The sequence below is a fragment of the Sorex fumeus genome, unplaced genomic scaffold (assembly GCF_029834395.1).
Source record: "Sorex fumeus unplaced genomic scaffold, SorFum_2.1 ptg000034l, whole genome shotgun sequence".
NCBI lineage: Eukaryota > Metazoa > Chordata > Mammalia > Eulipotyphla > Soricidae > Sorex > Sorex fumeus.
The window spans coordinates 30385396-30653659 of record NW_026606091.1 but is presented as its reverse complement, the minus strand read 5'-3'; the positions used below and the strand labels follow the sequence as shown (position 1 = coordinate 30653659).

Below are 268264 nucleotides of genomic sequence, written 5' to 3'. Positions count from 1 at the left end.
GCCTTCTGCCCCTCCGCATCCTCCACCCCTGACTCCTGCTCCTGCTCTGGCTCCCCTCTTTCTCCCTGCCCCTTGTCTGCCCTGCCAGTTCTCGCCTCCTCTAGACCAAGGGCACACTGGAGGTGCTGGCGCCTGCCCTTAACCACTCCACTGGTGCAGTGCTGTCTCCACTGGACGAATGGCAGTGCCACCCAGCTTCCATGCTCTCTGCCAACTCCTCCTGTGCACCAGGTGCCACTGCTTGGGTGTTGCTCTTTTTCCTTTTGGTCTTGTCTTGCTTTCTCCCCTGCTTGGTAGTGAGTTTTGTTGTTTCACAAATGAGAATTGCAACACTAATATAACTTTGAGTTTTCAACGACTATGAACTCATACGAACTTTGCCAAAATTTCTGCCTAAACCTAACTAAAAAACAAGCAGCAGGGACTGGAGTGATAGCATAGTGAGTAGGGTGTTTGCCTTGCACACGGCTGACCTGGATTTGATTCCCAGAATCACATATGGTTCCCTGAGCACCACCAGGGGTAATTCCTGAGTGCATGAGCCAGGAGTAACCCCTGTGCATCGCTCGGTGTGACCCATAAAGGGAAAAAAAGCACATTTTGGAATGTGGGAGAACATGATGAGATAATAGTGGTAATGGAATGAACAGCTCCAAAGTCTGAACACCGCACAAGGCGAGAGATCAGTTTTACAGCAGATCTGATGGGCGACAGGGTATTAGCAAGCAGCTGACAGGAGAGTATGGAACAAGAAATGACCAAGCTTTCTTGGTGCAAAGATGTATCTGGAGCATATCAATGATGTAGGAAAATTTTGGGGATTTTCCCAGGTTTCTAAGTTGAACAGTGTGACAGACCACCTCTGGGACATCTCGGGTGATTTCCGTGCTGTCTCGTCTCTCCTAGAACCTATGCCTCATGTCAGCTCCTGCTCTACAGGGTAGCCTGTTTGAAATTAGCCTGCGAGAAATGTGGGTAGAGGTGCACTCTCCTCTTCAGCAGGGTTCAGGAGATCCTAGTATCAGGACTTGAACAGGACTGGGCCGCATCAAGGCAAGCACCTTCACCCCAGCAATATCCCTGGGGCCCATTCTTGAAAAGTCTGAAAGTGCTCGGGAGTGGAAGCCTCAGGTTCCACGGGGCTGTCTCCCTGGGCACTGTGCCGTACAGAAGGGGGAGTGAGGCATCTTTAAGGGAGCCCAACTCTACAGGAAGAAGAGTTAGGTGGGAAGCAGCTGAAAGAAAAGTACTGCTTGCAGCAGGGCATTAGTCCTGCAGATAAAGGATCGTCTTGCACACTGCTGACCTTGGATCAATGGGCACCCCTAGTTCCACTAGGTGTGGTCCCTGAACTGAGCCAGGAGTAAAGCCTGTGCATGTCTGGGTGTGATGCCAACACCCAAAGAAAAGTACTGCAAGCAGACAGGGCCAGCCTTTTCCCAATGCCCTAAGGACAGATTGCTCAAGTTCTTAGTGGACATAAGAGGGATTTCCCTGTTAGGTGGATTGGTGAGGGAGGGGAAGGGGGTGACAGCACTGGCGCTCCACTTGTGACTCTGCCTGAGCAGTGACAGTCCACTTGGACAGTCCAGAGTGCCCCGACTCAGGCCAGGACTTGGCTCCTGCTTTGACACAAATGTCTCCTGAAAATGTGAGTGTCAGGGTCCTCAGGGGGAAGAAGCCCCCAGTGGGGGTCAAGAGGCAGGACACCTGGGGGGCAGAACCAGGCGGACACTGCCCCGAGCCCTCCACCTCCCTTGGTTGGCTGAGAGCCTGGGGCTGCCCCTCAGTCTATCCAGTTTCAGTCAATCTAAGGGCATTGAAGTGGAGGCGAACACAGTGGAGATCATAAAGCCCGAGGAGCTGGAGGTGGTAACAGTCAAGAAGGACAAGCTGGAGGTTTGGGGAAGACCGTGCATCTGGAGGCAGAAATGTCCCCCAACACTGGGCACCGGGGATGTGGGGGGCAGAAATGTCCCCCAATAATAGACACTAGTGGTCTGGGAGGCAAAAACAGGCCCCAAGCAGCAGGCACCAGTGACATGGGGTGCAGAGGTTTCCCCTAACAATAGACAGCAGGGTTCTGAGGACAGACATGTTCACAATTACTCGGCACCAGGGATGAGCAGAGCTGAAATTTCCTCAAGAAAAAAACACTAGGGATGTTGGGGAAAATTGTTTTCCAATACTAGACACAAGAGCTCTGGGGGGTGAAATGTCCCACAACAGAGAACAGAGCTCAGATAGGAGAGACATGTCCTCCAACACTACACAATTAGAAGTCCCCAGAGCAGAAATACTCACCCCCATAGAAATAGTGTGGGTATTTGTCTTGGGCGAGGCGTGTCCTGCCAGCAGTTGGCAGTTGCTTCTAGATTGTGGGTGGCCCTTGCCATGGGATTCACCATGTCTAGAGCCTGTCATTTGCATGCCCCTGAGTACGATGTTAATGACCCCAGGAGAGTACCTCTAAGATTTGGAGTGGTAACATTCAAAATATGGTGGTGGGAAGGTACGATGGTGGTGGAGTTGGTGTTTGAATATTAAATGTAATAAATTATTGTAAACAACTTTATAAGAACAAAATAAAAATTTGCAAAAAAGTCAGCAAAATATAAAGCATGAAAAGAGAACAGAAAAATCAAAGATACACCAATCTAATACTTTTTTTTAATAAAAAAAAGCAATGGCGTCTAAGCTACAAAGATAGCCCACAGAATGGGAAAAATTATTTACCCAATACCTAGCTGATGAAAGGCTAATATCCAAGTTATATAGCACATTGGTAGAACTTTACCAAAAAAATATCTCCCAACCCCATCAAACAAATGCAGAGAGGAATAATGAACAGAAACTTCCTCCAAGAAGAAATTCAAGGGCTGGAGCGATAGTACAGTGGTACGTTGTTGCTTTGCACGTGGCTGATCTGGGTTTGATCCCCGCCATCCTATGGGCTACACCCGCCTTGGAACCCCAAGTGTTCTGTGAGAACCAGAAGGAAGTGTCCTTCCTAAAGACACCCCATGCACACCCCATCCTCCCTCTCACCTAGAGGTGGAAATCACACCCAGATCCAAGACAGACCTGAGCCAACAACCCGTCAAAGGCAAATTGTGTTGGCAGAAGATCAGACAGACTGTGATACCCGTGAGGTAAGGAGGCTGCAGACACCCAGCCCAGGGCACAAAGTGGCCTGCCTGAAAGTGATGTGTTCCCCCCAAGAGTCAGAAATGGTTAAACAGAATTCTTACTCACCTGTAATTCCATCTTTTACCTACCCTGTCAAAATCATATTCATCTACCCCAACCTTGTCTTTCTTCCCTCTTCCTTCCCGCCTTCCCCTCTTCCCCCCTCCACCTTCCTGCCCCCTCCCTTCTCCCCTCCTCTGCCCCTTCCCATTGAGAAATGGGGCTATGGGGCTATGAGGCTATGGGGCTACACAAAGCAATTGCAGACGTGCTCCCATGGCAGGGATGCTGCGTACTAGGAGTGGCGAGTTGACCCAAACAGAACAACATTGAGACTCACTCTGCATGTAAACAAGTTACACAGTCTCCAAGGAAACTCAGCTCGAGAAGAGGGCACCAAATAAAGGGTGCTGGGAGGATCCTCCCAGGGTGGGAGATGCATGCTGAAAGTAGACTATAGACCAAACATGACTACCACTCAGTGCCTCTCTTGCAAACCACAGCACCCAAATGGAGAGAGAGAGAAAATGGGGGAATGCACTGCCAAGAGGGCAAGGATCAAGGGGGGGGCAGAGATGCCCCCCCACCACTAGACACCAGGGATCGGGGGGCGTAGAGATTCCCCCCCCACTAGAGGGCAAGGATCAAGGGGGGGCAGAGATGCCCCCCCACCACTAGACGCCAGGGATGGGGGGGCCTGATATGCCCCCCACCACTAGACACCAGGGATCGGGGGGGCCAGAGATGCCCCCCCAACCACTAGACGCCAGGGATCGGGGTGACCAGAGATGCCCCCCAACCACTAGACGCCAGGGATTGGGGGGCCAGAGATGCCCCCTCACCACTAGACGCCATGGATTGGGGGGCCAGAGATGCCCCCCAACCACTAGACACCAGAGATTGGGGTGCCAGAGATGTCTCCCCCACCACTGGAAGCCAGGGATGGGGGGGCCAGAAATGCCCCCCCAAAACTTGACGCGATTGGGGGGGGGCAGAGATGCCCCCCCACCACTAGACGCCAGGATTGGGGGGTGACGAGATGTCCCCCCCACCACTAGACGCCAGGGATCGGGGGGCCCGAGATGTCCCCCTCCACAAGGTCCGAGGGATCAGAGGAAGAAATGTCCCCCTCCACAAGGTGCAAGGGATCAGGATGGCAGATATATCCCCCCAGCACTAGCAAACAATGATTAGGAGGTCAGAAGTCACAACTCAGCTCTCCCCTCCCCATTGTGGGGTCCTGTTTCTGCGCATGACAGCCCTGAAGCTTGGCCGCTGGTACCATACAGTCACCGGATTCTACACACTCTTTGGGGCTGTTTGGGGACTTTGTATTGCTGGCTGAGAAAAGGGGAAGGAGGAAGGCGGGCTTTCTCCCTGACTGCCACTGTCTGATTTTCACGATTGTTGCAATAAATGGATCTATCCCAGGCCTGTGTGGGTGTGTGTGTCGCTGGGCGGGGCAGGTCTGGCCAGTAGTTGACAATTGCTTCTAGATTGTGGGAAGCCTCGGCCATGTCACCATGCCAAGACGCGTCACTTGCCTGCCCCTGTGTGAAGCCTGTCAATGACCCCAGGAGAGTCCACTCCATGGGTTGAAGGTCTCAATCACGGATGCGTCCCCAGGAGGGAGGGCAGGATGCAGCACCCAGGGCCCTGCCTTCCACTGCAGCACCTCCATGGCCTCCCCTCACCCCTGGTGCCTGTTCCCCCATTCCCCTCTGCAGTGGCACCAGGGACAGACCCCACTTTGCCCCCTAGTGGCCACATCAGGTTTCTCAGGATGAGCACTTGAAAGTGCTCCTGCAGCAGGTGGGTCCAAGGTGCTGTCCCCTCAGCCAGGCTCCCCCTGGATGGCACCAACCCTAGCAGGAAGACAGTGTGTTATCAGTGGAGCAGGATGGGGCCGTGGATGGAACATATTTCTAGTATCCCCGAGTCTGTACGGAGCTGATCCCTGATAATAGCACCCCACTTCTTTGTGGACCATCAGATTCCCTAATACAAGTCCCACTGCCACCATCACAGCACGGTCAGACCCCCTGTTATAGAGAACCAGGCCCTGACTCCTCTTTGCTCCTGCACACCTGGACCTGTTGGGACAGCCTTGGCCGAGTGACACTCTACTGGTGACAAGAAGTGTGTCCAGATTCATGTATCAGACCAGATGGCAAAGCCTCAGAAGGCAGAGCCATCCTGTTCCAGTCATTTCCAGGAATTTGGTCAGCCATGCCCCTTCCTGCCTGTCACATTCCTACTTGGATGGGAACCAGGGACCACTTGTACCACTTGTAAGGGAACCAGGGACCACTTGTACCACTTGTAAGTAAATTTCATGACTTCATCCTTTCTTTTTTTTCCCCCCTTTATTTTATTTTATTTTTTTTTACAGTTGTAAATTTACAATATTTTGTGCTTTGGTTTCAATTATACAATGATCAGATACCCATCCTTCCACCAGTGCCCATTTTCCACCACCATGGATAATATCCCTCCCACCCCCATCCTCCCATCCCCCCTGTCTCTGTGGCAGGGCAATCCCCTGTGTTCTCTCTCTCCTTTTGGGTGTTTTGGTCTGCAAAAGAGGCATTGAGTGGCAAACATGTTCAGTCCATAGTCCACTTTCGACATGCATCTCCCCTCCCTCCTGGGAGGATCCTCCAAACATCCTTTATTTGGTGCTCCCTTCTCTATCTGAGCTGCCCTTTCCTCTAGAATGCCCAACTGGCCACTAAACTATGGAGTAATCCTCCTGGTGCTGATCTCAGCTATTCTTGGGTATTAATCTCATACTTTGTTACTTTATATCCCCCAGATGAATGCAATCTTTCTATGTCTATCCCTCTCTTTCTGACTCATTTCGCTTAGCATGATACTTTCCATATTGTACCACTTGTATGTAAATTTCATGACTTCATCTTTTCTAAGAGCTACATAGTACTCCATTGTGTAGATGTACCAAAGTTTCTTTAACCAGTCATCTGTTCTTGGGCATTCAGGTTTCTTCCAGTTTCTGGCTATTGTAAAGAGTGCTGCAATGAACAAACAAGTGCAGATGTCGCTTCGACTATACATTTTTGCCTCTCTGGGATATATTCCCAGGAGTGGTATTGCTGGGTCAAACAGGAGCTCAATTTCTAATTTTTTGAGAATCGTCCAGACTGTTTTCCAGAAGGGCTGAACCAGTCGACATTCCCACCAACAGTGAAGGAGTGTCCCTTTCTCGCCACATCCACGCCAGCATCGGTTGCTTTTGTTCTTTTGAATGTGGGCCAGTCTCTGAGGTGTGAGATGGTATCTCATTGTGGTTTTGATCTGTATCTCCCTGATGATTAATGATGTAGAGCATTTTCTCATGTGCTTTTTTGCCACTCGGATTTCTTCTTTGAGAAAGTTTCTGTTCATTTCATTGCCCCATTTTTGGACGGGGTTGGATGTTTTCTTCTTGTGGAGTTTAACCAGTATTTTGTATATCCTGGATATCAACCCCTTGTCAGATGTGTATTCGGTGAATATCCTTTCCCATTCTGTAGACTGTCTTTGTATTTTGGTCACTGTTTCTTTGGAGGTGCAGAAGCTTCTTAGTTTAAGATAGTCCCATTTATCTATCTCTGTTTTCACTTGCTCGGCCAGTGGCGTGGCATCTTTGAAGATACCATTAGCTTCAATGTCATGGAGGGTTTTGCCAACTTTGTCTTCAATGTACCTTATGGTTTCTGGTGTGATGTTGAGGTCTTTAATCCATTTTGATCTTACTTTTGTACATGGTGTTAGGCAGAGTTCTGAGCCCATTTTTTTGCATGTAGCCGTCCAGTGATGCCAGCACAATTTGTTAAAGAGGCTTTCCTTACTTCACTTCACATTACTTGCACCTTTATCAAAGATTAGATGATCATATGATTGAGGGGAGATGTCAGTGTATTCAACCCTGTTCCATTGGTCTGCAGTTCTGCCTTTGTTCCAGTACCATGCTGTTTTAATTATTACTGGTTTGTAGTAGAGTTTGAAGTTCGGGAGGTTGATTCCTCCCATTTTCTTTTTCCCAAGAATTGCTTTAGGTATTAGTGGGGGCTTATTGTTCCATATAAATTTCAGGAGTGTTTGCTCCATTTCTTTGAAGAATGTCGTGGGTATCCTTATAGGGATTGCATTGAATTTATACCATGCTTTCGGTAGTATTGCCATTTTGACAATGTTAAATCTCCCGACCCATGAGCAGGGGATATCTTTCCATTTCCTCATGTCCTCTTTTATTTCCTGAAGTAGTGTTTTGTAGTTTTCTTTGTACAGGTCCTTTACTTCCTTAGTTAAGCTGATTCCTAGGTACTTGATTTTCTGGGGCACAATTGTGAATGGGATTGTTTTTCTCATGTTGCTTTCTTCTCTCTCACTGTTTGCATATAGGAATGCCATGGACTTTTGGGTATTGATTTTATAGCCTGCAACTTTACTATACGAGTCTATTATTTCTAGGAGTTTTTTGGTGGAGGTTATTGGGTTCTCTAAGTATAGTATCATATCATCTGCGAATAGTGAGAGCTTGATTTCTTCCTTTCCTACCTGAATGCCCTTAATATCTTTTTCTTGCCTAATCGCTATTGCAAGTACTTCCAGTACTATATTGAACAGCAGTGGAGAGAGTGGGCATCCTTGTCTCGTCCCTGACCTAAGGGGGAAGGCTCTCAGTTTTTCCCCATTGAGGATGATGCTTGCTGTAGGCTTGTGGTAGATGGCTTTAATTATGTTGAGGAAGGTCCCCTCTATACCCATTTTGGCTAGGGTTTTCTTCATAAAGGGGTGCTGGATCTTGTCAAATGCTTTCTCTGCATCTATTGATATAATCATATGCTTTTTATCTTTTCTTTTGTTGATATGATGGATTATATTGATTGATTTCCGAATGTTGAACCATCCTTGCATCCCTGGGATGAATCCTACTTGGTCATGGTGTATGATCTTTTTGATGAGTAGTTGGATTCTATTTGCTAGTAGTTTGTTGAGGATCTTTGCATCTGTGTTCATCAGGGATATCGGTCTGTAATTCTCTTTCTTTGTGTATCTCTGTCTGCTTTTGGTATCAGTGTGATATTTGCTTTGTAGAAACTGTTTGGAAGTGTTTTTGATATTTCAATTTCGTGGAAAAGCTTAAAGAGGATTGGGAGTAAGTCCTCTTTAAAGATTTGGAAGAATTCACTAGTGAATCCATCCGGACCAGGACTTTTGTGCTTGGGGAGAGTTTTTATTACCATTTCAATTTCCTTGATGGTGATAGGTCTGTTCAGGTATTCCAGGTCTTCTTGGTTCAGCCTTGGGAGTCTGTAGGAGTCTAGGAATTTATCCATTTCCTCGAGGTTTTGATGTTCTGTGGCATACAGTTTCTCAAAGTACTCCCTGAGGATCCTTTGAATTTCTGTAGTTTCTGTTGTAATGACCCCCTTTTCATTTCTGATTCGGTTTATTAGGGTTTTCTCTCTCCCTTTCTTTGTGAGTTTTGCTAGAGGCTTATCAATCTTGTTAATTTTCTCGAAGAACCAGCTCTTGGTTTCATTGATCTTTTGGATTGTTTTTTGTGTTTCCATCTCGTTAATCTCTGCTCTGAGTTTTATTATTTCCTTTCTCCTGTTCGGGTTGTGCTCCTTTTTTTGGTCCTTCTCCAAGCTCTGAAGCTGTGAGGTTAGGTTACTTATGTGTGCTCGCTCCTCCTTCCTGAGGAATGCTTGTAGAGCTATAAACTTTCCTCTTAACACAGCTTTTGCTGTGTCCCATAAGTTTTGGTAACTCGTGTCCTCATTTTCATTCGTTTCTAGGAATCTTTTGATTTCCTCTTTGATTTCCTGTCTAAGCCACTCGTTGTTCAGTAGAGCACTGTTTAATTTCCAGGTGTTTGATTTAGTTTTCTGTTTTTGTATGTGATTTACTTCTAATTTCAGCGCATTATGGTCTGAGAAGATTGTCAATACAATCTCTATCTTCTTAATTTTTTGGAGGCATGTTTTGTGGCTCAGCATGTGGTCTATCTTGGAGAATGTTCCATGTACGGTTGAGAAGAATGTGTATTCAGCTTTTTGTGGATGAAGTGTCCTGTATATATCTACTAAGTCCCTTTCTTCCATTGTTTCCCTCAGATGAAGTATGTCCTTGCTAAGCTTGAGTCTGGTTGATCTATCAAGAGGTGACAAAGCAGTGTTGAAGTCTCCCACTAGTATTGTGTTGCTGTTGATGTCTTTTTGCAAATCTATGAGTAGTTGTTTTAAGTACTTTGCTGGTCTCTCATTAGGTGCATATACATTTATTATTGTAAGTTCTTCCTGTTGTACAGATCCTTTGATCAATAAGAAATGACCTTCACTGTCTCTTATGACCTTCCTCACTCTGAAATCGATGTGGTCTGATATTAGGATGGCTACCCCAGCTTTTTTATGGGAGCTGTTTGCCTGTAGGATTGTTTTCCAGCCTTTGACTCTGAGTCTGTGTTTGCTTTGACTATTGAGATGTGTTTCTTGCTTTCAAATCCTCTTGTCTTCTATTGGCATTGCTTTCCATTGTTTCTTTTAGTTCCCTAAGCATCCTAAGTAGCTCCCTCCTGAATTCCTTGTCAGAGAGGTTGTCTAACACTGAAGTACTGTTGGTGTCATCTGGGCTAGACTCTTCAATAAGAAAGTTTGGTGGGCCTTTGCGTTGCTTTACCATTGTGAAAACTGTGGTTTAGTCCTTAACATTCACTGTTACTATTCTGCTTGATATGCAGTGTGAGTTAAGATAGGCTTATGAGTTATTGGCTACTGTGTTTCTAGTGACTGAGTTAAACTAGAGAAGTTTCCATCGAAGAAGGTAGCTTATGGTTCCTATGCCATATGAAGTGGGAAAATATTTCGCGGCCACAATAGCGGCCGCGGATCCGGAAAGAGTCCCTGGCACTGAGCGAGGAGTTGGGAACGTCGATGGAGCTAGCTGTGCATGCGCAGAGAGGGTCCCAGGCCCTTGGGGGCGGGCTGTACCTGGTAGGAATAGGAGGCGTTCCCTTGGTTGCCCAGAGCTGGGCCTCCGGGCCCGTCCCACACAGACCAGGGGTAAAACCGGCTTTCTAGGAGGTGGAGCTAGCTGGGCATGCGCACAGAGGGTCCCAGGCCCTTGGGGGCGGGCTGAACCTGGTAGGAATAGGAGTTGTTCGCTTGGTTGCCCAGAGCTGGGCCTCCGGGCCCGTCCCACGCAGACCAGGGGTAAAACCGGCTTTCTAGGAGGTGGAGCTAGCTGAGCATGTGCACAGAGGGTCCCAAGCCCTTGGGGGCGGGCTGTACCTGGTTGGAATAGGAGTCGTTCGCTTGGTTGCCCAGAGCTGGGCCTCCAGGCCCGTCCCACGCAGACCAGGGGTCTAAATTTCAATTTTTAATATGAACAGATACTACACTTGATCTTAGCCAAAAGGCCGAGAAGCTCCGGGGGCTGGAGCGATAGCACAGTGGTAGGGCGGTCGCCTTAAAAGCGGCCAACATGGCCGACCTGAGTTCAAATCCTCCGCCCCTCTCGGAGAGACCGACTAGCTACCGAGAGTATTCGATATGCCAGACATAGTAACAACAAAGTCTCCAATGGAGACGTTACTGGGCCCGCTCGAGCAAATCGACGATCAACGGGAGTGACTTTACCTTTTACCTTTACCTTTTTATATGAAAATTAAGAGATCGTGGGGTCTCACCATGTTTCGCGCTTGTCCCTGTCCCTCCCCGAGCGCACCCGCCCCTACCCAGTCTTTCCAGAGGGATTCAGGGCTTCATTCTTATGGTCTTTATCCGGATGCCACTCACGTTGGAAACTGCTCCCGAACTGTTCAGTGGTTCTGAGCAAGAGATTTAGTCCACTGCTTCTTGCAAGTCAGAGGATGGGGTCCCATCCCATAAGCAGAAAGGCTGGGGTCGCGAAAGTTAGAGTGGGTTTTCACATCAAAATCTAGAGTCGCAAAACTTAGATGTGGGTTTTCACATCATAATCCCAGGGACTGTGCCATCTGGGCAATTGGTAGCCACTGGGGCCCTTTGTTAGTCGTCACTGTCACCCCTGAATGGGGACCTGGAGGTAGATAGTTTGTTTACCTCTGTGGCACAGCGAGAGATCAGAGCCCCCTACCTCAGATACAGGTATGCCCAGACCTCTGCCAATGGCCCTACCCTGGGTCAGGGCACCTAGAGCCTGGTGCCCTTTCTCAGGCACTAAGAGGATCAACCTCTATGCCTCTGGAGCCCTACTGCTGATTTTTTTAGGTTATTTGTTTTTCTTTTTTTCACTTCTAAATGCTCATTCTTCCAGGAGGTCTGGTGCCCAGCCTCAACCAAGAGCTGGAGCAGAGCCTCTGAGGCTCTCTTTCAGTTCTCTTGGCTTCTGACATTAGGACCGAATCATCTACAGACTGCAGGATGGTACATTCCAGGGCTCCAACGAGGATTTTCTTAAGTCCAGAGCCAGGGTCTTCCTGAAGAAGGTGGCCGAGTTTTTGAATCCTTGGGCAACGGGTACACAGTGACTGAGGTTTCCTCCTGTCTCTGGATCCTTTGGCCCAAAGGCAAACGGGTCTGCTTCCTGGAACAATTTGCAAAGGGGGAAGCATATCTTTTGAGGTTCAGGCCAGTCAATCATTGGGCACTAGAGGAAAACAGACTCAAGAGAGTGGAAGGGCTGGGTACCACAAGGTGACCAGCAGGACCGACCACACTCACTCGGCGCAGGTCATGACTTCTCAACTGAGGCCAATGGGTTGCTCCCAGTTGAGCTGCATCCCACCACTATTCCTGCCTCTCAGACCTGCGCAGTATCTTTCCCTATCCATAGCCACACCTCATGGGCTACCGACATTGTGGCTGTCTCTGGAGGCTCACTCCTAGCATGAGTTTACCAGCAGAGGGGCATGATACTGCCATTAGAGGGCGCCTGGAGAGGGTATTTTCCAAAGGGGGAATCCACAGTGTCAAGGTGGACATTTATTTGTGCTTCTAGCTCTGTCTGGAGATCTAATGCCAATAAGATACTAAAGTGAGGAACAGGGAGAACCTTGTATTCCATATGGAACCCCCAGCATCTGCTGAGACCATGGATTCTCGTGTCCAGCAAAAGCAGGGAAGGGCTGCACCTCCGATACCTTCAATGAGCTCTGCTTCCTATGTTGCCCTGTCTTGGGGGTCATGGGGCGACCGTTTCCACGAGGCTTTTCTTGGGAGTGTAGTTACCAAGTTACCCTGCCTTCCCTGCCTGCCTGGGGACTCCCTGTGACTCTGTCAGACTGTCCAGGTGGTCCTGATGTCAGTAGACATTTCTGGAAGCTACCCAACATTTAATGTCTGCCACTCCCATTCACAGAGGGTCACAGCTTGTCTGGTGTCATATTGGCACTTTGTTCTCTCCTGCAGCATGTCATGGCCCCCTGGGGCAATGATCTGGGGCCTGCCTTCTGCCCCTCCGCATCCTCCACCCCTGACTCCTGCTCCTGCTCTGGCTCCCCTCTTTCTTCCTGCCCCGTGTCTGCCATGCCAGGTCTCGCCTCCTCTAGACCAAGGACACACTGGAGGTGCTGGGGTCTGGCCTTAACCACTCCACTGTGTTAGTGCTGTCTCCACTGGATGAGTGGCAGTGCCACCCAGCTGCCATGCTCTCTGCCAACTCCTCCTGTGCACCAGGTGCCACTGCTTGGTTGTTGCTCTTTTTCCTTTTGGTCTTGTCTTGCTTTCTCCCCTGCTTGGTAGTGAGTTTTGTTGTTTCACAAATGAGAATTGCAGCACTAATATAACTTTGAGTTTTGAACGACTATGAACACATACGTACTTTTCCAAAATTTCTGCCTAAAGCTAACTAAAAACCAAGAAGCTGGGACTGGAGTGATAGTACAGTGAGTAGGGTGTTTGCCTTGCACACGGCTGACCTGGATTTGATTCCCAGAATCCCATATGGTTCCCTGAGCACCACCAGGAGTAATTCCTGAGTGCATGAGCCAGGAGTAATCCCTGGGCATCACTCGGTGTGACCCATAAGAGGAAAAAAAAGCACATTTTGGAATGTGGGAGAACATGATGAGTTAACAGTGCTAATGGAATGAACAGCTCCAAAGACTGAAGACCGCACAAGGCGAGAGATCAGTTTTACAGCGGATCTGATGGGCGACGGGGTATTAGCAAGCAGCTGACAGGAAGTATGGAACAAGAAATGACCAAGCTTTCTTGGTGCAAAGAAGGATCTGGAGCATACCAATAATATAGGAATATTTGGGGGATTTTTCCAGGTTTCTAAGTTGAACAGTGTGACAGACCACCTCTGGGACATCTCGGGTGATTTCCGTGCTGTCTCGTCTCTCCCAGACCCTGTGCCTCATGTCAGCTCCTGCTCTCCAGGGTAGCCTGACTGAAATTAGCCTGCGAGAAATGTGGGTAGAGGTGCACTCTCCTCTTCAAGAGGGCTCAGGAGATCCTAGTATCAGGACTTGAACAGGGCTGGGCTGCATCAGGGCAAGCACCTTCACCCCAGCAATATCCCAGGGGCCCATTCTTGAAAAGTCTGAAAGTGCTTGGATTGGAGCTTTGGGTTCCACGGGGCTGTCTCCCTGAGCACTGTGCCGTACAGAAGGGGGAGTGGGGAATCTCTAAGGGAGCCCAACTCTATAGGAAGGAGATTTAGGTGGGAAGCAGCTGAAAAAAAAATACTGCTTGGAGCAGGGCATTAGTCCAGCAGATAAAGTGATCATCTTGCACACTGCTGACGTTGGATCAATGGGCCCCCCTAGTTCCACTAGGAATGGTCCCTGAGCTAAGTCAGGGGTAAAGCCTGAGCATGTCTGGGTGTGGTGCTAACACCCAAAGAAAAGTGCTGCAAGCAGACAGGGCCGGCCTTTTCCCAGTGCCCTAAGGAAGGACTGCTCAAATTCTTAGAGGCCATAAGAGGGATATCCCTGTTAGGTGGAAGGGGTGAGGGAGGGGAAGGGGGTGACAGCAGTGGCTCTCCAGTCGTGACTCTGCCTGAGCAGTGACAGTCCACTTGGATAGCCCACAGTGGCCTGACTCAGGCCAGGACTTGGCTGCTGGTTTGACACAAAAGTATCCTGAAAATGTGTGTCAGGGTCCTCAGGTGGAAGAAGCCCCCAGTGGGGGTCAAGAGGCAGGACACCTGGGGGCAGAAACAGGCGGACACTGCCCTGGAGCCCTCCACCTCCCTTGGTTGGCTGAGAGTCTGGGGCTGCCCCTCAGTCTATCCAGTTTCAGTCAATCCAAGGGCACTGAAGTGGAGGCGAACACAGTGGAGATCATAAAGCCTGAGGAGTTGGAGGTGGTAACAGTCAAGAAGGACAAGCTGGCGGTGTGGGGAAGACCGTGCGTCTGGAGGCAGAGATGTCCCCCAACACTGGGCACCGGGGATGTGGAGGGCAGAAATGTCCCCTAGTAATGGACACTAGTGGTCTGGGAGGCAAAAACAGGCCCCAAGTAGTAGGCACCAGTGACATGGGGTGCAGAGGTTTCCCCTAACAATAGACAGCAGGGTTCCGAGGACAGAAATGTTCACAATTACTCGACACCAGGAATGAGCAAAGCTGAAATTTCCTCCAAAAAAAACACACCAGGGATGTTGGGGAAAATTGTTTTCCAAACTAGACACAAGAGCTCTGGGGTAAGAAATATCCCACAACAGAGAACAGAGCTCAGATAGGAGACATGTCCTCCAACACTACACAATAAGGAGTCCCAGGAGCAGAAATACTCACCCCCATAGAAACAGTTCAAAGAGTAGCAATAATAAATGACCACCTCCCCACCCCCCACCTTAGACTATATCCCAGGAGAGAGGAGTGGAGAATGACTCCTCACCCCTGCTTTCCCACCTAAATGTCGAGATATTTCCGGTTTGTGGGCTGTCCTTGCATGGTCCAGGGCATTTTCCACTTTTTGAGTTAAAATTCTGTCCAGAAGGCCAGAGAGAAGTCTTCAGGATACTCAGTACAGGCTTGGGATGCATGAGGTCAAGAACGTTCCCTGGCACCACAGGGTCTCCTGATCACAAAGGCTGGAGCAAATAGAGATCCCCACAAACCCCAAACCTCTCAGGTATGTACACAGGCCATGAGGGTCAATGAAGCAGTACGTGGAAGGATCTCAGTGCTTAGAGGAAACACTCATTCAGAGCATCCGATTTTCAAAACGGCACTTGGCTACAACCATCTACCCCTCCTTGTCCGAGGGAAAACGAGGCAACACTCAAACCTTCGGTTCATGGGCTACAGACCAAGCAAAATCTGAGCCGAGAGCTCCCCCTCCTCCAGTGCACTCTTTCTATTCTGGGAAAGGAAGCCCTGAAAAGGATGGAGGCTGGAACAGTCAGCAACTAAGTTCTAGGCACTACCTGGGACAGTTTAGGGGATCATGAATTGGTGGCAGAGGAGAGAGAGGGGAGAGGGCTGAATCACTCTCCCTGACAGCCACTGTCTTGTTTCCAAGATTGTTTCTACAAATGGATGCATCCCAGCCGGTGTGGGTGTGTGGCATTGGGTGGGGCGGGTCCTGCCAGGGAACGGCTCATGCTTCTTGATGAAACATGAGCTGTCCTGTGGGGGTCTCACCATGGATCAGAACCTGACATGACATGCCCATGCCATGGGGCCTATTCCGTGTACACCCACTCTGCAGTGCCCACTGGGAAGAGCCCCTACCTTGCCCCCAATGCTTCCTGGGGGCCAGGCCCCTTAGTGGCCATATCATGCCTCAGGAAAAGAACCTCCAAACCTCCAGGTATTTCCCAAACATCTCAAGGACTGGATGGACTTTCTCTGCCCAGAGCCTCACCCCAGTGTGGAACCCTTCACTGCCCACAGGGTCCCCAGACAGCACAAGCCCACAGTGACCCTGTGCCCCACCATCAGAGATGGATTTGATTCTCAGACCAGCGAAAGTGAGAGGGGGAGATGTCAGAGCTACAGGAGACAGCCGCAGATCACTGGGGCCTGAATGTGCTCAGGGCAGGGAGAACAGGGGCACTCTGGGGTGCCATAGTGGGCACGGGCGATATGGGGGAGTTGGGGTTCCTTTCAGGCTGCAAGACTCGTGAGGGCAGCGTGGTGAGGCTGAGTGGCCCTAGTTGGGAGTGTGTGTATTGAGAGGGATTTCCAGAACAGGCCGGGAGCAACATGAGAGAAGCGTCCAGCATCCCCAAGGCCATGTCTGGTGTCCAGCTCCCAGTAGGATGGACTGACTCTCAGAGAAAGGGGCAGAGCTGGGATAGGGAGGTTCTGTGGGGTCATTAAGAGCCCTCCAGGGCTCAGAAAGGGAAGTCTCTGTGCAACATGGGGAACTGGTCAGGGACTGACTGGGTCTGCGGGCTCAAAAGCCCCACAAAGTGGCTGCTGTGAGTCTGGGAAGAAGCAGAGACAGAACAGAGAAAACGTGTACACCGGATAAGGTGGGAGCAAGAACTCTGCGGGTTTCAGGAGAGGCGAGGGGCAGGGCAGGGGGCAGGGGCTCCAAGGAGAGAAAGGAGAGGGGCCTGGGGAGTGAGGGGCGGTGGGGACAGCCACCAGGACAGCCCCTCTGCCAGGCTCGCTGGGCTCCCACAGCAGCAGCCAGGCCAGACCTAGGGGTGCTCAGGGGCGAATCCTGGCAGCTGCACCCCATCCTGGGCAGATGGGGACGTGGTCTCTGGGAATGAGAACGTCGTGGACTGAGCTACGGGAGACCGAAAAGGTCAGTGCTCCTGGCCCACCGTGGGGCCCACAGAGTTCCAAGCCACCATCCTCGGTAGGGGGCAGTGCCCGTGGGTCCGGCTGGGGGTGGGGAGGCCCGTCAGGCCCACCAGGGCAGAGGCTGGTGCAGCCTTCACTGTGAGGTTACCCCTGGAGCTCTAGATTTCTCCCTGGCCAATGGGGTTGCAGCCCCGAGGCCACGCCCCCTTCCCTGCCTATAAAAAAGCTCGTGGCCCTGACCCTCGGGGCACCATTTCTCAAGGATGCTTGAGGGAGAAGTGGCCCCATCACACCTTTGCCTTTGACCCTTCGAGGGGTCATCTAGGGGTCACCTCCAGATGGTGACCCTTCTACGGGTCATCTATGGGTCACCTCTAGGGGTCATCTCTAGGGGAACGTTGGAAATTGGCAGAGCGCAACGGACGGTAAGAAAAGGCCCTGCGTTGGTCCTACACTGGTCAGTGTATGGCCCCGAGGGCACAGGATCAAGCCCGGGCCCATTTCCAGCAAGTCTTCCGGCAGTTTTGTCCCCAGCAGCCTCTGTCCTCGTCAGGGTCTCCCGGGACTCTGGGATGGGAGTCCCCAGAGAGCCCCTCTCCAGGATCTGTCCGTTCCTGTCCCCAGAATAGGACCTCCTGGGCTCCTGCTGTCCAAAGACCTGAGTGGCTGGACACTGGTCCACCCAGCTCAGGAAACAATGGGGGTGGGAGCTCAGGGCAGCACTGAGGAGCTGGGGAGTCAAAGCAGGGTCCCCGACTCCCAGACCCCTCATCACAGACCCTCCTGGCAGTGGGTCTAACTGTGCGAAAACACCCCTCCCCTCTTGTGTGGGACAGAAAGAGCTGAAAGAACAGAATTTTAAAACATCAAGTGTATCTTATAAAGGCGGAAGATTGCTTGGCAGAGCGTCATCCTTTAGGGGAGAGTGATTTGGTCTGGTGCACAGCACCAGGAGCTTGAAGCCTGTGATGTCTGAGGAGGGCAAGGCGGGGAGGAGTGACTTCGAGTGTTGAGGGAGGGGCCCTGTGAATGGGGCACTGTGACAGGGGAGACAGGCTGGGAGCAGGAGCTGGGCGAGTCTCCCCGTCCCTCCGCACCTGTGTCCTGCTCTGCGGGCAGCCAGAGGAGATGGGGTCAGCTGTCCACTCCCCAGAATGATACGACCATGAAAATGCAGAGAGCTCTAGGGCCGGGACATAGAACGCTTGTTTCTAGTTGTCCCTCGTGTCCCTGCCAGCACTGCCAGGAGGGCTCCAGTGGGTCCAAAGCAGGAAAGAATCTACTTAGCAAGGGGCCCGGAGCAGCAGATGGCGGTGAGAAATGAGCAGCCCCCGAGATGAGCAGGAGGAACCAAGAGTCGGGGCTGTGGACCATGAAGTTTGGGTGCGGTTGAAGTTCTGGGGTCCTTGACTGTCTGCGTCCTCTCAGGTTTACCGGCCTCTGGGTGCCCCTGAAACAGCCACATCGTTGACAACATTTCCAAGGACAGGTGGAGGCAGGAGGTTCCAGGAACAACGGGTGAACCCAGAGAACAACTGCGGATGCGAGTGGGGGCTGAGGGGACTGAGCTGGGGTGAGAGAAGCGGGCACAGTGCCGCCTGGAGACTGAGGGCTGTGGGGTGGCCGGCCGGGAGCCCGGCCAGGCTCGAGTTGTGTCTCTGTAACAGTGGAAGGGGTCTGGGTAACATTCCCCAGTCTTGGAGCTGAGCGAGTCTCCTATCATCTCCAATTATCACCTATCATTCCAACTTGTCTTCACTGTGAGCCCACGAAAATTTGCCGAACACGAAGAGTTTTGAGAGAGGGGGCAGGGGTTTGCTGGCCATCAGCTCCCCTCCACCCTGGGGTATTCTTGGGGCATAACAATTCAGTCTTCTGGGTTGTGACTTTCCTGCTCTGTGAAATGGGCTGGTGAGACCCCCTGTGAGGCCAAGAGCCTGCCTTGGGTGATGGCAGGAAGGACAGGTCAGAATGCCCTGAGGGCTGTGGTGGCACTGACTGGCCCACACTACACAGAGGGGTCTGGAGTTGGCAGTTGCCAGGTAGGAGTCAGGGTCTGAGGCAGAGGGAGACCCAACTCCTAGGCTCTGGGACAAAGACGCCATGGGGGCCTGTGGCTGAGGGTCTGAGCCCTGCATCTCCTGGCTGGGATGTAGTCGGTCCTCCTGCCTGTCCTCACAGACACTGTCCTACCTCCCACAGATGCCGGTGCACGACGAAAAGGTGCAGTGCCAGTGGCTTCCCGAGGGAATTTTCTGCTGGTACCTGGAAATGCACATAGCTGCCGACAAGAGCACCTGGATGCCCGCTGTCACCTGGGCTCCAAGGAGGAGCAGCTGAACCAGCGGATGCTGAGGCAGAAGCAGCCCATAGACCAGCTGCTGCAGGTGCCACCAAGGCAGCAGGCCCTGCTGGAGGCCGCCATCAGGGAGCTGAGGGAGACCAGGTGAGAGAAGGGCCACGGGCTCTGGGGCAGGAAGGCCCTAGACCTGCCTCCTCAGCTAGTGCCTTCACCCCAGGTGCTCTTCTGTGGGACTCAGCAGCAGAAACAGCAGCTGCAGAACCTGGTAAAGTGGAAAGTAGTCCCGGAAAAGGGTCAGTGACAGGGAGAAGCCCCTGTGGGTCAGAGGGCGGGGCTACTGGGGAGGGGAGCCAGGCGGCCCCAGCCCCAGCCCCCCACCTCCCCTGCTTGGCTGAGACCCTTATGCTGCCCCACATCCCATCCACTCCAAAGGGATTGGCGTGGAGACGAACAACACACAGGTGCTCCTGGACACAAAACGTGAGGAGCTGGAGGCCACGGAGAAGGAGGACGCGCAGGGGGCCAGGCAGGAGGAGTGCCAGAGTCCAGGAGCTGGAGGAGTCAGTCAAGTCCCATGGGGCAGGGACCATGGCCTGTGTGAGATATGGAGACGCTCCTGTTGCTGTCCTTAAGGAAGAGGAGTCCACCCACATCGGACCCACGTCCTGTAACGACCCGCCAAAAATCCAGAAAACGCAGCTCGTCAGCAAGAACTGCACTGGCAGCCTGACACCCAGCTAACACCTCGATTTTACTGCACCGACGCATGCTGCCGCTCTCACCCAATTGATCTAGCCCAGCCCCGTCCTCCCCACGCCACCCGAGTTCTGCCTTCTTCCTCTGCCCTTTGCTCTTCTCCCTCCACTAGAACCAGGGATATCCCTCACTGCAAGACCAGGGATCAGGGCAAAGCCACAACTATTCTCCATCTCAAGAAACGGGAGATCAGGGGGACAGTAAAGTCTCCATCCACTAGACCCCGAGATATGGGGTAAGAAATGTCCCCACCCCAAGGCACCCCAGGGATCAGGGGGCACAGTTTCCCCCTCCACTAGACCCCAGGAAATGGGGGTGCCAGAGATGCCCCCCCCACTAGACGCCAGGGAACGGGGGGGCCAGAGATTCCCTCCCCCACTAGAGGGAAAGGATCAAAGGGGGGCCAGAGATGCCCCCCAGCACTAGACGCCAGGGATCGGGGGGGGCAGAGATTCCCCCCCCACTAGAGGGCAAGGATCAAGGGGGGGCCAGAGATGCCCCCCCCACTAGACGCCAGGGATCGGGGGGGCCAGAGATTCCCCCCCCACTAGAAGGCAAGGATCAAGGGGGGGCCAGAGATCCCCCCAAGCACTAGAAGCCAGGGATCGGGTGGGGGGGGCAGAGATTCTGCCCCCACTAGAGGGCAAGGATCAAGGGGGGGCCAGAGATGCCCCCCACCACTAGACGCCAGGGATCGGGGGAGGCCAGAGATTCCCCCCCCCTCTAGAGGGCAAGGATCAAGGGGGGGCCAGATATGCCCCCCCACTAGATTCCAGGGATCGGGGGGGGCCAGAGATTCCCCCCCCACTAGAGGGCAAGGATCAAGGGGGGCCCAGAGATGCCCCCCTACCACTAGACTCCAGGGATGGGGGGGCAGAGATTTCCCCCCCCTCTAGAGGGCAAGGATCAAGGGGGGGCCAGAGATGCCCCCCCCACCACTAGACGCCAGGGATCGGGGGGACCAGAGATTCCCCCCCCACTAGAGGGCAAGGATCAAGGGGGGGCATATATGCCCCCCCATCACTAGACGCCAGGGATCGGGGGAGGCAGAGATTCCCCCCCCCACTAGAGGGCAAGGATCAAGGGGGGCCAGAGATGCCCCCCCACCACTAGACACCAGGGATCGGGGGGCCAGTGATGGCCCCCCCCACTAGACGCCAGGGATGGGGGGGCCAGTGATGCCTCCCCACCACTAGACACCAGGGATCGGGGGGGCCAGAGATGCCCCCCATCCACTAGACGCCAGGGGTGGGGGGGCCAGTGATGCCTCCCCACCACTAGACACCAGGGATCGGGGGGTCCAGAGATGCCCCCCCACCACTAGACGCCAGGGATGGGGGGGCAAGTGATGCCTCCCCACCACTAGACGCCAGGGATCGGGGGGGCCAGAGAAGCCTCCCCACCACTAGAGCTATTGATCGAGGGGGGCCAGACATGCCCCCCACCTCTAGACGCCATTGATCAGGGGGGCAGATATGCCCCCCACCACTAGACGCCAGGGATCAGTGGGGCCAGAGATGCTCCCCCAATCACTAGACGCCAGGGATGGGGGAGCAGAGATGCCTCCCCCTACCAGTAGACGCCATTGATCAAGGGGGGGCCAGAGATGCCCCCTACCACAAGACGCCAGGATCGGGGGGTGCCGATGTGTCCCCTTACACTAGACCCCAGGTATTAGAGGGGCCGAGATGTCCCCCTCCACAAGGTCAGAGGGATCAGGATGGCAGTTATATCCCGCCAGCACTAGCAAACAATGATTTGGAGGTCAGAAGTTACAACTCAGCTCTCCCCTCCCCATTGTGGGGTCCTGTTTCTGCGCATGACAGCCCTGAAGCTTGGCCGCTGGTACCATCCAGTCACCGGATTCTACACACTCTTTGGGGCTGTTTGGGGACTTTGTATTGCTGGCTGAGAAGAGGGAAGGAGGAAGGCGGGCTTTCTCCCTGACCGCCACTGTCTGATTTTCACGATTGTTGCAATAAATGGATCTATCCCAGGCCTGTGTGGGTGTGTGTGTCACTGGGCGGGGCAGGTCTGGCCAGTAGTTGACAATTGCTTCTAGATTGTGGGAAGCCTCGGCCATGTCACCATGCCAAGACGCGTCACCTGCCTGCCCCTGTGTGAAGCCTGTCAATGACCCCAGGAGAGTCCACCCCAAGGGTTGAAGGTCTCAATCACGGATGCGTCCCCAGGACAGAGGGCAGGATGCAGCACCCAGAGCCCTGCCTTCCACTGCAGCACCTCCATGGCCTCCCCTGCCCCTGGTGCCTGTTTCCCCATTCCCCTCTGCAGTGGCACCAGGGACAGACCCCACTTTGCCCCCTAGTGGCCACATCAGGTTTCTCAGGATGAGAACTTGAAAGTGCTCCTGCAGCAGGTGGGTCCAAGGTGCTGTCCCCTCAGCCAGGGTCCCTCTCCATGGCACCTGCCCTGGCAGGAAGACAGTGTGTTATCAGTGGAGCAGGATGGGGCCGTGGATGAAACATGTTTCTAGTGTCCCCGAGTCTGTACAGAGCTGATCCAGGAGAATAGCGCCCCACTTCTGTGTGGACCATCAGGTTCCCTAATACAAGTCCCACTGCCACCATCACAGCACGGTCAGACCCCATGAAATAGAGAACCAGACCCTGACTCCGCTTTGTTCCTGCACGCCTGGACCTGGTGGGACAGCCTTGGCTGAGTGACACTCTACTGGTGACAAGAATTGTGTCCAGATCCATGTGTCAGACCAGATGGCAAAGCCTCAGAAGGAAGAGCCATCCTGTTCCAGTCATTTCCAGGAATTTGGTCAGCCATGCCCCTTCCTGCCAGTCACATTTCTACTGGGAGTCACACTCCTGGTAAGGCAGCCCAGGGCAGGCACAGGCAGCTCCTGGTTTACCCCTCGGTGCCCAGTTCATAGCCCTGCCCCTCTACCTGCACCATGGGCCTGGGGTCGCCCATTCACTCTCACGGTTCTGCACACCTCACACATGTCCTGCACACCCTCTCGCAGCCTCTATGGGGCTCTGGGCTTAGCTCCCCGTGTCCTGCCTCTGGGTCCCTGGGCTCTGGAAACACCAAGTCAGGTTTGCCTTGAGGTTTGGGGAGCTGAGAGACTGTGGGGATCAGAGGCTCTCCCCTATCCACGCTTGCCGGTGGGGAGAGCTGTTCTCTCATTGAACGACAGTCTTCGGAGTTTTTCCTCTTAGAATCTGACAGAGTCTCACCCATACACAGGTGGCACCCAAGAGTTTGCCAGAAGCATCCCAGTGTATTCCACGTGTGCAGGCTCTATCCAGCTACCCCCAAACGGGCATTAACAGGTCACAGCATAATAATGTAAGTTGTTTACAGGCTACCTCGATTCTGCGGTAACAACTTTCATCTAACAAACAGTGGTGCCTACTGCTCTCAGGTGCTCCCACAGTGGTGACTCCAGTTTCTAATCTCCATTGTTTGAGCGTTCCCGTGAGCCTCTTCCATTCCTGCTCGGGCAAACTGCTCTCACTCTCTTCCTCGGTGAGAGATTTGGGAACCCCATCCGGGTCATACAGAGGGACAGAAACATATAAATAAAGTTAAGGAAATAGGAGTAGCTTGCTGGGGGCGCTCCCGGGTGGACCCTCCGAACCTCAGGTGAGGCAATGGTACACCCGCCCCCTGGGTTAGATGAAGGGGCCTTTGGAGTTGTCTTGGTCTGCTCCGAGTCATCTCTTCGTGGGTCAATGGTAAGGATCCTGGAATGAAGCTGGTGGCTTCCTGTCACCAGGTGGGCGATACGTCTTGTCTTCCTCACCTGGAACAAGGTGATCTCTGACTCCAGGAATGTTGCTGTCCACTCAGCCGGTTGCCATTTGGTTCTGGTCACCATTTTGTCAGAGCAAACCTCACATTTGATTCTTGTCAAATTCGGTGATTCCTGACTCATCCATCTTCTCCACCTCCTAGAGTGGGTCTCTCAGAGGTCCTGCCTAGTTTTTTGCTTCTGCCTTTTGTTGCCTGCTTGGTTCCCTCCCCTTAGGCTTGGCAGACAGAATCATGGGCTACAGACCAAGCAAAAGTCTGAGCCGAGAGCTCCCCCTCCTCCAGTGCACTTTTTCTATTCTGGGAAAGGAAGTCCTGAAAAGGATGGAGGCTGGAACAGTCAGCAACTGAGTTCTAGGCACTACCTGGGACGGTTTAGGGGATCATGAATTGGTGGCAGAGGAGAGAGAGGGTAGAGGGCTGAATCAGTCTCCCTGACAGCCACTGTCCTGTTTCCAAGATTGTTTCTACAAATGGATGCATCCCAGCCTGTGTGGGTGTGTGGCATTGGGTGGGGCGGGTCCTGCCAGGGAACGGCTCATGCTTCTTGATGAAGCATGAGCTGTCCTGTGGGGGTCTCACCATGGATCAGAACCTGACATGACATGCCCATGGTGCCTGTTGCGTCTACACCCCCGCTGCAGTGTCCACCGGGAAGAGCCCCAACCTTGCCTCCAATGCTTCGTGGGTGCCAGGCCCCTTAGTGGCCAGATCATGCCTCAGGTAAAGGACCTGCAAACCTCCAGGTATTTCCCAAACCTCTCAAGGACTGGATGGAATTTCTCTGCCCAGAGCCTCACCCCAGTGTGGAACCCTTCACTGCCCACAGGCTCCCCAGACAGCACAAGCCCACAGTGACCCTGTGACCCTCCATCAGAGATGGATTTGATTCTCAGCCAGACATACGTGTTCCCGAACCTCCTCTCCCCACAAGGCTGCCCCGTGGTGTCCACCAGTGTCCCTAGCATTCCTGTGCCCCAGCCCCAAGCCTCGCATGAGTCAAACGTGTCTGTGAGGAGACTTGGGGCGTGGGAGGAGGGGATGAGTGGAGGGGACATGAGTTTTTGGTATGCAGGAACGGGCGACGGCCGGAGGGAGCGGCCACCCCAGACAGGTGTTCTCCACACAGGGCTTTTTCCAGGTGGTTCTGGAAGGAGGGCAGGGAGGGTGCCAGGCAGAGGAGGAGAGAGCTGAGTAGAAGCTGGGCAGTGGGGTTGAAGTGGGAGTGGACAGAGGTGAAACCTGCTCAGCCTGAGGATGGCACCGTCTTCCTGTCTTTGGAGCCTGCCTAGGTTTTGGGTGGCAAAACTGTGAACGTTGCTGCCCAGCTTAAATACACAACCTCAGAGCAGGGAGAGAGCTCAGGGTCAGGGGACCTTGTGAAAAGACCCAAGTGCCTCCCTGGACACTGCCTGCCCCCTGGGCACCATCAAGTTTGGCTCTGGAGGATCCCATCCCGACCCAGGGATGGCCCTGAAGCATTGGATCTGAGCCAGGTTCATCATTGGGCCATCTGGCCCTGGAGGCCATGTCAACAGTACGACTTCGTGGGTGACCCAGCCTGCCCTTACCAGAGTGACTTCATGCTTTTTGGGTGTCGTTGTACAACCTTTCTTGGGAGCTACCGAGGCTTCCAGGAGGCTCCAGGGCAAAGCATTTCCAGAAGATGCGACCAAATTCTATGGCAGGTCTCAACCATGACTGACGTTCCCTTCAGAGGTCCTTCGAAGCACCGTGCCAGGCCTGGGATGCCCCGGTGCAGGGTGTTCCCCGTCCCTGAGGCTGTGTTGCTTCTGCAGGTGCAGAGAGCAGAAGTACAATTATGAAAGTCTGCCAACGACGTCTGTGATCATCGCGTTTTATAACGAAGCTTGGTCAACCCTAATTCGCAACGTTTACTGTGTCCTTGAGACGTCCCCAGACATCCTGCTGGAGGAGGTCATCCTGGTGGATGACTACAGCGATAGAGGTGCCCGGCCTCCCCTCTTCCCTCCCCTGGCCTCCCCTCCCCCCACCCGCCCTCCCTTGACCCCCATCCTCCCCTCCCCTGCTCTTGCCTCTGAGCTCTGTCTGATTCTCGCTGTGGACGGGTTCTGATTGAAGGCTGTGCTGGCCTGTTCTCTGCGAGGCTCTAGATAACAGTGATTTACAGGAGATAACAGGGAACGTCTCCGTGCAGTTGGGGTATGGCTGTAGAGGGCAGGTGTGGGAGCAGGTGTGGGGGACAGGTGTGGGGGATAGGTATGGGCTATAGGCATGGGGGAACAGGTGTAGAGGGCAGGTGTTGGGGGGTGGGTGTGAGAGAGAGGTCTTGGGGACAGAGGTGGGGGAGAGGTGTTGGGGGCCAACTGTGAGGGAGGGTGTGAGGGCAGGTGTGGAGGCAGGTGTGGGGGCCAGGGGTGGGGACAGGGGTGAACACTCGCCTTCTTTGGGGTGCTGTGCTCCCTGGGATGCCCCAGCCTTGCCCCTCCCCTCTCTCTCTCACTCCCACCTGTACTGAAGGGTGTCCAGGGGACTTGGGCAGCACCTAGTAGGGGGTCTCACCTCCCACCCTGCAGAAGAACAGTCACCTGGCCACACCTGGCTGCAGGGGACGCTTAGGACTGTAGTCTCGCTTGTTTGTTCTGGGGGCCGCTGGGCGGTTCTCCGGGCTTGCTCCTGGCACTGTGCTCAGGGCTCACTCCTGGTGTGCTCAGAGGACCAGGTGGGGCATTGGGATCACACATCTTAACCTGGGGGACTGATGTCTTTGGGGTGGTGGCCATGTACTCGGCTGGAAATCGTGGAGAGAGTATTCGGGGTCATTCAGCGTTGCCCATGACAGAGTGCAGGGCAGGTGAGCGTGAGGCGATGCCGATAGAGCCAGCTGGGCACCAAGTCCTGACAGTCCTGAGACCTGGGCGTCTGGGTCCAAGGGGGGCACGTGGGAACGTTGCTGGTGGTTCTAGAGTTCTCCATCCCAGCCTTCCCTTGCCCAGGCAGGGCGGGAGTGAGCCGGCTGCCCCATTCTCCTGCCCAGAGCACCTGAAGGAGCGCCTGGAAGCCCACCTGCCCAAGGTGCACCTCATCCGCGCCACCAAGAGGGAGGGCCTGGTGCGCGCCCGGTTACTCAGGGCTTCGGGGGCCAAGGGCGACATCCTCACCTTCCTGGACTGCCACTGCGAGTGCCACGAGGGCTGGCTGGAGCCGCTGCTGCAGAGGTGCGTGGGCGGTGCCCAGTGGGAACACGGGAGACCCAGCTCCGTGGGCCTCGGGCTCGGCCTGGGTGCCCCGTCCCCCAGTCTCAGGCCACGGCTCCATCCCTGGTCACATGATCAGGGACCCTGGTCTGGGAGCCTTCGAGGGCATCAGGCGCTGCTGTACCCACGGCTTACTGGTGCAGGGGAGTTGCTTTTACTGCCGCTGGTCAGGTGCCTGAGTCGAAAAGTGCTGCCATGGGCAGAGAGGCCAAGAACAGGATGGTGTGGATCTTATCAAATCACAGCCCTAGGCAGCACATTTTGGTCGTCTTTCCTTCATGCTGGGCTGACTTTCCCAGGTCATCCAGTACCTGTGTTGCCTGGGGCTCCTCAAGTCTGAAGGGACCCACAGAAATGGTGATTCACAGTAATTTCTCTTATGTATTTATTTATTATTTATTTTTTGCTTTTTTGGGTCGCACCCGGCAATGCACAGGGAGTCACTCCTGGCTCATGCACTCAGGAATTATTCCTGGTGGTGCTCAGGGTATTATATGGGATTCTTGGAATCAAACCCGGGTCAGCCGCGTGGAAGGCAAATGCCCTACCCACTGTGTTATGGCTCCAGCCCCTGCATTTTATTTTGGGGGGGGGGGGGATTTGTGTGTGTGAAGGGGCTTACCCGTGAGTGCTCAGGGCTTACTCTTGGCTCTGCTCAGGGATCACTCCTGGTGGTGTTCAGGGGACCACATGGGGTGCCGGGGATTGAACCAGGGCAGCCACCTGTCGGGCAGGCACCTTCCCTGGGGTCCTGTGTCTCTGGCCCCCACCTTCCTTAGCGTCAATAGGAAACCATGAGCAGAATCATGGACAGGAAGCAGATGGCCCTCGCCTGGGTTATTTTTTATCTTCTTACCCCTGTAGTCTTAAACTATGCTTTTAAGTATCATTGTTTGAAAGGGTTTTAAATGCAGGGGGGAGGGGAACCACTCCAGGCTGCCCTTCCCCCAGACCCACCTTACTCCCTCCACTTCCTCCCTCCTGATGCTGCATCACTATTGTCAGCTACCCCCAGATTCCTCCGGGTGGGCTGTGCCCCCATGTGGCGTGGACAAGGATGCGGGGGGAGGGGTTCAGGGTCTGCGCAGCTGGCCTCTGGAGCACACGCACCCACTGTCTCCTCTCCCAGGCGTGGGTGTCCATCATCTGGCCCCCAGCCTCACCCTGCTGCTCTCTGCCCTCCCCATCTCTGTCCTCACCCACTCTGGCTCCCTTCATGGCTTCTTTCTCTTCCCCAGCTTCAAAGAGGGTCCCGGCAGCTGGACTCCCAGGGGCCCAGGCCAGTGCCAGGGGCTGAGAGCAGAGCCATCATCGTGTCTCGCTCTCCCTCTGAATCCCAGGCTGGAGGGTGACATTGGGGACCGATGCCATGCAGGGTCCAGAAGCAGGGGACCTGAGGGCACACACTGGCCCTGAGTGGAGTGGGATCGAGCACGGCTTGGATGGGGGGGCTGTTCCTGGTCACCCCGGTCCTGGCCACATCTGGGTGGTGTGCGTATGTGTGCGTGTGTGTGCGTGTGTGTGTGTGTGTGTGTGTGTGTGTGTGTGTGTGTGGTCACTGCAGGATCGGGGAGGAGGAGCCGGCGGTGGTGTGCCCCGTGATCGACGTTATTGACTGGAACACTTTTGAGTACCTGGGCAACTCCGGAGAGTCTCAGATCGGTGGCTTTGACTGGCGGCTGGTGTTCACGTGGCATGTGGTCCCTGAGCGGGAGCGGAAGCGGATGCGGTCCCCCATCGTTGTCATCAGGTCAGGACTGGCTGGGAGCGTAACACCCCCCCCCCCCCAACAACTGCAGCAGACGCCCGGGGGGAGGGCAGGGATGCTTCGCTGGGGCCCCACCTGGTTTTGTTCTAAAGCATCTGCTGATTATTTTTTTACTCTACACCCACCCCGCTCTAAGTGTGGGGTTCATATTCATTGGCCTATTTTGTTTATTTAAAAACAAAGGTGAGGGGGCTGGAGAGAGAGTTCAGTGGGTAGGGCGCTTGCCTTGCAGGAGTTTGCCCTGGGTTCGATCCCCCAGGCACCCTGTTATGGTTTCCCGAGCACCGCCAGGAGGGATTCCTGAGTGCAGAGCCAGAAGTTGCCCCCGAGCATTGCCGGGTGTGGTCCCAAAGCCAAAGCCAAAACAAGATAAATAAAAATAGGGTGAAGTATGTATCCTAAAATGTACTGCTCTGACCGTTCTTAAATATATAACTTGGGAGACTCAAGCGCGCTTTTCCCTCGACCTCGCAGAATCTCTCCGACCGTCAGGCGGTGTGTGTCAACCCCAGCCCCTAACGGCTCCATGGCCTCTAACACACCCCCACAAAAACTTTCCCCCTTCCAGACGCCTCACGTGAATGAGGCCACCATGCTTTGTCCCTTCGCGTTTGCCTTCTTGCCGGTCCCGAGATGTTTGCCTTGGGAACCCATAATTCTGCCTTGTGTCAACGTGGCCGGTTTTGTTGGCCCCTTCACCTCCGGTGGGTGTGTCCGCCTTCCAGGAGTTGTGTGCCATGCACCCGGGAGGACTGATATCACAGGTGCCCTGCCCCCTGGACTAGTGCCAGTCTCCAGGGCCCGAGGTGGCTGGCTGCCACTTCCGGCTGTCCAAGTGGGCGTGGGGTTCTGGGTCAGGTGGCGACTCCATGGTGACGACTCTGAGCACTTAGTGGCAGGCCTCTGTGGGACTGAAGCCAGTTAGGGGATGGGTGAGGGCGCAGGGTGAGGGCGGCCGAGAGCCAGCGTTGGTCAGTGGGTGAGCCTGGGTCTGAGCCCGGCTGGTCGCGTTCTGTTTCATTTGTTTGGCTTAGTTTTCGGGCCACACTTGCTGAGGCTCGGGGTTACTCCTGGCTCTGCACTCAGGAATTACTCCTGGTGCCTCGTGGTGAGGGAGCTGGTGGGCACAGGATGGGGTGCAGGGACCAGGCATGTGTTAGGAGGCTCTGCAGACTTCCCCGTCAGAAATGCGGGCGCAGGAGAAGACGGAGGCTGAGACTGGGGGGTGGGGGGACCTCAGGGGCGGTGGGGGGATTTGGAGAAGCTGATTGACATCTGGGAAAAAGGACGGATTGAGGGTGGCACCCGGATTGCTGGAGTGGCCACTGGGGGGCCACTGGCATTGCCGCTCACACAGCAGATTTAGAGACTGAGGCAGAGGAGGAGGGATCATGTGTCAGGTCACAGATGCAGCCTGTGATGTCCAGACATACTCCCTCCCCCCCAACTCCCTCCTCCAGTGCACACATATGAAGACATTTGCACAAACCCACACACATGCACACATGCAGCAGCTTCATGGTCAGTTGCCTGCCCCTCCCACAGTCTCATCTCAGTTTTTTTTAAATGTAGGAGTACTGCTATTTATTCAGCCACTGATTAGCTGATTGAATTGTGCATGAACTCCACACATCATCTCAGCTTTCTTGCATGTTTCAGTCACCATGTTCCCTAATCTTATACCATAAAAGCCATGTGAATGTGCTCTCATGCTGGCACCCCTCCCTCCCTCCCTTTTCCCTCCTTCCCTCCCCCACTCCTTCCTTCCTTCCTACCTTCCTTCCTTCCTTCCTTCCTTCCTTCCTTCCTTCCCTCCCTCCCTCCCTCACTCCCTCCCTTTTTTCTTTCCCTCCCTCCCTCTTTCCTTCCTTCCTTCCTTCCTTCCTTCCTTCCTTCCTCCGTCTCTCTCTCCCTCCCTCTCTCTCTCCCTCCCTCCTTCTCTCCCTCCCTCCTTCTCTCCCTCCCTTTTCTCTCTCTTCTCTCCCTTCCTTGGTCTTCCCTCCCTCCTGTTCTTCCATCCCCCACCAAGGAGTCCCACTGACCTTTCCCGTGTACTCTGAGCCTGCAGTGCTGGGAGGGCCCCCCAGTGCCACCACAGGGACCCGGCTGCCACCAGTTTCCCACACCCACATCTGCACTCTGGGGTGCTTCCCTTCCAGCTTTCGACCTGAGCCACCTCTGGGGGCCGGGGAAGATGCCATGCCTGCTCAGTGGGGTTGGGGGAATCGAAGGCTTCAGGAAAATGTGCTAGAATCATCTTTCATGGCCTCCAGCAGCCCCCAGCTGCATCTGTGAGTGCCTGGGCTCTGCTGTGAGACCACCACCACCGCCCACCCCGCCACCCTCCCAGCCATGTGCTCTCTCCGCCCTCTCTCCGGGTCCATCTGCAGCTGCCGGGGTCCTCTCATGCTTAGACTTTGCCCATGCTGAGGCCTTCCCAGCACCGTTCATTCCTCTATACTGGACACGCCCCGGGCCTGTACCCTCTCCGCCCTGGAAACAGCTGTCCCTGCCCTTGACCCCTCGAGAGCACATGCATCACACGCAGTTCTGTGATTATTTGGAGGGGTCTGGGAGCTTCCCCAGCTAGGACTCCCAGCAGAGCCCCCCCACCACCAGTGCTCCCAGACTGATGAAGGCAGATCAGGCCTGGGTAAGGGTTCCTGCGGCTGGCACTGAGACGCAGGTGTTGCAACTCTTCCAGGTCCCCGACAATGGCTGGTGGGCTGTTTGCTGTGAGTAAGAAATATTTTCAGTATCTGGGGTCTTATGATACAGGAATGGAAGTTTGGGGCGGAGAAAACCTCGAATTCTCCTTTCGGGTCTGTCTCTCTTTCTGTAGCCGTGCTTGTCTCTCTCTCTCTCTCTCTCTCTCTCTCTCTCTCTCTCTCTCTCTCTCTCTCTCCATGCCTCTGTCTCTCTGGATTTCATGAAAACCTGTTGGACTTTTCCCCGCCTTGGCCTTTTGTCCAGTGTCCTGAGAGTGGACACGTGGACAGCCTATATATGTGCTTCTCTCATCTGACCTTCTCACAGAACGTGCTTTTAACTAGAAAAGCAGGAGGCAGGGAAGGAACCTCCTAGGTCCCCTGATTCTTTTCTTCCCCTCTGCTGCCCTGGGCCGAGGTTGGCCCCAGACACAGCATCCTGCCTCCTGGTCCACCTTTGGTCGCCAGGCTTGCTAAGCACTTTAGGAAGTCGCCTCTATATGTATGTAGCAGGGTGACATTCAGAGTCTGACACCGAGAAGGATTCTCGGGAGAGCTTGTTAAAGGGGTCAGGTTCAGTAGCTGGACGTGCAGGCCGGAGCAAGAGTCACATTAACGAGCGCACCCCCTGAGGCCGCCCTCTGCCCTCAGAATCCCCGAGTGACAGTTCTGTGAGAACCCCCGCCATTTCCGTGGGATTCCCAATGAACTTGTGTCTGGCATATTACATTTCAAGACCATATGCCATTGGTCATGCTTTTTGATGATGTTAAAATTTTCTGTTTAATTTTTTTTTGGCTTTTTGGGTCACACCCTGCGATGCTCAGGAGTTCCTCCTGTCTCTGTGCTCAGAAATTACTCCTGGCGGTGCTTGGGGGACCATATGGGATGCTGGGAATCAAACTTGGGTCAGCCTCGTGCAAGGCAAACGCCCTACCCACTGTGCTATCGCTCCAGCCCCTCTGTTTAATTTTTGTGAGAATTTTTTTCATCTTTTCTGATTGCTTGTTTTGTTTTGGGGCCACACACAGTGGGGCTCAGGGGATACACTGGGCTCTACCCTCAGAGATGACTCCTGTCTGTGCTCGAGGGACCCTATGGGATGTCGGGGATTGAACCTGGGTTGGCCCCATGCCAGGCAGTATGCTCTACTCGCTGTACTAGTGTTCTGGCCCCTGGAATTTTTTTTTAAGTAACAGAACATCCCAGCTTTGCATAAAGAGTGAACCAAATAGAAATTTTATCTTCCACGCAGGGCTTTCCTTCTCCCATCGTAAGGTACTGTCCTTTTGGGTCTTATTTTTCAAAAAAAATTTTCTTTTTGAATTTGGTTGAAACCCAAACTCAGGGCTCACTCCTGGCGGTGCTCAGGGGACCGTCGGAGCTGCCAGAAACTGAACCTGGGTCAGGTACATGCAAGGCAGGTGCCCAACCCCATTGTACTGTGTCTCCAGCCCTTCAGCTGCTTTTCTGGATGGTTCATCCTGGGGGCCAGTGGTGGGGTGTGGTGGTTCACACCCCTCTGCCCTTGCATGAGTCTACCTCGTTGGGTTTTGAGGTGTGCTTTTAATGGTCTTTCTGCCTCTCCTCCAGGTGCCAGGCTGCTTCTCCTGTGTCTGGCAGTTCCTCTTTCTCCCTTCCCAACTTCTCTCCTTCCTAGCTGCTTTCCTCTCTTCTCTGGCTAGGAGATCAGGTAATCCGCCCGTGTGGACTGTCACCCACCCACGAGCTCCTGGCCGGGCCCACTCTGGGCCCTGTGAGCCCCACGCATGAACAAACAGTGCATGGGCTTGTGGTCTTGGTTCTGGTGGCTAGACCTTGGGCCGCTCCCTTGTTCTTTGGCTGCGCTCTGGAGCCCGTGTGTGCATGGGGGTGGGTGAGGCAGGGATGGGCGGTGGGGTGAGGAGTGGGGTGGAGGGGGCCGCCTGTTTCATGCCCTGGAGGGTGTGGTCTCGGCAGTGTCTCTTTGGGTGATGCTTGGTGCCCGGCCTCTGTACTCAAGGGACAGCCGTGCCGATGGACCCGCTCCCCTCACCCAGCCACTCCTCTGCCCTGCAGATCTGGCAGTGCGGCGGGACCCTGGAAACGCACCCCTGCTCACACGTCGGCCACGTCTTCCCCAAGCAAGCTCCCTACTCACGCAAAAAGGCTCTGGCCAACAGTGTCCGCGCTGCCGACGTGTGGCTGGATGAGTTCAAGGAGCTCTTCTACCACCGCAACCCCCACGCACGCCTGGTGAGCTCCTCCCACCCGCCCCGTCTGCCTTCACCCCTGCAGGCCTCCTCAGAACCAACCCCCCCTTCCTCCTCCATCCTCCCTCTACCCTCCGTGCCCGCACATCCACTTCCGGAGGGAAAAGCTGCGGTGGGCCTTGGTGAGGCCAGTGGGGGACTACTTGATTCCTCCATGGTTGTGATGACCCTCTGCTGATGTCTCTTGATGCCCACCCGGCCTTGAGAATCACAGCCAGCAGCTCATGCTGCCCACCCCAGGTTGGGGTACCCTGAGCTTGTTGCTTCTAGGAAAATCAGGGCTGGGTTTCAGCTACCTCCAGCCACTGCATGTTCTTCAGATCGTGGGTATTTCTGTCGTGGAGGGGAGGTCAGGCCCCATGCCATGGTCGCCAGGGCCTCTTCCTGGCTCTGCACTCAGGGATCATGCCTGGTGATTTTTTTTCTGGGAACCAAATGAGGTGGCAGGGACCAGGGCAGGGTGGCTACCTGCCAGGCAAGCGCCCTGCCCTTTGCACGAGCTCTCTGGTTCCTGTTTACTTATGACCCCCACCTGGAGGTGCTTGGGTTCTACCCTTGACTCAGTGCTGGGGGTTCCCTGCCGTGCCGGGACTCGGACCTGGGCCTCCTGTATGTGCTCTTGACCATTGAGCTATCTCTTCAACACAGAGTATGTGTGTGTGTGTGTGTGTGTGTGTGTGTGTGTGTGTGTGTGGTGCTGGGGATGGGTCATGCATATGTGCGCTATCTCATCTCATCCCAGCCCCGTCTCTTGGCTTTGCATGCGTGTCTACCTCAGCCAGCCTTCCTCAATCTGTCCCATTGAAGAAGTGCTGTGTGTCCAGGGATGCCCACAGGGCTGGGGTTTGGGGCTCCCATCATGTCCTAGGCGCTTCATGACCATCGAGGTGCACTGGGTCTCCCCAGGCTGGAGCTGGGCAACGGGGAACCCTGTGTGTGTGTGTGTGTGTGTGTGTGTGTGTGTGTGTGTGTGTGGTACCCAGGCTGCTACAGCTCTCTCCCTGGGCACCCACCCATACCTGCACAGCTGGGGCTTGGGGGCATCATCACATCCCAGGACTGGGGTGGGGTGGGGTGGATTGGGGGGCAGTGGAGGACCTTCAGGCTGACCGCATGGACCCCCCTCAGGAGTCCTTTGGCGACGTGACCGAGAGGCGGCAGCTCCGTGAGAAGCTCAAGTGTAAGGACTTCAGGTGGTTCCTGGAGAACGTGTATCCTGAGCTGCACGTGCCCGAGGACCGGCCCGGCTGCTTCGGGATGGTGAGAGGGCTGCGCCCGGGGGTGCTGCCAGCAGGGTCCCCACCCTCTGCATGGGGCAGGTCCTCGATGGGGTCCCTTGGGCTCCCCAGCCCCGGCCCTCTCCCCGGCTCTTCCCCTCCCCCGGCTGGGTTTGGCTCTCAGCTCGCTCACGTGGGAGCATGTGAACGAGAGTCAGGTTCTGCCTGTGATTTTGTGCATGAGGAGACTGAGGCTTGCCTGGACTCTCCACACCACCTCTACCCATCACATCACTTCACACCCGAGTCTCAGTGTCTGGGCCAGGTAGTCATTCCCACCGCAGGGGTCCTTGGGGACCAGTGGGGGGGTACAGTAGGATGGGGCAGGAAAAGGAGAGTCACTTCTGTTGTTCACCAAAAGAAAGAGAAAAGAAATCTTTGGGGGGGGGGCAGAGAGATAGTCCCGGGGTTAAGTTTAAGCTTTGCCCTCTGTGTGGCCAACCCTAGTTTGATCCCCGGTGCCAGACGTGGTCCCCTGAACACCGTCAGGAGTGGCCGTTGAGTACCTCGAAGTATGGCCTAAACACCCGTTCCGCTCCCCCCCAAACCCCTGCACACAAATGGGAAGTATTTGGGCTGTGGGGGTTGGGGTTGGGCTTCACCCGGTGGTGCTCAGTGGTGACTCATGATGGTGCTGGCATCAGACTGGGGCTTGGTTGCCTGCCTGGCGAGTGCCCTCACCCCCCAGACCCTCTCCGGCCCCAGTGCCATTCACTCTGGAGAGAAATCACGCCAAGGTAGAGACTCCCCTCTCCTGGGCTGCACGGCTGGGCGACGCTGCTTCCCCCATTCTGGAAGCCCTTTGGTCAGCACCCAGCGGGCTCTGAACACGTTTGAATCCTTGGCCACTGTGAAGTGTCCAGGTCTCCCGAGGTGCCGAGAGGATCAGGAGGCCGTCGTGGGCTGCCTGCCCCAGGGAGTGTGTCACTCTTGCTCGCCCTGCCTCTGTCTCCTGCATCCCCACCCCACCCCGTCCCACTGCATTTCTCTTTTGTCCAAGCGCAGCCCTGGAGGGGATGATGGGGCATGATGCTCTCCAGGCCTTTGCATGTGACCAAACTGGGCACTATCCCCAGCACCCCATAGGATTCCCCACCAAGTACCACCAGGTGTGATCTCTGAGCACAGAGCCAGAAGTAAGCCCTGAGCATTGCTAGATGTGATACTCCCCTCCTTCAATCCCCCCCAAAAAATCCAAAATGAATAAATTAAGGAAGCTCTTATTTATTTGTTTACTTTTGGTGTGGGGTCCATGCCTTGCGGTGCTCAGGGATTTACTTCTGGCTCTGTGCTCAGGGATCACTCTTGGCGGTGCTCAGGAGGTCCTGTGGGTTGCTGGGGTTTGTCCATGTGCAAGGCCAGCCATCTGACCTTCTGTACTATCGCTCAGGTCCCAGAAGCTCTTACTTTTGGGCCTGGCTCTTGTGCCGGGCCCTCCTCACTCGCTGTTTCTCCTCCCGCAGCATCCTGGGTTGACTCAGTTGTGTGTAAACCTGAACTGGAAACTCCCGTTATGTTTCTTGGTAGCTCCACAATAAAGGATTGCAAGGACTCTGCTTTGACTATAATCCTCCTGATGAAAACCAGATTGTGGGGCACCAGGTCATTTTGTACACCTGTCATGGCCTGGGCCAGAACCAGGTAGGTGACGCTTCTCTCTGGAAAACGGCAGCAGGGGCCCCTGGGTTCAAGGTCTTGGGAGCCTCTTAAAGAGGAAAATTGGGGAAGATCTATGTGTGTTGTTGTTTTTTAATTTTAATTTTTTTTTTGTTGAATCACTGTGGTATTCAGTTACAGGGCTTTCATGATTGAGTTTCAGTCATACAATGATCAGACACCCATCCCTCCACCAGTGCTCATTTTCCACCACCAATGTTCCCAGTGTCCCTCCTGCCACCCCCATCCCCTGCCTCTACGGCAGACAATTTCTTTCTTACTCTCCCTCTACTTTTGGGCATTATGGTTTGCAATACAGATACTGAGAGGCCATTATGTTTGGTCCTTTATCTACTTTCAGCACCTCTATGTGTGTTTTTTAAAAAGTGAATATTTGACCTCTTCAATTTATAAAGGTAATAGAGACTCATTGTAAAATATTTGAGAACTAGAAAGTGAAGCAAGTGTGCCCGAGAGGACCTGGAGAAACCGCCTTAGGATGAAGGTGAGTTTCTTGTCCCTCTTTCCTCTATGCACAGACTCTGGATTCTGTGTTTTAACTTAAACACTTAATCACTTAACTTCCCGTTAGTCGTCGATTTGCTCGAGCGGGCGCCAGTAACGTCTCCATTTGTCCCTGTCGCGTGCTAGTGTAGCCCAATGGCATCTGTTCGCTCCGGGAACATGAAGGGCTTCAAACCGATTGTTCATGATCTTGACGAAGAAGTCTGACCATCTGGTAGGTGGGCGGCCACGCGGTCTTTTGACATCCTGTGGAATCCAGTCGGTAACAGCTCTAGTCCAGTGGTCGTCTTTAAACCTCATTACGTGACCAGCCCATCTGATTTTTGACACCTTGGCAAATGAGACAGTGTCCCTGATTCTTGATCGTCGACGGATGTCGGAACTCCGGATTCTTTCTCTCATTTGAGTGAAACGTGATATTCCAAGCATAGCTCTTTCTATTCTTCTTTGGGAGACCTGAATAGAGTTCTCATCCTGTTTGCGTAGGGCCCAGGTCTCTGAGGCATATGTTAATGCAGGAAGAACAGTGGAATCAAAGAGGTGTGCCCGGAGCTGGAGGTTCTTCATCCTCTTAGCTATTTCTTCGACGTTCTTGAAGGCGTTCCAAGCCGCTCTCTTCCTCCTGCGCAGCTCGGGTGCCAGGTCATTTGTCATGTTGATCTCTCGACCTAGGTACACATAGCTGTTGCATTCGGAGATGGTTGTTCCATTGAGAGCGGTTAGGGCATCAGGTACGAGGCTGTTTCTCATAAACATTGTCTTCGTAAGATTCAGCTGTAGTCCTACCTTTCCACACTCACGGTCAAAGTCAGCCAGCATTTGTGCTGCTTGGCTGATGTTTGGTGTTACTAAAACAATGTCATCAGCAAAGCGGAGGTGGTGTAGTTGCCGACCATCTATCTTCACTCCCATTCCTTCCCATTCCAGTCGTCGCATGATGTTCTCGAGGGTGGCACTGAAGAGTTTCGGTGAAATGGTATCACCCTGCTGCACCCCTCTCTTGACATCAATGATCACTTCTTTGTAGAATGGTGAGATCCTGGTAGTGAATCCGCAATACAGCTCATGGAGGATCCTGATGTATTGGGCTTGAATGCCCTGATTGGCTAGGGCTTCAATGACTGCTTCCGTCTCAACAGAATCAAAGGTCTTCTTTAAATCAATGAATGTTAAACAAAGCGGCATCTTGAGCTCCCGAGAAACCTCAATGAGCTTGGTTATCGTGTGGATATGGTCGATGGTGCTGAATCCTTTGCGGAACCCGGCTTGCTCGCATGGTTGTCCTTCATCTAGTGTTCTGCCAATCCTATTTAGGATGACTCGAGTGAACAACTTGTAGATGACAGACAATAGGCAGATCGGGCGATAGTTGCCAATGTCATGGATGTCTCCCTTCTTGAACAGTAGTACGGTCCTGCTGGTTTTCCATTGGGACGGAACCTTGCATTCAGACAGGTAGTGAGTGAAGAGCCGAGCCAGTGTATTGATGAGTACTGACGGCAGGTTTTTCAGGTGTTCAGGTCTGACCTTGTCTGGGCCAGGTGCTGTTTGTTTCTTTACGGACGAAATGGTGTGTCGGATTTCAGAAGGGAGAACATTGGGAACGACATATCCATCCTGTAGAATTTGGTATGTTGGCAAGTGGACATGGCTGTCGAAGAGATTTGAGTAGAAGTCATAGATAATCTTCTCCATTGCCGTTTTGGAGGATGTGATGGATCCATCAGGACATTGGAGGGCAGTCATCTTGGTCTTGTAGTTGGCGAAGGACAGGCAGGCGTTATGAATACTTTTCCCGGCTTCTGCCGCATCTCCCAGTACTTCTGCTCTTTTCTCTTTGAGGTCTTCCTTGATTGCATCTCTGCACTGCTTTGGGAGCTTGGACGTTAGCTTGCGGTTGCCTGAGGCACGCACCAAACCACGCTGGCGAATTAGCTCAAGAGTTTTTGAAGATAGGTGATTTTTTGTGGCTATCTCTCTCTTGGCGTTCCTCGCACATTCATGGAGGTGCTGAACCAGTTGATCGTATTCCTCGTCAATGTTGTCAACAATGGCATCTTCCCATGTTGCCGCAATAGTACCAAAGAGTTCCCAGTTGGTGGTCATTCTGGGAGTTCTCTTTTTGAACTTTGCAGCCCTTTCTCCCCGCTCTGTGAAGTAGAATTTTGCACGAAGGAGACGGTGGTCCAATCCCGTTCGAAATTTTGGGACAACAGCGACATCAGTCAGGCAAAACCGTCGATTGAATATGATGTGGTCTATTTCGTTGTGGAATCGTCCACCGGGAGACTCCCATGTCCATCGTTTAGATTCTGCCTTCTGGAACTGTGAGTTACCATGAATGGTCTTGGTCGACATGATGAACTCAGACAGTCTCTCACCCTGTTCGTTCCATTCTAGGCCATGGGTCCCAATGTGAAGTTCTTCAGCTGATCTTCTCGGTCCTATCTTGGCATTAAAATCACCCACAATGATCTTGTAGAAGGTGTGGTCTTCTTTATAGAACTTCTCTAGCTCCATGTAGAACTTCTCGATTTCTCTTTCATCATAATGAGATGTTGGTGCATAGACAACAAAGATAGAAACTGCAGGCAGTGAGCCACATCATTCAAATGTAAACGTCCAATTCCGGTTGTTAGGCATTCGAATGAATCAATGCTCTTGGCCAAGTTTGTGTTGACAAGTTAAAATTAGTTTTAACTAATTGTCATCATTGTATGTTTATGGTTTATATTTGATTGTTTCCTCTTGCATGATCCATGCATGCTCAGATGTCTTTTTTGGGAATATTGTGCCTTTTGACCTCTTGGTGGTTCACATCATGTAGTTCTTTTTTTGTTTTTATTTTTGTTTTTGAGTCATACCTGGGGATACTCAGGGGTTACTCCTGGCTCTGTACTCAGGAATCACTCCTGGCAGTGCTCAGGGGACCATATGGGATGCCAGGGATTGAACTCAGGTCAGCAAGGCTAACACCATCTCCACTGTATTATCCCTCTGGCCCTGCACCATGTAATTCTGGAGGGGTGAGATGAACTGATTCTCTGCATGCAAAGGTAATACAGACTCATTGTAGAACATCTGGGAAATAGAAAACGGATCAAGCAGTGCCCGATAGGACTCAGAGAAACCCGTTTGTGCAGTTATGACTAACTGTGCACGAATACCTACAGTTAGAGGAAGAAAAAGGAAAACCCTGCAGATCTGGGTCGGCTCAGGAGGGCACCTACTTGGCCGGAGAAGCCGGATTCCAGCACCCTGTCTCCCTGTGTGACCCAGGCCTGCCCTCTCCCTGGCAGTGCAATTCCTGCCTCCAAAGGACATTTTAGTGATTCTACAGTGCCATTGCTTTGGATCAAACTCCCTCAAGTTTGCCGGGAAGAGGCAGAAAAGCCCAGAGAAGAGAAAGGGCAGCTCAGGCCTCAGAGTTGCCCACTCAGCTACTGAGACCGTCCATTTTCTGGCCAGCTCAAGGGTAGGGACAGCGTGGGGTCTCAAACACCCAGGGAAGAAGCAGAGCATGAGAAGGGGGCCTTGGGGAACTCTGGCCAGACACTCACAGACCCTCAAGACTGGACACTCAGGCTCTCTGCCTGGCCTCTGTGCTCTGATCCTGCCTGGTGTCCGTCCATTCCTCCATGGCCGACAGTAACCGTTGCCCACGGACGGCTCCTTTGCAGTTCTTCGAGTATACATCCCGGAAGGAGATCCGCTACAACACCCACCAGCCCGAGGGGTGCTTGGCGGTGGAGGCGGGCGGGGAGAGCCTGGTCATGGAGCTCTGCCAGGACCCGGTCCCCAAGAACCACTACTTCCTCCTGCGCTAGGTGAGTGGGCAGTGTCATCTGTGCTGTCAATCTTGGGGCTGAAGTAGACCCCGGGAGTCTCAGGGAGGAGCAGGCCCCAGGCATGCTGTGATAAGGGACATGCTGGGAATGGGGGTGGGGTGGGATGGGGAACTGTTGGCGCCTTTGTCTTGCAGGATCCCTAATGCTTGGCCTGTCTTCTCTTGTTCACTTGGAGTTGCTGGGGGCTGGGCGGGGCTTGGGACCGGCCTGGGGGCTGCTGCTGCTGCTGCTTGAATGTGGTCTCCTTAAAGCAGATGTGAGGGCAGATCCTGCGGGGGGAGGGTTGGGGTGGTGTGGAAACTGTTTTACTTCTGTAAACCTCACCCCCATTTTCCCCAGCTCTGGAATCAGGGGGAGCGGAAGGGGAGATGGTCACAGGGGTCACCAAAGCACACACCCAGCCCTGGATTTATCCCACGTGGCCCCTCCTGAACTTCACCATTTACAGCCCTGGAGGTCCCAAGCATCACTGGGATGGCCCTGGTGGCCCCCAGCACCAGTGAGAACATACGTCTGACTTTTATGTTCGTGTGTAGACGTGAGGATGGCACTGTATGTACATGGTGTGTGTATGCATGTGTATAGATGTGTGGATTGTACTGTATGTGCATGTGTAAAAGTGTGCATTTTTATGTGTGTGCACGTGTATGTAAAAGTGAAGATGGACTATGTGTATGCATGTATGTGTGCACACTTTTATTCACATATGTGTAGAAATAAGGGTAGGACTTTGTGTGAGCACCAGGCCTGGCTTCTTAAACTGTAGATCAAGACTACACACGGGGTTTGCATAACTTAAAAGATACTTGTTTTACTTTAAATTTATTTATGACGTAGGGGTCTGGAGCGATAGCACAGCAGGTAGGGTGTTTGCCTTTCAGGCGGCCAACCCAGGTTCAATTCCCAGCATCCCATATGGTCCATCGAGCACTGCCAGGAGTAATTCCTAAGTGCAGAGCCAGGAGTAACCCCTGTGCATCGCTGGATGTGACCCAAAAAGAAAGAAAAAATCAAATAAATTTATTTATGATTTATCAAATAAATATTTGTATCCTTATTTTACATACCCCAAAATCAGGGGCCACGGAAAAAATTTCCTAACAAAAAGAGGTTGCTAATGGGAAACTTTAAGAAGCTCATAGAGAGAGAGAGAGAGAGAGAGAGAGAGAGAGAGAGAGAGACAGAGAGACAGAGACAGAGAGACAGAGAGAGAGAGAGAGAGAGAAAGAGTGGGAGAGGAAGAAGGAGGAGAAAGAGAAACTTTATTATACATAATAGAGATTGAATAATAACAGTAAAACCTGAAAAATTGCCAGAAACAAGGACTAATAAGTTACTGTAGCATCAGACAGTAGAAGTCAGAGCAACTGAGTGGTAGGCATGTCTTGGGGAAGTTTAGGAAATCATAAATTGGTGGCAGAGGAGAGAGAGGAGGAGGACTGGGCCACTCTCCCTGACAACCACCATCCTGTTACCACGACTATTTCAATAAGTGGATCCATCATAGTCTGTGTGGGTGTGTGCCATTGGGCGGGGCGGGTCCTGCCAGGAATGGCTCGTGCTTCTGGATGATGAGGAATCCGTGCCATGGGGTCTCACCATGTCCAGAGCCTGTCACTGCCCACCCATGGTGCCTATCCCATCTATACCCCCTCTGCAGTGCCCCCCAGGAAGAGCCCCCCACCTTGCCCCAATGCTATGTGAGTTCCCACCCCTAGTGGCCAGTCGATGTTTCAGGATAAGGACCTACAAACCTCCAGGTATTTTCTAAGCCTCTCAAGGACTGGATGGACCTTTTCTGCCCAGAGCCTCACCCCAGTGTGGAACCCTTCACTGCCCACAAGCTCCCCAGACAGCACAAGCCCACAGTGACCCTGTGCCCCACCATCAGAGATGGATTTGATTTTCAGCCCAGCGAATGTGAGAGGTGGAGATGTCAGAGCTACAGGAGACAGCCGCAGACCACTGGGGCCTGAATGTGCTCAGGGAAGGGAGGACAGGGGCACTCGGGGGTGCCATAGTGGGCACGGGCGATATGGGGGAGTTGGGGTTCCTTTCAGGCTGCAGGACTCGTGAGGGCAGCGTGGCCAGGCTGAGTGGCCCTAGTTGGGAGTGTGTGTATTGAGAGGGATTTCCAGAACAGGCTGGGAGCAACATGAGAGAAGCGTCCAGCTTCCCCAAGGCCAAGTCTGGTGTCCAGCTCCCAATAGGATGGACTGAGTCTCAGAGAAAGGGGCAGAGCTGGGATGGGGAGATTCTGTGGGGTCATTAAGAGTCCTCCAGGGCTCAGAAAGGGAAGTCTCTGTGCAACACGGGGAACTGGTCAGGGACTGACTGGGTCTGGGGGCTCAAAGGCCCCACAAACTGGCTGTGGCAGTCTGGGAGGAAGCAGAGACAGAAGGACAGAGCGAACGTGGACAACGGATATGGCGGGAGCAAGAACTCTGCGGGCCTGAGGAGAGGAGAGGGGAAGGGCAGGGAGGGCAGGGGCTCCAAAGACAGAAAGGAGAGGGGCCTGGGGAGGGAGGGGCGGTGAGGACAGCAACCAGGACAGCCCCTCTGCCAGGCTCGCTGGGCTCCCACAGCAGCAGCCAGGCCAGACCTAGGGGTGCTCAGGGGCTAATCCTGGCAGCTGCAGCTCAGCTTGGGCACGGGGGGACGTGATCTCTTGGAATGAGAAAGTTGTGGACTGAGCTATGGGAGACCGAAAGGGTCAGTGCTCCTGGCCCACCATGGGGCCCACAGAGTTCCAAGCCACCATCGTCGGTAGGGGGCAGTGCCCGAGGGTCCGGGTGGGGGTGGGGAGGCCCGTCAGGCCCACCAGGGCAGAGGCTGGTGCAGCCTTCATCCTGAGGTTGCCCCGGGAGCTCTAGGTTTCCCCCTGGCCAATGGGGTTGCAGCCCCGAGGCCACGCCCCCATCCCTACCTATAAAAAAAGCTCGTGGCCCCGCCCCTCGGGGCACCCTCTCTCAAGGATGCTTGAGAGGGAAGTGGCCCCAACACACCTTCCCCCTGTTGACCCTTCGAGGGGTCATCTAGGGGTCACTTCCAGATGGTGACCCTTCTACGGGTCATCTACGGGTCACCTCTAGGGGTCATCTCTAGGGGATCTTTGGAAATTGGCAGAGCACAATGGACGGTAAGAAAAGGCCCTGCGTTGGCCCTGCACTGGTCACTGTATGGCCCCGAGGCCACAGGATCAAGCCCGGGCCCATTTCCAGCAAGTCTTCCGGCAGTTTTGTCCCCAGCAGCCTCTGTCCTCGTCAGGGTCTCCCGGGACTCTGGGATGGGAGTCCCCAGAGAGCCCCTCTCCAGGACCTGTCCGTTCCTGTCCCCAGAATAGCACCTCCTGGGCTTCTGCTGTCCAAAGACCTGGGTGGCTGAACACTGGCTCCCCAGCTCAGGAAACAATGGGGGTGGGAGCTCAGGGGAATGCTGAGGAGCTGCCTCAGTGGCGCTGGGGAGTCAAAGTAGGGTCCCCGGGTGCGCAGACCCCTCACCACAGACCCTCCTGCCAAAAACCTCTTACCATGCGACCACACCCTTTCCGTCTAATTTAGGACAGAAAGAGATGGAAGAACAGAATTTTAAAACATCAGATATATCTTGTAAAGGCGGAGAGTCACATGGCAGCGCCTCATCCGTTAGGGGTGAATGATTTGGGCTGGTGCTTGGCACCAGGAGTTTGAAGCCTGTGATGTCTGAGGAGGGCAAGGCAGGGAGGAATCACTCAGAGTGTCCCGAGGCCACGGCCACATCCCTGTCTATAGAAAAGGCTCCTGGCACGCCCCTCGTGACACCCTCTCTCAAGGAGGCTTAAGGGAGAAGTGGCCCCAATGCACCTTCCGCATGTTGACCCTTTCCCTAGGGGATCATTGGAAATCGGCAGAGCATGAAAAGATGGTAATAAAAAGTGCTAGGTCGGTGCTAACCCGCAAGCCCAGGGCCATGCGCTGGTTCTGCACTGGTCAGTGTGTGGCCAGGAGGCCCAGGATAAAGCCCCCGGCCATTTCCAGCCAAGTTTTCAGGCATTCTTGTCCTCCAGCAACTTCTGCCCTCGCCAGGGTCTCTCGGGACTCTGGGATGGGAGTCCCCAGAGACCCTCTCTCCAGGCCCAGTTTCCTCCTGCCACCAGAATAGGATCTCCTGGGTTCCCACTGATCAAAGAACTGGGTGGCTGTACACTGGCCCACCCAGCTCAGGAAATGATGGGGGTGGGATCTCAGGGCAGCACTGAGGAACTGGGGAGTCAAAGCAGGGTCCCCGACTCCCAGACCCCTCATCACAGTCCCTCCTACCAGTGGGTCTAACTGTGCGAAAACACCCCTTCCCTCTTGTTTGGGACAGAAAGAGCTGAAAGAACAGAATTTTAAAACATCAAGTGTATCTTATAAAGACGGAGGATTGCTTGGCAGAGCGTCATCCTTTAGGGGAGAGTGATTTGGGCTGGTGCACAGCACCAGGAGCTTGAAGCCTGTGATGTCTGAGGAGGGCAAGGCGGGGAGGAGTGACTTCGAGTGTTGAGGGAGGGGCCCTGTGAATGGGGCACTGTGACAGGGGAGACAGGCTGGGAGCAGGAGCTGGGCGAGTCTCCCCGTCCCTCCGCACCTGTGTCCTGCTCTGCGGGCAGCCAGAGGAGATGGGGTCTACTGTCCACTCCCCAGAATGTTACGACCATGAAAATGCAGAGAGCTCTAGGGCCGGGACATAGAACGCTTGTTTCTAGTTGTCCCTCGTGTCCCTGCCAGCACTGCCAGGAGGGCTCCAGTCGGTCCAAAGCAGGAAATAATCTACTTAGCAAGGGGCCCGAAGCAGCAGTTGGCGGTGAGAAATGAGCAGCCCCCGAGATGAGCAGGAGGAACCAAGAGTCGGGGCTGTGGACCATGAAGTTTGGGTGGGGTTGAAGGTCTGGGGTCCTTGACTGTCTGCTTCCTCTCAGGTTTACCGGCCCCTGGGTGCCCCCGAAACAGTCACATCGTTGACAACATTTCCAAGGACAGGTGGAGGCAGGAGGTTCCAGGAAGAACGGGTGAACCCGGAGAACAACTGCGGATGTGAGTGGGGGCCGAGGGTGAGAGAAGCGGGCGCAGCACCGCCTGGAGTCTGAGGGCTGAGGGGTGGCCGGCCGGGAGCCCGGCCAGGATTGAGTTGTGTCTCAGCAACAGTGGAAGGGGTCTGGGTAACATTTCCCAGTCTTGGAGCTGGGCGAGTCTCCTATCATCTCCAATTATCACCTATCATTCCAACATGTCTTCACTGCGGGCCGACGAAAAGTTGCTGTACACCAAGAGTTTTGTGAGAGGGTGCAGGATTTGCTGGCCATCAGCTCCCCTCCACCCTAGGGTATTTTTGGGGCATAACACTTCAGCCTTCTGGGCTGTGACTTTCCTGGTCTGTGAAATGGGCTGGTGAGACCCCCTGTGAGGCCAAGAGCCTGCCTTGGGTGATGGGAGGAAGGACAGGTGAGAATGCCCTAACTGAGGGCTGTGGTGGCACTGACTGGCCCACACTACACAGAGGGGTCTGGAGTTGGCAGTTGCCAGGTAGGAATCAGGGTCCGAGGCAGAGGGAGACCCAACTCCTACGCTCTGGGACAAAGCACCCATGGGAGCCTGTGGGTGAGGGTCCGAGCCCTGCATCTCCTGGCTGGGATCTAGTCGGCCCTCCTGCCTGTCCTCACAGACACTGTCCTACCTCCCCCAGATGCCAGGGCAGGACGAATAGGTGCAGTGCCAGTGGCTTCCCTGGGGCCGATCTGCTGGTACCTGGACATGCACATAGCTGCCGACAAGAGCACCTGGATGCCCGCAGTCACCTGGGCTCCAAGGTGGAGCAGCTGTACCAGCGTATGCTGCGGCAGAAGCAGCCCATAGACCAGCTGCTGCAGGTGCCACCAAGGCAGCAGGCCCTGCTGGAGGCCGCCATCAGGGAGCTGAGGGAGACCAGGTGAGAGAGGGGCCACGGGCTCTGGGGCAGGAAGGCCCTAGACCTGCCTCCTCACCTAGTGCCTTCACCCCAGGTGCTCTTCTGTGGGACTCAGAAGCAGAAACAGCAGCTGCAGAACCTGGTGAAAGGGAAAGGAGACCCGGAAAAGGGTGAGTGACAGGGAGAAGCCCCTGTGGGTCAGAGGGCGGGGCTACTGGAGAGGGGAGCCAGGCGGCCCCACCCCCAGCCCCCCACCTCCCTTGCTTGGCTGAGACCCTAATGCTGCCCCACATCCCATCCACTCCAAAGGGATTGGCGTGGAGACAAACAACACACAGGTGCTCCTGGACACAAAACGTGAGGAGCTGGAGGCCACAGAGAAGGAGGAGGCGCAGGGGGCCAGGCAGGAGGAGTGCCAGAGTCCAGGAGCTGGAGGAGACAGTCCAGTCCCAGGGGGCAGGGACCATGACCTGTGAGATCCGGAGACGCTCCTGTTGCTGTCCTTAAGGAAGAGGAGTCCACCGACATCGGACCCAGGTACCGTAATGACCCGCCTAAAATCCAGAAAACGCAGCTGGTCAGCAAGAGCCCCACTGGCAGCCTGACACCCCGCTGATACCTCGATTTTACTGCACCCTGCCTCTCTCACCCAATTGATCTCGCCCAGCCCTGTCCTCCCCACACCACCCGAGTTCTGCCTTCTTCCTCTGCCCTTTGCTCTTCTCCCTCCACTACAACCAGGGATATCCCTCCCTGCAAGACCAGGGATCAGGGCAAAGGCACAACTATTCTCCATCTCAAGAGACAGGATATCAGGGGGACAGTAAAATCTCCTTCCACTAGACCCAGAGATGTCGGGGAAAAAATATCCCCACCCCTGGGCCCCCCAGGGATCAGGGGGCACAGTTTCCCCTCCACTAGACCCCGGGAGCAGGGGGACAGAAATGTCTCACCCCCTAGACCCCAGGGATCGGGGGCTAGAGATGTCCCCCCCACTAGACGCCAGGGATCAGGGGGGCCAGAGACGCCCCCTCACTAGACACCAGGGATGGGGGGCCAGAGATGTCTCCCCCAAAACTGGACGCCAGGGAACGGGGGGGCCAGAGATGTCCCCCCACCACTGGACGCCAGGGATCGGGGGGGGCCAGAGAGGTCCCCCCACCACTGGACGCCAGGGATCGGGGGCGCAGAGAGGCACCCCCAGCACGGGACGCCAGGGATCGGGGTGGGGGCCAGAAAGGCCCCCACCAAACTGGACGCCAGGGATCAGGGGGACCAGAGAGAGAGATCCCCCCCCCACTCTACGCCAGGGATTGGGGAGGGCCAGAGAGAGAGGGCCCCCCACTAGATGCCAGGGATCGGGGGGCAGAGAGAGAGGCACCCCCCCCACTGGACGCCAGGGATCTGGGGGAGCCAGAGAGAGAGGCCCCCACACTGGACGCCAGGGATCTGGGGGGCCAGAGAGAGAGGCACCCCCACCACTGGACGCCAGGGATCGGGGGGGCAGAGAGAGAGGCACCCCCACCACTGGACGCCAGGGATCGGGGGGGTGCCATTAAGAGAGGCCCCCCACCACTGGATGCCAGGGATTGGGGGACGCCAGAGAGAGGACCCCCCCACCACTGGACGCCAGGGATTGGGAGTATACAGATAGAGACTCCCCCCCAATGGACGCCAGTGATCGGGGGGGCAGAGAGAGGCCCCCCCACCACTGGACGCCAGGGATCGGGGGAGCCAGAGAGAGAGGCACCCCCACCACTGGACGCCAGGGATCGGGGGGAGCCAGAGAGAGAGGCCCCCCCACCACTGGACGCCAGGGATCGGGGGGTGCCATTAAGAGAGGGCCCCCCCACCACTGGACGCCAGAGATCGGGGGACGCCAGAGAGAGGACCCCCCACCACTGGACGCCAGGGATTGGGAGGAGACAGATAGAGACTCCCCCCCACGACCACTGGACGCCAGGGATGGGGGGGCAGAGAGAGAGGCCCCCCCCACTGGACGCCAGGGATCGGGGGAGCAGAGAGAGAGGTCCCCCCCACTGGGCGCCAGGGATCGGGGGGCCAGAGAGTGAGGCCCCCCACCACTGGACGCCAGGGATCGGAGGGGCCAGAGAGAGAGGCCCCCCCCACCAGTGGACGCCTGAGATCGGGGGGGGCCACAGAGAGAGGCCCCCCCACGAGTGGACGCCAGGGATCGTGGGGGCCAGAGAGAGAGGCGCCCCCACCACTGGACGCCAGGGATAGGGGGGTGCCATTAAGAGAGCCCCCCCCCACTGGACACCAGGGATCGGGGGAGGCCAGAGAGAGGCCCCCCACCACTGGAAGCCAGGGATCGGGGGGGCCGAGATGTCCCCCCCACAAGGCCCCAGGGACTGGAAGGGCCGAGATGTCCCCCTCCAAACTAGGCCCCAGGAAACAGTGGGGAAGAAATGTCCCCCTCCACAAGATCCGAGGGATCAGGATGGCAGATATATCCCCCCAGCACTAGCAAACAATGATTTGGAGGTCAGAAGTCACAACTCAGCTCTCCCCTCCCCATTGTGGGGTCCTGTTTCTGCGCATGACAGCCCTGAAGCTTGGCCGCTGGTACCATACAGTGACCGGATTCTACACACTCTTTGGGGCTGTTTGGGGACTTTGTATTGCTGGCTGAGAAGAGGGGAAGGAGGAAGGCGGGCTTTCTCCCTGACTGCCACTGTCTGATTTTCACGATTGTTGCAATAAATGGATCTATCCCAGGCCTGTGTGGGTGTGTGTGTCACTGGGCGGGGCAGGTCTGGCCAGTAGTTGACAATTGCTTCTAGATTGTGGGAAGCCTCGGCCATGTCACCATGCCAAGACGCTTCACCTGCCTGCCCCTGTGTGAAGCCTGTCAATGACCCCAGGAGAGTCCACCCCAAGGGTTGAAGGTCTCAATCACGGATGCGTCCCCAGGAGGGAGGGCAGGATGCAGCACCCAGAGCCCTGCCTTCCACTGCAGCACCTCCATGGCCTCCCCTGCCCCTGGTGCCTGTTCCCCCATTCCCCTCTGCAGTGGCACCAGGGACAGACCCCACTTTGCCCCCTAGTGGCCACATCAGGTTTCTCAGGATGAGGACTTGAAAGTGCTCCTGCAGCAGGTGGGTCCAAGGTGCTGTCCCCTCAGCCAGGCTCCCCTGGAATGGCACCCACCCCAGCAGGAAGACAGTGTGTTATCAGTGGAGCAGGATGGGGCCGTGAATGGAACATGTTTCTAGTGTCCCCGAGTCTGTACGGAGCTGATCCCTGATAATAGCGCCCCACTTCTTTGTGGACCATCAGATTCCCTAATACAAGTCCCACTGCCAACATCACAGCACGGTCAGACCCCATGTAATAGAGAACCAGGCCCTGACTCCTCTTTGCTCCTGCACACCTGGACCTGTTGGGACAGCCTTGGCTGAGTGACACTCTACTGGTGACAAGAAGTGTGTCCAGATTCATGTATCAGACCAGATGGCAAAGCCTCAGAAGGCAGAGCCATCCTGTTCCAGTAATTTCCAGGAAATTGGTCAGCCATGCTCTTTCCTGCCTATCACATTCCTACTTGGATGGGAACCAGGGATCGGGGAGGCACCAGGGATCAGCCTGGTAGGGCTGTTCAGGGCAGGCACAGGCAGGTCCCGATTTACCCCTAGGTGCCCAGTTCATAGCCCTTCCCCTCTAACTGCACCATGGGCCTGGGGCCGCCCGTTCACTCTCATGGATCTTCACACCTCACACATATCCTGCACACCCTCTCGAAGCTTCTACTGGGGCTCTGGGCTTAGTTCTCTGTGTCCTGCCTCTGGGCCCCTGGGCTCTGGAAACACCAAGTCCAGGTTTTCCTAGAGGTTTGGGGAGATGGGAGACTGTGGGGATCAGGGGCTTGAGCCCTCTCACCCCTTGCCAGTGGTGAGAGCTCTTCTCCCATTGAACGACTGTCTTTGGAGTTTTTCCTTTTAGGATCATACAGAGTCTCACCAAGACAGGTGGCACCCAAGAATTTGCTGGAAGCATCCTAGTGTATTCCATGTGTGCAGGCTCTACCCAGCTATCCCCCAAACGGGCAGTAGCAGGTCACAGCATAATTATGTAGGTTGTTTACAGGCTACCTTGATTCTGCGGTAACAACTTTCATCTAACATGCAGTGGTGCCTAGTGCTCTCAGGTGCTCCCACAGTAGTGATTCCCGTTTCTACGCTCAGTGTTCGAGCGTTCCTGTGAGCTCCTTCCATCCCTGCTCGGGTAACCTGCTTTCCCTTAGTCTCTTGCTCGGTGAGAGATTTGGGAACCCCATCCGGGTCAGACAGAAGGACAGAGATATATAAATAAAGTTAAGGAAATAGGAGTAGCTTACTGGGGGCGCTCCCGGGCGGACTCTCCGAACCTCAGGTGAGGCAATGGTACACCCGCGCCCTGGGTTAGACTCAGGGGGCTATGAAGTTGTCTTGGTCTGGTCCTAGTCATCTGTTCGTGGGTCAATGTTAAGGAACATGGAATGAAGCCTGGTGGCTTCCTGTCACCAAGTGGGCATTAAGTCTTGTCTTCCTCACCTGGGACAAGGTGATCTATGACTCCAGGAATGTTGCTGTCCACTCAGCCGGTTGCCATTTGGTTCTGGTCACCATTTTGTCAGAGCAAACTTCACATTTGATTCTTGTCAAATTTGGTGATTCCTGACTCATCCATCTTCTCCACCTCCTAGAGCGGGTCTCTCAGAGGTCCTGCCTAGTTTTTCGCTTCTGCCTCTTGTTGCCTCCTTGGTTCCCTCCCCTGAGGCTTGGCAGACAGAATCATTTGCGAGACCCCCTTAGCTCACCCCGCTGCGGCTGATCCTGACAAACTATCACCTGCAGGTTAATCTTCTGGCGATGCTCAGTGATGAGTTTGTCTGGGATTGTTTCCCATTTCTCTCCTGACTCTGAGAGATGTCCATTCTACAGTGAGGCCCTCAGGAGTGGCCAAACCTGACCACGGCTGGGCCTGACCAGCCTCCAGCTCACTGGCCCTTCTCGAGTTCATTCTTTCAACTGGCTCAAAGCCCCCTCCCCCTCCTGACTGGTTTGAGTAGAGCAGTGTTCAGTCATTGAAGAAAACACCTTTTCCTCCCTACTGGACACTGAGCAGGCCCAGGGCCCATTGATTGAAAAGACAACTGCAGCCAGGGAGTCAGTTTGGTTCTGGACCCTTACTGCCCATGGCATTCTGGACCTTAAGGAGTTTTTCCACCTGGGTTGCTACTTGAGTTAGAGACCCTCTGCCTGTTCCCAGTCACCACAGCCCCCATCTGGCCTCTGGGGCACACAGAGTAGTGAGGAGACCAGAATCAGCCGTGGGGGTGGGGTGATGTGTTTTCACCTCTGGGCTGCTCAGGTAAATGAGCAAAGCACAGTTAGCAGGTATATCCCCCCTGGTCCCCCCCCCACCCTCGTCAGGATCCCACCATCCAGGGTATATTCTCAATGACACCATACTCATCAAGGGTCACTGTCAATCAAGATGAAACTAGCGCCCAGGTCAGCACTTCCTGATCACCTTTGTCAGGATTCCTGCCCTGCATCCCGCCACCCACCCAGACTCTGTCTCCTTCCCCTGCCTGGTCTCTGTGGGCACCTGCAGAGTTTGCATCTGCTTTGGCAGCCTCAGGCAATCCATGGTGTTTGCTCAGTGCACCAGAGAGTCGACCCTGCGGGCTCAGCACAACTCCCCATTTCTATTATTGTTAGTATTTGTGACCAAAGAGACCAGGGCTAGTCTAGGTACTGGCAGCAGTGCCGTTGGGGCAGACCCTCAGTGCCCGAGCGTTTCCTGCCCTGCTCACACCCAGCATGCCTCCAGCTCTCCCTGCCAGAAGACCCACGGTTCAACAGTTGGACACGGTAACAAGTTGCCGATGCAGATGTTTCTGTTTCCTCACCTCTTTAAGTTAAACGTTTACAGCAATGGTGAAATTTGCTTCTCATCAATGTTGCCTGTCATCTTGCGTAAGCTCAGTAAGAGAATTACAGATTCCTTTAATCTGTCGCTTCAAATTTAGCTCAACGTAAAGTCAGGCATGAAAGGTCAGATCTGTTGGCTTTTCCTGGCCCATGTCATCTGCTCCTACTCCCCAGACTCCAGTCCTGGGGCCAGTTTTATTTTGCCTATCCCAGACCCAAGGGGTCCTTGACCATTCTTTTGGCCAGAGACTGTCCCATGCTGTACTCTGGACCATATCACATGTTGGATCTTCGGCCTTCCCTTGTCCAAATAAGGGTCACCTGGCGCCTGTCCGAGGTCCATCCAAGGCCCTCCACGCGATGCACATTTGAGAATGTTTGAATCATGGACAATCACTGGGAAACTGAAGCTTTAGTAAGACGAATGTCCAGGATGAGATCAGGACCCACCTGTGATTCCTGCATCAAGCATCAAGCAGTGTCCGTGCAAGGGTCTCTTTGCCAGGAGCCCAAGAGCATACCAAGGCCATCAAGGAGAGAAAAACTAACATTTCCCTGATAGTCTGGTCTGGGAAATAACGCCCTTCGTTCTACATAGTTTCACACCAGAAAATTCCCAACATCCTCACTGAGCCGCATGCCGAAAACCAAAGGAAACTTATGGGCTTTACCTGGAATTTGGGAGTCAACATCCTAGACCAAACAATGCCCTCAACCCCACATTAAAAGATCAATTCCAGAGTCAGTTTGGCGGGGACCCCACATTGTAGATGCAAGAGAGAAATTGTCACAGGCTAGGAAACAGCAGAGACCCGAGGAGGCCCGTGTTGGATCCTCACACTCCGCACTACGCTGACAGGCAGCTCCTGGGACACGGCCAGGGCAAGGCTGACTTCTCAGTGGGATACCAAGCAGGTCCCCTCTTCTGCCAACACTCTCTGGGACCCCTGTGTCTTCCTGAGTGTGGTGAGTCTAGGGCATGATACCTGCCGCTGTGAGAGCCGTGGGGTTCAGGGACCTTGCAAAAGGGTCCGTTCCTGGGGCAGGTGAGGGGGCACGTGGAGGGCTTCATCCTTCCAGTCCTCACCCAACACTAGCCCACAGTTGGAAATTTTGTGCCTGAGCCCCGAAGGTCACATGGTATTTCCCCAGGGCTAGGAAATACATGTCATCTTGCACTTCCTGAAAGTCACGGGGTAGGTGGAAGGCTCCTCTTAGGGCAGAAAGGTGGCAGGGTGAGGGGGGTGCTGGACATGTGCCAGCCCTGACGTCTGGCAGCTAAGAAAAAGTAGCGGCCCTTGAGCACAGTTCCTGACCTCCCAAAGAACACCAGACCCCCACTCTGTTCTTCCAAGACTGTGGTGAGCCACCCTGGAGATACACGTATAATACTATGAGTATTTTACCTGTCATGTCATGTCACGGTTACCCAGGCCGGGCTATTGTGAAGATGAGAATCCAGGCCAGTTTAGTGAGCCCAGGTGGCCTGAGGACTTCATCCTCTGTAGGAGTGTCCTGGCAGGCAGGTGTCCATCCCATTCCGATCTGGGGTAGGGAGACCTCCCGGACTTCAGGACTTGTCTGGACACTGAGAGCAGGGCCCAGGGTGTGGTCAGTCATTGCAGATCTGCAGATCCCTGGTTGTCCATAGCAGAGACATTTCCAGTTCTCCCTTGGCCAACGTGCCTGAAACAACAATTTTATTTTTTGTCCAAATTTGAAATCCTTGAATGTTAAAAGTAGGTAAAGGGATATTCCTGATACCCTTTCAGTATCTATATTGTAAACCACAAAAAGGAAGACAGAGAGAGAGAGAGAGAGAGAAGGCAGAGACAGAGACAGACAAAGACAGGAACAAACAGAGAGAAAGATAGATAATAAAATCATCTTCCAAAAAGGCTGAACTGAATATCTGGAAAAAAACCCAAGTGCCTGAGAACGGATGACTGGTTAAAAAACTTTGGTATATCTACACAATGGAATACAATGCAGCTGTTAGAAAGGATGAATTCATGAAATTTGCATACAAGTGATACTACATGGAAAGTACCATGCTAAGTGAAATGAGTCAGAGGGACAGACATAGAAAGACTGCATTCATCTGTAGAATATCAAGTAACAAAATAGGAGACTAACACCCAAGAATAGTCACGATAAGTACCAGGAGGTTTGCTCCATGGCTTGGAGGCCAGCCACACATGGTGGGGGAAAAGGCAGCTCAGATAGGGAAGGGAGCACCAAGTAAAGGGTATTGGGAAGATCCTCCCAGGATGGGAGATGCATGCTGGAAATAAACTATAGACCAAACTTGATTGCCACTCAATGCCTCTTTTGCAAACTTCAGCACCCAAAAGGAGAGAGAGAACAAAAGGGAATGCCCTGCCACAGAGGCAGGGTGAGATGAGGGGAAGGGGGTTGGGAAGGATACTGGGATCCGTGGTGGTGGAGAATGGGCACTGGTGGAGGGATGGGTACTCGATCATTGTATAACTGAAATCCAAACACAAAAATTTGTAAGTCTATAACTGTACCTTATGGTGTTTCACTAATAAATTTTTTTAAAAAAAGGCTGGCCTAGGTGGAGAGGTGGAGGGTGTTGGGAGGGAAACTGGAAACATTGGAGGTGGGAAATGTACACTGGTGGAGGGATGGGTGAACAACGATGACTGAAGCCTAATCATGAACAGCTTTGTAAGGGTCTATCTTACATCGATTCAATAAAAAATTTTTAAGAGGAGAATGGATTATATTTGGATTTATAGAATTAGACGTGTAGTACATTTTCTGAGGTAAAATCTAGAGCTCAGCTGAGTCGCTGCGATCATTATAGAATTGGGGAAGTGTGATGCTGAACTTGACTTTAGAGACATTCCATGATGAGTAGATCAGTGGTTCCAATGTGTCCTGCTTTGAGCACCATTCAACATGTCATTACTTAATTTCTTTTTTAAAAATAATTATTTCATTTACTTTAAGGGGAAACTCTATATGGGCACTTATAAATGGCAAACAAATTATATTTGCATTAGATAGGGAAGTGGGACTTCAGTCTATCTGACTTCAATCTCTGGCGTCCCATAGAGGCCCTTGAGCATGGCTGGGAATGATCCCTGCTGTGGTTCCAAAACCAAAGAAGCAAACAAACAAGGAAATGTAATATATCAAAAGCTAGAACAGGTGGTGAGGTGTCTGCTTTGCATACTTCTATCCGGGGCTGATTCCTGGCACCTCGTATGGATCCTTGAGCACCATTAGGGGTGATCCCTGAGCACAGGACAGGAGACAGGGTCCCCAGTCAAGGGAGGTCTCATCTCTTAGGCCCCTGGAGCAAGACCATGGGGGCCTGTGCAGGGCACAGATTGCCCAGGCGCTGCCGGCCTTGGGCCTGGGAGTCGGTGCTTGACCTCCACATCCCTGGACCCAGAGCAGGATGCCCTGGCTGCCTGTCCTCACTCCCAGCATTGTGCCCACAGGTGGGACTGCAGGACAAACAGGTGAGTGTCTGCGGCAGCAACAAGACTGGGATCTCGGCCTCCCGCAGTAGGACGTGGCCTCTGACCAGTGTCGGTCTCTGAGAATAAGCAGGAGGAGGAGCAGGTGCTACTGCAGAGTCAGCTCCGGATCAGCTGCAAGGGGAGTGAATCAGGACAAGGTGGATATGGAGAAATGACAGAAGGTGCCGGGGGAGACCCACTGTGAGTGTAGGAGCCCGCCTGGGTTGGTGGGAGGAAGGACAGGCCAGGACGCCACCCACTATAATATATCAAAATCTAGAAAAGGCTAGAGGGGTTGTGGGGGTGTGGATTGGCCCTCACTGAACAGAGAGGGTCCTAGTAGCAGGGAGGCTGCGGGGTCGAGGTATAGGGAGGCCCCCTCTCTTAGGTCTTGGGAGAAAGACCCCCAGCGGAATGTGCAGGGGACAGGTAACCCCATGTGCTGTTTTCCTTGGGCCTGTGTGTGTGTGTCTGGGCCCTGAATGTTGTGGTGGGATCTGGACAGCCTTCGACCCTGTCTCATGACAGAGATGTGCATGCAAGACGAGAAGGTGCAGTGCCTGCAGCCTGGAATGCTTCTGCTGGTACCAAAAGCAGCACACAGCTGCAACCCCACACCTGAACGGCCCACTCACATGGGCTCCAAGGTTGAGCAGGTGCTGAGGCACAAGGAGCTCATGGACCAGCTGCAGCAGGTGCTAACAAGGCAGCAGGCCCTGCTGGAGGCCACCTTCAGGGAGCTGAGGGAAACCCAGGTGAGGGGATGGGCAGGGGCTCAGGGACAGGAAGGCGCATCAGGCCCTAGACCTGCCTACTCACCTGGTGCCTTCATCTTTAGGGGATCCTCAGTCCTGAAATCAGGAGCAACTGAGCCCCAGGCCTTGCTGGAATCCCAAGGGTACCCTGAAGAGGGTGAGTGGTGAGGTCGGTCTCCAGGAGGGAGAAGTGCCTGTTGGGGATCTGGAGGTGGGGCTATAGGGAGGTGGAGCCAGGCGGGACCCCTGAGATGCATCCAACTTCCTTGCTTGGCTGAGACCCTGGAGTGCCCCACAGTCAATCCAGTGTCGAAGAACACGGAGTTGGAGGTGAACATAGTGGAGGTTTGTGAGACCATGACCTCTATGGAAGTCGAGGTGATGGTCATGAAGGACAGGCTGGTGGTGTGTGAGAAGATTAAGCATCTGGATGACTAAGGTCTGAGATTAAGGTCTGGGTCCAGACCCGGGGAGCGGGATCATGGATTGTGTGAAGAACCCAGAGAGGCCCTCCTGTTCCTCTCTGTGAGGAACAGTAGGCCGCAGACCTCAGATCCGGGTCCTGTAATGACCTGCCCCCAAATAACCAGAATCCAGTTCGTCCGCTCGAGTTCAGCTGGCAAGCTTGTTCACCATTAATCCACTTTTTCTACCCTGATGATGTACTCTGTGTTCTTCAATTCCAACTAATCTAGCCCTGATCCAGTTCTTCCCACCCTCCTCCTTCCTCCCTCCTCCCCACTCTTCCACTTTCCCTCAGCACTAGACCCTAGGGATCAAGGGGGCAGAAAGGTCCCCCAACACTAGACCGCAGGGATCAGTGGGACAAAAATGTCTCCTACCTCTAGGCACCAGGGATGTTGGGAGCAGAAATTTAAACTGGGCCACACTCAAACTTCAGTCATGATAGCTCCAAAAGCCAAACAAGGGCTTGAGGTGGGAGCTCTCCCTCCCCAGTACACAGTCCCGTTTCTCCATATGGCATCCCTGAAGCTAATGGGGGCTGGAAACATCAGGGCAACCAGTTCTAGACACTCTTTGGGGGCTGGTTGGGCACTAATGAATTGAGGAGAAGAGAGAGGAAGGAGGCATGCTGGGTCACTCTCTGACAGTCACTGTCCTATTTCCAAGCTTGTTTCAATAAATGAATCCATCCCAGGCCGTGTGGGTATGTGTCTCGGGCGAGGTGTGTCCTGCCAGCAGTTGGCAGTTGCTTCTAGATTGTGGGTGGCCCTTGCCATGGGATTCACCATGTCTAGAGCCTGTCATCTGCATGCCCCTGCGTACAATGTCAATGACCCCAGGAGAGTACCTCTAAGATTTGGAGTGGTAACATTCAAAATACTGTGGTGGGAAGGTACGATGGTGGTGGAATTGGTGTTTGCATATTAAATGTAATAAATTATTGTAAACAACTTTATAAAAACAAAATAAAAATTTGCAAAAAAGTCAGCAAAATATAAAGCATGAAAAGAGAACAGAAAAATCAAAGATACACCAATGTAAAACTTTTATTTAAAAAAAAAAGCAGTGGCGTCTAAGCTACTAAGATAGCCCACAGAATGGGAAAAATTATTTACCCAATACCTAGCTGATGAAAGGCTAATATCCAAGTTATATAGCACATTGGTAGAACTTTACCAAAAAAATATCTCCCAACCCCATCAAACAAATGCAGAGAGGAATAATGAACAGAAACTTCCTCCAAGAAGAAATTCAAGGGCTGGAGCGATAGTACAGTGGTAGGTTGTTGCTTTGCACGTGGCTGATCTGGGTTTGATCCCCGCCATCCTACGGGCTACACCCGCCTTGGAACCCCAAGTGTTCTGTGAGAACCAGAAGGCAGTGTCCTTCCTAAAGACACCCCATGCACACCCCATCCTCCCTTTCACCTAGAGGTGGAAATCACACCCAGATCCAAGACAGACCTGAGCCAACAACCCGTCAAAGACAAATTGTGTTGGCAGAAGATCAGACAGACTGTGATGCCCGTGAGGTAAGGAGGCTGCAGACACCCATCCCAAGGCACAAAGTGACCTGCCTGAAAGTGATGTGTTCCCCCCAAGAGTCAGAAATGGTTCAACAGAATTCTTACTCACCTGTAATTCCGTCTTTTACCTACCCTGTCAAAATCATATTCATTTACCCCAACCTTGTCTTTCTTCCCTCTTCCTTCCCGCCCTTCTCCTCTCCCCCTCCTCCTTCCTGCCCCCTCCCTTCTCCCCTCCTCTGCCCCTTCCCATTGAGGAATGGGGCTATGGGACTATGAGGCTATGCGGCTACACAAAGCAATTGCAGACGTGCCCCCATGGCAGGGATGCTGCGTACTAGGAGTGGCGAGATGACCCAAACAGAACAACATTGAGACTCGTACTCTGCAATTAAAGAAGTTACACAGTCTCCAAGGAAGCTCAGCTAGAGAAGAGGGCACCAAATCAAGGGTGCTGGGAGGATCCTCCCAGGGTGGGAGAAGCATGCTGAAAGTAGACTATAGACCAAACATGACTACCACTCAGTGCCTCTCTTGCAAACCACAGCACCCAAAAGGAGAGAGAGAACAAGGGGGAATCCCCTGCCACAGAGGTAGGGTGGGAAAGGAGGGGGAAGGGAGGTGGGAGGGATGCTGGGACCCGTGGTGGTGGAGGATGGGCGCTGGTGGAGGATGGGTACTTGATCATTGTGTGACTGAAACCCAAGTAAAAAATTTATAAGTCTACAACTGTACCTCATGATGTTTCATTAATAAAAAAAATAATAAAAAAATTCTTGAATAAAAAAATAGTTACACAGCCTCCAACACATCCATATGTGCAGGAACAAACTCAAACATTAAATAAAGAACCAGTAAAAAATCCAAAGAAATTCAATTTTTAATATGAAAATTAAGAGATCATGGGGTCTCACCATGTTTCGCGCTTGTCTCTATCCCTCCCAGAGCGCACCCCTCCCCCCCAGCCTTTCCAGAGGGATTCACGGCTTCTTTATTATGATCTTGACCCAGATGCCACTCAGGTTGGAAACTGTTCCGGAACTGTTCAGTGGTTCTGAGCAAGAGATGTAATCCACTGCTTCTTGCAAGTCAGAGGATGGGGTCCCATCAGATAGGCAGAAAGACTAGGGAATTAATCTAGAGTTGCAAAAGTTAGATGTGGGTTTTCACATCATAATCCCAGGGACTGTGCCATCTGGGCAATTGGTAGACACTGGGGCCCTTTGTTAGTCATCAGTGTCACCCCTGAATGGGGACCTGGAGGTAGGTAGATTGTTTACCTCTGTGGCACAGCGAGAGATCAGAGCCCCCTGCCTCAGCGACAGGTATGCCCAGACCTCTGCCAATGGCCCTAACCTGGGTCAGGGCCCCTAGAACCTGGTGCCCTTTCTCAAGCACTAAGAGGATCAACCTCTGTGCCTCTGGAGTCCTACTGCTGATTTGAAAGGGTTTTTTTGGGTTATTTTTCTTTTTTTCACTTCTGAATGCTCATTCTTCCAGGAGGTCTGGTGCCCAGCCTCAACCAAGAGCTGGAGCAGTGCCTCTGAGGCTCTCTTTCAGTCCTCTTGGGCTTCTGACACTAAGACCTTATCATCTACAGAGTGCAGGATGGTCTATTCCAGGGCTCCAACGAGGATTTTCTTAAGTCCAGAGCCAGGGTCATCCTGAAGAAGGTGGCCGAGTTTTTGAATCCTTGGGCAATGGGTCCACAGTAACTGAGGTTTCCTCCTGTCTCTGGATCCTTTGGCCCAAACGCAAACAGGGTCTGCTTCCTGGAACAATTTGCAAAGGGGGAAACACATCTTTTGAGGTTCAGGCCGGTCAATCATTGGGCACTAGAGGAAAACAGACTCAAAAGAGTGGAAGGGCTGGGTACCACAATGTGACCAGCAGGAGCGACCACACTGACTCGGCGCAGGTCATGACTTCTCAACTGAGGCCAATGGTTTGCTCCCAGATGAGCTGCATCCCACCACTATTCCTGCCTCCCAGACCTGCGCAGTATCTTTCCCTATCCCTAGCCAACCCTCACGAGTTTCCTGACATTGAGGCTGTCTCTGGAGGCTCACTCCTAGCATGAGTTTACCAGCAGAGGGGCATGATACTGCCATTAGAGGGCGCCTGGAGAGGGTGTTTTCCAAAGGGGGAATACACAGTGTCAAGGTGGACATTTATTTGCTCTTCTAGCTCTGTCGGGAGATCGAACGCCAATAAGATACTAAAGTGGGGAACAGGGAGAGCCTTGTTTTCCATATGGAACCCCCAGCATCTTCTGAGACCATGGATTCTCAGGCCCAGCAAAAGCCGGGAAGGGCTGCACCTCCGATACCTTCATCGAGCTCTGCTTCCTATGTTGCCCTGTCTTGAGGTCATGGGGCGACCGTTTCCACGAGGCTCTTCTTGGGAGTGTAGGTACCAAGTTACCCTGCCTTCCCTGCCTGCCTGGGGACTCCCTGTGACTCTGTCAGACTGTCCTAGTGGTCCTGGTGTCGGTAGACATTTCTGGAAGCTACCCAACATTTAATGTCTGCCACTCCCATTCACAGAGGGTCACAGCTTGTCTGGTGTCATATTGGCACTTTGTTCTCTCCTGCAGCATGTCATGGCCCTCTGGGGCAATGATCTGGGGCCTGCCTTCTGCCCCTCCGCATCCTCCACCCCTGACTCCTGCTCCTGCTCTGGCTCCCCTCTTTCTCCCTGCCCCTTGTCTGCCCTGCCAGTTCTCACCTCCTCTAGACCAAGGGCACACTGGAGGTGCTGGGGTCTGGCCTTAACCACTTCACTGTGGTAGTGCTGTCTCCACTGGACGAGTGGCAGTGCCACCCAGCTGCCCTGATCTCTGCCAACTCCTCCTGGGCACCAGGTGCCACTGCTTGGGTGTTGCTCTTTTTCCTTTTGGTCTTGTCTTGCTTTCTCCCCTGCTTGGTAGTGAGTTTTGTTGTTTCACAAATGAGAATTGCAGCAGTAATATGACGTTGAGTTTTCAACGACTATGAACTCATACGAACTTTCCCAAAATTTCTGCCTAAAGCTAACTAAAAACCAAGCAGCAGGGACGGGAGTGATAGCACAGTGAGTAGGGTGTTTGCCTTGCACACGGCTGACCTGGATTTGATTCCCAGAATCCCTTATGGTTCCCTAAGCACCACCAGGAGTAATTCCTGAGTGCATGAGCCAGGAGTAACCCCTGTGCATCGCTGGGTGTGACCCATAAAGGAAAAAAAGGCACATTTTGGAATGTGGGAGAACATGAGGAGATAATAGTGCTAATGTTATGAACAGCTCCAAAGTCTGAACACCGCACAAGGCAAGAGATCAGTTTTACAGCAGATCTGATGGGCGACGGGGTATTAGCAAGCAGCTGACAGGAGAGTATGGAACAAGAAATGACCAAGGTTTCTTGGTGCAGAGAAGGATCTGGAGCATATCAATAACGTAGGAAAATTCGGGGGATTTTCCCAGGTTTCTATGTTGAACAGTGTGACAGACCACCTCTGGGCCATCCCGGGTGATTTCAGTGCCTGTCTCATCTCTCCCAGACCCTGTGCCTCATTGCAGATCCTGCTCCCCAGGGTAGCCTGTCTGAAATTATCCTGCGAGAAATGTGGGTAGAGGTGCACTCTCCTCTACAGCAGGGCTCAGGAGATCCTAGTATCAGGACTTGAACAGGGCTGGGCTGCATCAAGGCAAGCACCTTAAACCCTGCAATATCCCTGGGGCCCATTCTTGAAAAGTCTGAAAGTGCTCGGGAGTGGAAGCCTCGGGTTCCACGGGGCTGTCTCCCTGGGCACGGTGCCGTACAGAAGGGGAAGTGAGGCATCTTTAAGGGAGCCCAACTCTACAGGAAGGAGATTTAGGTGGGAAGCAGCTGAAAAAAAAATACCGCTTGGAGCAGGGCATTAGTCCAGGAGATAAAATGATCGTCTTGCACACTGCTGACTTTGGATCAATGGGCCCCCCTAGTTCCACTAGGTATGGTCCCTGAGCTAAGTCAGGGGTAAAGCCTGAGCATGTCTGGGTGTGGTACTAACACCCAAAGAAAAGTGCTGCAAGCAGACAGGGCCGGCCTTTTCCCAGTGCCCTAAGGAAGGATTGCTCAAATTCTTAGAGGCCATAAGAGGGATTTCCCTGTTAGGTGGTAGGGGTGAGGGAGGGGAAGGAGGTGACAGCACTGGGTCTCCAGTCGTGACTCTGCCTGAGCAGTGACAGTCCACTTGGACAGTCCATAGTGGCCTGACTCAGGGCAGCACTTGGCTGCTGCTTTGACAGAAAAGTGTCCTGAAAATGTGTGTCAGGGTCCTCAGGAGGAAGAAGCCCCCAGTGGGGGTCAAGAGGCAGGACACTCTGGGGGCAGAACCAGGCAGACCCTGCTCCCGAGCCCTCCACCTCCCTTGGTTGGCTGAGAGCCTGGGGCTGCCCCGCAGTCTATCCAGTTTCAGTCAATCCAAGGGCACTGAAGTGGAGGCGAACACAGTGGAGATCATAAAGCCTGAGGAGCTGGAGGTGGTAACAGTCAAGAAGGACAAGCTGGCGGTGTGGGGAAGACCATGCATCTGGAGGCAGAAATGTCCCCCAACACTGGGCAATGGGGATGTGGGGGGCAGAAATGTCCCCTAGTAATAGAGACTAGTGGTCTGGGAGGCAAAAACAGGCCCCAAGCAGTAGGCACCAGTGACATGGGGTGCAGAGGTTTCCCCTAACAATAGACAGCAGGGTTCCGAGGACAGAAATGTTCACAATTACTCGACACCAGGAATGAGCAAATCTGAAATTTCCTCCAAAAAAAACACACCAGGGATGTTGGGGAAAATTGTTTTCCAAACTAGACACAAGAGCTCTGAGGTAAGAAATATCCCACAACAGAGAACAGAGCTCAGATAGGAGACATGTCCTCCAACACTACACAATAAGGAGTCCCAGGAGCAGAAATACTCACCCCCATAGAAACAGTTCAAAGAGTAGCAATAATAAATGACCACCTCCCCACCCCCCACCTTAGACTATATCCCAGGAGAGAGGAGTGGAGAATGACTCCTCACCCCTGCTTTCCCACCTAAATGTTGAGATATTTCCGGTTTGTGGGTTGTCCTTGCATGGTCCAGGGCATTTTCCACTTTTTGAGTAAAAATTCTGTCCAGAAGGGCAGAGAGAAGTCTCAGGAGACTCAGTACAGGCTTGGGATGCATGAGGTCAAGAACGTTCCCTGGCGCGACAGGGTCTCCTGATCACAAAGGCTGGATCAAATAGAGATCCCCACAAACCCCAAACCTCTCAGGTATGTACACAGGGCATGAGGGTCAATGAAGCAGTACTTGGAAGGATCTCAGTGCTTAGAGGAAACACTCATTCAGAGCATCCGATTTTCAAAACGGCACTTGGCTACAACCATTTACCCGTCCTGGCCCAGGGAAAACGAGGCAACACTCAAACCTTCGGTTCATGGGCTACAGACCAAGCAAAAGTCTGAGCCAAGAGCTCCCCCTCCTCCAGTGCACTGTTTCTATTCTGGAAAAGGAAGTCCTGAAAAGGATGGAGGCTGCAACAGTCAGCAACTGAGTTCTAGGCACTACCTGGGACAATTTCAGGGATCATGAATTGGTGGCAGAGGAGAGAGAGGGGAGAGGGCTGAATCAGTCTCCCTGACAGCCACTGTCCTGTTTCCAAGATTGTTTCTACAAATGGATGCATCCCAGCCTGTGTGGGTGTGTGGCATTGGGTGGGTGGGACCTGCCAGGGAACGGCTCATGCTTCTTGATGAAGCATGAGCTGTCCTGTGGGGGTCTCCCCATGGATCAGAACCTGACATGACATGCCCATGCCCATGGTGCCTGTTCCGTCTACATCTCCTCTGTAGTGCCCATCGGGAAGAGCCCCCAACTTGCCCCCAATTCTTCGTGGGTGCCAGGCCCCCTAGTGGCCAGATCATGTCTCAGGTAAAGGACCTGCAAACCTCCTGGTATTTCCCAAACCTCTCAAGGACTGGATGGACTTTCTCTGCCCAGAGCCTCACCCCAGTGTGGAACCCTTCACTGCCCACAGGCTCCCCAGACAGCACAAGCCCACAGTGACCCTGTGCCCCACCATCAGAGATAAATTTGATTCTCAGCCCAGCGAAAGTGAGAGGGGGAGATGTCAGAGCTACAGGAGACAGCCGCAGACCACTGGGGCCTGAATGTGCTCAGGGCAGGGAGGACAGGTGCATTCGTGGATGCCATAGTGGGCACGGGCGATATGGGGGATTTGGGGTTGCTTTCAGGCTGCAGTACTCGTGAGGGCAGCGTGGCCAGGCTGAATGGCCCTAGTTGGGAGTGTGTGTATTGAGAGGGTTTTCCAGAGCAGGCCTGGATCAACACCAGAGAAGCATCAAGGTTCCCCAAGGCCAAGTCTGGTGTCCAGCTCCCAGTAGCATAGACTGAGTCTCAGAGAAAGGGGCAGAGCTGGGGTGGAGAGGTTCTATGGGGTCATTAAGAGCCCTCCAGGACTCAGAAAGGGAAGTCCTGAGCAACAGGGGGAATTGGTCAGGGACTGACTGGGTCTGGGGGCTCATGGTCCCAGAAACTGGCTGCTGCCAGTCTGGGAGGAAGCAGTGAGAGGACAGAGAGAACGTGGACACAGGATAAGGTGGGAGCAAGAACTCTGCGGGCTTCAGGAGAGGAGAGGGGCAGGGCAGGGGGCAGGGGCTCCAAGGAGATAAAGGAGAGGGGCTGGAGTGAGGGGCAGTTGGGACAGCGACCAGGACAGCCCCTCTGCCAGGCTCGCTGGGCTCCCACAGCAGCAGCCAGGCCAGACCTAGGGGTGCTCAGGGGCGAATCCTGGCAGCTGCAGCCCAGCCTGGGCATGGGGGGACGTGATCTCTGGGAATGAGAAAGTCGTGGACTGAGCTACGGGAGACCCAAAGGGTCAGTGCTCCTGGCCGACCGTGGGGCCCACAGAGTTCCAAGCCACCATCGTCGGTAGGGGGCAGTGCCCGAGGGTCCGGGTGGGGGTGGGGAGGCCCGTCAGGGCCACCAGGGCAGAGGCTGGTGCAGCCTTCATTGTGAGGTTGCCCCTGGGAGCTCTAGATTTCTCCCTGGCCAATGGGGTTGCAGCCCCGAGGCCACGCCCCCTTCCCTGCCTATAAAAAAAGCTCGTGGCCCCGCCCCTCGGGGACCCTCTCTCAAGGATGCTTGAGGGAGAAGTGGCCCCATCACACCTTCCCCCTGTTGACCCTTCGAGGGGTCATCTAGAGGTCACCTCCAGATGGTGACCCTTCCACGGGTCATCTACGGGTCACCTCTGGTGTCATCTCTAGGAGATCCTTGGAAATTCGCAGAGCGCAACAGACGGTAAGAAAAGGCCCTGCGTTGGCCCTGCAGTGGTCAGTGTATGGCCCAGAGGCCACAGGATCAAGCCCGGGCCCATTTCCAGCAAGACTTCCGGCAGTTTTCTCCCCAGCAGCCTCTGTCCTCGTCCGGGTCTCCCGGGACTCTGGGATGGGAGTCCCCAGAGAGCCCCTCTCCAGGACCTGTCCGTTCCTGTCCCCAGAATAGGACCTCCTGGGCTCCTGCTGTCCAAAGACCTGGGTGGCTGGACACTGGCTCCCCAGCTCAGGAAACAATGGGGGTGGGAGCTCAGGGAAATGCTGAGGAGCTGCCTCAGTGGCGCTGGGGAGTCAAAGCAGGGTCCCCGGGTGCGCAGACCCCTCACCGCAGACCCTCCTGCCAAAAACCTCTTACCGTGCGACCACACCCTTCCCGTCTAATTTAAGACAGAAAGAGATGGAAGAACAGAATTTTAAAACATCAGATATATCTTGTAAAGGCGGAGAGTCACATGGCAGCGCCTCATCCGTTAGGGGTGAATGATTTGGGCTGGTGCTTGGCACCAGGAGTTTGAAGCCTGTGATGTCTGAGGAGGGCAAGGCAGGGAGGAATCACCCAGAGTGTCCTGAGGCCACGGCCACATCCCTGCCTATAGAAATGCTCGTGGCCCCGCCCCTCGGGATACCCTCTCTCAAGGAGGCTTAAGGGAGAAGTGGCCCCAATGCAACTTCTGCATGTTGACCCTTTCCCTAGGGGATCATTGGAAATTGGCAGAGCATGAAAAGATGGGAAGAAAAAGTGCTAGGTCGGTGCTAACCCGCCAGCCCTGGGCCATGCGCTGGTTCTGCACTGGTCAGTGTGTGGCCAGGAGGCCCAGGATAAAGCCTCCGCCCATTGACAGCCACGTTTTCAGGCAGTCTTGTCCTCCAGCAACTTCTGTCCTCGCCAGGGTCTCCCGGGACTCTGGGATGGGAGTCCCCAGAGAAACTCTCTCCAGGCCCTGTTTCCTCCTGCCACCAGAATAGGATCTCCTGGGCTCCCGCTGACCAAAGACCTGGGTGGCTGGACACTGGCCCACCCAACTCAGGAAACAATGTGGGTGGGAGCTCAGGGCATCACTGAGGAACTGGGGAGTCAAAGCAGGGTCTCTGACTCCCAGAAACCTCACCACAGACCCTCCTGGCAGTGGGTTTAACTGTGCAAAAACACGCTTCCCCTCTTGTTTGGGACAGAAAGAGCTGAATGAACAGAATTTTAAAAATCAAGTGTATCTGATAAAGGCAGAAGTTTGCAATTTAGAGCGTCATCCTTAAGGGTTGAGTGATTTGGGCTGGTGCACAGCACCAGGAGCTTGAAGTCTGTGATGTCCGAGGAGGGCAAGTTGGGGAGGACTGACTTCGAGTTTCCAGGGAGGGGTCCTGTGAATGGGGCATTGTGACACGGGAGACCGGCTGGGAGCAGGAGCTGGGCGAGTCTCCCTGTCCCTCCACACCTGTGTCCTGCTCTGCGGGCAGCCAGAGGAAATGGGGTCAGCTGTCCACTCCCCAGAATGTTACGACCCTGAAAATGCAGAGAGCTCTAGGGCCGGGACATACAACGCTTGTTTCTAGTTGTCCCTCGTGTCCCTGCCAGCACTGCCAGGAGGGCTCCAGTGGGTCCAATGCAGGAAAGAATCTACTTAGTAAGGTGCCCGGAGCAGCAGATGGCGGTGAGAAATGAGCAGCCCCTGAGATGAGCAGGAGGAACCAAGAGTCGGGGCTGTGGACCATGAAGTTTGGATGGGGTTGAAGGTCTGGGGTCCTTGACTGTCTGCTTCCTCTCAGGTTTACCGGCCTCTGGGTGCCCCTGAAACAGCCACATCGTTGAAAACATTTCGAAGGACAGGTGGAGGCAGGAGGTTCCAGGAACAACGGGTGAACCCGGAGAACAACTGCGGATGCGAGTGGGGGCCGATAGGACTGAGCTGGGGTGAGAGAAGCGGGCGCAGCGTCGCCTGGAGTCGGAGGGCTGTAGGGTGGCCGGCCGGGAGCCCGGCCAGGATTGAGTTGTGTCTCAGCAACAGTGGAAGGGGTCTGGGTAACATTTCCCAGTCTTGGAGCTGGGCGAGTCTCCTATCATCTCCAATTATCACCTATCATTCCAACATGTCTTCACTGCGAGCCGACGAAAAGTTGCTGTACACCAAGAGTTTTGTGAGAGGGTGCAGGATTTGCTGGCCATCAGCTCCCCTCCACCCTAGGGTATTTTGGGGGCATAACACTTCAGCCTTCTGGGCTGTGACTTTCCTGGTCTGTGAAATGGGCTGGTGAGACCCCCTGTGAGGCCAAGAGCCTGCTTTGGGTGATGGGAGGAAGGACAGGTCAGAATGCCCTGAGGGCTGTGGTGGCACTGACTGGCCCACACTACACAGAGGGGTCTGGAGTTGACAGTTGCCAGGTAGGAGTCAGGGTCCGAGGCAGAGGGAGACCCAACTCCTAGGCTCTGGGACAAAGACGCCATGGGGGCCTGTGGCTGAGGGTCTGAGCCCTGCATCTCCTGGCTGGGATGTAGTCGGTCCTCCTGCCTGTCGTCACAGACACTGTCCTACCTCCCACAGATGCCAGGGCAGGACGAAAAGGTGCAGTGCCAGTGGCCTCCCTGGGGCCGATCTGCTGGTACCTGGAAATGCACATAGCTGCCGACAAGAGCACCTGGATGCCCGCTGTCACCTGGGCTCCAAGGAGGAGCAGCTGAACCAGCGGATGCTGCGGCAGAAGCAGCCCATAGACCAGCTGCTGCAGGTGCCACCAAGGCAGCAGGCCCTGCTGGAGGCCGCCATCAGGGAGCTGAGGGAGACCAGGTGAGAGAGGGGCCACGGGCTCTGGGGCAGGAAGGCCCTAGACCTGCCTCATCAGCTAGTGCCTTCACCCCAGGTGCTCTTCTGTGGGACTCAGCAGCAGAAACAGCAGCTGCAGAACCTGGTAAAGTGAAAAGGAGTCCCGGAAAAGGGTGAGTGACAGGGAGAAGCCCCTGTGGGTCAGAGGGCGGGGCTACTGGGGAGGGGAGCCAGGCGGCCCCACCCCCAGCCCCCCACCTCCCCTGCTTGGCTGAGACCCTTATGCTGCCCCACATCCCATCCACTCCAAAGGGATTGGCGTGGAGACGAACAACACACAGGTGCTCCTGGACACAAAACGTGAGGAGCTGGAGGCCACAGACAAGGAGGAGGCACAGGAGGCCAGGCAGGAGGAGTGCCAGAGTCCAGGAGCTGGAGGAGTCAGTCAAGTCCCAGGGGGCAGGGACCATGGCCTGTGTGAGATCCAGAGACGCTCCTGTTGCTGTCCTTAAGGAAGAGGAGTCCACCGTCATCGGACCCAGGTCCCGTAATGACCCGCCGAAAATCCAGAAAACGCAGCTGGTCAGCAAGAGCTCCACTGGCAGCCTGACACCCAGCTGACACCTCGATTTTACTGCACCGACGCACCCTGCCGCTCTCACCCAATTGATCTCGCCCAGCCCCGTCCTCCCCACGCCACCCGAGTTCTGCCTTCTTCGTCTGCCCTTTGCTCTTCTCCCTCCACTAGAACCATGGATATCCCTCACTGCAAGACCAGGGATCAGGGCAAAGCCACAACTATTCTCCATTTCAAGAAACGGGAAATCAGGGGGACAGTAAAGTCTCCATCCACTAGACCCCGAGATGTGGGGTAAGAAATGTCCCCACCCCTAGACACCCCAGGGATCAGGGGGCACAGTTTCACCCTCCAATAGACCCCAGGAAATAGGGGTGCCAGAGATGCCCCCCCACTAGACGCCAGGATTCGGGGGGGGGCAGAGATGCCTCCCCACCACTAGACGCCAGGGATCGGGGGGGGCAGAGATTCCCCCCCCACTAGAGGGCAAGGATTAAGGGGGGGCAGAGATGCTCCCCCCACTAGACGCCAGGGATCGGGGGGGCCAGAGATTCCCCCCCCACTAGATGGGAAGGATCAAGGGGGGCCAGAAATTCCCTCCCACTAGATGGGAAGGATCAAGGGGGGGCCAGAGATTCCCCCCCCACTAGATGGGAAGGATCAAGGGGGGGCCAGAGATTCCCCCCCCACTAGAGGGCAAGGATCAAGGGGGGGCCAGAGATTCCCCCCCCACTAGATGGCAAGGATTAAGGGGGGAGAGATGCTCCCCCCACTAGACGCCAGGCATCAAGGGGGGGGCCAGAGATTACCCCCCACTAGAGGGCAAGGATTAAGGGGGGGTGAGATGCCCCCCCCACTAGATGCCAGGGATCAGGGGGGGCCAGAGATTCCCCCCCACTAGATGCCAGGGATCAAGGGGGGGCCAGAGATTCCCCCCCCACTAGAGGGCAAGCATCAAGGGGGGGCCAGAGATTCCCCCCCCACTAGATGGCAAGGATTAACGGGGGGGCAGAGATGCCCCCCCACCACTAGACGCCAGGGATCGGGGGGGGCCAGAGATTCCCCCCCCACTAGAGGGCAAGGATCAAGGGGGGGCCAGAGATTCCCCCCCTCTAGATGGCAAGGGTTAACGGGGGGGCAGAGATGCCCCCCAACCACTACACGCCAGGGATCGGGGGGGGGCCAGAGATTCCCCCCCCACTAGAGGGCAAGGATCAAGGGGGGGCCAGAGATTCCCCCCCACCACTAGACGGCAGGGATTGGGGGGGGCCAGAGATTCCCCCCCCACTAGATGGCAAGGATTAACAGGGGGGCAGAGATGCGCCCCCCACTACACGCCAGGGATCAGGGGGGGCCAGAGATTCCCCCCCACTAGAGGGCACGGATCAAGGGGGGGCCAGAGATACCCCCCCACTAGACGCCAGGGATTGGGGGGGACCAGTGATTCCCCCCCCACTAGATGGCAAGGATTAACGGGGGGGCAGAGATGCCCCCCCACCACTAGTCGCCAGGGATGGGGGGGCCATATATGCCCCCCCCACTAGACACCAGGGATGGGGGGGCCAGAGATGCCCCCCCAACCTCTAGACGCCAGTTATTGGGGTGGCCAGAGATACCCCCTCACCACGAGACGCCAGGGATCGGGGGGCCAGAGATGCCCCCCCACCAATAGAAGCCATGGATTGGGGGGGCCAGAGATGCCCCCCAATTACTAGACGCCAGGGATGGGGGGGCCAGAAATGCCCCCCCCACCGCTTGACGCGATTGATCGGGGAGGCCAGTGATGCCCTCCCCACCACTAGACGCCAGGGATCGGGGTGCCGAGATGTCCCCCTCCGCAAGGTCCGAGGGATCAGAGGGGCCGAGATGTCCCCCTCCACAAGGTCCGAGGGATCGGAGGGAAGAAATGTCCCCCTCCACAAGGTCCAAGGGATCAGGATGGCAGATATATCCCCCCAGCACTAGCAAACAATGATTTGGAGGTCAGAAGTTACAACTCCGCTCTCATCTCCCCATTGTGGGGTCCTGTTTCTTCGCATGACAGCCCTGAAGCTTGGCCGCTGGTACCATACAGTGACCGGATTCTACACACTCTTTGGGGCTGTTTGGGGACTTTGTATTGCTGGCTGAGAAGAGGGAAGGAGGAAGGCGGGCTTTCTCCCTGACCGCCACTGTCTGATTTTCACGATTGTTGCAATAAATGGATCTATCCCAGGCCTGTGTGGGTGTGTGTGTCACTGGGCGGGGCAGGTCTGGCCAGTAGTTGACAATTGCTCCTAGATTGTGGGAAGCCTCGGCCATGTCACCATGCCAAGACGCGTCACCTGCCTGCCCCTGTGTGAAGCCTGTCAATGACCCCAGGAGAGTCCACCCCAAGGGTTGAAGGTCTCAATCACGGATGCGTCCCCAGGAGGGAGGGCAGGATGCAGCACCCAGAGCCCTGCCTTCCACTGCAGCACCTCCATGGCCTCCCCTGCCCCTGGTGCCTGTTTCCCCATTCCCCTCTGCAGTGCACCAGGGACAGACCCCACTTTGCCCCCTAGTGGCCACATCAGGTTTCTCAGGATGAGCACTTGAAAGTGCTCCTGCAGCAGGTGGGTCCAAGGTGCTGTCCCCTCAGCCAGGCTCCCCCTGGATGGCACCCACCCTAGCAGGAAGACAGTGTGTTATCAGTGGAGCAGGATGGGGCCGTGGATGGAACATGTTTCTAGTGTCCCCGAGTCTGTACGGAGCTGATCCCTGATAATAGCGCCCCACTTCTTTGTGGACCATCAGATTCCCTAATACAAGTCCCACTGCCACCATCACAGCACGGTCAGACCCCATGTAATAGAGAACCAGGCCGCGACTCCTCTTTGCTCCTGCACACCTGGACCTGTTGGGACAGCCTTGGCTGAGTGACACTCTACTGGTGACAAGAAGTGTGTCCAGATTCATGTATCAGACCAGATGGTAAAGCCTCAGAAGGCAGAGCCATCCTGTTCCAGTCATTTCAAGGAATTTGGTCAGCCATGCCCCTTCCTGCCTGTCACATTCCTACTTGGATGGGAACCAGGGATCAGGGAGGCACCAGGGATCAGCCTGGTAGGGCTGTTCAGGGCAGGCACAGGCTGGTCCCGGTTTACCCCTCAGTGCCCAGTTCATAGCCCTTCCCCTCTAACTGCACCATGGGCCTGGGGCCGCCCGTTCACTCTCATGGATCTTCACACCTCACACATATCCTGCACACCCTCTCGAAGCTTCTACTGGGGCTCTGGGCTTAGTTCTCTGTGTCCTGCCTCTGGGCCCCTGGGCTCTGGAAACACCAAGTCCAGGTTTGCCTTGAGGTTTGGGGAGCTGGGAGACTGTGGGAATCAGCGGCTTGAGCCCTCTCACCCCTTGCCGGTGGAGAGAGCTGTTCTCCCATTGAACGACTGTCTTTGGAGTTTTTCCTTTTAGGATCATACAGAGTCTCACCAAGACAGGTGGCACCCAAGAATTTGCTGGAAGCATCCTAGTGTATTCCATGTGTGCAGGCTCTACACAGCTATCCCCCAAAGGGGCAGTAGCAGGCCACAGCATGATTATGTAGGTTGTTTACAGGCTACCTTGATTCTGCGGTAACAACTTTCATCTAACATGCAGTGGTGCCTAGTGCTCTCAGGTGCTCCCACAGTGGTGACTCCAGTTTCTACGCTCAATGTTCGAGCGTTCCCGTGTGCCCCTTCCATCCTACTCGGGTAACCTGCTCTCCCTTAGTCTCTTGCTCGGTGAGAGATTTGGGAACCCCATCTGGGTCAGACAGAGGGACAGAGACATATAAATAAAGTTAAGGAAATAGGAGTAGCTTACTGGGGGCTCCCGGGCGGAGGCTCCGAACCTCAGGTGAGGCAATGGTACACCTGCGCCCTGGGTTAGACTCAGGGGGCTTTTAAGTTGTCTTGGTCTGGTCCTAGTCATCTGTTCGTGGGTCAATGGTAAGGAACCTGGAATGAAGCCTGGTGGCTTCCTGTCACCAAGTGGGCATTAAGTCTTGTCTTCCTCACCTGGGAGAAGGTGATCTCTGACTCCAGGAATGTTGCTGTCCACTCAGCCGGTTGCCATTTTGTTCTGGTCACCATTTTGTCAGAGCAAACCTCACATTTGATTCTTGTCAAATTCGGTGATTCCTGACTCATCCATCTTCTCCACCTCCTAGAGTGGGTCTCTCAGAGGTCCTGCCTAGTTTTTCGCTTCTGCCTCTTGCTTCCTCCTTGGTTCCCTCCCTTAGGCTTGGCAGACAGAGTCATTTGCGAGTCCCTTAGCTCACCCCGCTGCGGCTGATCCTGACAAACTAGCACCGGCAGTTTAATCTTCTGGCGATGCTTAGTGATGAGTGACTCTATGGGATTGTTTCTCATTTCTGGCCTGACTCTGAGAGATGTCCATTCTACAGTGAGGACCTCAGGAGTGGCCAAACCTGACCACGGCTGGGCCTGACCAGCCTCCAGCTCCCTGGCCTTTCTCGAGTTCATTCTTTCAACTGGCTCAAAGCCCCCTCCCCCTCCTGACTGGTTTGAGTAGAGTAGCGTTCAGTCCTCATTGGAGAAAACACCTTTTCCTCCCTGCTAGGCACTGAGCAGGCCCAGGGCCCATTAATTGAAGAGACAACTGCTGCCAGGGAGTCTGTTTGGTTCTGGACCCTTACTGCCCATGGCATTCTGGACCTGTAAGGTGTTTTTCTACCTGGGTGGCCAGTTGAGTCAGAGACCCTCTTCCTGTTCCCAATCACCACAGCCCCCATCTGGCCTCTGGGGCACACAGAGCAGTGAGGAGACCAGAATCAGCCCTGGGGATGGGGTGATGTTTTTTCACCTCTGGGCTGCTCAGGCAAAGGAGCAGAGCACAGTTAGCAGGCACATCCCACCCCCTGCCCCCTCACCCCTGTCATGATCCTACCATCCAGGGTATATTCTCAATGACTCCATGCTCATCAAGGGTCAACTGTCAATCAAGATGAAACTAGCACCCTGGTCTGCACTTGCTGGTGACCTTTGTCCGGATTCCTGCCCCGCACCCCGCCTCCCCACCCAGACTCTGTCTCCTTCCCCTGTCTGGTCTCTACAGGCACCTGCAGAGTTTGCATCTGCTTTGGCAGCCTCAGGCAATCCATGGTGTTAGCTCAGTGCACCAGAGAGTCGACCCTGGGGGCTCAGCACAACTCCCATTTCTATTACTGTTAGTATTTGTGACCAAGGAGACCAGGGCTAGTCTAGGTGCTGGCAGCAGTGCCGTTGGGGCAGACCCTCAGTGCCCGAGCGTTTCTTGCCCTGCTCACACCCAGTCTGCCTCCAGCTCTCCCTGCCAGAAGACCCACGGTTCTACACTTGGACACGGTAACAAGTTGCTGATGCAGATGTTTCTGTTTCCTCACCTCTTTAAGTTAAACGTTTACAGCAATGGTGAAATTTGCTTCTCATCAATGTTGCCTGTCATCTTGCATAAGCTCAGTAAGAGAATTACAGATTCCTTCAATCTGCTGCTTCAAATTTAGTTCAATGTAAAGTCAGGCATGAAAGGTCAGATCTGTTGGCTTTTCCTGGCCCATGTCATCTGCTCCTACTCCCCAGACTCCAAATTTGGGGCCAGTTTTATTTTGTCTATCCCAGACTCAAGGGTTCCTTGACAATTCTTTTGGCCAGAGACTGTCCCATGCTGTACTCTGGACCATATCACATGTGGGACCTTAGGCCTTCCCTTGTCCAAATCAGGGTCACCTGGCGCCTGTCTGAGGTCCAACCAAGGCCCTCCACGTGATGCACATTTGAGAATGTTTGAATGAAGGACAATCACTGGGAAACTGAAGCTTTAGTAAGATGAATGTCCAGGATGAGATCAAGACCCACCTGTGACTGCATCAAGCATCAAGCAGTGTCTGTGTGGGGGTCTCTTTGCCAGGAGCCCAAGAGAATACCAAGGCCATCAAGGAGAGAAAAACTAACATTTCACTGTTAGTCTGGTCTGGAAAATGATGCCCTTTTGTCTACATAGTTTCACAGTAGAAAAATCCCAACATCCTCACTGAACCACATGCCAAATACCAAAGGAAACATATGGGCTTTACCTGGAACTTGGGAGTCCACATCCTAGACCAATCAATGCCCTCAACCCCACATAAAAATTCCAGAGTCATTTTGGCGGGGACCCCACATTGTAGATGCAAGAGAGAAATAATCACAGGCTAGGAAACAGCAGAGACCCGATGAGGCCCGCATGGGATCCTCACACTCCGCACTGCATTTACAGGCAGCTCCTGGGACACGGCCAGGGCAAGGCTGACTGCTCAGTGGGATACCAAGCAGGTCCCCTCTTCTGCCAACACTCTCTGGGACCCCTGTGTCTTTCTGAGTGTGGTGAGTCTAGGGCATGATACCTGCCGCTGTGAGAGCTGTGGGGTTCAGGGACCTTGCAAAAGGGTCCGTTCCTGGGGCGGGGAGGGGGCACTTGGAGGGCTTCTTCCTTCCAGTCCTTACCCAACACTAGCCCACAGTTGGAAATTTGGTGCCTGAGCCCACAGGGTCACAAGGTACTTCCCCATGGGCTAGGAAATACATGTCATCTTGCACTTCCTGAAAGTCACGGGGTAAGTGGAAGGCTCCTCTTAGGGCATAAAGGTGGCAGGGTGAGGGGCGTGCTGGACATGTGCCAGCTTTGACCTCTGGCAGCTTAGAAATGTAGTGGCCCTTGAGCGCAGTTCCTGACCTCCCAAAGAACACCAGACCCCCACTCTGTTCTTCCAAGACTGTGGTGAGCCACCCAGGAGACACACATATAATACTATGAGTATTTTACCTGTCATGTCATGTCACGGTTACCCAGGCCTGGCCATTCTGAAGATGAGAAACCAGGCCAGCTTAGTGTTCCCAGGTGGCCTCGGACCTTCATCTTCTGTAGGAGTGTCCTGGCAGGCAGTTGTGCATCCCATCCCTATCTGGGGTTTGTGAGACCTCCTGGTCTTCAGGATTTGTCTGGACCTTGAGAGCAGGTGCCAGGCTGTGGTCAGTCATTGCAGATCTGCAGATCCCTGGTTGTCCATAGCAGAGACCATTTCCAGTTCTCCCTTTGGTCAACGTGCCTGAAACAACAATTCTATTTTTTGTCCAAATTTGAAATCCTTGAGTGTTAAAAGTAGGTAAAGGGATATTCCTGATACCCTTTCAGTATCTATATTGTAAACCACAAAAAGGGAGACAAAGAGAGAGAGACAGAGACAGAGAAAAAGAGAGAGAGAGAAAAGGCAGAGACAGGGACAGACAGAGACAGAAACAAACAGAGAGAAAGAGAGATAATAAAAACATCTTCCAAAAAGGCTGACCTGAATATCTGGAAAAAACCCAAGTGCCTGAGAACGGATGACTGGTTAAATGTCACGTCCGGCACTTCGGGGCCGAGCCAGGGTGGGCCATCAGGGTGAAATCAGCACTCGAGTCACACAGGGTTCCGTCTTTCAGGAGATGGCATGAATGCGTGCGTTTATTCAGAGCACAGGTACAGACTTAAGTATGTTTCCACAACCCACCCAAAAGAAAGGAAAGGGGATGGGACGTGGGAAAGTGGATGGGACGATGAATAGAGCCATGCACCGTTGGTCAGTCACAGTGGGCAGAGCCATGCACCGTTGGTCAGCCACCTGGTGACCCTTTCGAGCTAACGCTACCGGTCGGAGCGGCCTGCTTTGTTGCAGTTTTGACATATCCATAGAGACTGCTGTTCCTCGTACATCATTTACAAATCATTTACGAGGGTGCATTTTCCCCAAACTGAAACGTCATGTACTGGGAAGCTGCCCAGCTTTGTCCCCCAAACTGAAACCTCCTATACTGGGAAGTTGCCCAGCTTTGAGCAGGACAAAGGGGGAATGAAAAATCAAGCATTCTTTTACTTGGTCAGTAGGCAACATCTCACCCCTTTTTCCAATTATGGCACGCCAGGACCCCTGTCTTAGGTTGTCCGTCGCCCCGCCGTGGTTCCCGTCATTGGGGAGAATGCTTTAGCCCCTGTCTTAGGTGTGCGCGGCGGTGACAGAAGTTGCCCGTCATTGGGTATCCTGGGCAAGGGCATACTTCCTTAACCACGAGGAGGCACAGGGGAGGATTGATGACATTTCTACCAAACCAGGCAGGACCCAGTGTGGCTTGACCAGAATGGAGCATGGCTCAGAAAAGAGGGGCAGGGGTAGGGTAGAGGGGTGATGGGGATCTCTTCGTTCAGTGATCGGGGGGGTTCTGTACAGGTCCGGTCCGCACTCCTTCTCCTCCTGCGTTTTCCGGTACCGGCCACGGGATCAGGTCACTGCAACAGATAAAGGAAGAGGCTTCCCAGGCCCATTAGAAATACCTTTCTGAATAGGGCTGCTCTTTGCTAGTTTCTCTCAGTTGCATAAAGTGAATTTGAGTGATTTGCCGATCAACCCTGCCAATCTGGTCTCTGACAAATGAGACAAGTCGACTCAGGATGCAGGGCCCAAATGTAAGCATCAGTAATAGTATGATCAGAGGGCCTGCTATAGTAGATATCAGGGTGGTGAACCAGGGGGATTGATTAAACCATGATTCAAACCACCCTTCCTGAGCCTCTCTCTCCTTCTTACGCCATTCCAGGTCTTCTCTCACCTTAGCCATGGAATCTCGACTACCCCCGTGTGGTCGGCGTAAAAGCAGCACTCTTCTCCCAGCGCTGCACACAGCCCTCCGTTTTTTAAGGAAGCGCAAGTCCAGCCCCCTCCTATTTTGCAAGACTACTTCCGACAGGGAGGTCAAGGACTTTTCAAGATGGCTAATAGATTTTTCTATTCGGTCCAGGTCCTCATCAATAGCTGCTCTTAGAGAAGATAGACCAGAATGTTGGGTTACCAGAGCAGCAATGCCAGTGCCGGCACCTGCCAGGCCTATGCCAGAGTGGCGATGGTTAGTGCGGATATGGGTTCCCTGCGGTTCCTACGCAGGACATCAGGGTAATTGGACCAATAGTCAAGGAGTACCTCAGCAGGGTGGTATATAATTTTTGGGACAACAATAACCATAAGACAAAATTCTTGGGAGGCATTAAATACTGAGCCTGCCAAGTGGGGAGTTAATCCTGAACGTGAACAGGCCCACCAAGCTCCCATTTTTGGTGAGATCCAGGCGGAGTTACTCCATCCCGGGGACTCCACATTCTGTGCACACAACTCCTTCTTGTTTTGAGGGACTGTACCTACACATGTCCCTTGACCGCTAATTTGGGTCATGGTTAGTCCCTGGGGGTGGGCCTTCCACTCTCCTGGGGCTCTGTAATTAACATTGTATGAGGCGTTAATACCCATAGCCTCATAAAACGGTGGCGTGGGGCTTCAGTCAGGTTTGGGGCAGTAGCATTCAGAGTCTGATATGTGGCTTCGATAAGACTCCTGAGGGGGTTAATGATTGGGCCAAAACTGGGTTTTGGGATGGATAGGCCGGCTGTAACAGGAGGTGGTGTCGTCTTAGGGCCAGCCATGGTAGTAATGGTGGGCTTAAGAGGGGGTTTTGGAGCCTCAAGTGCCTGGTTAGGGCCTAGCGGAATCTGCTGCACGGGTTCGATTTTTAAGAGGATCTGCAGGATAACCCCATGCCATGGCCTGCTATACCTCATAAGTCCCCAATTCAGGCGGTTGACCCATCGGGTCTCAAACCTTCCCTTATCAGTGAAGGAGATTTTGACCAGAAGCATTTGGGGGTGGTATTGTACAGAATATGAGCCATATCTCAGTGGCACAGCATAAGAAATATTAACCAGGTCGTGGTCAACCGACCACTTCCAATAGCCATCATTAGAATCTACGCAAGACCAACCAGCTGGCAGAATAGTAAGATTCAGGGCCACCGCAGGTTCTCCTCCATTGGCCTGTCCGGAACCCGGGGCAGGTGAAAAAGCCATTGTGTCTCATTTAGGCTCTGGCCGGGGGCCTTTCAAAACCATCCTGAAAGGGGTAGGCGTCTTCCAGGGAAAAATATAAGTCAGGGAAGCACTGATTAAGGGGTGCTGCCAAACCAGGCAGGACCCAGTGTGGCTTGACCAGAATGGAGCATGGCTCAGAAAAGAGGGGCACTTGTGGTACTCCAAACCTCATAGTCCTCTCCACTCCTTATGACCCAGGTCTGCTTGAATGGTTGGTGTCGATTGGCATGAGTTTTGGTAGGGTCCTTCATTAATAATATAGCGAGGGTCCAGGCCACAAGCGTCGTTGTGGTCATTTTGTTCCTGTGGAAAAAAGAGAAGGAATTTCGTCTCAGGGCTAAGTACCCTGGAGGTGACTTTCATTATTTTTCCCAGCTGTGGGGGACAAATGATCGGGGGGCTCGTGTATTGGCCTGACCAGGCATTCCGGCACCCAAATGGGTTTTTCTGTATTAGTTGGATATACACAGACTGCGCCTCTGACTCTGGCAAGGATTGCTGCCGTTGGTTGCCAGGTTCCTGAGGACAGATCCTTCCATTTCACCATTGCTTTAAGGGGAGCCGGAGTAGCAAAGTGACGTTGGGCTGCACTGCGGCCTGAATCATCGAGGAGCAAAAAATTTAAAATGAATAAGGTTGCGGATAGGAGCGCTTGTGGCCCTTGACAGCCTTGGTAGATCTCACCCTCTTTTGTTTTAGAAATGTAAGTTTTGAGATGTCAGTGCGCTCGCTCTATGATAGCCTGTCCTTGGGGGTTATAGGGAATGCCTGTTGTATGTGTAATATCCCAGGTTTCACAAAAGGAATGAAAAGCGCGGCTTGTATAGGCCAGTCCATTGTCAGTTTTAATTTGCCTGGGATTTCCCATATATGAGAAAGCAGCAGTAAGGTGATCTATAACATGTTTCGTTTTTTCCCCGGCATGTAGTGAGGCAAAAATCATGCCCGAGTGTGTGTCTATCGAGACATGGAGATAATGCCGGTTACCCAATGAGTTAGTGTGGGTCACATCCATTTGCCAAATATCATTTGCTCTCAGTCCTCTAGGATTGACTCCCAGGGATGGGGAATGTATATAAGGAGCGCAAGCGGGACAGACAGTGGTTATGGAGAGAGCCTCAGCTTTGGAACAACCCGTATGAAAACGAAGAGACTGGGAATTAAGGTGGAATTTTTTATGTAGCTGTATGGCCTTATCACATTCTAGGGATGTCATTATTAAGCGGGTAGCTTTATCTGCTCGTTCATTGCCTTCTGCAAGGGGTCCCGGGAGGCCAGAGTGTCCTCTAATATGACCCACAAAGAGGGGGTCCTTTCTGGCCCAAATCAACAGTTGCAATGTTTGTAATTGAGATAAAATTTTCGAGCCCTCACCTATGTGGGGTGCTGTTTCTAATCGGGGGAAGATATTAGCAACATACACACTATCAGTGTAAATATTGAGGGGCTCATTAGGGAATGTCTGCAAGGCCAATAATACAGCAGATACTTCTGCAAATTGTGCCGAGGTCTCAGCAAGCTGTATGGCGTGAACATCCTGCCCATCAACCACTAAGGCTCGACCGCTCTTAGAGCCATCAGTGAAGAGGGTCCGTGCACCCGGAAGGGGGGTGGTCTTTATGATTCGAGGGAAGATAATAGGGCAAATCCTGAAGCTTTGCAGGAGTTTATGTTTGGGATATGCCTGTGTAATTTGGCCTTTAAAGGAGCAGACAAAAAGGCACCAGGAATCATCATATTGCATCAGATTATTAATCATGTCTTTGGAATAGGGAACGACCAATATGTCCATATCTTTAGCAAAGAGTGCACACCCTATGGTTCTGGCCTTCCAGAGTAATTGAGAAACTAAGGTGGGATAGGGAATCACCGTTCAGGTGGGGGAAGCTGAGAGGTGGACCCAGTATAATGGACCAATCTGCCAGAAAACTCCAGTTGGGGCAAACTCTGAAGCATGCACTATAAAGTGTAGTGGTAGATTGTAATCAATATGGTGTATTTGCATTTCTTCTAAGGCATGTTCTGCTTTTCTAAGAGCCAATTGTGCCTCTGGGGTCAATTTACAAGGTGAGGAGGGGTCAGAATCCCCCTTCAATAGTTCAAAAAGAGGTTTGAGCTCTCCCGTGGGCAGGGAGAAGGATGGTCGGAGCCATTGGAGTTCTCCCAAAAACTGTTGCCAGTGGTGTAGAGTCTTTAAATGAGACGTGGCAAACTATATTTTTTGAGGCACTATTCCCACCTTGTTAATGGTGTATTCTAAATATCTGTATGGGTGGGAGAGCTGTACCTTGTCCGGGGAGATTACAAGGCCTGCTGATTCCAGGGCGACCCGGACATGATCATAGAGTTGAAGTAACAGGTCTTTGGTGGGGCAGGCGGCTAAGATGCCATCCATATAATGAATCAAAAGTGCACTGGGGAAACGAGCCCGGACTGGCGCTAAAACCGCTGCAACATATACCTGACACATAGTGGGACTATTAGTCATGCCCTGGGGAAGGACTACCCATTGCTAGCGCTGATAGGGCTCCTGAAAATTGGGGGAAGGTAGAGAGAAGGCAAATCTTTGACAATCTTTAGGAGCTAACGGAATATCGAAAAAACAATCTTTAAGATCTATCACTAACAATTACCAGGACTTTGGTATAGCGGAGGGATGGGGGAGCCCTGGCTGCAGGGCCCCCATTGGATGCATGGTGGCATTGACTGCTCTGAGATCTTGCAATAATCTCCACCCGCCTGTCCTTTTCCTTATAACAAAGATTGGGGTATTCCAGGGAGATGTGGATGGGGTAATGTGCCCCTTTTCTAATTGCTCGGGCACTAGGGCATGTGCGGCCTGTAATTTCTCTTTAGGTAGGGGCCACTGCTCCACCCAGACTGGATCATCTGATTTCCAGGTAAATGGGGTGGGAGGCCGCTCGACAGTGGCCCCGATTAAAAAGGGCTAGTTTCTTCCAGTTCCTCAATGGGCATTAAAGTCACGGGATTTTCCTGCCCGGAGGATGGGCAGTCACTAGTGATATGGGCTATGGTCTTAAAGGAGACTGGCGATATCTGCGAGCGACTGGGTGATGTAACCAGAACCGTGCCCATAGCTGAGAGTATATCTTGTCCCCAAAGATTGGTGGGGAGGTCTGGGACAATATAAGGCTGGAACTGGCCCTTATGGCCCTCGGCGTCCTCCCAGGTCAATACTTGGGCGCTACGGCTGGGTCGGACTTGGCCAAGTCCTTGCAAAACGGCTGTAGCCATTGTGGCAGGCCAGTTGGCAGGCCAATATTTACTGGATATGACTGAGACATCCGCCCCATATCTAATAGCCCAGAGAATTCCTTTGAGTTGATTCTTAGCGCATAGCGTGGTCGGGAAGCCATATGGGCAATCCAAAATATTTGGGCTGGATTATCTGAGCAGTCTCCGTTTGTCTGACCCTGGACCGAGAACGTCGAGGTGGGGCCTTGCCACGTCGGGAGGAGGAGCAGGCGTGCAATCAGCTGTCCCTTTTCTATCGTCACAATGCCACGGGGGGAATCTGCCAAGACATGAATTTGTCCTATGTAGCTCTCTGTGATAGATCCTGGGTATATCTGCAATCCTTGCAGGAGAGCCTTTTCTGACCCTAGAATGAGGCCAGTGGTTCCGGGCGGTAGGGGGCCATAGACCCCCGTCTCCAAACTTTCAATTCCCATAGGTGGTGTTAGTACCGCCCGGACAGAGGCATAAAGGTCTAGACCTGAGCTGGGAATTGAGGAGCCCCTGACAGAGGGAGGGAAGCTATCTGGAGCGGGCTGATACTTTGACCGGATGTCTGATAGGCCTCCTGCCTGAAGGTTTGCAGGGCCCGAGGCAGGCCCCTCCCGCCGTTTCCCTGCGGCAGTGGATTGCCTAAACTATTCGGTCGGGAGCGACACTCAGCTGCCCAGTGATTGCCTCTCTTGCATCTGGGACATAGCCCGGGTGATCCCCCCTTCTTCCTCAAGGGGTTGTTGGGACATTCCTTTTTGAAATGGCCTGGCTGTCCGCATTGATAGCAGCCTTGCTTTTGTTTTTGTGGGGAATCCCTGAAAGCCCGGAAACCTGGGAAGTTGCCCAGCTTTGAGCAGGACAAAGGGGGAATGAAAAATCAAGCATTCTTTTACTTGGTCAGTAGGCAACAGTTAAAGAAACTTTGGTACATCTACACAATGGAATACTAAGCAGCTGTTAGAAAGGATGAATTCATGAAATTTACATACAAGTGGTACTACATGGAAAGTACCATGCTAAGTGAAATGAGTCGGAAAGAGAGGGACAGACATAGAAAGACTGCATTCATCTGTAGAATATAAAGTAACAAAATAGGAGACTAACACCCAAGAATAGTCTCGATAAGTACCAGGAGGTTTGCTCCATGGCTTGGAGGCCAGCCACACATGCTGGGGGAAAAGGCAGCTCAGATAGGGAAGGGAGCACCAAGTAAAGGGTGTTGGGAGGGTCCTGCCTGGATGGGAGAAGCATGCTGAAAGTAGACTATAGACCAAACATGAATGCCACTCAATGCCTCTTTTGCAAACCACAGCACCCAAAAGGAGAGAGAGAACAAAAGGGAATGCCCTGCCACAGAGCCAGAGTGGGATGGGGGGAATGGGGGTTGGGAAGGATACTGGGATCCGTGGTGGTGGAGAATGGGCACTAGTGGAGGGATCGGTCTCGATCATTGTATAACTGAAATCCAAACACAAAAATTTGTAAGTCTATAACTGTACCTTATGGTGTTTCCCTAATAAAAATTTTTTAAAAAAGGCTGGCCTGGGTGGAGAGGTGGGTGGGCGGGTGTTGGGAGGGAAACTGGAAACATTGGAGGTGGGAAATGTACACTGGTGGAGGGATGGGTGAACAATGATGACTGAAGCCTAATCATGAACAGCTTTATAAGGGTCTATCTCAGATCCATTCAATGAAAAAAAAGTTTAATAGGAGAATGGCTTATATTTGGATTTATAGAATTAGATGTGTAGTACATTTTCTGAGGTAAAGTCCAGAGCTCAGCTGAGGCGCAGGGATCGTTATAGAATTGGGGAGATGTGATGCTAGACTTGAGTTTGGAAAGAGTCCATGACAGGTAGATCAGTGGTTCAAATGTGTCCTGCTTTGAGCACCATTCAACATGTCATTACTTAATTTCTTTTTTAAAAATGATTATTTCATTGACTTTAAGGAGAAACTCTGTATGGGCATTTATAAATGGCAAACAAATTTCATTTGCATTAGATATGGAAGTGCGAAAATGCTGCAGGGGACCTGCAGAGGCCTCTCAGGGTACAGAGATTGGGGTGGGGGACAGGTCCAAGGGAACTTCCCTAGTGGCAGTTTGTGATTGAAAGGTACAGGCAGTTACTGGCCATTAGAAGTTAGGGGGAGTGGTCAGCTCTTTCAGCTCACATTCTGTTTTGAACACGTCCTCCCTTCACATCTTACTGTGTAAGTTTCTTTCAAGAAAACTATCTTGCAGGATTGGAAAGGTAGTCCAGAGGGTAGGGCATTTGCCTTGTGGACAGCCAATTCAGATGTGACCCCGGGCACCGCATATGATCCCGAAGCCCCAGCAGGAGTCGTCCCTGAGTACAGAGCCAGGAGTGAGGCCTGAGCAACACTGGGTATGTCCCTCCATAAATGTCCAAGTACAGCAAAAAGAGGAGAGGGAAGCGTGGGACGGGCGGTTCTGATTGCAGTGGGACTCACTGGAGCATTTGGGAATTTCACACGCCCCATTGTAAACTGGTATTCCTTTTGGGATGCAATATAGCAAAATCAATGGAAAGTTAAAATTTGTATTTTGACAAAGATCAAAGAGGTTGGGAGATAGTAGAGCGGGAAGGGCACTTGGGCTATCTGACTTCAATCTGTGGCATCCCATAGAGTCCTTTGAGCATGGCTGGGACTGATCCCTGCTGTGGTTCAAAACCAAAGAAGCAAACAAACAAGGAAATGTAATATATCAAAAGCTAGAACAGGTGGTAAGGTGTCTGCTTTGCATAATTCTATCCTGGATTGATTCCTGGCACCTCCTATGGAACCTTGAGCACCATTAGGGGTGATCCCTGAGCACAGGACAGGAGACAGGGTCCCCAGTCAAGGGAGGTCTCATCTCTTAGGCCGCTGGAGCAAGACCATGGGGGCCTGTGCAGGGGACAGATTGCCCAGGCGCTGCCAGCCTTGGGCCTGGGAGTCGGTGCTTGACCTCCACATCCCTCGACCCAGAGCAGGATGCCCTGGCTGCCTGTCCTCACTCCCAGCCTTGTGCCCACAGGTGGGACTGCAGGAAAAACAGGTGAGTGTCTGCGGCAGCAACAGGACTGGGATCTCGGCTTCCTGCAGTAGGACGTGGCCTCTGACCAGTGTCGGTCTCTCAGAATGAGCAGGAGGAGGAGCAGGTGCTACTGCAGAGTCAGCTCCGGATCAGCTGCAAGGGGAGTGAATCAGGACAAGGTGGACATGGAGAAATGACAGAAGGGGCCGGGGGAGACCCACTGTGAGGGTAGGAGCCCGCCTGCGGTGGTGGGAGGAAGGACAGGCCAGGACAACACCCACTATAATATAACAAAATCTAAAACAGGCTAGAGGGGTTGTGGGTGTGTGGACTGGCCCTCACTACACATAGAGGGTCCTAGTAGCGGGGAAGCTGCCGGGTCGAGGTAGGGGTGCCTGCAGCCTAGAATGCTTCTGCTGGTACCAAAAGCAGCACACAGCTGCAACCCCACACCTGAATGGCCCACTCACATGGGCTCCAAGGTTGAGCAGGTGCTGAGGCACAAGGAGCTCATGGACCAGCTGCAGCAGGTGCTAACAAGGCAGCAGGCCCTGCTGGAGGCCACCTTCAGGGAGCTTAGGGAAACCCAGGTGAGGGGATGGGCAGGGGCTCAGCGACAGGAAGGCGCATCAGGCCCTAGACCTGCCTACTCACCTGGTGCCTTCATCTTTAGGGGATCCTCAGTCCTGAAATCAGGAGCAACTGAGCCCCAGGCCTTACTGGAATCCCAAGGGTACCCTGAAGAGGGTGAGTAGTGGGGTCGGTCTCCAGGAGGGAGAAGTGCCTGATGGGGATCTGGAGTTGGGGCTATATGGGAGGTGTAGTCAGGCGGGACCCCTGAGATGCCTCCACTTTCCTTGCTTGGCTGAGACCCTGGAGTGCCCCCTAGTCAATCCAGTGTCGAAGAACACGGAGTTGGAGGTGAACATAGTGGAGGTTTGTGAGACCATGACCTCTATGGAACTCGAGGTGATGGTCACGAAGGACAGGCTGGTGGCATGGGAGAAGTCTAAGTATCTGGATGACTAAGGTTTGAGACTAAGGTCTGGTGTCCAGACCTGGGGAGCGGGATGATGGATTGTGTGAAGAACCCAGAGAGACCCTCCTGTTCCTGTCTGTGAGGAACAGGAGGCCGCAGACCTCAGATCTGGATCCTGTAATGACCTGTCCCCAAATAACCAGAATCCAGCTCTTCCGCTCGATTTCAGCTGGCAAGCTTGTTCACCATTAATCCACATTTTCTACCCTGATGATGTACCCTGTGTTCTTCAATTCCAACTAATCTAGCCCTGATCCAGTTCTTCCCACCCTCCTCCTTCCTCCCTCCTCCCCACTCTTCCACTTTCCCTCAGCACTAGACCCTAGGGATCAAGGGGGCAGAAAGGTCCCCCAACACTAGACCGCAGGGATCAGTGGGACAAAAATGTCTCCTACCTCTAGGCACCAGGGATGTTGGGAGCAGAAATTTAAACTGGGCCACACTCCAATCTCAGTCATGATAGCTCCAAAAGCCAAAGAAGGGCTTGAGGTGGGAGCTCTCCCTCCCCAGTACACAGTCCCGTTTCTCCATATGGCAGCCCTGAAGCTAATGGGGGCTGGAAACATCAGAGCAACCAGTTCTAGACACTCTTTGGGGGCTGGTTGGGCACTAATGAATTGAGGAGAAGAGAGAGGAAGGAGGCATGCTGGGTCACTCTCTGACAGTCACTGTCCTATTTCCAAGCTTGTTTCAATAAATGGATCCATCCCAGGCCATGTGGGTATGTGTCTTGGGCGAGGTGTGTCCTGCCAGCAGTTGGCAGTTGCTTCTAGATTGTGGGTGGCCCTTGCCATGGGATTCACCATGTCTAGAGCCTGTCATCTGCATGCCCCTGAGTACGATGTCAATGACCCCAGGAGAGTACCTCTAAGATTTGGAGTGGTAACATTCAAAATATGGTGGTGGGAAGGTACGATGGTGGTGGAATTGGTGTTTGAATATTAAATGTAATAAATTATTGTCAACAACATTATGAAAACAAAATAAAAATTTGCAAAAAATTCAATAAAATGTGAAGCATGAAAAGAGAACAGAAAAATCAAAGATACACCAATCTAATGCGTTTTTTTCCCTAGACGTGTTTTTTTTTATTTTATTTTTTTTTACAGTTGTAGATTTACAATTTTTTGTGCTTTGGTTTCAATTATACAATGATCAGATACCCATCCCTCCACCAGTGCCCATTTTCCTCCACCATGGATAATATCCATCCCACCCCCATCCCCCCATCCCCCTGTCTCTGTGGCAGGGCAATCCCCTGTGTTCTCTCTCTCCTTTTGGGTGTTGTGGTCTGCAAAAGAGGCATTGAGTGGCAAACATGTTCAGTCCATAGTCTACTTTCAACATGCATCTCCCCTCCTGGGAGGATCCTCCAAACATCCTTTATTTGGTGCTCCCTTCTCTATCTGAACTGCCCTTTCCTCTAGGATACCCGGCTGGCCTCTACGTTATGGAGTAATCCTCCTGGTGCTGATCTCACCTATTCTTGGGTATTAATCTCATACTTTGTTACTTCATATCCCCCAGATGAATGCAATCTTTCTATGTCTATCCCTCTCTTTCTGACTCATTTCACTTAGCATGATACTTTCCATATTGTACCACTTGTATGTAAATTTCATGACTTCATCTTTTCTAACAGCTACATAGTACTCCATTGTGTAGATGTACCAAAGTTTCTTTAACCAGTCATCTGTTCGTGGGCATTCAGGTTTCTTCCAGTTTCTGGCTATTGTAAAGAGTGCTGCAATGAACAAACAAGTGCAGATGTCACTTCGACGATACATTTTTGCCTCTCTGGGATATATTCTCAGGAGTGGTATTGCGGGTCAAATGGGAGCTCAATTTCTAATTTTTTGAGAATCATCCATACTGTTTTCCAGAAGGGCTGAACCAGTGGACATTCCCACCAACAGTGAAGGAGTGTCCCTTTCTCGCCACATCCACGCCAGCATCAGTTGCTTTTGTTCTTTTGAATGTGGGCCAGTCTCTGAGGTGTGAGATGGTATCTCATTGTGGTTTTGATCTGCATCTCCCTGATGATTAATGATGTAGAGCATTTTCTCATGTGCTTTTTTGCCGTTCGGATTTTTTCTTTGAGAAAGTTTCTGTTCATTTCATTGCCCCATTTTTGGATAGGGTTGAATGTTTTCTTCTTGTGGAGTTTAACCAGTATTTTGTATATCCTGGATATCAACCCCTTGTCAGATGTGTATTCGGTGAATATCCTTTCCCATTCTGTAGACTGTCTTTGTATTTGTTTCTTTGGAGGTGCAGAAGCTTCTTAGTTTAAGATAGTCCCATTTATCTATCTCTGTTTTCACTTGCTCGGTCAGTGGCGTGGCATCTTTGAAGATACCATTAGCTTCAATGTCATGGAGGGTTTTGCCAACGTTATCTTCAATGCACCTTATGGTTTCTGGTCTGATGTTGAGGTCTTTAATCCATTTTGATCTTACTTTTGTACATAGTGTTAGGCAGAGTTCTGAGCCTACTTTTTTGCATGTTGCCGTCCAGTGATGCCAACACAATTTATTAAACAGGCTTTCCTTACTCCACTTCACATTACTTGCACCTTTATCAAAGATTAGATGATCATGTGATTGAGGGGAGATGTCAGTGTATTCAGCCCTCTTCCATTGGTCTGCAGTTCTGCCTTTGTTCCAGTACCATGCTGTTTTAATTATTACTGCTTTGTAGTACAGTTTGAAGTTAGGGAGGTTGATTCCTCCCATTTTCTTTTTCCCAAGAATTGCTTTAGCTATTCGTGGGGGCTTATTGTTCCATATAAATTTCAGGAGTGTTTGCTCCATTTCTTTGAAGAATGTCATGGGTATCCTTATAGAGATTGCATTGAATTTATACAATGCTTTCGGTAGTATTGCCATTTTGACAATGTTAAGTCTCCCGACCCATGAGCAGGGGATATCTTTCCATTTCCTCATGTCCTCTTTTATTTCCTGAAGTAGCGTTTTGTAGTTTTCTTTGTACAGGTCCTTTACTTCCTTAGTTAAGCTGATTCCTAGGTACTTGATTTTCTGGGGCACAATTGTGAACGGGATTGTTTTTTTCATGTTGCTTTCTTCTCTCTCACTGTTTGCGTATAGGAAAGCCATGGACTTTTGGGTATTGATTTTATAACCTGCAACTTTACTATACAGGTCTATTGTTTCTAGGAGTTTTTTGGTGGAGGTTATTGGGTTCTCTAAGTAGAGTATCATATAATCTGCGAATAGTGAGAGCTTGATTTCTTCCTTTCCTACCTGAATGCCCTTAATATCTTTTTCCTGCCTAATCGCTATTGCAAGTACTTCCAGTACTATATTGAACAGCAGTGGAGAGAGTGGGCATCCCTGTCTCGTCCCTGATCTTAGAGGGAAGGCTCTCAGTTTTTCCCCATTGAGGATGATGCTTGCTGTAGGCTTGTGGTAGATGTCTTTAATTATGTTGAGGAAAGTCCCCTCTATACCCATTTTGGCTAGGGTTTTCATCATAAAGCGGTGCTGGATCTTATCAAATGCTTTCTCTGCATCTATTGATATGATCATATGCTTTTTATCTTTTCTTTTGTTGATATGGTGGATTATGTTGATTGATTTCCGAATGTTAAACCATCCTTGCATCCCTGGGATGAATCCTACTTGGTCATGGTGTATGATCTTTTTGATGAGTAGTTGGATTCTATTTGCTAGTAGTTTGTTGAGGATCTTTGCATCTGTGTTCATCAGGGATATCGGCCTGTAATTCTCTTTCTTTGTGGTATCTCTGTCTGCTTTTGGTATCAGTGTGATATCTGCTTCGTAGAAACTGTTCGGAAGTGTTTTTGATATTCCAATTTCGTAGAAAAGCTTAAAGAGCATTGGGAGTAAGTCCTCTTTAAAGATTTGGAAGAATTCACTAGTGAATCCATCCGGGCCAGGACTTTTGTGCTTGGAGGAGACTTTTTATTACCATTTCAATTTCCTTGACGGTGATAGGTCTGTTCAGGTATTCCAGGTCTTCTTGGTTCAGCCTTGGGAGTCTGTAGGAGTCTAGGAATTTATCCATTTCCTCGAGGTTTTGATGTTCCGTGGCATAAAGCTTCTCAAAGTACTCCCTGAGGATTCTCTGAATTTCTGTGGTTTCTGTTGTAATGACCCCCTTTTCATTTCTGATTCGATTTATTAGGGTTTTCTCTCTCCCTTTCTTTGTGAGTTTTGCTAGAGGCTTATCGATCTTGTTAATTTTCTCAAAGAACCAGCTTTTGGTTTCATTGATCTTTCGGATTGTTTTTTGTGTTTCCATCTCGTTAATCTCTGCTCTGAGTTTTATTATTTCCTTTCTCCTGTTCGGGTTGTGCTCCTTTTTTTGGTCCTTCTCCAAGCTCTTAAGCTGTGAGGTTAGGTTACTTATGTGTGCTCGCTCCTCCTTCCTGAGGAATGCTTGTAGAGCTATAAACTTTCCTCTTAACACAGCCTTTGCTGTGTCCCATAAGTTTTGGTAACTCGTGTTCTCATTTTCATTCGTTTCTAGGAATCTTTTGATTTCCTCTTTGATTTCCTGTCTAATCCACTCGTTGTTCAATAGTGCACTGTTTAATTTCCAGGTGTTTGATTTAGTTTTCTGTTTTTGTGTGTGATTTACTTCTAATTTCAGCGCATTATGGTCTGAGAAGATTGTTGATACAATCTCTACCTTCTTAATTTTATGGAGGCATGTTTTGTGGCTCAGCATGTGGTCTATCTTGGAGAATGTTCCATGTACGCTTGAGAAGAATGTGTATTCAGCTTTTTGTGGATGAAGTGTCCTGTATATATCTACTAAGTCCCTTTCTTCCATTGTTTCCCTCAAATGAAGTATGTCCTTGCTAAGCTTGAGTCTGGTTGATCTATCAAGAGGTGACAAAGCAGTTCTAATGCGTTTTTTTTTTTTTAAAAAAAAGCAATGGCGTCTAAGCTACTAAGATAGCCCACAGAATGGGAAAAATTATTTACCCAATACCTAGCTGATGAAAGGCTAATATCCAAGTTATATAGCACATTGGTAGAACTTTAAAAAAAAATATCTCCCAACCCCATCAAACAAATGCAGAGAGGAATAATGAACAGAAACTTCGTCAAAGAAGAAATTCAAGGGCTGGAGCGATAGTACAGTGGTAGGTTGTTGCTTTGCACGTGGCTGATCTGGGTTTGATCCCCGCCATCCTACGGGCTACACCCGCCTTGGAACCCCAAGTGTTCTGTGAGAACCAGAAGGGAGTGTCCTTCCTAAAGACACCCCATGCACACCCCATCCTCCCTTTCACCTAGAGGTGGAAATCACACCCAGATCCAAGACAGACCTGAGCCAACAACCCGTCAAAGACAAATTGTGTTGGCAGAAGATCAGACAGACTGTGATGCCCGTGAGGTAAGGAGGCTGCAGACACCCAGCCCAGGGCACAAAGTGACCTGCCTGAAAGTGATGTGTTCCCCCCAGGAGTCAGAAATGTTTAAACAGAATTCTTACTCACCTGTAATTCCATCTTTTACCTACCCTATCAAAATCATATTCATTTACCCCAACCTTGTCTTTCTTCCCTCTTCCTTCCCGCCCTTCTCCTCTCCCCCTCCTCCTTCCTGCCCCCTCCCTTCTCCCCTCCTCTGCCCCTTACCATTGAGGAATGGGGCTATGGGACTATGAGGCTCTGCGGCTACACAAAGCAATTGCAGACGTGCCCCCATGGCAGGGATGCTGCGCACTAGGAGTGGCGAGATAACCCAAACAGAACAACATTGAGACTCGTACTCTGCAAGTAAAGAAGTTACACAGTCTCCAAGGAAGCTCAGGTAGAGAAGAGGGCACCAAATCAAGGTTGCTGGGAGGATCCTCCCAGGGTGTGAGATGCATGCTGAAAGTAGACTATAGACCAAACATGACTACCACTCAGTGCCTCTATTGCAAAGCACAGCACCCAAATGGGGAGAGAGAGAACAAGGGGGAATGCACTGCCAAAGTGGCAGGGTGGGAAAGGGGGTTGGTGGGGTAGGAGGGATGCTGGGACCCGTGGTGGTGCAGGATGGGTGCTGGTAGAGGAATGGGTACTTGATCATTGTGTGACTGAAACCCAAGCACAAAAATTTATAAGTCTACAATTGTACCTCATGGGGTTTCACTAATAAAAAAATAATAAAAAGAAAATTCTTGGATTAAAAAAAAAGGTACACAGCCTCCAACACATCCATATGTGCAGGAGCAAACTCAAAACATAAAATAATAACCCAATTAAAAAATAAATCCAAATAAATAAATTTCAATTTTTAATATGAACAGATACTACACTTGATCTTAGCCAAAAGGCCGAGAAGCTCAGGGGGATGGAGTGATAGCACAGTGGTAGGGCGTTCGCCTTACAAGCGGCCAACATGGCCGACCCGAGTTCAATTCCTCCGCCCCTCTTGGAGAGCCCGACAAGCTACCGAGAGTATTCGATATGCCAAAGATAGTAACAACAAAGTCTCCAATGGAGACGTTACTGGGCCCGCTTGAGCAAATCGACTCTCAACTGAGGCCAATGGGTTGCTCCCAGTTGAGCTGCATCCCACCACTATTCCTGCCTCCCAGACCTGCGCAGTATCTTTCCCTATCCCTAGCCACAACTCATGGGCTACCAGATATTGCGGCTGTCTTTGGAGGCTCACTCCTAGCATGAGTTTACCAGCAGAGGGGCATGATACTGCAATTAGAGAGCGCCTGGAGAGGGTATTTTCCAAAGGGGGAATCCACAGTGTCAAGGTGGACATTTATTTGCTCTTCTAGCTCTGTCGGGAGATCGAACGCCAATAAGATACTAAAGTGGGGAACAGGGAGAGCCTTGTTTTCCATATGGAACCCCCAGCATCTGCTGAGACCATGGATTCTCAGGCCCAGCAAAAGCCGGGAAGGGCTGCACCTCCGATACCTTCATTGAGCTCTCTTCCTATGTTGCCCTGTCTTGAGGTCATGGGGCGACCGTTTCCACGAGGCTCTTCTTGGGAGTGTAGGTACCAAGTTACCCTGCCTTCCCTGCCTGTCTGGGGACTCCCTGTGACTCTGTCAGACTGTCCAAGTGGTCCTGGTGTCAGTAGACGTTTCTGGAAGCTACCCAACTTTGAATGTCTGCCACTCCCTTTCACAGAGGGTCACAGCTTGTCTGGTGTCATATTGGCACTTTGTTCTCTCCTGCAGCATGTCATGGCCCTCTGGGGCAATGATCTGGGGCCTGCCTTCTGCCCCTCCGCATCCTCCACCCCTGACTCCTGCTCCTGCTCTGGCTCCCCTCTTTCTCCCTGCTCCTTGTCTGCCCTGCCAGTTCTCGCCGCCTCTAGACCAAGGGCACACTGGAGGTGCTGGCGCCTGCCCTTAACCACACGACTGGTGTCGTGTTGTCTCCGCTGGACGAATGGCAGTGCCACCGAGCTGCCATGCTCTCTGCCAACTCCTCCTGTGCACCAGGTGCCACTGCTGGGTGTTGCTCTTTTACCTTTTGGTCTTGTCTTGCTTTCTCCCCTGCTTGGTAGTGAGTTTTGTTGTTTCACAAATGAGAATTGCAGCACTAATATAACTTTGAGTTTTCAACGACTATGAACTCATAGGAACTTTGCCAAAATTTCTGCCTAAAGCTTACTAAAAACCAAGCATCAGGGACTGGAGTGATAGCACAGTGAGTAGGGTGTTTGCCTTGCACACGGCTGACCTGGATTTGATTCCCAGAGTCTCATATGGTTCCCTGAGCACCACCTGGAGTAATTCCTGAGTGCATGAGCCAGGAGTAATCCCTGGGCATCGCTTGGTGTGACCCATAAAAGGAAAAAAAAGCACATTTTGGAATGTGGGAGAACATGATGAGATAACAGTGCTAATGGAATGAATAGCTCCAAAGACTGAACACCGCACAAGGCGAGAGATCAGTTTTACAGCGGATCTGATGGGCGACGGGGTATTAGCAAGTAGCTGACAGGAAGTATGGAACAAGAAATGACCAAGCTTTCTTGGTGCCAAGAAGGATCGGGAGCATATCAATAATGTAGGAATATTTGGGGGATTTTCCCAGGTTTCTAAGTTGAACAGTGTAACAGACCAACTCTGGGACAACTCGGGTGATTTCCGTGCTGTCTGGTCTCTCCCAGACCCTGTGCCTCATGGCAGCTCCTGCTCTCCAGGGTAGCCAGTCTGAAGTTAGCCTGCGGGAAATGTGGGTAGAGGTCCCCTCTCCTCTTCAGCAGGGCTCAGGCGATCCTAGTATCAGGACTTGAACAGGGCTGGGCTGCATCAGGGCAAGCACCTTCACCCCAGCAATATCCCTGGGGCCCATTCTTGAAAAGTCTGAAAGTGCTTGGATTGGAAGCTTCGGGTTCCACGGGGCTGTCTCCCTGGGCACGGTGCCGTACAGAAGGGGGAGTGAGGCATCTTTAAGGGAGCCCAACTCTACAGGAAGGAGATTTAGGTGGGAAGCAGCTGAAAAAAAATACTGCTTGGAGCAGGGCATTAGTCCAGCAGATAAAGTGATCATCTTGCACACTGCTGACGTTGGATCAATGGGCCCCCCTAGTTCTACTAGGAATGGTCCCTGAGCTAAGTCGGGGTAAAGCCTGAGCATGTCTGGGTGTGGTGCTAACACCCAAAGAAAAGTGCTGCAAGCAGACAGGTCCGGCCTTTTCCCAGTGCCCTAAGGAAGGATTGCTCAAATTCTTAGAGGCCATAAGAGGGATTTCCCTGTTAGGTGGAAGGGGTGAGGGAGGGGAAGGGGGTGACAGAAGTGGCTCTCCAGTTGTGACTCTGCCTGAGCAGTGACAGTCCACTTGGACAGTCCACAGTGGCCTGACTCAGGGCAGGACTTGGCTGCTGCTTTGACACAAAAGTGTCCTGAAAATGTGTGTCAGGGTCCTCAGGAGGAAGAAGCCCACAGTGGGGGTCAAGAGGCAGGACACCTGGGGGCAGAAATAGGCGGACACTGCCCCCGAGCCCTCCAGCTCCCTTGGTTGGCTGAGAGCCTGGGGCTGCCCCTCAGTCTATCCAGTTTCAGTCAATCTAAGGGCACTGAAGTGGAGGCGAACACAGTGGAGATCATAAAGCCTGAGGAGCTGGAGGTGGTAACAGTCAAGAAGGACAAGCTGGCGGTGTGGGGAAGACCGTGCATCTGGAGGCAGAAATGTCCCCCAACACTGGGCACCGGGGATGTGGGGGGCAGAAATGTCCCCTAGTAATAGACACTAGTGTTCTGGGAGGCAAAAACAGGCCCCAAGAAGTAGGCACCAGTGACATGGGGTGCAGAGGTTTCCCCTAACAATAGACAGCAGGGTTCCGAGGACAGAAATGTTCACAATTATTAGGCACCAGGAATGAGCAGAGCTGAAATTTCCTCCAAAAAAAAAAACACTAGGGATTTTGGGGAAAATTGTTTTCCAAACTAGACACAAGAGCTCTGGGGCAAGAAATATCCCCCAACAGAGAACAGAGCTCAGATAGGAGACATGTCCTCCGGCATTACACAATAAGGAGTCCCAGGAGCAGAAATACTCACCCCCATAGAAATAGTCCAAAGAGTAGCAATTATAAATGACCACCTCCCCACCCCCACCTTAGACTATATCCCAGGAGAGAGGAGTGGAGAATGATTCCTCACCCCTGCTTTCCCACCTAAATGTTCAGATATTTCCGGTTTGTGGGCTGTCCTTGCATGGTCCAGGGCATTTTCCACTTTTTGAGTTAAAATTCGGTGCAGAAGGCCAGAAAGAAGTCTCAGGAAACTCAGTACAGGCTTGGGATGCATGAGGCTGCAACAGTCAGCAACTGAGTTCTAGGCACTACCTGGGACAGTTTCGGGGATCATGAATTGGTGGCAGAGGAGAGAGAGGGGAGAGGGCTGAATCAGTCTCCCTGACAGCCACTGTCCTGTTTCCAAGATTGTTTCTACAAATGGATGCATCCCAGCCTGTGTGGGTGTGTGGCATTGGGTGGGTGGGTCCTGCCAGGGAACGGCTCATGCTTCTTGATGAAGCATGAGCTGTCCTGTGGGGGTCTCCCCATGTATCAGAACCTGACATGTCATGCCCATGCCCATGGTGCCTGTTGTGTCTACACCCCCTCTGCAGTGTCCACCGGGAAGAGCCCCAACCTTGCCCCCAATGCTTCCTGGGTGCCAGGCCCCCTAGTGGCCAGATCATGTCTCAGGTAAAGGACCTGCAAACCTCCTGTATTTCCCAAACCTCTCAAGGACTGGATGGACTTTCTCTGCCCAGAGTCTCACCCCAGTGTGGAACTCTTCACTGCCCACAGGCTCCCCAGACAGCACAAGCCCACAGTGACCCTGTGACCCACCATCAGAGATAAATTTGATTCTCAGCCCAGTGAAAGTGGAGGGGGAGATGTCAGAGCTACAGGAGACAGCCGGAGACCACTGGGGCCTGAATGTGCTCAGGGCAGGGAGGACAGGTGCATTCATGGATGCCATAGTGGGCACGGGCGATATGGGGGAGTTGGGGTTCCTTTCAGGCTGCAGGACTCGTGAGGGCAGCGTGGCCAGGCTTAGTGGCCCTAGTTGGGAGTGTGTGTATTGAGAGGGATTTCTAGAGCAGGCCGGGATCAACACCAGAGAAGCATCAAGGTTCCCCAAGGCCAAGTCTGGTGTCCAGCTGGCAGTAGGATGGACTGAGTCTCAGAGAAAGGGGCAGAGCTGGGGTGGGGAGGTTCTATGGGGTCATTAAGAGCCCTCCAGGACTCAGAAAGGGAAGTCTCTGAGCAACAGGGGGAATTGGTCAGGGACTGACTGGGTCTGGGGGCTCATGGCCCCACAAACTGGCTGCTGCCAGTCTGGGAGGAAGCAGTGAGAGGACAGAGAGAACGTGGACACCGGATAAGGCGGGAGCAAGAACTCTGCGGACCTGAGGAGAGGATAGAGGAAGGGCAGGGTGGGTAGGGGCTCCAAGGAGAGAAAGGAGAGGGGCCTGGGGAGTGACGGGCCGTGGGGACAGCGACCAGGACAGCCCCTCTGCCAGGCTCGCTGGGCTCCCACAGCAACAGCCAGGCCAGACCTAGGGGTACTCAGGGGCTAATCCTGGCAGCTGCAGCCCGGCCTGTGCGTGGGGGGACGTGGTCTCTGGGAATGAGAAAGTCGTGGACTGAGCTACGGGAGACCGAAAGGGTCAGTGCTCCTGGCCCACCGTGGGGCCCACAGAGTTCCAAGCCACCATGGTCGGTAGGGGGCAGTGCCCGAGGGTCCGGGTGGGGGTGCGGAGGCCCGTCAGGCCCACCAGGGCAGAGGTGACGAGATTTCCCCCCCACCACTAGACGCCAGGGATAGGGGGGGGCCGAGATGTCCCCCTCCACAACGTCCAAGGGATCAGAGGGGCCGAGATGTCCCCCTCCACATGGTCCGAGGGATCGGCGGGAAGAAATGTCCCCCTCCACAATGTCCCAGAGATCAGGATGGCAGATATATCCCCCCAGCACTAGCAAACAATGATTTGGAGGTCAGAAGTCACAACTCAGCTCTCCCCTCCCCATTGTGGGGTCCTGTTTCTGCGCATGACAGCCCTGAAGCTTGGCCGCTGGTACCATACAGTGACTAGATTCTACACACTCTTTGGGGCTGTTTGGGGACTTTGTATTGCTGGCTGAGAAGAGGGGAAGGAGGAAGGCGGGCTTTGTCCCTGACCGCCACTGTCTGATTTTCACGATTGTTGCAATAAATGGATCTATCCCAGGCCTGTGTGGGTGTGTGTGTCACTGGGCGGGGCAGGTCTGGCCAGTAGTTGACAATTGCTTCTAGATCGTGGGAAGCCTTGGCCATGTCACCATAACAAGACGCGTCACCAGCCTGCCCCTGTGTGAAGCCTGTCAATGACCCCAGGAGAGTCCACCCCAAGGGTTGAAGGTCTCAATCACGGATGCGTCCCCAGGAGGGAGGGCAGGATGCAGCACCCAGAGCCCGTGTGTTATCAGTGGAGCAGGATGGGGTTGTGAATGGAACATGTTTCTAGTGTCCCCGAGTCTGTACGGAGCTGATCCCTGATAATAGCGCCCCACTTCTTTGTGGACCATCAGATTCCCTAATACAAGTCCCACTGCCACCATCACAGCACGGTTAGACCCCATGTAATAGAGAACCAGGCCCGACTCCTCTTTGCTCCTGCACACCTGGACCTGTTGGGACAGCCTTGGCTGAGTGACACTCTACTGGTGACAAGAAGTGTGTCCAGATTCATGTATCAGACCAGATGGCAAATCCTCAGAAGGCAGAGCCATCCTGTTCCAGTCATTTCCAGGAATTTGGTCAGCCATGTCCCTTCCTGCCTGTCACATTCCTACTTGGATGGGAGCCAGGGATCGGGGAGGCACCAGGGATCAGCCTGGTAGGGCTGTTCAGGGCAGGCACAGGCAGGTCCCGGTTTACCCCTCGGTGCCCAGTTCATAGCCCTTCCCCTCTAACTGCACCATGGGCCTGGGGCTGCCCGTGCACTCTCATGGATCTTCACACCTCACACATATCCTGCACACCCTCTCGAAGCTTCTACTGGGACTCTGGGCTTAGTTCTCTGTGTCCTGCCTCTGGGCCCCTGGGCTCTGGAAACACCAAGTCCAGGTTTTCCTAGAGGTTTGGGGAGCTGGGAGACTCTGGGGATCAGGGGCTTGAGCCCTCTCACCCCTTGCCAGTGGTGAGAGCTGTTCTCCCATTGAACGACTGTCTTTGGAGTTTTTCCTTTTAGGATCATACAGAGTATCACCAAGACAGGTGGCACCCAAGAATTTGCTGGAAGCATCCTAGTGTATTCCATGTGTGCAGGCTCTACCCAGCTATCCCCCAAACGGGCAGTAGCAGGTCACAGCATAATTATGTAGGTTGTTTACAGGCTACCTTGATTCTGTGGTAACAACTTTCATCTAACATGCAGTGGTGCCTAGTGCTCTCAGGTGCTCCCACAGCGGTGATTCCCGTTTCTACGCTCATTGTTCGAGCGTTCCTGTGAGCCCCTTCCATCCTTGCTCGGGTAACCTGCTCTCCCTCAGTCTCTTGCTAGGTGAGAGATTTGGGAACCCCATCCAGTTCAGACAGAAGGACAGAGACATATAAATAAAGTTAAGGAAATAGGAGTAGCTTAATGGGGGCGCTCCCGGGGGACTCTCTGAACCTCAGGTGAGGCAGTGGTACACCCGCGCCCTGGTTAGACTAAGGGGGCTATGAAATTGTCTTGGTCTGGTCCTAGTCATCTGTTCGTGGGTCAATGGTAAGGAACCTGGAATAAAGCCTGGTGGCTTGCTGTCACCGGGTGGGCGATAAGTTTTGTCTTCCTCACCTGGAACAAGGTGGTCTCTGACTCCAGGAATGTTGCTGTCCACTCAGCCGGTTGCCATTTGGTTCTGGTCACCATTTTTTCAGAGCAAACCTCACATTTGATTCTTGTCAAATTTGGTGATTCCTGACTCATTCATCTTCTCCACCTCCTAGAGTGGGTTTCTCAGAGGTCCTGCCTAGTTTTTCGCTTCTGCCCTTTCTTGTCTGCTTGGTTCCCTTGCCTGAGGCTTGGCAGACAGAATCATTTGCCAGCCCCCCTTAGCTCACCCCATTGCGGCTGATCCTGACTAACTAGCACCTGCAGGTTAATCTTCTAGCGATGCTTAGTGATGAGTGACTCTCTGGGATTGTTTCTCATTTCTGGCCTGACTCTGAGAGATGTCCATTCTACAGTGAGGCCCTCAGGAGTGGCCAAACCTGACCACGGCTGGGCCTGACCAGCCTTCAGCTCCCTGGCCCTTCTCGAGTTCATTCTTTCAACTGGCTCAAAGCCCCCTCCCCCTCCTGACTGGTTTGAGTAGAGCAGCGTTCAGTCTTCATTGGAGAAAACACCTTTTCCTCCCTGCTAGGCACTGAGCAGGCCCAGGGCCCATTAATTGAAGAGACAACTGCAGCCAGGGAGTCTGTTTGGTTCTGGACCCTTACTGCCCATGGCATTCTGGACCTGTAAGGTGTTTTTCTACCTGGGTGGCCAGTTGAGTCAGAGACCCTCTTCCTTTTCCCAATCACCACAGCCCCCATCTGGCCTCTGGGGCACACAGAGCAGTGAGGAGACCAGAATCAGCCCTGGGGATGGGGTGATGTTTTTTCACCTCTGGGCTGCTCAGGCAAAGGAGCAGAGCACAGTTAGCAGGCACATCCTCCCCCTGCCCCCTCACCCCTGTCATGGTCCTACCATCCAGGGTATATTCTCAATGACTCCATGCTCATCAAGGGTCAACTGTCAATCAAGATGAAACTAGCACCCTGGTCTGCACTTGCTGGTGACCTTTCTCAGGATTACTGCCCGCACACCGCCACCCACCCAGACTCTGTCTCCTTCCCCTGTCTGGTCTCTACAGGTACCTGCAGAGTTTGCATCTGCTTTGGCAGCCTCAGGCAATCCATGGTGTTAGCTCAGTGCACCAGAGAGTCGACCCTGGGGGCTCAGCACAACTCCCCATTTCTATTACTGTTAGTATTTGTGACCAAGGAGACTAGGGCTAGTCTAGGTGCTGGCAGCAGTGCCGTTGGGGCAGACCCTCAGTACCCGAGCGTTTCTTGCCCTGCTCACACCAAGTCTGCCTCCAGCTCTCCCTGCCAGAAGACCCACGGTTCTACACTTGGACATGGTAACAAGTTGCTGATGCAGATGTTTCTGTTTCCTCGCCTCTTTAAGTTAAACGTTTACAACAATGGTGAAATTTGCTTCTCATCAATGTTGCCTGTCATCTTGCATAAGCTCAGTAAGAGAATTACAGATTCCTTTAATCTGCCGCTTCAAATTTAGTTCAATGTAAAATCAGGCATGAATGGTCAGATCTGTTGGCTTTTCCTGGCCCATGTCATCTGCTCCTACTCCCCAGACTCCAAATCTGGGGCCAGTTTTATTTTGTCTATCCCAGACTCAAGGGTTCCTTGACAATTCTTTTGGCCAGAGACTGTCCCATGCTGTACTCTGGACCATATCACATGTGGGACCTTAGGCCTTCCCTTGTCCAAATCAGGGTCACCTGGCGCATGTCTGAGGTCCATCCAAGGCCCTCCACGTGATGCACATTTGAGAATGTTTGAATGAAGGACAATCACTGGGAAACTGAAACTTTAGTAAGACGAATATCCAGGATGAGATCAGGACCCACCTGTGACTGCATCAAGCATCAAGCAGTGTCTGTGTGGGGGTCTCTTTGCCAGGAGCCCAAGAGAATACCAAGGCCATCAAGGAGAGAAAAACTAACATTTCACTGGTATTCTGGTCTGGGAAATGATGCTCTTTTGTCTACATAGTTTCACAGTAGAAAATTCCCAACATCCTCACTGAATCACATGCCAAATACCAAAGGAAACATATGGGCTTTACCTGGAACTTGGGAGTCAACATCCTAGACCAATCACATAAAAATTCCAGAGTCAGTTTGGCGGGGACCCCACATTGTAGATGCAAGAGAGAAATAGTCACAGGCTAGGAAACAGCAGAGACCCGATGAGGCCCGCATGGGATCCTCACACTCCGCACTGCATTGACAGGCAGCTCCTGGGACACGGCCAGGGCAAGGCTGACTGCTCAGTGTGATACCAAGCAGGTCCCCTCTTCTGACAACACTCTCTGGGACCCCTGTGTCTTCCTGAGTGTGATGAGTCTAGGCCATGATACCTGCCGCTGTGAGAGCCGTGGGGTTCAGGGACCTTGCAAAGGGGTCCGTTCCTGGGGTGGGGAGGGGGCACTTGGAGGGCTTCTTCCTTCCAGTCCTCACCCAACACTAGCCCACAGTTGGAAATTTAGTGCCTGAGCCCACAGGGTCACAAGGTACTTCCCCATGGGCTAGGAAATACATGTCATCTTGCACTTCCTGAAAGTCACGGGGTAAGTGGAAGTCTCCTCTTAGGGTACAAAGGTGGCAGGGTGAGGGGAGTGCTGGACATGTGCCAGCTCTGACCTCTGGCAGCTTAGAAAATGTAGCGGCCCTTGAGCACAGTTCCTGACCTCAAAAGAACACCAGACCCCCACTCTGTTCTTCTAAGACTGTGGTGAGCCACCCAGGAGACACACATATAATACTATGAGTATTTTACCTGTCATGTCATGTCATGGTTACCCAGGCCTGGCCATTGTGAAGATGAGAAACCAGGCCAGCTTAGTGTTCCCAGGTGGCCTCGGACCTTCATCTTCTGTAGGAGTGTCCTGGCAGGCAGTTGTCCATCCCATCCCTATCTGGGGTTTGTGAGACCTCCTGGTCTTCAGGATTTGTCTGGACCTTGAGAGCAGGGGCCAGGCTGTGGTCAGTCATTGCAGATCTGCAGATCCCTGGTTGTCCATAGCAGAGACCATTTCCAGTTCTCCTTTTGGCCAACGTGCCTGAAACAACAATTCTATTTTTTGTCCAAATTTGAAATCCTTGAGTGTTAAAAGTAGGTAAAGGGATATTCCTGATACCCTTTCAGTATCTATATAGTAAACCACAAAAAGGGAGACAAAGAGAGAGAGACAGAGACAGAGAAAAGAGAGAGAGAGAAAAGGCAGAGACAGGGACAGACAGAGACAGAAACAAACAGAGAGAAAGAGAGATAATGAAAACATCTTCCAAAAAGGCTGACCTGAATATCTGGAAAAAACCCAAGTGCCTGAGAACGGATGACTGGTTAAATGTCACGTCCGGCGCTCTGGGGCCGAGCCAGGGTGGGCCGTCAGGGTGAAATCAGCACTCGAGTCACACAGGGTTCCGTCTTTCAGGAGATGGCATGAATGCGTGCGTTTATTCAGAGCACAGGTACAGACTTAAGTATGTTTCCACAAGCCACCCAAAAGAAAGGAAAGGGGATGGGACATGGGAAAGTGGATGGGACGATGAATAGAGCCATGCACCGTTGGTCAGTCACAGTGGGCAGAGCCATGCACCGTTGGTCAGCCACCTGGTGACCCTTTCGAGCTAACGCTACCGGTCGGAGCGGCCTGCTTTGTTGCAGTTTTGACATATCCATAGAGACTGCTGTTCCTCGTACATCATTTACAAATCATTTACGAGGGTGCATTTTCCCCAAACTGAAACGTCATGTACTGGGAAGCTGCCCAGCTTTGTTCCCCAAACTGAAACCTCCTATACTGGGAAGTTGCCCAGCTTTGAGCAGGACAAAGGGGGAATGAAAAATCAAGCATTCTTTTACTTGGTCAGTAGGCAACATCTCACCCCTTTTTTCCAATTATGGCACGCCAGGACCCCTGTCTTAGGTCGTCCGTCGCCCCGCCGTGGTACCCGTCATTGGGGAGAATGCTTTAGCCCCTGTCTTAGGTGTGCGTAGCGGTGACAGAAGTTGCCCGTCATTGGGTATCCTGGGCAAGGGCATACTTCCTTAACCACGAGGAGGCACAGGGGAGGATTGATGACATTTCTACCAAACCAGGCAGGACCCAGTGTGGCTTGACCAGAATGGAGCATGGCTCAGAAAAGAGGGGCAGGGGTAGGGTAGAGGGGTGATGGGGATCTCTTCGTTCAGTGATCGGGGGGGTTCTGTACAGGTCCGGTCCGCACTCCTTCTCCTCCTGCGTTTTCTGGTACCGGCCACGGGATCAGGTCACTGCAACAGATAAAGGAAGAGGCTTCCCAGGCCCATTAGAAATACCTTTCTGAATAGGGCTGCTCTTTGCTAGTTTCTCTCAGTTGCATAAAGTGAATTTGAGTGATTTGCCGATCAACCCTGCCAATCTGGTCTCTGACAAATGAGACAAGTCGACTCAGGATGCAGGGCCTGAATGTAAGCATCAGTAATAGTATGATCAGAGGGCCTGCTATAGTGGATATCAGGGTGGTGAACCAGGGGGATTGATTAAACCATGACTCAAACCACCCTTCCTGAGCCTCTCTCTCCTTCTTACGCCGTTCCAGGTCTTCTCTCAGCTTAGCCATGGAATCTCGACTATCCCCGTGTGGTCGGCGTAAAAGCAGCACTCTTCTCCCAGCGCTGCACACAGCCCTCCGTTTTTAAGGAAGAGCAAGTCGAGCCCCCTCCTATTTTGCAAGACTACTTCCGACAGGGAGGTCAAGGACTTTTCAAGATGGCTAATAGATTTTTCTATTCGGTCCAGGTCCTCATCAATAGCTGCTCTTAGAGAAGATATACCAGAATGTTGGGTTACCAGAGCAGCGATGTCAGTGCTGGCACCTGCCAGGCCTATGCCAAACAGAGTGGAGATGGTTAGTGCGGATATGGGTTCCCTGCGGTTCCTACGCATGACATCAGGGGAATTGGACCAATAGTCAAGGAGTACCTCAGCAGGGTGGTATATAATTTTGGGGACAACAATAACCATAAGACAAAATTCTTGGGAGACATTAAATACTGAGCCTGCCAAGTGGGGAGTTAATCCTGAACATGAACAGGCCCACCAAGCTCCCATTTTTGGTGAGATCCAGGCGGAGTTACTCCATCCCGGGGACTCCACACTCTGTGCACACAACTCCTCCTTGTTTTGAGGGACTGTACCTACACATGTCCCTTGACCGCTAATTTGGGTCATGGTTAGTCCAAGGGGTGGGCCTTCCACTCTCCAGGGGCTCTGTAATTAACATTGTATGATGCGTTAATACCCATAGCCTCATAAAACGGTGGCGTGGGGCTATAGCACAGCCAGCAGGCTTCAGTCAGGTTTGGGGCAGTAGCATTCAGAGTCTGATATGTGGCTTCGATAAGACTCCTGAGGGGGTTAATGATTGGGCCAAATCTGGGTTTTGGGATGGATAGGCCGGCTGTAACAGGAGATTGTGTCGTCTTAGGTCCAGCCATGGTAGTAATGGTGGGCTTAAGAGGGGGTTTTGGAGCCTCAAGTGCCTGGTTAGGGCCTAGCGGAACCTGCTGCACGGGTTCGATTTTTAAGAGGATCTGCAGGTTAACCCCATGCCATGGCATGCTATACCATATAAGTCCCCAATTCAGGCGGTTGACCCATCAGGTCTCCGACCTTCCCTTATCAGTGAAGGAGATTTTGACCAGAAGCATTTGGGGGTGGTAATGTACAGAATATGAGCCATATCTCAGTGGCACAGCATAAGAAATATTAACCAGGTCGTGGTCAACCGACCATTTCCAATAGCCATCGTTAGAATCTACGCAAGACCAGCTGGCACAATAGTAAGATTCAGGGCCACCGCAAGTTCTCCTCCATTGGCCTTTCCGGAACCCGGGGCAGGTGAAAAAGCCATTGCGTCTCATAGAGGCTCTGGCCCTGGACCTTTCAAAACCATCCTGAAAGGGGTAGGCGTCTTCCAGGGAAAAATATAAGTCAGGGAAGCACTGATTAAGGGGTGCTGCGTCGCAGCTTATGGTACTCCAAACCTCATGGTCCTCTCCACTCCTTATGACCCAGGTCTGCTTCAATGGTTGGTGTCGATTGGCATGAGTTCGGTAGGGTCCTTCATTAATAATATAGCGAGGGTCCAGGTGACAAGCATTGTTGTGGTCATTTTGTTCCTGTGGAAAAAAGAGAAGGAAATTCGCCTCAGGGCTAAGTACCCTGGAGGTGACTTTCATTATTTTTCCCAGCTGTGGGGGACAAATGATCGGGGGGCTCGTGTATTGGCCTGACCAGGCGTTCCGGCACCCAAATGGGTTTTTCTGTATTAGTTGGATATACACAGACTGCGCCTCTGACTCTGGCAAGGATTGCTGCCGTTGGTTGCCAGGTTCCTGAGGACAGATCCTTCCATTTCACCATTGCTTTAAGGGGAGCCGGAGTAGCAAAGTGACTTTGGGCTGCATTGCGGCCTGAATCATCGAGGAGCAAAAAATTTAAAATGAATAAGGTTGCGGATAGGAGCGCTTGTGGCCCTTGACAGCCTTGGTAGATCTCACCCTCTTTTGTTTTAGAAATGTAAGTTTTGAGATGTCAGTGCGCTCGCTCTAAGATAGCCTGTCCTTGGGGGTTATAGGGAATGCCTGTTGTATGTGTAATATCCCAGGTTTCACAAGAAGGAATGAAAAGCGCGGCTTGTATAGGCCGGTCCATTGTCAGTTTTAATTTGCCTGGGATTTGCCATATATGAGAAAGCAGCAGTAAGGTGATCTATAACATGTTTTGTTTTTTCCCCGGCATGTAGTGAGGCAAAAATCATGCCCGAGTGTGTGTCTATCGAGACATGGAGATAATGCCGGTTACCCAATGAGTTAGTGTGGGTCACATCCATTTGCCAAATATCATTTGCTCTCAGTCCTCTAGGATTGACTCCTAGGGACGGGGAATATATATAAGGAGCGCAAGCGGGACAGACAGTGGTTATGGAGAGAGCCTCAGCTTTGGAACAACCCGTATGAAAACGAAGAGACTGGGCATTAAGGTGGAATTTTTTATGTAGCTGCATGGCCTTATCACATTCTAGGGATGTCATTATTAAGCGGGTAGCTTTATCTGCTCGTTCATTGCCTTCTGCAAGGGGTCCCAGGAGGCCAGAGTGTCCTCTAATATGACCCACAAAGAGGGGGTCCTTTCTGGCCCAAATCAACAGTTGCAATGTTTGTAATTGAGATAAAATTTTCGAGCCCTCACCTATGTGGGGTGCTGTTTCTAATCGGGGGAAGATATTAGCAACATACACACTATCAGTGTAAATATTGAGGGGCTCATTATGGAATGTCTGCTGCAAATCGCGCCGAGGTCTCAGCAAGCTGTATGGCGTGAACATCCTGCCCATCAACCACTACGGCTCGACCGCTCTTAGAGCCATCAGTGAAGAGGGTCCGTGCACCCGGAAGGGGGGTGGTCTTTATGATTCGAGGGAAGATAATAGGGCAAATCCTGAAGCTTTGCAGGAGTTTATGTTTGGGATATGCCTGTGTAATTTGGCCTTTAAAGGAGCAGACAAAAAGGCACCAGGAATCATCATATTGCATCAGATTATTAATCATGTCTTTGGAATAGGGAACGACCAATATGTCCATATCCTTAGCAAAGAGTGCACACCCTGTGGTTCTGGCCTTCCAGAGTAATTGAGAAACTAAGGTGGGATAGGGAATCACCGTTCGGGTGGGGGAAGCTGAGAGGTGGACCCAATATAATGGACCAGTCTGCCAGAAAACTCCAGTTGGGGCAAACTCTGAAGCAAGCACTATAAATTGTAGTGGTAGATTGTAATCAATATGGTGTATTTGCATTTCTTCTAAGGCATGCTCTGCTTTTCTAAGAGCCTATTATGCCTCTGGGGTCAATTGACAAGGCAAGGAGGGGTCAGAATCCCCCTTCAATAGTTCAAAAAGAGGTTTGAGCTCTCCCGTGGGCAGGGAGAAGGATGGTCGGAGCCATTGGAGTTCTCCCAAAAACTGTTGCCACTGGTGTAGAGTCTTTAAATGAGAGGTGGCAAACTGTATTTTTTGAGGCACTATTCCCACCTTGTTAATGGTGTATCCTAAATATCTGTATGGGTGGGAGAGCTGTACCTTGTCCGGGGAGATTACAAGGCCTGCTGATTCCAGGGCGACCCGGACATGATCATAGAGTTGAAGTAACAGGTCTTTGGTGGGGCAGGCGGCTAAGATGTCATCCATATAATGGATCAAAAGTGCATTGGGGAAATGAGCCCGGACTGACGCTAAAACCGCTGCAACATATATCTGACACATAGTGGGACTATTATGCCCTGGGGAAGGACTACCCATTGGTAGCACTGATAGGGTTCCTGAAAATTGGGGGAAGGTAGAGAGAAGGCAAATCTTTGACAATCTTTAGGAGCTAATGGAATATTGAAAAAACAATCTTTAAGATCTATCACTAACAATTGCCAGGATTTTGGTATAGCGGAGGGATGGGGGAGCCCTGGCTGCAGGGCCCCCATTGGATGCATGGTGGCATTGACTGCTCTGAGATCTTGCAATAATCTCCACCCGCCTGTCCTTTTCCTTATAACAAAGATTGGGGTATTCCAGGGAGATGTGGATGGGGTAATGTGCCCCTTTTCTAATTGCTCAGACACTAGGGCATGTGCGGCCTGTAATTTCTCTTTAGGTAGGGGCCACTGCTCCACCCAGACTGGATCATCTGATTTCCAGGTATTTGGGGTGGGAGGCCGCTCGACAGTGGCCCCGATTAAAAAGGGCTAGTTTCTTCCAGCTCCTCAATGGGCATTAAAGTCACGGGATTTTCCTGCCCGGAGGATGGGCAGTCACTAGTGATATGGGCTATGGTCTTAAAGGAGACTGGCATGTCTGCGAGCGACTGGGTGATGTAACCAGAACCGCGCCCATAGCTGAGAGTATATCTCGTCCCCAAAGATTGGTGGGGAGGTCTGGGACAATATAAGGCTGGAACTGGCCCTTATGGCCCTCGGCGTCCTCCCAGATCAATACTTCGGCGCTACTTGGCCAAGTCCTAGCAAAACAGCTGTAGCCATTGTGGCAGGCCAGTTGGCAGGCCAATATTTACTGGATATGACTGAGACATCCGCCCCAGTACCTAATAGACCAGAGAATTCCTTTGAGTTGATTCTTAGCTCATAGCGTGGTCGGGAAGCCATATGGGCAATCCAAAATATTTGGGCTGGATTATCTGAGCAGTCTAAGTTTGTGTGACCCTGGAACGAGAGCGTCGAGGTGGGGCCTTGCCACGTCGGGAGGAGGAGCAGGCGTGCAATCAGCTGTCCCTTTTCTATCGTCACAATGCCACGGGGGGAATCTGCCAAGACATGAATTTGTCCTATGTAGCTCTCTGTGATAGATCCTGGGTATATCTGCAATCCTTGCAGGAGAGCCTTTTCTGACCCTAGAATGAGGCCGGGCGGTAGGGGGCCATAGACCCCCGTCTCCAAACTTTCAATTCCCATAGGTGGTGTTAGTACCGCCCGGACAGAGGCATAAAGGTCTAGACCTGAGCTGGGAATTGAGGAGCCCCTGACAGAGGGAGGGAAGCTCTCGGGAGCGGGCTGATACTTTGACCCGATGTCTGATCGGCCTCCTGCCTGAAGGCTTGCAGGGTCCGAGGCAGGCCCCTCCCGCCGTTTCCCTGCGGCAGTGGATTGCCTAAGTTATCCAGTTGGGAGCGACACTAGGCTGCCCAGTGATTGCCTCTCTTGCATCTGGGACATAGCCCGGGTGGTCCCCCCTTCTTCCGCAAGGGGTTGTTGAGACATTCCTTTTTGAAATGGCCTGGCTGTCCGCATTGATAGCAGCCTTGCTTGGGTTTTTGTGGGGAATCCCTGAAAGCCTGGAAACCTGGGAAGTTGCCCAGCTTTGAGCAGGACAAAGGGGGAATGAAAAATCAAGCATTATTTTACTTGGTCAGTAGGCAACAGTTAAAGAAACTTTGGTACATCTACACAATGGAACACAATGCAGCTGTTAGAAAGGATGAATTCATGAAATTTACATACAAGTGGTACTACATGGAAAGTACCATGCTAAGTGAAATGAGTCGGAAAGAGAGGGACAGACATAGAAAGACTGCATTCATCTGTAGAATATAAAGTAACAAAATAGGAGACTAACACCCAAGAATAGTCGCCATAAGTACCAGGAGGTTTGCTCCATGGCTTGGAGGTCAGCCATACATGTTGGAGGAAAAGGCAGCTCAGATAGGGAAGGGAGCACCAAGTAAAGGATGTTGGAAGGGTCCTGCCTGGATGGGAGAAGCATGCTGAAAGTAGACTATAGACCAAATATGAATGCCACTAAATGCCTCTTTTGCAAACCACAGCACCCAAAAGGAGAGAGAGAACAAAAGGGAATGCCATGCCACAGAGCCAGAGTGGGATGGGGGGAGTGGGTGGTGGGAGGGATATTGGGATCTGTGGTGGTGGAGAATGGACACTGGTGGAGGGATGGGTCTCGATCATTGTATAACTGAAATCCAAACACAAAAATTTGTAAGTCTATAACTGTACCTTATGGTGTTTCACTAATAAAAATTTTTTTAAAAAGGCTGGCCTGGGTGGAGAGGTGGGTGGGCGGGTGATGGGAGGGAAACTGGAAACATTGGAGGTGGGATATGTACACTGGTGGAGGGATGGGTGAACAATGATGACTGAAGCCTAATCATGAACAGCTTTGTAAGGGTCTATCTCACATCCATTCAATGAAAAAAAAAGTTGAATAGGAGAATGGCTTATATTTGGATTTATAGATTAGATGAGATGAATTTCTGAGGTGAAATCCAGAGCTCAGCTGAGGCACTGGGATCTTTATAGAATTGTGGAAATGTGATGCTGGACTTGAGTTTGGAGACAGTGCATGATGAGTAGATCAGTGGTTCAAATGTGTTCTGCTTTGAGCACCATTCAACATGTCATTACTTAATCTCTTTTGTAAAAATGATTATTTTATTGACTTTAAGGGGAAACTCTGTATGGGCATTTATAAATTGCAAACAAATTTCATTTGCATTAGATGTGGAAGTGGGAAAATGCTGCAGGGGACCTTCAGAGGCCTCTCGGGGTACAGAGATGGGGGTGGGGGACAGGCCCAAGGGACCTTCCCGAGTGGCAGTTTGTGATTGACAGGTACAGGCAGTTACTGGCCTTTAGAAGTTATGGTGAGTGGTCAGCTCTTTCAGCCCACATGCTCTTTTGAACACGTCCTCCCTTCACATCTTACTGAGTAAGTTTTTTTCAAGAAAACTATCTTGCAGGATTCGAGGGGTGGTCCAGAGGGAAGGGCATTTGCCTTGTGGACCAGACAATTCAGATGTGACCCCGGGCACCGCATATGATCCCTGAAACCCCACCAGGAGTCGTCCCTGAGTACAGAGCCAGGAGTAAGGCCTGAGCAACACTGGGTATGTCCCTCCAAAAACGTCCAAGTATAGCAAAAAGAGAGCGGGGGAGAGTTAGAGGGGTGGTTCTGATTGCAGTGGGACTCGCTGGAGCATTTGGGAATTTCACACGCACCATTGTAAACTGGTATTCCTTTCGGGATGCAGTGTAGAAAAATCAACGGAAACTTAAAATTTTTATTTTGAAAAAGATAAAAGAGTCCGGGAGATAGTAGAGCAGGAAGGGCACTTGGGCTATCTGACTTCAATCTCTGGCGTCCCATAGAGGCCCTTGAGCATGACTGGGAATGATCCCTGCTGTGGTTCCAAAACCAAAGAAGCAAACAAACAAGGAAATGTAATATATCAAAAGCTAGAACAGGTGGTGAGGTGTCTGCTTTGCATACTTCTATCCTGGGCTGATTCCTGGCACCTCGTATGGATCCTTGAGCACCATTAGGGGTCATCCCTGAGCAAAGGATAGGAGACAGGGTCCCCAGTCAAGGGAGGTCTCATCCCTTAGGCCCCTGGAGCAAGACCATGGGGGCCAGTGCAGGGCACAGATTGCCCAGGCGCTGCCAGCCTTGGGCCTGGGAGTCGGTGCTTGACCTCCACATTCCTGGACCCAGAGCAGGATGCCCTGGCTGCCTGTCCTCACTCCCAGCTTTGTGCCCACAGGTGGGACTGGAGGACAAACAGGTGAGTGTCTGCGGCAGCAACAAGACTGGGATCTCGGCCTCCCGCAGTAGGACGTGGCCTCTGACCAGTGTCGGTCTCTGAGAATAAGCAGGAGGAGGAGCAGGTGCTACTGCAGAGTCAGCTCCTGATCAGCTGCAAGGGGAGTGAATCAGGACAAGGTGGATATGGAGAAATGACAGAAGGTGCCGGGGGAGACCCACTGTGAGGGTAGGAGCCCGCCTGGGTTAGTGGGAGGAAGGACAGGCCAGGACGCCACCCACTATAATATATCAAAATCTAGAAAAGGCTAGAGGGGTTGTGGGGGTGTGGATTGGCCCTCACTGAACAGAGAGGGTCCTAGTAGCAGGGAGTCTGCGGGATCGAGGTATAGGGAGGCCCCCTCTCTTAGGTCTTTGGAGAAAGACCCCCAGCGGAATGTGCAGGGGACAGGTAACCCCATGTACTGTTTTCCTTGGGCCTGTGTGTGTGTGTCTGGGCCCTGAATGTTGTGGTGGGATCTGGACAGCCTTCGACCCTGTCTCATGACAGAGATGTGCATGCAAGACGAGAAGGTGCAGTGCCTGCAGCCTGGAATGCTTCTGCTGGTACCAAAAGCAGCACACAGCTGCAACCCCACACCTGAATGGCCCACTCACATGGGCTCCAAGGTTGAGCAGGTGCTGAGGCACAAGGAGCTCATGGACCAGCTGCAGCAGGTGCTAACAAGGCAGCAGGCCCTGCTGGAGGCCACCTTCAGGGAGCTGAGGGAAACCCAGGTGAGGGGATGGGCAGGGGCTCAGGGACAGGAAGGCGCATCAGGCCCTAGACCTGCCTACTCACCTGGTGCCTTCATCTTTAGGGGATCCTCAGTCCTGAAATCAGGAGCAACTGAGCCCTAGGCCTTGCTGGAATTCCAAGGGTACCCTGAAGAGGGTGAGCGGTGCGGTGGGTCTCCAGGAGGGAGAAGTTCCTGATGGGGATCTGGAGGTGGGGCTATATGGGAGGTGGAGCCATGCGGGACCCCTGAGATGCCTCCACCTTCCTTGCTTGGCTGAGACCCTGGAGTGCCCCATAGTCAATCCAGTGTCGAAGAACACAGAGTTGGAGGTGAACATAGCGGAGGTTTGTTAGACCATGACCTCTATGGAAGTCGAGGTGATGGTCATGAAGGACAGGCTGGTGGCGTGTGAGAAGACTAAGGATCTGGATGACTAAGGTCTGAGACTAAGGTCTGGTGTCCAGACCTGGGGAGCGGGATGATGGATTGTGTCAAGAACCCAGAGAGACCCTCCTGTTCCTGTCTGTGAGGAACAGGAGGCCGCAGACCTCAGATCCGGATCCTGTAATGACCTGCCCACAAATAACCAGAATCCAGCTCGTCCGCTTGAGTTCAGCTGGCAAGCTTGTTCACCATTAATCCACTTTTTCTACCCTGATGATGTACTCTGTGTTCTTCAATTCCAACTAATCTAGCCCTGATCCAGTTCTTCCCACCCTCCTCCTTCCTCCCTCCTCCCCACTCTTCCACTTTCCCTCAGCACTAGACCCTAGGGATCAAGGGGCAGAAAGGTCCCCCAACACTAGACCGTAGGGATCAGTAGGACAAAAATGTCTCCTACCTCTAGGCACCAGGGATGTTGGGAGCAGAAATTTAAACTGGGCCACACTCAAACTTCAGTCATGATAGCTCCAAAAGCCAAACAAGGGCTTGAGGTGGGAGCTCTCCCTCCCCAGTACACAGTCCCGTTTCTCCATATGGCAGCCCTGAAGCTAATGGGGGCTGGAAACATCAGAGCAACCAGTTCTAGACACTCTTTGGGGGCTGGTTGGGCACTAATGAATTGAGGAGAAGAGAGAGGAAGGAGGCATGCTGGGTCACTCTCTGACAGTCACTGTCCTATTTCCAAGCTTGTTTCAATAAATTGATCCATCCCAGGCCCTGTGGGTATGTGTCTCGGGCGAGGTGTGTCCTGCCAGCAGTTGGCAGTTGCTTCTAGATTGTGGGTGGCCCTTGCCATGGGATTCACCATGTCTAGAGCCTGTCATCTGCATGCCCCTGAGTACAATGTCAATGACCCCAGGAGAGTACCTCTAAGATTTGGAGTGGTAACATTCAAAATACTGTGGTGGGAAGGTACGATGGTGGTGGAATTGGTGTTTGCATATTAAATGTAATAAATTATTGTAAACAACTTTATAAAAACAAAATAAAAATTTGCAAAAAAGTCAGCAAAATATAAAGCATGAAAAGAGAACAGAAAAATCAAAGATACACCAAAGTAAAACTTTTATTTAAAAAAAAAAAGCAATGGCATCTAAGCTCCTAAGATAGCCCACAGAATGGGAAAAATTATTTACCCAATACCTAGCTGATGAAAGGCTAATATCCAAGTTATATAGCACATTGGTAGAACTTTACCAAAAAAATATCTCCCAACCCCATCAAACAAATGCAGAGAGGAATAATGAACAGAAACTTCCTCCAAGAAGAAATTCAAGGGCTGGAGCGATACTACAGTGGTAGGTTGTTGCTTTGCACGTGGCTGATATGGGTTTGATCCCCGCCATCCTACGGGCTACACCCGCCTTGGAACCCCAAGTGTTCTGTGAGAACCAGAAGGCAGTGTCCTTCCTAAAGACACCCCATGCACACCTCACCCTCCCTTTCACCTAGAGGTGGAAATCACACCCAGATCCAAGAGAGACCTAAGCCAACAACCCGTCAAAGACAAATTGTGTTGGCAGAAGATCAGACAGACTGTGATGCCCGTGAGGTAAGGAGGCTGCAGACACCCATCCCAGGGCACAAAGTGACCTGCCTGAAAGTGTTGTGTTCCCCCCAAGAGTCAGAAATGGTTCAACAGAATTCTTACTCACCTGTAATTCCGTCTTTTACCTACCCTGTCAAAATATATTCATTTACCCCAACCTTGTCTTTCTTCCCTCTTCCTTCCCGCCCTTCTCCTCTCCCCCTCCTCCTTCCTGCCCCCTCCCTTCTCCCCTCCTCTGCCCCTTCCCATTGAGGAATGGGGCTATGGGGCTATGAGGCTATGGGGCTACACAAAGCAATTGCAGACGTGCCCCCATGGCAGGGATGCTGCGTACTAGGAGTGGCGAGATGACCCAAACAGAACAACATTGAGACTCGTACTCTGCAATTAAAGAAGTTACACAGTCTCCAAGGAAGCTCAGCTAGAGAAGAGGGCACCAAATCAAGGGTGCTGGGAGGATCCTCCCAGGGTGGGAGAAGCATGCTGAAAGTAGACTGTAGACCAAACATGACTACCACTCAGTTCCTCTCTTGCAAACCACAGCACCCAAAAGGAGAGAGAGAACAAGGGGGAATCCCCTGCCACAGAGGTAGGTTGGGAAAGGAGGGGGAAGGGAGGTGGGAGGGATGCTGGGACTCATGGTGGTGGAGGATGGGTACTTGATCATTGTGTGACTGAAACCCAAGCAAAAAATTTATGTCTACAACTGTACCTCATGGTGTTTCACTAATAAAAAAATAATAAAAAAAATTCTTGAATAAAAAAATAGTTACACAGCCTCCAACACATCCATATGTGCAGGAACAAACTCAAACATAAAATAAAGAACCAGTAAAAAATCCAAAGAAATAAATTTCAATTTTTAATATGAAAATTAAGAGATCATGGGGTCTCACCATGTTTCGCGCTTGTCCCTATCCCTCTCGGAGCGCACCCCTCCCCCCCAGCCTTTCCAGAGGGATTCAGGGCTTCTTTATTATGGTCTTTACCCAGATGCCACTCAGGTTGGAAACTGTTCCTGAACCCTTCAGTGGTTCTGAGCAAGAGATGTAATCCACTGCTTCTTGCAAGTCAGAGGATGGGGTCCCATCCGGTAGGCAGAAAGGCTAGGGGATTAATCTAGAGTTGCAAAAGTTAGATGTGGGTTTTCACATCATAATCCCAGGGACTGTGCCATCTGGGCAATTGGTAGCCACTGGGGCCCTTTGTTAGTCATGAGTGTCACCCCTGAATGGGGACCTGGAGGTAGATAGTTTGTTTACCTCTGTGGCACAGCGAGAGATCAGAGCCCCCTGCCTCAGAGACAGGTATTCCCAGACCTCTGCCAATGGCCCTACCCTGGGTCAGGGCACCTAGAACCTGGTGCCCTTTCTCAGGCACTAAGAGGATCAACCTCTTTGCCTCTGGGCCCTACTGCTGATTAGAAAGGGTTTTTTGGGGTTATTTTTCTTTTTTTCACTTCTAAATGCTCATTCTTCCAGGAGGTCTGGTGCCCAGCCTCAACCAAGAGCTGGAGCAGTGCCTCTGAGGCTCTCTTTCAGTCCTCTTGGGCTTCTGACACTAAGACCTTATCATCTACAGATTGCAGGATGGTCCATTCCAGGGCCCCAACGAGGATTTTCTTAAGTCCAGAGCTAGGGTCTTCCTGAAGAAGGTGGTCGAGTTTTTGAATCCTTGGGCAATGGGTCCACAGTAACTGAGGTTTCCTCCTGTCTCTGGATCCTTTGGCCCAAACGCAAACAGGGGTCTGCTTCCTGGAACAATTTGCAAAGGGGGAAACACATCTTTTGAGGTTCAGGCCGGTCAATCATTGGGCACTAGAGGAAAACAGACTCAAGAGAGTGGAAGGGCTGGGTACCACAAGGTGACCAGCAGGAGCGAACACACTGACTCGGCGCTGGTCATGACTTCTCAACTGAGGCCAATGGGTTGCTCCCAGTTGAGCTGCATCCCACCACTATTCCTGCCTCCCAGACCTGCGCAGTATCTTTCCCTATCCCTAGCCACAACTCATGGGCTACCAGATATTGCGGCTGTCTTTGGAGGCTCACTCCTAGCATGAGTTTACCAGCAGAGGGGCATGATACTGCAATTAGAGAGCGCCTGGAGAGGGTATTTTCCAAAGGGGGAATCCACAGTGTCAAGGTGGACATTTATTTGCTCTTCTAGCTCTGTCGGGAGATCGAACGCCAATAAGATACTAAAGTGGGGAACAGGGCGAGCCTTGTTTTCCATATGGAACCCCCAGCATCTCCTGAGACCGTGGATTCTCAGGCCCAGCAAAAGCCGGGAAGGGCTGCACCTCCGATACCTTCATTGAGCTCTGCTTCCTATGTTGCCCTGTCTTGAGGTCATGGGGCGACCGTTTCCACGAGGCTCTTCTTGGGAGTGTAGGTACCAAGTTACTCTGCCTTCCCTGCCTGCCTGGGGACTTCCTGTGACTCTGTCAGACTGTCCTAGTGGTCCTGGTGTCAGTAGACATTTCAGGAAGCTACCCAACATTTAATGTCTGCCACTCCCATTCACAGAGGGGCACAGTTTGTCTGGTGTCATATTGGCACTTTGTTCTCTCCTGCAGCATGTCATGGCCCTCTGGGGCAATGATCTGGGGCCTGCCTTCTGCCCCTCCGCATCCTCCACCCCTGACTCCTGCTCCTGCTCTGGCTCCCCTCTTTCTCCCTGCCCCTTGTCTGCCCTGCCAGTTCTCACCTCCTCTAGACCAAGGGCACACTGGAGGTGCTGGGGTCTGGCCTTAACCACTTCACTGTGGTAGTGCTGTCTCCACTGGACGAGTGGCAGTGCCACCCAGCTGCCCTGATCTCTGCCAACTCCTCCTGGGCACCAGGTGCCACTGCTTGGGTGTTGCTCTTTTTCCTTTTGGTCTTGTCTTACTTTCTCCCCTGCTTGGTAGTGAGTTTTGTTGTTTCACAAATGAGAATTGTACCACTAATATAACTTTGAATTTTCAACGACTATGAACTCATACGAACTTTGCCAAAATTTCTGCCTGAAGCTAACTAAAAACCAAGCAGCAGGGACTGGAGTGATAGCACAGTGAGTAGGGTGTTTGCCTTGCACACGGCTGACCTGGATTTGATTCCCAGAATCCTATATAGTTCCCTGAGTACCACCAGGAGTAATTCCTGAGTGCATGAGCCAGGAGTAACCCCTGTGCATCGCTGGGTGTGACCCATAAAGGAAAAAAAAGCACATTTTGGAATGTGGGAGAACATGATGAGATAATAGTGGTAATGGAATGAACAGCTCCAAAGTCTGAACACCGCACAAGGCGAGAGATCAGTTTTACAGCAGATCTGATGGGCGACGGGGTATTAGCAAGCAGCTGACAGGAGAGTATGGAACAGGAAATGACCAAGCTTTCTTGGTGCAGAGAAGGATCTGGAGCATATCAATAACGTAGGAAAATTCGGGGGATTTTCCCAGGTTTCTACGTTGAACAGTGTGACAGACCACCTCTGGGCCATCCCGGGTGATTTCAGTGCCTGTCTCGTCTCTCCCAGACCCTGTGCCTCATTGCAGATCCTGCTCCCCAGGGTAGCCTGTCTGAAATTAGCCTGCGAGAAATGTGGGTAGAGGTGCACTCTCCTCTACAGCAGGGCTCAGGAGATCCTAGTATCAGGACTTGAACAGGGCTGGACCGCATCAAGGCAAGCACCTTAAACCCTGCAATATCCCTGGGGCCCATTCTTGAAAAGTCTGAAAGTGCTCGGGAGTGGAAGCCTCGGGTTCCACGGGGCTGTCTCCCTGGGCATGGTGCCGTACAGAAGGGGGAGTGAGGCATCTTTAAGGGAGCCCAACTCTACAGGAAGGAGATTTAGGTGGGAAGCAGCTGAAAAAAAAAATACCGCTTGGAGCAGGGCATTAGTCCAGCAGATAAAGTGATCGTCTTGCACACTGCTGACTTTGGATCAATGGGCCCCCCTAGTTCCACTAGGTATGGTCCCTGAGCTAAGTCAGGGGTAAAGCCTGAGCATGTCTGGGTGTGGTGCTAACACCCAAAGAAAAGTGCTGCAAGCAGACAGGGCCGGCCTTTTCCCAGTGCCCTAAGGAAGGACTGCTCAAATTCTTAGAGGCCATAAGAGGGATTTCCCTGTTAGGTGGTAGGGGTGAGGGAGGGGAAGGAGGTGACAGCACTGGGTCTCCAGTCGTGACTCTGCCTGAGCAGTGACAGTCCACTTGGACAGTCCATAGTGGCCTGACTCAGGGCAGGACTTGGCTGCTGCTTTGACAGAAAATTGTCCTGAAAATGTGTGTCAGAGTCCTCAGGAGGAAGAAGCCCACAGTGGGGGTCAAGAGGCAGGACACCCGGGGGGGGGGGGGCAGAACCAGGCGGACCCTGCTCCCGAGCCCTCCACCTCCCTTGGTTGGCTGAGAGCCTGGGGCTGCCCCGCAGTCTATCCAGTTTCAGTCAATCCAAGGGCACTGAAGTGGAGGCGAACACAGTGGAGATCATAAAGCCTGAGGAGCTGGAGGTGGTAACAGTCAAGAAGGACAAGCTGGCGGTGTGGGGAAGACCGTGCATCTGGAGGCAGAAATGTCCCCCAACACTGGGCAAAGGGGATGTGGGGGGCAGAAATGTCCCCCAATAATAGACACTAGTGGTCTGGGAGGTAAAAAAGGCCCCAAGCAGTAGGCACCAGTGACATGGAGTGCAGAGGTTACCCCTCACAATAGACAGCAGGGTTCCGAGGACAGAAATGTTCACAATTACTCGGCACCAGGGATGAGCAGAGCTGAAATTTCCTCCAGAAAAAAACACTAGGGATGTTGGGGAAAATTGTTTTCCAAACTAGAAACAAGAGCTCTGGGGGGAGAAATGTCCCACAACAGAGAACAGAGCTCAGATAGGAGACATGTCCTCCAACACTACACAATAAGGAGTCCCAGGAGCAGAAATACTCACCCCCATAGAAATAGTCCAAAGAGTAGCAATAAGAAATGACCACCTCCCCACCCTCCACCTTAGACTATACCCCCGGAGAGAGGAGTGGAGAATGCCTCCTCACCCCTGCTTTCCCACCTAAATGTTGAGATATTTCCGGTTTGTGGGCTGTCCTTGCATGGTCCATGGCATTTTCCACTTTTTGAGTTAAAATTCTGTCCAGAAGGCCAGAGAGAAGTCTCAGGAGACTCAGTACAGGCTTGGGATGCATGAGGTCAAGAATGTTCCCTGGCACTGCAGGGTCTCCTGATCACAAAGGCTGGAGAAAATAGAGATCCCCACAAACCCCAAACCTCTCAGGTATGTACACAGGCCATGAGAGTCAATGAAGCAGTACTTGGAAGGATCTCAGGGCTTAAAGGAAACACTCATTCAGAGCATCCGATTTTCAAAACGGCACTTGGCTACAACCATCTACCCCTCCTTGGCCAAGGGAAAACGATTTCCTTTCCCTAGGGGATCATTGGAAATTGGCAGAGCATGAAAAGATGGGAAGAAAAAGTGCTAGGTCGGTGCTAACCCGCCAGCCCTGGGCCATGCGCTGGTTCTGCACTGGTCAGTGTGTGGCCAGGAGGCCCAGGTTAAAGCCTCCGCCCATTGACAGCCACGTTTTCAGGCAGTCTTGTCCTCCAGCAACTTCTGTCCTCGCCAGGGTCTCCCGGGACTCTGGGATGGGAGTCCCCAGAGACCCTCTCTCCAGGCCCTGTTTCCTCCTGCCACCAGAATAGGATCTCCTGGGCTCCCGCTGACCAAAGACCTGGGTGGCTGGACGCTGGCCCACCCAGCTCAGGAAACAATGGGGGTGGGAGCTCAGGGCATCACTGAGGAGCTGGGGAGTCAAAGCAGGGTCCCGACTCCCAGAAACCTCACCACAGACCCTCCTGGCAGTGGGTTTAACTGTGCAAAAACACCCTTCCCCTATTGTTTGGGACAGAAAGAGCTGAAGGAACAGAATTTTAAAACATCAAGTGTATCTGATAAAGGCAGAAGTTTGCAATGCAGAGCGTCATCCTTAAGGGTTGAATGATTTGGGCTGGTGCACAGCACCAGGAGCTTGAAATCTGTGATGTCCGAGGAGGGCAAGTCGGGGAGGACTGACTTCGAGATTCCAGGGAGGGGTCCTGTGAATGGGGCATTGTGACACGGGAGACCGGCTGGGAGCAGGAGCTGGGCGAGTCTCTCTGTCCCTTCACACCTGTGTCCTGCTCTGCGGGCAGCCAGAGGAAATGGGGTCAGCTGTCCACTCCCCAGAATGTTACAACCCTGAAAATGCAGAGAGCTCTAGGGCCGGGACATAGAACGCTTGTTTCTAGTTGTCCCTCGTGTCCCTGCCAGCACTGCCAGGAGGGCTCCAGTGGGTCCAAAGCAGGAAAGAATCTACTTAGTAAGGTGCCCGGAGCAGCAGATGGCGGTGAGAAATGAGCAGCCCCCGAGATGAGCAGGAGGAACCAAGAGTCGGGGCTGTGGACCATGAAGTTTGGGTGGGGTTGAAGGTCTGGGGTCCTTGACTGTCTGCTTCCTCTCAGGTTTACCGGCCTCTCGGTGCCCCCGAAACAGCCACATCGTTGAAAACATTTCGAAGGACAGGTGGAGGCAGGAGGTTCCAGGAACAACGGGTGAACCCGGAGAACAACTGCGGATGCGAGTGGGGGCCGAGGGGACTGAGCTGGGGTGAGAGCAGCGGGCGCAGCGCCGCCTGGAGTCTGAGGGCTGTGTGGTGGCCGGCCGGGAGCCCGGCCAGGCTCGAGTTGTGTCTCTGTAACAGTGGAAGGGGTCTGGGTAACATTCCGCAGTCTTGGAGCTGAACGAGTCTCCTATCATCTCCAATTATCACCTATCATTCCAACATGTCTTCACTGCGAGCCCACGAAAAGTTGCCGTACTCGAAGAGTTTTGAGAGAGGGGGCAGGGGTTTGCTGACCATCAGCTCCCCTCCACCCTGGGGTATTCTTGGGGCATAACCATTCAGTCTTCTGGGCTGTGACTTTCCTGGTCTGTGAAATGGGCTGGTGAGACCCCCTGTGAGGCCAAGAGCCTGCCTTGGGTGATGGCAGGAAGGACAGGTCAGAATGCCCTGAGGGCTGTGGTGGCACTGACTGGCCCACACTACACAGAGGGGTCTGGAGTTGGCAGTTGCCAGGTAGGAGTCAGGGTCCGAGGCAGAGGGAGACCCAACTCCTAGGCTCTAGGACAAAGACGCCATGGGGGCCTGTGGCTGAGGGTCTGAGCCCTGCATCTCCTGGCTGGGATGTAGTCGGTCCTCCTGCCTGTCCTCACAGACACTGTCCTACCTCCCACAGATGCCAGGGCAGGACTAAAAGGTGCCGTGCTAGTGGCCTCCCTGGGGCCGATTCTGCTGGTACCTGGAAATGCACATAGCTGCCGACAAGAGCACCTGGATGCCCGCTGTCACCTGGGCTCCAAGGAGGAGCAGCTGAACCAGCGGATGCTGCGGCAGAAGCAGCCCATAGACCAGCTGCTGCAGGTGCCACCAAGGCAGCAGGCCCTGCTGGAGGCCGCCATCAGGGAGCTGAGGGAGACCAGGTGAGAGAGGGGCCATGGGCTCTGGGGCAGGAAGGCCCTAGACCTGCCTCCTCAGCTAGTGCCTTCACCCCAGGTGCTCTTCTGTGGGACTCAGCAGCAGAAACAGCAGCTGCAGAACCTGGTAAAGTGGAGAGGAGTCCCGGAAAAGGGTGAGTGACAGGGAGAAGCCCCTGTGGGTCAGAGGGCGGGGCTACTGGGGAGGGGAGCCAGGCGGCCCCACCCCCAGCCCCCCACCTCCCTTCCTTGGTTGAGACCCTTATGCTGCCCCACATCCCATCTACTCCAAAGGGATTGGCGTGGAGACGAACAACACACAGGTGCTCCTGGACACAAAACGTGAGGAGCTGGAGGCCACAGACAAGGAGGAGGCACAGGAGGCCAGGCAGGAGGAGTGCCAGAGTCCAGGAGCTGGAGGAGTCAGTCAAGTCCCAGGGGGCAGGGACCATGGCCTGTGTGAGATCCAGAGACGCTCCTGTTGCTGTCCTTAAGGAAGAGGAGTCCACCGTCATCGGACCCAGGTCCTGTAATGACCCGCCGAAAATCCAAAAAACGCAGCTGGTCAGCAAGAGCTCCACTGGCAGCCTGACACCCCGCTGACACCTCGATTTTACTGCACCGACGCACCCTGCCGCTCTCACCCAATTGATCTAGCCCAGCCCCGTCCTCCCCACGCCACCCGAGTTCTGCCTTCTTCCTCTGCCCTTTGCTCTTCTCCCTCCACTAGAACCAGGGATATCCCTCACTGCAAGACCAGGGATCAGGGCAAAGCCACAACTATTCTCCATCTCAAGAAACAGGAAATCAGGGGGACAGTAAAGTCTCCATCCACTAGACCCCGAGATGTGGGGTAAGAAATGTCCCCACCCCTAGACACCCCAGGGATCAGGGGGCACAGTTTCCCCCTCCAATAGACCCCATGAAATGGGGGTGCCAGAGATGCCCCCCCACTAGACGCCAGGATTCGGGGTGGGCAGAGATGCCTCCCCACCACTAGACGCCAGGGATCGGGGGGGGCAGAGATTCCCTCCCACTAGAGGGCAAGGATTAAGGAGGGGCAGAGATGCTCCCCCCACTAGACGCCAGGGATCGGAGGGGGGCCAGAGATTCCCCCCCCACTAGAGGGCAAGTATTAAGGGGGGGCAGAGATGCCCCCCACCACTAGACGCCAGGGATCAGGGGGGGCCAGAGATTCCCCCCCACTAGAGGGCAAGGATCAAGGGGGGGCCAGAGATTCCCACCGCACTAGATGGGAAGGATCAAGGGGGGGCCAGAGATTCCCCCCCCCACTAGAGGGCAAGGATCAAGGGGGGGCCAGAGATCCCCCCCCACTAGATGGCAAGGATTAACGGGGGGGCAGAGATGCCCCCCCACCACTAAACTCCAGGGATCGGGGGGGGGCCAGAGATTCCCCCCCCCAGTAGAGGGCAAGGATCAAGGGGGCCAGAGATTCCCCCCCTCTAGAAGGCAAGGTTTAACGGGGGGGCAGAGATGCCCCCCCACCACTACACGCCAGGGATCGGGGGGGGCCAGAGATTCCCCCCCACTAGATGGCAAGGATTAGGGGGGGGGCAGAGATGCCCCCCCACCACTAAACTCCAGGGATCGGGGGGGGCCAGAGATTTCCCCCCCTCAGTAGAGGGCAAGGATCAAGGGGGGGCCAGAGATGCCCCCCCACCACTAGACGGCAGGGATTGGGGGGGCCAGAGATTCCCCCCCCACTAGATGGCAAGGATTAACAGGGGGGCAGAGATGCTCCCCCCACTACACGCCAGGGATCAGGGGGGGGCAGAGATTCCCCCCCACTAGAGGGCAAGGATCAAGGGGGGGCCAGAGATGCCCCCCCACTAGACGCCAGGAATTGGGGGGGCCAGAGATTCCCCCCCCACTAGATGGCAAGGATTAACGGGGGGGCAGAGATGCCCCCGCACCACTAGACGAAAGGGATGGGGGGCCATATATGCCCCCCCCCACTAGACACCAGGGATGGGGGGGCCAGAGATGCCCCCCCAACCACTAGACGCCAGTTATTGGGGTGGCCAGAGATACCCCCCAACCACTAGAAGCCAGGGATCGGGGGCGGCCAGAGATGCCCCCCCCACCAATAGAAGCCATGGATTGGGGGGGCCAGAGATGCCCCCCAATTACTAGACTCCAGGGATGGGGGGGCCAGAAATGCCCCCCCCACCACTTGACACGATTGATCGGGGAAGCCAGAGATGGCCCCCCACCACTAGACGCCAGGGATCGGGGTGCCGAGATGTCCCCCTCCGCAAGGTCCGAGGGATCAGAGGGGCCGAGATGTCCCCCTCCACAAGGTCCGAGGGATCGGAGGGAAGAAATGTCCCCCTCCACAAGGTCCAAGGGATCAGGATGGCAGATATATCCCCCCAGCACTAGCAAACAATGATTTGGAGGTCAGAAGTCACAACTCAGCTCTCCCCTCCCCATTGTGGGGTCCTGTTTCTGCGCATGACAGCCCTGAAGCTTGGCCGCTGGTACCATACAGTGACTAGATTCTACACACTCTTTGGGGCTGTTTGGGGACTTTGTATTGCTGGCTGAGAAGAGGGAAGGAGGAAGGCGGGCTTTATCCCTGACTGCCACTGTCTGATTTTCACGATTGTTGCAATAAATGGATCTATCCCAGGCCTGTGTGGGTGTGTGTGTCACTGGGCGGGGCAGGTCTGGCCAGTAGTTGACAATTGCTTCTAGATTGTGGGAAGCCTCGGCCATGTCACCATGCCAAGACGCGTCACCTGCCTGCCCCTGTGTGAAGCCTGTCAATGACCCCAGGAGAGTCCACCCCAAGGGTTGAAGGTCTCAATCACGGATGCGTCCCCAGGAGGGAGGGCAGGATGCAGCACCCAGAGCCCTGCCTTCCACTGCAGCACCTCCAAGGCCTCCCCTGCCCCTGGTGCCTGTTTCCCCATTCCCCTCTGCAGTGCACCAGGGACAGACCCCACTTTGCCTCCTAGTGGCCACATCAGGTTTCTCAGGATGAGCACTTGAAAGTGCTCATGCAGCAGGTGGGTCCAAGGTGCTGTCCCCTCAGCCAGGCTCCCCCTGGATGGCACCCACCCTAGCAGGAAGACAGTGTGTTATCAGTGGAGCAGGATGGGGCCGTGGATGGAACATGTTTCTAGTGTCCCCGAGTCTGTACGGAGCTGATCCCTGATAATAGCACCCCACTTCTTTGTGGACCATCAGATTCCCTAATACAAGTCCCACTGCCACCATCACAGCACGGTCAGACCCCATGTAATAGAGAACCGGGCCCCGACTCCTCTTTGCTCCTGCACACCTTGACCTGTTGGGACAGCCTTGTCTGAGTGACACTCTACTGGTGACAAGAAGTGTGTCCAGATTCATGTATCAGACCAGATGGTAAAGCCTCAGAAGGCAGAGCCATCCTGTTCCAGTAATTTCCAGGAATTTGGTCAGCCATGCCCCTTCCTGCCTGTCACATTCCTACTTGGATTGGAACCAGGGTTCGGGGAGGCACCAGGGATCAGCCTGGTAGGGCTGTTCAGGGCAGGCACAGGCTGGTCCCGGTTTACCCCTCGGTGCCCAGTTCATAGCCCTTCCCCTCTAACTGCACCATGGGCCTGGGGCCGCCCGTTCACTCTCATGGATCTTCACACCTCACACATATCCTGCACACCCTCTCGAAGCTTCTACTGGGGCTCTGGGCTTAGTTCTCTTTGTCCTGCCTCTGGGCCCCTGGGCTCTGGAAACACCAAGTCCAGGTTTGCCTTGAGGTTTGGGGAGCTGGGAGACTGTGGGAATCAGCGGCTTGAGCCCTCTCACCCCTTGCCGGTGGTGAGAGCTGTTCTCCCATTGAACGACTGTCTTTGGAGTTTTTCCTTTTAGGATCATACAGAGTCTCACCAAGACAGGTGGCACCCAAGAATTTGCTGGAAGCATCCTAGTGTATTCCATGTGTGCAGGCTCTTCCCAGCTATCCCCCAAAGGGGCAGTAGCAGGCCACAGCATGATTATGTAGGTTGTTTACAGGCTACCTTGATTCTGCGGTAACAACTTTTATCTAACATGCAGTGGTGCCTACTGCTCTCTGGTGCTCCCACAGTGGTGACTCCAGTTTCTACGCTCAATGTTCGAGCGTTGCCGTGAGCCCCTTCCATCCTACTCGGGTAACCTGCTCTCCCTTAGTCTCTTGCTCGGTGAGAGATTTGGGAACCCCATCTGGGTCAGACAGAGGGACAGCGACATATAAATAAAGTTAAGGAAATAGGAGTAGCTTACTGGGGGGCTCCCGGGCGGACTCTCCGAACCTCAGGTGAGGCAATGGTACACCCGCGCCCTGGGTTAGACTCAGGGGGCTTTTAAGTTGTCTTGGTCTGGTCCTAGTCATCTGTTCGTGGGTCAATGGTAAGGAACATGGAATGAAGCTTGGTGGCTTCCTGTCACCAAGTGGGCATTAAGTCTTGTCTTCCTCACCTGGGACAAGGTGATCTCTGACACCAGGAATGTTGCTGTCCACTCAGCCGGTTGCCATTTGGTTCTGGTCACCATTTTGTCAGAGCAAACCTCACATTTGATTCTTGTCAAATTCGGTGATTCCTGGCTCATCCATCTTCTCCACCTCCTAGAGTGGGTCTCTCAGAGGTCCTGCCTAGTTTTTCGCTTCTGCCTCTTGCTTCCTGCTTGGTTCCCTCCCTTAGGCTTGGCAGACAGAATCATTTGCGAGTCCCTTAGCTCACCCCGCTGCGGCTGATCCTGACAAACTAGCACCTGCAGGTTAATCTTCTGGCGATGCTTAGTGATGAGTGACTCTCTGGGATTGTTTCTCATTTCTGGCCTGACTCTGAGAGATGTCCATTCTACAGTGAGGCCCTCAGGAGTGGCCAAACCTGACCACGGCTGGGCCTGACCAGCCTCCAGCTCCCTGGCCCTTCTCGAGTTCATTCTTTCAACTGGCTCAAAGCCCCCTCCCCCTCCTGACTGGTTTGAGTAGAGCAGCGTTCATTCCTCATTGGAGAAAACAGCTTTTCCTCCCTGCTGGGCACTGAGCAGGCCCAGGGCCCATTGATTGAAAAGGCAACTGCAGCCAGGGAATCATTTTAGTTCTGGACCCTTAATGCCCATTGCATTCTGGACCTGTAAGGCGTTTTTCTACCTGGGTGGCCAGTTGAGTCAGAGACCCTCTTCCTGTTCGCAATCACCACAGCCCCCATCTGGCCTCTGGGGCACACAGAGCAGTGAGGAGACCAGAATCAGCCCTGGGGATGGGGTGATGTTTCTTCACCTCTGGGCTGCTCAGGCAAAGGAGCAGAGCACAGTTAGCAGGCACATCCTCCCCCTGCCCCCCCCCTCCCCCGCCATGATCCTACCATCCAGGGTATATTCTCAATGACTCCATGCTCATCAAGGGTCAACTGTCAATCAAGATGAAACTAGCACCCAGATCTGCACTTGCTGGTGACCTTTGTCAGGATTCCTGCCCCGCACCCCGCCTCCCCAACCAGACTCTGTCTCCTTCCCCTGTCTGGTCTCTACAGGTACCAGCAGAGTTTGCATCTGCTTTGGCAGCCTCAGGCAATCCATGGTCTTAGCTCAGTGCACCAGAGAGTCGACCCTGGGGGCTCAGCACAACTCCCCATTTCTATTACTGTTAGTATTTGTGACCAAGGAGACCAAGGCTAGTCTAGGTGCTGGCAACAGTGCCGTTGGGGCAGACCCTCAGTACCCGAGCGTTTCTTGCCCTGCTCACACCCAGCATGCCTCCAGCTCTCCCTGCCAGAAGACCCACGGTTCTACATTTGGACACGGTTAGAAGTTGCTGATGCAGATGTTTCTGTTTCCTCACCTCTTAAGTTAAACGTTTACAGCAATGGTGAAATTTTCTTCTCATCAATGTTGCCTGTCGTCTTGCATAAGCTCGGTAAGAGAATTACAGATTCCTTTAATCTGCCCCTTCAAATTTAGTTCAATGTAAAGTCAGGCATGTAAGGTCAGATCTGTTGGCTTTTCCTGGCCCATGTCATCTGCTCCTACTCCCCAGACTCCAAACCTGGGGCCAGTTTTATTTTGTCTATCCCAGACTCAAGGGGTCTGTGACCATTCTTTTGGCCAGAGACTGTCCCATGATGTACTCTGGACCATATCTCATGTGGGACCTTAGGCCTTCCCTTGTCCAAATCAGGGTCACCTGGCGCCTGTCCGAGGTCCAACCAAGGCCCTCCACGTGAAGCACATTTGAGAATGTTTGAATCAAGGACAATCACTGGGAAACTGAAGCTTTAGTAAGATGAATGTCCAGGATGAGATCAGGACCCACCTGTGACTGCATCAAGCATCAAGCAGTGTCTGTGTGGGGGTCTCTTTGCCAGGAGCCCAAGAGAATACCAAGGCCATCAAGGAGAGAAAAACTAACATTTCACTGGTAGTCTGGTCTGGGAAATGATGCCCTTCTGTCTACATAGTTTCACAGTAGAAAATTCCCAACATCCTCACTGAACCACATGCCAAATACCAAAGGAAACATATGGGCTTTACCTGGAACTTGGGAGTCAACATCCTAGACCAATCAATGCCCTCAACCCCACATTAAAAGATCAATTCCAGAGTCAGTTTGGCGGGGATCCCACATTGTAGATGCAAGAGAGAAATACTCACAGGCTAGGAAACAGCAGAGACCCAATGAGGCCCCCATGGGATCCTCACACTCCGCACTACGCTGACAGGCAGCTCCTGGGACACGGCCAGGGCAAGGCTGACTGCTCAGTGGGATACCAAGCAGGTCCCCTCTTCTGCCAACACTCTCTGGGTCCCCTGTGTCTTCCAGAGTGTGGTGAGTCTAGGGCATGACACCTGCCGCTGTGAGAGCCATGGGATTCAGGTACCTTGCAAAAGGGTCTGTTCCTGGGGCAGGGGAGGGAGCACGTGGAGGGCTTCTTCCTTCTAGTCCTCACCCAACACTAGCCCACAGTTGGAAATTTGGTGCCTGAGCCCCCAGGGTCACAAGGTACTTCCCCAGGGGCTAGGAAATACATGTCATCTTGTAATTCCTGAAAGTCACGGGGTAGGTGGAAGACTCCTCTTAGGGCATAAAGGTGGCAGGGTGAGGGGAGTGCTGGACATGTGCCAGCTCTGACCTCTGGCAGCTTAGAAAAAGTAGCGGCCCTTGAGCACAGTTCCTGACCTCCCAAAGAACACCAGACCCCCACTCTGTTCTTCCAAGACTGTGGTGAGCCACCCAGGAGACACACATATAATACTATGAGTATTTTACCTGTCATGTCATGTCACGGTTACCCAGGCCTGGCCATTGTGAAGATGAGAAACCAGGCCAGCTTAGTGACCCCAGTTGGCCTCGGACCTTCATCTTCCGTAGGAGTGTCCTGGCAGGCAGGTGTCCATCCCATCCCTATCTGGGGTTGGGAGACCTCCCGATCTTCAGGACTTGTCTGGACCCTGAGAGCAGGGCCTAGGCTGTGGTCAGTCATTGCAGTTCTGCAGTTCCCTGGTTATCCATAGCAGAGACCATTTCCAGTTCTCCCTCTGGCCAACGTGCCTGAAACAACAATTCTGTTTTTTGTCCAAATTTGAAATCCTTGAGTGTTAAAATTAGGTAAAGGGATATTCCTGATACCCTTTCAGTATCTATATTGTAAACCACAAAAAGGGAGACAAAGAGAGAGAGACAGAGAGAGAGAGAGAGAGAGAGAGAGAGAGAGAGAGAGAAGGCAGAAATAGAGACAGACAAAGACAGGAACAAACAGAGAGAAAGATAGATAATAAAAACCTCTTCCAAAAAGGCTGACCTGAATATCTGGAAAAAACCCAAGTGCCTGAGAACGGATGACTGGTTAAATGTCGTGTCCGGCGCTGCGGGGCCGAGCCAGGGTGGGCCATCAGGGTGAAATCAGCACTCGAGTCACACAGGGTTCCGTCTTTCAGGAGATGGCATGAATGCGTGCGTTTATTCAGAGCACAGGTACAGACTTAAGTATGTTTCCACAAGCCACCCAAAAGAAAGGAAAGGGGATGGGACGTGGGAAAGTGGATGGGACGATGAATAGAGCCATGCACCGTTGGTCAGTCACAGTGGGCAGAGCCATGCACCGTTGGTCAGCCACCTGGTGACCCTTTCGACCTAACGCTACCGGTCGGAGCGGCCTGCTTTGTTGCAGTTTTGACATGTCCATAGAGACTGCTGTTCCTCGTACATCATTTACAAATCATTTACGAGGGTGCATTTTCCCCAAACTGAAACGTCATGTACTGGGAAGCTGCCCAGCTTTGTCCCCCAAACTGAAACCTCCTATACTGGGAAGTTGCCCAGCTTTGAGCAGGACAAAGGGGGAATGAAAAATCAAGCATTCTTTTACTTGGTCAGTAGGCAACATCTCACCCCTTTTTTCCAATTATGGCACGCCAGGACCCCTGTCTTAGGTCGTCCGTCGCCCCGCCGTGGTACCCGTCATTGGGGAGAATGCTTTAGCCCCTGTCTTAGGTGTGCGCGGCGGTGACAGAAGTTGCCCGTCATTGGGTATCCTGGGCAAGGGCATACTTCCTTAACCACGAGGAGGCACAGGGGAGGATTGATGACATTTCTGCCAAACCAGGCAGGACCCAGTGTGGCTTGACCAGAATGGAGCATGGCTCAGAAAAGAGGGGCAGGGGTAGGGTAGAGGGGTGATGGGGATGTCTTCGTTCAGTGATCGGGGGGGTTCTGTACAGGTCCGGTCCGCACTCCTTCTCCTCCTGCGTTTTCCGGTACCGGCCACGGGATCAGGTCACTGCAACAGATAAAGGAAGAGGCTTCCCAGGCCCATTAGAAATACCTTTCTGAATAGGGCTGCTCTTTGCTAGTTTCTCTCAGTTGCATAAAGTGAATTTGAGTGATTTGCCGATCAACCCTGCCAATCTGGTCTCTGACAAATGAGACAAGTCGACTCAGGATGCAGGGCCCGAATGTAAGCATCAGTAATAGTATGATCAGAGGGCCTGCTATAGTAGATATCAGGGTGGTGAACCAGGGGTATTGATTAAACCATGACTCAAACCACCCTTCCTGAGCCTCTCTCTCCTTCTTATGCCATTCCAGGTCTTCTCTCAGCTTAGCCATGGAATCTCGACTACCCCCGTGTGGTCGGCGTAAAAGCAGCACTCTTCTCCCAGCACACGGGTTCGATTTTTAAGAGGATCTGCAGGATAACCCCATGCCATGGCCTGCTATACCACATAAGTCTCCAATTCAGGCGGTTGACCCATCGGGTCTCCGACCTTCCCTTATCAGTGAAGGAGATTTTGACCAGAAGCATTTGGGGGTGGTATTGTACAGAATATGAGCCATATCTCAGTGGCACAGCATAAGAAATATTAACCAGGTCGTGGTCAACCGACCATTTCCAATAGCCATCGTTAGAATCTACGCAAGACCAGCTGGCACAATAGTAAGATTCAGGTCCACCGCAGGTTCTCCTCCCTTGGCCTGTCCGGAACCCGGGGCAGGTGAAAAAGCCATTGCGTCTCATAGAGGCTCTGGCCCCGGACCTTTCAAAACCATCCTGAAAGGGGTAGGCGTCTTCCAGGGAAAAATATAAGTCAGGGAAGCACTGATTAAGGGGTGCTGCCAAACCAGGCAGGACCCAGTGTGGCTTGACCAGAATGGAGCATGGCTCAGAAAAGAGGGGCACTTGTGGTACTCCAAACCTCATAGTCCTCTCCACTCCTTATGACCCAGGTCTGCCTGAATGGTTGTTGTCGATTGCCATGAGTTTCGGTAGGGTCCTTCATTAATAATATAGCGAGGGTCCAGGCGACAAGCGTCATTGTGGTCATTTTGTTCCTGTGGAAAAAAGAGAAGGAAATTCGTCTCAGGGCTAAGTACCCTGGAGGTGAGTTTCATTATTTTTCCCAGCTGTGGGGGACAAATGATCGGGGGTCTCATGTATTGGCCTGACCAGGCGTTCCGGCACCCAAATGGGTTTTTCTGTATTAGTTGGATATACACAGACTGCGCCTCTGACTCTGGCAAGGATTGCTGCCGGTGGTTGCCAGGTTCCTGAGGACAGATCCTTCCATTTCACCATTGCTTTAAGGGGAGCCGGAGTAGCAAAGTGATGTTGGGCTGCACTGCGGCCTGAATCATCGAGGAGCAAAAAATTTAAAATGAATAAGGTTGCGGATAGGAGCGCTTGTGGCCCTTGACAGCCTTGGTAGATCTCACCCTTTTTTGTTTTAGAAATGTAAGTTTTGAGATGTCAGTGCGCTCGCTCTATGATAGCCTGTCCTTGGGGGTTATAGGGAATGCCTGTTGTATGTGTAATATCCCAGGTTTCACAAAAGGAATGAAAAGCGCGGCTTGTATAGGCCGGTCCATTGTCAGTTTTAATTTGCCTGGGATTTCCCATATATGAGAAAGCAGCAGTAAGGTGATCTATAACATGTTTCGTTTTTTCCCCGGCATGTAGTGAGGCAAAAATCATGCCCGAGTGTGTGTCTATCGAGACATGGAGATAATGCCGGTTACCCAATGAGTTAGTGTGGGTCACATCCATTTGCCAAATATCATTTGCTCTCAGTCCTCTAGGATTGACTCCCAGGGATGGGGAATGTATATAAGGAGCGCAAGCGGGACAGACAGTGGTTATGGAGAGAGCCTCAGCTTTGGAACAACCCGTATGAAAACGAAGAGACTGGGCATTAAGGTGGAATTTTTTATGTAGCTGCATGGCCTTATCACATTCTAGGGATGTCATTATAAAGAGGGTAGCTTTATCTGCTCGTTCATTGCCTTCTGCAAGGGGTCCCGGGAGGCCAGAGTGTCCTCTAATATGACCCACAAAGAGGGGGTCCTTTCTGGCCCAAATCAACAGTTGCAATGTTTGTAATTGAGATAAAATTTTCGAGCCCTCACCTATGTGGGGTGCTGTTTCTAATCGGGGGAAGATATTAGCAACATACACACTATCAGTGTAAATATTGAGGGGCTCATTATGGAATGTCTGCAAGGCCAATAATACAGCAGTTACTTCTGCAAATCGCGCCGAGGTCTCAGCAAGCTGTATGGCGTGAACATCCTGCCCATCAACCACTACGGCTCGACCGCTCTTAGAGCCATCAGTGAAGAGGGTCCGTGCACCCGGAAGGGGGGTGGTCTTTATGATTCGAGGGAAGATAATAGGGCAAATCCTGAAGCTTTGCAGGAGTTTATGTTTGGGATATGCCTGTGTAATTTGGCCTTTAAAGGAGCAGACAAAAAGGCACCAGGAATCATCATATTGCATCAGATTATTAATCATGTCTTTGGAATAGGGAACGACCAATATGTCCATATCCTTAGCAAAGAGTGCACACCCTATGGTTCTGGCCTTCCAGAGTAATTGAGAAACTAAGGTGGGATAGGGAATCACCGTTCGGGTGGGGGAAGCTGAGAGGTGGACCCAATATAATGGACCAATCTGCCAGAAAACTCCAGTTGGGGCAAACTCTGAAGCAAGCACTATAAATTGTAGTGGTAGATTGTAATCAATATGGTGTATTTGCATTTCTTCTAAGGCATGCTCTGCTTTTCTAAGAGCCAATTGTGCCTCTGGGGTCAATTGACAAGGCGAGGAGGGGTCAGAATCCCCCTTCAATAGTTCAAAAAGAGGTTTGAGCTCTCCCGTGGGCAGGGAGAAGGATGGTCGGAGCCATTGGAGTTCTCCCAAAAACTGTTGCCACTGGTGTAGAGTCTTTAAATGGGAGGTGGCAAACTGTATTTTTTGACGCACTATTCCCACCTTCTTTATGGTGTATCCTAAATATCTGTATGGGTGGGAGAGCTGTACCTTGTCCGGGGAGATTACAAGGCCTGCTGATTCCAGGGCGACCCGGACATGATCATAGAGTTGAAGTAACAGGTCTTTGGTGGGGCAGGCGGCTAAGATGTCATCCATATAATGGATCAAAAGTGCGTTGGGGAAACGATCCCGGACTGGTGCTAAAACCGCTGCAACATATACCTGACACATAGTGGGACTATTAGTCATGCCCTGGGGAAGGACTACCCATTGCTAGCGCTGATAGGGTTCCTGAAAATTGGGGGAAGGTAGAGAGAAGGCAAATCTTTGACAATCTTTAGGAGCTAATGGAATATCGAAAAAACAATCTTTAAGATCTATCACTAACAATTGCCAGGATTTTGGTATAGCGGAGGGATGGGGGAGCCCTGGCTGCAGGGCCCCCATTGGATGCATGGTGGCATTGACTGCTCTGAGATCTTGCAATAATCCCCACCCGCCTGTCCTTTTCCTTATAACAAAGATTGGGGTATTCCAGGGAGATGTGGATGGGGTAATGTGCCCCTTTTCTAATTGCTCAGACACTAGGGCATGTGCGGCCTGTAATTTCTCTTTAGGTAGGGGCCACTGCTCCACCCAGACTGGATCATCTGATTTACAGGTAATTGGGGTGGGAGGCCGCTCGACAGTGGCCCCGATTAAAAAGGGCTAGTTTCTTCCAGTTCCTCAACGGGCATTAAAGTCACGGGATTTTCCTGCCCGGAGGATGGGCAGTCACTAGTGATATGGGCTATGGTCTTAAAGGAGACTGGCGATGTCTGCGAGCGACTGGGTGATGTAACCAGAACCGCACCCATAGCTGAGAGTATATCTTGTCCCCAAAGATTGGTGGGGAGGTCTGGGACAATATAAGGCTGGAACTGGCCCTTATGGCCCTCGGCGTCCTCCCAGGTCAATACTTGGGCGCTACGGCTGGGTCGGACTTGGCCAAGTCCTTGCAAAACGGCTGTAGCCATTGTGGCAGGCCAGTTGGCAGGCCAATATTTACTGGATATCACTGAGACATCTGCCCCAGTATCTAATCACTTAATCACTTAACTTCCCGTTAGTCCTCGATTTGCTCGAGCGGGCGCCAGTAACGTCTCCATTTGTCCCTGTCGCGTGCTAGTGTAGCCCAATGGCATCTGTTCGCTCCGGGAACATGAAGGGCCTCAAACCGATCGTTCATGATCTTGACGAAGAAGTCTGACCATCTGGTAGGTGAGCGGCCACGCGGTCTCTTGACATCCCGTGGAATCCAATCAGTAACAGCTCTAGTCCAACGGTCGTCTTTAAATCTCATTACGTGACCAGCCCATCTGATTTTCGACACCTTGGCAAATGAGACAGCGTCCCTGATCCTTGATCCTCGATGAATGTCAGAACTCCGGATTGGTTCTCTCATTTGAGTGAAACGTGATATTCCAAGCATAGCTCTTTCTATTCTTCTTTGGGAGACCTGAATAGCGTTCTCATCTTGTTTGCGTAGGGCCCAGGTCTCTGAGGCATATGTTAATGCAGGAAGAACAATGTTTATGAGAAACAGCCTTGTTCCTGACGCCCCATTCGCTCTCAATGGAACGACCATCTCCGAATGCAACAGCTATGTGTACCTAGGTCGAGAGGTCAACATGACAAATGACCTGGCACCCGAGCTGCGCAGGAGGAAGAAAGCGGCTTGGAACGCCTTCAAGAACGTCGAAGAAATAGTTAAGAGGACAAAGAACCTCCAGCTCCAGGAACATCTCTTTGATTCCAGTATCTAATAGCCCAGAGAATTCCTTTGAGTTGATTCTTAGCACATAGCGTGGTCGGGAAGCCATATGGGCAATCCAAAATATTTGGGCTGGATTATCTGAGCAGTCTCCGTTTGTCTGACCCTGGAACGAGAGCGTCGAGGTGGGGCCTTGCCACGTCGGTGGGAGGAGCAGGCGTGCAATCAGCTGTCCCTTTTCTATCGTCACAATGCCACGGGGGGAATCTGCCAAGACATGAATTTGTCCTATGTAGCTCTCTGTGATAGATCCTGGGTATATCTGCAATCCTTGCAGGAGAGCCTTTTCTGACCCTAGAATGAGGCCAGTGGTTCCGGGCGGTAGGGGGCCATAGACCCCCGTCTCCAAACTTTCAATTCCCATAGATGGTGTTAGTACCGCCCGGACAGAGGCATAAAGGTCTAGACCTGAGCTGGGAATTGAGGAACCCCTGAGAGAGGGAGGGAAGCTATCGGGAGCGGGCTGATACTTTGACCCGATGTCTGATCGGCCTCCTGCCTGAAGGCTTGCAGGGTCCGAGGCAGGCCCCTCCCGCCGTTTCCCTGCAGCAGTGGATTGCCTAAGTTATCCGGTCCGGAGCGACACTCGGCTGCCCAGTGATTGCCTCTCTTGCATCTGGGACATAGCCCGGGTGATCCCCCCTTCTTCCTCAAGGGGTTGTTGGGACATTCCTTTTTGAAATGGCCTGGCTGTCCGCATTGATAGCAGCCTTGCTTGGGTTTTTGTGGGGAATCCCTGAAAGCCCGGAAACCTGGGAAGTTGCCCAGCTTTGAGCAGGACAAAGGGGGAATGAAAAATCAAGCATTCTTTTACCTGGTCAGTAGGCAACAGTTAAAGAAACTTTGGTACATCTACACAATGGAATACTAAGCAGCTGTTAGAAAGGATGAATTCATGAAATTTACATACAAGTGGTACTACATGGAAAGTACCATGCTAAGTGAAATGAGTCGGAAAGAGAGGGACAGACATAGAAAGACTGCATTCATCTGTAGAATATAAAGTAACAAAATAGGAGACTAACAACCAAGAATAGTCGCGATAAGTACCAGGAGGTTTGCTCCATGGCTTGGAGGCCAGCCACACATGCTGGGGGAAAAGGCAGCTCAGATAGGGAAGGGAGCACCAAGTAAAGGGTGTTGGGAGGGTCCTGCCTGGATGGGAGAAGCATGCTGAAAGTAGACTATAGACCAAACATGAATGCCACTCAATGCCTCTTTTGCAAACCACAGCACCCAAAAGGAGAGAGAGAACAAAAGGGAATGCCCTGCCACAGAGCCAGAGTGGGATGGAGGGAATGGGGGTGGGAGGGATACTGGGATCCGTGGTGGTGGAAAATGGACACTGGTGGAGGGATGGGTCTCGATCACTGTATAACTGAAATCCAAACACAAAAATTTGTAAGTCTATAACTGTACCTTATGGTGTTTCACTAATAAAAATTTTAAAAAAAGGCTGGCCTGGGTGCAGAGGTGGGTGGGCGGTGATGGGAGGGAAACTGGAAACATTGGAGGTGGGAAATGTACACTGGTGGAGGGATGGGTGAACAACGATGACTGAATCCTAATCATGAACAGGTTTGTAAGGGTCTATCTCACATCGATTCAATGAAAATAGAATTTAATAGGAGAATGGCTTATATTTGGATTTATAGAATTAGATGTGTAGTACATTTTCTGAGGTGAAATCCAGAGCTCAGCTGAGGCACTGGGATCTTTATAGAATTGTGGAAATGTGATGCTGGACTTGAGTTTGGAGACAGTGCATGATGAGTAGATCAGTGGTTCAAATGTGTCCTGCTTTGAGCACCATTCAACATGTCATTACTTAATCTCTTTTTTAAAAATGATTGTTTCATTTACTTTAAGAGGAAACTCTGTATGGGCATTTATGAATGGCAAACAAATTTCATTTGCATTAGATATGGAAGTGGGAAAATGCTGCAGGGGACCTTCAGAGGCCTCTCGGGGTACAGAGATGGGGGTGGGGGACAGGCCCAAGGGACCTTCCCGAGTGGCAGTTTGTGATTGACAGGTACAGGCAGTTACTGGCCTTTAGAAGTTAGGGTGAGTGGTCAGCTCTTTCAGCCCACATGCTCTTTTGAACACGTCCTCCCTTCACATCTTACTGAGTAAGTTTTTTTTTCAAGAAAACTATCTTGCAGGATTGGAGGGGTGGTCCAGAGGGAAGGGCATTTGCCTTGTGGACCATCCAATTCAGATGTGACCCCGGGCACCGCATTTGATCCCCGAAACCCCACCAGGAGTCGTCCCTGAGTACAGAGCCAGGAGTGAGGCCTGAGCAACACTGGGTATGTCCCTCCAAAAATGTCCAAGTATAGCAAAAAGAGAGCGGGGGAGAGTTAGAGGTGTGGTTCTGATTGCAGTGGGACTCACTGGAGCATTTGGGAATTTCACACGCACCATTGTAAACTGGTATTCCTTTCGGGATGCAGTGTAGAAAAATCAACGGAAAGTTAAAATTTTTATTTTGAAAAAGATAAAAGAGGCCGGGAGATAGTAGAGCAGGATGGGCACTTGGGTTATCTGACTTCAATCTCTGGCGTCCCATAGAGTCCCTTGAGCATGGCTGGGACTAATCCCTGCTGTGGTTCCAAAACCAAAAAGGAAACAAGGAAATGTAATATATTAAAAGCTAGAACAGGTGGTGAGGTGTCTGATTTGCATACTTCTATCCTGGGCTGATGATTCCTGGCACCTCCTATGGATCCTGGAGCACCATTAGGGGTGATCCCTGAGCACAGGACAGGTGACAGGGTCCCCAGTCAAGGGAGGTCTCATCTCTTAGGCCCCTGGAGCAAGACCATGGGGGCCTGTGCAGGGCACAGATTGCCCAGGCGCTGCCAGCCTTGGGCCTGGGAGTCGGTGCTTGACCTCCACATCCCTGGACACAGAGCAGGATACCCTGGCTGCCTGTCCTCACTCCCAGCCTTGCGCCCACAGGTGGGACTGCAGGACAAACAGGTGAGTGTCTGCAGCAGCAAAAGGAGTAGGTTCTTGGCCTCCCGCAGTAGGACGTGGCCTCTGACCAGTGTCGGTCTCTGAGAATGAGCAGGAGGAGGAGCAGGTGCTACTGCAGAGCCACCTCCGGATCGGCTGCAAGGGGAGTGAATCAGGACAAGGTGGATATGGAGAAATGACAGAAGGTGCCGGGGGAGACCCACTGTGAGGGTAGGAGCCCGCCTGGGGTGGTGGGAGGAAGGACAGGCCAGGACGCCACCCACTATAATGTATCAAAATCTAGAAGAGGCTAGAGGGATTTTGGGGGTGCGGATTGGCCCTCACTGCACAGAGAGGGTACTAGTAGCGGGGAGGCTGCTGGGTCGAGGTAGGGGGAGGCCCCATCTCTTAGGCCTTTGGAGAAAGACCCCCAGGGGAATGTGCAGGGGACAGGTTACCACATGTGCTGTTTTCCTTGGGCCTGTGTGTGAGTGTCTGGGCCCTGAATGTTGTGGTGGGATCTGGACAGCCTTCGGCCCTGTCTCATGACAGAGATGTGCATGCAAGACTAGAAGGTGCAGTGCCTGCAGCCTGGAATGCTCCTAATGGTATCAAAAGCAGCACACAGCTGCAACCCCATACCTGGATATCCCACTCACCTGGGCTCCAAGGTCGAGCACGTTCTGAGGCACCAGCCGCTCATGGACCAGCTGCAGAAGGTGCTAACCAAGCAGCAGGACCTGCTGGAGGCCACCTTCAGGGAGCTGAGGGAAACCAAGGTGAGGGGGTGGGCAGGGGCTCAGGGACAGGAAGGCGCATCCGGCCCTAGACCTGCATACTCACCTGGTGCCTTCATCTTTAGGGAATCCTCAGTCCTGAAATCAGGAGCAACTGAGCCCCAGGCCTTGCTGGAATTCCAAGGGTACCCTGAAGAGGGTGAGAGTGTGGTGGGTCTCCAGGAGGGAGAAGTTCCTGATGGGGATCTGGAGGTGGGGCTATATGGGAGGTGGAGCCAGGCGGGACCACTGAGATGCATCCACCTTCCTTGCTTGGCTGAGACCCTGGAGTTCCCAATAGTCAATCCAGTGTCGAAGAACACGGAGTTGGAGGTGAACATAGTGGAGTTTGTGAGACCATGACCTCTATGGAACTCGAGATGATGTTCATGAAAGACAGGCTGGTGGCATGTGAGAAGACTAAGGATCTGGATGACTAAGGTCTGAGACTAAGGTCTGGTGTCCAGACCTGGGGAGCGGGATGATGGATTGTGTGAAGAACCCAGAGGGAACCTCCTGTTCCTGTCTGTGAGGAACAGGAGGCTGCAGACCTCAGATCCGGATCCTGTAATGACCTGCCCCCAAATAACCAGAATCCAGCTCGTCCGCTTGAGTTCAGCTGGCAAGCTTGTTCACCATTAATCCACTTTTTCTACCCTGATGATGTACCCTGTGTTCTTCAATTCCAACTAATCTAGCCCTGATCCAGTTCTTCCCACCCTCCTCCTTCCTCCCTCCTTCGCGCTCTTCCACTTTCCCTCAGCACTAGATCCTAGGGATCAAGGGGACAGAAAGGTCCCCCAACACTAGACCGCAGGGATCAGTGGGACAAAAATGTCTCCTACCTCTAGGCACCAGGCATGTTGGGAGCAGAAATTTAAACTGGGCCACACTCCAACCTCAGTCATGATAGCTCCAAAAGCCAAACAAGGGCTTGAGGTGAGAGCTCTCCCTCCCCAGTACACAGTCCCGTTTCTCCATATGGCAGCCCTGAAGCTAATGGGGGCTGGAAACATCAGAGCAACCAGTTCTAGACACTCTTTGGGGGCTGGTTGGGCACTGATGATTTGAGGAGAAGAGAGAGGAAGGAGGCATGCTGGGTCACTCTCTGACAGTCACTGTCCTATTTCCAAGCTTGTTTCAATGAATGGATCCATCCCAGGCCGTGTGGGTATGTGTCTTGGGCGAGGTGTGTCCTGCCAGCAGTTGGCAGTTGCTTCTAGATTGTGGGTGGCCCTTTCCATGGGATTCACCATGTCTAGAGCCTGTCATCTGCATGCCCCTGAGTACGATGTTAATGACCCCAGGAGAGTACCTCTAAGATTTGGAGTGGTAACATTCAAAATATGGTGGTGGGAAGGTACGATTCTGGTGGAATTGGTGTTTGAATATTAAATGTAATAAATTATTGTAAACAACTTTATAAAAACAAAATAAAAATTTTGAAAAAAGTCAGCAAAACATCAAGCATGAAAAGAGAACAGAAAAATCAAAGATACAGCAATCAAATGCTTTTTTTAAAAAAAAATAAAAAGCAATGGCGTCTAAGCTACAAAGATAGCTCACAGAATGGGAAAATTTATTTACCCAATACCTAGCTGAGAAAAGGCTAATATACAAGTTATATAGCACATTGGTAGAACTTTACAAAAAAAATATCTCCCAACCCCATCAAACAAATGCAGAGAGGAATAATGAACAGAAACTTCCTCCAAGAAGAAATTCAAGGGCTTGAGCGATAGTACAGTGGTAGGTTGTTGCTTTGCACGTGGCTGATCTGGGTTTGATCCCCGCCATCCTACGGGCTACACCCGCCTTGGAACCCCAAGTGTTCTGTGAGAACCAGAAGGCAGTGTCCTTCCTAAAGACACCCCATGCACACCCCATCCTCCCTCTCAACTAGAGGTGGAAATCACACCCAGATCCAAGACAGACCTGAGCCAACAACCCGTCAAAGACAAATTGTGTTGGCAGAAGATCAGACAGACTGTGATGCCCGTGAGGTAAGGAGGCTGCAGACACCCATCCCAGGGCTCGAAGTGACCTGCCTGAAAGTGATGTGTTCCCCCCAAGAGTCAGAAATGGTTCAACAGAATTCTTACTCACCTGTAATTCCGTCTTTTACCTACCCTGTCAAAATCATATTCATCTACCCCAACCTTATCTTTCTTCCCTCTTCCTTCCCGCTCTTCTCCTCTCCCCCTCCTCCTTCCTGCCCCCTCCCTTCTCCCCTCCTCTGCCCCTTCCCATTGAGGAATGGGACTACGGGACTATGAGGCTATGGGGCTACACAATGCAATTGCAGATGTGCCCCCATGGCAGGGATGCTGCGTACTAGGAGTGGCGAGATGACCCAAACAGAACAACATTGAGACTCGTACTCTGCAAGTAAAGAAGTTACACAGTCTCCAAGGAAGCTCAGCTAGAGAAGAGGGCACCAAATCAAGGGTGCTGGGAGGATCCTCCCAGGGTGGGAGAAGCATGCTGAAAGTAGACTGTAGACCAAACATGACTACCACTCAGTTCCTCTCTTGCAAACCACAGCACCCAAAAGGAGAGAGAGAACAAGGGGGAATCCCCTGCCACAGAGGTAGGTTGGGAAAGGAGGGGGAAGGGAGGTGGGAGGGATGCTGGGACCCGTGGTGGTGGAGGATGGGTACTTGATCATTGTGTGACTGAAACCCAAGCAAAAAATTTATGTCTACAACTGTACCTCATGGTGTTTCACTAATAAAAAAATAATAAAAAAAATTCTTGAATAAAAAAATAGTTACACAGCCTCCAACACATCCATATGTGCAGGAACAAACTCAAACATAAAATAAAGAACCAGTAAAAAATCCAAAGAAATAAATTTCAATTTTTAATATGAAAATTAAGAGATCATGGGGTCTCACCATGTTTCGCGCTTGTCCCTATCCCTCTCGGAGCGCACCCCTCCCCCCCAGCCTTTCCAGAGGGATTCAGGGCTTCTTTATTATGGTCTTTACCCAGATGCCACTCAGGTTGGAAACTGTTCCTGAACTGTTCAGTGGTTCTGAGCAAGAGATGTAATCCACTGCTTCTTGCAAGTCAGAGGATGGGGTCCCATCCGGTAGGCAGAAAGGCTAGGGGATTAATCTAGAGTTGCAAAAGTTAGATGTGGGTTTTCACATCATAATCCCAGGGACTGTGCCATCTGGGCAATTGGTAGCCACTGGGGCCCTTTGTTAGTCATCAGTGTCACCCCTGAATGGGGACCTGGAGGTAGATAGTTTGTTTACCTCTGTGGCACAGCGAGAGATCAGAGCCCCCTGCCTCAGAGACAGGTATTCCCAGACCTCTGCCAATGGCCCTACCCTGGGTCAGGGCACCTAGAACCTGGTGCCCTTTCTCAGGCACTAAGAGGATCAACCTCTTTGCCTCTGGGCCCTACTGCTGATTAGAAAGGGTTTTTTGGGGTTATTTTTCTTTTTTTCACTTCTAAATGCTCATTCTTCCAGGAGGTCTGGTGCCCAGCCTCAACCAAGAGCTGGAGCAGTGCCTCTGAGGCTCTCTTTCAGTCCTCTTGGGCTTCTGACACTAAGACCTTATCATCTACAGATTGCAGGATGGTCCATTCCAGGGCCCCAACGAGGATTTTCTTAAGTCCAGAGCTAGGGTCTTCCTGAAGAAGGTGGTCGAGTTTTTGAATCCTTGGGCAATGGGTCCACAGTAACTGAGGTTTCCTCCTGTCTCTGGATCCTTTGGCCCAAACGCAAACAGGGGTCTGCTTCCTGGAACAATTTGCAAAGGGGGAAACACATCTTTTGAGGTTCAGGCCGGTCAATCATTGGGCACTAGAGGAAAACAGACTCAAGAGAGTGGAAGGGCTGGGTACCACAAGGTGACCAGCAGGAGCGAACACACTGACTCGGCGCTGGTCATGACTTCTCAACTGAGGCCAATGGGTTGCTCCCAGTTGAGCTGCATCCCACCACTATTCCTGCCTCCCAGACCTGCGCAGTATCTTTCCCTATCCCTAGCCACAACTCATGGGCTACCAGATATTGCGGCTGTCTTTGGAGGCTCACTCCTAGCATGAGTTTACCAGCAGAGGCGCATGATACTGCAATTAGAGAGCGCCTGGAGAGGGTATTTTCCAAAGGGGGAATCCACAGTGTCAAGGTGGACATTTATTTGCTCTTCTAGCTCTGTCGGGAGATCGAACGCCAATAAGATACTAAAGTGGGGAACAGGGAGAGCCTTGTTTTCCATATGGAACCCCCAGCATCTCCTGAGACCGTGGATTCTCAGGCCCAGCAAAAGCCGGGAAGGGCTGCACCTCCGATACCTTCATCGAGCTCTGCTTCCTATGTTGCCCTGTCTTGAGGTCATGGGGCGACCGTTTCCACGAGGCTCTTCTTGGGAGTGTAGGTACCAAGTTACTCTGCCTTCCCTGCCTGCCTGGGGACTTCCTGTGACTCTGTCAGACTGTCCTAGTGGTCCTGGTGTCAGTAGACATTTCTGGAAGCTACCCAACATTTAATGTCTGCCACTCCCATTCACAGAGGGGCACAGTTTGTCTGGTGTCATATTGGCACTTTGTTCTCTCCTGCAGCATGTCATGGCCCTCTGGGGCAATGATCTGGGGCCTGCCTTCTGCCCCTCCGCATCCTCCACCCCTGACTCCTGCTCCTGCTCTGGCTCCCCTCTTTCTCCCTGCCCCTTGTCTGCCCTTCCAGTTCTCACCTCCTCTAGACCAAGGGCACACTGGAGGTGCTTGGGTCTGGCCTTAACCACTTCACTGGGGTAGTGCTGTCTCCACTGGACGAGTGGCAGTGCCACCCAGCTGCCCTGATCTCTGCCAACTCCTCCTGGGCACCAGGTGCCACTGCTTGGGTGTTGCTCTTTTTCCTTTTGGTCTTGTCTTGCTTTCTCCCCTGCTTGGTAGTGAGTTTTGTTGTTTCACAAATGAGAATTGTAGCACTAATATAACTTTGAATTTTCAACGACTATGAACTCATACGAACTTTGCCAAAATTTCTGCCTGAAGCTAACTAAAAACCAAGCAGCAGGGACTGGAGTGATAGCACAGTGAGTAGGGTGTTTGCCTTGCACACGGCTGACCTGGATTTGATTCCCAGAATCCTATATAGTTCCCTGAGTACCACCAGGAGTAATTCCTGAGTGCATGAGCCAGGAGTAACCCCTGTGCATCGCTGGGTGTGACCCGTAAAGGAAAAAAAAGCACATTTTGGAATGTGGGAGAACATGATGAGATAATAGTGGTAATGGAATGAACAGCTCCAAAGTCTGAACACCGCACAAGGCGAGGGATCAGTTTTACAGCAGATCTGATGGGCGACGGGGTATTAGCAAGCAGCTGACAGGAGAGTATGGAACAGGAAATGACCAAGCTTTCTTGGTGCAGAGAAGGATCTGGAGCATATCAATAACGTAGGAAAATTCGGGGGATTTTCCCAGGTTTCTACGTTGAACAGTGTGACAGACCACCTCTGGGCCATCCCGGGTGATTTCAGTGCCTGTCTCGTCTCTCCCAGACCCTGTGCCTCATTGCAGATCCTGCTCCCCAGGGTAGCCTGTCTGAAATTAGCCTGCGAGAAATGTGGGTAGAGGTGCACTCTCCTCTACAGCAGGGCTCAGGAGATCCTAGTATCAGGACTTGAACAGGGCTGGGCCGCATCAAGGCAAGCACCTTAAACCCTGCAATATCCCTGGGGCCCATTCTTGAAAAGTCTGAAAGTGCTCGGGAGTGGAAGCCTCGGGTTCCACGGGGCTGTCTCCCTGGGCACGGTGCCGTACAGAAGGGGGAGTGAGGCATCTTTAAGGGAGCCCAACTCTACAGGAAGGAGATTTAGGTGGGAAGCAGCTGAAAAAAAAAATACCTCTTGGAGCAGGGCATTAGTCCAGCAGATAAAGTGATCGTCTTGCACACTGCTGACGTTGGATCAATGGGCCCCCCTAGTTCCACTAGGTATGGTCCCTGAGCTAAGTCAGGGGTAAAGCCTGAGCATGTCTGGGTGTGGTGCTAACACCCAAAGAAAAGTGCTGCAAGCAGACAGGGCCGGCCTTTTCCCAGTGCCCTAAGGAAGGACTGCTCAAATTCTTAGAGGCCATAAGAGGGATTTCCCTGTTAGGTGGTAGGGGTGAGGGAGGGGAAGGAGGTGACAGCACTGGGTCTCCAGTCGTGACTCTGCCTGAGCAGTGACAGTCCACTTGGACAGTCCACAGTGGCCTGACTCAGGGCAGGACTTGGCTGCTGCTTTGACAGAAAAGTGTCCTGAAAATGTGTGTCAGAGTCCTCAGGAGGAAGAAGCCCACAGTGGGGGTCAAGAGGCAGGACACAGGGGGGGGGGGGCAGAACCAGGCGGACCCTGCTCCCGAGCCCTCCACCTCCCTTGGTTGGCTGAGAGCCTGGGGCTGCCCCGCAGTCTATCCAGTTTCAGTCAATCCAAGGGCACTGACGTGGAGGCGAACACAGTGGAGATCATAAAGCCTGAGGAGCTGGAGGTGGTAACAGTCAAGAAGGACAAGTTGGCGGTGTGGGGAAGAGTGTGCATCTGGAGGCAGAAATGTCCCCCAACACTGGGCACCGGGGATGTGGGGGGCAGAAATATCCCCCAATAATAGACACTAGTGGTCTGGGAGGTAAAAAAGGCCCCAAGCAGTAGGCACCAGTGACATGGAGTGCAGAGGTAACCCCTCACAATAGACAGCAGGGTTCCGAGGACAGAAATGTTCACAATTACTCGGCACCAGGGATGAGCAGAGCTGAAATTTCCTCCAGAAAAAAACACTAGGGATGTTGGGGAAAATTGTTTTCCAAACTAGAAACAAGAGCTCTGGGGGGAGAAATGTCCCACAACAGAGAACAGAGCTCAGATAGGAGACATGTCCTCCAACACTACACAATAAGGAGTCCCAGGAGCAGAAATACTCACCCCCATAGAAATAGTCCAAAGAGTAGCAATAAGAAATGACCACCTCCCCACCCTCCACCTTAGACTATACCCCCGGAGAGAGGAGTGGAGAATGCCTCCTCACCCCTGCTTTCCCACCTAAATGTTGAGATATTTCCGGTTTGTGGGCTGTCCTTGCATGGTCCATGGCATTTTCCACTTTTTGAGTTAAAATTCTGTCCAGAAGGCCAGAGAGAAGTCTCAGGAGACTCAGTACAGGCTTGGGATGCTAGAGGTCAAGAATGTTCCCTGGCACTGCAGGGTCTCCTGATCACAAAGGCTGGAGCAAATAGAGATCCCCACAAACCCCAAACCTCTCAGGTATGTACACAGGCCATGAGGGTCAATGAAGCAGTACTTGGAAGGATCTCAGTGCTTAGAGGAAACACTCATTCAGAGCATCCGATTTTCAAAACGGCACTTGTCTACAACCATCTACCCCTCCTTGGCCAAGGGAAAATGAGGCAACACTCAAACCTTCGGTTCATGGGCTACAGACCAAGCAAAAGTCTGAGCCGAGAGCTCCCCCTCCTCCAGTGCACGTTTTCTATTCTGGGAAAGGAAGCCCTGAAAAGGATAGAGGCTGGAACAGTCAGCAACTGAGTTCTAGGCACTACCTGGGACAGTTTCGGGGATCATGAATTGGTGGCAGAGGAGAGAGAGGGGAGAGGGCTGAATCAGTCTCCCTGACAGCCACTGTCCTGTTTCCAAGATTGTTTCTACAAATGGATGCATCCCAGCCTGTGTGGGTGTGTGGCATTGGGTGGGTGGGTCCTGCCAGTGAACGGCTCATGCTTCTTGATGAAGCATGAGCTGTCCTGTGGGGGTCTCCCCATGGATCAGAACCTGACATGACATGCCCATGCCCATGGTGCCTGTTCCGTCTACACCCCCTCTGCAGTGCCCACCGGGAAGAGCCCCCACCTTGCCCCCAATGCTTCCTGGGTGCTTGGCCCCCTAGTGGCCAGATCATGCCTCTGGTAAAGGACCTGCAAACCTCCAGGTATTTCCCAAACCTCTCAAGGACTGGATGGACATTCTCTGCCCAGAGCCTCACCCCAGTGTGGAACCCTTCACTTCCCACAGGCTCCCCAGACAGCACAAGCCCACAGTGACCCTGTGACACACCATCAGAGATAAATTTGATTCTCAGCCCAGTGAAAGTGAGAGGGGGAGATGTCAGAGCTACAGGACACAGCCGGAGACCACTGGGGCCTGAATGTGGTCAGGGCAGGGAGGACAGGTGCATTCGTGGATGACATAGTGGGCACGGGCGATATGGGGGAGTTGGGGTTGCTTTCAGGCTGCAGGACTCGTGAGGGCAGCGTGGCCAGACTTAGTGGCCCTAGTTGGGAGTGTGTGTATTGAGAGGGATTTCCAGAGCAGGCCGGGATCAACAGCAGAGAAGCATCAAGGTTCCCCAAGGCCAAGTCTGGTGTCCAGCTCCCAGTAGGATGGACTGAGTCTCAGAGAAAGGGGCAGAGCTGGGGTGGGGAGGTTCTATGGGGTCATTAAGAGTCCTCTAGGACTCAGAAAGGGAAGTCTCTGAGCAACAGGGTGAATTGGTCAGGGACTGACTGGGTCTGGGGGCTCAAAGGCCCCACAAACTCGCTGCTGCCAGTCTGGGAGGAAGCAGAGACAGAAGGACAGAGAGAACGTGGACACCGGATAAGGCGGGAGCAAGAACTCTGCGGGCTTCAGGAGAGGAGAGGGGCAGGGCAGGGGGGCAGGGGCTCCAAGGAGTCAAAGGAGAGGGGCAGGGAGTGAGGGGCGGTTGGGACAGCAACCAGGACAGCCCCTCTGCCAGGCTAACTGGGCTCCCACAGCAGCAGCCAGGCCAGACCTAGGGTTGCTCAGGGGCTAATCCTGGCAGCTGCACCCCAGCCTGGGCATGGGGGGACGTGATCTCTGGGAATGAGAAAGTCGTGGACTGAGCTACGGTAGACCGAAAGGGTCAGTGCTCCTGGCCCACCGTGGGGCCCACAGAGTTCCAAGCCACCATCGTCGGTAGAGGGCAGTGCTCGAGGGTCCGGGTGGGGGTGGGGAGGCCCGTCAGGCCCACCAGGGCAGAGGCTGGTGCAGCCTTCATTGTGAGGTTGCCCCTGGGAGCTCTAGATTTCTCCCTGGCCAATGGGGTTGCAGCCCCGAGGCCACGCCCCTTCCCTGCCTATAAAAAAGCTCGTGACCCCGCCCCTCGGGCACCCTCTCTCAAGGATGCTTGAGAGGGGAGTGGCCCCATCACACCTTCCCCCTGTTGACCCTTCGAGGGGTCATCTAGGGTTCACCTCCAGATGTTGACCCTTCCACGGGTCATCTACGGGTCACCTCTAGGTGTCATCTCTAGGAGATCGTTGGAAATTCGCAGAGCGCAACGGACGGTAAGAAAAGGCCCTGCGTTGGCCCTGCACTGGTCAGCATATGGCCCCGAGGCCACAGGATCAAGCCCGGGCCCATTTCCAGCAAGTCTTCCGGCAGTTTTGTCCCCAGCAGCCTCTGTCCTGGTCAGGGTCTCCCGGGACTCTGGGATGGGAGTCCCCAGAGAGCCCCTCTCCAGGACCTGTCCGTTCCTGTCCCCAGAATAGGACCTCCTGGGCTCCTGCTGTCCAAAGACCTGGGTGGCTGGACACTCGCTCCCCAGCTCAGGAAACAATGGCGGTGGGAGCTCAGGGAAATGCTGAGGAGCTGCCTCAGTGGCGCTGGGGAGTCAAAGCAGGGTCACCGGGTACACAGACCCCTCACCACAGACCCTCCTGCCAAAAACCTCTTACCGTGCGACCACACCCTTCCCGTCTAATTTAGGACAGAAAGAGATGGAAGAACAGAATTTTAAAACATCAGATATATCTTGTAAAGGCGGAGAGTCACATGGCAGCGCCTCATCCATTAGGGGTGAATGATTTGGGCTGGTGCTTGGCACCAGGAGTTTGAAGCCTGTGATGTCTGAGGAGGGCAAGGCAGGGAGGAATCACCCAGAGTGTCCTGAGGCCACGGCCACATCCCTGCCTATAGAAATGCTCGTGGCCCCGCCCCTCGGGACACCCTCTCTCAAGGAGGCTTAAGGGAGAAGTGGCCCCAATGCACCTTCTGCATGTTGACCCTTTCCCTAGGGGATCATTGGAAATTGGCAGAGCATGAAAAGATGGGAAGAAAAAGTGCTAGGTCGGTGCTAACCCGCCAGCCCTGGGCCATGCGCTGGTTCTGCACTGGTCAGTGTGTGGCCAGGAGGCCCAGGATAAAGCCTCCGCCCATTGACAGCCACGTTTTCAGGCAGTCTTGTCCTCCAGCAACTTCTGTCCTCGCCAGGGTCTCCCGGGACTCTGGGATGGGAGTCCCCAGAGACCCTCTCTCCAGGCCCTGTTTCCTCCTGCCACCAGAATAGGATCTCCTGGGCTCCCGCTGACCAAAGACCTGGGTGGCTGGACGCTGGCCCACCCAGCTCAGGAAACAATGGGGGTGGGAGCTCAGGGCATCACTGAGGAGCTGGGGAGTCAAAGCAGGGTCCCGACTCCCAGAAACCTCACCACAGACCCTCCTGGCAGTGGGTTTAACTGTGCAAAAACACCCTTCCCCTATTGTTTGGGACAGAAAGAGCTGAAGGAACAGAATTTTAAAACATCAAGTGTATCTGATAAAGGCAGAAGTTTGCAATGCAGAGCGTCATCCTTAAGGGTTGAATGATTTGGGCTGGTGCACAGCACCAGGAGCTTGAAATCTGTGATGTCCGAGGAGGGCAAGTCGGGGAGGACTGACTTCGAGATTCCAGGGAGGGGTCCTGTGAATGGGGCATTGTGACACGGGAGACCGGCTGGGAGCAGGAACTGGGCGAGTCTCTCTGTCCCTTCACACCTGTGTCCTGCTCTGCGGGCAGCCAGAGGAAATGGGGTCAGCTGTCCACTCCCCAGAATGTTACAACCCTGAAAATGCAGAGAGCTCTAGGGCCGGGACATAGAACGCTTGTTTCTAGTTGTCCCTCGTGTCCCTGCCAGCACTGCCAGGAGGGCTCCAGTGGGTCCAAAGCAGGAAAGAATCTACTTAGTAAGGTGCCCGGAGCAGCAGATGGCGGTGAGAAATGAGCAGCCCCCGAGATGAGCAGGAGGAACCAAGAGTCGGGGCTGTGGACCATGAAGTTTGGGTGGGGTTGAAGGTCTGGGGTCCTTGACTGTCTGCTTCCTCTCAGGTTTACCGGCCTCTCGGTGCCCCCGAAACAGCCACATCGTTGAAAACATTTCGAAGGACAGGTGGAGGCAGGAGGTTCCAGGAACAACGGGTGAACCCGGAGAACAACTGCGGATGCGAGTGGGGGCCGAGGGGACTGAGCTGGGGTGAGAGCAGCGGGCGCAGCGCCGCCTGGAGTCTGAGGGCTGTGTGGTGGCCGGCCAGGAGCCCGGCCAGGCTCGAGTTGTGTCTCTGTAACAGTGGAAGGGGTCTGGGTAACATTCCGCAGTCTTGGAGCTGAACGAGTCTCCTATCATCTCCAATTATCACCTATCATTCCAACATGTCTTCACTGCGAGCCCACGAAAAGTTGCCGTACTCGAAGAGTTTTGAGAGAGGGGGCAGGGGTTTGCTGGCCATCAGCTCCCCTCCACCCTGGGGTATTCTTGGGGCATAACCATTCAGTCTTCTGGGCTGTGACTTTCCTGGTCTGTGAAATGGGCTGGTGAGACCACCAGTGAGGCCAAGAGCCTGCCTTGGGTGATGGCAGGAAGGACAGGTCAGAATTCCCTGAGGGCTGTGGTGGCACTGACTGGCCCACACTACACAGAGGGGTCTGGAGTTGGCAGTTGCCAGGTAGGAATCAGGGTCCGAGGCAGAGGGAGACCCAACTCCTAGGCTCTAGGACAAAGACGCCATGGGGGCCTGTGGCTGAGGGTCTGAGCCCTGCATCTCCTGGCTGGGATGTAGTCGGTCCTCCTGCCTGTCCTCACAGACACTGTCCTACCTCCCACAGATGCCAGGGCAGGACGAAAAGGTGCAGTGCCAGTGGCCTCCCTGGGGCCGATTCTGCTGGTACCTGGAAATGCACAATAGCTGCCGACAAGAGCACCTGGATGCCCGCTGTCACCTGGGCTCCAAGGAGGAGCAGCTGAACCAGCGGATGCTGCGGCAGAAGCAGCCCATAGACCAGCTGCTGTAGGTGCCACCAAGGCAGCAGGCCCTGCTGGAGGCCGCCATCAGGGAGCTGAGGGAGACCAGGTGAGGGAGGGGCCATGGGCTCTGGGGCAGGAGGGCCCTAGACCTGCCTCCTCAGCTAGTGCCTTCACCCCAGGTGCTCTTCTGTGGGACTCAGCAGCAGAAACAGCAGCTGCAGAACCTGGTAAAGTGGAGAGGAGTCCCGGAAAAGGGTGAGTGACAGGGAGAAGCCCCTGTGGGTCAGAGGGCGGGGCTACTGGGGAGGGGAGCCAGGCGGCCCCACCCCCAGCCCCCCACCTCCCTTCCTTGGTTGAGACCCTTATGCTGCCCCACATCCCATCCACTCCAATGGGATTGGCGTGGAGACGAACAACACACAGGTGCTCCTGGACACAAAACGTGAGGAGCTGGAGGCCACAGAGAAGGAGGAGGCACAGGAGGCCAGGCAGGAGGAGTGCCAGAGTCCAGGAGCTGGAGGAGTCAGTCAAGTCCCAGGGGGCAGGGACCATGGCCTGTGTGAGATCCAGAGACGCTCCTGTTGCTGTCCTTAAGGAAGAGGAGTCCACCGTCATCGGACCCAGGTCCTGTAATGACCCGCCGAAAATCCAAAAAACGCAGCTGGTCAGCAAGAGCTCCACTGGCAGCCTGACACCCCGCTGACACCTCGATTTTACTGCACCGACGCACCCTGCCGCTCTCACCCAATTGATCTAGCCCAGCCCCGTCCTCCCCACGCCACCCGAGTTCTGCCTTCTTCCTCTGCCCTTTGCTCTTCTCCCTCCACTAGAACCAGGGATATCCCTCACTGCAAGACCAGGGATCAGGGCAAAGCCACAACTATTCTCCATCTCAAGAAACGGGTAATCAGGGGGACAGTAAAGTCTCCATCCACTAGACCCCGAGATGTGGGGTAAGAAATGTCCCCACCCCTAGACACCCCAGGGATCAGGGGGCACAGTTTCCCCCTCCAATAGACCCCATGAAATGGGGGTGCCAGAGATGCCCCCCCACTAGACGCCAGGATTCGGGGTGGGCAGAGATGCCTCCCCACCACTAGACGCCAGGGATCGGGGGGGGCAGAGATTCCCCCCCACTAGAGGGCAAGGATTAAGGGGGGGCAGAGATGCTCCCCCCACTAGACGCCAGGGATCGGGGGGGGCCAGAGATTCCCCCTCCACTAGAGGGCAAGTATTAAGGGGGGGCAGAGATGCCCCCCACCACTAGACGCCAGGGATCAGGGGGGGCCAGAGATTCCCCCCCACTAGAGGGCAAGGATCAAGGGGGGGCCAGAGATTCCCCCCCCCACTAGATGGGAAGGATCAAGGGGGGGCCAGAGATTCCCCCCCCACTAGAGGGCAAGGATCAAGGGGGGGCCAGAGATTCCTCCCCACTAGATGGCAAGGATTAACGGGGGGGCAGAGATGCCCCCCCACCACTAAACTCCAGGGATCGGGGGGGGGGCCAGAGATTTCCCCCCCAGTAGAGGGCAAGGATCAAGGGGGGGCCAGAGATTCCCCCCCTCTAGATGGCAAGGGTTAATGGGGGGGGCAGAGATGCCCCCCCACCACTACACGCAAGGGATCGGGGGGGGCCAAAGATTCCCCCCCACTAGATGGCAAGGATTAACGTGGGTTCAGAGATGCCCCCCCACCACTAAACTCCAGGGATCGGGGGGGGCCAGAGATTCCCCCCCCCAGTAGAGGGCAAGGATCAAGGGGGGGCCAGAGATGCCCCCCCACCACTAGACGGCAGGGATTGGGGGGGGCAGAGATTCCCCCCCCACTAGATGGCAAGGATTAACAGGGGGGCAGAGATGCTCCCCCCACTACACGCCAGGGATCGGGGGGGCAGAGATTCCCCCCCACTAGAGGGCAAGGATCAAGGGGGGGCCAGAGATGCCCCCCCACTAGACGCCAGGGATTGGGGGGGCCAGAGATTCCCCCCCCCCACTAGATGGCAAGGATTAACGGGGGGGCAGAGATGCCCCCCCACCACTAGACGAAAGGGATGGGGGGCCATATATGCCCCCCCCACTAGACACCAGGGATGGGGGGGCCAGAGATGCCCCCCAACCACTAGACGCCAGTTATTGGGGTGGCCAGAGATACCCCCCAACCACTAGACGCCAGGGATCGGGGGCGGCCAGAGATGCCCCCCCCACCAATAGAAGCCATGGATTGGGGGGGCCAGAGATGCCCCCCAATTACTAGACGCCAGGGATGGGGGGGGCCAGAAATGCCCCCCCCACCACTTGACACGATTGATCGGGGAAGCCAGAGATGCCCCCCCACCACTAGACGCCAGGGATCGGGGTGCCGAGATGTCCCCCTCCGCAAGGTCCGAGGGATCAGAGGGGCCGAGATGTCCCCCTCCACAAGGTCCGAGGGATCGGAGGGAAGAAATGTCCCCCTCCACAAGGTCCAAGGGATCAGGATGGCAGATATATCCCCCCAGCACTAGCAAACAATGATTTGGAGGTCAGAAGTCACAACTCAGCTCTCCCCTCCCCATGGTGGGGTCCTGTTTCTGCGCATGACAGCCCTGAAGCTTGGCCGCTGGTACCATACAGTGACCGGATTCTACACACTCTTTGGGGCTGTTTGGGGACTTTGTATTGCTGGCTGAGAAGAGGGAAGGAGGAAGGTGGGCTTTCTCCCTGACTGCCACTGTCTGATTTTCACGATTGTTGCAATAAATGGATCTATCCCAGGCCTGTGTGGGTGTGTGTGTCACTGGGCGGGGCAGGTCTGGCCAGTAGTTGACAATTGCTTCTAGATTGTGGGAAGCCTCGGCCATGTCACCATGCCAAGACGCGTCACCTGCCTGCCCCTGTGTGAAGCCTGTCAATGACCCCAGGAGAGTCCACCCCAAGGGTTGAAGGTCTCAATCACGGATGCGTCCCCAGGAGGGAGGGCAGGATGCAGCACCCAGAGCCCTGCCTTCCACTGCAGCACCTCCATGGCCTCCCCTGCCCCTGGTGCCTGTTTCCCCATTCCCCTCTGCAGTGCACCAGGGACAGACCCCACTTTGCCTCCTAGTGGCCACATCAGGTTTCTCAGGATGAGCACTTGAAAGTGCTCATGCAGCAGGTGGGTCCAAGGTGCTGTCCCCTCAGCCATGCTCCCCCTGGATGGCACCCACCCCAGCAGGAAGACAGTGTGTTATCAGTGGAGCAGGATGGGGCCGTGGATGGAACATGTTTCTAGTGTCCCCGAGTCTGTACGGAGCTGATCCCTGATAATAGCGCCCCACTTCTTTGTGGACCATCAGATTCCCTAATACAAGTCCCACTGCCACCATCACAGCACGGTCAGACCCCATGTAATAGAGAACCAGGCCCCGACTCCTCTTTGCTCCTGCACACCTGGACCTGTTGGGACAGCCTTGGCTGAGTGACACTCTACTGGTGACAAGAAGTGTGTCCAGATTCATGTATCAGACCAGATGGTAAAGCCTCAGAAGGCAGAGCCATCCTGTTCCAGTAATTTCCAGGAATTTGGTCAGCCATGCCCCTTCCTGCCTGTCACATTCCTACTTGGATTGGAACCCTGGAACCCTGGTTCGGGGAGGCACCAGGGATCAGCCTGGTAGGGCTATTCAGGGCAGGCACAGGCTGGTCCCGGTTTACCCCTCGGTGCCCAGTTCATAGCCCTTCCCCTCTAACTGCACCATGGGCCTGGGGCCGCCTGTTCACTCTAATGGATCTTCACACCTCACACATATCCTGCACACCCTCTCGAAGCTTCTACTGGGGCTCTGGGCTTAGTTCTCTTTGTCCTGCCTCTGGGCCCCTGGGCTCTGGAAACACCAAGTCCAGGTTTGCCTTGAGGTTTGGGGAGCTGGGAGACTGTGGGAATCAGCGGCTTGAGCCCTCTCACCCCTTGCCGGTGGTGAGAGCTGTTCTCCCATTGAACGACTGTCTTTGGAGTTTTTCCTTTTAGGATCATACAGAGTCTCACCAAGACAAGTGGCACCTAAGAATTTGCTGGAAGCATCCTAGTGTATTCCATGTGTGCAGGCTCTACCCAGCTATCCCCCAAAGGGGCAGTAGCAGGCCACAGCATGATTATGTAGGTTGTTTACAGGCTACCTTGATTTTGCGGTAACAACTTTCATCTAACATGCAGTGGTGCCTACTGCTCTCTGGTGCTCCCACAGTGGTGACTCCAGTTTCTACGCTCAATGTTCGAGCGTTGCCGTGAGCCCCTTCCATCCTACTCGGGTAACCTGCTCTCCCTTAGTCTCTTGCTCGGTGAGAGATTTGGGAACCCCATCTGGGTCAGACAGAGGGACAGAGACATATAAATAAAGTTAAGGAAATAGGAGTAGCTTACTGGGGTGCTCCCGGGCGGACTCTCCGAACCTCAGGTGAGGCAATGGTACACCCGCGCCCTGGGTTAGACTCAGGGGGCTTTTAAGTTGTCTTGGTCTGGTCCTAGTCATCTGTTCATGGGTCAATGGTAAGGAACATGGAATGAAGCCTGGTGGCTTCCTGTCACCAAGTGGGCATTAAGTCTTGTCTTCCTCACCTGGGACAAGGTGATCTCTGACACCAGGAATGTTGCTGTCCACTCAGCCGGTTGCCATTTGGTTCTGGTCACCGTTTTGTCAGAGCAAACCTCACATTTGATTCTTGTCAAATTCGGTGATTCCTGACTCATCCATCTTCTCCACCTCCTAGAGTGGGTCTCTCAGAGGTCCTGCCTAGTTTTTCGCTTCTGCCTCTTGCTTCCTGCTTGGGTCCCTCCCTTAGGCTTGGCAGACAGAATCATTTGCGAGTCCCTTAGCTCACCCCGCTGCGGCTGATCCTGACAAACTAGCACCTGCCGGTTAATCTTCTGGCGATGCTTAGTGATGAGTGACTCTCTGGGATTGTTTCTCATTAATGGCCTGACTCTGAGAGATGTCCATTCTACAGTGAGGCCCTCAGCAGTGGCCAAACCTGACCACGGCTGGGCCTGACCAGCCTCCAGCTCCCTGGCCCTTCTCGAGTTCATTCTTTCAACTGGCTCAAAGCCCCCTCCCCCTCCTGACTGGTTTGAGTAGAGCAGCGTTCATTCCTCATTGGAGAAAACAGCTTTTCCTCCCTGCTGGGCACTGAGCAGGCCCAGGGCCCATTGATTGAAAAGGCAACTGCAGCCAGGGAGTCATTTTAGTTCTGGACCCTTAATGCCCATTGCATTCTGGACCTGTAAGGCGTTTTTCTACCTGGGTGGCCAGTTGATTCAGAGACCCTCTTCCTGTTCTCAATCACCACAGCCCCCATCTGGCCTCTGGGGCACACAGAGCAGTGAGGAGACCAGAATCAGCCCTGGGGATGGGGTGATGTTTCTTCACCTCTGGGCTGCTCAGGCAAAGGAGCAGAGCACAGTTAGCAGGCACATCCTCCCCCTGCCCCCCCCCCCCCCGCCATGATCCTACCATCCAGGGTATATTCTCAATGACTCCATGCTCATCAAGGGTCAACTGTCAATCAAGATGAAACTAGCACCCAGGTCTGCTCTTGCTGGTGACCTGTGTCAGGATTCCTGCCCCGCGCCCCGCCTCCCCAACCAGACTCTGTCTCCTTCCCCTGTCTGGTCTCTACAGGTACCAGCAGAGTTTGCATCTGCTTTGGCAGCCTCAGGCAATCCATGGTCTTAGCTCAGTGCACCAGAGAGTCGACCCTGGGGGCTCAGCACAACTCCCCATTTCTATTACTGTTAGTATTTGTGACCAAGGAGACCAAGGCTAGTCTAGGTGCTGGCAACAGTGCCGTTGGGGCAGACCCTCAGTACCCGAGCGTTTCTTGCCCTGCTCACACCCAGCATGCCTCCAGCTCTCCCTGCCAGAAGACCCACGGTTCTACATTTGGACACGGTTAGAAGTTGCTGATGCAGATGTTTCTGTTTCCTCACCTCTTTAAGTTAAACGTTTACAGCAATGGTGAAATTTTCTTCTCATCAATGTTGCCTGTCGTCTTGCATAAGCTCGGTAAGAGAATTACAGATTCCTTTAATCTGCCCCTTCAAATTTAGTTCAATGTAAAGTCAGGCATGTAAGGTCAGATCTGTTGGCTTTTCCTGGCCCATGTCATCTGCTCCTACTCCCCAGACTCCAAACCTGGGGCCAGTTTTATTTTGTCTATCCCAGACTCAAGGGGTCTGTGACCATTCTTTTGGCCAGAGACTGTCCCATGATGTACTCTGGACCATATCTCATGTGGGACCTTAGGCCTTCCCTTGTCCAAATCAGGGTCACCTGGCGCCTGTCCGAGGTCCAACCAAGGCCCTCCACGTGATGCACATTTGAGAATGTTTGAATCAAGGACAATCACTGGGAAACTGAAGCTTTAGTAAGATGAATGTCCAGGATGAGATCAGGACCCACCTGTGACTGCATCAAGCATCAAGCAGTGTCTGTGTGGGGGTCTCTTTGCCAGGAGCCCAAGAGAATACCAAGGCCATCAAGGAGAGAAAAACTAACATTTCACTGGTAGTCTGGTCTGGGAAATGATGCCGTTCTGTCTACATAGTTTCACAGTAGAAAATTCCCAACATCCTCACTGAACCACATGCCAAATACCAAAGGAAACATATGGGCTTTACCTGGAACTTGGGAGTCAACATCCTAGACCAATCAATGCCCTCAACCCCACATTAAAAGATCAATTCCAGAGTCAGTTTGGCGGGGACCCCACATTGTAGATGCAAGAGAGAAATACTCACAGGCTAGGAAACAGCAGAGACCCAATGAGGCCCCCATGGGATCCTCACACTCCGCACTACGCTGACAGGCAGCTCCTGGGACACGGCCAGGGCAAGGCTGACTGCTCAGTGGGATACCAAGCAGGTCCCCTCTTCTGCCAACACTCTCTGGGTCCCCTGTGTCTTCCTGAGTGTGGTGAGTCTAGGGCATGACACCTGCCACTGTGAGAGCCATGGGATTCAGGTACCTTGCAAAAGGGTCTGTTCCTGGGGCAGGGGAGGGAGCACGTGGAGGGCTTCTTCCTTCTAGTCCTCACCCAACACTAGCCCACAGTTGGAAATTTGGTGCCTGAGCCCCCAGGGTCACAAGGTACTTCCCCAGGGGCTAGGAAATACATGTCATCTTGTAATTCCTGAAAGTCACGGGGTAGGTGGAAGACTCCTCTTAGGGCATAAAGGTGGCAGGGTGAGGGGAGTGCTGGACATGTGCCAGCTCTGACCTCCGGCAGCTTAGAAAAAGTAGCGGCCCTTGAGCACAGTTCCTGACCTCCCAAAGAACACCAGACCCCCACTCTGTTCTTCCAAGACTGTGGTGAGCCACCCAGGAGACACACATATAATACTATGAGTATTTTACCTGTCATGTCATGTCACGGTTACCCAGGCCTGGCCATTGTGAAGATGAGAAACCAGGCCAGCTTAGTGACCCCAGGTGGCCTCGGACCTTCATCTTCCGTAGGAGTGTCCTGGCAGGCAGGTGTCCAGCCCATCCCTATCTGGGGATGGGAGACCTCCCGATCTTCAGGACTTGTCTGGACCCTGAGAGCAGGGCCCAGGCTGTGGTCAGTCATTGCAGTTCTGCAGTTCCCTGGTTATCCATAGCAGAGACCATTTCCAGTTCTCCCTCTGGCCAACGTGCCTGAAACAACAATTCTGTTTTTTGTCCAAATTTGAAATCCTTGAGTGTTAAAATTAGGTAAAGGGATATTCCTGATACCCTTTCAGTATCTATATTGTAAACCACAAAAAGGGAGACAAAGAGAGAGAGACAGACAGAGAGAGAGAGAGAGAGAGAGAGAGAGAGAGAAGGCAGAAATAGAGACAGACAAAGACAGGAACAAACAGAGAGAAAGATAGATAATAAAAACCTCTTCCAAAAAGGCTGACCTGAATATCTGGAAAAAACCCAAGTGCCTGAGAACGGATGACTGGTTAAATGTCGCGTCCGGCGCTGCGGGGCCGAGCCAGGGTGGGCCATCAGGGTGAAATCAGCACTCGAGTCACACAGGGTTCCGTCTTTCAGGAGATGGCATGAATGCGTGCGTTTATTCAGAGCACAGGTACAGACTTAAGTATGTTTCCACAAGCCACCCAAAAGAAAGGAAAGGGGATGGGACGTGAGAAAGTGGATGGGACGATGAATAGAGCCATGCACCGTTGGTCAGTCACAGTGGGCAGAGCCATGCACCGTTGGTCAGCCACCTGGTGACCCTTTCGACCTAACGCTACCGGTCGGAGCGGCCTGCTTTGTTGCAGTTTTGACATGTCCATAGAGACTGCTGTTCCTCGTACATCATTTACAAATCATTTACGAGGGTGCATTTTCCCCAAACTGAAACGTCATGTACTGGGAAGCTGCCCAGCTTTGTCCCCCAAACTGAAACCTCCTATACTGGGAAGTTGCCCAGCTTTGAGCAGGACAAAGGGGGAATGAAAAATCAAGCATTCTTTTACTTGGTCAGTAGGCAACATCTCACCCCCTTTTTCCAATTATGGCACGCCAGGACCCCTGTCTTAGGTCGTCCGTCGCCCCGCCGTGGTACCCGTCATTGGGGAGAATGCTTTAGCCCCTGTCTTAGGTGTGCGCGGCGGTGACAGAAGTTGCCCGTCATTGGGTATCCTGGGCAAGGGCATCCTTCCTTAACCACGAGGAGGCACAGGGGAGGATTGATGACATTTCTGCCAAACCAGGCAGGACCCAGTGTGGCTTGACCAGAATGGAGCATGGCTCAGAAAAGAGGGGCAGGGGTAGGGTAGAGGGGTGATGGGGATGTCTTCGTTCAGTGATCGGGGGGGTTCTGTACAGGTCCGGTCCGCACTCCTTCTCCTCCTGCGTTTTCCGGTACCGGCCACGGGATCAGGTCACTGCAACAGATAAAGGAAGAGGCTTCCCAGGCCCATTAGAAATACCTTTCTGAATAGGGCTGCTCTTTGCTAGTTTCTCTCAGTTGCATAAAGTGAATTTGAGTGATTTGCCGATCAACCCTGCCAATCTGGTCTCTGACAAATGAGACAAGTCGACTCAGGATGCAGGGCCCGAATGTAAGCATCAGTAATAGTATGATCAGAGGGCCTGCTATAGTAGATATCAGGGTGGTGAACCAGGGGGATTGATTAAACCATGACTCAAACCACCCTTCCTGAGCCTCTCTCTCCTTCGTACGCCGTTCCAGGTCTTCTCTCAGCTTAGCCATGGAATCTCGACAACCCCCGTGTGGTCGGCGTAAAGCAGCACTCTTCTCCCAGCACACGGGTTCGATTTTTAAGAGGATCTGCAGGATAACCCCATGCCATGGCCTGCTATACCACATAAGTCCCCAATTCAGGCGGTTGACCCATCGGGTCTCCGACCTTCCCTTATCAGTGAAGGAGATTTTGACCAGAAGCATTTGGGGGTGGTATTGTACAGAATATGAGCCATATCTCAGTGGCACAGCATAAGAAATATTAACCAGGTCGTGGTCAACCGACCATTTCCAATAGCCATCGTTAGAATCTACGCAAGACCAGCTGGCACAATAGTAAGATTCAGGGCCACCGCAGGTTCTCCTCCCTTGGCCTGTCCGGAACCCGGGGCAGGTGAAAAAGCCATTGCGTCTCATAGAGGCTCTGGCCCCGGACCTTTCAAAACCATCCTGAAAGGGGTAGGCATCTTCCAGGGAAAAATATAAGTCAGGGAAGCACTGATTAAGGGGTGCTGCCAAACCAGGCAGGACCCAGTGTGGCTTGACCAGAATGGGGCATGGCTCAGAAAAGAGGGGCACTTGTGGTACTCCAAACCTCATAGTCCTCTCCACTCCTTATGACCCAGGTCTGCCTGAATGGTTGTTGTCGATTGCCATGAGTTTCGGTAGGGTCCTTCATTAATAATATAGCGAGGGTCCAGGCGACAAGCGTCATTGTGGTCATTTGGTTCCTGTGGAAAAAAAGAGAAGGAAATTCGTCTCAGGGCTAAGTACCCTTGAGGTGAGTTTCATTATTTTTCCCAGCTGTGGGGGACAAATGATCGGGGGGCTCATGTATTGGCCTGACCAGGCGTTCCGGCACCCAAATGGGTTTTTCTGTATTAGTTGGATATACACAGACTGCGCCTCTGACTCTGGCAAGGATTGCTGCCGGTGGTTGCCAGGTTCCTGAGGACAGATCCTTCCATTTCACCATTGCTCTAAGGGGAGCCGGAGTAGCAAAGTGACGTTGGGCTGCACTGCGGCCTGAATCATCGAGGAGCAAAAAATTTAAAATGAATAAGGTTGCGGATAGGAGCGCTTGTGGCCCTTGACAGCCTTGGTAGATCTCACCCTCTTTTGTTTTAGAAATGTAAGTTTTGAGATGTCAGTGCGCTCGCTCTATGATAGCCTGTCCTTGGGGGTTATAGGGAATGCCTGTTGTATGTGTAATATCCCAGGTTTCACAAAAGGAATGAAAAGCGCGGCTTGTATAGGCCAGTCCATTGTCAGTTTTAATTTGCCTGGGATTTCCCATATATGAGAAAGCAGCAGTAAGGTGATCTATAACATGTTTTGTTTTTTCCCCGGCATGTAGTGAGGCAAAAATCATGCCCGAGTGTGTGTCTATCGAGACATGGAGATAATGCCGGTTACCCAATGAGTTAGTGTGGGTCACATCCATTTGCCAAATATCATTTGCTCTCAGTCCTCTAGGATTGACTCCCAGGGATGGGGAATGTATATAAGGAGCGCAAGCGGGACAGACAGTGGTTATGGAGAGAGCCTCAGCTTTGGAACAACCCGTATGAAAACGAAGAGACTGGGCATTAAGGTGGAATTTTTTATGTAGCTGCATGGCCTTATCACATTCTAGGGATGTCATTATAAAGCGGGTAGCTTTATCTGCTCGTTCATTGCCTTCTGCAAGGGGTCCCGGGAGGCCAGAGTGTCCTCTAATATGACCCACAAAGAGGGGGTCCTTTCTGGCCCAAATCAACAGTTGCAATGTTTGTAATTGAGATAAAATTTTCGAGCCCTCACCTATGTGGGGTGCTGTTTCTAATCGGGGGAAGATATTAGCAACATACACACTATCAGTGTAAATATTGAGGGGCTCATTATGGAATGTCTGCAAGGCCAATAATACAGCAGTTACTTCTGCAAATCGCGCCGAGGTCTCAGCAAGCTGTATGGCGTGAACATCCTGCCCATCAACCACTACGGCTCGACCGCTCTTAGAGCCATCAGTGAAGAGGGTCCGTGCACCCGGAAGGGGGGTGGTCTTTATGATTCGAGGGAAGATAATAGGGCAAATCCTGAAGCTTTGCAGGAGTTTATGTTTGGGATATGCCTGTGTAATTTGGCCTTTAAAGGAGCAGACAAAAAGGCACCAGGAATCATCATATTGCATCAGATTATTAATCATGTCTTTGGAATAGGGAACGACCAATATGTCCATATCCTTAGCAAAGAGTGCACACCCTATGGTTCTGGCCTTCCAGAGTAATTGAGAAACTAAGGTGGGATAGGGAATCACCGTTCGGGTGGGGGAAGCTGAGAGGTGGACCCAATATAATGGACCAATCTGCCAGAAAACTCCAGTTGGGGCAAACTCTGAAGCAAGCACTATAAATTGTAGTGGTAGATTGTAATCAATATGGTGTATTTGCATTTCTTCTAAGGCATGCTCTGCTTTTCTAAGAGCCAATTGTGCCTCTGGGGTCAATTGACAAGGTGAGGAGGGGTCAGAATCCCCCTTCAATAGTTCAAAAAGAGGTTTGAGCTCTCCCGTGGGCAGGGAGAAGGATGGTCGGAGCCATTGGAGTTCTCCCAAAAACTGTTGCCATTGGTGTAGAGTCTTTAAATGGGAGGTGGCAAACTGTATTTTTTGACGCACTATTCCCACCTTGTTTATGGTGTATCCTAAATATCTGTATGGGTGGGAGAGCTGTACCTTGTCCGGGGAGATTACAAGGCCTGCTGATTCCAGGGTGACCCGGACATGATCATAGAGTTGAAGTAACAGGTCTTTGGTGGGGCAGGCGGCTAAGATGTCATCCATATAATGGATCAAAAGTGCGTTGGGGAAACGATCCCGGACTGGCGCTAAAACCGCTGCAACATATATCTGACACATAGTGGGACTATTAGTCATGCCCTGGGGAAGGACTACCCATTGGTAGCGCTGATAGGGTTCCTGAAAATTGGGGGAAGGTAGAGAGAAGGCAAATCTTTGACAATCTTTAGGAGCTAATGGAATATTGAAAAAACAATCTTTAAGATCTATCACTAACAATTGCCAGGACTTTGGTATAGTGGAGGGATGGGGGAGCCTTGGCTGCAGGGCCCCCATTGGATGCATGGTGGCATTGACTGCTCTGAGATCTTGCAATAATCCCCACCCGCCTGTCCTTTTCCTTATAACAAAGATTGGGGTATTCCAGGGAGATGTGGATGGGGTAATGTGCCCCTTTTCTAATTGCTCAGACACTAGGACATGTGCATCCTGTAATTTCTCTTTAGGTAGGGGCCACTGCTCCACCCAGACTGGATCATCTGATTTCCAGGTAATTGGGGTGGGAGGCCGCTCGACAGTGGCCCCGATTAAAAAGGGCTAGTTTCTTTCAGTTCCTCAACGGGCATTAAAGTCACGGGATTTTCCTGCCCGGAGGATGGGCAGTCACTAGTGATATGGGCTATGGTCTTAAAGGAGACTGGCGATGTCTGCGAGCGACTGGGTGATGTAACCAGAACCGCACCCATAGCTGAGAGTATATCTTGTCCCCAAAGATTGGTGGGGAGGTCTGGGACAATATAAGGCTGGAACTGGCCCTTATGGCCCTCGGCGTCCTCCCAGGTCAATACTTGGGCGCTACGGCTGGGTCGGACTTGGCCAAGTCCTTGCAAAACGGCTGTAGCCATTGTGGCAGGCCAGTTGGCAGGCCAATATATACTGGATATCACTGAGACATCTGCCCCAGTATCTAATCACTTAATCACTTAACTTCCCGTTAGTCCTCGATTTGCTCGAGCGGGCGCCAGTAACGTCTCCATTTGTCCCTGTCGCGTGCTAGTGTAGCCCAATGGCATCTGTTCGCTCCGGGAACATGAAGGGCCTCAAACCGATCGTTCATGATCTTGACGAAGAAGTCTGACCATCTGGTAGGTGAGCGGCCACGCGGTCTCTTGACATCCCGTGGAATCCAATCAGTAACAGCTCTAGTCCAACGGTCGTCTTTAAATCTCATTACGTGACCAGCCCATCTGATTTTCGACACCTTGGCAAATGAGACAGCGTCCCTGATCCTTGATCCTCGATGAATGTCAGAACTCCGGATTGGTTCTCTCATTTGAGTGAAACGTGATATTCCAAGCATAGCTCTTTCTATTCTTCTTTGGGAGACCTGAATAGCGTTCTCATCTTGTTTGCGTAGGGCCCAGGTCTCTGAGGCATATGTTAATGCAGGAAGAACAATGTTTATGAGAAACAGCCTTGTTCCTGACGCCCCATTCGCTCTCAATGGAACGACCATCTCCGAATGCAACAGCTATGTGTACCTAGGTCGAGAGGTCAACATGACAAATGACCTGGCACCCGAGCTGCGCAGGAGGAAGAAAGCGGCTTGGAACGCCTTCAAGAACGTCGAAGAAATAGTTAAGAGGACAAAGAACCTCCAGCTCCAGGCACATCTCTTTGATTCCAGTATCTAATAGCCCAGAGAATTCCTTTGAGTTGATTCTTAGCACATAGCGTGGTCGGGAAGCCATATGGGCAATCCAAAATATTTGGGCTGGATTATCTGAGCAGTCTCCGTTTGTCTGACCCTGGAACGAGAGCGTCGAGGTGGGGCCTTGCCACGTCGGTGGGAGGAGCAGGCGTGCAATCAGCTGTCCCTTTTCTATCGTCACAATGCCATGGGGGGAATCTGCCAAGACATGAATTTGTCCTATGTAGCTCTCTGTGATAGATCCTGGGTATATCTGCAATCCTTGCAGGAGAGCCTTTTCTGACCCTAGAATGAGGCCAGTGGTTCCGGGCGGTAGGGGGCCATAGACCCCCGTCTCCAAACTTTCAATTCCCATAGATGGTGTTAGTACCGCCCGGACAGAGGCATAAAGGTCTAGACCTGAGCTGGGAATTGAGGAACCCCTGAGAGAGGGAGGGAAGCTATCGGGAGCGGGCTGATACTTTGACCCGATGTCTGATCGGCCTCCTGCCTGAAGGCTTGCAGGGTCCGAGGCAGGCCCCTCCCGCCGTTTCCCTGCAGCAGTGGATTGCCTAAGTTATCCGGTCCGGAGCGACACTCGGCTGCCCAGTGATTGCCTCTCTTGCATCTGGGACATAGCCCGGGTGATCCCCCCTTCTTCCTCAAGGGGTTGTTGGGACATTCCTTTTTGAAATGGCCTGGCTGTCCGCATTGATAGCAGCCTTGCTTGGGTTTTTGTGGGGAATCCCTGAAAGCCCGGAAACCTGGGAAGTTGCCCAGCTTTGAGCAGGACAAAGGGGGAATGAAAAATCAAGCATTCTTTTACTTGGTCAGTAGGCAACAGTTAAAGAAACTTTGGTACATCTACACAATGGAATACTAAGCAGCTGTTAGAAAGGATGAATTCATGAAATTTACATACAAGTGGTACTACATGGAAATTACCATGCTAAGTGAAATGAGTCGGAAAGAGAGGGACAGACATAGAAAGACTGCATTCATCTGTAGAATATAAAGTAACAAAATAGGAGACTAACAACCAAGAATAGTCGCGATAAGTACCAGGAGGTTTGCTCCATGGCTTGGAGGCCAGCCACACATGCTGGGGGAAAAGGCAGCTCAGATAGGGAAGGGAGCACCAAGTAAAGGGTGTTGGGAGGGTCCTGCCTGGATGGGAGAAGCATGCTGAAAGTAGACTATAGACCAAACATGAATGCCACTCAATGCCTCTTTTGCAAACCACAGCACCCAAAAGGAGAGAGAGAACAAAAGGGAATGCCCTGCCACAGAGCCAGAGTGGGATGGAGGGAATGGGGGTGGGAGGGATACTGGGATCCGTGGTGGTGGAAAATGGACACTGGTGGAGGGATGGGTCTCGATCACTGTATAACTGAAATCCAAACACAAAAATTTGTAAGTCTATAACTGTACCTTATGGTGTTTCACTAATAAAAATTTTAAAAAAAGGCTGGCCTGGGTGCAGAGGTGGGTGGGCGGTGATGGGAGGGAAACTGGAAACATTGGAGGTGGGAAATGTACACTGGTGGAGGGATGGGTGAACAACGATGACTGAATCCTAATCATGAACAGGTTTGTAAGGGTCTATCTCACATCGATTCAATGAAAATAGAATTTAATAGGAGAATGGCTTATATTTGGATTTATAGAATTAGATGTGTAGTACATTTTCTGAGGTGAAATCCAGAGCTCAGCTGAGGCACTGGAATCTTTATAGAATTGTGGAAATGTGATGCTGGACTTGAGTTTGGAGACAGTGCATGATGAGTAGATCAGTGGTTCAAATGTGTCCTGCTTTGAGCACCATTCAACATGTCATTACTTAATCTCTTTTTTAAAAATGATTATTTTATTTACTTTAAGAGGAAACTCTGTATGGGCATTTATGAATGGCAAACAAATTTCATTTGCATTAGATATGGAAGTGGGAAAATGCTGCAGGGGACCTTCAGAGGCCTCTCGGGGTACAGAGATGGGGGTGGGGGACAGGCCCAAGGGACCTTCCCGAGTGGCAGTTTGTGATTGACAGGTACAGGCAGTTACTGGCCTTTAGAAGTTAGGGTGAGTGGTCAGCTCTTTCAGCCCACATGCTCTTTTGAACACGTCCTCCCTTCACATCTTACTGAGTAAGTTTTTTTTTCAAGAAAACTATCTTGCAGGATTGGAGGGGTGGTCCAGAGGGAAGGGCATTTGCCTTGTGGACCATCCAATTCAGATGTGACCCCGGGCACCGCATTTGATCCCCGAAACCCCACCAGGAGTCGTCCCTGAGTACAGAGCCAGGAGTGAGGCCTGAGTAACACTGGGTATGTCCCTCCAAAAATGTCCAAGTATAGCAAAAAGAGAGCGGGGGAGAGTTAGAGGGGTGGTTCTGATTGCAGTGGGACTCACTGGAGCATTTGGGAATTTCACACGCACCATTGTAAACTGGTATTCCTTTCAGGATGCAGTGTAGAAAAATCAACGGAAAGTTAAAATTTTTATTTTGAAAAAGATAAAAGAGGCCGGGAGATAGTAGAGCAGGAAGGGCACTTGGGTTATCTGACTTCAATCTCTGGCGTCCCATAGAGTCCCTTGAGCATGGCTGGGACTAATCCCTGCTGTGGTTCCAAAACCAAAAAGGAAACAAGGAAATGTAATATATTAAAAGCTAGAACAGGTGGTGAGGTGTCTGATTTGCATACTTCTATCCTGGGCTGATGATTCCTGGCACCTCCTATGGATCCTTGAGCACCATTAGGGGTGATCACTGAGCACAGGACAGGTGACAGGGTCCCCAGTCAAGGGAGGTCTCATCTCTTAGGCCCCTGGAGCAAGACCATGGGGGCCTGTGCAGGGGACAGATTGCCCAGGCGCTGCCAGCCTTGGGCCTGGGAGTCGGTGCTTGACCTCCACATCCCTGGACCCAGAGCAGGATACCCTGGCTGCCTGTCCTCACTCCCAGCCTTGCGCCCACAGGTGGGACTGCAGGACAAACAGGTGAGTGTCTGCAGCAGCAAAAGGAGTAGGTTCTTGGCCTCCCGCAGTAGGACGTGGCCTCTGACCAGTGTCGGTCTCTGAGAATGAGCAGGAGGAGGAGCAGGTGCTACTGCAGAGCCACCTCCGGATCGGCTGCAAGGGGAGTGAATCAGGACAAGGTGGATATGGAGAAATGACAGAAGGTGCCGGGGGAGACCCACTGTGAGGGTAGGAGCCCGCCTGGGGTGGTGGGAGGAAGGACAGGCCAGGACGCCACCCACTATAATGTATCAAAATCTAGAAGAGGCTAGAGGGATTTTGGGGGTGTGGATTGGCCCTCACTGCACAGAGAGGGTACTAGTAGCGGGGAGGCTGCTGGGTCGAGGTAGGGGGAGGCCCCATCTCTTAGGCCTTTGGAGAAAGACCCCCAGGGGAATGTGCAGGGGACAGGTTACCCCATGTGCTGTTTTCCTTGGGCCTGTGTGTGAGTGTCTGGGCCCTGAATGTTGTGGTGGGATCTGGACAGCCTTCGGCCCTGTCTCATGACAGAGATGTGCATGCAAGACTAGAAGGTGCAGTGCCTGCAGCCTGGAATGCTCCTAATGGTATCAAAAGCAGCACACAGCTGCAACCCCATACCTGGATATCCCACTCACCTGGGCTCCAAGGTCGAGCACGTTCTGAGGCACCAGCCGCTCATGGACCAGCTGCAGAAGGTGCTAACCAAGCAGCAGGCCCTGCTGGAGGCCACCTTCAGGGAGCTGAGGGAAACCAAGGTGAGGGGGTGGGCAGGGGCTCAGGGAAGGAAGGCGCATCCGGCCCTAGACCTGCATACTCACCTGGTGCCTTCATCTTTAGGGAATCCTCAGTCCTGAAATCAGGAGCAACTGAGCCCCAGGCCTTGCTGGAATTCCAAGGGTACCCTGAAGAGGGTGAGAGTGTGGTGGGTCTCTAGGAGGGAGAAGTGCCTGATGGGGATCTGGAGGTGGGGCTATATGGGAGGTGGAGCCAGGCGGGACCCCTGAGATGCCTCCACCTTCCTTGCTCGGCTGAGACCCTGGAGTGCGCCATAGTCAATCCAGTGTCGAAGAACACGGAGTTGGAGGTGAACATAGTGGAGTTTGTGAGACCATGACCTCTATGGAACTCGAGGTGATGGTCACGAAGGACAGGCTGGTGGCATGTGAGAAGACTAAGGATCTGGATGACTAAGGTCTGAGACTAAGGTCTGGTGTCCAGACCTGGGGAGCGGGATGATGGATTGTGTGAAGAACCCAGAGGGACCCTCCTGTTCCTGTCTGTGAGGAACAGGAGGCTGCAGACCTCAGATCCGGATCCTGTAATGACCTGCCCCCAAATAACCAGAATCCAGCTCGTCCGCTTGAGTTCAGCTGGCAAGCTTGTTCACCATTAATCCACTTTTTCTACCCTGATGATGTACCCTGTGTTCTTCAATTCCAACTAATCTAGCCCTGATCCAGTTCTTCCCACCCTCCTCCTTCCTCCCTCCTTCGCGCTCTTCCACTTTCCCTCAGCACTAGATCCTAGGGATCAAGGGGACAGAAAGGTCCCCCAACACTAGACCGCAGGGATCAGTGGGACAAAAATGTCTCCTACCTCTAGGCACCAGGCATGTTGGGAGCAGAAATTTAAACTGGGCCACACTCCAACCTCAGTCATGATAGCTCCAAAAGCCAAACAAGGGCTTGAGGTGAGAGCTCTCCCTCCCCAGTACACAGTCCCGTTTCTCCATATGGCAGCCCTGAAGCTAATGGGGGCTGGAAACATCAGAGCAACCAGTTCTAGACACTCTTTGGGGGCTGGTTGGGCACTGATGATTTGAGGAGAAGAGAGAGGAAGGAGGCATGCTGGGTCACTCTCTGACAGTCACTGTCCTATTTCCAAGCTTGTTTCAATAAATGGATCCATCCCAGGCCGTGTGGGTATGTGTCTTGGGCGAGGTGTGTCCTGCCAGCAGTTGGCAGTTGCTTCTAGATTGTGGGTGGCCCTTTCCATGGGATTCACCATGTCTAGAGCCTGTCATCTGCATGCCCCTGAGTACGATGTTAATGACCCCAGGAGAGTACCTCTAAGATTTGGAGTGGTAACATTCAAAATATGGTGGTGGGAAGGTACGATTCTGGTGGAATTGGTGTTTGAATATTAAATGTAATAAATTATTGTAAACAACTTTATAAAAACAAAATAAAAATTTTGAAAAAAGTCAGCAAAACATCAAGCATGAAAAGAGAACAGAAAAATCAAAGATACACCAATCTAATGCTTTTTTTTTAAAAAAATAAAAAGCAATGGCGTCTAAGCTACAAAGATAGCTCACAGAATGGGAAAAATTATTTACCCAATACCTAGCTGAGAAAAGGCTAATATCCAAGTTATATAGCACATTGGTAGAACTTTACAAAAAAAATATCTCCCAACCCCATCAAACAAATGCAGAGAGGAATAATGAACAGAAACTTCCTCCAAGAAGAAATTCAAGTGCTTGAGCGATAGTACAGTGGTAGGTTGTTGCTTTGCACGTGGCTGATCTGGGTTTGATCCCCGCCATCCTACGGGCTACACCCACCTTGGAACCCCAAGTGTTCTGTGAGAACCAGAAGGCAGTGTCCTTCCTAAAGACACCCCATGCACACCCCATCCTCCCTCTCACCTAGAGGTGGAAATCACACCCAGATCCAAGACAGACCTGAGCCAACAACCCGTCAAAGACAAATTGTGTTGGCAGAAGATCAGACAGACTGTGATGCCCGTGAGGTAAGGAGGCTGCAGACACCCATCCCAGGGCACGAAGTGACCTGCCTGAAAGTGATGTGTTCCCCCCAAGAGTCAGAAATGGTTCAACAGAATTCTTACTCACCTGTAATTCCGTCTTTTACCTACCCTGTCAAAATCATATTCATTTACCCCAACCTTGTCTTTCTTCCCTCTTCCTTCCCGCCCTTCTCCTCTCCCCCTCCTCCTTCCTGCCCCCTCCCTTCTCCCCTCCTCTGCCCCTTCCCATTGAGGAATGGGGCTATGGGACTATGAGGCTCTGCGGCTACACAAAGCAATTGCAGACGTGCCCCCATGGCAGGGATGCTGCGCACTAGGAGTGGCGAGATGACCCAAACAGAACAACATTGAGACTCGTACTCTGCAAGTAAAGAAGTTACACAGTCTCCAAGGAAGCTCAGGTAGAGAAGAGGGCACCAAATCAAGGGTGCTGGGAGGATCCTCCCAGGGTGGGAGATGCATGCTGAAAGTAGACTATAGACCAAACATGACTACCACTCAGTGCCTCTATTGCAAACCACAGCACCCAAATGGGGAGAGAGAGAACAAGGGGGAATGCACTGCCAAAGAGGCAGGGTGGGAAAGGGGGTTGGGGGGGTAGGAGGGATGCTGGGACCCGTGGTGGTGCAGGATGGGTGCTGGTACAGGAATGGGTACTTGATCATTGTGTGACTGAAACCCAAGCACAAAAATTTATAAGTCTGCAATTGTACCTCATGGAGGTTCACTAATAAAAAATAATAAAAAGAAAATTCTTGGATTTAAAAAAAAGGTACACAGCCTCCAGCACATCCATATGTGCAGGAGCAAACTCAAACCATAAAATAATAACCCAATTAAAAAATAAATCCAAATAAATAAATTTCAATTTTTAATATGAACAGATACTACACTTGATCTTAGCCAAAAGGCCGAGAAGCTCCGGGGGATGGAGTGATAGCACAGTGGTAGGGCGGTCGCCTTACAAGCGGCCAACATGACCGACCCAAGTTCGATTCCTCCACCCCTCTGGGAGAGCCCGGCAAGCTACCGAGAGTGACTTGCCCGCAAGGCAGAGCCTGGCAAGCTCCCCGTGACTTATTCGATATGCCAGACACAGTAACAACAAAGTCTCCAATGGAGACGTTACTGGGCCCGCTTGAGCAAATCAACGATCAACGGGAGTGCCTTTACCTTTTACCTTTACCTTTTAATATGAAAATTAAGAGATCGTGGGGTCTCACCATGTTTTGTGCTTGTCCCTATCCTTCCCCGAGCGCATCCGCCCCTACCCAGTCTTTTCAGAGGGATTCAGGGCTTCATTCTTATGGTCTTTATCCGGATGCCACTCAGGTTGGAAACTGCTCCTGAATTGTTCGGTGGTTCTGAGCAAGAGATTTAGTCCACTGCTTCTTGCAAGTCAGAGGATGGGGTCCCATCCAATAAGCAGAAAGGCTAGGGGATTAATCTAGAGATGCAAAAGTTAGATGTGGGTTTTCACATCATATTCCCAGGGACTGTGCCATCTAGGAAATTGCTAGCCACTGGGACCCTTTGTTAGTCATCAGTGTCACTCCTGAATGGGGACCTGGAGGTAGATAGTTTGTTTACCTCTGTGGCACAGCGAGAGATCAGAGCCCCCTGCCTCAGAGACAGGTATGCCCAGACCTCTGCCAATGGCCCTACCCTGGGTCAGGGCACCTAGAGCCTGGTGCCCTTTCTCAGGCACTAAGAGGATCAAACTCTATGCCTCTGGAGCCCTACTGCTGATTTTTTAGGTTATTTGTTTTTCTTTTTTTCACTTCTAAATGCTCATTCTTCTGTCCCACTGTCACCTGTCAGCAGTCCGGCCATACTGCATGTAAGAAAGCATCAGGCCCTGACTCCTCTTTGCTCCTGCACACCTGGACCTGTTGGGACAGCCTTGGCTGAGTGACACTCTACTGGTGACAAGAAGTGTGTCCAGATTCATGTATCAGACCAGATGGCAAAGCCTCAGAAGGCAGAGCCATCCTGTTCCAGTAATTTCCAGGAATTTGGTCAGCCATGCTCCTTCCTGCTTGTCACATTCCTACTTGGATGGGAACCAGGGATCGGGGAGGCACCAGGGATCAGCCTGGTAGGGCTGTTCAGGGCAGGCACAGGCAGGTCCCGGTTTACCCCTCGGTGCCCAGTTCATAGCCCTTCCCCTCTAACTGCACCATGGGCCTGGGGCCGCCCGTTCACTCTCATGGATCTTCACACCTCACACATATCCTGCACACCCTCTCGAAGCTTCTACTGGGGCTCTGGGCTTAGTTCTCTGTGTCTTGCCTCTGGGCCCCTGGGCTCTGGAAACACCAAGTCCAGGTTTTTCTTGAGGTTTGGGGAGCTGGGAGACTGTGGGGATCAGCGGCTTGAGCCCTCTCACCCCTTGCCGGTGGTGAGAGCTGTTCTCCCATTGAATGACTGTCTTTGGAGTTTTTCCTTTTAGGATCATACAGAGTCTCACCAAGACAGATGGCACCCAAAAATTTGCTGGAAGCATCCTAGTGTATTCCATGTGTGCAGGCTCTACCCAGCTATCCCCCAAAGGGGCAGTAGCAGGTCACAGCCTAATTATGTAGGTTGTTTACAGGGTACCTCGATTCTGCCGTAACAACTTTCATCTAACATACAGTGGTGCCTAGTGCTCTCAGGTGCTCCCACAGTGGTGATTCCCGTTTCTACGCTCAGTGTTCGAGCGTTCCTGGAGCCCCTTCCATCCCTGCTCGGGTAACCTGCTCTCCCTTAGTCTCTTGCTCGGTGAGAGATTTGGGAACCCCATACGGGTCAGACAGAAGGACAGAGACATATAAATAAAGTTAAGGAAATAGGAATAGCTTACTGGGGCACTCCCGGGCGGACTCTCTGAACCTCAGGTGAGGCAATGCTACACCCGCGCCCTGGGTTAAACTCAGGGGGCTTTTAAGTTGTCTTGGTCTTTTCCTAGTCATCTCTTCGTGGGTCAATGGTAAGGAACCTGGAATGAAGCCTGGTGGCTTCCTGTCACCAAGTGGGCATTAACTCTTGTCTTCCTCACCTGGAACAAGGTGATCTCTGACTCCAGGAATGTTGCTGTCCACTCAGCCGGTTGCCATTTGGTTCTGGTCACCATTTTGTCAGAGCAAACCTCACAATTGATTCTTGTCAAATTTGGTGATTCCTGACCCATCCATCTTGTCCACGTCCTAGAGTGGGTCTCTCAGAGGTCCTGCCTAGTTTTTCGCTTCTGCCTCTTGTGGCCTCCTTGGTTCCCTCCCCTTAGGCTTGGCAGACAGAATCATTTGCGAGCCCCCCTTAGCTCACCCCGCTGCGGCTGATCCTGACAAACTAGCACCTGCAGGTTAATCTCCTGGCGATGCTTAGGGATGAGTGACTCTCTGGGATTGTTTCTCATTTCTGGCCTGACTCTGAGAGATGTCCATTCTACTGTGAGGCCCTCAGGAGTGGCCAAACCTGACCACGGCTGGGCCTGACCAGCCTCCAGCTCCCTGGCCCTTCTGGAGTTCATTCTTTCAACTGGCTCAAAGCCCCCTCCCCTCCTGACTGGTTTGAGTAGAGCAGTGTTCAGTCCTCATTGAAGAAAACACCTTTTCCTCCCTGCTGGGCACTGAGCAGGCCCAGGGCCCATTGATTGCAGAGACAACTGCAGCCAGGGAGTCAGTTTGGTTCTGGACCCTTACTGCCCATGGCATTCTGGACCTGTAAGGTGTTTTTCTACCTGGGTGGCCAGTTGAGTCAGAGACCCATTTCCTGTTCCCAATCACCACAGCCCCCATCTGGCCTCTGGGGCACACAGAGCAGTGAGGAGACCAGAATCAGTCCTGGGGATGGGGTGATGTTTTTTCACCTCTGGGCTGCTCAGGCAAAGGAGCAGAGCACAGTTAGCAGGCACATCCTCCCCCTGCCCCCCCCCCCCCCCGTCATGATCCTACCATCCAGGGTATATTCTCAATGACTCCATGCTCATCAAGGGTGAACTGTCAATCAAGATGAAACTAGCACCCTGGTCTGCACTTGCTGGTGACCTTTGTCAGGATTCCTGCCCCGCACCCCACCTCCCCACCCAGACTCTGTCTCCTTCCCCTGTCTGGTCTCTACAGGTACCTGCAGAGTTTGCATCTGCTTTGGCAGCCTCAGGCAATCCATGGTGTTAGCTCAGTGCACCAGAGAGTCGACCCTGGGGGCTCAGCACTACTCCCCATTTCTATTACTGTTAGTATTTGTGACCAAGGAGACCAGGGCTAGTCTAGGTGCTGGCAGCAGTGCCGTTGGGGCAGACCCTCAGTGCCCAAGCGTTCCTTGCCCTGCTCACACCCAGCATGCCTCCAGCTCTCCCTGCCAGAAGACCCACGGTTCTACACTTGGACACCTTTAGAAGTTGCTGATGCAAATGTTTCTGTTTCCTCACCTCTTTAAGTTAAACGTTTATAGCATTGGTGAAATTTGCTTCTCGTCAATGTTGCCTGTCATCTTGCATAAGCTCAGTAAGAGAATTACAGATTCCTTTAATCTGCCACTTCAAATTTAGTTCAATGTAAAGTCAGGCATGAAAGGTCAGATCTGTTGGCTTTTCCTGGCCCATGTCATCTGCTCCTACTCCCCAGACTCCAAACCTGGGGCCAGTTTTATTTTGTCTATCCCAGACTCAAGGGTTCCTTGACAATTCTTTTGGCCAGAGACTGTCCCATGCTGTACTCTGGACCATATCATATGTGGGACCTTAGGCCTTCCCTTGTCCAAATCAGGGTCACCTGGCACCTGTCCGAGGTCCATCCAAGGCCCTCCACGTGAAGCACATTTGAGAATGTTTGAATCAAGGACAATCACTGGGAAACTGAAGCTTTAGTAAGATGAATGTCCAGGATGAGATCACGACCCACCTGTGACTGCATCAAGCATCAAGCAGTGTCTGTGTCGGGGTCTCTTTGCCAGGAGCCCAAGAGAATACCAAGGTCATCAAGGAGAGAAAAACTAACATTTCACTGGTAGTCTGGTCTGGGAAATGATGCCCTTCTGTCTACATAGTTTCACAGTAGAAAATTCCCAACATCCTCACTGAACCACATGCCAAATACCAAAGGAAACATATGGGCTTTACCTGGAACTTGGGAGTCAACATCCTAGACCAATCAATGCCCTCAACCCCACATAAAGATTCCAGAGTCATTTTGGCGGGGACCCCACATTGTAGATGCAAGAGAGAAATAGTCACAGGCTAGGAAACAGCAGAGACCCGAGGAGGCCCGCATGGGATCCTCACACTCCGCACTGCGCTGACAGGCAGCTCCTGGGACATGGCCAGGGCAAGGCTGACTGCTCAGTGGGATACCAAGCAGGTCCCCTCTTCTGCCAACACTCTCTGGTATCCCTGTGTCTTCCTGAGTGTGGTGAGTCTAGGGCATGACACCTGCCGCTGTGAGAGCCATGGGATTCAGGGACCTTGCAAAAGGGTCTGTTCCTGGGGCAGGGGAAGGAGCACGTGGAGGGCTTCTTCCTTCTAGTCCTCACCCAACACTAGCCAACAGTTGGAAATTTGGTGCCTGAGCCCCCAGGGTCACAAGTTACTTCCCCAGGGGCTAGGAAATACATGTCATCTTGTACTTCCTGAAAGTCACGGGGCAGGTGGAAGACTTCTCTTAGGGCATAAAGGTGGCCGTGTAAGGGGAGTGCTGGACATGTGCCAGCTCTGACCTCCGGCAGCTTAGAAAATGTAGCGGCCCTTGAGCACAGTTCCTGACCTCCCAAAGAACACCAGACCCCCACTCTGTTCTTCCAAAACTGTGGTGAGCCACCCAGGAGACAAACATATAATACTATGAGTATTTTACCTGTCATGTCATGGCAAGGTTACCCAGGCCTGGCCATTGTGAAGATGAGAAACCAGGCCAGCTTAGTGTTCCCAGGTGGCCTCGGACCTTCATCTTCTGTAGGAGTGTCCTGGCAGGCAGGTGTCCCCCAAACTGAAACCTCCTATACTGGGAAGTTGCCCAGCTTTGAGCAGGACAAAGGGGGAATGAAAAATCAAGCATTCTTTTACTTGGTCAGTAGGCAACATCTCACCCCCTTTTTCCAATTATGGCACGCCAGGACCCCTGTCTTAGGTCGTCCGTCGCCCCGCCGTGGTACCCGTCATTGGGGAGAATGCTTTAGCCCCTGTCTTAGGTGTGCGCGGCGGTGACAGAAGTTGCCCGTCATTGGGTATCCTGGGCAAGGGCATCCTTCCTTAACCACGAGGAGGCACAGGGGAGGATTGATGACATTTCTGCCAAACCAGGCAGGACCCAGTGTGGCTTGACCAGAATGGAGCATGGCTCAGAAAAGAGGGGCAGAGGTAGGGTAGAGGGGTGATGGGGATCTCTTCGTTCAGTGATCGGAGGGGTTCTGTACAGGTCCGGTCTGCACTCCTCCTCCCGCATTTTCCGGTACCGGCCACGGGATCAAGTCACTGCAACAGATAAAGGAAGAGGCTTCCCAGGCCCATTAGAAATACCTTTCTGAATAGGGCTGCTCTTTGCTAGTTTCTCTCAGTTGCATAAAGTGAATTTGAGTGATTTGCCGATCAACCCTGCCAATCTGGTCTCTGACAAATGAGACAAGTCGACTCAGGATGCAGGGCCCGAATGTAAGCATCAGTAATAGTATGATCAGAGGGCCTGCTATAGTAGATATCAGGGTGGTGAACCAGGGGGATTGATTAAACCATGACTTAAACCACCCTTCCTGAGCCTCTCTCTCCTTCTTACGCCATTCCAGGTCTTCACACAGCTTAGCCATGGAATCTCGACTACCCCCGTGTGGTCGGCGTAAAAGCAGCACTCTTCTCCCAGCACTGCACACAGCCCTCCATTTTTAAGGAAGAGCAAGTCGAGCCCCCTCCTATTTTGCAAGACTACTTCCGACAGGGAGGTCAAGGAGTTTTCAAGATGGCTAATAGATTTTTCTATTCGGTCCAGGTCCTCATCAATAGCTGCTCTTAGAGAAGATAGACCAGAATGTTGGGTTACCAGAGCAGCGATGCCAGTGCCGGCACCTGCCAGGCCTATGCCAAACAGAGTGGCGATGGTTAGTGCGGATATGGGTTCCCTGCGGTTCCTACGCAGGACATCAGGGGAATTGGACCAATAGTCAAGGAGTACCTCAGCAGGGTGGTATATAATTTTTGGGACAACAATAACCATAAGACAAAATTCTTGGGAGGCATTAAATACTGAGCCTGCCAAGTGGGGCGTTAATCCTGAACATGAACAGGCCCACCAAGCTCCCATTTTTGGTGAGATCCAGGCGGAGTTACTCCATCCCTGGGACTCCGCATTCTGTGCACACAACTCCTTCTTGTTTTGAGGGACTGTACCTACACATGTCCCTTGACCGCTAATTTGGGTCATGGTTAGTCCCTGGGGGTGGGCCTTCCACTCTCCTGGGGCTCTGTAATTAACATTGTATGAGGCGTTAATACCCATAGCCTCATAAAACGGTGGCGTGGGGCTTCAGTCAGGTTTGGGGCAGTAGCATTCAGAGTCTGATATGTGGCTTCGATAAGACTCCTGAGGGGGTTAATGATTGGGCCAAAACTGGGTTTTGGGATGGATAGGCCGGCTGTAACAGGAGGTGGTGTCGTCTTAGGGCCAGCCATGGTAGTAATGGTGAGCTTAAGAGGGGGTTTTGGAGCCTCAAGTGCCTGGTTAGGGCCTAGCGGAATCTGCTGCACGGGCTCAATTTTCAAGAGGATCTGCAGGATAACCCCATGCCCTGGCCTGCTATACCACATAAGTCCCCAATTCAGGTGGTTGACCCATCGGGTCTCCGACCTTCCCTTATCAGTGAAGGAGATTTTGACCAGAAGCATTTGGGGGTGGTATTGTACAGAATATGAGCCATATCTCAGTGGCACAGCATAAGAAATATTAACCAGGTCGTGGTCAACCGACCATTTCCAATAGCCATCGTTAGAATCTACGCAAGACCAGCTGGCACAATAGTAAGATTCAGGGCCACCGCAGGTTCTCCTCCATTGGCCTGTCCGGAACCCGGGGCAGGTGAAAAAGCCATTGCCTCTCATAGAGGCTCTGGCCCCGGGCCTTTCAAAACCATCCTGAAAGGGGTAGGCGTCTTCCAGGGAAAAATATAAGTCAGGGAAGCACTGATTAAGGGGTGCTGCCAAACCAGGCAGTACCCAGTGTGGCTTGACCAGAATGGAGCATTGCTCAGAAAAGAGGGGCACCTGTGGTACTCCAAACCTCATAGTCCTCTCCACTCCTTATGACCCAGGTCTGCTTGAATGGTTGGTGTCGATTGGCATGAGTTTTGGTAGGGTCCTTCATTAATAATATAGCGAGGGTCCAGGTGACAAGCGTCATTGTGGTCATTTGGTTCCTGTGGAAAAAAAGAGAAGGAAATTCGTCTCAGGGCTAAGTACCCTTGAGGTGAGTTTCATTATTTTTCCCAGCTGTGGGGGACAAATGATCGGGGGGCTCATGTATTGGCCTGACCAGGCGTTCCGGCACCCAAATGGGTTTTTCTGTATTAGTTGGATATACACAGACTGCGCCTCTGACTCTGGCAAGGATTGCTGCCGGTGGTTGCCAGGTTCCTGAGGACAGATCCTTCCATTTCACCATTGCTTTAAGGGGAGCCGGAGTAGCAAAGTGACGTTGGGCTGCACTGCGGCCTGAATCATCGAGGAGCAAAAAATTTAAAATGAATAAGGTTGCGGATAGGAGCGCTTGTGGCCCTTGACAGCCTTGGTAGATCTCACCCTCTTTTGTTTTAGAAATGTAAGTTTTGAGATGTCAGTGCGCTCGCTCTATGATAGCCTGTCCTTGGGGGTTATAGGGAATGCCTGTTGTATGTGTAATATCCCAGGTTTCACAAAAGGAATGAAAAGCGCGGCTTGTATAGGCCGGTCCATTGTCAGTTTTAATTTGCCTGGGATTTCCCATATATGAGAAAGCAGCAGTAAGGTGATCTATAACATGTTTCGTTTTTTCCCCGGCATGCAGTGAGGCAAAAATCATGCCCGAGTGTGTGTCTATCGAGACATGGAGATAATGCCGGTTACCCAATGAGTTAGTGTGGGTCACATCCATTTGCCAAATATCATTTGCTCTCAGTCCTCTAGGATTGACTCCCAGGGATGGGGAATGTATATAAGGAGCGCAAGCGGGACAGACAGTGCTTATGGAGAGAGCCTCAGCTTTGGAACAACCCGTATGAAAACGAAGAGACTGGGCATTAAGGTGGAATTTTTTATGTAGCTGCATGGCCTTATCATATTCTAGGGATGTCATTATTAAGCGGGTAGCTTTATCTGCTCGTTCATTGCCTTCTGCAAGGGGTCCCGGGAGGCCAGAGTGTCCTCTAATATGACCCACAAAGAGGGGGTCCTTTCTGGCCCAAATCAACAGTTGCAATGTTTGTAATTGAGATAAAATTTTCAAGCCCTCACCTATGTGGGGTGCTGTTTCTAATCAGGGGAAGATATTAGCAACATACACACTATCAGTGTAAATATTGAGGGGCTCATTATGGAATGTCTGCAAGGCCAATAATACAGCAGTTACTTCTGCAAATTGCGCCGAGGTCTCAGCAAGCTGTATGGCTTGAACATCCTGCCCATCAACCACTACGGCTCGACTGCTCTTAGAGCCATCAGTAAAGAGGGTCCGTGCACCTGGAAGGGGGATGGTCTTTATGATTCGAGGGAAGATAATAGGGCAAATCCTGAAGCTTTGCAGGAGTTTATGTCTGGGATATGCCTGTGTAATTTGGCCTTTAAAGGAGCAGACAAAAAGGCACCAGGAATCATCATATTGCATCAGATTATTAATCATGTCTTTGGAATAGGGAACGACCAATATGTCCATATCCTTAGCAAAGAGTGCACACCCTATGGTTCTGGCCTTCCAGAGTAATTGAGAAACTAAGGTGGGATAGGGAATCACCGTTCGGGTGGGGGAAGCTGAGAGGTGGACCCAGTATAATGGACCAATCCGCCAGAAAACTCCAGTTGGGGCAAACTCTGAAGCAAGCACTATAAAGTGTAGTGGTAGATTGTAATCAATATGGTGTATTTGCATTTCTTCTAAGGCATGCTCTGCTTTTCTAAGAGCCAATTGTGCCTCTGGGGTCAATTGACAAGGTGAGGAGGGGTCAGAATCCCCCTTCAATAGTTCAAAAAGAGGTTTGAGCTCTCCCGTGGGCAGGGAGAAGGATGGTCGGAGCCATTGGAGTTCTCCCAAAAACTGTTGCCACTGGTGTAGAGTCTTTAAATGAGAGGTGGCAAACTGTATTTTTTGAGGCACTATTCCCACCTTGTTTATGGTGTATCCTAAATATCTGTATGGGTGGGAGAGCTGTACCTTGTCCGGGGAGATTACAAGGCCTGCTGATTCCAGGGCGACCCGGACATGATCATAGAGTTGAAGTAAAAGGTCTTTGGTGGGGCAGGCGGCTAAGATGTCATCCATATAATGAATCAAAAGTGCATTGGGGAAACGAGCCTGGACTGGCGCTAAAACCGCTGCAACATATATCTGACACATAGTGGGACTATTAGTCATGCCCTGGGGAAGGACTACCCATTGCTAGCGCTGATAGGGCTCCTGAAAATTGGGGGAAGGTAGAGAGAAGGCAAATCTTTGACAATCTTTAGGAGCTAATGGAATATTGAAAAAACAGTCTTTAAGATCTATCACTAACAATTGCCAGGACTTTGGTATAGCGGAGGGATGGGGGAGCCCTGGCTGCAGGGCCCCCATTGGATGCATGGTGGCATTGACTGCTCTGAGATCTTGCAATAATCTCCACCCGCCTGTCCTTTTCCTTATAACAAAGATTGGGGTATTCTAGGGAGATGTGGATGGGGTAATGTGCCCCTTTTCTAATTGCTCAGACACTAAGGCATGTGCGGCCTGTAATTTCTCTTTAGGTAGGGGCCACTGCTCCACCCAGACTGGATCATCTGATTTCCAGGTAATTGGGGTGGGAGGCCGCTCTACAGTGGCCCCGATTAAAAAGGGCTAGTTTCTTCCAGTTCCTCAATGGGCATTAAAGTCACGGGATTTTCCTGCCTGGAGGATGGGCAGTCACTACTGATATGGGCTAAGGTCTTAAAGGAGACTGGCGATGTCTGCGAGTGACTGGGTGATGTAACCAGAACCGCGCCAATAGCTGAGAGTATATCTCGTCCCCAAAGATTGGTGGGGAGGTCTGGGACAATATAAGGCTAGAACTGGCCCTTATGGCCCTCGGCGTCCTCCCGGGTCAATACTTGGGTGCTACGGCTGGGTCGGAATTGGCCAAGTCCTTGCAAAACGGCTGTAGCCATTGTGGCAGGCCAGTTGGCAGGCCAATATTTACTGGATATGACTGAGACATCCGCCCCAGTATCTAATAGCCCAGAGAATTCCTTTGAGTTGATTCTTAGCGCATAGCGTGGTCGGGAAGCCATATGGGCAATCCAAAATATTTGGGCTGGATTATCTGAGCAGTCTCCGTTTGTCTGACCCTGGACCGAGAACGTCGAGGTGGGGCCTTGCCACGTCGGTGGGAGGAGCAGGCGTGCAATCAGCTGTCCCTTTTCTATTGTCACAATGCCACGGGGGGAATCTGCCAAGACATGAATTTGTCCTATGTAGCTCTCTGTGATAGATCCTGGGTATATCTGCAATCCTTGCAGGAGAGCCTTTTCTGACCCTAGAATGAGGCCAGTGGTTCCGGGTGGTAGGGGGCCATAGACCCCCGTCTCCAAACTTTCAATTCCCATAGGTGGTGTCAATACCGCCGGGACAGAGGCATAAAGGTCTAGACCTGAGCTGGGAATTGAGGAGCCCCTGAGAGAGGGAGGGAAGCTATCGGGAGCGGGCTGATACTTTGACCCGTTGTCTGATAGGCCTACTGCCTGAAGGCTTGCAGGGCCCGAGGCAGGCCCCTCCCGCCGTTTCCCTGAGGCAGTGGATTGCCTAAGTTATCCGGTGGGGAGCGACACTCGGCTGCCCAGTGATTGCCTCTCCTGCATCTGGGACATAGCCCAGGTGATCCCCCCTACTTCCGCAAGGGGTTGTTGGGACATTCCTTTTTGAAATGGCCTGGCTGTCCGCATTGGTAGCAGCCTTGCTTGGGTTTTTGTGGGGAATCCCTGAAAGCCTGGAAACCTGGGAAGTTGCCCAGCTTTGAGCAGGACAAAGGGGGAATGAAAAATCAAGCATTCTTTTACTTGGTCAGTAGGCAACAGTTAAAGAAACTTTGGTACATCTACACAATGGAATACTAAGCAGCTGTTAGAAAGGATGAATTCATGAAATTTACATACAAGAGGTACTACATGGAAAGTACCATGCTAAGTGAAATGAGTCAGAAAGAGAGGGACAGACATAGAAAGACTGCATTCATCTGTAGAATATAAAGTAACAAAATAGGAGACTAACAGCCAAGAATAGTCTCGATAAGTACCAGGAGGTTTGCTCCATGGCTTGGAGGTCAGCTACACATGCTGGAGGAAAAGGCAGCTCAGATAGGGAAGGGAGCACCAAGTAAAGGGTGTTGGGAGGGTCCTGCCTGGATGGGAGAAGCATGCTGAAAGTAGACTATAGACCAAACATGAATGCCACTCAATGCCTCTTTTGCAAACCACAGCACCCAAAAGGAGAGAGAGAACAAAAGGGAATGCCCTGCCACAGAGCCAGAGTGGGATGGAGGGAATGGGGGGTGGGAGGGATACTGGGATCCGTGGTGGTGGAGAATGGACACTGGTGGAGGGATGGGTCTCGATCACTGTATAACTGAAATCCAAACATAAAAATTTGTAAGTCTATAACTGTACCTTATGGTGTTTCACTAATAAAAATTTTTAAAAAAAGGCTGGCCTGGGTGGAGAGGTGGGTGGGCGGGTGATGGGAGGGAAACTGGAAACTTTGGAGGTGGGAAATGTACACTGGTGGAGGGATGGGTGAACAATGATGACTGAAGCCTAATCATGAACAGGTTTGTAAGGGTCTATCTCACATCGATTCAATGAAAATAGAATTTAATAGGAGAATGGCTTATATTTGGATTTATAGAATTAGATGTGTAGTACATTTTCTGAGGTGAAATCCAGAGCTCAGCTGAGGCACTGGGATCTTTATAGAATTGTGGAAATGTGATGTTGGACTTGAGTTTGGAGACAGTCCATGATGAGTAGATCAGTGGTTCAAATGTGTCCTGCTTTGAGCACCATTCTACATGTCATTACTTAATCTCTTTTGTAAAAATGATTATTTCATTGACTTTAAGGGGACACTCTGTATGGGCATTTATAAATGGCAAACAAATTTCATTTGCATTAGATATGGAAGTGGGAAAATGCTGCAGGGGACCTGCAGAGGCCTCTCGGGGTACAGAGATGGGGGTGAGGGACAGGCCCAAGGGACCTTCCTGACTGGCAGTTTATGATTGACAGGTACAGGCAGTTACTGGCCTTTAAAAGTTAGGGGGAGTGGTCAACTCTTTCAGCCCACATGCTCTTTTGAACACGTCCTCCCTTCACATCTTACTGAGTAAGTTTTTTTCAAGAAAACTATCTTGCAGGATTGGAGGGGTGATCCAGAGGGAAGGGCATTTGCCTTGTGGACCAGCCAATTCAGATGTGAACCCGGGCACCCCATATGATCCCTGAAACCCCCCCAGGAGTCGTCCCTGAGTACAGAGCCAGGAGTGAGGCCTGAGCAACACTGGGTATGTCCCTCCAAAAATGTCCAAGTATAGCAAAAAGAGAGCGGGGGAGAGTTAGAGGGGTGGTTCTGATTGCAGTGGGACTCACTGGAGCATTTGGGAATTTCACACGCACCATTGTAAACTGGTATTCCTTTCAGGATGCAGTGTAGAAAAATCAACGGAAAGTTAAAATTTTTATTTTGAAAAAGATAAAAGAGGCCCGGAGATAGTAGAGCAGGAAGGGCACTTGGGTTATCTGACTTCAATCTCTGGCGTCCCATAGAGTCCCTTGAGCATGGCTGGGACTAATCCCTCCTGTGGTTCCAAAACCAAAGAAGCAAAAAAACAAGGAACTATAATATATCAAAAGCTAGAACAGGTGGTGAGGTGTCTGCTTGCATACTTCTATCATGGGCTGATTCCTGGCACCTCGTATGGATCCTTGAGCACCATTAGGGGTGATCTCTGAGCACAGGACAGGAGACAGGGTCCCCAGTCAAGGGAGGTCTCATCTCTTAGGCCCCTGGAGCAAGACCATGGGGGCCTGTGCAGGGGACAGATTGCCCAGGCGCTGCCAGCCTTGGACCTGGGAGTCGATGCTTGAACTCCACATCCCTGGACCAAGAGCAGGATGCCCTGGCTGCCTGTCCTCACTCCCAGCCTTGCGCCCACAGTTGGGACTGCAGGACAAACAGGTGAGTGTCCGCGGCAGCAATAGGACTAGGATCTCGGCCTCCCGCAGTAGGATGTGGCCTCTGACCAGTGTCGTCTTTGAGAATGAGCAGGAGGAGGAGCAGGTGCTACTGCAGAGCCACCTCCGGATCGGCTGCAAGGGGAGTGAATCAGGACAAGGTGGATATGGAGAAATGACAGAAGGTGCCAGGGGAGACCCACTGTGAGGGTAGGAGCCTGCCAGGGGTGGTGGGAGGAAGGACAAGCCAGGATGCCACCCACTATAATATATCAAATTCTAGAAGAGGCTAGAGGGGTTTTGGGGGTGTGGATTGGCCCTCACTGCACAGAGAGGGTCCTAGTAGCGGGGAGGCTGCTGGGTCGAGGTAGGGGTAGGCCCCATCTCTTAGGCCTTTGGAGAAAGACCCCCAGGGAATGTACAGGGGACAGGTTACCCCATGTGCTGTTTTCCTTGGGCCTGTGTGTGAGTGTCTGGGCCCTGAATGTTGTGGTGGGATCTGGACAGCCTTCGGCCCTGTCTCATGACAGAGATGTGCATGCAAGACCAGAAGGTGCAGTGCCTGCAGCCTGGAATTCTTCTGCTGGTATCAAAAGCAGCACACAGCTGCAACCCCACACCTGGATGTCCCACTCACCTGGACTCCAAGGTCGAGAAGGTCCTGAGGCACAAGCCGCTCATGGACCACCTGCAGCAGGTGCTAACCAAGCAGCAGGCCCTGCTGGAGGCCACCTTCAGGGAGCTGAGGGAAACCCAGGTGAGGGGGTGGGCAGGGGCTCAGGGACAGGAAGGCGCATCAGGCCCTAGACCTGCCTACTCACCTGGTGCCTTCATCTTTAGGGGATTCTCAGTCCTGAAATCAGGAGCAACGGAGCCCCAGGCCTTGCTGGAATTCCAAGGGTACCCTGAAGAGGGTGAGTGGTGCGGTGGGTCTCTAGGAGGGAGAAGTGCCTGATGGGGATCTGGAGGTGGGGCTATATGGGAGGTGGAGCCAGGCGGGACCCCTGAGATGCCTCCACCTTCCTTGCTCGGCTGAGACCCTGGAGTGCGCCATAGTCAATCCAGTGTCGAAGAACACGGAGTTGGAGGTGAACATAGTGGAGGTTTGTGAGACCATGACCTCTATGGAACTCGAGATGATGGTCATGAAGGACAGGCTGGTGCCGTGTAAGAAGACTAAGGATATGGATGACTAAGGCCTGAGACTAAGGTCTGGTGTCCAGCCTCCAGCTCTCCCTGCCAGAAGACCCACGGTTCTACAGTTGGACACCGTGACAAGTTGCTAATGCAGATGTTTCTGTTTCCTCACCTCCTTTATGTTAAACATTTACAGCAATGGTGAAATTTGCTTCTCATCAATGTGGCCTGTCATCTTGCATACGCTCAGCAAGAGAATCACAGATTCCTTTAATCTGTCACTTCAAATTGAGTTCAATGGCTCCTGTAAAGTCAGGCATTGGTCAGATCTGTTGGCTTTTCCTGGGCACATGTCATCTCCTCCTACCCCAGACCCCAATCCTGGGTCAGTTTCATTTTGCTCACCAACCCCAACGGGTCCTTGACCATTGTTTTGGTCAAAGTCTGTCCCATGCTGTGCTCTGTACCACATTACATGTGGGCCCTTAGGCCTTCCCTTGTCCAACTCAGGGTTGCCTGGCACCTGTCCCAGGTCCATCCAAAGCCCTCCACATGATGCACGTTTGGGGTTGTTAGGAATCAAGGGGGCTGGAGCCATAGCACAGCGGTAGGGCGTTTGCCTTGCACGCAGCCAACATGGCCGACCTGATTTCGATTCCTCCGCCCCTCTCGGAGAGGCCGGCCAGCTACCGAGAGTATCTCGCCCACATAGCAAAGCCTGGCAAGCTACCCGTGATGTATTCAACATGCCAAATACAGTAACAATAAGTCTCACGATGGAGACGTTACTGGGCCCGCTCGAGCAAATCGATGAACAACGGGAGGACTGTGACTGTGAGGAATCAAGGACAATCATTGGGAAACTGAAGCTTAAGTTAGTAAGATGAATGTCCAGGATGAGATCAGGACCGAACCATGACACCAGCATCGAGCAGTGTCTGTGTAGGGGTCTCAACAAACAAGACATTGCCATGAGCCAAAAGCATACCAAGGCCATAAAGGAGAGAAAAACTAGCATTTCACTGGCAGTCTGGTCTGGACCCTCATGTCCACACAGCTTCACACCCCAAAATTCCCAATGTCCTCACTGAGCCACATGTCAAAAGCCAAAGGAAACATATGGGCCTTACCTGGAACTTGGGAGTCAATATCCTAGACCTATCAATACCCTCGACTCTACATACGGAGATCAATTCCAGAGTCTGTCTGGCAGGGACCCCACACTGTAGGTGTGACAGAGAACTAGTCCCAGGCTAGGAAACAGCAGAGACCCAGTGAGGCCCGTGTGGGATCTTCATACTCCTGCCCTGTGTTGATAGGCAGCTCCTGGGACACGGCCAAAGCAAAGCTGACTGTTCAGCGGGATACCAAGCAGGTCTGCCAACACTCCCCAGAGCCCCTGTTCCTTCTTCACATAAGTGTGGTGAGTCTTAACATAAGTCGCATGACACCCGCGACTGTAAGAGCCGTGAGGGTGCAGGGACCTCAGTCCATTCCTGAGGCAGGGGAGGGGGTGCGTGAAGGGCTTCTTTCTTCCAGTCCTGACTCAACACTAGCCCACTTTTGGAAATTTTGTGCCTGAGCCTCCACAGTCACAGGAGACTGCCCATGGACAGTCATAGATGTCATCCTGCACTTCCTGAAAGACACGGTGGGAGGGGGTGCGGACTCTTCTCAGGGCAGAAAGGTGGCAGCGTGGATGATCTGTCCAGCTGCAAAAGTTTGATGGGGTTTTATATAACAGTCCACGATATTGCGCCATCCAGGCATTTGGTAGCCGCTCATGCCCACTGAAACTCATTGCTGTCACCGCTGAATGGGGAAGCTTGGGGTGAATTGTTTTCAGCCTGACCAGCAGGACAGCAGCAGCTGGAGGTCAGAGGCACAATGACCATTCACAGGCCTCAGAGAGAGATCTTTGTCCCCAGTCTGTGCCAGGAGCCCAAGTGTCTCTGTCAGGATTCCTGGAGCCTGGGGCCCTGTCTCAGGAACAAAGAGGTTCAACTCCTTCCTCTTCCCCGGAGTCCAATTTTGTTTTTTGTTTTTTTTTTTTTGGTTGTTGTTGTGGAATTAATTTTTTTTAATTTTTATTAGTGAAACACCATGAGGTACAGTTGTAGACTTACACATTTTTGTGCTTGGGTTTCAGTTATACAACGATCGAGTACCCATCCCTCCACCAGTGCCCATTCTCCACCACCACTGATCCCAGTATCCCTCCCACCCCCCATCTCCCCCATCCCACCCTGCCTCTGTGGCAGGGCATTCCCTCTTGGTCTCTCTCTCCTTTTGGGTGCTGTGGTTTGCAAAAGAGGCATTGAGTGGCAATCATGTTCTGTCTATAGTCTACTTTCAGCATGCATCTCCCATCCTGGGAGGATCCTCCCAACACCCTTTATTTGGTGCTCCCTTCTCTATCTGAGCTGCCTTTTCCCCTAACGTGTGTGGCTGGTACCTAAACCTCCTGGTACCTATCTCAGCTATTCTTGGGTGTTAGTCTCCTATTCTGTTACTTTATGTTCCCCAGATGAGTGCAATCTTTCTATGTCTGTCCCTTTCTTTCTGTGGAGTCCATTTTTGAGGCTGAATTCAGTGCTGTTTGGTTGTTGTGGGAAGAGGGGGATTTTTGGGGGGTACACTGGTGAGTCCTTATTTCTAAATGTGCTTTCTTCCAAGAGTAGGAGTAGAGACGTGCATCAGGCCCTTGGGTTTCTGCTGCCAGGACTGCATCCTCAATGCACTGCAGGACAGGACACTATAGGGCTGCCCAGGGAATCTTTCTGAGTCCATAGCCAGGACCTCCCTGAACAAGGGAGCTGAATTCTTGCACCTGGAAAGAAAACGGTCCACAGTGACCAATCTTCCCTGCCTGTCTCTAGATCTGCCCATTTCAAGGCAAACAGGGCTTGGTTCCTTCCTGGTGCAGTTTACAAACAGAAAAACACATCTTTGGGGTCCAGGCAGGTAAAGCGTTGGGCAGGAGGAGGGTAGCAGACCCAGTGAGTGGAAGGCCTGGAGAGCACATGGGGCCAGCGGTCATGGCCACACTGACCACTGCAAGAACGAGAAGGTTCTCGGTTTAGCCTCAGCTCCCAGCCCTTAGCTCTGCCCTGCCACCTGTGCCTTGCTCAAGGGGCTGCCTGTTCACTCTTCCTCCTGTGCACGCCTCACACACCTGATGCTCACACTCCCAATGCACCCTGACACCTCAAATAGTCTCCTGAGCCCTCCAAGGGAGATAGATCCCTGAGTTCAGAGGCAGGAGCAACCACTGAGCACTGCTGAGTGTGCCCCAGAAATTTAAAAAAAATTAACAGCAACAAAATAAATCATTCATTTGGAGACAACAACAACAACAACAAAATCATTCATTCTGAAGAAGAGCAACATGGAGGAAAAAAAAAGAAAGACAGTAGGGTGCCCTGAGGCCATGCTGCCAACATAGCCCCCATCTGGGGGGGGCGGTCCTTTGGAAAAAGGGTTGGTAGAGAATGTGAAGGGGAACCCTGGAAGCCTCTTCTGAGCGGGAAGGAACCCTGGGGCATGCTCTCCCCGAGACACTCCTCCTCGATACCTCCACACTGGTCACCTCTCTTCCTCTGAAGGGAGGGCTTGGTCGAGTTAGTGAATGTCAGAGCCCACTTTTTGCTTGCCAGCTGGGGTTGAGGCTCAGGAATTCTCTGAACTGAACGTCCTCCCCAGCCCTCCCAAACCCCTTCGGTGGGGTTTTTTATCCCAAGCCTGAAGGGTCCGGTGGAGAAACGTGGAGAAAAAGCAAAACTGGCAGATCTGCGACTGCGGGGGCAGGGGGGTATGGCGGGGGGGTAGGGCTGAATTCCAAGGGTAAAGCCGTTCCACCCCTCTAAGGCTGCATTTTCCAGCCTGCCGGGGAAATGGGCTGGTGAGGCCAGTGGAAGGTCCCACGTGAGCCTGTGAGCCCTATTTGGACAATGGGAGGTGGGGGGGAGGGGTTGGGGAGGGAGGCACGGAGGCTGCCCAGTGAGGGGCTGGGGGTGCTTGCTGGCCCCTCTGCGGAACAGCGCATACAATGCAGACATTGATGTGTTCCAGTGAGCTGGGCACATCCAGAGAGCCCTGGCCTCGAGAGCATGGGGCAGTGCATGAAAACTCGGAAGAAATGCAGCAGGAGCTGCAGCTGGGTGGGGTGCACCTTCCTGGGTGGGGGAGGTGCTGCTGGGGGCGGGGCCAGAGAAGAAGCAAGACAGGCCCCGCCCAGGGACAGGGGGCCATGAGGCCAGGGTCTCTGTGACACGGAGGGCCCGGAGGTCATGGGTAAGGCCAAGGGTGTAGGGAAGAGCGTCAGATGGGCTGGGGAAGGGCCCTGGGACGAGACCTGGGTCTGGCTCACCTGAACCCCTCCGAGTTTTAAATTTTTCCTTCACTGACTTCAGGGTCGGCTTTTCCCCTCCTTCACCATCGCCTCCAGCTGCAGTCTTCGTGGTCTCACACACCTCCAGCATCTCCCTCTCCACCCCAGTGTGTTTTCCCTCTTGATGGGTTGTCAGGCGGCCGCTGGGTCTCAGCCAACCGCGGAGGGTGCAGTGACCAGGGGTGGGGCCCGCCTGGCCCCGCCTCCCAGGCAGCCCCACCCCCTGACTCCCAAACCTGGTTTCTCCCTCCTAGGAACCCCAACCCTCACGGTTTTCCAGGGCTCCTGTGTGAATTCAGCAGGGCCTGAGACAGGAAGTCCCGGACCTAGGGCCCCTGTAGGTGAAGGTACTAGGGGAGGAGGCAGGGAGGCTGCGGGACTCCCTGTTCCGGTGCCCCTCTTACCCCTGGGCCTCCCCGCCCTCTCCACGGTCTGCCTCTACCTGGGCCTGCTCCGTTGACAGGTGCTGCAGCAGCTGGACCAGGAGCAGCTTCTCCTGCAGAACCGCCTGGTGCAGCTGCTCAGCCTTGGAACCCAGGTGGCGGTGGGCATGCACATCCTGTTGGATTGCAGTTGTCTACTGCATTGTATCGTCCTGGGGGCAGGACATTGGCAGTGAGGACAGGCGCGAGGACCGTCCAGATCCCAGCCAGGAGATGCAGGGCTCAGTTACTTACTCCCGGGTCCAATGCCTAGACAGCACCTGCCTAGACATGGGATCTCTCCCTGCCTCCATCCCTTATCCTACCCCATAGCCTCCCACCTCCAGGACCCCTCTCTGTGCAGTGTGGGCCAGTCCGCACCCCCACAACCCTTCAGTGGCTGGCATCCTGGCCTGTCCTACCTCCCAAGAACTCAACGCGGGCTCTTGACCTTACCAGCCCATTTCACAGGCCAGGAAAGTCACAGCCCAGAAGGCTGCAATGTCATGCCCCAAGAAGAGCCTTGTGTGGAGGGGAGCTGATGGCCAGCAGACCCCTGTACCCTCTCACAAAACTCTTGGTGTTCGGCAGCTGTTCGTGGGCTCGCAGTGAAGATGCGGGAAATATTGCCCACTGTTGCTGAGACACAGATCGAGCCTCGCCCGACTCAGGCCACCCTTCAGTCCTCAGCCTGCAGGAGGCGCTGCCCCCGGCTCCTGTCACCCCAGCTCAGTCCCCTCAGTCCCCACTCGCATCTGCAGTTCTTCTCTAAGCTCACCTTTTGTTCCTGGACCTCTTGGCCCCCAAATGGACTTGATGTTTCATAAGCAGGACCTCAGGTGGCTGAGTTGTGGGTGCCCCAGGGTCGGTGCACCTGAGAGGGAGCAGACAGTCAAGGACCCCAGACCCTCAGCCCCACCCAAACTTCATGGTCCACAGCCCCGACTCTTGGTTCCTCCTGCTCTTCTCGGGGTCAGCTCATTCCTCACCGCCCTCTGCTGCTCCGGGCCCCTTACAAAGTGGATTCTTTCCTGGTTTGGACCCATTGGAGCCCTCCTGGCAGTGCTGGAAGGGATACTAGGGACAACTAGAAACAAGCGTTCTATGTCCTGCCCCTAGAGCTCTCTGCATTTCTGTGCTCATAACATTCTGGGGAGTGGACAGCCGACCCCGATCTCTCCAGCTGCCCCACATAGGGGGACCCTGAGGTGCAGAGGGTGGGTGAGGTTCTCTCAGCTGCTGCTCCCGGCCTGTCTCTTCATATTTCCCCATGCCTCATTCACAGGGCGCTTCCCTGGATACTCTAAGCCACCCCTTTCTGCCTTGCCCCTCCCCATATCTATCAGACTTGAATCCATGATCCCATGACCCCAACCCCCAAACTCACTAACCCAAACAAGTATGAGGCTCTCCCGTGCAGCATTCTGTTTTTTTGTTTTGTTTTGTTTTTTTCTTTTTGGGTCACACCCGGTTGAGGCACAGGGATTACTCCTGGCTCATGCACTCAGAAATTATTCCTGGCAGTGCTCAGGGGACCATATGGGATGCTGGGAATCGAACCCGGGTCGGCCACATGCAAGGCATATGTCCTACCCGCTGTGCTATCGCTCCAGCCCCACATTCTGATTTTTTAAAAATATATGGGTCTGGAGTGATAGCACAGGAGGGAGGGTGTTTGCCTTGCACGCAGCCAACCCGGGTTCGATCCCCAGCATCCCATATGGTACCCCGAGCACCACCAGGAGTAATTCCTGAGGGCATGAGCCAAGAATTAGCCCTGTGCACTGCCGGGTGTGACCCAAAAAGCAAAATATATATATATTATGTTTTAAAATATATATATGTATGTTTGTAAAATTCTTCTCTTTCAGCTTGTTGGTCTGTCCCAAACATGGAGCAGGGCATGGTGTGAATGGTAGGACAGCTGGGGCGGGTTCTGAGACCCGAGGGTCCTGCTTTGAATCCCCAGCTGCACAGACGGAGTTCCGAGCAGGGTCAGGCCTCACTCCTGAGCACAGAGCCAGGAAAAGCACCTGAGTACTGCTGCCTATGGCCCAGCGCCGTACCCAGCTACCAATAATAGAACACCACGGGAGTGGACACGTGGAGGCAGTCATGGCCAGGGCACCACCTGCACTTCCTGCACCCACCGCTGTCTCTGCTGGCACAGCACATTTGTGGGGGGCACGTGCCCCACAGGTCAAAATTCACCTCCTGGCAGGCGTGACTTGCTCTTCATTTCCATATATCAGTTTGAGGTCCACCTGCTTCTTTTTCGTTGTTCTCACAACTTTAAGTTTTTCCATTTCCATATTTAAAGCAAGTGATATTAGTTTGTGATTTATGATACCCCTACAAAGTTCCTCTTTAACCTAAAGGCAATATCATCTAAAAACAGAAATTAGGTAATGACATGTTGAATGATCCTCAAAGCAGGACACATTTGAACCACTGCTCTGCTCACCATGGACTGTCTCTAAACTCAAATCTGGCTCCCAATGTCCCTGCTCCTGTAATGATCCCAAAGCCTCAGCTAAGCTCCGGATTTTACCGCAGATAATGTACTACACATGTCCTTTGAAAACTTCAAATATAAGCCATTCATTTTTTAAAAATGTATTTTCATAAAATCACTGTGGCTAGACCTTTACAAAGCTGTTCATAATTAGATTTCATTCATCCTTTTTTCCAACACCCATCCCTCCACCAGTGCACATTTCGCAGCACCAGTGTCCTCAGTTTCCCTCCCTTCAACACCCTCCCCCACCCAGCAAACCCAGGCCCTCGTCTATGGTAAGACACTTTTCTTCTCTCTATCTGTCTCCCTTTTTGCAGTTTACAATACAGATACTGAAAGGGTATCAGGAATATCCCTTTATCTACTTTTAACACTCAAGGATTTCAACTTCGGACAGAAATAGAATTGTTATTTCAGGCAGTTTTGCTGACAGAAGAACTGGGAATGGTCTCTGCTATGGACAACCAGGGATCTGCAGATATGGAGTGACTGACCACAGCCTGGGCCCTGGTCTGAGTGTCCAGGCAGGTCCTGAAGATCGGGAGGTCTTCCAACCCTAAATAGGGATGGGATTAACTCCTGCCTGCCAGGACACTCCTACAGAAGAAGAAGGCCCGAGGCCACTTGGGTTCACTAAACTGGCCTGGTTTCACATCTTCACAATGGCCAGGCCTGGGTAACCATGACATGACAGGTAAAATATCCATAGTGTTATAAGTGTGTCACCACAACCTTTGAAAAACAGGGTGGAGGTCTGGTGGGATTTGGGGGATTGGAAACTGTCCTGAGATGCCAATACTTCTCCTGAGCTGCCGCCAGTCAGGGCTGGCACCTGCCCAGCACTCCCCTCCCCATGCCCCTCCAGCCTCCCAGAGACTCCCTGATCCAGAGTAGGTGAGAGACAGGCAAAGCCTAAGGTGGCAAAATGGGCTGCTTCCTACCTGGCAAAGCTGCCGGGCGTTCTGCCGGGACCAGGCGGCTGGGTATGAAAAAAGATCCGCCCAACCGCAGGTGAAAGAGGCTCACATGGCAGTGGCAGGCAGAGCGCTGAGGTACCAGCCAGCTTCTCATGGCATAGAAATGGGGATAGGAGACAGACCGAAGGAACTACTGGCAAGTTGTGACTGACAAGTATAGGCAGTTAGAGGCCATTACAAGTTAGGGTTTGCGGTCAGTTCTTTCAGCCCACGTTCTCTTTCGAACATGTCCTCCCTTCACATCTTACCAAGTAACTTTCTTTCAGGAAAAACTATCTTGCAGGATTGGACAGGTAGCCCAGAGGGTAGGGCATTTGCCTTGTACACAGACGACCCGGATGTGACCCGGAGTCCCAGGCAACTCAAATGTTCCCCTAAACCCCACCAGGAGTCATACAAATACAGAGCCAGGAGTGAGGCCCGAGCACCACTGGGTGTGTCCCTTCAAAATAGTCCAAGAATAACAAAAAGAGGAGGGGAAGTGGGAGGTGGGGTTGGTGCTAATTGACACGTGACTTCTTGGTACTCGCCAGAATGTTTGTGAATTTTATACGCACCATTGTAAACCGTGTATTCCTTTTGGGATGCAGTACAGAAAAACAACAGTCAGTTAAAAATTTAATTTTGAAAAAGATAAGAGCGGCCCAGAGATAGTACAGTGGGAAGGGCATTTGCGCTATCTGGGTTCGATCTCTGGCATCCCATAGAATGCCCCTTGAGCATGGCCAGGGCTGATCCCTGAGTCAGAAACAGGAGTGAACCCTGAGCACCGCTGGATGTGGCCCCCAAACCAAATAGACAAGCAAGCAAGGAAATGTAATACATCAAAATCTAGCATACAGGTGGTAAGGTGTCTGCTTTGTGTTATTCTAATCTGGGGTGATTCGTGGTACCTCATATGAACCCTTGAGCACCACCAGGGGTGATCCCTGAGCACAGAGCTTCAAAACTAACATAGAAGCTGGGAAATGGTATAGTGCTAAGAGTGCACGCCTAGCATGGCTAGTGGTTCAGTTATTTGGGTTTTGTGTTTGATTTTGATTTTTGCTTTGATTTGCTTTGGTTTGGAGGCCACAGCCAGTTGTGCTCACGGCTTACTCCTAGCTCTGCACCCATGGCTCTGCAGACATGGAGGGCTCAGGGGACACCAGGGCATGCCAGGGGTCCAACCCAGGTCACCACGTTGCGTGATATGGCAGGGTGAATTGGACCCTTTCGGCTGTTGAGACCACCCAGTGTTTCCCGCCCCTCACACTCTGCTCCTAGTCTGTCTCTCAGAGAAGCAGATAGAGAGTTCTGCTGGCATGTTAGATCATGGCCAATTACTATAAAGTCAAGGCAGTGGACATGACCATTTTCAACATCCCTGGTCTGAGGTAGACAATTCCCATTCGCTTCTCAGCCTATGGGGCTTCTGGCTGGCGTCCCTTCAGCAGGCCTGAGAGAGAGATGGAACTGATGGCTTAGCCTGGCTTAACCTCCTCTCCTTCTGGCAGGGAGCAGGACCCAGGTGGAGAGGCCCCTGGTGAGTGTGAGAGCAGGGAGGGGGCCAGAAAACTCCCCTTTTTCAGGCCCCAGCCATGCCAATACCTCTGGCAGGTTAGAATCATCAGGCACTTTGTCTAAAAATAACTTGATAGAGGAAAATTCATCAATAGTGAGTTCTGGGTGTTCATCCGCCCCTTTTTAAGGAGACCAAGTCTAATGGGTTGAAATCTTTGAAATTTGAGAATCAGAGGGAGGAGTCATTTAAGCTCAAGAGCACTTAAGTGTTAGTCATTTAGAGTGTAGATGTAAGGCTCTGAGGTGTGAGAAACTTCTCAGTTTTTATTTTAGTTTCCTCTTCCTTAAAGGCTCATACAGAACTCATGGCATTCACTAATGCCCACTGTTTCAGAACCTTGTATATATTGTCCTTTGCCCTCTTAATCAAGGGTGTTAGCTTTGTATTCATTTTGTTTCATTTTCCCACTTACCATGTTAATGTGGGGGCTTCCCTGATCATTAGCTCTTAACACCATTCAGGTCCCTATTCAGGTGCCACTTTGTCACCATCCCATGGTGACACAGTACCTGGGAGGGATGGACTATTCGAACATGGTCTAAGGCTGATAGTTCATAGACACGGACGCGGACTATTGACGGGAAAGCAATGGATCAGGCGAATGACTGGTGGTTCATCGACAAGTTTATTCAGGACAATCAGTGAATAAAGGCAAAAGCAGGAATGTGATAAAGGTAGATGGAATGGAAAAAGGTTTGGCAGTAACAAATAGATTCAGGTGGACACAGACTCTGCATCTCCAATCTCCCCCAAACAGAAACAAAGCTTAATCTCCTTCAAGGTTTCTAAAGGCAGCCATGAAGGTTTCAGTCACTCCTGATAGAGCTCAGGGGACCATGTGGTTTTGGGGATCCAGGTGGAGTTAGACACTTGCAAGGCCTGTACTACCTCTCTGGCCCCATTTATTTTATTATTATTTTTTAGTTCTATTAACACTAGTACTGGAACTCAGTCTGGGTTTATTTGTTTGAGCGGCCCTCCTCCCATGGTGCTGGGGTGATCACGCAGTGCAGAAGATTGAATATAATCTCCAACCCATGCCTCCCTCCCCCACAGTGTGTGACCCAGTTTAGAGTGGAACAATCTTTGTGAACACCCACAATCAGAAGATGTGGTCCACACCTCTGCCTGGTGTGGACTCTTTAAGATGAACAGAAAATGTAGTTTATAGGAATCACTTAATCACTTAACTTCCCGTTAGTCGTCGATTTGCTCGAGCGGGCGCCAGTAACGTCTCCATTTGTCCCTGTCGCGTGCTAGTGTAGCCCAATGGCATCTCTTCGCTCCGGGAACATGGAGGGCCTCAAACCGATCGTTCATGACCTTGACAAAGAAGTCTGACCATCTGGTAGGTGGGCGGCCACGCGGTCTCTTGACATCCCTGGAATCCAATCAGTAACAGCTCTAGTCCAACGGTCGTCTTTAAATCTCATTACGTGACCAGCCCATCTGATTTTCGACACCTTGGCAAATGAGACAGCGTCCCTGATCCTTGATCGTCGACGGATGTCAGAACTCCGGATTCGTTCTCTCATTTGAGTGAAACGTGATATTCCAAGCATAGCTCTTTCTATTTTTCTTTGGGAGACCTGAATGGCGTTCTCATCTTGTTTGCATAGGGCCCAGGTCTCTGAGGCATATGTTAATGCAGGAAGAACAGTGGAATCAAAGAGATGTGCCCGGAGCCGGAGGTTCTTCGTCCTCTTAGCTATTTCTTCGACGTTCTTGAAGGCGTTCCAAGCCGCTCTCTTCCTCCTGCGCAGCTCGGGTGCCAGGTCATTTGTCATGTTGACCTCTCGACCTAGGTACACATAGCTGTTGCATTCGGAGATGGTCGTTCCATTGAGAGCGAATGGGGCGTCAGGAACAAGGCTGTTTCTCATAAACATTGTCTTCGTAAGATTCAGCTGTAGTCCTACCTTTCCACACTCACGGTCAAAGTCGGCCAGCATTTGTGCCGCTTGGCTGATGTTTGGTGTTATTAAAACAATGTCATCAGCAAAGCGGAGGTGGTGTAGTTGCCGAACATCTATCTTCACTCCCATTCCTTCCCATTCCAGTCGTCGCATGATGTTCTCGAGGGTGGCACTGAAGAGTTTTGGTGAAATGGTATCACCCTGCCGCACCCCTCTCTTGACATCTATAGGAATAGAGAAGACGATAAGAGCAAAGTGCTTGGATGGGGCTCCCTGGCCATCGCAAGGCCCTGCCAATGGGCCACCATGGACAGAGTGTTGTCCAGAAGCTGCAGAATGAACTCTAGACCCCACTTCTAGGTCCAAGATTCCTGGTTCTCCAGGATGGGGACACCCAGGGGCTTCCGCTTAGGCCCCGGGAGCAAGACCCTGGGTGCTTGTGCAGAGGACAGATTGCCCAGGTGCTGCCAGCCTTGGACCTGGGAGTCAGTGCTGACCTCCACATCCCTGGGCCCAGAGCAGGACGCCCCGGCTGCCTGTCCTCACTTTCACCATTGTGCCCACAGGTGAGATTGCAGGACAAACAGGTGAGTGTTAGCAGGAGCAACGGGACAACTATCCCCTATTTCCTGCAATGGCAGGTGGCCTCTGACCAGTATCAGTCTCTGAGAATGAGCGACTTGACCAGCAGGTGCTACTGCAAAATCAGCTCCTGGATCAACTGCAGCGAGAATGAATCAGGACAAGGTGAATAAGGAGAAATGACAGGAGGAGCTGTGAAAGACCCACTGTGAGGCCAAGAGCCCACCTTGGGTGAGGGGAGGAAGGACAGGGCAGGGCGCCACCCACTGCGGGGTGGGAGGGGGTGTGAACTGGCCCTTACTGTACAGAGAGGGTCCTCGTAGAGGGGAGCCTGCCAGGTAGGATTAAGGGCTCAAGGCAGAGGGAGGCCCTATCTCTTAGGCCCTGGGAGAAAGACCCCATGGGGGTCTGTGGGGGGGGGGGGTTGTCGGATTCCTGCATCTTCTGGCTGGGATCTTGTCGGCCCTCCTGCCTGTCCTCACAGCCAAGGTCCTACCCACAGATGCAGGTGCAGGACGAGACGGTGCAATGCCCGCTGCCTTATTGCTTAGCTTCTGCTGCTACCTAGAGCATCACAAACTGCAATCCAAGAGCACCTGGATGCCAGCAATCACCTGTGTTCCAAGGTGGAGCAGCTGCACAAGCTGGTGCTTTAGCAGAAGCAGTTCATGAACGAGCTGCAGCAGGTGCTAACAAGGCAGCAGGCCCTGCTGGAGGCAGCCTTCAGGAGGCCGAGGGAGATCCAAGTGAGATAGGGGTCACAGGCTCCCAGACAAAAAGGGGGCAGCTGGCTCCCACCCTGCCGGCTCACCTAGTACCTTCACCTTCAAGGGTTCCTCAGTCAGACATAACAGGAGAAAAGCAGCTCCAGGCCCTCTGGAATCATAAGGATACCCCGAGAAAAGTGAGTGACAGGTTCCTTAGGTGGGAGACCACCCCCCGCCATGGAGGTCAGGAAGCGGGGCTGCAGTCAGGCCTGTTGACCTCCCTTGGCTGTCTGAGACTTTGGACACATGCTTCCAAAATACGTCCTGTGCCAGAAGCATGGAGGAGGAGCCCTTTGGCCTTCGAACATAGTGGAGGTTTGTGAGACCCTGAAGTCTGTTTAGCTGGAGGCTACGTATGAGGAGACCGGCTGGAGGAGTGTGAGAAGACTTTGGAGCTGGAGGCTGCGGTCCATATCTAGGCTTGCCGGACAGTAGAGTGTGTGAGGATCCCAAGAGACTCTATTTCTGTCTGAGGAACAGGAGGCCACAGACCCCTGACCCGGGACCCAGAGTGACCCGACTACCAGCAAAATCAAACAAATCCAGCTCGTAATCACAAGTTCAGCTGACAACCTTATTCACCATTAATCCCCTTATTTTGCTGCACACATGAACTCTACCCTCTCCGAATCCAACTAATTCAGCCCCATCCGTCCTTCCCGACCTGCTCCTTCCCACCCTTTTCCCTCCTCCCTTCTCCTTCCACCCCCCCCCCCCACTGCACTCAGTACTAGACACCAGGGTGTGGGCGGTGCAGACCCCCTAAAGACACAAGGTATTATTAGGTGGGCAGAAATGACCCCCACCTAAAGACACAAGAGATCAGGGAGGCAGAAACTCCCCCATCACTAGACCCCATGGATTAGGGGGACAGAATTATCCCACACCACTAGACTTGAGTTGTGGGGGACAGAAATGTCCCCCACCACTAGAACCCAGGGATCAGTGGAACAGAGGTGTCCCCCACTACTGGATCCCAAGGATTAGGGGGACAAATATCTTCCACTACTAGAAACCTGGAATGTGTGGAGAGGGGATGCAGAAATGAAAACTGGGCCAACTCAAATCCCAGTCCTAATGATTTCTAATGATTCAGTCCTAATAACTTTTTTGGGGGGGTAGGGGGGAACTCCCTGTGGCCTGACTCTACCTTCCTCCATGTAACAGCCTCCTCTCCTACCCTCTAGTTCACAGACCCAACAGGGCAACATGGCAGCGACCCCCAGGCTGCTGAAAAGCTGCGTGCAAAAGAAGAATTGAGAAACATGAGGTGTGGGAGAGGGAGAGATGGGGATACCAGAAGCACTCCTGTGGGAAGTGAGGGATGCGAGAGACCCAATTCTCTGAGCTCAACAATAGTCGAGACAGGCGCAGGCTGAGACAGACAATTCTAAGAAGCAGGTGGATGTTCAAACTGATAGGTGGAAGGAAAGAGTGAGGTATTCCTTCCAGGAGGTTCCTTGGGGGAACCTGTCCCCCCCACCCCCGAATGTGCCCCACCTCCAGATTCAGGGATTGTGCAGGGGGCATGGTGCCATGGCCATGCCCACCCAACGTTTCCAATCCCATGGTGTTCTTTTATTGGGGGGCAGGGCGTTGAGCCAGAGCTCCTGTGCTCAGGAGCTTTTCCTGGCTCTGTACTCAGGAGTGAGGCCCGGCAAGTGCTCAGGGCTTCCCTTGTGGTGCTGGGAAATCAAAGCAGGGTCCCTGAATGCCTAAACCACTCTCCAGCTGTCCTACCATTTCAAGAGGCCAGTCTCAGAGAAACAAGCTGGAGACAGGAATTGAAACAACATAAAACCTATTTTTAAAAATATGGAAGCCCACATTGCAGAGCTTCATGTATGATTGGATGAGTGAGTGTGGGGGCTGGAGTCACGGGATCAGAGCTTTCAAGTCTGTGACGTAGAGGGCGGGCAAGGCAGAGGGGTGGCTTAGAGTGTCCAGGGAGAGGCCCTGTGAACGGGGCATTGTGAATGGGGAGACAGGCTGGGAGCAGGAGCTGGGCGAGTCTCCCTGACCCTCTGCACCTCGGTGTCCCCCTGCGTGGGGCAGCAGGTGAGGATCCACTCCTCCAGAATGTCATGAGCATGAACGTGAAGAGAAAAGTAGGGCCCGGGTCTGGAACCCTCCTTTCTGCCCTGTCCTGGTGCCCCCTTCCAGCAGTGCCAGGCGGGCACAAATGGTTCCAAACAAGAAAAGAATTGATTTTGTGATGAACCCAAAGCAGCAGAAGGCTGTGAGAGATGAGCAGCCCCCCAAGGTGAGCAGGAGGAACCCCAAGTCCGAGGATGGGGGCCCAGGAAGTTGGTGGTGGGGTGAAGGCTCTGGGGTCCTTGACTGTCTACCCTCTCTCAGGTGCATTAGCCCCGTGGTGCCCCCAACTCTTCCGTCTGGGCTACGGAATATGAAAGAACAGCTACAATGGAGGTCAGGAAGTTTCCACCAGATCCAGGCAAGATGCAGGTTCGTCTGAGGTACGAGGACGCTGCCCTGAGTCTACAGGAGCAGGGGCAGCATCCCCGGAGGGGGCTGTGGTGTGGGGTGAGCAGGGCTAGGTTCAGAGCTGCATCTTAGACGGAATGGAACATGAGTCGGGAACCGTTCCCACGCCCTTTGCCCACCCCATGAGCCCTCCAGCAGCTGGCTGAGCTCTGGGGCAGATTGTTGAGACTGGGGCACGGCCCTTCTGGAAAGCCTGCTACCCTCCGCCCGAAGCCTTTCTTGGCGTGAGAGGCTTCTGATGTTTGGGTCTGGACTTTCCTGTCCAGAAGTTCCCCTGGGAGGACAAGAGACCTACTTGGATTATGGGGGAGAGGGGAAGGACAGGGCAGGAGGCCTCCCAGTGATGTTGACTGGCCCATCCTGCTCCAAATGGTTCTGAGGATGTGGGTGCAGCAGGGAAAGAGACAAGGGCTAGTTGCCCGGGGAGGCCCCATGTCTTAGGCCCCGGGAGCAAGAACATCAGGGCTGGTTGCACCAGGTGCTGCCTGCCTGGGCCTGGGAGTCTGAGCCTGCCTCTCCTGGCAGGGATTGGGCGACAGGCACTCCCAGGGTTGTCACAGGTGCAGGCGCAGTGCACCTGCAGCGACAGTTCCTTCCTGCAGCACTGGGCCACCGCCCAACAGCACCTGGGCTCTGGGAAGGAGCAGCTGCCTCACAAGAAAGATGAAGAAAAGGAAGATTTAGAGACAACAAGGCGTGGGCTGATGGGGACGCGGGTGAGAAGGGCCGTGGGCTCTGGGCAGGAAGGCGGCAGCCGGCTCCTCCTGCTCCTCACCTACTCTCTTCACCTTCAGGGGTTGCTCAGTCAGCCCTGCAGGAGAACTGGAAGCGGCAGTTCTCCACCCCTGAAATGGCAGAGACCCTGAAAAGGGTGAGTAGCAGGGTCCCAGGAGGGAGAAGCCACCTACGGGGGTCAGGAGGCAGGGCTACGGGGGAGGTGGAGCCAGGTGGGCCCTGCCCCATGCCACTTCACCTCCCCTTGGTTGGCTAAGACCACAGGGCTGCTCCACAGCCCAACAGAACCAGGATGTCAATCATGGGAAATAGACCATGAAGACTGAGGAAGATCAATCAGATTGTGATGCCCATGAGATAAGGAGGCTGGTGCAATGGTGAAGGAAGAGGAAGGGAGCACCGAGTCAAAGGAACAAAAAGTAAAAACCCTGAGTCTGGCATGCAAGCGGATCACCCAAGAGGCCATGGTAAGCATGACACCTGCTCGGAGACCCCTGTGACTGCCCCTCCTAACGCTTGGTCTCCCTCCTCAGCGTTCTCTCAACCCCCAACATCCTGCTCGGGAACCAACGGACAGCCACACCTTCCTTGGAACCCCAAGTGTCCTGTGACAGTCAGAAGGGACTTCCTAAAGACACCCTCATGCACACCCCATCCTCCCTGTTACCCAGAGATGGAAATCACACCTAGATCAAAGGGCAATGTGAGCCAATACAAAGAAAACCTGTGTAGGCAGAAGATCAATCAGACTGTGATGCCCATGAGATAAGGAGCCCACAGAAACCCGGCCCAGGGCCCCAAGTGACCTGCCAGGAAATCATGTTGTCCACTAGCATCAGCAATGGTTAACCTGGGATTCTTTTTTTTTTTTAATTTTTTTTTATTAGTGAAACACCATGAGGTACAGTTGTAGATTTACAATTTTTTGTGCTTGGGTTAGATTATACAATGATCAGATACCCATCCCTCCACCAGTGCCAATTTTCCACCAACATGGATAATATCCCCCCCACCCCCATCCCCCATGCCCCCCTGCCTCTGTGGAAGGGCAATCCCCTGTGTTCTCTCTCTCCTTTTGGGTGTTGTGGTCTGCAAAAGAGGCATTGAGTGGCAAACATGTTCAGTCCATAGTCCACTTTCGACATGCATCTCCCCTCCTGGGAGGGTCCTCCAAACACCCTTTATTTGGTGTTCCCTTCTCTGTCTGAGCTGCCCTTTCCTCTAGAATGCCCGACTGGCCACTAAGCTATGGAGTAATCCTCCTGGTGCTGATCTCAGCTATTCTTGGGTATTAATCTCATATTTTGTTACTTTATATCCCCCAGATGAATGCAATCTTTCTATGTCTATCCCTCTCTTTCTGACTCATTTCGCTTAGCATGATACTTTCTATGTTGTACCACTTGTACGTAAATTTCATGACTTCATCTTTTCTAACAGCTACATAGTACTCCATTGTGTAGATGTACCAAAGTTTCTTTAACCAGTCATCTGTTCGTGGGCATTCAGGTTTCTTCCAGTTTCTGGCTATTGTAAAGAGTGCTGCAATGAACAAACAAGTGCAGATGTCACTTCAACGATACATTTTTGCCTCTCTGGGATATATTCCCAGGAGTGATATTGCTGGGTCAAATGGGAGCTCAATTTCTAATTTTTTGAGAATCATCCATACTGTTTTCCAGAAGGGCTGAACCAGTGGACATTCCCACCAACAGTGAAGGAGTGTCCCTTTCTCGCCACATCCACGCCGGCATCGGTTGCTTTTGTTCTTTTGAATGTGGGCCAGTCTCTGAGGTGTGAGATGGTATCTCATTGTGGTTTTGATCTGCATCTCCCTGATGATTAATGATGTAGAGCATTTTCTCATGTGCTTTTTTGCCATTCCGATTTCTTCTTTGAGAAAGTTTCTGTTCATTTCATTGCCCCATTTTTGGATGGGGTTGGATGTTTTCTTCTTGTGGAGTTTAACCAGTATTTTGTATATCCTGGATATCAACCCCTTGTCAGATGTGTATTCGGCGAATATCCTTTCCCATTCTGTAGACTCTCTTTGTATTTTGGTCACTGTTTCTTTGGAGGTGCAGAAGCTTCTTAGTTTAAGATAGTCCCATTTATCTATCTCTGTTTTCACTTGCTCGGCCAGTGGCGTGGCATCTTTGAAGATACCATTAGCTTCAATGTCATGGAGGGTTTTGCCAACTTTATCATCAATGCACCTTATGGTTTCTGGTCTGATGTTGAGGTCTTTAATCCATTTTGATCTTACTTTTGTAGATGGTGTTAGGCAGAGTTCTGAGCCTATTTTTTTGCATGTAGCCGTCCAGTGATGCCAACACAATTTATTAAACAGGCTTTCCTTACTCCACTTCACATTACTTGCACCTTTATCAAAGATTAGATGATCATATGATTGAGGGGAGATGTCAGTGTATTCAACCCTGTTCCATTGGTCTGCAGTTCTGCCTTTGTTCCAGTACCATGCTGTTTTAATTATTACTGCTTTGTAGTACAGTTTGAAGTTCGGGAGGTTGATTCCTCCCATTTTCTTTTTCCCAAGAATTGCTTTAGCTATTCGTGGGGGCTTATTGTTCCATATAAATTTCAGGAGTGTTTGCTCCATTTCTTTGAAGAATGTCATGGGTATCATTATAGGGATTGCATTGAATTTATACAATGCTTTCGGTAGTATTGCCATTTTGACAATGTTAAGTCTCCCGACCCATGAGCAGGGGATATCTTTCCATTTCCTCATGTCCTCTTTTATTTCCTGAAATAGCGTTTTGTAGTTTTCTTTATACAGGTCCTTCACTTCCTTAGTTAAGTTGATTCCTAGGTACTTGATTTTCTGGGGCACAATTGTGAACGGGATTGTTTTTTTCATGTTGCTTTCTTCTCTCTCACTGTTTGCGTATAGGAAAGCCATGGACTTTTGGGTATTGATTTTATAACCTGCAACTTTACTATACAAGTCTATTGTTTCTAGGAGTTTTTTGGTGGAGGTTATTGGGTTCTCTAAGTAGAGTATCATATCATCTGCGAATAGTGAGAGCTTGATTTCTTCCTTTCCTACCTGAATGCCCTTAATATCTTTTTCCTGCCTAATCGCTATTGCAAGTACTTCCAGTACTATATTGAACAGCAGTGGAGAGAGTGGGCATCCCTGTCTCGTCCCTGATCTTAGAGGGAAGGCTCTCAGTTTTTCCCCATTGAGGATGATGCTTGTTGTAGGCTTGTGGTAGATGGCTTTAATTATGTTGAGGAAGGTCCCCTCTATACCCATTTTGGCTAGGGTTTTCATCATAAAGGGGTGCTGGATCTTATCAAATGTTTTCTCTGCATCTATTGATATGATCATATGCTTTTTATCTTTTCTTTTGTTGATATGGTGGATTATGTTGATTGATTTTCGAATGTTAAACCATCCTTGCATCCCTGGGATGAATCCTACTTGGTCATGGTGTATGATCTTTTTGATGAGTAGTTGGATTCTATTTGCTAGTAGTTTGTTGAGGATCTTTGCATCTGTGTTCATCAGGGATATCGGCCTGTAATTCTCTTTGTTTGTGGTATCTCTGCCTGCTTTTTCTATCAGTGTGATATTTGCTTCGTAGAAACTGTTTGGAAGTGTTTTTGATATTTCAATATCGTGGAAAAGCTTAAAGAGGATTGGGAGTAAGTCCTCTTTAAAGATTTGGAAGAATTCACTAGTGAATCCATCCGGGCCAGGACTTTTGTGCTTGGGGAGACTTTTTATTACCATTTCAATTTCCTTGATGGTGATAGGTCTGTTCAGGTATTCCAGGTCTGCTTGGTTCAGCCTTGGGAGTCTGTAGGAGTCTAGGAATTTATCCATTTCCTCGAGGTTTTGATGTTCCGTGGCATAAAGCTTCTCAAAGTACTCCCTGAGGATCCTCTGAATTTCTGTGGTTTCTGTTGTAATGACCCCCTTTTCATTTCTGATTCGGTTTATTAGGGTTTTCTCTCTCCCTTTCTTTGTGAGTTTTGCTAGAGGCTTATCGATCTTGTTAATTTTCTCAAAGAACCAGCTTTTGGTTTCATTGATCTTTCAGATTGTTTTTTGTGTTTCCATCTCGTTAATCTCTGCTCTGAGTTTTATTATTTCCTTTCTCCTGTTCGGGTTGTGCTCCCTTTTTTGGTCCTTCTCCAAGCTCTTAAGCTGTGAGGTTAGGTTACTTATATGTGCTCGCTCCTCCTTTCTGAGGAATGCTTGTAGAGCTATAAACTTTCCTCTTAACACAGCCTTTGCTGTGTCCCATAAGTTTTGGTAACTCGTGTTCTCATTTTCATTCGTTTCTAGGAATCTTTTGATTTCCTCTTTGATTTCCTGTCTAATCCACTCGTTGTTCAATAGTGCATTGTTTAATTTCCAGGTGTTTGATTTAGTTTTCTGTTTTTGTGTGTGATTTACTTCTAATTTCAGCGCATTATGGTCTGAGAAGATTGTTGATACAATCTCTACCTTCTTAATTTTATGGAGGCATGTTTTGTGGCTCAGCATGTGGTCTATCTTGGAGAATGTTCCATGTACGCTTGAGAAGAATGTGTATTCCGCTTTTTGTGGATGAAGTGTCCTGTATATATCTACTAAGTCCCTTTCTTACATTGTTTCCCTCAAATGAAGTATGTCCTTGCTAAGCTTGAGTCTGGTTGATCTATCAAGAGGTGACAAAGCAGTTCTAATGCGTTTTTAATAAAAAAAAAAGCAATGGCATCTAAGCTACTAAGATAGCCCACAGAATGGGAAAAATTATTTACCCAATACCTAGCTGATGAAAGGCTAATATCCAAGTTATATAGCACATTGGTAGAACTTTACAAAAAAAAATATCTCCCAACCCCATCAAACAAATGCAGAGAGGAATAATGAACAGAAATTTCGTCAAAGAAGAAATTCAAGGGCTGGAGTGATAGTACAGTGGTAGGTTGTTGCTTTGCACGTGGCTGATCTGGGTTTGATCCCCGCCATCCTACGGGCTACACCCGCCTTGGAACCCCAAGTGTTCTGTGAGAACCAGAAGGCAGTGTCCTTCCTAAAGACACCCCATGCACACCCCATCCTCCCTTTCACCTAGAGGTGGAAATCACACCCAGATCCAAGACAGACCTGAGCCAACAACCCGTCAAAGACAAATTGTGTTGGCAGAAGATCAGACAGACTGTGATGCCCGTGAGGTAAGGAGGCTGCAGACACCCATCCCAGGGCACGAAGTGACCTGCCTGAAAGTGATGTGTTCCCCCCAAGAGTCAGAAATGGTTAAACAGAATTCTTACTCAACTGTAATTCCGTCTTTTACCTACCCTGTCAAAATCATATTCATTTACCCCAACCTTGTCTTTCTTCCCTCTTCCTTCCCGCCCTTCCCCTCTTCCCCCCTCCTCCTTCCTGCCCCCTCCCTTCTCCCCTCCTCTGCCCCTTCCCATTGAGGAATGGGCTATAGGGCTATGAGGCTATGGGGCTACACAAAGCAATTGCAGACGTGCCCCCATGGCAGGGATGCTGCGTACTAGGAGTGACGAGATGACCCAAACAGAACAACATTGAGACTCGTACTCTGCAAGTAAAGAAGTTACACAGTCTCCAAGGAAGCTCAGCTAGAGAAGAGGGCACCAAATCAAGGGTGCTGGGAGGATCCTCCCAGGGTGGGAGATGCATGCTGAAAGTAGACTATAGACCAAACATGACTACCACTCAGTGCCTCTATTGCAAACCACAGCACCCAAATGGGGAGATAGAGAACAAGGGGGAATGCACTGCCAAAGAGGCAGGGTGGGAAAGGGGGTTGGGGGGGTAGGAGGGATGCTGGGACCCGTGGTGTTGCAGGATGGGTGCTGGTACAGGAATGGGTACTTGATCATTGTGTGACTGAAACCCAAGCACAAAAAATTATAAGTCTACAATTGTACCTCATGGGGTTTCACTAATAAAAAAATAATAAAAAGAAAATTTTTGGATTAAAAAAAAAGGTACACAGCCTCCAGCACATCCATATGTGCAGGAGCAAACTCAAAACATAAAATAATAACCCAATTAAAAAATAAATCCGAATAAATAAATTTCAATTTTTAATATGTACAGATACTACACTTGATCTTAGCCAAAAGGCCGAGAAACTCCGGGGGATGGAGTGATAGCACAGTCATAGGGCGGTCGCCTTACAAGCGGCCAACATGGCCGACCTGAGTTCGATTCCTCCACCCCTCTGGGAGAGCCCGGCAAGCTACCGAGAGTGACTCGCCCGCACGGCAGAGCCTGGCAAGCTCCCCGTGACGTATTTGATATGCCAGACACAGTAACAACAAAGTCTCCAATAGAGACGTTACTGGACCCGCTTGAGCAAATCGACGATCAACGGGAGTGCCTTTACCTTTTACCTTTACCTTTTAATATGAAAATTAAGAGATCGTGGGGTCTCACCATGTTTCGTGCTTGTCCCTATCCCTCCCCGAGCGCACCCGCCCCTACCCAGTCTTTCCAGAGGGATTCAGGGCTTCATTCTTATGGTCTTTATCCGGATGCCACTCAGGTTGGAAACTGCTCCTGAACTGTTCAGTGGTTCTGAGCAAGAGATTTAGTCCACTGCTTCTTGCAAGTCAGAGGATGGGGTCCCATCCGATAAGCAGAAAGGCTGGGGTTGCGAAAGTTAGAGTGGGTTTTCACATCAAAATCTAGAGTCGCAAAAGTTAGATGTGGGTTTTCACATCATAATCCCAGGGACTGTGCCATCTGGGCAATTGGTAGCCACTGGGGCCCTTTGTTAGTCATCAGTGTCACCCCTGAATGGGGACCTGGAGGTAGATAGTTTGTTTACCTCTGTGGCACAGCGAGAGATCAGAGCCCCCTGCCTCAGAGACAGGTATGCCCAGACCTCTGCCAATGGCCCTACCCTGGGTCAGGGCACCTAGAGCCTGGTGCACTTTCTCAGGCACTAAGAGGATCAACCTCTATGCCTCCGGAGCCCTACTGCTGATTTTTTTAGGTTATTTGTTTTTCGTTTTTTCACTTCTAAATGCTCATTCTTCCAGGAGGTCTGCTGCCCAGCCTCAACCAAGAGCTGGAGCAGAGCCTCTGAGGCACTCTTTCAGTCCTTTTAGGCTTCTGACACTAGGAACTTATCATCTACAGACTGCAGCATGGTCCATTCCAGGGCTACAACAAGGATTTTCTTAAGTCCAGAGCCAGGGTCTTCCTGAAGAAGGTGGCCGAGTTTTTGAATCCTTGGGCAACGGGTACACAGTGACTGAGGTTTCCTCCTGTCTCTGGATCCTTTGGCCCAAAGGCAAAAGGGTCTGCTTCCTGGAACAATTTGTAAAGGGGGAAGCATATCTTTTGAGGTTCAGGCCAGTCAATCATTGGGCACTAGAGGAAAACAGACTCAAGAGAGTGGAAGGGCTGGGTACCACAAGGTGACCAGCAGGAGCGACCACACTGACTCGGCGCAGGTCATGACTTCTCAACTGAGGCCAATGGGTTGCTCCCAGTTGAGCTGCATCCCACCACTATTCCTTCCTCCCAGACCTGCACAGTATCTTTCCCTATCCCTAGCCACACCTCACGAGTTACCTGACATTGAGGCTGTCTCTGGAGGCTCACTCCTAGCATGAGTTTACCAGCAGAGGGGCATGATACTGCCATTAGAGAGCGCCTGGAGAGGGTATTTTCCAAAGTGGGAATACACAGTGTCAAAGTGGACATTTATTTGCGCTTCTAGCTCTGTCTGGAGATCTAATGCCAATAAGATACTAAAGTGAGGAACAGAGAGAACCTTGTTTTCCATATGGAACCCCCAGCATCTGCTGAGATCATGGATTCTCGTGTCCAGCAAAAGCAGGGAAGGGCTGCACCTCCGGTACCTTCAACGAGCTCTGCTTCCTATGTTGCCCTGTCTTGGGGGTCATGGGGCCCACTGTTTCCACGAGGCTTTTCTTGGGAGTGTAGGTACAAAGGTACCCTGCCTTCCCTGCCTGCCTGGGGACTCCCTGTGTACCCAACTTTGAATGTCTGCCACTCCCATTCATAGAGGGTCACAACTTGCCTGGTGTCATATTGGCACTTTGTTCTCTCCTGCAGCATGTCATGGCCCTCTGGGGCAATGATCTGGGGCCTGCCTTCTGCCCCTCCGCATCCTCCACCCCTGACCCCTGCTCCTGCTCTGACTCCCCTCTTATTCCCCGCCCCTTGTCTGCCCTGCCAGTTCGCACCTCCTCTAGACCAAGGGCACACTGGCGGTGCTGGGGTCTGGCCTTAACCACTCCACTGGGGTAGTGCTGTCTCCACTGGAGGTGCTGGGGCCTGGCCTTAACCACTCCACTGGGGTAGTGCTGTCTCCACTGGAGGTGCTGGGGCCTGGCCTTAACCACTCCACTGGGGTAGTGCTGTCTCTACTGGATGAGTGGCAGTGCCATCCAGCTGCCATGCTCTCTGCCAACTCCTCCAGTGCACCAGGTGCCACTGCTTGGGTGTTGCTCTTTTTCCTTTTGGTCTTGTCTTGCTTTATCCCCTGCTTGTTAGTGAGTTTTATTGTTTCACAAATGAGAATTGCAGCACTAATATAACTTTGAGTTTTGAACGACTATGAACACATAAGTACTTTGCCAAAATTTCTGCCTAAAGCTAACTAAAAACCAAGAAGCTGGGACTGGAGTGATAGCACAGTGAGTAGGGTGTTTACCTTGCATACGACTGACCTGGATTTGATTCCCAGAATCCCATATGGTTTCCTGAGTACCACCAGGAGTAATTCCTGAGTGCATGAGCCAGGAGTAACACCTGTGTATCGCTGGGTGTGACCCATAAAGGAAAAAAAGGCACATTTTGGCAAGTGGGAGAACATGATGAGATAATAGTGCTATTGGAATGAATAGTTCCAAAGTCTGAACACCGCACAGGCGAGAGATCAGTTTTACAGCAGATCTGATGGGCGTCGGGGTATTAGCAAGCAGCTGACAGGAGAGTATGGAACAAGAAATGACCAAGCTTTCTTGGTGCAGAGAAGGATCTGGAGCATATCAATAACGTAGGAAAATTTGGGAGATTTTCCCTGGTTTCTACGTTGAACAGAGTGACAGATCACCTCTGGGCCATCCCGGGTGACTTCCGTGCCTGTCTTCGTCTTTCCCAGACCCTGTGCCTCATGGCAGCTCCTGCTCTCCAGGGTAGCCTGTCTGAAGTTAGCTTGCGGGAAATGTGGGCATAGGTCCCCTCTCCTCTTCCGCAGGGCTATGGAGATCCTAGTATCAGGACTTGAACAGGGCTGGGCCCATCAAGGCAAGCACCTTCACCCCAGCAATATCCCTGGGGCCCATACTTGAAAAGTCTGAAAGTGCTCGGGAGTGGAAGCCTCGGGTTCCACGGGGCTGTCTCCCTGGGCACTGTGCCGTACAGAAGGCGGAGTGAGGCATCTTTAAGGGAGCCCAACTCTACAGGAAGGAGAGTTAGGTGGGAAGCAGCTGAAAGAAAAGTACTGCTTGCAGCAGGTCATTAGTCCAGCAGATAAAGTGATCTTCTTGCACACTGCTGACGTTGGATCAATGGGCACCCCTAGTTCCACTAGGTATGGTCCCTGAGCTAAGTCAGGAGTAAAGCCTGAGCATGTCTGGGTGTGGGGCCAACACCCAAAGAAAAGTGCTGCAAGCAGACAGGGCCGACCTTTTCCCAGTGCCCTAAGAAGAATTCCTCAAATTCTTAGAGGGCATAAGAGAGATTTCCCTGTTAGGTGGAAGGGGTGAGGGAGGGGAAGGGGGTGACCGTACTGGCCCTCCACTTGTGACTCTGCCTGAGCAGTGACAGTCCACTTGGACAGTCCAGAGTGGCCTGACTCAGGCCAGAATTTGGCTGCTGCTTTGACACAAGGTGTCCTGAAATTGTGAATGTCAGTGTCCTTAGGAGGGAGAAACCCCCAATGAGGGTCAGGAGGCAGGATACCCGGGGCGGGGGGCAAAACCAGGCTGACTCTGCCCCTGAGCCCTCCACCTCCCTTGGTTGGCTGAGAGCCTGGGGCTGCCCCTCAGTCTATCCAGTTTTAGTCAATCTAAGGGCACTGAAGTGGAGGCAAACACAGTGGAGATCATAAAGCCCGAGGAGCTGGAGGTGGTAACAGTCAAGAAGGACAAGCTGGTGGTGTGGGGAAGACTGTGCATCTGGAGGCAGAAATTTCCCCCTACATTGGGTACCGGGGATGTGGGGGGCAGAAATGTCCCCTACTAATAGACCCTAGTGGTCTGGGAGGCAAATAAAGGCCCTAAGCAGTAGGCACCAGTAACATGGGGTGCAGAGGTTTCCCGTAACAATAGACAGCAGGGATCCAGGGACAGAAATGTTCACAATAACTTGGCACCAGGTATGAGCAAAGCTGAAATTTCCTCCAGAAAAAAACACTAGGGATTTTGGGGAAAATTGTTTTCCAATACTAGACACAAGAGCTCTGGGGGGAGAAATGTCCCACAACAGAGAACAGAGCTCAGATAGGAGACATGTCCTCCAACACTACACAATAAGGAGTCCCAGGAGCAGAAATACTCACGCCCATAGAAATAGTCCAAAGAGTAGCAATAAAAAATGACCACCTCCCCACCCTCCACCTTAGACTATACCCCAGGAGAGAGGAGTGGAGAATGACTGCTCACCCCCGCTTTCCTACCTAAATGTGGAGATATTTCCGGTTTGTGGGCTGTCCTTGCACGGTCCAGGGCATTTTCCACTTTTTGAGTAAAAATTCTGTCCAGAAGGCCAGAGAGAAGTCTCAGGAGACTCAGTAAAGGCTTGGGATGCAATAGGTCAAGAACATTCCCTGGCAACACAGGGTCTCCTGATCACAAAGCCTGGAGCAAATAGAGATCCCCACAAACCCCAAACCTCTCAGGTATGTACACAGGCCATGAGGGTCAATGAAGCAGTACTTGGAAGGATCTCAGTGCTTAGAGGAAACACTCATTCAGGGCATCCGATTTTCAAAATGGCACTTGGGTACAACCATCTACCCGTCCTGGCCCAGGGAAAACGAGGCAACACTCAAACCTTCGGTTCATGGGCTACAGGCCAAGCAAAAGTCTGAGCCGAGAGCTCCCCTTCCTCCAGTGCACTTTTTCTATTCTGGGAAAGGAAGTCCTGAAAAGGATGGAGGCGGGAACAGTCAGCAACTGAGTTCTAGGCACTACCTGGGACAGTTTAGGGGATCATGAATTGGTGGCAGAGGAGAGAGAGGGGAGAGGGCTGAATCACTCTCCCTGACAGCCACTGTCTTGTTTCCAAGATTGTTTCTACAAATGGATGCATCCCAGCCTGTGTGGATGTGTGGCATTGGGTGGGTGGGTCCTGCCAGGGAACGGCTCATGCTTCTTGATGAAGCATGAGCTGTCCTGTGGGGGTCTCCCCATGGATCAGAACCTGACATGACATGCCCATGCCCATGGTGCCTGTTCCGTCTACACCTCCTCTGTAGTGCCCACCGGGAAGAGCCCCCACCTTGCCCCCAATGCTTCCTGGGTGCCATGCCCCCTAGTGGCCAGATCATGTCTCATGTAAAGGACCTGCAAACCTCCTGGTATTTCCCAAACCTCTCAAGGACTGGATGGACTTTCTCTGCCCAGAGCCTCACCCCAGTGTGGAACCCTTCACTGCCCACAGGCTCCCCAGACAGCACAAGCCCACAGTGACCCTGTGCCCCACCATCAGAGATAAATTTGATTCTCAGCACAGCGAAAGTGAGAGGGGGGAGATGTCAGAGCTACAGGAGACAGACGGAGACCACTGGGGCCTGAATGTGCTCAGGGCAGGGAGGACAGGTGCATTCGTGGATGCCATAATGGGCACAGGCGATATGGGGGAGTTGGGGTTGCTTTCAGGCTGCAGGACTCGTGAGGGCAGCGTGGCCAGGCTGAGTGGCCCTAGCTGGGAGTGTGTGTATTGAGAGGGATTTCCAGAGCAGGCCGGGATCAACACCAGAGAAGCATCAAGGTTCCCCAAGGCCAAGTCTGGTGTCCAGCTCCCAGTAGGATGGACTGAGTCTCAGAGAAAGGGGCAGAGCTGGGTGGGGAGGTTCTATGGGGTCATTAAGAGCCCTCCAGGACTCAGAAAGGGAAGTCTCTGAGCAACAGGGGGAATTGGTCAGGGACTGACTGGGTCTGGGGGCTCAAAGGCCCCACAAACTGGCTGCTGCCAGTCTGGGAGGAAGCAGAGACAGAAGGACAGAGAGAATGTGGACACCGTATAAGGCGGGAGCAAGAATTCTGCGGGCTTCAGGAAAGGAGAGGGGCAGGGCAGGGGGACAGGGGCTCCAAGGAGACAAAGGAGAGGGGCAGGGAGTGAGGGGCGATGGGGACAGCGTCCAGGACAGCCCCTCTGCCAGGCTCGCTGGGCTCCCACAGCAGCAGCCAGGCCAGACATAGGGGTGCTCAGGGGCTAATCCTGGCATCTGCACCCCAGCCTGGGCATGGGGGGACATGATCTCTGGGAATGAGAAAGTCGTGGACTGAGCTACGGGAGACCGAAAGGGTCAGTGCTCCTGGCCCACCGTGGGGCCCACAGAGTTCCAAGCCACCATCGTCGGTAGGGGGCAGTGCTCGAGGGTCCGGGTGGGGGTGGGGAGGCCCGTCAGGCCCACCAGGGCAGAGGCTGGTGCAGCCTTCATTGTGAGGTTACCCCTGGGAGCTCTAGATTTCTCCCTGGCCAATGGGGTTGCAGCCCCGAGGCCACGCCCCCTTCCCTGCCTATAAAAAAAGCTCGTGGCCCCGCCCCTCGGGGACCCTCTCTCAAGGATGCTTGAGGGAGAAGTGGCCCCATCACACCTTCCCCCTGTTGACCCTTCGAGGGGTCATCTAGGGGTCACCTCCAGATGGTGACCCTTCCACGGGTCATCTACGGGTCACCTCTAGGTGTCATCTCTAGCGGATCGTTCGAAATTGGAAGAGCGCAATGGACGGTAAGAAAAGGCCCTGCGTTGGTCCTGCACTGGTCAGTGTATGGCCCCGAGGGCACAGGATCAAGCCCGGGCCCATTTCCAGCAAGACTTCCGGCAGTTTTGTCCCCAGCAGCCTCTGTCCTCGTCAGGGTCTCCCGGGACTCTGGGATGGGAGTCCCCAGAGAGCCCCTCTCCAGGACCTGTCCGTTCCTGTCCCCAGAAGAGGACCTCCTGGGCTCCTGCTGCCTAAGACCTGGGTTGCTGGACACTGGCTCCCCAGCTCAGGAAACAATGGGGTTGGGAGCTCAGGGCAATGCTGAGGAGCTGTCTCAGTGGTGCTGCGGAATCAAAGCAGGGTCCCTGGGTACACAGACCCCTCACCACAGACCCTCCTGCCAAAAACCTCCTACTGTACGACCACACCCTTCCCGTCTAATTTAGGACAGAAAGAGATGGAAGAACAGAATTTTAAAACATCAGATATATCTTGTAAAGGCGGAGAGTCACATGGCAGCGCCTCATCCGTTAGGGGTGAATGATTTGGGCTGGTGCTTGGCACCAGGAGTTTGAAGCCTGTGATGTCTGAGGAGGGCAAGGCAGGGAGGAATCACTCAGAGTGTCCTGAGGCCACGGCCACATCCCTGCCAATAGAAATGCTCGTGGCCCCGCCCCTCGGGACACCCTCTCTCAAGGAGGCTTAAGGGAGAAGTGGCCCCATTGCACCTTCTGCATGTTGACCCTTTCCCTAGGGGATCATTGGAAATTGGCAGAGCATGAAAAGATGGGAAGAAAAAGTGCTAGGTCGGTGCTAACCCGCCAACCCTGGGCCATGCGCTGGTTCTGCACTGGTCAGTGTGTGGCCAGGAGGCCCAGGATAAAGCCTCCGCCCATTGACAGCCACGTTTTCAGGCAGTCTTGTCCTCCAGCAACTTCTGTCCTCGCCAGGGTCTCCCGGGACTCTGGGATGGGAGTCCCCAGAGACCCTCTCTCCAGGCCCTGTTTCCTCCTGCCACCAGAATAGGATCTCCTGGGCTCGCACTGACCAAAGAGCTGGGTGGCTGGACACTGGCCCACCCAGCTCAGGAAACAATGGGGGTGGGAGCTCAGGGCATCACTGAGGAGCTGGGGAGTCAAAGCAGGGTCCCGACTCCCAGAAACCTCACCACAGACCCTCCTGGCAGTGGGTTTAACTGTGCAAAAACACCCTTCCCCTATTGTTTGGGACAGAAAGAGCGAGCTGAAGGAACAGAATTTTAAAACATCAAGTGTATCTGATAAAGGCAGAAGTTTGCAATTTAGAGCGTCATCCTTAAGAGTTGAGTGATTTGGGCTGGTGCACAGCACCAGGAGCTTGAAGTCTGTGATGTCTGAGGAGGGCAAGTCGGGGAGGACTGACTTCGAGTTTCCAGGGAGGGGCCCTGTGAATGGGGCATTGTGACACGGGAGACAGGCTGGGAGCAGGAGCTGGGCGAGTCTCCCTGTCACTCCACACCTGTGTCCTGCTCTGCGGGCAGCCAGAGGAAATGGGGTCAGCTGTCCACTCCCCGGAATGTTACGACCCTGAAAATGCAGAGAGCTCTAGGGCCGGGACATAGAACGCTTGTTTCTAGTTGTCCCTCGTGTCCCTGCCAGCACTGCCAGGAGGGCTCCAGTGGGTCCAAAGCAGGAAAGAATCCACTTTTTAAGGGGCCCGGAGCAGCAGATGGCGGTGAGAAATGAGCAGCCCCCGAGATGAGCAGGAGGAACCAAGAGTCCGGGCTGTGGACCATGAAATTTGGGTGGGGTTGAAGGTCTGGGGTCCTTGACTGTCTGCTTCCTCTCAGGTTTACCGGCCTCTGGGTGCCCCTGAAACAGCCACATCGTTGAAAACATTTCGAAGGACAGGTGGAGGCAGGAGGTTCCAGGAACAACGGGCGAACCCGGAGAACAATTGCGGATGCGAGTGTGGGCCGAGGGGACTGAGCTGGGGTGAGAGAAGCGGGCGCAGTGACGCCTGGAGTCTGAGGGCTGTGGGGTGGCCGGGCGTGAGCCCGGCCAGGCTCGAGTTGTGTCTCTGTAACAGTGGAAGGGTTCTGGGTAACATTCCCCAGTCTTGGAGCTGAGCGAGTCTCCTATCATCTCCAATTATCACCTATCATTCCAACATGTCTTCACTGCAAGCCCACGAAAAGTTGCTGTACACCAAGAAATTTGTGAGAGGGTACAGGGTTTGCCGGCCATCAGCTCCCCTCCACCCTGGGGTATTCTTGGGGCATAACAATTCAGTCTTCTGGGCTGTGACTTTCCTAGTCTGTGAAATGGGCCGTTGAGACCCCCTGTGAGGCCAAGAGCCTGCCTTGTGTGATGGCAGGAAGGACAGGTCAGAATGCCCTGAGTGCTGTGGTGGCACTGACTGGCCCACACTACACAGAGGGGTCTGGAGTTGGCAGTTGCCAGGTAGGAGTCAGGGTCCGAGGCAGAGGGAGACCCAACTCCTAGGCTCTGGGACAAAGACGCCATGGGGGCCTGTGACTGAGAGTCTGAGCCCTGCATCTCCTGGCTGGGATGTAGTCGGTCCTCCTGCCTGTCCTCACAGACACTGTCCTACCTCCCACAGATGCCAGGGCAGGACTAAAAGGTGCCGTGCTAGTGGCCTCCCTGGGGCCGATTCTGCTGGTACCTGGAAATGCACATAGCTGCCGACAAGAGCACCTGGACGCCCGCAGTCACCTGGGCTCCAAGGAGGAGCAGCTGTACCAGCGGATGCTGCGGCAGAAGCAGCCCATAGACCAGCTGCAGCAGGTGCCACCAAGGCAGCAGGCCCTGCTGGAGGCCGCCATCAGGGAGCTGAGGGAGACCAGGTGAGAGAGGGGCCACGGGCTCTGGGGCAGGAAGGCCCTAGACCTGCCTCCTCACCTAGTGCCTTCACCCCAGGTGCTCTTCTGTGGGACTCAGCAGCAGAAACAGCAGCTGCAGAACCTGGTAAAGTGGAAAGGAGTCCCGGAAAAGGGTGAGTGACAGGGAGAAGCCCCTGTGGGTCAGAGGGCGGGGCTACTGGGGAGGGGAGCCTGGCGGCCCCACCCCCAGCCCCCCACCTCCCCTGCTTGGCTGAGACCCTAATGCTGCCCCACATCCCATCCACTCCAAAGGGATTGGCGTGGAGACGAACAACACACAGGTGCTCCTGGACACAAAACGTGAGGAGCTGGAGGCCACAGACAAGGAGGAGGCACAGGAGGCCAGGCAGGAGGAGTGCCAGAGTCCAGGAGCTGGAGGAGTCAGTCAAGTCCCAGGGGGCAGGGACCATGGCCTGTGTGAGATCCAGAGACGCTCCTGTTGCTGTCCTTAAGGAAGAGGAGTCCACCCACATCGGACCCAGGTCCTGTAATGACCCGCCGAAAATCCAGAAAACGCAGCTGGTCAGCAAGAGCTCCACTGGCAGCCTGACACCCAGCTGACACCTCGATTTTACGGCACCTACGCACCCTGCTGCTCTCACCCAATTGATCTAGCCCAGCCCCGTCCTCCCCATGCCACCCGAGTTCTGCCTTCCGCCTTGGCCCTTTGCTCTTCTTCCTCTACTAGAACCAGGGAGATCCCTCACTGCAAGACCAGGGATCAGGGCAAAGCCACAACTATTCTCCATCTCAATACACAGGATATCAGGGGGACAGTAAAGTCTCCTTCCACTAGACCCAGAGATGTGGGGGAAGAAATGTCCCCACCCCTGGACCCCTCAGGTATCAGGGGGCACAGTTTCCCCCTGCACTAGACCGTGGGATCAGGGGGGCAGAAATGTCTACCCCACTAGACCCCACGGATCGGGGGGGGCAAAGATGCCCCCCCACCACTAGACGCCAGGGATGGGGGGGCCAGAGATGCCCCCCCATCACTAGAAACCAGGGATCAGGGGGGCAGAGATTCCCCCCCACAAGACGGCAAGGATCAAGGGGGGCAGAGATGCCCCCCACCACTAGACACCAGGGATCGGGGGGGCCATAGATCCCCCCCACCACTAGACGCCAGGGATGGGGGGGCCAGAGATGCCCCCCCACTAGACGCCAGGGATCGGGGGGGCAGAGATTCCCCCCCACAATACGGCAAGGATCAAGGGGGGCAGAGATGCCCCCCACCACTAGACACCAGGGATCGGGGGGGTCAGAGATGCCCCCCCACCACTAGAGGCCAGGGATCATGGGGGCCAGTGATGCCTCCCCACCACTAGACGCCAGGGATCGGGGGGGGCAGAGTTGCCGCCCCACCACTAGACGCCATTTATCGACGGGGGGCCAGAAATGCCCCCCCAACACTAGACGCCAGGGATCGGGGGGGGCAGAGATTCCCCCCCCACAAGACGGCAAGCATCAAGGGGGGGCAGAGATGCCCCCTACCACTAGACACCAGGGATCGGGGGGGTCAGAGATGCTCCCCCACCACTAGACGCCAGGGATCGGGGGGGCCAGTGATGCCTCCCCACCACTAGACGCCAGGGATCGGGGGGGCCAGAGATGCCCCCCCAACCACGAGATGCCAGGGATGGGGGGGCCAGAGATGCCCCGCAACCACTAGACACCAGGGATTGGGGGGGGCCAGAGTTCCCCCCCCCACTAGACGCCATTTATCGAGGGGGGGCCAGAAATGCCCCCCCACCACTAGACGCCATTGATCGGGGGGGGCAGAGATGCCCCCCACCACTAGCCGCCAGGGATCGGTGGGGCCAGAGATGCTCCCCCAACCACTAGATGCCAGGGATGGGGGGGCCAGAGATGCCCCCCAACACTTGACGCGATTGATCGGGGGGGCCAGAGATGCCCCCCCACCACTAGATGCCAGGATTGGGGGGTGACGAGATGTCCCCCCCACCACTAGACGCCAGGGATCGGGGGGGCCGAGATGTCCCCCTCCACAAGGTCCGAGGGATCAGAAGGGCCGAGATGTTACCCCCCCCACACACACACTAGTCCCCAGGAAACAGTGGGGAAGAAATGTCCCTCTCCACAAGATCCGAGGGATCAGGATGGCAGATATATCCCCCCAGCATTAGCAAACAATGATTTGGAGGTCAGAAGTCACAACTCAGCTCTCCGCTCCCCATTGTGGGGTCCTGTTTCTGCGCATGACAGCCCTGAAGCTTGGCCGCTGGTACCATACAGTGGCCGGATTCTACACACTCTTTGGGGCTGTTTGGGGACTTTGTATTGCTGGCTGAGAAGAGGGGAAGGAGGAAGGTGGGCTTTCTCCCTGACTGCCACTGTCTGATTTTCACGATTGTTGCAATAAATGGATCTATCCCAGGCCTGTGTGGGTGTGTGTGTCACTGGGCGGGGCAGGTCTGGCCAGTAGTTGACAATTGCTTCTAGATTGTGGGAAGCCTTGGCCATGTCACCATGCCAAGACGCTTCACCTGCCTGCCCCTGTGTGAAGCCTGTCAATGACCCCAGGAGAGTCCACCCCAAGGGTTGAAGGTCTCAATCACAGATGCGTCCCCAGGACGGAGGGCAGGATGCAGCACCCAGAGCCCTGCCTTCCACTGCAGCACCTCCATATCCTCCCCTCACCCCTGGTGCCTGTTTCCCCATTCCACTCTGCAGTGGCACCAGGGACAGACCCCACTTTGCCCCCTAGTGGCCACATCAGGTTTCTCATGATGAGGACTTGAAAGTGTTCCTACAGCAGGTGGGTCCAAGGTGCTGTCCCCTTAGCCAGGGTCCCTCTCCATGGCACCCGTCCCGGCAGGAAGACAGTGTGTTATCAGTGGAGCAGGATGGGGCCGTGGATGGAACATGTTTCTAGTGTCCCCGAGTCTGTATGGAGCTGATCCCTGATAATAGCGCCCCACTTCTTTGTGGACCATCAGATTCCCTAATACAAGTCCCACTGTCACCTGTCAGCAGTCCGGCCAGACCCCATGTAAGAAAGCATCAGGCCCTGACTCCTCTTTGCTCCTGCACACCCAGACCTGTTGTACAGCCTTGGCTGAATGACACTCTACTGGTGAGAAGAAGTGTGTCCAGATCTATGGGTCAGAGCAGATGGCAGCGCCTCAGAAGGAAGAACCATCCTGTTCCAGTAAGTTCCAGGAATTTGGTCAGCCATGCCCCTTCCTGCCTGTCACATTCCTACTGAGACTCACACTCCTGGTAAGGCTGCCCAGGGCAGGCAAGGGCAGCTCCTGGTTTACCCTTCGGTGCCCAGTTCATAGCCCTGCCCCTCTACCTGCACCATGGGCCTGGGGTCGCCAGTTCACTCACACGGTTCTACACACCTCACACATGTCCTTCATACCCTCTCGCAGCCTCTACTGGAGCTCTAGGCTTAGCTCCCCGTGTCCTGCCTCTGGGTTCCTGGGATCGGGAAACACCAAGTCCAGGTTTGGGGAGCTGAGAGACTGTGGGGATCAGAGGCTCTCCCCTATTCACCCTTGCCGGTGGGGAGAGCTGTTCTCCCTGGACATTGAAAGACTGTCTTGGGAGTTTTTCCTCTTAGGATCTTGCAGAGTCTCGCCAAGACACAGGTGGCACCCAAGAGTTTGCCGGAAGCATCCCAGTGTATTCCATGTGTGCCGGCTCTACCCAGCTATCCCCCAAAGAGGCATTAGCAGGTCACAGCATGATTATGTAGGTTGTTTACAGGACTTGGCTGCTGCTTTGACACAAAGGTGTCCTGAAATTGTGAATGTCAGTGTCCTTAGGAGGGAGAAGCCCCCAATGAGGGTCAGGAGGCAGGATACCCGGGGTGGGGGAGGACAGAATCAGGCTGACTCTGCCCCCGAGCCCTCCACCTCCCTTGGTTGGCTGAGAGCCTGGGGCTGCCCCTCAGTCTATCCAGTTTCAGTCAATCTAAGGGCACTGAAGTGGAGGCAAACACAGTGGAGATCATAAAGCCCGAGGAGCTGGAGGTGGTAACAGTCAAGAAGGACAAGCTGGCGGTGTGGGGAGGACTGTGCATCTGGAGGCAGAAATGTCCCCCAACACTGGGCACCGGGGATGTGGGGGGCAGATATGTCCCCTACTAATAGACACTAGTGGTCTGGGAGGCAAATAAAGGCCCTAAGCAGTAGGCACCAGTAACATGGGGTGCAGAGGTTTCCCGTAACAATAGACAGCAGGGTTCCAGGGACAGAAATGTTCACAATAACTTGGCACCAGGTATGAGCAGAGCTGAAATTTCCTCCAGAAATAAAAAACTAGGGATTTTGGGGAAATTGTTTTCCAATACTAGACACAAGAGCTCTGGGGGGTGAAATGTCCCACAACAGAGAACAGAGATCAGGTAGGAGACATGTCCTCCAACACTTCACAATTAGAAGTCCCCAGAGCAGAAATACTGACCCCCATAGAAATAGTCCAAAGAGTAGCAATAAGAAATGACCACCTCCCCACACCCCACCTTAGACGATACCCCAGGAGAGAGGAGTGGAGAATGCCTCTCACCCCTGCTTTAGTACCTAAATGTTGAGATATTTCCGGTTTGTGGACTGTCCTTGCATGGTCCAGGGCATTTTCCACTTTTTGAGTTAAAATTCGGTCCAGAAGGCCAGAAAGAAGTCTCAAGAGACTCAGTACAGGCTTGGGATGCTTGAGGTCAAGAACGTTCCCTGGCACCACAGGGTCTGCTGATCACAAAGGCTGGAGCAAATAGAGATCCCCACAAACCCCAAACCTCTCAGGTATGTACACAGGCCATGAGGGTCAATGAAGCAGTACTTGGAAGGATCTCAGTGCTTAGAGGAAACACTGATTCAGAGCATCTGATTTCCAAATCGGCACTTGGCTACAACCATCTACCCCTCCTTGGCCCAGGGAAAACGAGGCAACACTCAAACCTTCGGTTCATGGGCTACAGACCAAGCAAAAGTCTGAGCCGAGAGCTCCCCCTCCTCCAGTGCACTGTTTCTATTCTGGGAAAGGAAGTCCTGAAAAGGATGGAGGCTGGAACAGTCAGCAACTGAGTTCTAGGCACTACCTGGGACAGTTTCGGGGATCATGAATTGGTGGCAGAGGAGAGAGAGGGGAGAGGGCTGAATCAGTCTCCCTGACAGCCACTGTCCTGTTTCCAAGATTGTTTCTACAAATGGATGCATCCCAGCCTGTGTGGGTGTGTGGCATTGGGTGGGTGGGTCCTGCCAGGGAACGGCTCATGGTTCTTGATGAAGAATGAGCCGTCCTGTGGGGGTCTCCCCATGGATCAGAACCTGACATGACATGCCCATACCCATGGTGCCTGTTGCATCTACACCCCCTCTGCAGTGCCCACCGGGAAGAGCCCCCACCTTGCCCCCAATGCTTCATGGGTGCCAGGCCCCCTAGTGGCCAGATCATGCCTCTGGTAAAGGACCTGCAAACCTCCAGGTATTTCCCAAACCTCTCAAGGACTGGATGGACTTTCTCTGCCCAGAACCTCACCCCAGTGTGGAACCCTTCACTGCTCACAGGCTCCCCAGACAGCACAAGCCCACAGTGACCCTGTGCCCCACCATCAGAGATGGATTTGATTCTCAGCCCAGCGAAAGTGAGAGGGGGAGATGTCAGAGCTACAGTAGACAGCCGGAGAACACTGGGGCCTGAATGTGCTCAGGGCAGGTAGGACAGGTGCATTCATGGATGCCATAGTGGGCACGGGCGATATGGGGGAGTTGGGGTTCCTTTCAGGCTGCAGGACTCGTGAGGGCAGCGTGGCCAGGCTGAGTGGCCCAAGTTGGGAGTGTGTGTATTGAGAGGGATTTCCAGAACAGGCTGGGAGCAACACCAGAGAAGTGTCCAGCTTCCCCAAGGCCAAGACTGGTGTCCAGCTCCCAGTAGGATGGACTGAGCCTCAGAGAAAGGGGCAGAGCTGGGGTTGGGAGGTTCTATGGGGTCATTAAGAGCCCTCCAGGACTTAAAAATGGAAGTCTCTGAGCAACAGGGGGAATTGGTCAGGGACTGACTGGGTCTGGGGGCTCATGGCCCCACAAACTGGCTGCTGCCAGTCTGGGAGGAAGCAGTGAGAGGACAGAGAGAACGTGGACACCGGATAAGGCGGGAGCAAGAACTCTGCGGACCTGAGGAGAGGATAGAGGAAGGGCAGGGAGGGCAGGGTCTCCAAGGAGAGAAAGGAGAGGGGCCTGGGGAGTGACGGGAGGTGGGGACAGCGACCAGGACAGCCCCTCTGCCAGGCTCGCTGGGCTCCCACAGCAGCAGCCCGGCCAGACCTAGGGGTGCTCAGGGGCTAATCCTGGCAGCTGCAGCCCAGCCTGGGCATGGGGGGACGTGATCTCTGGGAATGAGAACGTCGTGGACTGAGCTACGGGAGACCGAAAGGGTCAGTGCTCCTGGCCCACCGTGGGGCCCACAGAGTTCCAAGCCACCATCATCGGTAGTGGGCAGTGCCCGAGGGTCCGGGTGGGGGCGGGGAGGCCCGTCAGGCCCAGCAGGGCAGAGGCTGTTGCAGCCTTCATTGTGAGGTTACCCCTTGGAGCTCTAGATTTCTCCCTGGCCAATGGGGTTGCAGCCCCGAGGCCACACCCCCTTCCCTGCCTATAAAAAAGCTCGTGGCCCCGACCCTCGGGGCACCCTTTCTCAAGGATGCTTGAGGGAGAAGTGGCCCCAACACACCTTCCCCCTGTTGACCCTTCGAGGGGTCATCTAGGGCTCAAGTCCGGATGTTGACCCTTCTACGGGTCATCTACGGGTCACCTCTAGGGGTCATTTCTAGGGGAACGTTGGAAATTGGCAGAGCGCAACGGACGGTAAGAAAAGGCCCTGCGTTGGTCCTGCACTGGTCAGTGTATGGCCCCGAGGGCACAGGATCAAGCCCGGGCCCATTTCCAGCAAGTCTTCCGGCAGTTTTGTCCCCAGCAGTCTCTGTCCTCGTCAGGGTCTCCCGGGACTCTGGGATGGGAGTCCCCAGAGAGCCCCTCTCCAGGACCTGTCCGTTCCTGTCCCCAGAATAGGACCTCCTGGGCTCCTGCTGTCCAAAGACCTGAGTGGCTGGACACTGGTCCACCCAGCTCAGGAAACAATGGGGGTGGGAGCTCAGGGCAGCACTGAGGAGCTGGGGAGTCAAAGCAGGGTCCCCGACTCCCAGACCCCTCATCACAGACCCTCCTGGCAGTGGGTCTAACTGTGCGAAAACACCCCTCCCCTCTTGTTTGGGACAGAAAGAGCTGAAAGAACATAATTTTAAAACATCAAGTGTATCTTATAAAGGCGGAAGATTGCTTGGCAGAGCGTCATCCTTTAGGGGAGAGTGATTTGGGATGGTGCACAGCACCAGGAGCTTGAAGCATGTGATGTCTGAGGAGGGCAAGGCGGGGAGGAGTGACTTCGAGTGTTGAGGGAGGGGCCCTGTGAATGGGGCACTGTTACAGGGGAGATAGGCTGGGAGCAGGAGCTGGGTGAGTCTCCCTGTCCCTCCGCACCTGTGTCCTGCTCTGCGGGCAGCCAGAGGAGAAGGGGTCTGCTGTCCACTCCCCAGAATGTTACGACCATAAAAATGCAGAGAGCTCTAGGGCCGGGACATAGAACGCTTGTTTCTCGTTGTCCCTCGTGTCCCTGCCAGCACTGCCAGGAGGGCTCCAGTGGGTCCAAAGCAGGAAAGAATCTACTTAGCAAGGGGCCCGGAGCAGCAGACGGGGGTGAGAAATGAGCAGCCCCCGAGATGAGCAGGATGAACCAAGAGTCGGGGCTGTGGACCATGAAGTTTGGGTGCGGTTGAAGTTCTGGGGTCCTTGACTGTCTGCTTCCTCTCAGGTTTACTAGCCTCTGGGTGCCCCCAAAACAGCCACATCGTTGACAACATTTCCAAGGACAGGTGGAGGCAGGAGGTTCCAGGAACAACGGGTGAACCCGTAGAACAACTGCGGATGCGAGTGGGGGCTGAGGGGAATGAGCTGGGGTGAGAGAAGCGGGCACAGTGCCGCCTGGAGTCTGAGGGCTGTGGGGTGGCCGGGCGGGAGCCCGGCCAGGCTCGAGTTGTGTCTCTGTAACAGTGGAAGGGGTCTGGGTAACATTCCCCAGTCTTGGAGCTGAGCGAGTCTCCTATCATCTCCAATTATTACCTAGCATTCCAACATGTCTTCACTGCGAGCCCAGGAAAAGTTGCCGAACACGAAGAGTTTTGAGAGAGGGTGCAGGGGTTTGCTGGCCATCAGCTCCCCTCCACCCTGGGGTATTCTTGGGGCATAACAATTCAATCTTCTGGGCTGTGACTTTCCTGTTCTGTGAAATGGGCTGGTGAGACCCCCTGTGAGGCCAAGAGCCTGCCTTGGGTGATGGCAGGAAGGACAGGTCAGAATGCCCTGAGGGCTGTGGTGGCACTGACTGGCCCACACTACACAGAGGGTTCTGGAGTTGGCAGTTGCCAGGTAGGAGTCAGGGTCCGAGTCAGAGGGAGACCCAACTCCTAGGCTCTGGGACAAAGACGCCATGGGGTCCTGTGGCTGAGGGTCTGAGCCCTGCATCTCCTGGCTGGGAAGTAGTCGGCCCTGCTCCCTGTCCTCACAGACATTGTCCTACCTCCCACAGATGCCGGTGCACGACGAAAAGGTGCAGTGCCAGTGGCTTCCCGGGGGAATTTTCTGCTGGTACCTGGAAATGCACATAGCTGCCGAAAAGAGCACCTGGATGCCCGCAGTCACCTGGGCTCCAAGGAGGAGCAGCTGTACCAGCGGATGCTGCGGCAGAAGCAGCCCATAGACCAGCTGCTGCAGGTGCCACCAAGGCAGCAGGCCCTGAGGAGGCCGCCATCAGGGAGCTGAGGGAGACCAGGTGAGAGAGGGGCCACGGGCTCTGGGGCAGGAAGGCCCTAGACCTGCCTCCTCACCTAGTGCCTTCACCCCAGGTGCTCTTCTGTGGGACTCAGCAGCAGAAACAGCAGCTGCAGAACCTGGTAAAGTGGAAAGGAGACCCGGAAAAGGGTGAGTGACAGGAAGAAGCCCCTGTGGGTCAGAGGGCGGGGCTACTGGGGAGGGGAGACAGGCGGCCCCACCCCCAGCCCCCCACCTCCCCTGCTTGGCTGAGACCCTTATGCTGCCCCACATCCCATCCACTCCAAAGGGATTGGCATGGAGACGAACAACACACAGGTGCTCCTGGACACAAAACGTGAGGAGCTGGAGGCCACAGACAAGGAGGAGGCACAGGAGGCCAGGCAGGAGGAGTGCCAGAGTCCAGGAGCTGGAGGAGTCAGTCAAGTCCCAGGGGGCAGGGACCATGGCCTGTGTGAGATCCAGAGACGCTCCTGTTGCTGTCCTTAAGGAAGAGGAGTCCACCCACATCGGACCCAGGTCCCGTAATGACCGCCGAAAATCCAGAAAACGCAGCTGGTCAGCAAGAACTGCACTGGCAGCCTGACACCCCGCTGACACCTCGATTTTACTGCACCGACGCACGCTGCTGCTCTCACCCAATTGATCTAGCCCAGCCCCGTCCTCCCCACGCCACCCGAGTTCTGCCTTCTGCCTTGGCCCTTTGCTCTTCTCCCTCCACTAGAACCACGGATATCCCTCACTGCAAGACCAGGGATCAGGGCAAAGGCACAACTATTACCCATCTCAAGAAACGGGAGATCAGGGGGACAGTAAAGTCTCCATCCACTAGACCCCGAGATGTGGGGTAAGAAATGTCCCCACCCCAAGGCACCCCAGGGATCAAGGGGCACAGTTTCCCCCTCCACTAGACCCCAGGAAATGGGGGTGCCAGAGATGCCCCCCCACTAGACGCCAGGGAACGGGGGGGGCCAGAGATTCCCCCCCCACTAGAGGGAAAGGATCAAAGGGGGGCCAGAGATGCCCCCCCACCACTAGACGCCAGGGATCGGGGGGCCAGAGATTCCCCCCCCACTAGAGGGCAATGATCAAGGGGGGGCCAGAGATGCCCCCCCCACTAGACGCCAGGGATCGGGGGGGGCCACAGATTCCCCTCCCCACTAGAGGGCAAGGATCAAGGGGGGGCCAGAGATGCCCCCCCACCACTAGACGCCAGGGATTGGGGGGGCCAGAGATTCCCCCCCCCACTAGAGGGCAAGGATCAAGGGGGGGCCAGAGATCCCCCCCAGCACTAGACGCCAGGGATCGGGTGGGGGGGGCAGAGATTCCGCCCCCACTAGAGAGCAAGGATCAAGGGGGGGCCAGAGATGCCCCCCCACCACTAGACGCCAGGGATCGGGCGGGGCCAGAGATTTCCCCCCCCACTAGAGGGCAAGGATCAAGGGGGGGCCAGAGATGCCCCCCCCACTAGACTCCAGGGATTGGGGGGGCCAGAGATTTCCCCCCCCACTAGAGGGCAAGGATCAAGGGGGGGCCAGAGATGCCCCCCCATCACTAGACGCCAGGGATCAGGGGAGGCAGAGATTCCCCCCCCACTAGAGGGCAAGGATCAAGGGGGAGCCAGAGATGCCCCCCCACCACTAGACACCAGGGATCGGGGGGCCAGTGATGCCCCCCCACCACTAGACACCAGGGATCGGGGGGGCCAGAAATGCCCCCCCACCACTAGACGCCAGGGATGGGGGGGCCAGTGATGCCCCCCCACCACTAGACACCAGGGATCGGGGGGGCCACAAATGCCCCCCCACCACTAGATCCCAGGGATGGGGGGGCCAGTGATGCCTCCCCACCACTAGACGCCAGGGATCGGGGGGGCCAGAGATGCCCCCCCACCACTAGACAACAGGGATCGGGGGGGGCCAGTGATGCCTCCCCACCACTAGACACCAGGGATCGGGGGTCCAGAGATGCCCCCCCACCACTAGACGCCAGGGATGGGGGGGCCAGTGATGCCTCCCCACCACTAGACGCCAGGGATTGGGGGGCCAGAGATGCCCCCCCACCACTAGACAACAGGGATCGGGGGGGCCAGTGATGCCTCCACACCACTAGATGCCAGGGATGGGGGGTCAGAGTTGCCCCCCCAACCACTAGACGCCAGGGATCGGGGGGGCCAGAGATGCCTCCCCCCACCACTAGACGCCATTGATCGAGGGGGGCCAGACATGCCCCCCCACCACTAGACGCCAGGGATCGGTGGGGCCAGAGATGCCCCCCCAATCACTAGACGCCAAGGATGGGGGAGCAGAGATGCCTCCCCCTACCAGTAGACGCCATTGATCGAGGGGGGCCAGAGATGCCCCCCACCACTAGATGCCAGGATCGGGGGGTGCTGATGTGTCCCCTCACACTAGACCCCAGGTATTGGAGGGGCCGAGATGTCCCCCTCCACAAGGTCAGAGGGATCAGGATGGCAGTTATATCGCGCCAGCACTAGCAAACAATGATTTGGAGGTCAGAAGTTACAACTCAGCTCTCCCCTCCCCATTGTGGGGTCCTGTTTCTGCGCATGACAGCCCTGAAGCTCGGCCGCTGGTACCATACAGTGACCGGATTCTACACACTCTTTGGGGCTGTTTGGGGACTTTGTATTGCTGGCTGAGAAGAGGGGAAGGAGGAAGGCGGGCTTTGTCCCTGACTGCCACTGTCTGATTTTCACGATTGTTGCAATAAATGGATCTATCCCAGGCCTGTGTGGGTGTGTGTGTCACTGGGCGGGGCAGGTCTGGCCAGTAGTTGACAATTGCTTCTAGATTGTGGGAAGCCTCGGCCATGTCACCATGCCAAGACGCTTCACCTGCCTGCCCCTGTGTGAAGCCTGTCAATGACCCCAGGAGAGTCCACCCCAAGGGTTGAAGGTCTCAATCACGGATGCGTCCCCAGGAGGGAGGGCAGGATGCAGCACCCAGAGCCCTGCCTTCCACTGCAGCACCTCCATGGCCTCCCCTGCCCCTGGAGCCTGTTTCCCCATTCCCCTCTGCAGTGCACCAGGGACAGACCCCACTTTGCCCCCTAGTGGCCACATCAGGTTTCTCAGGATGAGAACTTGAAAGTGCTCCTGCAGCAGGTGGGTCCAAGGTGCTGTCCCCTCAGCCAGGGCCCCTCTCCATGGCACCTGCCCTGGCAGGAAGACATTGTGTTATCAGTGGAGCAGGATGGGGCCGTGGATGGAACATGTTTCTAGTGTCCCCGAGTCTGTACAGAGCTGATCCCTGAGAATAGCGCCCCACTTCTGTGTGGACCATCGGGTTCCCTAATACAAGTCCCACCGCCACCATCACAGCACGGTCAGACCCCATGAAATAGAGAACCAGGCCCTGACTCCTCTTTGTTCCTGCACGCCTGGACCTGATGGGACAGCCTTGGCTGAGTGACACTCTACTGGTGACAAGAATTGTGTCCAGATCCATGTGTCAGACCAGATGGAAAAGCCTCAGAAAGAAGAGCCATCCTGTTCCAGTCATTTCCAGGAATTTGGTCAGCCATGCCCCTTCCTGCCAGTCACATTTCTACTGGGAGTCACACTCCTGGTAAGGCAGCCCAGGGCAGTCACAGGCAGCTCCTGGTTTACCCCTCGGTGCCCAGTTCATAGCCCTGCCCCTCTACCTGCACCATGGGCCTGGGGTCGCCCATTCACTCTCACGGTTCTGCACAACTCACCCTGTCCTGCACACCCTCTCGCAGCCTCTACGGGGCTCTGGGCTTAGCTCCCCGTGTCTGGCCTCTGGGTCCCTGGGCTCTGGAAACACCAAGTCCAGGTTTGCCTTGAGGTTTGGGGAGCTGGGAGACTGTGGGGATCAGCAGCTTGACCCCTCTCACCCCTTGCCGGTGGGGAGAGCTGTTCTCCCATTGAACGACTGTCTTTGGAGTTTTTCCTTTTAGGATCATACAGAGTCTCACCAAGACACATGTGGCACCCAAGAGTTTGCCGGAAGCATCCCAGTGTATTCCACGTGTGCAGGCTCTATCCAGCTACCCCCAAACGGGCATTAGCAGGTCAGAGCATAATTATGTAAGTTGTTTACAGGCTACCTCGATTCTGCGGTAACAACTTTCATCTAACAAACAGTGGTGCCTACTGCTCTCAGGTGCTCCCACAGTAGTGACTCCAGTTTCTAAGCTCCATTGTTTGAGCGTTCCCGTGAGCCTCTTCCATTCCTGCTCGGGCAAACTGCTCTCACTCTCTTCCTCGGTGAGAGAGTTGGGAACGCCGTCCGGGTCATACAGAGGGACAGAGACATAGAAATAAAGTTAAGGAAATAGGAGTATCTTACTGGGGGCGCTCCCGGGTGGACTCTCCGAACCTCAGGTGAGGCAACGGTACACCCGCGCCCTGGGTTAGATGAAGGGGCCTTTGGGGTTGTCTTGGTCTGCTCCTAGTCATCTGTTCGTGGGTCAATGGTAAGGAACCTGGAATGAAGCCTGGTGGCTTCCTGTCACCAGGTGGGCGATAAGTCTTGTCTTCCTCACCTGGGACAAGGTGATCTCTGACTCCAGGAATGTTGCTGTCCACTCAGCCGGTTGCCATTTGGTTTTGCTCAGCATTTTGTCAGAGCAAACCTCACATTTGATTCTTGTCAAATTTGGTGATTACTGACCCATCCATCTTGGCCTCCTCCTAGAGTGGGTCTCTCAGCTGCCTAGTTTTTCGCTTCTGCCTCTTGTTGCCTGCTTGGTTCCCTCCCCTTAGGCTTGGCAGACAGAATCATAGGCTACAGACCAAGCAAAAGTCTGAGCCGAGAGCTCCCCCTCCTCCAGTGCACTTTTTCTATTCTGGGAAAGGACGTCCTGGAAAGGATGGAGGCTGGAACAGTCAGCAACTGAGTTCTAGGCACTACCTGGGACAGTTTAGGGGATCATGAATTGGTGGCAGAGGAGAGAGAGGGGAGAGGGCTGAATCACTCTCCCTGACAGCCACTGTCCTGTTTCCAAGATTGTTTCTCCAAATGGATGCATCCCAGCCTGTGTGGGCGTGTGGCATTGGGTGGGGCGGGTCCTGCCAGGGAACGGCTCATGCTTCTTGATGAAGCATGAGCTGTCCTGTGGGGGTCTCACCATGGATCAGAACATGACATGACATGCCCATGGTGCCTGTTGTGTCTACACCCCCGCTGCAGTGCCCACCAGGAAGAGCCCCCACCTTGCCCCCAATTCTTCCTGGGTGCCAGGCCCCCTAGTGGCCAGATCATGCCTCAGGTAAAGGACCTGCAAACCTCCAGGTATTTCCCAAACCTCTCAAGGACTGGATGGAATTTCTCTGCCCAGAGCCTCACCCCAGTGTGGAACCCTTCACTGCCAACAGGCTCCCCAGACAGCACAAGCCCACAGTGACCCTGTGCCGCACCATCAGAGATGGATTTGATTCTCGGCCAGATATACGTGTTCCCGAACCTCCTCTCCCCACAAGGCTGCCCCGTGGTGTCCACCAGAGTCCCTAGCATTCCTGTGCCCCAGCCCCAAGCCTCACATGAGTCAAACATGTCTGTGAGGAGACTTGGGGCATGGGAGGAGGGGATGAGTGGAGGGTACATGAGTTTGTGGTATGCAGGAACGGGCGACGGCCGGAGGGAGCGGCCACCCCACACAGGTGTTCTCCACACAGGGCTTTTTCCAGGTGGTTCTGGAAGGAGGGCAGTGAGGGTGCCAGGCAGAGGAGGAGAGAGCTGAGTAGAAGCTGGGCAGTGGGGTTGAAGTGGGAGTGGACAGAGGTGAAACCTGCACAGCCTGAGGATGGAACCGTCTTCCTGTCTTTGGAGCCTGCCTAGGTTTTGGGTGGCACAACTGTGAGCGTTGCTGCCCAGCTTAAATACACAACCTCAGAGCAGGGAGAGAGCTCAGGGTCAGGGGACCGTGTGAAAAGACCCAAGTGCCTCCTTGGACACTGCCTGCCTCCTGGGCACCATCAAGTTTGGCTCTGGGGGATCCCATCCCGGCCCAGGGATGGCCCTGTAGCATTGGATCTGAGCCAGGTTCATCATTGGGCAATCTGGCCCTGGAGGCCATGTCAACAGTACGACTTATAGGGAGACCCAGCCTGCCCTTACCAGAGTGACTTCAGGCTTTTTGGGTGTCGTTGTACAACCTTTCTTGGGAGCTACCGAGGCTTCCAGGAGGCTCCAAGGCAAAGCATTTCTAGAAGATGCGGCCAAATTCTATGGCAGGTCTCAACCATGATTGACGTTCCCTTCAGAGGTCCTTCGAAGCACCGTGCCAGGCCTGGGATGCCCCGGTGCAGGGTGTTCCCCGTCCCTGAGGCTGTGTTGCTTCTGCAGGTGCAGAGAGCAGAAGTACGATTATGAAAGTCTGCCAACGACGTCCGTGATCATCGTGTTTTATAACGAAGCTTGGTCAACCCTCTTTCGCACCGTTTACAGTGTCCTCGAGACGTCCCCAGACATCCTGCTGGAGGAGGTCATCCTGGTGGATGATTACAGCGATAGAGGTGCCCGGCCTCCCCTCTACCCTGCCCTGGCCTCCGCTCCCCCCACCCCGCCCTCCCTTGACGCCCATCCTCCCCTCCCCTGCTCTTGCCTCTGAGCTCTGTCTGGTTCTCACTGTAGACGGATTCTAATTGAAAGCTGTGCTGGGCTGTTCTCTGGGAGGCTCTAGATAACAGTGATTTACAGGAGATAACAGGGAACGTCTCCGTGCAGTTGGGGTATGGCTGTAGAGGGCAGGTGTGGGAGCAGGTGTGGGGGACAGGTGTTGGGGATAGGTATGGGCTATAGGCATGGGGGAACAGGTGTAGAGGGCAGGTGTTGGGGGGTGGGTGTGAGAGAGAGGTCTTGGGGACAGAGGTGGGGGAGAGGTGTTGGGGGCCAACTGTGAGGGAGGGTGTGAGGGCAGGTGTGGAGGCAGGTGTGGGGGCCAGGGGTGGGGACAGGGGTGAACACTCACCTTCTTTGGGGTGCTGTCCTCCCTGGGATGCCCCAGCCTTGCCCCTCCCCTCTCTCTCTCACTCCCGCCTGTACTGAAGGGTGTCCAGGGGACTTGGGCAGCACCTAGTAGGGGGTCTCACCTCCCACCCTGCAGAAGAACAGTCACCTGGCCACACCTGGCTGCAGGGGACGCTCAGGACTGTAGTCTCGCTTGTTTGTTCTGGGGCCCGCTGGGCCGTTCTCCGGGCTTGCTCCTGGCACTGTGCTCAGGGCTCACTCCTGGTGTGCTCAGAGGACCAGGTGGGGCGTTGGGGATCACACATCTTAACCTGGGTGACTGATGTCTTTGGGGTGGTGGCCATGTGCTCGGCTGGAAATCGTGGGAAGAGTATTCGGGGTCATTTAGCGTTGCCCATGACAGCGTTGCCCATGACAGAGTGCAGGGCAGGTGAGCGTGAGGCGATGCCGATAGAACCAGCTGGGCACCAAGTCCTGACAGTCCTGAGACCTGGGAGTCTGGGTCCAAGGGGGGCACGTGGGAACGTTGCTGGTGGTTCTAGAGTTCTCCATCCCAGCCTTCCCTTGCCCGGGCAGGGCGGGAGTGAGCCGGATGCACCATTCTCCTCCCCAGAGCACCTGAAGGAGCGCCTGGAAGCCGAGCTGGCCCACCTGCCCAAGGTGCGCCTCATCCGTGCCACCAAGAGGGAGGGCCTGGTGCGCGCCCGGTTGCTCGGGGCTTCGGGGGCCAAGGCCGATGTCCTCACCTTCCTGGACTGCCACTGCGAGTGCCACGAGGGCTGGCTGGAGCCGCTGCTGCAGAGGTGCGTGGGCGGTGCCCAGTGGGAACACGGGAGACCCAGGTCCGTGGGCCTCGGGTTCGGCCTGGCTGCCCCGTCCCCCAGTCTCAGTCCACGGCTCCATCCCTGGTCACATGATCAGGGACCCTGGTCTGGGAGCCTTCGAGGGCATCAGGAGCTGCTGTACCCACGGCTAGCTGGTACAGGGGAGTTGCTTTTACTGCCGCTGGTCAGGTGCCTGAGTCGAAAAGTGCTGCCGTGGGCAGAGAGGCCAAGAACAGGATGGTGTGGATCTTATCAGTTCACAGCCCTAGGCAGCACATTTTGGTCGTCTTTCCTTCATGCTGGGCTGACTTTCCCAGGTCATCCAGTACCTGTGTTGCCTGGGGCTCGTCAAGTCTGAAGGGACCCACAGAAATGGTGATTCACAGTAATTTCTCTTATGTATTTATTTAATATTTATTTTTTGCTTTTATGGGTCGCACCCGGCAATGCACAGGGGTCACTCCTGGCTCATGTACTCAGGAATTATTCCTGGTGGTGTTCAGGGGATTCTATGGGATGCTGGGAATCAAACCCGGGTCAGCCGCGTGGAAGGCAAAAGCCCTACCCACTGTGTTATGGCTCCAGCCCCTGTATTTTTTTGGGGGGGGAGTTGTGTGTGTGAAGGGGCTTACCCGTGAGTGCTCAGGGCTTACTCTTGGCTCTGCTCAGGGATCACTCCTGGTGGTGTTCAGGGTACCACATGGGGTGCCGGGCATTGAACCAGGGCAGCCACCTGTCGGGCAGGCACCTTCCCTGGGGTCCTGTGTCTCTGGCCCCCACCTTCCTTAGCGTCACTAGGAAACCATGAGCAGAATCATGGACAGGAAGCAGATGGCCCTCGCCTGGGTTATTTTTTATCTTCTTACCCCTGTAGTCTTCAACTACGCTTTTAAGTATCATTCTTTGAAAGGGTTTTAAATGCAGGGGGGAGGGGAACCACTCCAGGCTGCCCTTCCCCCAGACCCACCTTACTCCCTCCACTTCCTCCCTCCTGATGCTGCATCACTGTTGTCGGCCACCCCCAGACTTCTCCAGGTGGGCTGTGCCCCCATGTGGCGTGGACAAGGATGCGGGGGGGGGTTCAGGGTCTGCGCAGCTGGCCTCTGGAGCACACGCACCCACTGTCTTCTCTCCCAGGCGTGGGTGTCCATCATCTGGCCCCCAGCCTCACCCTGCTGCTCTCTACCCTCCCCATCTCTGTCCTCACCCACTCTGGCTTCCTTCATGGCTTCTTTCTCTTCCCCAACTTCAAAGAGGGTCCCAGCAGCTGGACTCCCAGGGGCCCAGGCCAGTGCCAGGGGCTGAGAGCAGAGCCATCGTCGTGTCTCGCTCTCCCTCTGAATCCCAGGCTGGAGGGTGGCATTGGGGACCGATGCCATGCAGGGTCCAGAAGCAGGGGACCTGAGGGCACACACTGGGCCTCAGTGGGAGCGAGCACGGCTTGGAAGGGGCGCGGGCGTTCCCGGTCACTCCGGTCCTGGCCATATCTGGGTGGTGTGTGAGTGTGTGTGTGTGTTTGTGTGTGTGTGTGTGTGTGTGTGTGGTCACTGCAGGATCGGGGAGGAGGAGACGGCGGTGGTGTGCCCCGTGATCGACATGATTGACTGGAACACTTTTGAGTACCTGGGCAACTCCGGAGAGCCTCAGATCGGTGGCTTTCACTGGTGCCTGGTGTTCACGTGGCACGTGGTCCCTGAGCGGGAGCGGAAGCGGATGCAGTCCCCCATCGATGTCATCAGGTCAGGACTGGCTGGGAGCGTAACACCCCCCCCCAACTGCAGCAGACACCCCGCGGGAGGGCAGGGATGCTTTGCTGGGGCCCCACCTGGTTTTGTTCTAAAGCATCTGCTGATTATTTTTTTACTCTACACCCACCCCGCTCTAAGTGTGGGGTTCATATTCATTGGCCTATTTTGTTTATTTAAAAACAAAGGTGAGGGGGCTGGAGAGAGAGTTCAGTGGGTAGGGCGCTTGCCTTGCAGGAGTTTGCCCTGGGTTCGATCCCCCAGGCACCCTGTTATGGTTTCCCGAGCACCGCCAGGAGTGATTCCTGAGTGCAGAGCCAGAAGTTGCCCCCGAGCATTGCCGGGTGTGATCCCAAAGCCAAAGCCAAAACAAGATAAATAAAAATAGGGTGAAGTATGTATCCTAAAATGTACTGCTCTGACCGTTCTTAAATATATAACTTGGGAGACTCAAGCGCGCTTTTCCCTCGACCTCGCAGAATCTCTCCAACCGTCAGGCGGTGTGTGTCAACCCCAGCCCCTAATGGCCTCTAACACACCCCCACAAAAACTTTCCCCCTTCCAGACGCCTCACGCGAATGAGGCCACCACACTTTGTCCCTTCGCGTTTGCCTTCTTGCCGGTCCCGAGATGTTTGCCTTGGGAACCCATAATTCTGCCTTGTGTCAACGTGGCCGGTTTTGTTGGCCCCTTCACCTCCGGTGGGTGTGTCCGCCTTTCAGGAGTTGTGTGCCATGCCCCGGGGAGGACTGATATCACAGGTGCCCTGCCCCCTGGACTGGTGCCAATCTCCAGGGCCCGAGGTGGCTGGCTGCCACTTCCGGCTGTCCAAGTGGGCGTGGGGTTCTGGGTCAGGTGGCGACTCCATGGTGACGACTCTGAGCACTTAGTGGCAGGCCTCTGTGGGACTGAAGCCAGTTAGGGGATGGGTGAGGGCGCAGGGTGAGGGCGGCCGAGAGCCAGCGTTGGTCAGTGGGTGAGCCTGGGTCTGAGCCCGGCTGCTCGCGTTCTGTTTCATTTGTTTGGCTTAGTTTTCGGGCCACACTTGGTGACGCTCGGGGTTACTCCTGGCTCTGCACTCAGGAATTACTCCTGGTGCCTCGTGGTGAGGGAGCTGGTGGGCACAGGATGGGGTGCAGGGACCAGGCATGTGTTAGGAGGCTCTGCAGACTTCCCCATCAGAAATGCGGGCGCAGGAGAAGACGGAGGCTGAGACTGGGGGGTGGGGGGACCTCCGGGGCTGTGGGGGGATTTGGAGAAGCTGATTGACATCTGGGAAAAAGGACGGATTGAGGGTGACACCCGGATTGCTGGAGTGGCCACTGGGGGTCCGCTGGCATTGCTCCTCACACAGCAGATTTAGAGACTGAGGCAGAGGAGGAGGGATCATGTGTCAGGTCACAGATGCAGCCTGTGATGTGGAGACATACTCCCTCCCCCCCCAACCCCCTCCCCCAGTGCACACATATGAAGACATGTGCACAAACCCACACACATGGACAAATGCAGCAGCTTCATGGTCAGTTGCCTGCCCCTCCCACAGTCTCATCTCAGTTTTTTTTAATGTAGGAGTACTGCTATTTATTCAGCCACTGATTAGCTGATTGAATTGTGCATGAACTCCACACATCATCTCAGCTTTCTTGCGTGTTTCAGTCACCCTGTTCCCTAGACTTATACCCTAAAGCCATGTGAAATTGCTCTCATGCTGGCACCCCTCCCTCCCTCCCTCCCTCCCTCCCTCCCTCCCTCCCTCCCTCCCTCCCTTTTCCCTCCTTCCCTCCCCCATTCCTTCCTTTCTTCCTTCCTTCCTTCCTTCCTTCCTTCCTTCCTTCCCTCCCTCCCTCACTCCCTCCCTTTTTTCTTTGCCTCCCTCCCTCCCTCCCTCCCTCCCTCCTTCCTTCCTTCCTTCCTTCCTTCCTTCCTTCCTTCCTTCCTTCTTTCCCTCCCTCCTTCTGTCCCTCCTTCCTTCCTTCCTTCCTTCCTTCCTTCCTTCCTTCCTTCCTTCCTTCCTTCCTTCTTTCCCTCCCTCCTTCTGTCCCTCCCTCCTTCCTTCCTTCCTTCCTTCCTTCCTTCCTTCCTTCCTTCCTCCGTCTCTCTCTCCCTCCCTCCTTCTCTCCCTCCCTCCTTCTCTCCCTCCCTTTTCCCTCTCTTCTCTCCCTTCCTTGGTCTTCCCTCCCTCCTGTTCTTCCATCCCCCACCAAGGAGTCCCACTGGCCTTTTCCCGTGTACTCTGAGCCAGCAGTGCTGGGAGGACCCCCCAGTGACACCACAGGGACCCGGCTGCCACCAGTTTCCCACACCCACATCTGCACTCTGGGGTGCTTCCCTTCCAGCTTTCGACCTGAGCCACCTCTGGGGGCCGGGGAAGATGCCATGCCTGCTCAGTGGGGTTGAGGGAATCGAGGGCTTCAGGAAAATGTGCTAGAATCATCTTTCATGGCCTCCAGCAGCCCCCAGCTGCATCTGTGAGTGCCTGGGCTCTGCTGTGAGACCACCACCACCGCCCACCCCGCCACCCTCCCAGCCATGTGCTGTCTCCGCCCTCTCTCCGGGTCCATCTGCAGCTGCCGGGGTCCTCTCATGCTTAGACTTTGCCCATGCTGAGGCCTTCCCAGCACCGTTCATTCCTCTGTACTGGACACGCCCCGGGCCTGTACCCTCTCCGCCCTGGAAACAGCTGTCCCTGCCCTTGACCCCTCGAGAGCACATGCATCACACCAGTTCTGTGATTATTTGGAGGGGTCTGGGAGCTTCCCCAGCTAGGACTCCCAGCAGAGCCCCCCCACCACCAGTGCTCCCAGACTGATGAAGGCAGATCAGGCCTGGGTAAGGGTTCCTGCGGCCGGCACTGAGACGCAGGTGTTGCAACTCTTCCAGGTCCCCGACAATGGCTGGTGGGCTGTTTGCTGTGAGTAAGAAATATTTTCAGTATCTGGGGTCTTATGATACAGGAATGGAAGTTTGGGGCGGAGAAAACCTCGAATTCTCCTTTCGGGTCTGTCTCTCTTTCTGTAGCCGTGCTTGTCTGTCTCTCTCTCTCTCTCTCTCTCTCTCTCTCTCTCTCTCTCTCTCTCTCTCTCTCTCTCTCCCCATGCCTCTGTCTCTCTGGATTTCATGAAAACCTGTTGGGCTTTCCCCCGCCTTGGCCTTTTGTCCAGTGTCCTGAGAGTGGACACGTGGACAGCCTATATATGTGCTTCTCTCATCTGACCTTCTCACAGAACGTGCTTTTAAGTAGAAAAGCAGGAGGCAGGGAAGGAACCTCCTAGGTCCCCTGATTCTTTTCTTTCCCTCTGCTGCCCTGGGCTGAGGTTGGCCCCAGACACAGCATCCTGCCTCCTGGTCCACCTTTGGTCGCCAGAATTGCTGAGCTCTTTAGGAAGTCGCCTCTGTATGTATGTAGCAGGGTGACTTTCAGAGTCTGACACCGAGAAGGATTCTCGGGAGAGCTTGTTAAAGGGGTCAGGTTCAGTGGCTGGACGTGCAGGCCGGAGCAAGAGTCACATTCTAAACGAGTGACCCCCTGAGTCCGCCCTCTGCCCTCAGAATCCCCGAGTGACAGTTCTGTGAGAACCCCCGCCATTTCCGTGGGATTCCCAATGAACTTGTGTCTGGCATATTACATTTCAAGACCATATGCCATTGGTCGTGCTTTTTGATGATGTTAAAAATTTCTGTTTAATTTTTTTTTTTTGGCTTTTTGGGTCACACCCTGCGATGCTCAGGAGTTCCTCCTGGCTCTGTGCTCAGAAATTACTCCTGGCGGTGCTTGGGGGACCATATGGGATGCTGGGAATCAAACTTGGGTCAGCCGCGTGCAAGGCAAACGCCCTACCCACTGTGCTATCGCTCCAGCCCCTCTGTTTAATTTTTGTGAGAAATTTTTTCATCTTTTCTGCTTGCTTGTTTTGTTTTGGGGCCACACACAGTGGTGCTCAGGGGTTACACCGGGCTCTACCCTCAGAGATGACTCTTATCTGTGCTCGGGGGACCATATGGGATGCCGCGGATTGAACCTGGGTTGGCCCCATGCCAGGCAGTGTGCTCTACTCGCTGTACTAGTGTTCTGGCCCCTGGAATTTGGAGCGATGGCACAGCGGGTAGGGCGTTCGCCTTACACGCGGCCAACATGGCCGACCCGAGTTCGATTCCTCCGCCCCTCTCGGAGAGCCAGGCAAGCTACCGAGAGTATTCGATATGCCAGACACAGTAACAACAAAGTCTCCAATGGAGACGATACTGGGCCCGCTCGAGCAAATCGACGATCAACGGGAGGGAAAAGTAATAGAACATCCCAGCTTTGCATAAAGAGTGAACCAAATAGAAATTTTATCTTCCACGCAGGGCTTTCCTTCTCCCATCGTAAGGTACTGTCCTTTTGGGTCTTATTTTTCAAAAAAAATTTTCTTTTTGAATTTGGTTGAAACCCAAACTCAGGGCTCACTCCTGGCGGTGCTCAGGGGATGGTCGGAGCTGCCAGAATCTGAACCTGGGTCAGGTACATGCAAGGCAGGTGCCCAACCCCATTGTACTGTGTCTCCAGCCCTTCAGCTGCTTTTCTGGATGGTTCATCCTGGGGGCCAGTGGTGGGGTGTGGTGGTTCACACCCCTCTGCCCTTGCATGAGTCTACCTCGTTGGGTTTTGAGGTGTGCTTTTAATGGTCTTTCTGCCTCTCCTCCAGGTGCCAGGCTGCTCTTCCTGTGTCTGGCAGTTCCTCTTTCCCCCTTCCCAACTTCTCTCCTTCCTAGCTGCTTTCCTCTCTTCTCTGGCTAGGAGATCAGGTAATCCGCCCATGTGGACTGTCACCCACCCACGGGCTCCTGGCCGGGCCCACTCTGGGCCCTGTGAGCCCCGCGCATGAGCAAGCAGTGCATGGGCTTGTGGTCTTGGTTCTGGTGGCTAGACCTTGGGGCCGCTCCCTTGTTCTTTGGCTGCGTTCTGGAGCCCGCGTGTGCATGGGGGTGGGTGAGGCGGGGATGGGCGGTGGGGTGAGGAGTGGGGTGGGGGGGGTCGCCTGTTTCATGCCCTGGAGGGTGCACTCTCAGCAGTGTCTCTTTGGGTGATGCTTGGTGCCCGGCCTCTGTCCTCAAGGGACAGCCGTGCCGATGGACCCGCTCCCCTCACCCAGCCACTCCGCTGCCCTGCAGATCTGGCAGTGCGGTGGGACCCTGGAGACACACCCCTGCTCACACGTCGGCCACGTCTTCCCCAAGCAAGCTCCCTACTCACGCAAAAAGGCTCTGGCCAACAGTGTCCGCGCTGCCGAAGTGTGGCTGGATGAGTTCAAGGAGCTCTTCTACCACTGCAACCCCCACGCACGCCTGGTGAGCTCCTCCCACCCGCCCCGTCTGCCTTCACCCCTGCAGGCCTCCTCAGAACCAACCCCCCCCTTCCTCCTCCCTCCTCCCTCCACCCTCCATGCCCGCACATCCACTTCCGGAGGCAGAAGCTGCGGTGGGCCTTGGTGAGGCCAGTGGGGGACTGCTTGATTCCTCCATGGTTATGATGACCCTCTGCTGATGTCTCTTGATGCCCACCCGGCCTTGAGAATCACACCCAGCAGCTCATGCTGCCCACCCCAGGTTGGGGGACCCTGAGCTTGTTGCTTCTAGGAAAATCAGGGCTGGGTTTCGGCTACCTCCAGCCACTGCATGTTCTTCAGATCGTGGGTATTTCTGTCGTGGAGGGGAGGTCAGGCCCCATGCCATGGTCGCCAGGGCCTCTTCCAGGCTCTGCACTCAGGGATCATGCCTGGTGATTTTTTTTCTGGGAACCAAATGAGGTGGCAGGGACCAGGGCAGGGTGGCCACCTGCCAGGCAAGCGCCCTGCCCTTTGCATGAGCTCTCTGGTTCCTTTTTACTTTTGACCCCCACCTGGAGGTGCTTGGCGTCTACCCTTGACTCAGTGCTGGGGGTTCCCTGCCGTGCCGGGACTCGGACCTGGGCCTCCTGTATATGCTCTTGACCATTGATCTATCTCTTCAACACAGAGTATGTATGTGTGTGTGTGTGTGTGTGTGTGTGTGTGTGTGTGTGGTGCCGGGGATGGGTCATGCATATGTGCACTATCTCATCTCATCCCAGCCCCGTCTCTTGGCTTTGCATGCGTGTCTACCTCACCCAGCCTTCCTCAATCTGTCCCATTGAAGAAGTGCTGTGTGTCCAGGGATGCCCACAGGGCTGGGGTTTGGGGCTCCCATCATGTCCTAGGTGCTTCATGACCATCGAGGTGCACTGGGTCTCCCCAGGCTGGAGCTGGGCAACGGGGAACCCTGTGTGTGTGTGCGCGCGCATGTGTGTGTGTGTGTGGGGGGTGGTACCCCGGCTGCCACAGCTCTCTCCCTAGGCACCCACCCACACCTGCACAGCTAGGGCTTGGGGGCATCATCACGCCCCAGGACTGGGGTGGGGTGGAGTGGGGGACTGTGGAGGACCTTCAGGCTGACCGCATGGACCCCCCTTAGGAGTCCTTTGGAGACGTGACCGAGAGGCAGCAGCTCCGTGAGAAGCTCAAGTGTAAGGACTTCAGGTGGTTCCTGGAGAACGTGTATCCTGAGCTGCACGTGCCCGAGGACCGGCCCGGCTGCTTCGGGATGGTGAGAGGGCTGCGCCCGGGGGGGCTGCCGGCAGGGTCCCCACGCCCTGCATGAGGCAGGTCCTCGATGGGGTCCCTTGGGCTCCCCAGCCCCGGCCCTCTCCCCGGCTCTTCCCCTCCCCCGGCTGGCTTTGGCTCTCAGCTCGCTCACGTGGGAGCATGTGAACGAGAGTCAGGTTCTGCCTGTGATTTTGTGCATGAGGAGACTGAGGCTTGCCTGGACTCTCCACACCACCTCTACCCATCACATCACTTCACACCCGAGTCTCAGTGTCTGGGCCAGTTAGTCATTCCCACCGCAGGGGTCCTTGGGGACCAGTGGGGGGGTACAGGAGGATGGGGCAGGAAAAGGAGAGTCACTTCTGTTGTTCACCAAAAGAAAGAGAAAAGAATTCTTTGGGGGGGGGGGGCAGAGAGATAGTCCCGGGGTTAAGGTTAAGCTTTGCCCTCTGTATGGCCAACCCTAGTTTGATCCCCTTTACCAGACGTGGTCCCCTGAACACCGTCAGGAGTGGCCCTTGAGTACCTCGAAGTATGGCCTAAACACCCGTTCCGCCCCACCTCCAAACCCTTGCACACAAATGGGAAGTATTTGGGCTGTGGGGGTTGGGGTTGGGCTTCACCCGGTGGTGCTCAGGGGTCACTCATGATGTTGTTGGTGCCAGACTGAGGCTTGGTTGCCTGCCTGGCAAGTGCCCTCACCCCCCAGACCCTCTCCGGCCCCAGTGCGCCATTCACTCTTGAGAGAAATCACGCCAAGGTAGAGACTCCCCTCTCCTGGGCTGCACGGCTTGGCGACGCTGCTTCCCCCATTCTGGAAGCCCTTTGTCAGCGCCCAGCGGGCTCTGAATACGTTCAAATCCTTGGCCACTGTGAAGTGTCCAGGTCTCCCGAGGTGCTGAGAGCATCAGGAGGCCGCCGTGGGCTGCCTGCCCCAGGGAGTGTGTCACTCTTGCTCACCCTGCCTCTGTCTCCTGCATCCCCACCCCACCCCGTCCCACTGCATTTCTCTTTTGTCCAAGCGCAGCCCTGGAGGGGATCATGGGACATGATGCTCTTCAGGCCTTTGCACGTGACCAAACTGGGCACTATCCCCAGCACCCCATAGGATTCCCCACCAAGCACCACCAGGTGTGATCTCTGAGCACAGAGCCAGAAGTAAGCCCTGAGCATTGCTAGATGTGATGGTCCCCTCCTTCCCCCCCAAAAAAAAAATCCAAAATGAATAAATTAATAATAGGTAAAAATATCAGAAGCTCTTATTTATTTGTTTATTTTTGGTTTGGGGGCCATGCCTGGCAGTGCTCAGGGATTTACTCCAGGCTCTGCGCTCAGGGATCACTCTTGGCGGTGCTCAGGAGGTCTTGTGGGGTGCCGGTGTTTGTCCATGTGCAAGGTCAGCCATCTGACCTTCTGTACTATCGCTCAGGTCCCAGAAGCTCTTACTTTTGGGCCTAGTTCTTGTCCCGGGCCCTCCTCACTTGCTGTTTCTCCTCCCGCAGCATCCTGGGTTGACTCAGTTGTGTGTAAACCTGAACTGGAAACTCCCCTTATGTTTCTTGGTAGCTCCACAATAAAGGACTGCAAGGACTTTGCTTTGACTATAATCCTCCTGATGAAAACCAGATTGTAGGGCACCAGGTTATTCTGTACACCTATCACGGCCTGGGCCAGAACCAGGTAGGTGACGCTTCTCTCTGGAAAAAGGAAGCAGGGGGCCCTGGATTCAAGGTCTTGGGAGCCTCTTAAAGAGGGAAATTGGGGAAAATCTATGTGTGTTGTTGTTTTTTAATTTTTTTTATTGAATCACTGTGGTATACAGTTACAGGGCTTTCATGATTGAGTTTCAGTCATACAATGATCAAACACCCATCCCTCCACCAGTGCTCATTTTCCACCACCAATGTTCCCAGTGTCCCTCCTGCCACCCCCATCCCCTGCCTCTATGGCAGACAATTTCCTTCTTACTCTCTCTCTGCTCTTGGGCATTATGGTTTGCAGTACAGATACTGAGAGGCCATTATGTTTGGTCCTTTATCTACTTTCAGCACATCTATGTGTTTTTTAAAAAGTGAATATTTGACCTCTTCAATTTATATAGGTAATAGAGACTCATTGTAAAATATTTGAGAAATAGAAAGTGAAGCAAATATGCCCGAGAGGAACTGGAGAAACCGCCTTCGGATGAAGATGAGTTTCTTGTCCCTCTTTCTCCTATGCAGACTCTGGCTTCTGTGTTTTAACTAATTGTCATCATTGAATGTTTATGGTTTATACTTGATGATTTCCTCTTGCATGATCCATGCATGCTCAGATGTCTTTTTTGGGAATATTGTGCCTTTTGGCCTCTTGGTGGGTCACATCATGTAGTTCTTTGTTTGTTTTTATTTTTGTTTTTGAGTCACACCTGGGGTTACTCAGGGGTTACTCCTGGCTCTGCACTCAGGAATCACTCCTGGCAGTGCTCAGGGGACCATATGGGATGCCAGGGATTGAACTCAGGTCAGCAAGGCTAACACCCTCTCCACTGTATTATCCCTCTGGCCCTGCACCATGTAATTCTGGAGCAGTGAGATGAACTGATTCTCTGCCTGCAAAGGTAATACAACTCATTGTAGAACATCTAGGAAATAGAAAACGAAGCAAGCAGTGCCCGATAGGACCCAGAGAAACCCGTTTGTGCAGTTATGACTAACCGTGCACCAATACCTACAGTTAGAGGAAGAAAAAGGAAAACCCTGCAGATCTGGGTCGGCTCAGGAGGGCACCTACTTGGCCGGAGATGCTCGATTCCAGCACCCTGTCTCCCTGTGTGACCCTGGCCTGCCCTCTCCCTGGCAGTGCAGTTCCTGCCTGCACAGGACATTTTAGTGATTCCACGGTGCCATTGCCTTGGATCAAACTCCCTCAAGTTTGCCGGGAAGAGGCAGAAAAGCCCAGAGAAGAGAAAGGGCAGCTCAGGCCTCAGAGTTGCCCACTCGGCTACTGAAACCGTCCATTTTCTGGCCAGCTCAAGGGTAGGGACAGCGTGGGGTCTCAAACACCCAGGGAAGAAGCAGAGCATGAGAAGGGGGCCTTGGGGAACTCTGGCCAGGCACTCCCAGACCCTCAAGACTGGACACTCAGGCTCTCTGCCTGGCCCCTGCGCTCTGATCCCGCCTGGTGTCCGTCCATTTCTCCATGGCCGACAGTAACCGTTGCCCACAAACGGCTCCTTTGCAGTTCTTCGAGTATACATCCCGGAAGGAGATCTGCTACAACACCCACCAGCCCGAGGGGTGCTTGGCGGTGGAGGCGGGCGGGGAGAGCCTGATCATGGAGCTCTGCCAGGACCCGGTCCCCGAGAACCACTACTTCCTCCTGCACCCGGTGAGTGGGCAGTGTCATCTGTGCTGTCAGTCTTGGGGCTGTAGTAGACCCTGGAAGTCTCAGGGAGGAGCGGGCACCAGGCATGCTGGGATAAGGGACACCTGGGAATGGGGGTGGGGTGGGATGGGGAACTGTTGGCGCCTTTGTCTTGCAGGATCCCTAATGCTTTGCCTGTCTTCTCTTGTTCACTTGAAGTTGCTGGGGGCTGGGCGGGGCTTGAGACCAGCCTGGGGGCTGCTGCTGCTGTTGCTGGAATGGGGTCTCCTTAAAGCAGATGTGAGGGCAGATCCTGCAGGGGGAGGGTTGGGGTGGTGGGGAAACTGTTCTACTTCTGTAAACCTCACCCCCATTTTCCCCAGCTCTGGAATCAGGGGGAGCGGAAGGGGAGATGGTTACAGGGGTCACCAAAGCACACACCTAGCCCTGGATTTATCCCACGTGGCCCCTCCTGAGCTTCACCATTTGCAGCCCTGGAGGTCCTGAGCATCACTGGGATGGCCCTGGTGGCCCCCAGCACTGCAGGACCTAAGCATCACCTCCTCAGTTCTTAGCATTCAAGCAGATGGCCTGCTTGGCCCAAATCTCCACTGTTTTCTATCCCAAGAGTGGTCTGGAGGACCCCCTCCAGTAAATAAATAACTTAAGAGGTGAACCAAATAAAACGAGGGCAGTACCCATAGCTTTGGCCAACTCTAGGAAGGACTCGGTGGATAGCCGGCAGCTTCCTTGGAAGCTGTCAAGCCCAGGCAGGGGCGCTAAGTTGTCACTTGTAGCACAGGGCCAGGCAGGGATTTCCTAAGGTGCTTGTCCTGTGGGCAGCCATCCCTGGTTCAATCCCTGGCACCACCTCTGGTACCCAGGCTCCTCTAGAAGTGACCCCTGAGGACCCTAGTATCCCACCCCTCACAGAAATGTTCCTTGCAGTGTACACTACCCCCGCTGGGGTCTGTTCTCCATCACTGTGGATTTGGAGCGGGCAGTGGATGCAGGCCCAAGAGGCACTAGGTCCCTCAGGCTGTGACCCCCTCTGCTGTGGACTCTTGAGGTGATTTGTAATTCGGCTGTACCTTTGGCTCATTCAAGCACGGTTTGAGCACTGTAGAGGAGACAAATAATAAGAATGAAAAAGGAAAAATAACCAAAAAAAACCCCCAAAAAACCTGTCCTCTTTCCTTGGATTCGTTCTCAGCCTGGCCCCAGGGATGGGAAGATTCTTCTGTCATACTTACAAAGGGTTCATTCTATGTATGAGAAGAAAGTAGAGGACACTTTCTGGTAGAAAAATGTTACAGTTAGGAATGAGAAGTGGAGTCTGGAAGGGTGATGATTCTTGGGTCAGAGGGAGGCTGTATGACAGGCTGTACCTCTGTGCCCCAGACCTTCTGGGTTTCTTCACCCAGTGCAGACATTTCTATATATATATATTTCTGAAAGGACAAAAAAAAAAAAGATCCACAGGCTTAGGAAAACATTTTAAAAAAAATTATTTTCAAATTTTATTTTTTTGGTTTGGGGGCCACACCTGGCGATGCTCAGTGGTTACTCCTGGCTCTGCAATCAGGAACGACTCCTGGCAGTGCTTGGGGGACCATCGGGGATGCCAGGGATCGAACCCGGTTCAGCCATGTGCAAGGCAAATGCTCTCCCTGCTGTACTATTGCTCCGGCCCTGCAAGAACACATTTTCAGGAAAAATCCTGTGAGCAATCACTTGTCATTCTCTGAAATTGCCTGTGATCTTTCCTAGGATGGTTCTTTGTTTCACGAACAGTCGAAGAAATGTGTTCAGGCCGAGAAGGAATCCAACGACAAGTTTGTCCCACTCTTACGGGACTGCACCCTCTCAAGCCGTCAGCAGTGGTTCTTCCAGGAACAGATGCTATGACAGGCGGGAGCACACTGGAAGTGAGGGCCCTAGCTCCTGGGCCCAGCAGAGAGGGGCCGGGCTCCCCGACAGAGCGCCCACTCAGCTGCCTGCCTCCGATGCCGTAGGTTAAGGTGGGGTGGGATTCGGTGCATACTGTGAATGCACTTGGTACTGGTTTGGAAACACTTGCCACGGTTCCCAAATACCCCCGTTTTCAGTAACCATCAAATGTTCACTCGTGGTTTTCAGGGAATTAAAATTTTCAAATATTTTTCTATTATTTTTTCCTATTGTGTTGTTTTATTTCCTCTAGAAAAGAGGTATATAATTCAAGTTGGTATTTGCAGTAGTTCCCAGGGCATGTCTGCATGAGTTCCCAGGAAATCAGACTCACGGCATGTACTTTGCATCCCTTGGTACTACCTCACACGCTGGGTTGGGTGTTTCCTCCCTGTAGATAGGTAAAATCTGGCATTGGTTCCTTCTGGGCATTGAGAGATTACTGACGTATTTACGTATTTAATAAAAAGGCGATTTAGTGGGGCTGAAGCGATAGCACAGAGGGTAGGGCGTTTGCCTTGAACGCGGCCAACCCGGGTTCGATTCCCAGCATCCCATATGGTCTCCTGAGCACCGCCAGGGGTAATTCCTGAGTGCAGAGCCAGTAGTAACCCCTGTGCATTGCCAGGTGTGACCCGAAAAGAAAAAAAAATGCTATTTCGTTATTTATTTTGGTGGAGGCCACACCCACTTCTTTGTCAGTCTCGTGGGGAAGAGAAAGTTTTCTGTGGATTTCATAGCCGTGTTTTTCAGGGGTTCCCATAATATTCTTTCTGAACTTATCACACTCTTTTCAACTTCTTCCTGTTATTTCCAGTAAAAGACAGCACATTTGCATCAGTAGAATTGTAACCCTCCCACCCCCACTGTGATATCATGGAATATTTTTTTTTTATTTTGCTTACTTTTTTGTTGTTGTTTTGGGGCCACTTCCCGCAGTTCTTAGGACTTACTCCTGACTCTGTACTCAGGAATCACTCCTGGCAGTGCTCAGGGGACCATATGGGGTGCCAGGGATTGAACCCAGGTTGGCTACATGCAAGGCAAATGCTCTACCTACCATGCTATCACTCCAGCCCCACATTCTCTTATATTACCCATATATGTGCCATTTGCCTATATGTAGCGAGTCATTTTTCTCTTGCTGCTTTGAGATTTTTCTGTGTGTGTGTGTGTGTGTGTGTGTGTTTTAACAGTTTAGTATGTCTCTTGGTGTAAACATAGAGTGATAGCACAGCGGGAAGGGCACTGCCTTTCACACAGCCGACCTGGGTTCATCTTCTGAAATCGTAGATGGTCCCCCAAGCCCCACCGAGAGTGATTGATTCCTAAGTGCAGAACCAGAAATAACCCCTGAGCATCTCTTGATGTGGCCCCAAAACAACAAAAGAAAAAAGAATAGATGTCTAGGTGTAGTGGATTTGTGTTTATCATCCTTGGGATTCACTGAGATTTTGAGAAAAAGAGCTTTAAAAAGTCAATATGGGATGGTCTTCGTCTTAGCTTTTGCTGCTCCTTTCTCTGTTCTTTAAGTTAGATAATGTCTAATGAGTAAGCTTTTCATTTCACATCTTCTGCCATCTCAAACCTGTTGATATCATGAAGCTTTTTTTTTTTCTTTTTGTGTCACACCTGGCAATGCACAGGAGTTACTCCTGGCTCTGCACTCAGGAATTACTCCTGGCCGTGCTCAGGGGACCATATGGGATGCTGGGAATCGAACCCGTGTCAGCCAAGTGCAGGGCAAACGCCCTACCAGCTGTGCTATCTCTCCAGCCCCAACATCATGAAGCTTTGTGAGTTTTTTTGGTCTTAAATTTCAGTTACAGTACTTTCAACTCCAAATATCTCTCTGGTTCTTCAAACATCTGATGATGTCTGTTTCTCTGCTGAGATCCCCAATATATTGATTTAATGTTAACACATGTTCCATTAATCCTTTGAACAGATTTCATTAGTTCTCAGAATATATTAATAACAGCTTTGAAAGATTTTATGATTCAGCAACTTAAAACAACTCTAAAAGGCCATTGGTAGTTTTTAACCCCTCTCCATTAGCATGAGTTTGCTGCTGATTCAGCCAGTAGGAGAGGGTGTGTTGCTAAATGATATTATTTCTTTTTAGGGTTCACTGAATTAAATCAGGTCTACCCAGTATAATTTCCTTTGTTGAAAAAGATTTAAGTTTTAAGTTAAAAGTTAAATTGAGACTTAAGTTCAGAGTCAGCTGATGAGGTTAAAAAGTCAACTTCATTTGACATTAAAAAACTTAAAAGTTAAATGATTAGCGGCCTTAATGCCATCCTACAAAATTTGTTTTTTTAAAATGTTATCCCACTATCTTCCAGGTTCTGCTCACTCTCGAGGGGAAGGAACTGTGGGGGCCAGGACACAAGAATTCTGCAGATTGGCCTGGAATTTTGCTTTCCCTGGTCCAGTGGGTTATTTGACTAATATTGTAGATGATGCAGGTGCATTTGGAACTGGCTTCAGAGGTGCCCCTCTTTCTGGAAGATGCCTGCTTACAGGTGAAAAGATTCCCTTTTAAAAACCTGTAAGAATTCCCGGGGCCGGAGTGATAGCACAGTGGGTAGGACGTTTGCCTTGCACGTGGCTGACCCGGGTTCGATCCCCAGCATCCCATATGGTCCCCCAAGCACCGCCAGGAATAATTTCTGAGTGCAAAGCCAGGAGTAACCCCTGAGCATTGCTGGGTGTGACCCAAAAAGAAAAAAAAAACTCTATCAATTCCCAAGAACATTTTCGGGGACTGAGGGTAGGGAACCATTCCCGGTAGTGCTTGGGGGTTACTCCCATCTCTGTATTGAGGGGTTGCTCCCAGGGATGTTGGGACCAACCTTCATGCAAAGCAGGTGCTCAGTCTCCCAGGAAACTGAACCTTTGTTGCTGGACAAGCCCCTTTTTGTCAGCTAGGCAGGATTCATTTTATTTAAACGGGCTACTTGCATGTTTCTTGATGGTCAAATATGGATGAAACATAACATTCCCAATTCATTGGCTTCCTTTTTCTCCTTCGGCAAAGCAGTTATTTTCAGGCTTCTTACGATGTGCACAGACTTACCTGTACCTTGAGAAGAGGCAGGACCCGGCCCAGGAGGGGAGATGCTGCCACCTCAGAAGCTCCAGGTGGTGCCAATCTCATGGACCAGGGATGGTGTTTGAGGAACAGCATATTCCTGAGGGACTAAAGGAGAGGCATCAACCCTGGGTCTGACCAGTCCCTACTGTATTACTCTGACGTGCCCACGAGATGGTGCTGTCCACCTAGGAAACCTAATCCCCTTCGCCATCAAATCTGTAGCACTGTAGCACTGTCCTCCCATTGTTCATTGATTTGCTGGAGTGGGCACCAGTAACGTCTCCATTGTGAGACTTGCTGTTACTGTTTTTGGCATATTGAATATGCCATGGTAGCTTGCCAGGCTCTGCCGTGCGGGCGGGATACTCTCGGTAGCTTGCCCCACCAGGCTCTCCGAGAGGGACAGAGGAATTGAACCCGGGTCGACCACTTGCAAGGCAAACACCCTACCCGCTGTGCTAACGCTCTGGCCCCTCAAACCTATTGGCAGAAAATCCCTCCAAATCGTAGGCCCAGGGATTCAGATCTGGAAGGCACCAGAAACCTGTGCTGGTGTAGCTGGCAGGATCAGCGGGAGGCCAGCGAGGGAAGAGAGTTGGCCTGAAATATCATAGCAAGGTTGAGACAGCTTCCTCCTAGTTAGCATCCTCCACATGGGTTAGGGACCTGGATTCTAAAATAGCCAGCGTGTTCTCTACTTAAAGTGTGCCGTCAGCTGTCTCCATGGGAAATCCCCCTTTCCTCTATGGCACTGGACTAGACTTTAAAGTCAAGCTACTCACCTCAGGGCCAGAGAGACAGTCCAGTGGGTAAGGTTTTTGCCTTGCATGCGGTTGATGAGTGTTTGATCTCCATACCCCATTTGATCCCTGGAGCCACCAGGAGAGAACCCTTGAGTGCAGAGTCAGCTGTGAGTCCTCAGCACCCCCTGGTGAAACAAAAGGAGAAACAAATAGAGTAAATGACCCCTCTTGAGAAAAAGCCTCTAAAGGCTTTGTCACTTGCCTTGTTGTGTCTGAGTCACAGTGTATACTGGGCCCAGGGCTGGACACTGCCCTGCTCCAGTCTGCTGAGGAGTGAGTTCTCATGCAGCATTCTGTGTAAACTCAAAAAGGGCACAGCTTCATCTATTAACGGAAAGGTTAGTGGTTCAGGCCCACCCAGGGATGCCAGATGTGTAAACTCAAAAAGGGCACAGCTGCGGTGGCGACTCTGTCTCTCCCGCCACCCGCGTGTGATAGTCTCACCCTGCTTCCCCCACCCAGGGGAGGTAAGGAAGGAAACGAGGGCCAGGCTGGTTGGTCTTAGTTGCAGTTTATTCCAATCCTCTCTCCATTCACTCCGGTCTCTCTCCTCTGCCTCCCCTTGCCCATTCTACAGTCTCATTATATCTCCCAGGATGAAGGATTGTGGTAACAATTACAGGTGTGGTCACAATCAATAGGGGTAGAATTCTTTCCCTCAGGGAAAGCTGCTCCTAGGACAGATCCTCTCTGAGCAGGACGACCCACCCTAGAGCGGTATCCCATGAGTGTGTTTCTCCTCTCCTTGTCCAACAAGCATATTAGCATAAAAGGTAAAGGCCCTCCCGTTGATCGTCGATTTGCTCGAGCGGGCCCAGTAACGTCTCCATTGGAGACTTTGTTGTTACTGTGTCTGGCATATCGAATACTCTCGGTAGCTTGCCGGGCTCTCCGAGAGGGGTGGAGGAATCGAACTCGGGTCGGCCATGTTGGCCGCTTGTAAGGCGAACGCCCTACCCGCTGTGCTATCGCTCCAGCCCTAGCACAGAGGGTAGGGCATATTAGCATATATAATATAAATCATTTTGTCCCACAAGCATATTAGCATATATAACATACATCATTTTGTATGGATACAGTAAGAAATACCTTAAACTTATAGAATTGCCCTCCTAGGGCCATCTCGATCTCAGACTACAGTGCTCAGGCCAGATAGTCTTTCCCTCCCCTACCAGGATCCTAGTCTCGTTGTTTACTTTTGGATCATGACAGCATTTGTCTATGATCAAACTCTTAACTTATAGTTAAGAATCGTGGCACTTTGGCCTGGCCCATTTCGATACCAGGGTAGCTCACCGCTTCCCCTGGGTCGATTCAGTTCCTCATCGGGGCCCTGCTTTTGGGGTATTAGGAACTAAGGGCAACTGAGTCTTAAGTCGAGAAAGCAGATGCCTGGCAGTAAATAATATTCAAAGCCAATTAAATCCTAAGTTACAAAGCATAATGTTAACAGTCTTCCTGTATCTATACAAGAAGGGCATTGCTTTAAAGTAAACTATTCATAAGGCATAAGGAGAGGAGAAAGGCAATATTAATTTACAATACAATTTCAGTGTTTAGAAGGATCTGACCTTACAAAGGAACAGATACTAATTAGGAGGGAAAAGCTGATTGACTGGTTGGAGAGGAGAGCATAGGGAAGAATTTATAGATAAACACAACGGAAAGTAAGTGCCTTACGAGCACTGTAATAACCCGGAGTTCCTCGTGGCAAAGGGGAAAGGGCAAACCAATGTTAAGCCTAAAATATTTGGAGCTATATTCCACCAGCATTCTATCAAACTTGCAATTTTCCCTTCAGTACAGGGGATCGAATCTAGGGTGTCACACCTGGAAGGCAACGGCCCCATCCCTGACCTCCGTTTCCTGCCCGAAGTCTCACTCTTACGTTCGTGTGTAGACGTGAGGATGGCACTGTATGTACATGGTGTGTGTATGCATGTGTATAGATGTGTGGATTGTACTGTATGTGCATGTGTAAAAGTGTGCATGTTTATGTGTGTGCACTTGTATGTAAAAGTGAAGATGGACTATGTGTATGCATGTATGTGTGCACACTTTTGTTCACATATGTGTAGAAATAAGGGTAGCAGGTTATGTGTGCACCAGGCCTGGCTTCTTAAACTGTAGATCAAGACTACACACGGGGTTTGCATAACTTAAAAGAAACTTGTTTTACTTTAAATTTATTTATGATGTAGGGGTCTGGAGTGATAGCACAGCAGGTAGGGTGTTTGCCTTGCAGGCGGCCAACCCAGGTTCAATTCCCAGCTTCCCATATGGTCCCCCGAACACTGCCAGGAGTAATTCCTAAGTGCAGAGCCAGGAGTAACCCCTGTGCATCGCTGGATGTGACCCAAAAAGAAAGAAAAAATCAAATAAATTTATTTATGATTTACCAAATAATTATTTGTATCCTTATTTTACATACCTCAAAATCAGGGACCACGGAAAAAATTTCCTAACAAAAAGGGGTTGCTAATGGAAAACTTTAAGAAGCTCAGAGAGAGAGAGAGAGAGAGAGAGAGAGAGAGAGAGAAAGAGAGAGAGACAAAGAGAGGGAGAGGAAGAAGGAGGAGAAAGAGAAACTTTATGATACATAATAGAGATTGAATAATAACAGTAAAACCTGAAAAATTGCCAGAAACAAGGACTAATAAGTTACTGTAGCAGCAGACAGTAGAAGTCAGAGCAACTGAGTGGTAGGCATGTCTCGGGGCAGTTTAGGAAATCATAAATTGATGGCAGAGGAGAGAGAGGAGGAGGACTGGGCCACTTTCCCTGACAACCACCATCCTGTTACCACGACTATTTCAATAAGTGGATCCATCCTAGGCTGTGTGGGTGTGTGGCATTGGGCGGGGCAGGTCCTGCCAGGAAATGGCTCCTGCTTCTGGATGATGAGGAATCCGTGCCGTGGGGTCTCACCATGTCTAGAGCCTGTCACTGCCCACCCATGGTGCCTATCCCGTCTATCCCCCCTCTGCAGTGCCCCCCAGGGAGAGCCCCCCACCTTGCCCCAATGCTACGTGGGTTCCCACCCCTAGTAGCCAGGCCATGTCTCAGGATAAGGACCTACAAACCTCCAGGTATTTTCTAAGCCTCTCAAGGACTGGATGGAATTTTTCTGCCCAGAGCCTCACCCCAGTGTGGAACCCTTCACTGCCCACAAGCTCCCCAGACAGCACAAGCCCACAGTGTCCCTGTGCCCCATCATCAGTGATGGATTTGATTCTCAGCCCAGCGAAAGTGAGAGGGGGAGATGTCAGAGCTACAGGAGGCAGCCGCAGACCACTGGGGGCCTGAATGTGCTCAGGGCAGGGAGGACAGGGGCACTCGGGGTGCCATAGTGGGCACAGGCGATATGGGGGGGTTGGGGTCACTTTCAGGCCGCAGGACACCTGAAGGCAGCGTGGCCAGGCTGAGCGGCCCTAGGTGGGAGTGTGTGTATTGAGAGAGATTTCCAGAACAGGCCCGGAGCAACACCAGAGAAGTGTCCAGCTTCCCCAAGGCCAAGTCTGGTGTCCAGCTCCCAGTAGGATAGACTGAGCCTCAGAGAAAGGGGCAGAGCTGGGGTGGGGAGTTGCTGTGGGGTCATTAAGAGCCCTCCAGGACTCAGAAAAGGAAGTCTCTGTGCAACACGGGGAACTGGTCAGGGACTGACTGGGTCTGGGGGCTCAAAGGCCCCACAAACTGGCTGCTGCCAGTCTGGGAGGAAGCAGAGATAGAAGGACAGAGAGAACGTGGACACCGGATAAGGCGGGAGCAAGAACTCTGCGGGCCTGATGAGAGGAGAGGGGAAGGGCAGGGAGGGCAGGGGCTCCAAGGAGAGAAGGGAGAGGGGCCTGGGGAGGGAGGGGCGGTGGGGACAGCGATCAGGACAGCCCCTCTGCCAGGCTCGCTGGGCTCCCACAGCAGCAGCCAGGCCAGACCTTGGGGTGCTCAGGGGCTAATCCTGGCAGCTGCAGCCCAGCCTGGGCATGGGGGGACGTGATCTCTGGGAATGAGAAAGTCGTGGACTGAGCTACGGGAGACCGAAAGGGTCAGTGCTCCTGGCCCTCCGTGGGGCCCACAGAGTTCCAAGCCACCATCGTCGGTAGGGGGCAGTGCCCGAGGGTCCGGGTGGGGGTGCGGAGGCCCGTCAGGCCCACCAGGGCAGAGGCTGGTGCAGCCTTCATCCTGAGGTTGCCCCTGGAGCTCTAGGTTTCCCCCTGGCCAATGGGGTTGCAGCCCTGCGGCCACGCCCCCATCCCTGCCTATAAAAAAAGCTCGTGGCCCCGACCCTCGGGGCACCCTCTCTCATGGATGCTTGAGGGAGAAGTGGCCCCAACACACCTTCCCCCTGTTGACCCTTCGAGTGGTCATCTAGGGGTCACCTCCAGATGGTGACCCTTCTACGGGTCATCTACAGGTCACCTCTAGGGGTCATCTCTAGGGGATCTTTGGAAATTGGCAGAGTGCAACGGACGGTAAGAAAAGGCCCTGTGTTGGACCTGCACTGGTCACTGTATGGCCCCGAGGGCACAGGATCAAGCCCTGGCCCATTTCCAGCAAGTCTTCCGGCAGTTTTGTCCCCAGCAACCTCTGTCCTCGTCAGGGTCTCCCGGGACTCTGGGATGGGAGTCCCCAGAGAGCCCCTCTCCAGGACCTGTCCGTTCCTGTCCCCAGAATAGGACCTCCTGGGCTCCTGCTGTCTAAGACCTGGGTGGCTGGACACTGGCCCACCCAGCTCAGGAAACAATGGGGGTGGGAGCTCAGGGAAATGCTGAGGAGCTGCCCCAGTGGCGCTGGGGAGTCAAAGCAGGGTCACCGGGTGCGCAGACCCCTCCCCACAGACCCTCCTGCCAAAAACCTCTTACCGTGCGACCACACCCTTCCCTTCTAATTTAGGACAGAAAGAGATGGAAGAACAGAATTTTAAAACATCAGATATATCTTGAAAAGGCTGAGAGTCACATGACACCGCGTCATCTGTTAGGGGTGAATGATTTGGGCTGGTGCTTGGCACCAGGAGTTTGAAGCCTGTAATGTCTGAGGAGGGCAAGGCAGGGAGGAATCACTCAGAGTGTCATGAGGCCACACCCACATCCCTACCTATAGAAAAGGCTCGTGGCCCCACCCCTCGGGACACCCTCTCTCAAGGAGGCTTAAGGGAGAAGTGGCCCAATGTACCTTCCGCATGTTGACCCTTTCCCTAGGGGATCATTGGAAATCGGCAGAGCATGAAAAGATGGGAAGAAAAAGTGCTAGGTCGGTGCTAACCCGCAAGCCCAGGGCCATGCACTGGTTCTGCACTGGTCAGTGTGTGGCCAGGAGGCCCAGGATAAAGCCTCCGCCCATTGACAGCCACGTTTTCAGGCAGTCTTGTCCTCCAGCAACTTCTGTCCTCGCCAGGGTCTCCCGAGACTCTGGGATGGGAGTCCCCAGAGACACTCTCTCCAGGCCCTGTTTCCTCCTGCCACCAGAATAGGATCTCCTGGGCTCCCGCTGACCAAAGACCTGGGTGGCTGGACACTGGCCCACCCAACTCAGGAAACAATGGGGGTGGGAGCTCAGGGCATCACTGAGGAGCTGGGGAGTCAAAGCAGGGTCCCTGACTCCCAGAAACCTCACCACAGACCCTCCTGGCAGTGGGTTTAACTGTGCAAAAACACGCTTCCCCTCTTGTTTGGGACAGAAAGAGCTGAAAGAACAGAATTTTAAAACATCAAGTGTATCTGATAAAGGCAGAAGTTTGCAATTTAGAGCGTCATCCTTAAGGGTTGAGTGATTTGGGCTGGTGCACAGCACCAGGAGCTTGAAGTCTGTGATGTCCGAGGAGGGCAAGTCGGGGAGGACTGACTTCGAGTTTCCAGGGAGGGGTCCTGTGAATGGGGCATTGTGACACGGGAGACCGGCTGGGAGCAGGAGCTGGGCGAGTCTCCCTGTCCCTCCACACCTGTGTCCTGCTCTGCGGGCAGCCAGAGGAAATGGGGTCAGCTGTCCACTCCCCAGAATGTTACGACCCTGAAAATGCAGAGAGCTCTAGGGCCGGGACATACAACGCTTGTTTCTAGTTGTCTGGGGTCCTTGACTGTCTGCTTCCTCTCAGGTTTACCGGCCCCTGGGTGCCCCCGAAACAGCCACATCGTTGAAAACATTTCGAAGGACAGGTGGAGGCAGGAGGTTCCAGGAACAACGGGTGAACCCGGAGAACAACTGCGGATGTGAGTGGGGGCCGAGGGGACTGAGCTGGGGTGAGAGAAGCGGGTGCAGCGCCGCCTGGAGTCTGAGGGCTGTGGGGTGGCCGGCCGGGAGCCCGGCCAGGCTCGAGTTGTGTCTCTGTAACAGTGGAAGGGGTCTGGGTAACATTCCGCAGTCTTGGAGCTGAACGAGTCTCCTATCATCTCCAATTATCACCTATCATTCCAACATGTCTTCACTGCGAGCCCACGAAAAGTTGCCATACTCGAAGAGTTTTGAGAGAGGGGGCAGGGGTTTGCTGGCCATCAGCTCCCCTCCACCCTGGGGTATTCTTGGGGCACAACCATTCAGTCTTCTGGGCTGTGACTTTCCTGCTCTGTGAAATGGGCTGGTGAGACCCCCTGTGAGGCCAAGAGCCTGCCTTGGGTGATGGCAGGAAGGACAGGTCAGAATGCCCTGAGGGCTTTGGTGGCACTGACTGGCCCACACTACACAGAGGGGTCTGGAGTTGGCAGTTGCCAGGTAGGAGTCAGGGTCCGAGGCAGAGGGAGACCCAACTCCTAGGCTCTGGGACAAAGACGCCATGGGGGCCTGTGGCTGAGGGTCTGAGCCCTGCATCTCCTGGCTGGGATGTAGTCGGTCCTCCTGCCTGTCCTCACAGACCCTGTCCTACCTCCCACAGATGCCAGGGCAGGACGAAAAGGTGCAGTGCCAGTGGCCTCCCTGGGGCCGATTCTGCTGGTACCTGGAAATGCACATAGCTGCCGACAAGAGCACCTGGATGCCCGCTGTCACCTGGGCTCCAAGGAGGAGCAGCTGAACCAGCGGATGCTGCGGCAGAAGCAGCCCATAGACCAGCTGCTGCAGGTGCCACCAAGGCAGCAGGCCCTGCTGGAGGCCGCCATCAGGGAGCTGAGGGAGACCAGGTGAGAGAGGGTCCATGGGCTCGGGGGCAGGAAGGCCCTAGACCTGCCTCCTCAGCTAGTGCCTTCACCCCAGGTGCTCTTCTGTGGGACTCAGCAGCAGAAACAGCAGCTGCAGAACCTGGTAAAGTGAAAAGGAGTCCCGGAAAAGGGTGAGTGACAGGGAGAAGCCCCTGTGGGTCAGAGGGCGGGGCTACTGGGGAGGGGAGCCAGGCGGCCCCACCCCCAGCCCCCCACCTCCCTTCCTTGGGTGAGACCCTTATGCTGCCCCACATCCCATCCACTCCAAAGGGATTGGTGTGGAGACGAACAACACACAGGTGCTCCTGGACACAAAACGTGAGGAGCTGGAGGCCACAGAGAAGGAGGAGGCACAGGAGGCCAGGCAGGAGGAGTGCCAGAGTCCAGGAGCTGGAGGAGTCAGTCAAGTCCCAGGGGGCAGGGACCATGGCCTGTGTGAGATCCAGAGACGCTCCTGTTGCTGTCCTTAAGGAAGAGGAGTCCACCGTCATCGGACCCAGGTCCTGTAATGACCCGCCGGAAATCCAGAAAACGCAGCTGGTCAGCAAGAGCTCCACTGGCAGCCTGACACCCAGCTGACCCCTCGATTTTACTGCACCGACGCACCCTGCCGCTCTCACCCAATTGATCTCGCCCAGCCCCGTCCTCCCCATGCCACCCGAGTTCTGCCTTCTTCCTCTGCCCTTTGCTCTTCTCCCTCCACTAGAACCAGGGATATCCCTCACTGCAAGACCAGGGATCAGGGTAAAGCCACAACTATTCTCCATCTCAAGAAACGGGAAATCAGGGGGACAGTAAAGTCTCCATCCACTAGACCCCGAGATGTGGGGTAAGAAATGTCCCCACCCCTAGACACCCCAGGGATCAGGGGGCACAGTTTCCCCCTCCAATAGACCCCAGGAAATGGGGGTGCCAGAGATGCCCCCCCACTAGACGCCAGGATTCGGGGGGGGCAGAGATGCCTCCCCACCACTAGACGCCAGGGATCGGGGGGGCAGAGATTCCCCCCCACTAGAGGGCATGGATTAAGGGGGGGCAGAGATGCTCCCCCCCACTAGACGCCAGGGATCGGGGGGGGCCAGAGATTCCCCCCCCCACTAGAGGGCAAGTATTAAGGGGGGGCAGAGATGTCCCCCCACCACTAGACGCCAGGGATCGGGGGGGGCAGAGATTCCCCCCCCACTAGAGGGCAAGGATCAAGGGGGGGCCAGAGATTCCCCCCCCCACTAGATGGGAAGGATCAAGGGGGGGGCCAGAGATTCCCCCGCCACTAGAGGGCAAGGATCAAGGGGGGGCCAGAGATGCCCCCCCACCACTAGACGGCAGGGATTGGGGGGGGCCAGAGATTCCCCCCCACTAGAGGGCAAGGATCAAGGGGGGGGCCAGAGATTCCCCCCCCACTAGATGGGAAGGATCAAGGGGGGGCCAGAGATGCCCCCCCACCACTAGACGGCAGGGATTGGGGGGGGCCAGAGATTCCCCCCCACTAGAGGGCAAGGATCAAGGGGGGGCCAGAGATTCCCCCCCCACTAGATGGGAAGGATCAAGGGGGAGCCAGAGATTTCCCCCCCCACTAGAGGGCAAGGATCAAGGGGGGGCCAGAGATTCCCCCACACTAGATGGCAAGGATTAACGGGGGGGCAGAGATGCCCCCCCACCACTAAACCCCAGGGATCGGGGGGGGCAGAGATTCCCCCCCCCAGTAGAGGCCAAGGATCAAGGGGGGGCCAGAGATTCCCCCCCCCCAGATGGCAAGGGTTAACGGGGGGGCAGAGATGCCTCCCCACCACTACACGCCAGGGATCGGGGGGGCCAGAGATTTCCCCCCACTAGAGGGCAAGGATCAAGGGGGGGCCAGAGATGCCTCCCCCACTAGACGGCAGGGATTGGGGGGGGCCAGAGATTCCCCCCCCACTAGATGGCAAGGATTAACAGGGGGGCAGTTATGCCCCCCCCACTACACGCCAGGGATCGGGGGGGCAGAGATTCCCCCCCACTAGAGGGCAAGGATCAAGGGGGGGCCAGAGACGCCCCCCCACTAGACGCCAGGGATTGGGGGGGGCAGAGATTCCCCCCCCACTAGATGGCAAGGATTAACGGGGGGGCAGAGATGCCCGCCCACCACTAGACGCCAGGGATGGGGTGGCCATATATGTCCCCCCACTAGACGCCAGGGATGGGGGGCAAGAGATGCCCCCCCAACCACTAGACGCCAGTTATTGGGGTGGCCAGAGATACCCCCTCACCACGAGACGCCAGGGATCGGGGGGCCAGAGATACCCCCCAACCACTAGACGCCAGGGATCGGGGGCGGCCAGAGATGCCCCCCACCAATAGAAGCCATGGATTGGGGGGGCCAGAGATGCCCCCCAATTACTAGACGCCAGGGATGGGGGGGGCCAGAAATGCCCCCCCCACCACTTGACGCGATTGATCGGGGAGGCCAGAGATGCCCTCCCCACCACTAGACGCCAGGGATCGGGGTGCCGAGATGTCCCCCTCCGCAAGGTCCGAGGGATCAGAGGGGCCGAGATGTCCCCCTCCACAAGGTCCGAGGGATCGGAGGGAAGAAATGTCCCCCTCCACAAGGTCCAAGGGATCAGGATGGCAGATATATCCCCCCAGCACTAGCAAACAATGATTTGGAGGTCAGAAGTTACAACTCAGCTCTCCCCTCCCCATTGTGGGGTCCTGTTTCTGCGCATGACAGCCCTGAAGCTTGGCCGCTGGTACCATCCAGTCACCGGATTCTACACACTCTTTGGGGCTGTTTGGGGACTTTGTATTGCTGGCTGAGAAGAGGGAAGGAGGAAGGCGGGCTTTCTCCCTGACCGCCACTGTCTGATTTTCACGATTGTTGCAATAAATGGATCTATCCCAGGCCTGTGTGGGTGTGTGTGTCACTGGGCGGGGCAGGTCTGGCCAGTAGTTGACAATTGCTTCTAGATTGTGGGAAGCCTCGGCCATGTCACCATGCCAAGACGCGTCACCTGCCTGCCCCTGTGTGAAGCCTGTCAATGACCCCAGGAGAGTCCACCCCAAGGGTTGAAGGTCTCAATCACGGATGCGTCCCCAGGAGGGAGGGCAGGATGCAGCACCCAGAGCCCTGCCTTCCACTGCAGCACCTCCATGGCCTCCCCTGCCCCTGGTGCCTGTTTCCCCATTCCCCTCTGCAGTGCACCAGGGACAGACCCCACTTTGCCCCCTAGTGGCCACATCAGGTTTCTCAGGATGAGCACTTGAAAGTGCTCCTGCAGCAGGTGGGTCCAAGGTGCTGTCCCCTCAGCCAGGCTCCCCCTGGATGGCACCCACCCTAGCAGGAAGACAGTGTTTTTCAGTGGAGCAGGATGGGGCCGTGGATGGAACATGTTTCTAGTGTCCCCGAGTCTGTACGGAGCTGATCCCTGATAATAGCGCCCCACTTCTTTGTGGACCATCAGATTCCCTAATACAAGTCCCACTGCCACCATCACAGCAGGGTCAGACCCCATATAATAGAGAACCAGGCCCCGACTCCTCTTTGCTCCTGCAAACCTGGACCTGTTGGGACAGCCTTGGCTGAGTGACACTCTACTGGTGACAAGAAGTGTGTCCAGATCCATGTGTCAGACCAGATGGCAAAGCCTCAGAAGGCAGAGCCATCCTGTTCCAGTCATTTCCAGGAATTTGGTCAGCCATGCCCCTTCCTGCCTGTCACATTCCTACTTGGATGGGAACCAGGGATCAGGGAGGCACCAGGGATCAGCCTGGTAGGGCTGTTCAGGGCAGGCACAGGCAGGTCCCGGTTTACCCCTGGGTGCCCAGTTCATAGCCCTTCCCCTCTAACTGCACTATGGGCCTGGGGCCGCCCGTTCACTCTCATGGATCTTCGCACCTCACAAATATCCTGCACACCCTCTCGAAGCTTCTACTGGGGCTCTGGGCTTAGTTCTCTGTGTCCTGCCTCTGGGCCCCTGGGCTCTGGAAACACCAAGTCCAGGTTTGCCTTGAGGTTTGGGGAGCTGGGAGACTGTGGGAATCAGCGGCTTGAGCCCTCTCACCCCTTGCCGGTGGTGAGAGCTGTTCTCCCATTGAACGACTGTCTTTGGAGTTTTTCCTTTTAGGATCATACAGAGTCTCACCAAGACAGGTGGCACCCAAGAATTTGCTGGAAGCATCCTAGTGTATTCCATGTGTGCAGGCTCTACCCAGCTATCCCCCAAAGGGGCAGTAGCAGGTCACAGCCTAATTATGTAGGTTGTTTACAGGCTACCTTGATTCTGCGGTAACAACTTTCATCTAACATGCAGTGGTGCCTAGTGCTCTCTGGTGATCCCACAGTGGTGACTCCAGTTTCTACGCTCAATGTTCGAGCGTTCCCGTGAGCCCCTTCCATCCTACTCGGGTAACCTGCTTCCCCTTAGTCTCTTGCTCGGTGAGAGATTTGGGAACCCCATCTGGGTCAGACAGAGGGACAGAGACATATAAATAAAGTTATGGAAATAGGAGTAGCTTACTGGGGGGCTCCCAGGCGGACTCTCTGAACCTCAGGTGAGGCAATGGTACACCTGCGCCCTGGGTTAGACTCAGGGGGCTTTTAAGTTGTCTTGGTCTGGTCCTAGTCATCTGTTCGTGGGTCAATGGTAAGGAACCTGGAATGAAGCCTGGTGGCTTCCTGTCACCAAGTGGGCATTAAGTCTTGTCTTCCTCACCTAGGACAAGGTGATCTCTGACTCCAGGAATGTTGCTGTCCACTCAGCCGGTTGCCATTTGGTTCTGGTCACCATTTTGTCAGAGCAAACCTCACATTGGATTCTTGTCAAATTCGGTGATTCCTGACTCATCCATCTTCTCCACCTCCTAGAGTGGGTCTCTCAGAGGTCCTGCCTAGTTTTTCGCTTCTGCCTCTTGCTTCCTGCTTGGTTCTCTCCCTTAGGCTTGGCAGACAGAGTCATTTGCGAGTCCCTTAGCTCACCCCGTTGCGGCTGATCCTGACAAACTAGCACCTGCAGGTTAATCTTCTGGCGATGCTTAGTGATGAGTGACTCTCTGGGATTGTTTCTCATTTCTGGCCTGACTCTGAGAGATGTCCATTCTACAGTGAGGCCCTCAGGAGTGGCCAAACCTGACCACGGCTGGGCCTGACCAGCCTCCAGCTCCCTGGCCTTTCTCGAGTTCATTCTTTCAACTGGCTCAAAGCCCCCTCCCCCTCCTGACTGGTTTCAGTAGAGCAGCGTTCAGTCCTCATTGGAGAAAACACCTTTTCCTCCCTGCTGGGCACTGAGCAGGCCCAGGGCCCATTGATTGAAGAGACAACTGCTGCCAGGGAGTCTGTTTGGTTCTGGACCCTTACTGCCCATGGCATTCTGGACCTGTAAGGTGTTTTTCTACCTGGGTGGCCAGTTGAGTCAGAGACCCTCTTCCTGTTCCCAATCACCACAGCCCCCATCTGGCCTCTGGGGCACACAGAGCAGTGAGGAGACCAGAATCAGCCCTGGGGATGGGGTGATGTTTTTTCACCTCTGGGCTGCTCAGGCAAAGGAGCAGAGCACAGTTAGCAGGCACATCCCACCCCCTGCCCCCTCACCCCTGTCATGATCCTACCATCCAGGGTATATTCTCAATGACTCCATGCTCATCAAGGGTCAACTGTCAATCAAGATGAAACTAGCACCCTGGTCTGCACTTGCTGGTGACCTTTGTCAGGATTCCTGCCCCGCACCCCGCCTCCCCACCCAGACTCTGTCTCCTTCCCCTGTCTGGTCTCTACAGGTACCTTCAGAGTTTACATCTGCTTTGGCAGCCTCAGGCAATCCATGGTGTTAGCTCAGTGCACCAGAGAGTCGACCCTGGGGGCTCAGCACTACTCCCCATTTCTATTACTGTTAGTATTTGTGACCAAGGAGACCAGGGCTAGTCTAGGTGCTGGCAGCAGTGCCGTTGGGGCAGACACTCAGTGCCCGAGCGTTTCCTGCCCTGCTCACACACAGCATGCCTCCAGCTCTCCCTGCCAGAAGACCCACGGTTCTACACTTGGACACGGTAACAAGTTGCTGATGCAGATGTTTCTGTTTCCTCACCTCTTTAAGTTAAACGTTTACAGCAATGGTGAAATTTGCTTCTCATCAATGTTGCCTGTCATCTTGCATAAGCTCAGTAAGAGAATTACAGATTCCTTCAATCTGCTGCTTCAAATTTAGTTCAATGTAAAGTCAGGCATGAAAGGTCAGATCTGTTGGCTTTTCCTGGCCCTTGTCATCTGCTCCTACTCCCCAGACTCCAAATCTGGGGCCAGTTTTATTTTGTCTATCCCAGACTCAAGGGTTCCTTGACAATTCTTTTGGCCAGAGACTCTCCCATGCTGTACTCTGGACCATATCACATGTGGGACCTTAGGCCTTCCCTTGTCCAAATCAGGGTCACCTGGCGCCTGTCCGAGGTCCAACCAAGGCCCTCCACGTGATGCACATTTGAGAATGTTTGAATCAAGGACAATCACTGGGAAACTGAAGCTTTAGTAAGATGAATGTCCAGGATGAGATCAAGACCCACCTGTGACTGCATCAAGCATCAAGCAGTGGGGATCTCTTTGCCAGGAGCCCAAGAGAATACCAAGGCCATCAAGGAGAGAAAAACTAACATTTCACTGGTAGTCTGGTCTGGAAAATGATGCCCTTTTGTCTACATAGTTTCACAGTAGAAAATTCCCAACATCCTCACTGAACCACATGCCAAATACCAAAGGAAACATATGGGCTTTACCTGGAACTTGGGAGTCCACATCCTAGACCAATCAATGCCCTCAACCCCACATAAAAATTCTAGAGTCATTTTGGCGGGGACCCCACATTGTAGATGCAAGAGAGAAATAGTCACAGGCTAGGAAACAGCAGAGACCCGATGAGGCGCGCATGGGATCCTCACACTCTGCACTGCATTTACAGGCAGCTCCTGGGACACGGCCAGGGCAAGGCTGACTGCTCAGTGGGATACCAAGCAGGTCCCCTCTTCTGCCAACACTCTCTGGGACCCCTGTGTCTTCCTGAGTGTGGTGAGTCTAGGGCATGATACCTGCCGCTGTGAGAGCCGTGGGGTTCAGGGACCTTGCAAAAGGGTCCGTTCCTGGGGCAGGGAGGGGGCACTTGGAGGGCTTCTTCCTTCCAGTCCTTACCCAACACTAGCCCACAGTTGGAAATTTGGTGCCTGAGCCCACAGGGTCACAAGGTACTTCCCCGTGGGCTAGGAAATACATGTCATCTTGCACTTCCTGAAAGTCACGGGGTAAGTGGAAGGCTCCTCTTAGGGCATAAAGGTGGCAGGGTGAGGGGCGTGCTGGACATGTGCCAGCTCTGACCTCCGGCAGCTTAGAAATGTAGTGGCCCTCGAGCGCAGTTCCTGACCTCCCAAAGAACACCAGACCCCCACTCTGTTCTTCCAAGACTGTGGTGAGCCACCCAGGAGACACACATATAATACTATGAGTATTTTACCTGTCATGTCATGTCACGGTTACCCAGGCCTGGCCATTCTGAAGAACACTAAGGCCAGCTTAGTGTTCCCAGGTGGCCTCGGACCTTCATCTTCTGTAGGAGTGTCCTGGCAGGCAGTTGTCCATCCCATCCCTATCTGGGGTTGGGAGACCTCCTGGTCTTCAGGATTTGTCTGGAACCTGAGAGCAGGGGCCAGGCTGTGGTCAGTCATTGCAGATCTGCAGATCCCTGGTTGTCCATAGCAGAGACCATTTCCAGTTCTCCCTTTGGCCAACGTGCCTGAAACAACAATTCTATTTTTT

The 268264-nt window shown here is 53.1% G+C and overlaps 2 protein-coding genes and 4 pseudogenes across 2 annotated transcripts; 2 read left to right on the top strand and 4 right to left on the bottom strand.

Moving 5' to 3' along the window:
- Nucleotides 1–10497: 10497 nt before the first annotated feature.
- LOC130026665 (uncharacterized) lies at nt 10498–10627 on the bottom strand (annotated as a pseudogene).
- A 14636-nt stretch (nt 10628–25263) lies between these two features.
- Nucleotides 25264–190931, top strand: LOC130026626 (polypeptide N-acetylgalactosaminyltransferase 12-like). The gene is made up of 12 exons (XM_056117460.1): nt 25264–25286; nt 25535–25704; nt 26755–26935; nt 28539–28724; nt 31447–31564; nt 33509–33685; nt 34831–34962; nt 36507–36620; nt 40841–40980; nt 41545–41560; nt 47442–47510; nt 190908–190931. Exons 1-12 carry the CDS (start codon nt 25264–25266, stop codon nt 190929–190931), a joined length of 1350 nt encoding a protein of 449 aa, XP_055973435.1.
- On the bottom strand, nt 93321–93401 carry LOC130026781 (uncharacterized; annotated as a pseudogene).
- On the bottom strand, nt 172271–172426 carry LOC130026790 (uncharacterized; annotated as a pseudogene).
- A 384-nt stretch (nt 190932–191315) lies between the features above and the next one.
- LOC130026625 (polypeptide N-acetylgalactosaminyltransferase 12-like) lies at nt 191316–249421 on the top strand. The gene is made up of 17 exons (XM_056117459.1): nt 191316–191319; nt 191671–191753; nt 191880–191960; nt 199380–199400; nt 199455–199560; nt 203193–203363; nt 203462–203538; nt 221924–221985; nt 234377–234546; nt 235614–235803; nt 237378–237563; nt 240450–240567; nt 242721–242897; nt 244038–244169; nt 245735–245848; nt 247391–247537; nt 249284–249421. The coding sequence occupies exons 1-17, from the start codon at nt 191316–191318 to the stop codon at nt 249419–249421; spliced, it is 1977 nt and encodes a 658-aa protein (XP_055973434.1).
- LOC130026668 (uncharacterized) lies at nt 209458–209538 on the bottom strand (annotated as a pseudogene).
- Nucleotides 249422–268264: the final 18843 nt, after the last annotated feature.

What these genes read in the sequence shown, in the direction of transcription:
- LOC130026626 (XM_056117460.1), top strand. Translation starts at nt 25,264, where the DNA reads ATGTCAACAGTACGACTTCGTGG. An exon ending in TCAACAGTACGACTTCGTGG is followed by an intron (nt 25,287 to 25,534) that starts GTGACCCAGCCT and finishes TTGCTTCTGCAG; the next exon opens with GTGCAGAGAGCAGAAGTACA. An exon ending in GGATGACTACAGCGATAGAG is followed by an intron (nt 25,705 to 26,754) that starts GTGCCCGGCCTC and finishes TCTCCTGCCCAG; the next exon opens with AGCACCTGAAGGAGCGCCTG.
- LOC130026625 (XM_056117459.1), top strand. An exon ending in CGAGAATGAATCAGGACAAG is followed by an intron (nt 199,561 to 203,192) that starts GTGAATAAGGAG and finishes CTCTCCTGGCAG; the next exon opens with GGATTGGGCGACAGGCACTC. An exon ending in ACCTCGAATTCTCCTTTCGG is followed by an intron (nt 240,568 to 242,720) that starts GTCTGTCTCTCT and finishes GCTGCCCTGCAG; the next exon opens with ATCTGGCAGTGCGGTGGGAC.